Here is a 202,418-nt window from a genome sequence, read left to right as displayed (position 1 = left end):
TGGGGCACGCTGAGGCCAGATACTACTTGTTTGGGAGCTTTTAGGAAGCATGAGCCAAGAGAGGCCATTCCTATGGAAAAGCCACTGGAAACCTCTTGGGTGGGCTGGAAAGTGGGTGGGGCAAGGTCTCAGGGAATCACCAGGGCGGAACAAGCAGTATGAGCCAGGTTGATGGAGACTCAGATATAGCACCCATCTGCTGGCTCTGCGGGGGAAGGGCTCAGAAAAGAAACAATGGCTTCTGCCAGCTCTTCAGTCTGAGAGAAAGCTGCCCCTCCAGCTCTTGCCCTGATGCCAGATACTTCGGTTCCTCCCCATATGTCTCTGGTGCCTTTCAAGCTGCGGCTCCTGCACAGGAGCTCAGAGGGAGTGAGTCAGAATAAGTCCATGTGTAGGCCTTTAAGAGGAACTGCCTGGGACTCCAGCAGCCTCAGCCTCCCTTAGCTTCAATCCCTGTTGATTTTTACAGCCAGAAGTTATGGGGACTTTTCTTCCCAGCACTGGAACCCTGGGCTGGGGGGCCTGGTGTGGGGCAGGGACTCTTGCTCCTCAGGGGGACCTCAGCAGCCAAGATATCCCACCCAATTTTTATCTGCCACATGTGGGTCTGGGATCAGCCCTTCCACAGCTCCACCCCTCCTACCAGTCTCTATGTGGCTCCTTCTTTATATCCCTAGTTGTAGGATTTCCACTCAGCTGGATTTTAGGTGGTTTTGAATGATGGTTGTTCTGTAGGATTTCTACTCAGCTGGATTTCAGGTGGTTCTGAATGATGGTTGTTCTGTAGTTTAGTTGTAATTTTGATGTGTCCAAATTCATGAATTTAATTTGTCCGCATCTTCATATATTAGTCTGCATGGGCTGCCATAACAAAGTCCCACAGAGTGGGGGGCTTAAACAACAAAAATTAATTTTCTCATAGTTGTGGAGGCTGGAGATCTGAGATCAAGGTGTCAGCAGCTTTGGTTTCTTCTGAGGTATAGTTCCTTGGTTTGCAGATGTTCTTCTTTCTGTTTTCTCACATGGTTTTTCCTCTGCATGTCCAAATTTCCTCTTCACAAGATCATATAGATTGGATTAGAGCCCTAACAGCCTCATTTAACTTACTGACCTCCTTAAAGGCTTTATTTCAAAATCAGTCCCATTCTGAGGAACTAGGAGTTAGGGCTCAACATATAAATTTTGAGGAGACACAATTCAGCCCATAACATTTCACTGTCCACTCACAATCATTTCAAACATTCTTTAATTTATCTCTATTTATTTTGTATTTCATTATCTGGAAGAGCTTACTAATCAGTTAAGCTTTTGTTCTTACTCTCAAGGAGCCTGTAAATAAACTAAACACCAGAGACAACTAAGAAATCATGCAGTAAAGTAGGGAATTAGCTGCTAGTTTGGACAAAGTGGACTGTAGTTTTCTAGAAGTTCAAAGAAAGATGAGGTCAAAGGCAGAGGGGCTAAAGTGATCCAGGAGGTCCTCAGGAGCAGGGCTGATTTATGGACACTTGCATGAGGCCTAATGTTTGAATAGTCATTCTAAATTCTTGTGGTACTTTAGAATTACCTGGAGAGCCTTTAAAAATCTGAGGCCCCAGAAAATTCAGCTTAATTGGTCTAGCTGGGTCCTTTCCGTTGGGAAAGAAAGAAGGAAGGAAGGGAGGGAGGAACAACCATCTCCAGGTGATGAGAATGTGTAACCAGTGCTAAGAACCACTCGATTAAATGGATGAAAGAAAGGACATTCCAGGTGAGGAGGAGAAATATATGCAGAGGGGCACGAAAGCAAGAATAACATGGTATATCTAAAGGACAATGAGATGACTGACCTGCCTGGAGCCGTGTTATGTTTTAAAAGTAGTCGAAAGTAAGCTACATGGGTCGAAGTGAAGTTATTGTAAGGCTTCTGGAACAGACAGGAAAGACAGGAGGAAGGAAGAAACCAAGTTATCAGGCTCAGCTAGTGGTTATTACAGAAAAATAGGTGCAAGATAATGAGGGCTTTGACAAGTGGGACACCAGTGCAGAAATGTGCAAATGGATGTAAGGATTTGGGAGGAAGAATTGGTAGGACTTACTATGTGGATATGCTGATAAGTGATATAAATATGGGAAATTAAGAAAAAGGTTGAGTTGTATGTGATTCTAAGGCTTTGAGGCTGATGGTCTGGGAATATACTACTAACAAAACACTAATGAGTAAAATAAATTGTTGGCATGGAGAAAAGAGCATGAATGTGGCAAGATAAAGACCTTCTCTATGAGACTAACTTTTTATGTCAGGAATAACATTTATTCACACTTAGCATGATGTATGTAATAACTAACTGTTCCATACACTTTGGTTAACTAGAGTTAAATGAGGTGACCAATTAAGTAGACATCCATGACAGAAGAGAAATTAATGCTGAAGAGGTAAGAACTGAGGCTTGAGCATAGCAGAGCCCTCTGAGTAATGTCCTAGATATCCAGAGAGGATAAAATAATAATTGGTAAGAATCTCCGCAGAACATCGCCATCCAGCATCCTCTTTCTCTTCTCCATTGCCCACTCATGTGTAATGACATCTGTTGTTTTTTCCACCCTTTGCTGGTTCCTCAATTTTCCTTTGGAGACCTGCCCAGTGCATGCAGTCTTGTTTGGACTGTCAGTCAAAGTGCCATACCCCACTCTAGCTGGGGTTTTGAACCACTGTTTAAACTTTAGGCTTATGCATGATATTAAATTAAACTTGTCTTCTTCCCTGAGGCCTTTCCAGACCACTGTGCCTTCCACCCCCTCCTTTGAATTTCCAGAGAACTGTGATTCACGTTCAAACTAGCAGTAATTGTACCTTGACCTAAGCTGGGCCAGTCAGACTCTCGCTCCCAGGATCCTGTCTTCAGCAGAGGAACGGCAGTCCAGCAACCAGAAGCTCTCTGATGGCTGAGGCCTGGTGTCACTCACTTCCCACTAAATCTCTTAAATTGCTTGTGTCTCTGCCTGTTTACTCAGCAACATGGCCTGTTTACTCAGCTTTGCTGTTAATTCTCTGAGGTACCTCATATCCTTCCAATACATCCCCTTAATCCAAGTTAGTTTCTGTACCTTGCAACTAAAGTTTAACAGGTTGACCGCACAATTCTTCCCATTATTCAATTTTGCCACAGCTTTATTTTTGCATTCAAAATCCGGAAGTGAGCATGCCACATCCTGAGATCTTCATTTCTCCTTTTCTAAGGCTCAACCCAGGGATTCTCATTTTGGTTTCAAAGAAGACAACTTCATGACAGCCATGGTGATGAGAAGTAGCCATCTGATACCCTAGCCACTTTCATTTCTCACACCCAATCCTTTACTGAAAGAGGTACCTGGGATCCTTCTGCACCAGACTATATTCTAATTTGTTTGAAATGTTGTGGCTCTTCCTACTCCACTTATTTCTTCAGTTCTAAATTCCCTTGCCATCAAGGTCACATGCCCTTGAAGATATGCCTCTCCATCCCTTCTTTCCTGTCCCTACCCAATGTCTTCTTTCCTTGGGTGACCACTTATTTTTTTAAGTAACTAAGAATTACAATGCTCTCAGCATCACCAGTATGCATACAGGAGGCTCTGCTTTTATTGTATGTGAGAGAAACATATAAATTCTGGCTGTGGAAGTTTGAGCTTCTATTGGGCCTAGAGATAAATGCGTTTTACCAGACTGGAAACAAATGCCCCTAAAAGCTATAATGTTACTTGGCATTTATTCAATGCTTTTCATCTAAAGAGCAATTTGTAGACATTAAACAATGAGCTGTCAGTTCTTTCCGCAAGAATAAATGTATAATGCTGAGTGTAATCCTGTCTCATTCCTCAGACCTAAACAATGGGCCCTGCATATACACTGTGGCTGAACAAGATGACTTCTTATGAGAAAAAAAAGGGGGAAAGGTGGGGGATGAGAAGAACTACCATTTATCTAGTGAATGTTGAGAGTCTGCGAAGACAGTTTGGAGGAAAACCCTCCAGGGTTCTGACCTGGCTCTGCTTCCATTTGCCCCACACGATGACACACTGAGAAGTTTCCACACAGATTAGGTCGTTCCCAGTCACCCCTCAAACTGTGGGGTTGCAGCTTTTGAATGATCCTTCCTTTGTGTGACTGGCTCACTTCCTTATTTGAAGTTCAGGTGTTGCTCGGCATACCAAAGCAAATCACTTTTAAATTCACATTTCTAAGTGCATATGTACACATGCATACATAACATCTGCACTCTTTCTTGCCCTATTGCTCCCTCTCCCCTTTCTTATTTGGGGCTGTGGTCTGGGGAGGGAGGTAAAAATGAACCATGCCTATTAGCCCAGTGTTGTGCAATGATGAGACTGGAAAGAACTCAGTGAGATTAAGGACAGGCTCACTCCTTCTGCAGAAATTCCATCAAGAGGAAGGCGAGCCTCCACCTGCTCAAAGAAATCACTGGCTGAAGGTCTTAGCAGTTAGACCCCTGTGAACTGCAAATAAAGGCAGGGTGTGAAGGTAGGAGCCAAGTGTTTCAACAGCTTTGCATACATGTTTTCCTTAAAGACCCCTGTATTTTAGGGTTTACTCACCCACCAAGTATCCTTTTGTGCCCTGATTCTCCCAATCACAACCAATGATCATTGATGTCCAAGTCAGGGAAACCCAATACAGAAAGTACAATCCCTTCAACACGCTCCCTTCTCTCACTTCTCAAATGTCACACTAGTATATATGGAATTGCGTGGCATTAAAGAAAACTGGCCACAAATCATATTTAGGACTGATCATTTGATGGATGGGTACATAATGGGAGGATTTTTTTTTTTACTATGGAATCCTGTTCTTATCAACACAGTAAGTTATATTAAACCAACTTTTGATTTATAATACCTCACTTTCCACACCTTTAAAACCAACTATATATCAAGGCACATGTTCATTTACTGCTATTTGGCCATTAACACATATGTATCCACATATTTTTTCCTAGTCATACTATATGTTGTGTGTGTCCCTATTTCACTATGGAATTATAAACCTCCTGCAGGTCAGGGACTATTGCCTCTGACCAGCCCAGGACTTTCAAAAACCCAAACTAAAGCAAAGAATCAGGGAAAGGAGAAATCAGCTAGGAGAAATGCTGCCACCTAAGGCTCAAAACAAGTGGAAAGTCTAGATCGCGTCGCTCCTAAAGCAGCCCTGCACACGAGCATTAAGGTCATACTCTAGAGTGGGGAAGGGCAGGGAAAAACTGTATCAACACATAAGCTTTCAGCTTTTCAGGTGTGTGTCCTCCCCCCCACACACACATCCCCCCCAAGGTTTCCTCAATGTAATGAAAGTTGAGTGATCTAGTCAATTAAAATCTACTTAGATCAAGAACACAAGGGTGTAATGCCTGGTTGTGCAGCTTCACTATTGCTTTAGTAGAAGGGACCCCACTATGCCGAAAGCTTAACTGAGGCACACACGTGGAGCCATGAGTATTGTGGCTACACTGCAGATCTAAGAGGAATCCAGAGCGAGCCCGCATGCTCTCCGGCGGGGCTGTCTCCTCCGCCCCAGGGACTAATGGCTGGCCTCTTGGAATGCCACTGTGGAACTAAAGTGAGCCAACCTGGCTGATTTAAGTGAGTGGCAACATAAATGGGGAGAAAATCATTAACTCTTGAAAGAGCACAATGAAATTAGGCTGTTCTAAAAGGAGTAAGGAGATTCCAAATCTTATTTTGTATGCTTCAAAAAGTTGTTCCTGTGCTTGGAATCTAGTTCATTAAAGTAGGAACCACTTGTGTCAATGGTCTTCACTAGAATTTTTTGAGGACAATATATATACGTTACTTGTGGGGAAAAGTTAAAAGGGCCACAGATGAGTCAAATACAGTCTGCACAAACTTCAGATTATTCTTGTACTTTTTGAGGTAGGATGACAGAGGGTAATGAGCAGGCTTTGGACTTAGATTCGTCTTCTATAAGATGGGAGGAAATTGTTGCTTGATTCATATAGCTATAGAGCTAAAAATTAGGTAGTATACATAAAGCATTTGGCACTCCCTCTCCTAGAATATTTTTATTATGAGGTTGGTCATTTCTTGTGTCTCCTGAATGGACACATTCTTTTCCAGTTCCCCATCTGCTGCTTTCATAGAATTGTATTTGAAGCACTCCTGATATATCTGCTCTATTACAACTAAACTTTTACCCCTACACTGCTCCCTCCTCTCCTCATCCCAGGTCAAGTGGAGCGGCTTGGGAAATGCACATCCTCTATCTCAGGTAGGAAGTGAGTCTTGGGAAGCTGGAGGGATGTTGGTCCCATTACAGGCAATGCTGTGGTAGGGAAAAGGCCAGGTATGCAGGTAGGCTGGAGAAAGGAAACACAGAGGTCTCTCCCATTAGAACCCTTCCCCAAACCGAGAGGAAGGCAGAAAGCATAAAATGTTATTGGTTTATTATAATATAGAGGTAGACAGCTCACTGCAATCACATAATGATAATATATTAAGAGCTTCTATTTTCTGAGCACTTACTATGATGCCAGGAACTGTCCCACATTGACTTCTGGCAACAATCCTGTGAGGCAGGTGCTATTGCCATCTCTATTTCATAGATTAGGAAACCAAGGGCACAGGAGATTCAATATCTTGTCCAGGATTGTGCTGTGAGCAGCCAGCAGAGCCAATTGTCACCAAGGCAGTCTGGCTCTCGAATCCACTTGAGTAATCCTTGGGCTGTGCTGACAGGCAACCACAACCTGAAAGCCTGATTTTCTACTTAAATGCAAAACAAGCAAAACACAAACAGAGCTACCTACTAAAAGGTTATCCTTCCGAAAGATTTTTCAATGTGCAGAAGGCATGGCTCCCCAGGCAGTGGTCACAGATGTGTGTGCATGGCTCTTGTTGAAAAGCGCTTGTTGTGCTGGGGAATGGGGACCGGGAAGGAGGCGGAATGTCTGAAAAGATGAGTGGAAAGCAGCCATAGAACATACTGAAGTTCTGCAGATTTTTTTTTTTTAGAACAAGTAAGTGGAAGTAATTACACAGTTGGAATTTATTCACGGCTTAAGGGCCAGTACATGTTGGATCATGAGTGTTGCGAGATGGGATCTCAGCAATAGTTTTTTGATGACCCAGTTCAGTTAAGGAAAGACAAGAGCTCGTTAATAACTGGGCGCATTGATCTCACAATGTGAATAAAAAAGACAGATTAACATACACTGACCTTGCATTATTCAACTTCCCAACCTTGGGAGTGATGCATTAGTCCTGGTGGTCCTCCTGTTGTGGAAAGTGTTTTTGACTCATTTTGAATTGTTTGTAAGTCAGAACACCTTCCATGATGCTACATTACATTCCATGAGGCCAAGATAGAGCCCAGACCAAGCACGGCGAGAAAAGGATACCATTCTCACCCTCTCTAGGTTTACAATTTGTATTATTGAATTATCACCTATATCCCACAATACTGGACAGGGGTCTGGCTGTAAAAGAAACAATAATATCAAGATGCTGTGAATATCCTGGCACAGAAAGCATTCTTTGGATATAATTTCATGAGGAGCAAGCCACATGAGCCAGGCCTTGAAGGCTGGGTTTTAATAAGCAGAAGATTGGGGTGGGGGTTAAAGGGGTGGGAGTGGTGAGCCACAGCAAAATAGGTGTGATAAAGACATCCTCGGCTCTCTCAGGTAGTCTAGGTTGGCTGGAGAACAGTATGTTCATACTGGGCTTCATAAAGACAGGCTGGCAATATTGCATAGGGCTTTGAATGACATCTAAGAAGTCTGTACTTTAAAATTAAAGAAATTTTAAAATTTCTAAGAAATGGAGAGCCTCTGAGAGGCTTTAAGCATTAGAATGACTGGAATTGTGCTTCAGAAAAATTATTTCCATAGTAGTACAGAAAATTAAAGCTTCTTGAAGTGGACATCTAAGTTTTGGGGAAATTTTGAACCAAGTCTGATGAATAAGAAAGAAGTGTGATACGGAACTGTGTGTGACATTTGGTCAAAAAAAAGGTATTCAATAAAATATTAAATTTTTTTCTGTGGCTTCTAAATGGATCTAAAAAAACTTCCAAAAAGATTCAAGAAAAGGTTTTAGAGTGACAGCAGCATCACAAAAATAAGTGTAGAGTCTTCCCTAAAACACCCACCTTCGAGGACAAACCATTCTAGGGCAAAATCAATGTTCTTCTTTAAGGGAAACCAGAAATAGCTTGGCATCTGGGGACACTCACAGCTCTCGGCACCCAGCCCAGCTTCTTTCAAAATGTCTGCTGTTCACGAAATTCTGTGCTAGCTCAGCTTGGAGGGTGATCACTCTATGGGTCAGTCAAAGCCTACACCAACTTTGATGCTGACTGGGGTGCTTTGAACATTAAAACAACCATCAAGACCAAAGGTGTGGATGAGGTCACCACCGTCAACATTTTGACCAACCACAGCAATGAACAGAGATAGGATGTTGCCTTCGCCTACCAGAGGACCAAAAAGGAACTTGCAGCAACACTGCTGTCAGCCTTGTCCAGCCACCTGGAGAGGGTGTTTTGGGGCCTATTTAAAACATCTGCTCAGTATGATGCTTCGAAGCTGAAGGCCTCCATGAAGGGCTGGAGACTGATGACTCTCTCGAGATCATCTGCTCAAGGAGTTGAGCAGGTTGCTGCAAGAAATTAAGAGTCTACAAGGAAATGTGCAAGACTGATCTGGAGAAGGACATTATTTCCAACACATCTGGTGACTTCTGCAAGCTGATGGTTGCCCTGGTGAAGGGTAGAAGAGCAGAGATGGCTCTGTCATTGATTATGAACTGACCAAAAGATGCCCGGGATCTCTCTCGTGCTGGGGTGAAAAGGGCTGATATTCCCAAGTGGATCAGCATTATGACTGAGCAGAATATGTGTCACCTCCAGAAAGTATGTGAAACGTACAAGAACTACAGCCCTTACGACATGTTGGAGAGCATCAAGAAGGAAGTCAAGGGAGACCTGGAAAATACTTTCCTGAACCTGGTCCAGTGTATCCACAAGCCCCTGTATTTTGCTGACCAACTATATGACTCCATGAAGGGCAATGGCACTCGTGATAAGGTCCTGATCAGAATCATGGTCTCCCGCATTGAAGTGGATGTTGAAAATCAGCTCTGTCAGGCCTGGCCGGGCGTGGCTCAGTGGTTGAGCGCTGACCTAGGATCCAGGCGATCAGGGTTTGATTCCCGGTCAGGGCACATGCCCGGGTTGCGGGCTCGATCAATGACTCTCTCATCATTGATGTTTCTGTCTCTCTCTCTCCCTCTCCTTTCCTCTCTCTGAAATCAATAAAGATATTAAAAAAGAAAAAAAAAAAGAAAATCAGCTCTGTCTGAATTCAAGAGGAAGTACGGCAAGTCCCTATACTACCACCTCCAGCAGGATACCAGGAGTGACTTCCAGAAAGCACTGCTGTACCTGTGTGGTGGGGATGACTGAGGCCCGCAAGGGCTCTAGCATCCAGGAGCAGTGCTCCTATACTTCCAGCTAACAGTTCTAGAAAATCAGCTTGTGACTAGCCCCCTGCACCCACCCCTGTGAGCACAATGTTAGCATTGCCCCCCTGCCAGTCCCTATCTCAGTTGCCTAAACATTGCCTTGCTTTCCCTTCTAGTCTCTCCTTTTAGCCAAAGAAATGCACATCCCAAGGAGCTGGAAGTGAAATCTATGATGTGAAACACTCTTCTTCTTGTGTACTATGTCGTAAATAGACGAATAAACTGAATTTTTAGTTTAGAAATTTTTTAAAAAATCATAATTATTACTTACATCACACAGTATACTCTTGAAATAGGTCTATGGCTCTCCACCCCCAGAACCAGCTTCTGGAAGTACGACGCGACCTTCCCCTCACCCGTGACAGCTCTCTGTGCATTAACCTGGCTAGGCCACCGTCCCGTTACTCACCCCCACTCATCAGGGTCCTGCTGAGGAGGGACTGTGGCAGATGTAATTAAAGTCCCTCTCAATTAGCTTTAAGGGAGATTATTCTTGTGGGCCTGACTTAATCAACTGGAGGGCCTCCAAAGCAGGGTGTAGGTTTCCCTGAGAGAGACAAAATTCCACCCGTGGACAAGAGCTCGATGCCCATGCCCATGGAGTTCTAGCCTGCCCTAGACTTTGGATTTGAGTAGCCATCCCCTCTTACTTACATATATCAATCCCTTATTTATACACAAGCATATGTATATACTTACATATATGTTATATGTGTATATACATATACACACAGTAAGATTTTACACATACCTATCTATGTATGTACATATGTATCTCATACTGGTCCTGCTGCTCTGGTTGAATTCTAATAGTTTACTTTCTTTATGAGAGCTAAGAAATTATTCTATGAGCAGGATGTACTATAAATGAATTAATTACATAAACACCATTGTTAGAAATTGTATTTAAGTTAAAACTAAAGCTGTGTGCTTTACTTTTCTGAGGTGCACTATAAAATCGCACCATTCTTACAACTGCAGCAGCTCTGGTTTATAATCAGATCTCACATGGCTTGAGCCTTAATCTGGGGTCTACAACCCGCTGAAATCATGTGTTAAAATTTTTCTGAGGAGAGGCCATAGCTTTCACCAGATCATCAAAGAAATCTATTTCTCCTCAAATTATTAAGATTCGCTGTAGCTTATTTTGAAAGTTATTCTGCATTTATACTCAAGTTCCCAATGACTGATTGTGTATATGCTATGAATGGACAGTTGACTCCCCAGCTGCTCACCTTGTTTCAAAATTATTGCTGACATTATAGAGATTTTCTTTTTTTCCCCGAGAGGGGTTCAGGCCACTTGTAATTAGTAGGAGAAATTCAGTTTAAGTTTTTACTTGATTGAAAGTCCATAAATGCATGGTGAGATAATCTACCTAGAACTCTACACATTAAATGTGAGTCTCAAATAGTCAAGAAAACAGTGATGCACAAAATACAATTTAAGTCATCTTTAGTTCATACCGAGGCTTTAACAAAATTAAGTAATGATCAATTAGTGAATCTCAAAATAATTATATTGCTAAATATTAACTTCTGTTGTGTGGAGAGAGATTTGTACTACTTTATAAATTAAAAATCACTATGAACCACCAGTGTAAATTTGCATTAAACATCCATATTAGGTCTTTTAACAAATTAAAAAATTACTACTTAAAATATGTGAGAACAATTTTTTATCTTATTCAACTTAGCAGTTTCCTACATAGTTGAACATAAAGCCATCTTTTGGTTTTCTTTCTTGACTGGCCACACCTCAGTCTAGTCCTACCATTCTACACAGGTTCTAACTGTTGGATTTTCCCCCAGAAAAGCTTTGCGGCTTTCTAAGGAATCCCATCCATTCCAATGGTTTTAAATGTTAATGCATGCCAACTCCCCCAGTTTTCATTTCTAGCCAAACTACCTTTTGAGCTCCATCCAATACCTCTTGACACCTTTATTGGGAGAAGTCACTGGAATCTCAAATTCCTCATGTCCAAGACCAAAATCTTGATTTTCCTCTCTTACTGGTCCCTTCTAGTCTTTCTCATTATTAGAAAAACAGAATCACCGGCACTCCAATCAGAAACCTTGAGGAGGACTATGCTAAGTGAGATAAGCCAGTCAGAGAAAGACAAGTACCACATGGTTTCACTCGTGTGTGGAACGTAACTAACAAAATAGAAACAGACTCAGATATAGAGAACAGACTGGCAGCTGTCAGAGTAGGGTGAAAAAGGTGAAAGGATTAAGCACAACAAAAACAACAAAAAAACAACTCATAGCCACAGACAACAATATGGTGATTAGCAGAGGGAATGGGGATAGGGGAGGGAGAAGAGGGTAAAAGGGGGATAAATGGTGACGGAAGGAAGCTTGACTTGGGGTGGTGAACACACAATACAATATACAGATGATGTGTTACAGAAGTGTACACCTGAAACCTATATAATTTAACTAACCAGTCACCCCAACAAATAAAGGAAACCTCGGCATCGGTCCTGACTCCTCCTTTTGCGTCAAGCCCTACATCCTGTCACTGCATCCTCTCGCCTGCATCTCTAATCTCCTACCTCATTTCATCTCAATAGCACCCCTGTAGTGGAGGCCATTAGCACTCCTAGGCATCATTCTAACTGATCTGTTTTCCACAGACACCAGAATTACATTTCAAAACCCCCAATTAGACTAGTCTCTCCTTTGCTTGAACCTCTCAATGGCTTTCCACCTCACGTGAGAATGAAAACCCAACGTCTTGGTCAAAAGCCCTGGCATGGTCCAGGCCCTGCCCATCTCTCCTCTCACCCACAGTGACCTTTGAGTTGCTGCAACTCTACCCCAGGCTCTTCCCACCGTAGGCCTGTCTTGCATGCCTGCTCCTGTGTGGAACACTTGCCCCTTTCACATGGTTAGTTTCTTCTCATCATCAGATCTCAGCTTAACCATCACCTCCTAGGACAATCCTCTCATCAAAGTAGACATCTGTATCGTGCTCCACTATTGTTTACAGTACCCGCTCACCCCAGTCCCTCTCTCCTTACCTGTGTGTTTAATATGGTGTACCATACTGTCCGATCTGGGAAGGCAGGGACGTTGAGCACCCAGCAGTCCATTGAACATCTGCCAAATGAGTCCCTGCAGCAGTGTTCTCACCTTAATGCTCCACCTGTTAGCTTTCCAGTCTGTATATTTAAAATTGTTGTTTTATTTTGGTTTACTTGTTTAAAAAAAAAAAGACACAATTGAATGTATTCTTTCTTCAGGTAATTAATGCCAGACTCACTGCCCAAACCCATACATGGGGCTTTTAGCTATGTTGTCAACTACTTAGTGGTTACTAAGCCCCATACTCCTATTTCCCAAGCCTCTTCTTGATGTGTACATGTAATATATTTGCACTGTGTGCGAGTGGGGAGTTTACCATTATTTATTTTCTTAGCATACTTACTAAAACTGTTTTCTACGAGCCAATACAACATGTGACTAAATAACATTTAAAGAGAAATTTTGTTTGGTGCAGACCTGGTACCTCTTTGTGAAGCAGCAGCTGAGGAAACTCGGGCGCTCACCATGGCCCACAAAGAGCTCAAGGAATGAGTCAAGGCCGAGAACAACCACTTTATTAACCTGAAGGTGGCAGGCAGGATGGCTCTGTGAAGCAGGTTAAGATGAGGCATACAGCACTTATTAACCTAAAGGCCTACTGAGAAGAACAGGGTTTCTGGATGAGGCAGGTCAGATTCCGATTTAATGGGCCAACAATCAGTGAAACACACACCCGCCCAGCTAGACATGCAGGATGAAGATACTTCTGTGTGTTCCAGCAGCAGGCAGGGGGTGTCTACCAAAAAGGAGACCTGCCACTTTACTCCAGAACCCAGTACTCCAGACCACAACGACATTCTCAATTAGAAAAACGCAATTTGGTGCCACCACATCCTGACCACTACGGTACAGTTTTTTCTCCTTTCATTTCCCCTTCCCCATTCCTTTATTGTACAAAGTACATGCACAAGATCTGCTTTTTTTAAAAAATTAAATGGTACATTTTGATCGACATCAAATGGAAATGTGATGGGGGAAAAACACTGGCTCTGTAAAATATCCCTTTTCTCCTTTAGTGTGGCCTGCTCATTCAGCTCTTATCTTTATAGTCCAATAGTTATTTTGCTCTCTCAGTTAAACAAACAAAAAATAAATAAAAATCTTTGCATACCTTGTTCAATTGGAGAATTTTAATATTTTTCATTTATTATTGTGAAATCAAGGACAATTTTATAATTTTTTTTGTTACAGGTAGGGCAATGTGTCTTTAAGTAGGGACGAATTACAAAAAATGAATCCTAGATAGGTTTCCCTTCAAATCAAGCGTCTTGTTGTTTAAATAAACTTGTTTTTATAAAATATGTCTAAAAATGGCTAAGTCACCTCTCAAGATCAGCCTGGTTAGTATAACATGAAACTGGTTAATAAACATGAAACTGAATTAATCTTTCAAAGACAGTTATTTTTCAATTTCTCTGTATTTATTATCTCTCCTTTTAGTTACTCTACATACAAATATGTAAGATGAATTTGCACTTTTATTTAAAAAACAATTTTTTTGAAAACAGCATTATTAAAATAACTTGTCAGCCTGGCCAGTGTGGCTCAGTGTCGACCTAGGAACCAAGAGGTCAGGGCACATGCCCAGGGTTGCGGGCTTGACCCCAGTAGGGGGCGTACAGAAGGCAGCCAATTGATGGTTCTCTTTCATCAACGTTTCTCTCTCTCTATCCCTCTCCCTTCTCTAAAAATCAATAAAAACGTATTTAAAATGGTAATAACAATAATTTGTCCTTGTTGAAACATAGCCTAAAAAATATTAGGCTGAAAAATCCTTAGAGAAAAACAGTTCTTTTGCGGTCTTGATTCTGCTGCAATTAAGGTTTTGCACACATCTCAACTCTTCTAGGCAACAATTTTCTCCTGTATTGAAAAAAAAAAAAAAAAAAAAAAAGATAGGAAAGGAGGGAGGGAGGGAAGGAGGGAGGAAAAGGCACTGAGCTGAATGATCTCTCAAGTCCCTTTCCACTCAAAATTTTCTTGATTCTGTTATGAAGACATTAATAAATACACAGAGGTCTGCAGAGCAAAATGATACTAGCTACAATTGTCAGGGGCTCATCATGTGCGATGCACTATATGAAAAGCTCTACATGGCTCTCTCATTTAATAGATGCATATACTAATGATTATTATTCTCCGACTTTATAGGAAAGAAAACAAACTTAAGCTCTAAAAACTCAGTCATATAAGGTTTATGTGGGGTTTTTTCCCCAGACACAATCCTCAATTACCAAAAGGAGAAACAGCTGAGTAAATAGAAAAAATTATGAACTTAGAAAAGAAAAATCAAAGTGAGACTTTTTAAAGCAGCACTTTTGGGCAAAGTCCGCTGTACTGGAGGAGCATGGTACATGCCACTGCCTGCAGGACAAAGGGAACATGAGATGCCAACCTGTCAAAATCACCAGATGCAATGTCTTCTCTTCAGAAAATAGGATTTCAGGACCAGGCAAAAGAAAAACACAGGTATTTACTTTCAGAAGTCAAGCAAACCTGAGGTACTTCCAAGAAAGAACAGATAATGCCCAAAATAAAAGGAGAATTCAAAAGTAATCTTTAAACAGGCATAAGTGGTATTTGAATTTAAAAGAATATTTTCTTTATGCTACCCTATATTTAATATTAACATCAGGATAATAAACTAAAATTAAATATAGTAAAGGAAACAATGAACAAAAATTACATTTTTTAATGTAAAGTGAGAGTTGAACTCAATTTCCCTAAGAAAATAAGTGCAAAATTTTAATGAGTTTTACACCACAAATTGTATTGTTTATGAAATATTTTGCTTGATTCTTTTTATTATATATAGTCTGAATTTTTTCAACTGGTATCAATACATTTATTTATTATTATTATTTTTACTAGTAAAATATCACCATGGTGAAGCCAGTTTCCAGTGTTAAGTTTAAATCTACTCACACACACACAAAAAAGCCCTCCGCTATAAGGTAATAGACACTCATGAGCAGTTTAAGAAAACGAAAATATTTTTGAAGCACCTATATGTCAAACAATTGACCTCAGAAATGGCATTTGTGGTTAAGCGTCAACCTATGAACCAGGAGGATTCAGTCCGGGCACATGCCCAGGTTTCAGGCTCAATCCCCAGCAGGGGACATGCAGGAGGCAGCTGATCAATGACTCTCTTTCGTCCACTGATGTTTCTCTCTCTCCCTCTCCCTTCCTCTCTCTGAGATCAATAAAAATATATTTAAAAAAGAAGAAATGACATTTGATACACTGAGAACAAAGATCACAACTTGATCTTTGTACTTTGTATTTAAAGCATGAATATCAAGTGCTTATAACTGAGAAGCCACACAGAAAGCTACGGGATTGTGAGAGTCCAAAGAAAGGATATGCTTCAGCATCACACATAAGCTGACATAACTGTACAAAGAAGGCAGCTCTGTCTCACCTCTCTTCATATCGTCCTTGCGCAGCACTCACATGTGTCTCCTGTGCTAAGAAACATCCCTCCAACTAGTAAGATATTCTTTGATACCATGTTAAACAGATACCCTGGGAAACCATAACGTCTGTTTCTTCAAACTGCTCTGACGTAAAATAACACATGAACAGCACTTAGCAGAGTGTCCTGCATATATTCAGTGCCAAATCAATAAGATATCACCATGATGATCATCACCATCAATTAGGCCACGGAAGAATAATTACTGAAACTATGGTCTAAAAAGTGAATCTACCTCTCAACGATTCTAGTATCTTTTAAAAAGGCCAAATTCTAATTAAATCTGTGATAGCTTTACTAATATACGCTATATTAAGATGGTTGTAATATACTGGAATTTTCAAGGTTATTTCAGTTTGAGAAGTCTGCATTCTTTTAGCTATACCCAAATTGAAGCTAAACTGACAGAAAGATTAAATGAAAATCCTCAGAGTAGAAAAAATATTTTCTATAGTAATATGAGGTTCTATTTTTTCCAACAGAGAGGGAATGATTAGATTAGGAAAGAATCCACTTCTTTATAACAAATATAATTTGCCCACCTACCTGATAGGTATAAAAATAGCACAAGAAACAAAAATACATCTAAATAGACTGAGTCAAAAGAGAAAGGTACTTCATAGAAAGTATTTTATCATCAGAACAGTATGGTTTCCTATGTTTAAGTTCTATTTATTATGTTATTTTTACAAGTAGCAAAGTCCCTCTGTTTTTCCCCAGCTTCATATACATGAATATAAAAAGCAACTGATTTCCACATTGCCCACCCCACCCCATCCGACTGGGTTGACAGGAAGTTGTGAACCATGAACAGCTTCCTGAAGGAGCAGTGGTTTCCTCCTTCACTTGGTCTTGAACTCTAGCACTCTACTCAGTCATCCTCTTGCTGATTTCTTTTCTATCAAAGGAAACCAAGACTGCATTAAAATAGCACATTCTAACTGGCACATTTAATCAGCCAAGATCATTTGTTCTGTCAGCAAGTATCATTTTTTAGAGGCCTTGGCAAAAGATGTGGGTGAAAATTATCATGGAAAAACATGCCTAAACTTATTTACTCAACTAGTTGATCACTTTGGCTCCAGGGCATATTATCCTCAGGTATTTGAATATTTTCTACTCTCTTTTCTACAGGTACAAATATTCCCACCCAGAAACACACACACAAACATAAATATTCACTTTCTCCCTTGAGTGACCACAGCACGGCTCTGATCTGCTCTTAGCCCTGTAACTCCAGTGGACATACTTTCTTTAAAATTAGTACTGTGAAAATGATTCAAAAAGCATGCACATCATAAAAACATTTTTTGGCATTCTAATTATTAAGTAAGTTACTCCTTCAGCCCTAGCTGGTTTGGCTCAGTGGTTAGAGTGTTGGGCCCGTGGACTAAAGGGTCCTGGGTTTGATTCCAGCCAAGGGCATATACCTCAGTTGCAAGCTCATCCCCAGCCCCGGTGGGAGCACGTGCAGGAGGCAACCAATCGATGTGTCTCTCGCACATCAATAATTCTCTTTCTCTCTCTCCCTTCCACTCTCTCTGAAAAGCAATGGAAAAAATATCCTCAGGTAAGGATAAAAAAAAAAAAAGTTATTCCTTCAGCTCACATTACAAACTGTTTTAAAATGACCCAATTCAGTAATTCTCCTTAAGTTCATAGACATCAAAGAAGTCTAAGCAGAACAAGACTAAAATAAAATATTAAAAAGCCAATTTGAAAACAAAGATGCTAAGTACACATAGGCTTTACCAGCTTAAGGAAATCGATGAGTTTGTGAGCATCTTCCCCAGTAGAGAGGTCTACAAAGTCCTTGGGCAGTCGATAGCTCAGATAGGGACTGGGCTGCACTGTAACTTCACTGTTTGTACAACGGAAAGCTGGAGAATCCTTTACCAAAAAAAAAGAGAGAAAAAAAGAGGAAAGTCTATGAGAAATTTTAAGTCTCTTCTCCAAACTGGAAAAGATTCTATCAAAACAATTTCAACTCCTTGTTCTCTTCTGTACTAAGAAAGGATGAAATAAGATTTTGAAGTAAAAGAAGACACCAAGACTATAAAATATTTCTATATATTGACTACAATACAAACATGAGGTACCTGAAAAGTGTCATCCTAGAGAGCGAGGCCATTCCCTAAATGCTGCCAGGGTGCAGCCTGTGTGCAGTACAAATAGGGTATGTGTCTCTTTAGTTCTGAATGGGTCACAGGTGGCAGGCTAGTTATTGGTGGCCTCGAGCAATCTCATACAGGCCAGACTGCTTTATAAATATTACCGTTTTCTTCAGGTGCAATTAGGAAACACTGCCTTAGAAAGTAAAGTTAATAGTGAGGGGAAGCAACTGCTTTGAATTCCTAACACCTTTATACTTCTATGTAATTTAACTTATTTATGTATCTGTCCCATCACCTACACAAAACTGCAAGCAAAACTGCAAATTCAGGTATCACACTGAACAAGTCTTCACATTCTTTCATGTACAGTTGACCCTTGACAACAGGGAGGTCAGAGCAGTGGAAAATCCTTGCATAACTACAGTTGGCCCTCAGCTTATGCAGTCCCAACCTTGGAGCTAACCCTTCAGCAGTGCAGGTTTTAACTGCATGGGTCAATTGGAAAAATATCCAAGTGTAAGTGGACACATGCAGTTCAAACCCATGTTGTTCAAGGGTCAACTGTACCTGCTTAGAGCCTGCATATAATATTTACATGTTGCCTTGTGCCAAAAAGGATTTCAGAGACAGAGGCCTTGGGTTTGGACTTCACTATGACAGATATCTAGCTGAGGGATGGATGTGTCCAGCAGATGGGGACAGGCAAGAAGACTGAATGGAATAAGACCTAGAAAGCAGGCCAGTTTTGACAGACCAATCATCTGACAGATATTTATTAAACACCTACTTTGTGCTGGACCTTTTTCTAGGTATGGGAGATAAACTGAAAAACAAGACAGGTAGACAGCCAAACAAATACATTAACAAGATTATTTCAGATAGTACAAAGTGTTATAATAACAAAACCACAGGCTGCTATCATAGAGAACCAGGTAGGCCACTTTAGAGGGGCAGTCAGATAAGACCTTGCTAAAGAGGGGACATCTGGATGGAGAGCTGGAAAGTATGATAAAAACAGTCTCCTGAGATCTGCGAGCAGAACATGGCTTTGAAGGCAGTGCAGAGACGCAGGGCTTTGAGCTTCAAGAAACAGAAGGAAGGGCAGGTTTCTGGGAAGTGGAAAACAGACAGGAGGTGACGCTGGGAAAAGGCAGGAGCCGGTTCCTGTTTCCCTTTGTCATCCCCCAACTTCCAAAATAATGTTGCTTAAACTGGAAGGAAGGAAGGGAGAAGGGAGGGAAGAAAAAGGAAAGACTTGATCATACTTGGTCCATAGATTGACTCTTGTACAAACTTCTTCTATTCAATAACTGTGTCTCTCATATTTAAAACTAAGCCTCTCTTGAATAATTTACATTCTTCTCCTAGACACTCAGATTTAACGGCCCACAGTTGTAAGATACCAGCAGGGCAAAATTCCTTCTCATTAATTCAACACTCATTAACTGTGCCTAGCAGTGCGCTATGCCCTGCGGATACGTGGAGAAGCAGCACTGCCCCGTGCTCAGAAGCTGGCCGTCTAAGGCAGGGCACAGACAATTCAGCAGGCAGGCGCCACACAGTGGGCAAGGGCATTAACAGGGAGAAAAATCGAGTTGAGTCAGATCTAGAGAAACAGGGCCAAAGAGGCCCCAGGACAGAGTAAGGATGAAAAGAATTATTTCAGAGATGGACAAAAGGAAAGCTGGTCACACTGAAGGCAGGGCAGCAGCCAGAAGAGCCGGAAGAAACCCAGGAGGGGAGCATGTGCCCCAGAAGCCGAGGGAAGAGGAGTGATGAGACAAGAGGGTAGCACATTCAAATGGTGCCAAACAGCTGGGTGAGAGGAGGGCAGTACATTGTTTACTTGAATTAGCAACAAGGCCGGGGAGCGTTTGCCAAGAGCAGTCTATGTGGATGGCAGGGACTGAGGTTAAACGGGCTGGGGAGTGACGGGGGAGAAGGGTGAGAAGCAGCAGGCAGCAAGGACAGATGGCCATGTAAGGAAGTAGCTGTGACAATATACAACTACTGAGCAGTTACAAAAAAGCGAGTTCCTTAACAGCATGAGGTAAACTAGTATGACCCCACTATGTAAAAATGTGGTGCATTTATACAAAAAACTGTCTGGAAAAAATATTAAGTGGTGAGGATGGCTATTTCTAGGTGGTAGGATTCCTAGTCTTGCTTCTCTAATTCCCTTCTCTTTTTTAAAATTCCCATGTTAAAAAAAAACAAATAACTGGGTTTTTTTATTTATTATTTTTTTGTTAATCCTCACCTGAGGATATTTTTTCCACTGATTTTCAGAGAGAGTAGAGAGGAGAAAGGAAGGGGAAGAGAGGGGGAGAGAGGAAAAGAGGGAGAGAGAGACATATCGACTGGTTGTCTTTCACACGTGCCCTGACCAGGGATTCAAACCTGCAACCCAGATGCGTGCCCTTGGCCAGGAATTGAACCCACGACCCTTCGTTGCATAGGCCAACGCTCTAACCAATGAACCACATAGGCCAGGCCAAAAACATCTGTTTTTAAAAAGATGTAAAATACAATACTCACAAGTTAATACTAAATGAAAAATTTGAGCCTGGCCGGGTGTGGCTCAGCAGCTGAGCATCGACCTAGGATCCAGGAGATCATGGTTCAATTCCCGGTCAGGGCACATGTCCGGGCTGAAGGCTCAATTCCCACTAGGGTGTGTGCAGGAGGCAGCTGATCAATGACTCTCATTATTGATGTTTCTATCTCTCTCTCTCCCTCTCCCTTCCTCTCTCTGAAATCAATAAAGATATACTTAAAAAAACAAAAACAAAAAAACCCTTGAGATATATAAGTTCATATGCAGTATATCTGTATGTAGAAAAGGCATGTGGGTCTCAAGGCAGTAGGATTATGGGTGATTTAGAATTTCCTTTAAAAATGAACATGTAGTACTTTAATAGGCAGAATGAAGCTTTACAAAGTTGTTGTTTAAAGGAAGTTTGGCTGTGAAGATATGGGCTTAAAGATTTTGTCTTTGTAAGATGGAATATCTGAATATGGTTAACTACTGAGAGGTAGGAATTGGTAGGCAGAAAGAGACAGGAAAAACAGGAAAGACAATAAACGACAGCACAAGGTATGTGGAGAGATGGGAAGGAATGATATGCTGGGCAGGTGGAGGTGAGACTTAGGAGGACGGCTGCAGACAAGGTTGGAGGTTTGATGACAATGAAACTGACTGAATTCTCACCAATGGATTATCTTTTCCTATGAAGAAGGACATGAAATCCCTGCTGAGAAGAAAAGGAAGAGAGAGGATCAGAGGAGCATGAAAACATGTGAAATGGCCACTGTGGCTGATGGAAGAGAAGCTGATGAGGGAAACGAAGCACTGTAATAAGGACCACTTGAACTTGGGGTAATGGCCATGAAGAGACCCTAATCTGAGCACCTGGGTCATGTGCCTCTGTCACTGTCAGCAGCCTGGGGACCAGATGAGAATATACAGACCTGTGAACTGACCTCATCCACTGAGATAAAGTTATTCCAGGTAGGCAGAACACAAGGAGCCAAGAAAAAAAAAATTACCAGAAAAAAATATATCAGATGACCATTATTTCTTTAAATAAATTTGAATGAATGAATCTGCACACACACCTTTTTTTGCTCACCTCCATGGGAAAGAATCTATTAGTAAATATGTTATATTCTATACTTCCCAAGGGTGTAAGTCACTGCCTATCCTAGTGCCTAGAGAACTACCCATTACTGAGAGGATTAAAAGATTTCCTTTGTGTCTTTATTTTTACCATCTTACCTGCTCCAGAGCATCTCCTTCACTAAAATCACCTTTTAGGTTTCGTTCAGATATCAGTTCTTCCCAAGTAAACAGCAGTGAATCTGTTACCTCACCAAATGGATTAAAATCGATTAGCCACACCTTCCCCTGTAGGACAGAGAGAAAAATTAAGAGGCATAGACTAAAATCAAACATTCAAACTCTATAATCTGTCTTATAAGAAAGATCATTTTCATATTATTTTACCTAAAATACAATCTTTAAAAATCGTATAACTTATTTCAAAGACAGTTAATTCCCCCAGGTCTCATTAGAGAAAGTCCTCCAGGTTTTATTGAAAAGGAGCCACCTGTCTAAATCAAGTGTCACTGCCTTATCTAAGGGAAGGCCGCCTGTAAATGCAGAGAAGAGGCCTAGAAAAGAAAAGCTGATGAAAACATATATTTCAAGTCCTGCCTCAAATCACATGGGAATTTAAGTCAAAAATCCAAGCAGGAAAAAGGAAAATCTCACAGAAAGTTAAACTGAGCATGACTCAAGTGCGGTCAGGGGGTGTCTGATTATCTTTCAAGATCATCTTTGCCCTGCGGAGGCAGGAAAGAGCCAGAACTTCCTGAGAAGCTGCTGCTGCAAAGGGTGCTTTTTTTAAGTATATAGAAACAGGCATGGAAATGCTCAGTTTTCTTTCATTTTAATGTAATATTTGTTTGTCTACATGTTAGAGCTTAATAGCACATGAAGGGGAGAGCTAAAAAAATATATCAATCCTTAAAAGAAATACCTAACTTCTACTCTGAGGAGAGGTAAGCAATGTGACAGGCTCAGGCTCAGAGAAACAACCCTTTTGAGCTGTCAGAGTGAGTTCAGTTAGTGTCAGGGGCATCTTAGGATAAAGTGGTAGAGCACTGACATTAAAGAACTGGGAATCTGAAATCCTGCCAAGAGAGTAAAGTCTACAGATGACCACGGTGATATATGTGACATTTACTAGACACGTTTCCTTCAAAATTTTATCTTTGCTCCTCTTGATTTTTCTCAAAACGTTCATATCATTGAATCGTATTGTTGTTGATAATTAGGTTTTTCTGTAAATGAGTAGTAATCATGTCTTGATCAGACATAAGTGTGTGAAATTACAAATGCCTAAGAACTAGGTTGCCGAGCTACCATCACCAATATCTAGCACTGTTCCTCATATGGGTTAAAGAAAAACTTTTTTTTTTTTTTTTTTAGAAAATTATTAAGAAATATCTTATTAGGCCTTGCTCCCAACAGTAGAAACATCTGTTAAGTGGCAAAGAACCATTACAGGAAGTTTGCACCACACATCGTTTGGGTAAGTTCCTCATTTTATACAATCCCAGGAGAAAGCCTACATCAGCTCCGCACCCACTTGTACAGTCTTTGACTACATGAAATAACGTGAAGTAATGTCAGCCACAAACTTCTTGATACAATGTCAGCTTTGCTTCTGGGGCAATTACTAAGATGTTTTTGATGTGCTATATGTTATTTCAACAAAATGGGTATTTTCTGACTTCCAAACCCTTTCTACTTGAGGTTTTATAACCAGTAAAACCATCTCATTATAAAAAGAAAAAATATCGGAATATAAAGTTCTATAAACTAAAAATATGGTATACTGTAAAAAACAAAACAAACTTAAAAACACAAATAGATGACTACTTTTAGAACTAGTACCTGGCAGAGTTTGTTCTATAGTTCAGAAGACATCCGCTAATTCAAAGAAAAAGAAAAATAGCTGTCATCAGGCATAAAACTATCAAGATGAGGATTTTATAGCTAGAACATGGTTTTTATGTGACATCTCAGGCAGGAGACGACCTGAGAAATATTTTTAGGCAATCCATCAGATAAGACCCACATATAACCCTTCCTATAATCTACCAGCTGACCAGCCCCACAACCCAAATAAATCTCTGCACTAGACAGACACTATGTCATGCACTGGGGCATAAAGATTAATAACACAGAATCTATTCCTTCAAAGAGCTCAGCCCAGACCAGGCGACACACACCAAAAAAGAGAAACAAAAGCCATCCACAATCACAGTACACAGGGGACAACGGTCCAATACAGATAAGAAGAGGGTATTATAAGACTCTAGTAGAATGTAAGGAGAACCTACCTAAATCTGCATGGTGAAGCTGGAAAAGCTCACCATAGTAACTCAGAATTTGAAGATGAAGGTGATGATGATCTGGGAGGGTGGATGGTGGGAAGAAAATCAGACCATTTCGGGGAAAACAACAATAACAAAAACTAACAGGTGTGAAGGCCATGAAAAGACAGTCCACTCTGGGAACAGGTTATTTTCCAGAGTGTACAATAATACATGGGGGTCCCAGAAAATGGGGGCTACGGGAACTTCAAAAACCTCTCGTTCCAAATCAGATGAAAAACTGGTTAAAATAATCCCTTTAAATGTATAAATGAGATTACAAGAAAGGGGATCCCAGGAGCCAGAAATGAGGAGGAACCTAAAAAACAGAAATAAGCATACAAATTGATGCAGTGGGAAGCCTTGGGTGAGCTTTCCTCCCAGGAACCTCAGGGAAGGGTTTAATATGCACACAGGACAGGAGACTGGCCACGAGGAAGGGGATCAGAACCAAGAAGTGAACTTCAGAGGGCTACTACCTCAGTCAAGGAAGTATAATATAAAACTCCTAATGACTAGAAAAGGAAACAATGAGCTTGTCTTTCTCTAACTGGAGTTTGGGGAACGTGGAAGCAGCAAATGAAAAATTTTGAACTAAGAATCTTTGGGATTCTCACAGATTAAAAAATAAGTTCACTGAAGATGAACTCATGGTAAAATAAACACACTGGTTTACAAAACCAAGAGTAAGTAACATGAATGAGAATATGCAAATAGAACAGCCAGGGGTTAAAGCCAAGAACTGAGGAAAATCATCATCAATCTGAAAGACAATACAAAATAAAGATACTGGTGTTAGGACAACTGGGTAAAAATCCAGAAAAAGACAAAGTTGAATCCATTATCACATGCCAGGACAAATGCCAAATAGATCAAAGACAAATGTACAAGCAGTAAGCCATAAAAGAACTAGGGAAAAAATGGGGAGGTATTTTTTTAAACTATGACTCAAATTGAAAAGTCATAAAATAAATAATATATTTGATCTCCATGGCAAAAGACTAATAAAGTGGGATAATCCCAAAGGCCTAATCTCTAGAATACATAAAGCACTCCTATATGTTAAGGATAATAAATAAGACAATAGGAAAAAATGGAAAAGATATGAGGCAAGAGTTCACAGAAATGACCCTTATGTATATGAAAAAGATAAACTGCATCCTCATTCATAATTAAAAAAATGGAACTTGAAACTATTCTGAAACATCACTTTTCATCTATCAAACCCACCACCACCAAAACCCTAGAAAGTTTGACCATATACCCTGCTGGCAAGCTTTGAGAAAATACCCAGGTATATTTCCAGTAGAATTATTTGGTGTAGCTTCGACAGAGGGTAAACTGCAATGTATATCAAAATTAAAATGCATTTAGCCTTTTGAGCTAGCAATCCCACTTCTAGGAATTTATCCTGTAGATATATTTTGCACATGTGTGAAACAACATATATATGGGATGTTTGCCAAAGCACAATTTTCAAAAGACAGAAACAACTTATGTGTTCATCCACAGGGAAGTAGCTAAACTAAACAGTGGATCCACAGCACAAAACAGTGGGCCACAGTAAGAAGTTGAAAGCTCTCCAAGACACATTGTTTTAAAAAAACGTTTGAAAAGCAAGGTGTATATCATATGCCAACTCTGTGTAAGAAAAATGAAACAAAGATATTCCTTCTTTTTGCAGGAAGAAATACTAGAAGGATATGTAAGAAACTAATAAAAATGAACTTGCAGGAGAACAGGGGATCAGAGGTTTCTACATATATTTTCACACTGATTTGATTTTTAAGCAATGTGAACGTATTAGAAATTAAAAACTTAAAAATAACTCAGTAGGTTTACAGAGCAATGTTTTCCAGGGGCTAGGGCGCAGGGAGGGTCATGAGAAAATTTCGAGGAGTGAAGTAGTTTTACATCATCATTGTAGTAGTGGTTACAAAACTAGATGTGTTTTTCAAATTCATACAATTATACACTAAAAAAGATAAGCTCAACTCTATGTAAATTATATCTCAAAAAAATCTAAGCAAAAAAGAAAATCAATAATTTTAAATGATTTGAAATATAAAACAAATCAAACCCTAAAACACGAGATACTACGAAAAAATAAGCAGATTTGAAAAGTAACCAAAAAGAACCTACAGAAATGAAAAATATAGCTGAAACAATTTAAAACTTAGTGAAGCCCTGACCAGTTTGGCTCAGTGGCCAAAGCATCGGCCTGTGGACTGAAGGGTCCTGGGTTTGATTCTGGCCAAGGGCATGTACCTTGGTTGCAGGCTCAATCCCCCGCCCCAGTAGGGGCACGTGTGGGAGGCAGCCAATCGATGAGTCTCTCGAACATTGGTGTTACTCTCTCTCTCCTTTCCACTCTCTGAAAAGCAATGGAAAACATATCCTCAGGTGAGGATTAAAAAAAGTAATAATAAAAAATAAAATAAAATTTACTGAATAGGTTAAACATATCAGATCAGACATAGCTGAAGGAGAACTAGTAAACTGGAAGATATATCTGAGAAAATTACAAAACACAGTAGAGAGAGAGAAAGAGGCAGAAAATGAGAAGTCAAGAGACATGAGGATAAAGTGAGAAGCTCTAACATACCTACATGTAAATAAAGTTCCAAAGGCCAAATGATAAAAAAAGAAGAGGCAATACTTGAAAAGGCAGCTGAGAATTCTCCACAGTTAACAAAGGAAATAAATTTTTAGACCTAGGAAGTATGACCCAAAAAAGAAAAGAAGCCAAATAACAATGGAACAGTGTCTTCAAAGTGCTGAGACAACAGAACCAGTCAACTGAAAATTATATACCCAGCTAAGCCTGTCATCATGCATGAAGATAAACAAAAGCTTTTCCAGCCAAGCCAAGGACTAAGGGAATTTATTACGAAAGAATATAGTACTGGGAAGAATTGGATCCAGAAAGCTGTGAGAGGCAAGAAGCAGTAGTAAGCAAAGAAACTGAACAGCAACAATCATGACTAATTTAGGGCTATAAACACAAAGTGGAACTAAAAATCAGACATCACCTGTATGACAAAAGTGGGTGCTGGGAATCAGTATATGAAAAAGTCTTTGCATCATGAGGACAACAGGAAGTGAAATTAACTTCAGAACTTATTAAATATCTACATTACAATTTAGTGGTAACTACCAAAATTAACAGAAATAAAAAACTAAACTTCAAAATTATTGGGGGGGGGGAGGAAGAATCAAGAAAAACCACTAATATAAATTAAAAGAAAAAAAAAAACATAGAAAAGCGAAACAAATTGAAAACTCAAGATAAGATGGTGAAAAACATTCAAATATCAAATACAATAAATGCAAAAAATACTCACCAGTTAAAACCAGAAATTATCAGTGATTAAAAACACAAAACCGGTAATATGCTGCTTATAAGACACATGCACATAACCTAAAACCTAATAGCTAAAAAGAAAATGACTGAAAAAGATAAAACTCTAAAACCAAAAGAAAACTGTACAATCAATATTGGGGCAAAACATACTTAAATGCCAAAAGCACAAAAGCATTCTTAAGAATAGAGAGGGTCACCGCCTGATGGTGAGAATTCACTGGGAAAACAAAACCACTGTGAACTAACATTTGTGGAAGAACATAACCCCAGAGTCTATAACACAAAAACTGACAGAATTAGAAAGCAAGAGCTGTTAACATAACCTTGTTTAGTACATGACAGATTAAGTAGAGAGAAAAATTAAGAAAGATACAGTTTTTATGGTTTTAAAGTTTTTAAAAAGATTTTTATATGTAAAAGGTTAAACATATACAAAAGTAGATAAAATAATATAAAGAACCCAATGTATCTAACACTCAGTTTCCAGTGATCTTGTTGATCCCCATGGCCAATCTTCTTTCATCTATATCTCACCCATTCCCCCCCAAATCTGTATTATTTTGAAGGTATCATCCGTCATCATTTCATTCACAAGATATAAAAGACTTTAACATTACAAACAACTGTAGACTACCTGACATATTAGAAACTATACTTTCTATTTCAATCACACATAGAACAGTTATAAAAAAGTGACCAAGTTGCAAAGCCAATCTCAACAATATTAAAAAGACTCAAGACTAGACATAGTAACAAAACAGTAACATAAGGGGACCGGAATAATTTTTCAAGTATCTAAGGCAGTTACTCTAAATTCTAATGGTGCATTAGCATCACTTAAGGAGCACCTTACAACACATATTCCCAGGCCTCGTCCCAGACCATCACTTTACATACATGCCATTAGAATCTATCAGCACTGACTCTACTCACCAGCTGCAGTAAAAAAGTGGACACATCAAAATATTGCCAAGCCCACACACTTTAGTTATATTTCATATAGAGACCATATAAGAGTTAGTTTTCTATAACAAGAGTCATAAAATTATATATTCAAGAAAGTGCCTAACAAACAGTGATACAAGTCCCACTGACTAAATGCATATTAGTTTTACATCATGTTTTAAATCTCTCCTCAGAAACTGTCAGGGTGTTTATATTGGCATGCTTCTCACTTTAAAAACATACAAAAACTTTCAGTTGTGTAAGATCACAGCAGTAATTACTTATGCACTTCTCCAACTTCAATTAAGACATCTGCAGAACTGGACATTTGCCAGGGTAATACTGAGAGACTGGCCATTTAATTGCATTAACATATAATTGCTTCAGTTTTAATATCTGTAAAATGGGAACAAATAATACATACCTCACAGGGGTATATGGATTAAGCAAGATACTGAATTAAATGAGAATAAAGTTCTTCTAAGCTGCACATTTGGGGCAAAGTGCTAGGCTTACTCCCTAATTGACTTTATCTAGCTTGTTACCATGCCAATTCCCTGGGTTTCAAGTCTTGAAGATTAAGCTCCTCAAGATCAGGAGATAATTTTTTTTTTTTTAATCCTCATCCGAGGATATATTCTCATTTGCTTTTCAGAGAGTCCAGGGAGGGAACATCGATGTGAGACACATTAATTTGTTGTCTCCCACAGAGGCCCAGACCCGGACGGGCGGGATCGAGCCTGCAACTGAGACACATGCCTTTCAGTCCATAAGCCGATGCTCTCACCACTGAGCTAACCCAGCTAGGGCAGGCGATCATGTTGTTGGAAGCATGGTATCTAACACATCATAGGGTCTCCATAGATATTGGCTGCCTGAGTGCCTGGACATGGCTACATAGAGCCCTGGGCTTCTGTTTATCAGCTCAGGTTTCTACCCATTCTGTCACACTGGCTTCCCATTCTTTACCTAAGGTTTGTTTCCACTAAGTTGAAACTTTGCCAAGGAACATCCCTCTTGTTTACCAAATCTCAATTTATAACTCCTCTTTCTGATCCTTAATAGATACATCACCCATGAAGGCAGAAGGGTGAAGACAGTGTTATCTTTTGGCTTAACAACAGTTAAGTAAACAGTTAACAGTGATTTGGAAATATGACCATAGGGGCCAAATCCTTTTGTCCAAAAAATGATTCAAAGGTATCACAAGCATCACTTTACAGAGGCTGATGGAATGAGAAACACGGGGGTAATAACATTTGGAAATATATGGGCGACATATTTGGAAAACACACCTGCTGTCTTCTTAACATCTAAGTCAATAAGCACTAATCATGGGACCCAAATTTCTTTGAACAAGGTTGCATGTCTTGATAGTGAAATCTCTGCTGTAGGATTTGTTGTCAGGTTTTTGTTTTCTTTTTCATTATAGAAGTTTCCATCACTTTTAAATTTTAAAAAATAAATATAAACTACTCTAATCCTCATCTTAAGTCTAAAAATAAAAGTGACTCAAATCATGCTAAGGATCTTTAAGTTTACTAAAAATAATTACCTCAATATAAAATGACAAATTCCTGGCCACATTTAAGTGTGCAAACAGACAAAATGTGCCCAGGAGAGACTGCCTTTTGTCTGCTCATCCTAGGGCAGGGCCGGGAGCCTCTGCAGTTCTGCTCAGGCCTTTAAAACCATTCTATGTGGACTTCACTAGACAAGGGCTGGGAGAACTGTGTGGGGAATATCTGATTATTTCTAAATGTTATCTTGAGAAGAAAATAAAGAGGCTTTGTTGAGAAAAAAAATAAAAGTGTGCAAACTGAACTATTTTAAGCATACCTAGACTTCTAACAGCAGTTGAAAGTAGGACATAAGGTGGCCATTTAGCCATGTTAAATTAATGATGCCTAAAATGCAAATTAAAACCTCAAAGAGATATCACCTCACCTGGCAGAATGGCTATTATCAATAAATCAACAAACAAGTGTTGTTGAGGATGCAGAGAAAAGAGAACCCCAGTATACTATTGGTGGTATTGTAAATTGGTGCAGCCACTGTGGAAAACAGTATGGAGGTTCCTCAAAATATGAAAAACAGAACTGCCTTATCACCCAGTGATCCCACTTCTGGGAATATATCCTAAGAATCCTGAAACACTAATTAGAAAAGACATATGCACCCCTATATTTATTGCAGCATTATTTATAACAACCACGATATGGAAGCAACTTAACTGTCCAGAGATAAACAAATGGATAAAGATGTGGTACATGTATACAATGGAATATTATTTGGCCATAAAAAAGAATGAAATCTTACCATTTGCAACAACATGAATGGACCCAAAGGATATTATGTTAAATGAAATAAGCCAAACAGAGAAAGACAAATACCATATGATTTCAATTATATAGACTCTAAACAACAAAATAAATGAATAAACAAAACAAAAACAAACTCACAGATACAAAGAACAAATTGATGGCTGCTAGATGGAGGGGTATTGGGGGTATAGATGAAAAGGAGAAAAGGATTAAGATGTGCAAATCGCCAGCTATAGAAATAGTCAAGGATGTAAAGCATAGGAATAGTTTATAATACTGTAATAACCATGTATGGTATCAGATGGGTACTACGTCTAATCACTTTATTGTACACCTAAAACTAATATAATATTGTACGTCGACAGTAATAAAAAAAAATTTAATTAAAAAAAATAAAAAACCCTGGATGGGTAGCTCAGTTGATGATTGTCCTGATATGCCAAGGTTGTGGGTTCAACAAATCGATGTTTCTCTCTCTTCCCTCCTTCTTTTCTCTCTCTAAAATCAATCAATCAAATAATCACCAAATCATCGTCATCATCTGGGAACGTTCAGTCAAGATGGCAGCATAGGTAACCATGTTACATTTTCCCACAAACATATCAAATTACAACTAAACTACAGAAAAACTTCATTCAGAACCACCTGAAATCTAGCTAAGTAGAAGTCCTACAACTAGAAATTTAAAGAAGAAGCCACAATGAGACTGCTAGGAAGGGCAAACGCTCAGAATGGCCTGGTCACATGCCAACATGTACTGGATAAAAATTGTAAGGGATATCTTGGCTGCAAAGGTCCCCACTGTGGAGTGAGGGGTCCCAGCCCCATACCAGGCCCTGAAGCCCAGGGTTCCAGCGGGAATAGAGGCTGAGTGAGATGGAGGCTGCTAGAGTCCCAGGCAGTTCCTCTTAAAGGGCCCAAACACAGACTTACTCTGACTCACTCCCTCTGACCTCCAGTGCTGGGACAGCAGCCCAAAAGGCACCAGGGACATACAGGGAGAAACTACAGTATCTGACATCAGAGCAAGAGCTGGAGGTGCGGGCAATTTTATCCCAGACAAAAGTGCTGGCAGAGGACACTGTTCCTTTGATGAGCCCGCCCCCCACAGAGAAGGCAAGCAGGTTCCATATCTGAGTCTCCATCAACCTGGCTAACACTGTTTGCCCCACCCTGGTGATTCCCTGAGATTCCCCCCACCAAACTTACGAGCCCACCCAAGCTGTTTCCAGGGACTTTTCCATAGGAATGGCCTCTCTTGGCTCATCTTCTGACTTTACTAAAATCTCTCAAACAAGCAGCATCTGCCCTCAGCATGCCCCAGATCTCTTTCTAAGTGCCCCCAAGCCCAGCACTAGGGGCAGCTGGCCTTGGTTCACAGCTGAGCCTCTCCTGGGCACCTCCAAGCTCAACACAAGTAGCAGGCAGCTGCAGATCACTTTGTAGCTCAAGCCGGGTGGCCCTGCACAAAACTCAGGCAGTGGCTGACCTTGGCCCACACCTCCCTGGAGGCCCCAGAGCCAGCACACTCGGTGGACGGCTTGAGATCCACGTCACACTACCTAACCTCCACAATGACACACTTAAGGGGCAAACTCAGCGAGCACCAGAGCCCTGATGAAATAAGTACTGCTTTGTGGGACAGGCTCCTGCACAGCTGATCCTCCATGGTTGTTGGTAGTCACAGCCAGTCCTTGCAGTGCATCAGCCTGGGGGTAAATCCCTCCCACTGATGCGCCAACAGCAATCAAGGCTCAACTACAAGCGGAGGGTATATAGCCCACATGGGGGGCACACCTCAAGTACCCAGCTTTGATGATAGGTGAGGCCGTGCCACTGGACCCTACAGGACACCTACAACATTAGGCCACTCTACCAAGCCCTAGAGATGTAACAGTTCTACCTAATACATAGAAATAAACACAGGGAGGCTGTCAAAATGAGTAGACAAAGAAACACGTCCCAAATAAAATAAAAGAACAAAACAAATGAACTAAACAAGAGAAAGAACTCCAGAGAAAGAACTAAATGAAATGGAGATAAGCAATCTACTGGATGCAGAGTTCAAAACACTGGATATAAGGATGCTCAAGGAACTTAGGGAAACAGTAGGTGAACTTAGAGAGAACTTCAACAGCATAAAAAAGGACATGGAAACCATAAAAAAGAACCAGTCAGAAATGAAGGATACACTAACTGAAATGAAGAATAATTTACAGGGAATCGACAGTAGAGAAGATGAAGCCAAGAATCAAAGCAGCAATTTGGAATATAAGGAAGCAAAAAACACCCAATCAGAACAGCAAAAAGAAAAAAAGAAACCAAAAAAATGAAGATAGTGTAAGAAGCCTCTGGGACAACTTCAAGCATATCAACATTCACCTCATGGGGATGCCAGAAGAAGAGAGAAAGAAACTGAAAACTTACTTGAAAAAATAACGACAGAAAACTTCTCCTACCTGGTGAATGAATAGACATACAAGTCCAGAAAGTACAAAGAGTCCCAAACAAGATGAACCCAAAGAGGCTCACATCAAGACAAATCATAATTAAGATGCCAAAAGTTAAAGACAAACAGTGAATCTTAAAAGCAAGAGAAAAGCAGTTAGTTACCTACAGGGGAGCTCCCATAAGACTATATCAGCTGATTTCTCAGAAATTCTGCAGACCAGAAGGGATTGGCAAGAAATATTCAAAATGATGAAAAGCACCCAAGGTTACTTTACCCACCAAAGTTATCATTTAGAATTGAAGGGCATATAAAGAGCTTCCCAGTCAATAAAAAGCTGAAGGAGTTCATCACCAGCAAACCAGTATTACATGAAATGTTAAAAGGGTCCGGTTTAAGAAGAAGAAAACAGATAAAAAATACAAACAATAAAATGGCAATAAATACATATCTATCAACAAGTGAATCTATAATGAATCTACATGGAGATGTAAAATACAGCATAGGAAATACAGTCAATAATATTCTAATAACTATGTATGGCATCAGATGGGTGCTAGATTTATCAGAATGATCACTTAGTAAGTTATATAATGTCTAATCATTGGGGTGTACACCTGAAACTAATATAATATTGTATGTCAACTGTACTTAAAAAATAAAGAATTTAAATTTAATAATAATAATAGTGATGATGATAATCCCCAAACTTGTGGTACATAATTATTGACAATATTATTAAGTATATTTTAAGGGGAGATTCTTGACCACTGTGAATTTCAAATACCTGAATTTGAGAAAATATTTTTTGAGCAGTCAGCCCTTTACATTCATAATAGCTATGTAGTCCTTGTTTTAAAGTAATCATTCATAGTGTTTACTTACCCTACTGTCTCTATATATATCGAATACAACTGTAAAAAAGAAAAAACTCAAAGTTAATAACAAACTACCTGTTTCATGATCTAAGCCTCCTTTTGAAAATTAAAATGCATTTTATTATTAGTTACTCCAACAGCAGAATATAATTAACCTGGAGGATTTCATCCTTCTAAATCTCAAAACTTTAAAGATAAAAAGACATGCTGCAATGTCTTATTTACATAATTTTGTTTTTCCTTTCTCTACCATCAGCCATAATCCATTACCTTTAAAAGTTCAAATACTGACATCATCTCAACCAGTTCACCATTATAAACAGGTTCTAAGTACTAGTAAAGGAAGCACCAATCACTGGGGATAGGGAATGAAATGAGAAAACTTTGTAGTAGGGAAGCATAAAATCTAGCTATGCTTATGGCATGACTAATTTTTTTTTTTAAAGTCAAATCTGCCATAGAACCAGGCTTGGAAAGTAGAAAAAAGGTAAACCATAGCAGACATAATTTTAAGATACATAAAAACTCTCTCTCATACACAATATACTTTCAATTCTTAAAACCAACTCTCAATTATTTACTATATAACTGGAGCTATCTGATGATTCAAATAAAAAAATCTAGAAAGGCAGATTAATCATCTAGCTAATTTAGCTCTAATAACAGCATTTTGTCATCTGTGGAAAGACCCTTTGAAATGTATAATGAAAATATCTAAAATGGCAGGAGAAAAAACTCTCAGTATTAAAAAGGCACTCTGATTAAATAAGGTAAAATTAACGCGCAAACCATCAGCAATACCAAATAATAAATATAGTAAAACATTTAAAATAGTGTTTCAAATCCCGTTTTAAAGTATGTGCCACTGTGAAATAAGGTTAACATTATGTATTTCATTTCATTTCACTGAGTCAATAAAAAATACTCACAATCTTCATCTAAGAATTTATACTGTATGTGTTTCTTGAAGAAGTCTTGTATGCATCTGCAAATCTCCTCCTTTTGTTTAGAAATATGATCATAGTATTGTGTGTAGTCCCTTTGAGAAATAGCTGACAAGAAAATATTTTATATTCCGTTACATAATACTCTTTGCAAAAACATCAAAACATGACTTAAAACTCTTCTTGAGAGAACCATTAAAGTAGATCAAACAGCCAATCAGATGAATACTGATTGAATTATACATTATTCAATATACAGAAATATCAGCTGTAAAGGTTTATATGGATAGGTGAATCCTAAAGTTCCATAATGCCATGCATTCTTACTTTAGAAATAGTAATACTATCTTTATTAATATTGATATAATTAATATTAATTATAAATATTTTTAAATATTTATAAATATTTTTATTTAATATAATGGAAAGAATTCAAAGTCATAAAAATGCCTATTATGGAAAAAATGGCCCAGCTGGGCGTGGCTCAGCCTTTGAGCGTCGACCTAGGATCCAGGCGATCGGGGCTCGATTGCCAGCTGCAGCCGATCAATGACTCTCTCGTCATTGATGTTTCTATCTCTCTCTCTCCCTTTCCTTTCCTCTCTCTGAAATCAATAAAGATAAAAAAGAAAAAAAGAAAAAATGAAAGAACTGATTTTAACCCTGCACACAATCGCTTTTCTTTGATTTTTCCAATGAACTCTATAAACTGCTATTCTTCTGCACTTTCTTTGAGAAAATATAAAATATTCCTCACTGATATGTCTTCAATAATACTGATATGTCTTCAATACTAATATTGTATTTCATAGAAACAGTCTATTTTTCTTGTTCATACATGCTACCTTGCCTTCACAAGACTGATGTTTCAAGACATGGAAAAGTAAATATTCCTTTCTTCAGAATTGTTGATATTATTCTAAATAAACTAGAGAGACTTTTAGAAGAACTGCCTCAATTTGTTCTAAGTCTAAGAAAAAGTTCTGTGTTCTGAAAGAAGGGCTTCCACTCAATTTCTTAATCACATGCCAATATGCTCCCGTTTTTAGCTTGAAGTGCAGCCTTTTCAGTAATATCTAATAATATGATAAATTCCAACACCCCATTTCTCTTAGGTAAGCTAATAAATGTCAACATCATATTCAAGAAATAATACTGATTTGATTCTTTTCAAATCACACTTTTCTTGGTTGAAGACAAATTTGAGTTCATGAAAAATGTGCGGAGACAAAAAAGAGCTAATTATCAACATTTAATTTGATCATAGGGAACAACATAATAACCTGAGCAGAAAGAAAATGGGTGGCTTTTAAAGTAACGCACGTATTTGTCCACATATATTCTCTTGCTAGAATAATAAACAGTGTTCCAATAACAGAAAACAAAGGTTTAAAAACTTCGCTTTTTATGATGCTTAAAATAAGCAGTGTATAGCTAGCAATACTTAGGAGATTCCCAAAGAGACAGCAGGTGACGTTAGACATATCCTAAACTGGGAAGAACAAAGGCCCTCACTTTCCACCCAGAACCCAGACAGACAAGGTAAACTGACAATACTGTGCCCTGTGGAAACTGAACATGGCCTCAGGCCCCTTCAATATAGTATTCAAGAGTCAGTACCCACTTCGTTAGAGGAAGAGTCTGAGATAAAAACTGATTGCTACCCCTGTCCTAATTACTAGAAACTTCCTTCCATCAAAAGCTTGTCTTCTTTTAACAATTACCTTCAAAGGTAAAAGAACTTACCAATAAGCTTGTTTTCCTTGACAAAACATCGGAACTCAGCCCCAGGAATTAATTCACACCACTTTCGAAGAACAAGCTGTAGAAAAAGGAAAAAATGTAACACAACTATATAACAAGGGGATGTTTACTAGTTTAATAGTCAATTTTATGCCTAGACTATGTCTTAACAATTGCCATTATAAATTTTTTTTTTTTTTTAAAAGAGGAATCAGAAAACATTAATGTGAGATATAGGGAATAGCATTGTGACCTATTAGTCTAATAAATGGGAAACTGTGTTAGACTCTTTATGACAAAATGCATCTTTGTCATTTATTTGTTTTATGAGATCTGGCATAATATAGACCCCCAAGGATGATAAAGTCAAGTCTTATCACTGCTGTGCCTTAGTTGCCCAGTAATTTCTATGTTCTTCACTCCTTTAAGAATACTAAAAATACAATTTCAAATTTCTACCTTAAACACCATTCTGTATGATGTACTCTGCTAAAATTATTATTATAGTTTATTACAAAGAATCGTTATAACCCTTCCATGACGTTGGCATTATTTTAAAGTAAACCAATTCTATCAGTGGACCAAGTCATAAATGGGTATTCTTACTGTAATTAATTACTTAGTATACTATTTATACATTATTGAATTGCTGCAATTTTATAAATAGAACAATTGACAAATGTATGCTTCTGAGTCTGTTTTTAAAATGTTCTTTGGAGAGAACTAGTTCTGTTCTTTCAACGTGTTAACTGTAATAAATGACTAGTGTCTCCAGCCTCCCTTATCCTAGCATACCGCTCTTTTCCCTTCAAAACCTGTGAGGCAGAACTTGAATTACTCTAGGTGCCATTCCAAATCCCCCAGTGGGCTCAGAACTCTCCTTTCTCACATCCTGTGCTTCCCATAGTTTCCTGTGCATGACATTCTATAGCAAGCACATATATACCATGTTATATTATGATAATTTGATATAAATATCTCACCCCTACTAAACAGTCACTTCGATAAGGGCAAGGAACTAAGTCATTTCAGTGTTCCAACACCAGTATGCAATACATGGCAGGTGCTTAAGAAATGTTTGTCAAACCCGGCTGGTGTGGCTCAGTGGTTGAGAATCAACCTATGATCCAGGAGATCTCAGATGGATTCCCAGTCAGGGCGCATGCCCAGGTTGCAGGCTCAGTCCCCAGTCAGGGACCTGCAGGAGGCAGCTGATCAATGACTCTCCCATCATTGATGTTTCTATCTCTCTCTCCCCTTTCTCTCTCTGAAATCAATAAAGATATATTTTTTAAAAAAAGAAAAAAGAAATGTTTGTCAAATAAAACAGTACATTTATAAAATAAGTAGCCACTAAAATCATGATACAAAAGAATACTTAATGAACTGGGAAAGTGTTCACACTATACTATAAGTGGGGGGGAAGGGGGGAACCAGTATGCAAATGGCCTTATGAAGAGTGTATGTATATATGCCTGGCCAGTGAGGCTCAGTGTTTGAGTGTCTACCCAGGAACCAAAAGATCACCGGTTCAATTCCTGGTCAGGGCACATGCCTGAATTGCAGGTTCGATCCCCAGTAGGGAGCATGCAGGAGGCAGCCTATAGGTGATGTTTCTCTCTCATTGATATTTCTCTCTATATATCCCTTTTCCTTTCTCTACCTATTAAAAAAAAAAAAAAAGTGCATGTATATACACATACACTCTCTCTCTTTCTCTCTCTCTCATGAAAAGGGAATTAAAGACCCAAATGCTAATACTGAGGACATATCTGGATAATAGGTTCACATTTTCATGTAGTTTTACATTTTTTATAGCAACTTGATTTTCTTAAAAAACTATATTGGCTAAAATATACCTTAGAAATTTAAAATGCACCGATTTCAATTTCCAGCATTGCGTATTCTTGTCAAGCTTTGTACGTGTCAAATTATTTTAAAATAACCCCAAACTAAATAAAGAACCCCAAACTAAAATATTACACTGTTCTTATCTATTAAAAGCTGATACTGGCATATATTTTTTCATGGCCATGGTAATTTTTATTCAAGCAAAAAAGAAATGAGCAATTGTTCCATACTAGTATTAAATTTTTGGAAAATTTGCATAATCTTAATTGAAATATTTTAGACAGGTACTACATACATCTGTGGTTTACTAAAAAAATACAAAATGAGAGAGAAGGTGAATCTTCCCCATCCAATCCCTCTGTCCTTCTCAAAGGCAAGCAGTGCTGTCAATTTCTCATATCTTTCAGAAGCATTCTATGAATATATGAGTATATATTATATACATTTCTTTTTAGATACATGCAGACAAGACCACACAATACATAGGATTCTGCTTGCAACTTCCTTCATTTTAATTACTCTAAGAATATTATTTTCCTAGGCTTTTCAAACTAGGTTTTTGTATCCTTAGGAGTCCTGGAACCAATCCCATGTGGATACTGAGAGACAATATTTTTCTATATACATTCTATAGAGAGAGAATACACAGGGTGTCCTCAAAAAATGTATACACTTTGAATGATTATAAAGTCAGTGTTTATTAACATACAGCTCACTTTCAAAATTTAAAAGAATCTACAGGAATGAGTGTGCATACATTTTGGGGGGGGTCACCCTGTATATTTTTATATGTATAGTTCACAAATTTAAAAATTCAATGATCCTAGGTTCCTAGAGAAATAAATCCAAAAATTTTCATTCATTTCACTTAAGAATAGCAATTCTCAACACTTCATTTGGACTCAACTTCAACTTCATTGAGATGAGAAAAAAAAAATAAGTTTCTTACCTCATATTCCATACAAGGATCTGGGGAATCATCAGTACAATGGATAAATCTTTGAGGGGAAAAAACATAATGGAATCTTTTTTTAATGGTGTCAGTATATGCACACACATAACATATTTAACGTGAGATTAGGTTTTACTAAAAGTATTCAGAAACAGAAGACTAATTTGAATTCAATGAACATGTATTAAGCACTACTTGATGACAGGTGTTAGTAGTCTAGGCACCCTGAAAAGTCGTTTCATTAGTCCTCAAAACCACCAAATGAGCTATTATAATCTCCATTTTTCTGTTACAAAGAAAAAAAGAAAATAAGACCCAGTAAAGAGCAAATTAGTGACCAAGCCAGAACTATAACCCAAATCGTCTTTCCCGCCCCCCCAATCCTCACCCTAGGATATTTTCTCCATTGCTTTTCAGAGACAATGGAAGGGAGAGAGAGAAACATCGATGTGAGAGAGACACATCAACTGGCTGCCTCCCACATGTGCCCCGACCCAGGGCCAAGGATCAAGCCTGCAACCGAGGTACCCCTGGCCGGAATCAAACCCGGGACCCTTCAGTCTGTGGGCGGACGCTCTAACCACTGATCCAAACTGGCTAGGGCAATCCAAATCTTCTTAATGCAGGATTCTAAATGAAGGCAGGATGGCCCTGCAGTTTTTCAGTTCTTACTGTGTTCTTTATGGATAATCCAGAAGTCTCTACAGACATCAACTCTGCCATCTAAAGTCACACAGCCTGGCCAGAATGGCTCAGTGGTTGAGCATTGACCTATGATTCAGGAGATTGTGGTCCGACTCCTGGTCAGGGCACATGCCCAAGTTTCGGGCTCAGTCTCCAGTAGGGGCCATGCAGGAGGCAGCCAACCAATGACTCTCTCATCATTGATGTTTCTCTCTCTCTCTCCCCCTCTCCCTTCCTCTCTCTGAAATCAAGAGATATTTAAAAAATAATAATAAAATAAAGTCACACAGTTCATCTAATCATTCGCCCACATGCACCTTAAAATTAAAATAGTTGATAGAGCTGGTCATTCCTCCATTAAGTGTATTGCTTCCTCCTCTAATCCTCGGTTTCATAAGCAATTTTTCATATTGTTTATTAAATGTCTATCTATGTCAAGGCTGGCTAGACACTGGGAATGCCAAAATGATTAACAGTCTCTTCACCTTGAGCTCAGTCTGGTAGGGAAAGTCTAACAGATAGATGAAGAATTTCAAAAACACTGAAAATAAAAATAAAAATAAAAATACTCTGATAGCACAAAGGAAGAAGTGATTCGTTCTCAATACTCTTTACATTTCTTATACTTGGATTGTCTTTTGTTTGTGAATTCAGGTATGCATTTAAATCTCTGTTAATTTTATATTTTAGCCAGCACCTCTAGAAGTTTGTAACAAAGATTTTTCAAGCTATCTTAGCCTGCCATTTAACTAAAACCAGAAATTATATAAGCATTTTTTAAAAATACATCCACTTCTAAAATTTTTTCCTGGGTAAGTACTTTATACTAATGTGAAAGATGTCTTTGAAATTTTCAACAAAGAAGCAACAGAAGGTAGTATTAAATCAAACTTAACAATTTACAATCTAGGTGGAAAGGAAGCTCCTATGTTGAATTATAAACTCATAATTCTTGGCAGAATAACTAGTTTCTCTAGGTAACCATTAAAACTCCAAAGTATACACAAAAGTTCTTAAATAATGAATGCTACAGCCCGGCAGGGCGTGGCTCAGCGGTTGAGTGTTGGCCTAGGATCCAGGCAATCGGGGTTCGATTCCCGGTCAGGGCACATGCCCGGGTTGTGGGCTCGATCAATGACTCTCTCAACATTGATGTTTCTGTCTCTCTCTCTCCTTCTCCTTTCCTCTCTCTGAAATCAATAAAGATATATTTTTAAAAAAATAAAAAATGAATGCTACATAATCCACTGTGTGAATTACAAACTAAAAAAATTCTTACGTACAATATAGTAAAGATTTTATTTTGGGGGGAAAACACCCAAAGGTCTACTGTGATGAAAGCTACAATGGAATTATGCTAGTATATTTTTTAACTTATTTTGAAATTAGCCAGGAATTTTGGAGAGCAATGTTCTAGACCCAAATTTTTAAAAAATAAAGAAAATAGCCCTAGCCAGTTTGGATCAGTGGTTAGAATGTCAGCCTGTGGACTGAAGGGTCCCGGGTTTCATTCTGGCAAAGGGCATGTACCTGGGTTGCAGGCTCCATCCCCGGTCCTGGGTCAGGGTGTGTGTGGGAAGCAATCAACCAAAGTCTCTCTCTCATTCTGTTTTTCTCTTTCTCTCTCCCCCTTCCACTCTCTCTGAAAAGCAATGGAAAAAATATCCTCAGGTGAGGATTACAAAACAGAAAACAAAAATTTTTTTAGCCCAAATCTACAAGAGCTGTGCTTAGTGACTAACAGAGGAGTGTCATCTATTTTCTTTCCCCTTTTATAAATCCTCATCCGAGGATATGTTTTAGAGAGAGGGCGGAAGACAGAAACATCGATGTGTGAGAGAAGCATTATCAGTTGCCTCCTGTATGTGCCCAGACCAAGGATCAAACCTGAAACCCAGGTATGCACTCTGACTGGGAAGTGAACCCACATTCTGGTGTACGGGATAACGCGACAACCGACTGAGCCACCTACCCAGGGCTTGTCTTTCTTTTATTTCTAACCAAGCTATTCCCCAGAATCATTCTTTCAGCTTAAACAAAGTTGTGTTTCCTGCCAGCCAAATGGTCTTACTATAAATAGGCACATTCATTATGCCCTAAACAATACCTTAAAATTGACATTTTTCTGTGAACTTCATAACTATCATCAACACACAGTTCTTATCATGCTGTCCCAAGCGTTTCACCCATTGAAAGAGAACAAATGTAATACATTCAATGATAAGGATGCATGTGTGTCGAGCTGGGGAGCATCAGAAAAATATGGATGAAGTATAAGAGATAAGGTAGATGTGCCCTATGCTTTACTGCCAGTGAAGAAGGGAAAGAATGAGAAAGGGTACACTGTGATGAGTTGTGCTATAATTAAGAAATCTATTATGTAAGAAAAAACGGGATGGAGGTAGAAATAAGAGAGGGCTCTAGTGGAAAATGTTTAAGTTGAAGATGAATCCCATTCATTGGGGGTAAGATGTAAGATTAGGGCATTGGTTTACAATATTAACTACTGAAATGGTGTGAGTTCCAGCTCTACTTTGAGCCAATGTTGCAGGAGTAGGGGGAAGAAAATCACAATATTAGTATATGTTAAGAATAATATCCGTGTGACTTTACTCTAGACAACTTAGGAATTACCTAAATCCATTGACTGAGATTGCAATTTCATCATTTTTATAAGTAATAAGAAAACATCCTCAGTAAAGCTTTATAGAGTGGCAGAGAACAAAATCATGAATGCTTAAGTGGCATACCGTCCTAGATATTTACTACGGCATAGTTCTCACTGACAAAACTTTTCAAATAGTTGGAAGGTTACAGCACTGTACCTCACAGTAAATAACTCCTACATATAAGAAAAAAATTTTAAAACTTGGGCAGAATGAAAAAAAAACAGAGCCGGGGAAAGTTAAGGATCAAAATTCTGGTGGTGTAGCTTTATTGCTCATCAGGAACCAAAATAAGAGTTCTGGAAAACAGATTCTATTTCTTCAGATTTCACTGGTGGCAGAAAAGGAAAGATAAAATCAAAATGGCAATGAATTAAGGGAGATTAGGTGTGTTCATACTAATTTTCCTTCAAAAGCAACAAAACTGTCATCTAAATAAATGGGCCTTAAAAATCATGAGGTAAAGGTTCTGTTAAGTCCAGCTTACCAAATCTTACTCCTGAAACTGTTTGCTGCTAAATTTTAGGATTAATAACCAGTTTTGTGATAATCTTGAGAAAAGAGTGTATAAAAATTATGTTGAAACAGCTGAGTATAAATTACTAAGACAAGTGAAATGTCCTGACCTGTAGATAATCTCCTTAGTCACAAGCCAGTTAGAGAAAAAATGGACTAATTTTTCGCTTAGCCCTTTCTTCTAAATGCCAAGTGAAAATCAGATATTTTCTCTAGCTTGGCCTACTGAAGTGATACTTAATCAATAAAATAATTAAAGAAGCCTTATGACTCAACAAGTCTAATCAATAGAGTATTTATATCTGGGCAAATAATACACTCAGCAAGTAGAATGCAGACAGATTATGTTGAATGTGTCCTATTTCAACTTCCACTTTTTAAAGCTTCTTGGGTACAATAACCATTTGAGGAACAGGAAAAATAAGAGTACTTAATATTCTATATTAAATTACAATGATGGTAGACACTACTGGAGGTCTACCCTGTAGCTACTCTCAACTTTCATCCTTGCTAACAGAATTGTGACCTTTCCCATCAGGAAGCAATTGTGTTCCGATGTCCCCTAAGGGATGCCAGGGATACACGTGTTGACTAAGTAGTCCTCAAGGTGAGGGCCTGGGTCAGCAGCATCAGGATCACCCGGGACATGTTGGAAATTACATTCTTGGTCACCACTCCCAGCCTGCTAAACCAGGAACTCAGCAACCTGTGTTTTATCAAACTCTCCAGATGATTCTGATGCCTGCAAAAGTTCAAGAGCCCCTGGTCTAAACCAATTATAGCATTTCTGGTTCCTCTGCCAACTACTGGATTAGGCTAGGTAATGGGAAGAATCAGCCTGAAAGGAAGTCTCCTGGGAAGCTTCCAGAATGCTTTACTTGCTCACATATAAAGAATGAGGGGAATTACACTCCCCCCTTTTTTTTTTTTTTTAAATATATCTTTACTGATTTCAGAGAGAGGAAGGGAGAAGGAAAGAGAGAGAAACATCAATGATGAGAGAGTCATTGATCAGCTGCCTCCTGCACACACCCCACTGGGGATCGAGCCCACAACCCAGGCATGTGTCCTCACCAGGAATTGAATTGCGATCTCCTGGATCATAGGTTGATGCTCAACTGCTGAACCACGCCAATAGGACCACCCTGTTTTTGATTCAGATATTGTCATGTCTTATGTGATACCTGGAACTGTAGCAGCATTTTGTAACCATTAGGTGAGAAACTCAAATACCAAGCCAATAGCCAAGGATGACAGCAGGGAAGGACTGAAGGAATCTGGGTCCCTGGTGACCATGATGAGCTGCTGATTAACCCTAGAAATACCCAATCTCCAGACTCCTTGTTAAGTAATATCTTTTTTAAAACCCTGTATGTGTAAAATATTTTTAGTTGGCCTTCTGTTAACTTGCAATGCTGATTATAATATCTTTGTTTTTGCGAGGCAAGTCCAAAATAGTATAAACAACATAACCTCACTTTCATAATATTAAATAATTGTATACATATCTACATAATTATCTATAATATTTTATTCTATTCTGTTGTATTCTGATTTGAAGCATTTTGAAAAGGAGAAATTTATAACTTTATTAAGTGAAAATACAGAGAACATTTAGAATAATGTTACTGAAATCACATTCTGGTTTTGTTTCTACTAACTAGCTTATGGGAATAAATTGCTTACAGATTTAGGCTTCAATTTTCTAACCAAAAGAAGAAATGATTATGTCACTGATATCACCCTATCCAATTTAAAGAATTACACTGTTAATTCAATCTTTAAGGGGTCCTGAAAGGACTCTGTGACAGAAGTTCATCTTTCATTAAAGGTCCTATCAATAAGGATTTTTACGTTATGGTAAGACTTACTAATTGTTCTGCAACTGACTACCAACAAACTTCCAGAAAAGGGTGACTTAATAGTGCTGCCAGGCTGAAAGCTGAGTGTTTGGCATTAGATCCTGCATACTCCCAATTATTTATATGAAGAGAAAGATGGTATTCTGTGGGTAAACACTCTTAATTCAAGGCTTCAAATTCACTTGATGACTTAACTTCCTCCCCATGCAAAAGTCAAAAGGTACAAAATGCAAAATTACTGACTCATATTTCTATCTTCCACTGGAATCACAGTTAATTCATGTAAGACAAAAAGGGAGAGATGGGCTAAGATAAGGCAGCAGATCACTAAACTGGAAAGATGATTTAGAAAACCAACAGCCACAGAGAATTAAAAGTGATTTACAATTATTTTTGGAAAGAAAAAGATTTCCTCACACTCTCACTACAATATTAAAGGTACACAAAAATTGGTATCTGATGAATAGGTACAGAGTATTTTTAATGTAATATATTTCAAGACCTTTGTACTTAAAGTATTAGATGTCAAAGGCTTTATAATGGAATAAAAGATAGTCACAATTTCCTCTAATCAGAGGGTGTTTCACAGAATAAAAATGCTACTGCACTATTACTAAAGCAAGGGTGACCATACATCTAATGCCAATACAGGTAAAATCCTTTTATAATAAACTACCAATACAGCCACACACATTTATTATTACTTAACTTTCTATAATGAATATAATACTAAAACCATATGCCCAAGATGCAGAACTCAGATGCAAAAGAACTGATGCACAACTGACATGTAGTAAATTTATTTTTTCCTGCCAGGCTCCTCTTTAAAAAAGGACTTGAAGCTAAAATGAATGAGTGGGCAGGCCAAACTAAACTGGATGTATGGAGAAGAAAAGGCATGCATATGCAATATTTTCACCTGCTTAGTTTCTAGATTTGGTGATATGCTTTATTTTAGAGGTCAGTTTAAAGATTAGTTTAGTTGAGATAACTGGTCTGTTAAGATGGGGTAGGATGAGAAATCTAGAAGAATAACTGCTATTTGATGACAGAACAAAAGAAGCATAAAGAGATCACCCACAGCTCAACAGTGCAGTTGTGCTGTCTGGCTATGATGATAAAACAGACTCAAGTTCTTTAGCAACAGAGTAACTGGCAAAGGAAGAAAAACAGCAATTACACTTCTGGAAATTTATCCTAGAGAAAAATTAGGAAAGTGCACAAAGATTTAGACATTCATTGCAGAGTTGTATATAAGGATAGAAGATTGGTCAAACAAATTATGCTATCACTACCTAGCGGAATATTATTACGGTAATTTAAAATAATCATGCATTTAAGTATTTAATAACACAGAAAATGTTTGCTATACACTGACAAGTGCAACAGCAGCCTACTGCTTAGTAGGAACTATATGATCCTGTTTTAGTTTTAAAAAATTAGAATATAGTTAAACATAAATATAATATAGATATAGGTGTGTGTGTGTGTGTAGATATGGAAATATATATAGATATATATTATACCTATGTAAGATAAAATTCCCGGTGTATATTAGACCAACTATGGTGAGGTCATTGTTTTGTTTAGCTATAGTTCCTAATTTTGTTTTTCTATGCTAAACATATACTGGGGGAGTTGTTTTGTCTATTTATTTATTTATTTTTAATTTTTCAATTACAGTTGACATTCAGTATTATTTTATATTGGTTTCAGATGTAAAGCACAGCAGTTAGACATTTATATACTGATTTTATAATAAGAAGAAAAATACCAAAACATTTAATGGGCAGATATAGAAAGCCCATTTAGAGATATGCACTATATAGCAATTTCTATAAAAGGAAAAGAAAGGTTTGCTTTAATAGGTCATGTGAGAATATGAAATAGGCTTGTTGCATGGAACTGTTATTTACAATAGTTCTGGATCTAATGAAATTTCACCTGTAGAAAAACTCTCACAAGTACAGAAACTACTGACGTGAGAGAACAAGGAGCACACTTACGGCTGAGTGAAGTCGCGAGTGATGAAATCAGAACTCTTGAACAGCAGAAAGATGTCACTGAGGGTTTTACATTTCAGAGAACTATTCATTGCTATCCAGTATGCATCCTAAATAATAAAACACATGCCACTTAGTATATATCCCAACTTAGTTGCTATGACAGAAGCTCAGGCCTATATAGCATATCAATAATGCTTATTTCTTTAAGGGCTTAAAAAAAAAAGCCAGGTAAGAATTTTAGCTATACTGGCAAATGTCCATTATACTTCTAAACAATGAATAGCATCACCACTGCATGCTGACACTCAGTTAAAGTCCTCACCCTTTCAACTTAGGCCCAAGCAATTCCCTAGGTTTTCCTTGCTGATGATGAAAGAAGGGGATAAAAGGTATCAGAAATGCTGACACGTCAGATATAAATTACTGACCAATAACTAGACTGACCTGTTACTCTCCAAGAAAAAGGAGATCCTTTCTCTTTTTCCTGTTTCTGGGGAGTGAGAGCTGGAACACCTGAAGTTTGATAACTAGAGCACTTAAGACCCAAGTCTATCAAATGTGGGAGAAAGGAGGAGAGATATTCTATCACAATTTTAAATGGTTAATCACACATATAAACCAAAAAACAAAAAAGTAAGAGTATCAGGCCCAATAGGCATAAAGCTGCTTAGTGGAATATGCCTAAAAATTACAAAATAATTCTCATTTAAAAAACATACTTCTCCCATAGATAGATCAGACACAGGAAAATAATATAATTTTGAGAAAACTAATGATTATTTTTAAAAGTATCCAATTGTCTACAATATAGGAAAGCACTTGCACATAGTAGGCACTCAATAAAGAAAAAATAAATGAACAAATGAATAACTTAAAACCACAAATAATTTACCCATCTTAAGTGGAAAGCCTCAATCTAGTTCAGTAGTTAAAGAATTATTCAAATTATTGCTTAAATATAAAGTAAAAATGAGTTTCAATAACATCTTTATAGTAACTTCTTTTTAATTTTTCCCAATGAAAAAGATGATGAACTTCTGATTAAAGATGTATATTGAACACAGAGAACAGTAGAAGAGAAAATAGTGAGGACAGGAGATAAACGCTGAATCTTTCTGTTCTGGAGTAGGAAGTCAATAATAAATATCTAACACTGAATAAAGAAGTAGAGGAAAATAACAAAAGAATGCACTAAAATATTTGAAAGCCTCTGAGGAGTGGGAAATAGTGAAGCAAAGTGTGTCAGGATCTGCTGATTTTTGTAGAAAGTGCCCAGGAGCTTTTGAAAATTTAAACAATGTACATATGTAATTAATTTTAATAAGTAAAAATAAAAATTAGATTAAGTAAATCTGTCATTCATTTTAGAATAAAGAAAGATAAGCATAAGATAATTTCTGAAAATGCAAATAAGTCTTTGATTCTTTCAATGAGATTTGCTGACATAAAATTGTTTTCTATTGGATTAGAAAAAACAGTAAATTTTTCCACAGACCTTAACTTAAAAAAAATCTTGTCAATGTAGTGTTAAAATAATAAAACATAAGAAGGTATCAGTTGTTTCTCAAACTGCTCTATTTCTAGATCCTATGACATTTAAATTTTATTACATTTCAATAGAGAAAAAAATCTCTTGGTTAAACTAAACGGCTTAAGTTTTAAAAAGGACACAATATAGATTTCCACCATGATCAGCAGCACAAGAGGCTGGAACTGTCTTTTGGAAAAATGTACAGTACTCAACAGAGCCAGGAAAGTGTACTGCAAAATCAGGAAATAAAATAACAACGGAAAATAAAAATAAATTCCACAGTATTTTCCTTAAAATTAGGAATATAATTAGACCTCTGTGGGGACATAAAATGAAATGAATAGCACAGCAAAGAATAGTGAAACAACGAAAGAGTTACTGATGTGGCCTACCCTCGGGGCACTCCAGTTAAGCTTAGGAAATACACTGCCCCCCAGGGAATTAATAGCTTCTTGGACTGTAGTGGTGAACTCAGGAAATTCCGGTGCCTACAGAGAGAAAGAAGAAATCATTTGGGCAAGTCAATATCATCACAATAAATATGGAAAACAAGATCAAAATCTTAAGGTTAAACTATTTAGGGTGTTAAAAATAATTCATAATACAAATCACTATCAGAGTTCTGAACTCAGCTAAATAAAATCCATGATCAAATAACATTTGCCAGAAAGGGGGAAAATGTCCAAATATCACTTTTCAGAATAACTAAAACCCACAAAGCCAGAGACAGGCATCACGATGCACCTGGGGATGTAAGGAAGGAAATGAATGGTTCTTTTAACACCTACATAAAACCAGTATTTATTTATTAATGAAAAGAGACAGATGAAGTATCACCTGTACATATAGTCCAATTCTCAGAAATAACACCTGACGTTTAAAGACCCAGAAACCTTTTCATTTGCAGGAAAAGATTCTTGGACAAATCCCCAAAGGCTTCATAAGAATGAGAAATAAATTATGTGGCAACTCTATTTAAACATTGCTATTTCCAGACAAGTTTTAATATAAACAAAATTCAAAAATAGGACCTTCGTGAAGTTAAATTGTTCTTTCTTTTTTGGCTGATTTGAAAATGTGTATTTTATATAAGCAAGGAACCAAAACATTCTAAGTGTCATTTCAACCAGGAAGTAAATAGGAATACAGTTGTAAAGGAACTAAAACATAATTAGTATACTTTGCCTCAAGCCTACATCACTATGAAAGGAGCACATAAACATGAAGTACAGAAAAGGGGAGTGCGTAAGAGATGTGAAGTGGAGCCTGCAGGAGACACAGAACACAGAAACATTAACAGATAGGCAAAGTCACATTATCCCTTGAAATATGCTGCCCTCTACTGGGCAGCTGGAAATTCTGAAAAGTCTAGTAAGTTCTTCAGAGAGCGGGGGAAAAAAGTTACAACAGATGTAGAATTAACTAAACTACACACTGCAAAATAAATCGAATGAATCAAAAATTATACCTAATTTTTTGGTCAGATTGGCAAAAAAAGTATTTTTTGGTGTGCCACAGAATTTTAGTAATTAGTTTATGTGTACCATGGGATGAAAAAGGTTGAAAATCGCTAGCTTATGTTCATCTTCAAGATCTAACCCAGTTAAGACAGAGAGAAAACTGTGACAAGACTCTGGGAAACAGACCAAACAATGTAAGTTTTAAAAAATGGAAATATGTCCCCCTAACTAGAAAACAGCTTTAAGCAATAGGCTAGTGAGAAAAGACCGGAGAGACCAAGGGCAGGTTGAACAAACTTATTTTTTTGCTACTGATGTATACGCCCTCTAGACTAGTTAGCAGCATCGTTAGTTATGACAGTGCCACTGTATCTTCTGTTTGACTTTTCCAGCTTAGATACATAAAATTAAACTCTAGCGAGAGGCTTTCAAAATGAGTAACAGCCTTGAGTGCTATATTTTCCATTCACCTTTCCCTATCAAAAGAAATTACCATTTATGCTAAGCCAATAATTTCCTTATAATCACCTGAAGTTGCTGATTTGGCTCCCCTGGAGCTCTATCCACAAAAACCCTTAGCTTAGATCAGCATTATCAATAATTTTGACAAATGGCAGAGTTACACAAAATTTACAACCTGAAAGGATTCAATCCTTAAAGATAAGAAAATTTAATTTTCCTATCCCATAAAACTTCACATAAGAATTGTTTTAGCCCTGGCCAGTTTTGCTCAGTGGCTAGAGCATCGGCTGAAGGGTCCTGAGTTTGACTCCGGCAAGGGGTACATACCTTGGTTGCAGAGTCAATTCCTGCAACCAATGGATGCGTCTCTCTCACATCAATGTTTCTCTCTCTCTCCCTCCCTCCCTCTCTCTCTCTCTCTCTCTCTCCCTCCCTGCCTCCCTCCCTCCCTCCCTCCCTCCCTCCCTCCCTCCCTCCCTCCCTCCCTCCCACTCTCTCTGAGAAGCAATGGAAAAAATATCCTCGGGTGAGGATTAACAAAACAAAACAAAATGTAATACATAAATTTAAAGTAATTCTTTTTTAAAAAATTTTTAAATCCTCACTTGAGGATATTTTTTCCATTGATTTTTAGAGTGGAAAGAAGGAAGGGGAGGGGAGGGGAGGGGAGGGGAGGGGAGGGGAGGGGAGGGGAGGGGAGGGGAGGGGAGGGGAGGGGAGGGGAGGGGAGGGGAGGGGAGGGGAGGGGAGGGGAGGGGAGGGGAGGGGAGGGGAGGGGAGGGGAGGGGAGGGGAGGGGAGGGGAGGGGAGGGGAGGGGAGGGAAACATTGATTTGTTATTCCACTTATTTACACATTCACTGGCTGACTCTTGTCTGTGTCCTGACTGGAGTGGAACTGGAAACCTTGGTGTATCAGAACGATGTTCTAACCAACTGAGCTACCGGGCCAGGGCTTTTGGGTTTTCTTTGAAGAAGTTATAACAACTGCCTGACTTCCTCATGAGTTAAATTAAACCTCAACATGTATTAGAGAGTTTTATATCTATAGGGGAAACATGCTTCTACCTTTTTCTGAAACTTATCTTTCAACAGATTTAACTAACAGTAACCTTTTAAGGTCATTGCTCAATGAGTCAATTTTAAATTTATATAACACTTCAGTTGTCTTAGAAAAGGTTCCATTCTAAGTGGGATAAAATCCACACTTTAATCATATCCATGGATTTTCTGTGATCTGGGCTCACCTATTTTTCCAACTTTATCCACCAGCACACCTCTGCACCACGACCATTCAGAAAGTGTATTCCTTTTTAAAAAAATTTTTGAGAACATAAAATGTTTTCAATATACACAAAAAAACAGACCTGTGTTCTCCTGCTTAACACTTTGCTGACCGGTCATGAGTATACACGTGTTTCTGTGCCTGAATGTTGCTGACTGGTCAAGAGATAACTCATGTCTGCACTTAAATTAAGTAATTTTAAACACCTTGCTGACCAGTCACAACGGAAAAGTAGCCAGTGCACAGGCGAGTTCTGGTTCGAAATAGCCAGTCAGCAATTCATTTACACAGGTATTAATGCATTTAAATGGTTTTCCCAGAGTTTAAGAGAAATAAGTCAAAGTATCAGTTATATGCCTAAAATACTTCCTTTGCACTCAAAGGGGAGAAAAGGGTGGGCCATGTTTGCCTGTAAACAATGATTCAAGTTCTTTTTAAAAATAATACATAATAGCCCTGGCCAGTGTTGTTTGGTTGGTTGGAGCGTTGTCCCATGCACCAAAGGGTTGTGGGTTTGGTTCCCATTCAGGGCACATACCTGGGTTGTGGGTTCGATTCTCTGTTGGGGCAGTATGGGAGGCAACCAATCTGTTTCTCTCTCTCACATTGGTGTTTCTCACATTAATGTTTCTCTCTCCCTCTCTCTCTAAAATCAAAATTTTTTTTAAAAATTTTAAATAATAAATTTTAAAAATAATAATACATAATAGCCAACACAGAAAATGACATTAGAAATGATGAGTAGATGGGAACTCAGAGACACGCACTGAACCCTGAAGCAGCTGTGTGACAGTGAGGCTGTCCCATGCTGGCGCTCGGCTCTTACCGTCAGTGTGGCCGTGTTCTCATCATCCGACCACTGCATGAAGAAGAGGACAGAAAAAAACATTAAATATAGAAAAACATTAAGTGTACTGGGCTTCCAAAAAGCATTGCTCCATGCAAAAATTATACATAAGCAGGTGACATAACTTTCCCTGAACACAAGTATATGTAAACAGAAGTATATGTCAGTGAGATTTTCATGTAATTTCTCACTTTAATGAACAGATGCTAAGATCTAAATGACAGAACCATTTCAGAGATCAATGAAATTACAACAGGCTACAGAACATAGTATTTTATTTTGAACCAACCTGTATTTCTTCTGCCTCATCATCACTGTCTGGCTGAGAACATGTTGGAGGATCTTCCCTAGGAGAACATGAAGCAAAAATTAAGCAAGAAAAAGGCTGTGTCCTATGTAGTCATAATTGCAGGTGTACAGGTACTGAGTACATAAAAAGCCTTTCAATTGGAGGGTAATACAGTGGTGCCTCGGTTTTCGAATGTCTCTGCTGACAAACATTTCGGTTTCTGAACGCCATAAACCCGGAAGTCAACGCTTCAGTTTTCGAACAGGCCTCAGAAGTCAAACATGCCCCACGGCTTCCGCTGAAGACAAGATCCTGAGGCCCAGCTGTTGGCTGCTGATCCCTCAGTTTTCAAACTTTTCAGAACTCGAACAGTCTTCCAGGACAGATTACATTCGAAAATCGAGGGACCACTGTATTAGGAAAAGTCCACTTTTTGAGACAGAAACTAATAAAAACCAATATCAAATTAATAAGTACAATAAAGATGGCGGAATTCTGCCTGGTTCTCAGAAATCACTTAGAAATAAGGAAAAGAAAACTCAAAGTCCACTCTGATGACACTAAAAATCATTCACAACTCTGAGTTCAGTGATGAGAAAGCGCTGCCAGAGGCAAGAAAGGTCACACAGGATGAAGGAATTCAGCAGAGCATATATCTGAAGAGCTGTTCTGCACAGCTGATGGAATACCCCTCAGGGGCAAGACTCCTTTGTTTATACAGTGAAAACAGAGTGTGTGGGCTGGTGGCCAGGGTTACCTGAGTCTGGACTGGTAACATAGAGAGGTATGGAGGAGAGAGGGAGAAAGAAATACTCAGACACACTCCGTCTGAAGAAGCAGGTGCTGGAAAGGGCCCTCTAGCAGCCAATCTCATTGCCTGGGGGAAGCACAGGCTGAAAGAACTCAGAGGGGATAACACTGCCCTGGCCCCTCCTCAATACTCAACTATAAACAACTGGCCTAGGAAGAACTCATTCACATAATAGAAACAAATAATAATCAGAATAATAGGCAGCACAGCATCTATACCAAGAAACTATAAGAAAAAGGGAAATGGAGCCTCTGGTTAACCATGGGCATTTATCTATCCCTATGTTCCCTCATGAAACTCCACTAAAATGATGACAGGAAAGACCCCAAGAAGACAGAGGACCCAAAAGAAGACAACTGCAGAAGGACGATGGCAACAAAAGTTTGGAAAACAAAAAGCCAAGGGGGGTAATCCACTGAGCAACAGCTAGAATCTGGAGACCTCTGGATGACAGGACCAAAGCTCTGGTGTATGAACACGGTGACTTGCGTGAGGTCCATAAAAACGGCAGTAAGACACCCAGTCTCCCTCAACTTGCAACCCAAGCAACTAATCCTCTTCCACGCCATGGCTAAGCAGGTTTATTTTCGGGGTGGGGGGGGGGGGAATGAACTAAAGAGGTTTTGGGATCAGGTCCATAATGGTCCAGAGGGATTTGGGAGTGAGATGCTAGAATACAATGAGGAGCCATGTGAAAGTCATACTGAACAGTGAGAGCCCTAGTTCCTGTCCTCCTACCCTGCTACCAGAATGCAGACAGATTTTAGAATTTCCCTCTGTGGAAACTGAACCACCCCAGAGGAAAGACCTACAGATGTCATCTGGGAATCTTCCATCAATACCTGCTGATTGCTGGCAGTCTTAGTCAACAAGCCCCAGTAAGTACACAAAGTTTCCGTGTGTGTGTGTGTGTGTGTGTGTGTGTGTGTGTGTGTGTGTGTGTGTCCCTCACTCTTAAATATGAATAAAGGCCTAAAATCATCAGAAAACTAAAGGAAGGTTCCCCAAGATTTTTTTAAAGAGTTTCTACAAAAAGGAGAGAAAAAAGGTACATGAAAGAAATAAATGCAATAAAGGGACCAAAGGAAAAATATTTTAAACATGATTAATATCCTTACAGGTAAAAGAAGATACTGCATCCATGAAAAAACAGAAGGCCATAAGAAAGGAAAAAAGGACAAGACTGAACCTGTACAAAGTGAAAATAGCTGAAATTTGAAAATTCAAAATGAATGGCAAAATCAAGGAAATTACCTAGAAAACAGAACTAAACAAAGAAACAGACAATAGAGAAGAAATGATAAAATGCAGAGGATTAATCCAGCAGATCCAATATCTAAATAACAAGAGTTCCAAAAACAGAAGCAAGAAAATAAGAGCAAATTATCAAAGACATAGTATTTTTAAATGTCCCCAAACTGAAAAATATAAGTCTCCAGAATGAAAGAGCCCGCCAAGTACATAGCGCAATGAATGGAAGAAAGGGGAAAAAACTTAATGTGCAAAGATGACTACCATAATTCTTCCCATCATACTAGACAAGCCCTTTTGAAGGGTGACTGCTACTCTTCCCATGAATAGCATTCATTTTCCCATCCCTTTAATCTAGACCGGCTTCAAGATTCATTGTGACCAACAAAAGGTAGCACAAGTGACCCCATGTGATTCTGAGTCTAGGGGTCAAAAAAGCCTTTTTGCGTGGCCGGACATGGCTCAGTGGCTGAGCTTCGACCTAGGATCCAAGAGACTGTGGTTCAATTCCCGGTCAGGGCACTTGCCCGGGTTGGGGGCTCAATCCCCAGTCCCAGGGTATGCAGGAGGCAGCTGATCAATGGCTCTCTCATCATTGATGTTTCTATCTCTCTCCTTTCCTCTCTCTTCCTCTGTCTGAAATCAATAAAGATTAAAAAGTTTTTAAAGCCTTGTCAACTTCCACTCTCACTTTTTAGGAATGAAGCCACCACTATCTAAAGAAGCTAAGACTAGTCTTTCTGAGGATGAGCGGCCACATAGGAAGAGAGGGCCAGCTGACAGGCAAGCATCCACTAGATATATGGACGAGGCCATCTTAAAACCACCAAATCATTACAGTTGTGGGACCTTAGCAAGACCCACAGAGGACCCGCCCAGCACCAAGAATTACGGAAGGCTCTGAGATATCGTCCTATGTGCAGGCTAACAAGTGAGCCTATTTGGTTGTTAGCTTTGTGCATCTGGAAACTCAATTCTATGGAATTACAAAAAGTTGATTAAAAGTTAGGAAACCGATGTACATTAACCAAAATCACAACAGACTGATAAACCAATGTGTCCATTTCTTGATTTACAGAGGAGGATATGCCTTTCCCATGATTGCTAACATAACACTTAATATATAATATACCCTCAACAAATTTGAATGGAACCACTCTTGGTAGCTTTGTATTTCTTAACAATGTACTTATACTATTATTTCTTAATATTATCACCACCTTAGATATTATTTCTTGGCAGAGTTGAGAAGGTTTAAAACACAAACATATCTAACATGTATTTTATAACTGGCATCCAGTATTATTCTGCCTTCAGAAAGACAAACCTGGTGGAGGTGGGGGAGTGGGTGGGGACAGATTAATCAAAAAACTTACATGCATATATGCATAACCCATGGGCACAGACAATAATGTGGTGAAGGCCTGGGGAGGGGGGAGTGGATGACAGGTGGAGGGGATCAATGGGGGGGGAAAAGGGTATCTGTAATACTTCCAACAATAAAGATAAATTTTTTAAAAAAGAAGAAAGAAACACAAACCTGGAACCAAAAAGGGACAGTGAGGATTAGTACCTGGGAGCACTGTCAGTCAGACCATTTGAGACACACCCAATTTGTGGTCCCAGTTCAAGTTATCACCTCTACTATAAAAATGTCCCGCGTCACTCCAGCTTACAGTTACCATTTAAAGTAAAAACAAACAACAGTGCTTATCAGAATACTGGAAGCTTTTATTCCAAAAACAAATAACAACAAAAAAATCCAGATATCTACTTACATTTTTAACTTGGCTACTAAGCCTGGAACCCCAAGATAGGATATCCCACCCATCTTGTTATTCCAATAGCACACTCAAGCACCCACCTCATAGAAGGTACCCAATAATGTGCAATGAAAATGAATCAGTCTTGCCCGGCCAGGCATGGCTCAGCGGTTGAGCATCGACCCAGGATCCAGGCGATCCGGGTTCGATTCCTGGTCAGGGCACATGCCCAGGTTGCAGGAGGCAGCCGATCAATGACACTCTCATCATTGATGTTTCTATTTCTCTCTCTCCCTCTCCTTTCCTCTCTCTTAAATCAATAAAGATATATTTTTTTAAAAAAGAAAAAGAAAATGAATCAGTCTCTACCAGCAATGCATGTTATCAGCCTCTTTCCCACACCCACTATGGGCAATGAAAATCAAACCATTCTCTTTCCCTGAACCCTGGAAGCAGCATCAGAATCCTCCTCAACACTTCACTCCAAGAAACCATTACTGGTAGATCAGAGTTGGCAAACAAGTTAAATCTAGTTATCACCCTTGGTCTATACTATTCATTTCAATTAGTATAGGCCACCATAGAAAAGAGTGAAGTAACCACGTCCACTTATTCACTCACTCAACAAATATTTATTGAGCCCAGACTGTGCTAGGTTATAAACGTAAATAAGACCCTTTGAAGAGTGTAGAGCCTGGAGTGAAAGGAATATTCTGTTTGCAGAAGTAATGGGGGAAGGCATGAAGAATCAGGAGCTATGGCAGCCCCAACAGCCGTTTCCTCACTTCTCTGCTAGTAAGAACTCCAACTTGCTCAGATGTTAAGTGCCCCTGTACCTTATGGGGATCCCCCCAATCACATGGTGACTACAGACAAGTCCCACCAATCATGGTTATTCTATTTCCTTGCCAAATAGGGACCCAACCCTGACCAACAGTTGCTAGAGGGTCCCTGGGAAAGTATGCCCTGCTTTCAAAAAGGGACATGAGACAGGACTTCACTTATTCTGACCTCTGGATATGGTTGGTAGTGTGAACATGATGCTTGAAGCTATTAGAGTGAACTTGGGCTCCAGAGAGGAAAACCAAGAAATTCAAAAAAGCTAATTTTGAGTCCTAGCATCACTGAAGTACTACACTTTTCCGTAACTGCCATGCCTTAGGGCTTCTTGTTACATGAAGTAGCATACTGGACCCACTGTTTAAGCCATTTTTAAAGTTGTATGTTGTCTTAGTCAGCTCAGGCTGCTGTAACAACACAAAATAGACTGGATGGTTTACCAATGGAAATTTATTTCTCACCATTCTGGAGGGTGGAAATCCAAGATGGGGGTGCCAGCAGGGTCGGGTCCTGGAGAGAGCCCCCTTCTGGCTGCAGATGGCCACCTGCTTAGTGTCCTATATGGGTGAGGGACTCAAGAGCTCTGTTTGATCTCCTATACAAGTGCTAGTCCTATTCATGAGGGCTCCAGCCCTATGATACAATCATCTCCCAAACACCACACATCCTACCTAATATCTTTGGGGGTTAAGATTTCAATATATGAATTTAGGGGCCAAACATTCAAACCATAGCAAATATTCTATTACTTGCAACCAAAACATCCCAATTGACACAGGGAGCAAACACAGAGAGCACTGGGTGGGTGTCAGGCGAAGGAGAATAGATAAGAGTTGAACAGCAAAAAAGCCACACTTATTTCATGGGAGATGAAACTGAAGAAATTATATTGAGACTTTTTCTGCCTCTTATTTCCTATGAACAAATAACTTGGGAACTTAGAGAAAAGCATTCAATTAGGAATTTTACTTTCTGAAGCAAGGTACTGTACTACACTAGAGTTAAGAGCATAAACTGGTACAATGGTTAATGGGCAATACTGGTCAAGGGTCTTAAACACTGTTATAATCTTTGCCCTATAACTGGAGTCTAGGATTCTTAATGTACAGAAATAATCCTAAACGCAAACAATGTTCTATACAAATATATGTTCGCTGAAGAATTATTTTTCAGTAAAGAAAAGCTGTAAATGACCTAAATGTCTGACAACTATGAGATTAGATCAATTACAGCAAACGCATATACATGAAAATTTTGTAGTTATTAAAAATAATATAATGCCATTTTTAAAGCACATGGGGAAATTATGCCATGATGTTCAATGAAAAAAAGGAATAGGAGCCCTAGCCAGTTTGACTCAGTGGCTATAGCATCGGCCTGCAGACTGAAGGGTCCCAGGTTTGATTCCGGCCAAGAGCACATACCTCAGTCGCAGGCTGGATCCCCGGTCCTAGTAGGGGTGAGTGTGGGAGGCAACCAACTGATGTGTCTCTCTCTCATCAATGTTTCTCTCTCTCTCTCCCTTCTACTCCCTCTGAAAAGGTAATGGAAAAAAAATATCCTCAGGTGAGGATTAAAAATAAATAAAATAAGATGGCTATTTTTAAAAAAAGGAATGAAACTATATAGTATGTAGCATGCTCACCACTTAGGCTAAAAAATGTGTTTAAAAAGACTATAAATTATAATTTGCTTCATTACCTTGCTCTTTGATACATAGTGTGCATTTCTCTGTCACTGTAACGATTGTAATGACAAACTTTCATCTTACTGCACAATCGAAATGGCACTGATAGGAATGAACTCCAGAGGCCGGGCCTGAGCAGGAAGGTGGTTACTTGGGCTGGTGCTCAGCTGTATTGCCTGTACCTCTCAACTTTTGCCCTGTTAAATATATGCTATGTCATTAGATGCTTTTAAATCTTAAAAAAAAAAAGACTAGAAAAACAAATGTGGCAAAATTTGAACAGCATTTGCCTTTAGGTGGTAGAATTATGAGTGATTTTTTTCTTTTCCTTTATTCTTCTCTGCAGTTTTCAAGTTTACTTAATGACAAGTATTACTTCTATACTTTAAAAAGAAGGCTGGGGGCATCTTTTACAAATGATAGAATTCTAAGCATTCATATTATTTGCCCTTCCCAGTGTTTACAGAATTTATCTTACTAAACAAAAGTAAGTCATACACATTCCCATAGTCTATGTTTAAAAAAAAAAAAAAAAAAAAGATGCCTAATGAATATATCTCAATATCTATAAATAACTTACTGGCCTACTCACAATAAAAAGACTATTCACATTTCATATAAAGGAGATAAAATGTTCACACAGTAATAGATGCAGCTATGGTAGTCTATAAATAATACTTTAAATACACACACCCATTCAACAAACTGTTACTATCTGAACTCAGGGAGACAAAAAGATTAGTACAGCAAGGAATATACTGAGAGGGATACACACCCAAGCCCACACACAAAACACAAACACTGAGTTTTAAAAAGAATGAAGAAAACTAATCAGTGATAAAATGCAACTTAGATGAATCTCAAAAGCATTAATTACATTGAATTAAAGCCAGACACACAAAAAATACACACTATATGATTCCACTTACATAAAGTTCTAGAACTGACAAAACTAAGCCATGGAGGTAGAAATCAGACCAGTGTTTGCCTGGGTGGGAAAGGGGAGGTAGGAAGGATAGACAAAAAGGGATATAAGGGTCTTCCTGGGGAATGGAAATGGTCAATATTTTCAGTGGAGTGGTGGTGAGACAGGTGTATATATTTATCAAAACTCATCAAATTGTACATTCAAGATCTGTGCATTTTATTGTAAACATATCTCATTTAAATTATACCTATAATTTTCAAGTTTTTAACTATAAAAGTAATATAATCTAAAATTACTACATTTTTCAAATCAAAGGCTCAATAAATATCGCTTTCCTCAGACGGAGCAAATGACATCCACATTCATCGTGTTAGTTGTTGAAGCAGAAACCAAAGTAATTCCTGCCACTTCCTCCTCCATTGCCGAGTTCTGAAGGTGTGAGCACCAAGGCATGATAAATCCATACACTCTCCCTGCTCCAGTGTCACCGTCGAAGTTCAAGCCACTATCAGTTCTCACTTGGTCCAATGCAGTATCAGGCTCCTAACTGGTCAAGTTCCACACAGTAACCAGTCATGTTCATAAACTGAAATTTGCCAAAGACTCTCTTGCTCAGAGCCCTTCAATACCTTCCAATTGACCTCACAATAAATTTTAGGATCTTTAACACAACTACCACATACACACCTCAACCTGAACCCTAACCATCTCTTCCATTTCACCGAGACTCACACCACGTGACCCTCTATTAGTTTCTTGCATATGAAGATTTTCCATGCCTCAGAGCCCCCCTTAATGGTGTTCCCTCGACCTAAAGGATTCTTCCCTCCACCATTCAACTGACTACCTTCTACCCAAACTACATATCTCAGAGGCTTATAAGTTACTACTTCAGGGTTTTCCCTGACCCTCTGACCCTCCCTGCAATCTTCAGCCCACTCTCACCCCAGTAACTTAATATGTCAGTGGCCTCCCCACTTCATAGCACTTATCACAATTTTCACTTATATATTTACTGGTGTGTTTAATGTTCAGACTAAGATTAATAATGATGAGAGAAGTTAATATTTCTTAAGAGCATACAATATACGAGGCATTGGGCTAAACATTTTACACACTATCTCTTTTTCTCCCTGCCACAATCCTATGAGGTTAATTCTATGGTATCAGTCACCAATTTACAGACAAGAAAACTGAGGCACAGAGAGCTATCAGTTTTACAAGATGAAAAAAGTTCTGGATATGGGTGGTGGTGATGGTTGCCTAACATTATAAATGTACTTAATACCAATAAATTATACACTTTAAAATAGTTAATATGGTAAATTTTATATGTATTTGACCACAACAAAACAAAATTTTTAACAATTCTAAGGGAAAATTATTTCCAACCTAGAATTCTAAAAGAGTGATGTTCCAGTAAGAGTTAGTATTAGGCTACTTTAGAAAGGATGGTGAGGGATGAGCACTAAGATAACATGATTTCTGGCAGAGACCTGAAAAAACACATAGGAACGTCATTAAATTGTATAACGCTTAAACTTTTTCAAGTTTGCAATAAAAAGACTAAAGCATGGTAATTCTTCCTTTTACAAATAGAGGAACTACATGAACGGAGAAGCATGGAGGTGGGGCCATGGCGGGTTAACTGTGGGGAACAAAATGCTAAGGACTTAAATGATATACCTTAGTAAAGCTTTCTGTTCACAATAAACAATAAATTTCTTATCTTAAAATAACTGAAGAATCTCAAAGGGTCATAACATGCCCTTTTCTCCCTCATCCCCACCCCTATTTTCTAAAGGCAGAGAGAAAGGAATTGCCCAATTTCATAACTAGTAATTATTAGAGAAGGAAGTACTCAATTTTGGAAAGTCTTATTAATTGAGCATTGACAAAAAATAAAGGATCAAAATCAGCACATAATTTTAGCTAGGAAAGTAAAGGGGAGAGAATAGTGCCAAACTAATATATTTATTTTACATGGCAATGGCTGAGATTTAATCAGTACAACATTCCTTTATGATAAAAGTATTAAAAGTGTTTTTCTGATATACTTTACCTTCCTGAAACCACCAGAGTTCCATCATCAAGTAAATAATCCTTCACATTCTGAGGCAGTGGAAGAATGACACTAAAAAGAAAAAAATGCATATACCAAAAAAGGTATTATTTTAAAAACCAAGCATAAGCAGAAAGAAAAAAATTCCAAACTCAATTAATTTTTTAATTACTTGTTCCCATTATTTGACTATGAAGTGGAAAATGTTAATGATGTACATTTGGTGGCAGCAGACTAGAAATTAGAATATGAATAAATATTCCAGTAAGCTAAATTAGGTTCATAAAATTACCACAACTGTCTTTGTGGTAAAGAAACAAAAGTCAACTGAATCCAAAAAGGAGGCTGAAATCACAGAATGGAAGCCTAGTGTGAATTCTGAGTGAGTACAATGATTACATGCCTTTAGGAAATTAGAGACCAGCAGATAATTGCAGCAACAAGGGAAATGCAGCAGACAAATAAGAAGAGGAATGGCATCTGACCACCTTCTAGGAGAGAGGGCAGAAGACTTAAGCTTCTGAAAACCATTCTTTGGTTGGCAATGAACACATAAGCCTAAGAATACATATTATGTGTGGATGTTTTCGTGGCATCCTACTTAACTGATCCCCAGAGGGATAAAGTTCTTTAACTGGCCATGCCTTTGCTTAATTTGTTTCAGATCATCATAATCAAGACTGGCAAAGCCATACCTGAAGTCACTTAAGAAACTTATTAGATCACTTATTTTTTGCTCTGCAGTAATAAATCACACAAAAAGTCCTGCCTGATACCTACAGGTAATGCTATTATTTTGATCATGAGGCATATACATTTTTTACATAAAATAGATTATGTCCTGCTTTCAGAGAGTCAATAGAATATCATCAACATAATATGCTTCATTTATTTACTGAATAAGTTTTTGGCACATTACAATGGTTTTTGTGCAAAGAAAAGATTATTTCATGGGCTACTGCGCTTTTAAAAATTAGTATCTGATTTATCTAAGTTACAATTTCACATTCAAATGCCTAGTTCTTCAGGCTTTTATTTAAAAAGTTCAACTACCAAATCTTATTAATGTATTTGTCAACCTGCTAAATTTTACCCAATATCAAGTGAGTCTCTGAAGCTTAAAAGTTGCTTTAAAAGTTTTAACTCTATTATAAAAATAATCTATTCAATTTTCTTTTTAAATACAGGAGTGGGTAAAAATAAGTTTACAGTTGTAATACAAATAAATAATACAATAATTAATAAGTAAATAATACAAGAATAAACTCTCTGTTTCATGTACTCACAAATGTAAACCTATTTTTGCCCACCCCTGTATGTCAACTGTCTAGATAAGCCTTCCCAGTTATTTAACTCTTACGAAGCCAGCAAATTAACCTGTAAGCATAGTGAATCTAAGGTTCTTGAAAACATTCCAATACTGTTTAAACACTTGAAAATCTTTCTTATAGTTTAATGTATCACCATTCTAAACCAATTACACAATTTAAATGTTAATTACCCTCAAAATAGCAAAAAAAAAAAAAAAAATTAATATATTTTTATTGATTTCAGAGAGGAAGGGAGAGGAAGAGAGATAGAAACATCAATGATGAGAGAGTCATCATTGATCGGCTGCCTCCTGCACGCCCCCGACTGGGAACTGAACCACAATCTCCTGGATCCTAGGTTGATGCTCACCCATTGAGCCACTCCTGGCCAGGCAAAAAAGAATGCAGCACCTGCTCTGGCCAGTGTGGATCAGTTGGTTGGAGCGTCATCCCATGTACCAAAAGGTTTTGGGTTTGATCCCTGGTCGGTGCTCATACAAGAAGCAACTGATCAATGTTTCTCTCTCACATCGATGTTTCTCATTCTCCCTCTCCTTCCCTCTCTCTCCAAAAAAATAATAATAATAATTTTTAAAAAAAGCAAAGCCTATGAGGGGGACAAGATATAAAAGAAAAAAATTACAGTACAATATGGTAAATGCTGTGCCAAGTGCTACCAAAACTCAGAGGAAAAGGGAACCATGCCCAAAAGAGTGAAGCCATAAACAAGTCACTGCCAGGCATGCTTTACACATAAGGGTGTCAGAGAAGAGCTTAAACTGGTCATTGAAATCCATTATGCAGGCGAAAATCCAATGAGGCTTAACTGGCAGATGTAAAAGACTTAAATGACAAAATATCTATACCATCAGATTGATACAGTTCTATATATACAGACAAGTAACTCTAATGAATTTTTTTTGACACTTTATTCTAATGAAATTTTAGAGGGAGAAGGAGCCTTTACAAGAGGCCCCTATATAACTTTCATGTTTGAGGAAAGAAACAGATTTAGAAAGGTAAAGTGGATGGCCCAAAGTCCTCTAGCTAATTGTTCTAAAGCCTGAGTCAAAGTTCTAGAACTTCTAAAAAAAAAATGTACTTCTATTCTTACCTGCATAATCATCCCTGAACCAAGTTAATAAACACCAAATAATAATGCTGAGTAAAAACAACAACAACAACAAACACACAGCATTAAAGCCTGACAATGGCAATGACAAAGCTAACACAATTTTACTGGATTGGCCTGGGTTGTGGAGAGGTACCCTTCCATATGTTAGGTTCAGTGATATCACCACATAAGTAACTACACTGAAGAGTTTAAAAAGAGTAAAGAACGGTTTCAAGAGACACAGCTTGGTCATTGACTGTTCAAAAAATCCCACCTCTTGGTTTATATTTCACTCTCAGCTTCATATGAATGTTACACATTTTAAGTGAACTAAAATTATTTTGCTTCAATGGAACTTTGATTAAATCCAAAATGTAACAACAGGCAGCATATTTGTTTACTATATGCCAGGAACAGTGGCAAGCGTTTTAAATGCTTTATCTCATTTAATACCCATGACAAGCCTGTTATTCTCTCAATTTTCCAAATGGGACTTAGATTACACTCTTTGCTCAAGATGCAAGTGGAACCAAAATTCAAAGCCAGGCAGAATTGGAATGGCTAACTCCAGAGTCCAATTCATTATATTTTACTGCTGAAGGCAAAGAAAACTACACTAGAGGTTGCAAAAGAACCGCACAGAAAGCAAATGTGAGTTTTAAGTGAACTCAGTGTGAAAATGTCTGACAGGTTCACAAGCATACCTTATGCCAACCCAAAATAAATAACTCTATCATCACCTCAAACCCCAAAGCCTATTTCAATTATGCAAGGTAATGAAGGATTGGCATATCAAATAGGAAGATTACTTCTAGATAGGTCTGCCGCTGCTGTTGAAGCTCTTCCTTTTCTTTTGGTGTAACTTTGACCATGCAAAGATTATCTTCCTTTGAGCTACTCTAACCTCCACTGCACCATGGGTAACTGGAAACTGATTCTATGTTTGAATAAGAGGATGGGAATGAACTGTCTTGAATATCTCCTTATGCTCTTTCAATCCCTCAGAATTTCAAAACAGTTTCCCTCTCTGCATTCACACTCCCTGCACCAAGAGGACAGAACGAAAGGCAAGGGACAGTTTATATCTAACTAACTGGCAAACTAGGCCTAAAGAGAGAGTAGGCAAAGTACAGAAAATGCTATTCATAGACATGTAGTTCTTCGATCTATCCCTCTTAGTGAACAAAAGCCTACCTTTGCATCGTGCCCCAGATGGCATGATCGCTTTTGAACATTTGGGGATATTCTCCTAGCTGTCTTGCCTACAATACCTGAGTTTCCTGGGTGAAGGATGAAACAGTTAATCCCATGCTTGCCCTGCAAAATAAGTATGGTTTCCTCCATTGTAGGCTGGAGAAATAAAAAGCAAACATTGTTCCACAACTTTTCCAGATAGCTTCCTCTAACGGAACATGACCATATCTAACAATATATAACTATACTTCACTAATGCTCCCCATATACACTGTCACATTGGAGCTTCACAACAGAATTTGTGGGGGGTATCATTGTTCTTATTTTATGGGGACTAAAAGCAAGTAAGTACCCCCGTGGGTTAGTCAGTGGCAAAGCCGGGACTACCCACTTCTCCTGATCACCTCCCTCTGGTAATTCTAAAAACAATGACGGTGACTGGTTTACTCCACTACTCACCAGCCTCTGACCTTCTCTGAACCATGACATAACCTTCTACCTCCTCTGTCACAGTCCCTGACACGTAACAGAAGGCCCGGCAAATACCGATCGACTTCATTAGTCTCCCTACCTGAAATACCACTAGGAAGTCGAAATCTCGGCCCTGGTGCTCCCATCCAGTCATTACAAGGCCTGCATTTTTTTTTTACTTTTTTTTTTAATGGAGCTAGAACTTGCCCAAAATGTCGCAGTTTCCTTTTGCCATCGTCCCGGCGTGGCCCCCTCCCGTCTTACCTCTTGATGGTTAGGCTTCGAAATAGTGGGTACCATGCAGAGAACTGACAGTGCAGCACATGCTCCTTCTTCATCCTCCAGCTGCCGCCGTCGTCCCTCTCCCTCCCTCCAGCACCCTCCCGGAACCTATTTCTCCAGTTCCGGAAGTACCCAACGAACTATTTTGGCTCAAGAACTCTTCCGGTCCAGAAAGCAAGAAGGAAGTGCCAGTAAAAGGAGCAAACGAGGAGACTTGTGGAGCGTACTTTTACCCTACACTCACACACGCACACAAAAACAGAGTTCGATCCGGAAGAAGAATTCCAGAAATGTTGAGAAGACTAGAAGAAGTGCACGCCCCACTTCCTCTCCTAGACGCGCACTGCCCCGGAAGTTAATCTTCTAAGGCTCCGTACCGGCGGGGTTTCGACGGGTGCCGGGAGGGGCCATGTGCCTATCCTCATATAAACGCGAGGCGCTGCTGTGTCTCATGCTGTACCGGCTTCCCTGGAGACTGCATCCTCGGACTTCTGCTTTCTTCTTTCGTTCCCCTTCCCAAAGGAGTAGCCTTCCCTTCACCCCACACCTTGGAGTAGGTAACTGGGCTTGGGCCAACCACGTACAGATCTATTTGGGGAAGAGGGCGGGAGCACACCTGGAGCGCGCGAGCGGCCACGCGCATCTCCCGGGGTGTGCCCTGGGCTCGCACGCGGGGCAGCTGGGGGGGCCGCTGCGGAGGCGCGGAGAGGAGGGCCGTGTTCAATGCAAACCTGAGATTGGAATAGGAGAGTTTCGGCTCCTCGGAGTAATCAGGAAATACTAATTTAAGTGCAGTGGCTTAAGCATCTGCAAAGATGAGGAGTGACCCCGTTTCTTTCGTGGGGGAGGGTTATGAGAGGGCAAGAATCCCATCTGTACGATCCGAGGGAGTAGACTTTGAAGTGCAAGAGGACAGGTAAACTTGGGGGAATAGAGGAAAGGGGAGCGGTTTCTCCTTTGAGCGTCGAGCTCATTTATAGCAGCCTGGAAAAGCCAGGTTTTATCAGTATCCATGCCATGCGGGAATACTGAGATTGGCAGGATCCTGGTCTGACTTGTAATGCCATTCCTTTTTCTCCTCCCCTTGCCTCCCCATCACCCTTCGATCTGTTTTCCCTACTCCCCCCGGAATGGCTTATCAGATAGCGACCACAAAATAGAATATTAAGGAAGTTCACGTTTGTTTCTTTAGAATGAAAGAAATGACTGGCTGCTGAGAACCGTTTTTCTAACCTAGCCCTTGACTCTTACGGTTTCATGCCTTTGGGCTTATCCCAGGTGCCTGTGCCTAAAGACGCACATTTTAGACGTCTCCTTAAAAACCGTACAACTTACTGGTGCATCTAAGCAGTTTTAAATTGGAAAAGTAAGAACCTGACTACAGGCCTCTTTAAAAGGTATTCATTAGATAATTACTAGGTCCTCGACCTACCTGGAGTTAGAAATCCTTCCCCTCGGGAATATGCTTTGTTTCTTGTTTTGTTTTTCTCAAAATGTTACTGGCTGTTTCAGTTGGGAGCATTGCTTTTAAAGATATATTTTCAAAACAGAGGTAAATAGATTATAACGTTGCAGTGTTTGTTAGGGAAGAGGGCAGTGGTAGTGCCCTCTGAGATCCAGGATTATGCAATACTTTCTGTTTCGAGGGAGAAAAAAGAAGCAGTATTCCATACATGTTAGGAGAATGATACCAGACCAATAGTAACCTCGTGCCAGATGGGGCAGTCACTCAAATATTGTTTGGATTGACCTAGGAATAGACAGTTTACAGCGAAGAAAATGTTAGCACTGATGGGGTGAATTTGGGTAAGCTGTTTTCTCTTGAAAATAGGGATTAATAAAAATAAAAAAAAAGAAAATAGGGATTAATAGATGTATAGGATAAAGTAGAAACCCAAAACATAGTCATTCTGGGAGCAGTAATACAGTAAAGCCCAGGAAACTTGAGTGTGGTGGTTGTTCAGTGACTTTAGTAATACTCACAGTTGATTTAATATAACTCGTTACACATTTAACCAGCATCAAGTAAATCGACATTACAAACAGATGCTCCAGTATTTTCAATGGATACAGCAAAATTCGCTTTCACTCTTTTTTAGCCACCATGTTTGTCTTCATTTAGCTATGAAGTGTTTATATTCATTAAGTTTCTTTAATAAAACCTTTACAACAATGGAAATAGTTGCTTTTTCTCGTGCATGCCAAAAAATGTCAGTAGCCAAATGATTGGGTGTTATTGTGCAATTTAAAGATTAAATAATGGAAAAAAAACTTTCTTTTCTGTATCCATAACAAGATAATCCTTCTGTGTTAATATTTCCAACTACTGGCTGGTTTTCTCCACTTGGAAATCTAGCCAAAATCTCAAACTGAGTGAGTCCCAATTTGAACAGGGCACCACCCCTTTCTCCTTTCGATATCCCAGTGTCCTTTAAGATCATCTCCTTCTTGGAATTAGCTTTGGAAACCCCTTCCCCAGAAATTGTTTTAGAAAAAAAATAAAGAGTCTTATCTGCAAGGAATTCAATCTTTTCACTTCTGCCACCTAGGCCAAACCGCTGCCTGTGCTGTTCCAAGAGGATCTTTAACCCATTAAACTTCCCAAGAGTAATTAACAGTTCATTCTTCCTCAGCCCAACCCTCACCCCTGCCAAAAAAAGAAAAGAAAAACTTTCAGCGCCTTTCCATCATTCCTGTACAAATTAAGTACAGGAAGTCTTCATTATCTGAGGATAATTGTCAACAAAGAAAAGCTCACTTAAAGTGAATCCAGCTCGGCCAGAGTGGCTCAGTGTTTGAGCACTGACCTATGATCCAGGAGATGGCGGTCCAATTCCAGTCAGGGCACATGCCTGGGTTGCAGGCTCAATCCCCAGTAGGGGGCGTGCAGGAGGCAGCCGATCAGTGACTCTCTCATCATTGATATTTGTATCTCCCTCTCTTTTCCTCTCTCTGAAATCAATAAAGATATATTTTTAAAAATATAAAATAAAAGTGAATCCATTTGGTTCACTTTAAATCTTATCATAAATTGTACAAAAGGACTAATCAAAATATTAAAGTTTTATGATTATAACCAAAACTATCAAATAGAACTAACTGATTCTCTGTTCATTATAATAATTTCTATGCAATTATTCTGAAAGAATGTAGAGTGGCATCTTAGACATGTCCAAGCATTTGATGTTTGACTTTAACACAATCATAGTTATTTTTGCAAACACTGATCCTCTCCCACTTAATTTCTTTCAGAGTGCCTTGTTGATTTCTCTACCCAGTGATTAAACTGTTCCAGCTGCCTAACCTTCATTTCTTAATCAGATGCTTTGCTTATGATTTGAGCTCCTACATCTTTTATTTGGTTGAAAATAGATGGCATTTATAATATTCAGCTTTCATCTGGGAGAGACTAGCCAACATATAATTTCATGTTGTGATTTTTGCTTTAATTTGCAACCTCAGCAAACTGCAAATTGTGATTCAAGCATGATAATAATTTGAACAAAAATAATAAGGAGCCTAAGAGCAAACACCACAGCCTGGCTTTTGGGATTCTCTGTTTAACTTCTTGAATCTTAACTCCCACTTAACTAACCCAGCTGTTACTACTAATGCTGAAATACTCAAGTTTGTGAAAGAGCAATCACTTATCTTCCTCCCTTCCGTGGAGAACTGTAAGAGCTAACTCCAAGAGGAGCTTACCAGAGTGTGTGGTTTGCCAGTTAGGGTTTGACAAAAAAATTCTGAGATGTTCTATTAAAATTACAGATTCCAGAGAGCGAGAGAAATAGACAAAACAGTGTGTTAATTAATAGCTGTGGAACAGCTCTAATAAAAGACTGCTCACATTCCTGTATATATGTTGGAATTTGGGATTAATTTCCAGGTGGCTATTTCCCCCATCATCCAAAAGAGGGAACAGCCAGGTGCCATAGAACCCCAGGAGCCTCCACTTATTTGCACATGAACTTCCCAATCCATAGGAGCCCATACTTCCTTTCCGTCTCTGCTCCCCATCCTGGAACTAGCCCCTCTTACTGTTTTCCATTCTCTTTGTCTATAGCTAATGTAAATCCTTTCGGAATGGCTTACAAATCTTTCCCCTGCTACCTGGTCTATAAAAATGCTTGCAAAACTCCAGGGGAAGACAGACCTATTGTCTTTCCTACCTAGGCATGCTGCAGGTGGTTTAGATTCCATACCCCAAGACCATGTTTCTTTTTTTTTCTGCTAACAATGGCCTTATAAACCCTTTCTTTAAAAAAAAAAAAAAAAAGTGAGCTGTGGAAGTTAAAATTTTTTAAACAGGTTATTGGGTGCAAATTTGGGGGAAGGGGGCAGGCATTCGGCCAAATCCAGCCCTTGGAAATGTGTTTGCAAATAGTAACATCCATTATGTGTGGGGTTTGAATGTTTTGTTTTTGTTTTTTTGAGGGGTTGGGGAGGGAAAGCTTGAGAACCACAGGGCTTGCCAGACTCCTATAACTTCACAGCTCTTGCCCCAAATAATATCTCTACTTTGTTCATGGTGGTTCCTTTTATTTGCAATGCTTTCCCTGCCTTCTTGGTCTGTAAATCTCACATATCAAACTGCCTCTTAGTATTAGCCCTTGAAAAGTCTACAGTTTTCCTCACCTCCCAAGTGGATGTGATTTGTCCCTCATTTAAACCACCCTGGTATTGCATTATCTCTATAGCAGACATTTGCCTCTGTGATTGTTTGCTAAACTAAAATCCCCAAGAGCAGGAATAGCAGTCAGTTTGCACTTTGTACACACTTGAACATTTCAACTGCCCATGCTCACAAAGTTCGAGATTCCACTGCACAAGAATTCTAAATCCTGTGACATTTTTCCCTCACTATAGTTTTTGTGCCCCAGAAAAGTCACACATTTGATACACCATAGACCTTCACTGTTCAAACCAAACAGTTAAAATGGCTTTTGTGAATTAAAACAGTGGAGCATTCAACATTATGTACATAGATATTTCTTTTAAGTATAACACACAGAGCAAAATGTAGACAACCTTAAATTCTGACTAATGAAGTGGATAAGACTCAAATTAAACTTTACTTTTAAATCTCAACATAGCATTGTGTCAGCTTAGGAAAGCTGCTCCGTTGCGGTAATGGAGAGAAGAGTGTGAAGCATGGAACGGACACCTAATTGTTTTCTGCAGCCTGTTACTTGTAGTGACTGGCCCCCAAATGGCACCATTTAAAAATGGTACAAAAAACAATATTCTTTTTCTGTGTCTGTAGTATATTTGAGATGCTTTTATAATCCTGAAATTTGGGGAATCAGTACAGAATATACTTTTGAAATCACTCTTTAATCACATTTTCATCATTCACCCTGTCAATGGATTGCAACAGAATGCTGTTTCCCCTTGGGCCCATTGCTTAAAGTAATTACCCCAGAGAGGCACGGCCCTGCTTGCCACTTTTTTCCCTTTTGTAATTTGTGTCTGTAGCTTGTTTGTTTTTTTTGTCTTTTAGTTCTCTACATTCTAGCTTAAATATTTTTAATATAATCTGTCTAAAACAACTGTTTATAGCTACATTTGCCAACCCAGGCTTAATCTTTTGATTAAAGACTGTTTTGTAATTTGAGTTTAGCTAACTTGAGTAAATGAGCAGATGCAGAACCGTCCTTCAGAATAGCACTTCTTCGCCTTTTTGGTGATCACAATCCTTTTGAAAATCTGAGGGATGCTATAAAGATATAAACCCGGGGGACCTAGCAGATAATTTAAATGCCTTAAAGTCTTATGTAAATCTGAAGGAACTAGTGGCCCTTTTGCCCCTAAAGATACTCACATGGTTCTGCGGGAAGGCCCTCTATGCTATTCCAGATTAGGTGCATTTTGTCTAGACTTTCTGGGAATCCAGATTAAGAACACTTTTCAGGCCTGGCTGGCATGGCTCAGTGGTTGGGTGTCACCCTATGAACCAAGTCACTGTTCAATTCCGGGTCACAGCACATGCCTGGGTTGCTTGCTCAATCCCCAGCCAGGGGCATTCACGAGGCAGCCAATCAATGACGCTCTCATCATTGGTGTTTTTCTCTCTCCCTCTCTCTGAAATCAATAAAAACATTTTTTAAAAAACCTTTTTCATAGAGAATATTACAGATTATCCTAGCTCTTCCCTTGGTATCTTCTGGTGGTATTTATTCTTTTGAAGACTGCAATCCTCTGCTTTAAGAAGATCAAATGTGTACAGAAGTTATTTGGGGTCAGAGTGTTATTTTTTAAAAGGTAAAAAATTCACCTAATCCAAGCATTCTGTAGTATTCTAGACAGCTTATGTTGTGTATTAAATGGGGTTGCTTGGTTCCCTAAAAGTTATTTTCTCTTAATTGGTAGAATTAATAGCTGAGGACATTTTCCTTCTCTGACATTAATAGAAGGGATGGGAATCTAGAAGATAAAAGTTCAGGTAGAAATAGTTCTTTTATCTGGGAGTGGAGCACTCAAGTAGACAAATAGCCAACCTTTAGTTAATTTTCATCTGGGTCAGCATTCCACTTTGACTAAAATAATGTAAACTATGTGTCTAATATAAACCACTGCCAGTTAATAGTTACCTAGTAAATTATTATCTGTGGTACTTTCAAAGGGATAACTGCCGGCTTTCTTACACTATATGTATATAGTCAATATGTAAATATGTGTCTCTAAATACCTAACTATCCATGTAGCTTCTTTATTTTGTTCAAGCCTCTTTTAAAAGTCACTAAAAAGGCCTTTCCTGATCACTCTATACATAGCAACACCCCCCCCCAATTTTCTTCACTCTCCTTTTCCTTCTTAATCTTTCTCTGTAAAACCTAGACACCAGACATAACTAATGTATATTGTTCCTTTTTCTCCCTTGCTCCCCACGAGAGAGTAAACTCCGCCTTTGTTCCATCTACCTCTGTATTCCTGACACTAAGAATGTTCCCTCACTTTCAGTGGCTCTGCCACAAGCTGCTTTAGCCAGGTTACCTAAGATACTCAATCAATACTAGTTTTTTACAAATATTAGTTTGTGCATACTTCACAGTTTAAATGAGTGTGGAGATGTACAGACATATCTTTCTCTCATCCTCATTTAACATATAGTCATCTTTTCTTACCTAAGGCCTAAATTTTGCCTTTGTCAGAGTCCTTACTGGAAATTGAATTTCTAGGTTTACCCATAATCAGCAAGCAACAATGTTGGTAACATTTTAATACAAGAGAAATACATTTGATTTTGTAACAGAAATACATGTGCATCAGGCAGAATATACACCCAGGGGACGGTAAAGTGGTTGCTTGGTACAGCAATGCTGTTCATCCCACAAGCCTGCTGAGTCTAAGGCAGAACTCCTTGACTAGTCTCCTAGCTTTGTCAATCTTTGGACCCATTGTGACTTTCAGCAACCCAACTATCCTCAACACTTGCCTGTTGGAGATTTTAAGACTGCAGAGTTAGTGGTTGTTAATCAAGATGTAATTCACACACCGTAAAATTCACCTTAAACTGTAAAAGTCAGTGGTTTTTACTATATTCACAAGATTGTCCCACTATCACCACTATTTAATTCCAGAACATTTTCATCAAAAAGAAACACCATACCCATAAGCAATCACTCTCTATTCCCTCCTTCCTTCCCCCAGGCCCTTGGCAACCACTAAACTGCCTTCTGTCTCTGGATTTGCCTATTCTGGATATTTTATGTAAATGGAATCATACAACATTTGGCCTTTTGTGTCTGGCTTCTTTCACTTAGCATAGATGTTTTCAAGTTTCATTCATGTTGTAGCATGTGTGAGAACTTGATTCCTTTTTATGACTGAATACTATTCCGTTGTATGGAATACTATATTTATTTACACACTCATCAACTGACAAGACATTTAGGTTGTTTCCACTTTGGGGCTATTAGGAATGACACTTCCATGAACATTTCTGTATAAGTTTTTGTGTGAGCATGTTTCATTTCTCGTGGTTATTTACCAAGGAGTGAAATTACTGGGTAATATGGAAACTCTAGTTAAACTTCTGAAGCACTACCAGGCTGTTTTTCGGAGTGCCTGCGCCATTTTACATTCCGGCCAGTGGTGTATGTATGAGGGTGCCAGCTTCTCCACATCCTCACTAACACTTGTTATTATCTGTCTTTTATTATAATCATTGTAGTGGGGCTGGTATCTCATTGTGTTTTTCATTTGCCTTTCCCTAAGGGCCAGTGATTTTTAACATATTTTCATGTGCTTATGGGCCATTCATAGATCTTTGGAGAAATGTCTATTTGCCCATTTTCCTTTGCCTGTTTTCAATTAATTGTTCTTTTAATTATTGTTATAAGAGTTTTTTACATATTTCAGATACAAATCTCCTATCAGGGTTGCAAACTTTTTTTTTCATTCTGTGGGTTGTCTTTTTACTAGTTTGATGTTATCTTTAAAGCACAAAAGTTTTTAATTTTGATGAAGTCCCAATTTATCTCTTTTCTTTGGTTGCTTTGTGTTTTAGGTGTCATATCTAAGAGACCACTGCCTCATCCAAGAACATGAAGGTTTACACTTATGTTTTCTCCTAAGGGTTTTATACTTTTAGCTCTTAGATTTAGGTCTTTAACCTGTTTTAATTTTTGTATATGGTATAAGCAGAGGTTCATTTTCATTCTTATGTGTATATCTAGTCCCAGAACAATCTGTTGTAAAAACTATTCTTTCCCCCACTGAATTGTCTTGGCACTCTTGTTGACAATCAAAAGACCATAAATCTATGGGTTTAATTCTGGACTCCCAGTTCTTTTCCTTCAATGTCTACCCTTATGCCAGTATCCATACCATCTTCATTACTGTGGCTTTTACAGTAAGTTTTGAAATCAGACGGTGTGAGTCATTTAACTTTGTGCCAAGATAATTTTGAAACTGAGTTTAACTGAGTCAGAGACAAGTAGATGAGGAACTGTTCTTCAGAACAAGTCTAAGCAGCCCCACACTAACCTAGTTCTCAGGAACAAATGACTCTCTAGACTTATCCAGCCAGATTCACTTTATTCCTTCCTTCATTTATTCAGCAGTGATTTTAGGGAGTTTTTATAGCAACATAACTGAGCGATGCTCAAAATTTAACAATGTAAAGAAAAACCTAGTGTCTACGAGATAGTTTTGAAAATCATTTCATCTGAAGTGGGAGTGGTGATGGCAAGGATAACACTTTCAAGAAATGTTGGAGGTAGAATTTTTAGGACTTGCAATGGATAAGTAATGGTTGGTAAAGAAGAATAAGGGATTGGAGATACTTATGTTTCTAGCTTGGGAATAATGGGTAGATACAGTTAGGAAAGTAGATTGTGTTGGGCAGAGTAAAGATCAAGAAGTCCGACAAGGCTGGAGGAGAAAATGGTTATGAGAAGGTTGATTGTTTCTGTTTTGTTGGTTGTGTTTTAGGATGGGGGAAACTTGCTGTCTGAGGTAAATATTGAAGATGTGATGGGTAGTTTAGTTATCACTGTAGGTCCCAGAAGAAACAGAGCAAAGCCAGTTTTTCCCTCTAAGTAAGAAAGGTGATGATTCTTAATGGTCTATATTTTCCCTGCAGTTAAAGTTGGGAGGTGGGATAGGTTAGGGACTATGGAACTTAAGAGCAGTGAAGGGTTGGAGTAGCCACTGAGAAATGTAGATTAAAATAACAAGGAAACAGAAAATAGGAATGAAAAAGACAGAGGATCAATTCAGGAAGTCCAGTAGCTAAACTAAATTTCAGTTCCTGAGCGAGCAGAGAAAATGTTGGCTGGTGGGGGGAGGGGGGGGTATTGGTGAAATAATTCAAAAGCTCCCCATCAAGAAGCACAGTGTGAAGTTTCCAGATTGAAAGGACCCACGTGAGTATCCAGTACAGTAACATCAACACGAAGACATGAATGGCCACAGATTTGCAGAGAAGGAAAGCAGGTCTCAAAGAAAAGGGGTCAAGAATCAGAGTGGCTGCGGGTTTTGCAACAGCAGCACCAGACTCAGAACAGCTGAGCAGCATCTCCCAGTTTCTGATAAAAAATTACTTTCAGCCTCTAATTCTATATGCAGCCAGATTATCAATTAACTCTGAGGACAGAAAAAAGATGTTCAGACATTCAGAGTACAAAAAGTGAGGGAATTTAGCCAAGAAAGAGGAAAGAGTAGTAAAAACAAATGGGATGGGGCTGCTTTTCTCATCGCAGGTCTTGTAGTACTAGTTAACTGAGACTTTGAGACATTAAAAACTTTGAATAGGCCACAATGTGAATGTATTTAATACCACTGAACTGTACATTTTAAGATTATTAACATGGTATATCCATTTACCACAAGTAAAAAAAAATTTTTAATGGAAGATAGAAATAGCCCACACAATTCTTAAAGTTTAGCTATGACAGGTTGATAAAGGACAGTTGTCAAGGAGTGGCATGGAGAGTAGTATATAATCTTTGTACTGTCCCATTGGAAAGTCTATTAAATTTTGAGTCAGAGAATCTAAAGGTGTTATCTAAGGTGTCTTATGTACATGCACACAAGTAACTTGGCTGCTATGGCCTGGGCCTAACGGGGATGGATGGCTTTAAGTTCTTTCCTGGATATTTCTAGGGCCTTTGTGTTTACTGTTCCATCTAGGGCAGTTCTCCCAAATCCTTATATGAGAAAAGCAGCTTTAATGACAAATTAGTATTTTACCATTAAAATATTTTGACCAGTGGCCTATGAACAAATGTTTAATTCTGAAAAATAAATGTAGCCTAAACATATCTCATTCTCTTGCAGTGTGTGAACTTCTTGCCTAAGAACTGGGAAGGCTAACTAGTTTGAAAATGGAAAACCAAGAACCAGTGGATTCTTCTCGAAAAACCAAACAGTTTATTATTTCAGAGGAGGTATAAACTGTTTTTCACTTCCCTTTCCCCTCCCCACATAAAACTAATTTGCAAAGAAACATAGACTATTTGTTGTTTCAAATTATTGTTTTTAATTCTTAAAGACAGTTTTTAAACATTATTCCTGCTCCCTTAATAGGACTCTGGGACATTGTGCTCTTGTGTGGGAGCAGTAGTGTATCCCTCTTAATTATATGTATTAGTGAAATTGAGACTATTTTAAAAGTGGATTTTGGGTGTTGGTACAAAAATTCTTAATTTTTACTAAAAGTTTCCCTGGGTAGAACCATAAATCATATGTGAGTTTTAGGGCTTAGACATTTCATACTTAGGTATCACACCTTAATTAGCCATTTATGGTCTCAATATGTATAACAATAAAAACCTAGCTTTTTAGTTGTAGTCTAAATTCCAGAACAAATGTATGTCTTGTTTGCTACTCAGTTTAGCTTTTAAAGTCTCTTCCTATAAGAACTGTTGCATTGGATAAATTTTAAATCCTTCATCTTGGAACTCTGATCTTGACACCTTTCTGCAATTCTTTTTGATTTAAAAATCTCTCCATGTGGTCTGGGACTTGTGTGGTCTGGTGAATCCCCATACCACCAAGGCAGTGATCTGGTCCCACCCAGTCTGGTGGGCGACCCGTGGGGTGGTAGCGTGGTGCACCGCTCCCCGCAGGCCCTGAGGAGGCCGAAGTTAGGTCCAGGGAGGAACCTGGATGCCCCAGTGGGGTGGCAGAGATGTGCTCCATAAATGGGCAGGGGTTGGGGGAGAGTCACCTGGTGGCCCAGGAGGCCTATGAGGGGCCTCTTGTAAAGGCCTGACCAGGAGGCGAAGGCTGCAGGCATGAGGAGCTGTGACTGATAAAAATTAAAGGCCATGGATGAAGATGGACTTGAATTACAACCACAAGAGCCAAACTCATTTTTTGATGCAAGTGTTTCAGGACACTTCCCATACATTTCCCATTTGATCATCACAACAGTCCTGTGAGGAGCTGATGCTGCATACATGGACGGTGATCCACTTGTCACGAAGTACCAGAAACTCTTTTTGTTTCAGATATTGATTCAGACATAACTGTGCCTTTGTTCCTGATGACCCAGACTCAGTTGTAATCCAAGATGTTACTGGGGATATTGTTATAGATGATGTTCAGTGCCCAGGTATCATGGAAGAAGCAGATGTATTTGAAAGGGTCATCATTCCTGAGCAAGTGCTAGACTCAGATGTAACTGAAGAAGTTTCTTTAGGACATTACACAGTCCCAGAGGGTGTTTTGCTTTTTGTTGTTTATATATATCTTTATTGATTTCAAAGAGAGGAAGGGAGAGGGAGAGGTAGAAACATCAATGATGAGAGTCATTGATTGGCTGCCTCCTGCATACTCCTTGCTGGGGATCGAGCCCAAAATCCAGGCAGGTACCCTGACCGGGAATCGAACCTTGATCTGGATCCTAGGTCGATGTCAACCGCTGAGCTACACCCAGCTGGGCCAGAACATGTCCTAACAAGTGAATCTATACATGTGTCTGTATAGACACATTGAACCTATGTGGTTCATGATAGTGTGGTAGAGGCAGAAATCACTGATCCTCTGACAACTGATACAGTTTCAGAAGTGCTGGTAGCAGAGTGTGCCTCTGAAGCAGTCATAGATGGCAGTGGGATCCCTGTGGACCAGCAAGATGGTGACATGAGGAACTGTGAGGGATACCTTATGATTTCCTTAGATGATGCTGGCAAAATAGAACGCGACACTCTGGAGTGACCTTGGGCACAGAGTTGGAAATCAGTCCTTGTAAAGTGGATGGCACTTGCCCTGAAGTCATCAAGGTGTACATTTTTTTTAAATCCTCACCCAAGGATATTTTTTCCATTGCTATTCAGAGAGAGTGCAAGTGGGGGGAGAGAAACATCAATTGGTTGCCTCCCACATGCGCCCCGACCAGGGCCGGGGATTGAGCCTGCATCTGAGGTATGTGCCCATGACCAGAATCAAACCCGGGACCCTTCAATCCTCGGGCTGATGCTCTAACCACTGAGCAAAACCGGCTAGGGCAAGGTGTACATTTTTAAAGCTGACTTTGGAGAGGATGACTTAGGTGGCACCGTAGACATTATGAAGAGTGAACCTAAGAATGACTATGGGGTTGAACCACTTGATCAGAATAGCAATATTCGTGTGCCAACGGAAAAGATGGCTTATATGACTGTCAATGATTCTCAGCAAGAAGATGAAGATTTAAATGTTGCTGAAATTGCTGATGAAGTTTATTATGAAAGTGATTGTAGGATAAGAGGATGCTGCTGCAGCAGTGGCAGCAGCCACCGCACACAAGCAAGAAATTAATGACAAATCAAAATCTTCATGCCAATATTGTGGGCAGCAGCTTATGGTAATAATTCTGATGGAACTGAAAAACAGAATGGCACTGCAAGTGCCTTCTTGCACATATATGAGTCTGCTGGGCTTGGCAGACTGGCTCAACAAAGGAGAAGACCTGATTCCAGGCAGTACCAAATAGCAATAATAATTGGCCTTGATGGACATCCTTTCACTCTCTGTCCTTATATGATTTGTGGGAAAAAGTTTAAGTCAAGAGGTTTTTTTGAAAAGGCACATGAAAATCATCCTGAACACCTTGTCAAATAGTACCACTGTACTGATGGTGATTACACTACCAAGAAGATAAGTTTATAGAACCACCGGGAGGGCCACAAGCTGACCAGCAAGACAGAAAGCCATCAAATGCAATGAATGTGGGGAGCATTTCACGCTGGGGCTTTGTTTACTCACAAAATGATGCAAAAGGAAAGAGGAGCCAACAAAATGCGGTCCTTAGCAAGAACTTTCCTTATATTTGCATGGAGAGCTCAAAAAGCACATGCAAATTCATACTGGGGAGAAGCCATATCAATGCCAGAACTACAAATATAAGTCTGTGCACTCATAACTTGAAAACCCATGTAAAAACTAAGCATAGGAGAGAGAGACCACTCAAGTGTGACATTTATCTTCAGACTTTCTCAGATACTGAAGAGGTGCAGCAACATGCTTATTCACCAAGAAGGCAAAACACACCAGTGTCTGCATTATGACCACAAGAGTTTGAACTCAAGTAATTTTAAACAACACACAATTTCAGTTCACACAGAGGACTACCCCTGTAAGTGTGACGTGTAAGAAAGGCTTTCATAGGCATTCAGAACTCAAGAAACACGTGACTTCCCACAAGGTTAAAAAAAATGCACCAGTGCAGACACTGTGACTTTAAGATTTGGGATCCATTTGTTCTAAGCCGCCACATTCTCTTGGTTCACACAAAAGATCTTCCATTTAGGTGTAAGAGATGTAGAAAGTGATTTAGGCAAGAGAATGAGCTTTAAAAGCATATGAAGACACACAGTGGCAGGAAATGATCTGTGGGAGTACTGGGAGTATAGCACTACAAATGTCTCAGGCTTTAAACAGCCAAGTTATTTCCATTCATGTGAAAGACTACCCTAACCCTTGTGAGTACTGCAAGAAAGGGTTCCTAAGACTTTCAGAAAAGAACCAGCACACAGCCCTGGCTGGTGTAGCTCAGTTGGTTGAGCGTCATCCCATGCACCAAGGGGTCACCGGTTCGATTCCTGGTTCAGGGTACATGTGTGGGTTGCGGGCCCAATCCACGGTAGGCAGTGTGCAGGAGGCAGCTGATAGATATATCTCTCACATCAATGTTTCTCTCTCTCCTGGTCACTTCCTCTCTACATTTAAAAATAAATAAATTAAAAACACAGTTAAAAAAAAAAAAAAAAACAGCACACAATGCACGGCATCATAAAAGTGGGCCTGCTCCAACAATACTCCTGCAGACGTTTGTGGAGATGTTGGCCTTGACACAGGAAATTCATTTTATAGCCAATCAGTCTTGTTCACATACAATAGTGCATATTGGTTTATGCTGTGTATAAATAGAATATTGCTTCCAGTTCACTTTTTTTTTGCACTTTGTTCAGTAGTGTGTTATGAAATCTGTTCAGTTTGTTTAATCAATGGGGAAAAGCAGCCAAAAGCAAGTTGCTTTTGATGAAGTAAACCTTGCTTCTGTACTGAAATTTTCTATCCCAACACTTCTATATTTATTTAAATATTTACCTTGCTTACCTTGATGGTACTCTTCTAAGACCATTTAACGTAAAGTTAGGGTGCCCAGCCGGGCGTGGCTCAGCGGTTGAGCATCGACCTAGGATCCAGGCTATCGGGGTTCGATTCCCGGTCAGGGCACATGCCCGGGTTGCGGGCTGCAGCCGATCAGTGACTCTCTCATCATTGATGTTTCTGTCTCTCTCTCCCTCTCCTTTCCTCTCTCTGAAATCAATAAAGATATATTTAAAAAAATTAAAATTAAAAAAATAACGTAAACTTAGGGTAACTTTAGATTGAGTCAACATGATTACTTTCAGAGTAACCTTTTTTTTTTTTTTAATTTATCTTTATTGTTGAGGGTATTACAGGTGCCCCATTTTTTCCCCCCAATTGACCGCCTCCACTTCGCTCCCACCCCCTCCCCCGGCCTTCACTCCGTTATTGACTGTGTCCATGGGTTATGCATATATATATATGCATATAACATCCTTGGTTAATCTCTTCCCACCCTCCGCTCCCCTTCCCTCTTTCCTCTGAAATATGATCGTCTGTTGCCTGCGTCAGTGACTCTGGATCTATTTAGTTTGTCAGATTCTTTTCATTAGCTCCTTAAGACCCTTCAACTTTTCCTGTAGTGCTGGTCTGGTGGTGATGAACTCCTTTAGCTTTTCTTATCTGTGAAGCTCTTTATCTGACCTTCAGTTCTAAATGATAGCTTTGCTGGGTAGAGTAATCTTGGTTGTCTTTCCATGTTTTTCATCACTTTGAATATTTCTTGCCACTCCCTTCTGGCTTACAAGGTTTCTGTTGAGAAGTCAGCCGACAGTCATATGGGTGCTCCCTTGTAGGCAACTAACTGCTTTTCTCTTGCTGCTTTTAAAATTCTTTGTCTTTAACCTTTGGCATTTTAATTATGATGTGTTTTGGTGTGGGCCTCTTTGGGTTCCTCTTGTTTGGGACCCTCTGTGCTTCCTGGACTTGTAAGTCTATTTCTTTCCCCAGGTATGGGAAGTTTCCTGTCACTATTTTTTCAAATAGGTTTTCAATTTCTTGGTCTCTTTTTTCCCCTTCTGGGACCCCAATAATACGAATGTTGGGCCTCTTGAAGTTGTCCCAGAGGCTCCTTATACTATCTTCATATTTCTGGATTCTTTTTTCTTTTTGCTCTTCTGGTTGGGTGCTTTTTGTTTCCTCATGTTCCAAATTGCTGATTTGATTCTCAGTGTCCTGTACTCTAATGTTGATTCCCTGTAAATTATTCTTCATTTCAGTTTGTGTAGCCTTCATTTCAAATTGGTACTTTATGATGTTATCGATTTTCTCAGTTATTTTCCTAGTAGTATGCTTAAACATCCTTATAAACAAAATTCTGAACTCTGTTTCTGTTAGCTTGCTTGGATCTATTTCATTTAGTTCCTCCTCTAGAGATTTCTTCTGTTCTGCCTTTGTGACATGTTTCTTTGCCTCCACATTTTGGCTGCTTCCAGGTGTTTGTTTCTATGAATAAGGTAGAGCTGCTATGTCTCCTGGAATTTGTAGAGTGGCTTTGTGTAGTAGGTGTCCTGTAGGGTCCAATGGCTCAGCCTCCCCAGTCACCTGAGCTGGGCCTTCTAGGTGCTCCCCTGTGTGGGCTGTGTGCACTGTCCTGTTGTAGTTGAGCCTTGGTTGCTGTTGGCGTCACTGGGAGGAATTGACCCCCAGGCCACTTGGCTGTGAGGACCAGCTGCAACTACAGCCAAAGAACTGCTGTGCTGGAGACATCCCGGTCTTGGTCCCTCTTCAGTTCCCTGGTTGTAGGACTCCTGTTCAGCCTGATTTCAGGAGGCTCTGAGTGATGGTGGTTCTGTATTTAGTTGTAATTTTGATGTGGTTGCGGGAGGCGGCAGGTGCAGCTGTTACCTACACTGCCATCTTGATTTGTCTCTCCAGAGTAACCATTTTTCCCCTCCAGTAAATTTCTCACAATAAAATTGTCAGACATCTGCTAACATAGTGGGAGATGTAACAGTTAGGTCTAATTATGCTAACATGGAAGTCATTTACTTGTCTTACTTATTAATCTTTTCAGACCACATGACAGTGAAAGTTTCTATTTGAGCTTTTACATCCCTGGCATTGATGAGTAAAGAACAGTGGCTGGGCCCTAGCCAGTTTGGCTCAGTGGTTAGAGCGTCACCCTACAGAGTGAAGGGTCCTGAGTTCAATTCCATGTGTCTCTCTCACATTGATGTCTCTCTATCTCTGTCTCTCTCCCTTCCACTTTCTCTGAAAAGCAGTGGAAAAAATATCCTTGGGTGAGGATTAAAAAAAAAAAAATTTTTAAACTACAGTGGAACTACAGTGGCTGGGTTTGTGTTTACTTTTCATTTTGTTTAGTGGATGAAATATACGTTTGGAGGGCTTTCTTTGGAGTATTTACATCTTTTGCCAGCATAGAAAATTTGACTGAAAAATTTTGCTTGATCCTGTTGTATTTTGATTATTAAGTCTGTGCGGCTTTGTCTTGGAATGGTTGTGTGCTACAAATGAGACTTACTGAGGATTGTCATTTGGAATCTCCCAGAGGTAATTTGTGGCTTATAGGATCTTTTGCAACTTTATATGTATAAATATACCCTGAATTATGTACATACACATATATATAACATGTATCTGTGTGTATTGCTTATTTTACATCTTTATACACACAACCCCAAGTAGTAGTAGTTTAAAATCTACAATGAAAAGTATTAAATTTTCGCCCAGCCGGGCATGGCTCAGTGGTTGAGCATCGATCTAGGATCCAGGAGATCGGGGTTCGATTCCTGGTCAGGGCACATTCCTGGGTTGCAGGCTGCAGCTGATCAATGACTCTCTCATTATTGGTGTTTCTATCTCTCTCTTCCTCTCCCTTCCTCTCTCTGAAATCAATAAAGATATATTTTTTAAAAAAAAAAAAAAGAAAGAAAAGTATTAAATTTTAGTAACATGAAAGATGCAGGGGTGTATGAGAGCATTTTGTAAATGATGCTCTTCAGAGAGACCACTCAGGTGAAGAATTAGAAGGACAATAAGGACACTGGTATTTTTAATGAGTAAAAGTATTTTCTTTTAAGTATCTTTGGTACTTGAAAAATAGAAGTTATTTCTAGATAGAATGTTTTCATACAACTTGAGCTCCATGCCTTTACATTATTCTGAAAAGCTAAGGTGTATCAGACAGACCTTCCTCATTCTCTCTGAGGAGCCCGAGAGAACTGTGTCACCAAGCGAGGTAGGCTAAGGAAGCTACAGCTCCACATACCAGAGATCAGGTGCTAATTACAATTTACACTTGGGAAGTTCAGCCTGCTCTGTTATTTCTTAGCTATAGTTAGGAAACTTTCAAAAACTAGCTTTGATAAGAACATAAGATAAAGGTATGTTTTAAGTGCATGAGGAGAATCTTGAGGCCTTACTTGGAATATCACCAAGTCTTGCACCATTTTGTTTTTCTTTGAGAACTGACTTTTTTTAAACATACAGTTCTACCTCAGTCATAAATTCATAAAAAGGGCTCAGTTCATTAGCATTTATGTTAAAATAAGTTTTGGAGAACAGAAGACAGTTTGGGGGTGCTTCAGTTGGCTGTCAGCACATGAGTACCTAGCATGTCATGGGTTTAGGACTTTTCTTCCCACTCGATAGCTCCCTGGCCACTAGATTACAGTGCTCCATCCTCTTTGTGCTTTTAGGGTTTTACCTTTCATCTTTCCCTTTGCCATTGATATCTGTATTCAAGTGTTTATAGGGTGAGATCGAAATATTTGGTGTTTGGCAAGCCTTTGAAGTGCTGAATTGATTTAGTCCAGTTCTAAATCAAGTACTTTAAGCTGGCATGAACTCCAACCTGAATGCCAGTCAAAACCAAAGCATGGCCCTGCCAGTGTGGCTCAGTGGTTTAGCGTCGACCTATGAACCAGGAGGTCACTGTTCGATTCCCTGTCCAGCCACATGCCCAGGTTTCAGGCTCAATCCCCAGCAGGGAGCACACAGGAAGCAACTGATCAATGACTCCCTCATCACTGATTTTTTCTCTCTCTGCTTCCCTTCCCCTCTGAAATCAGTAAGAATATATTTTTAGAAAAAGAAAAAACAAAGCATGAGCCTGTCCCAGTGGGAGTTCCTGTGCCCTCTTGGCCTCCATAACATGCTTTTTTAATTTTAATTTTTAAAAAAAGTTAAAATTGTTTGATTCATTTTATTCTTGAAAGGTCTATGTTTTTTCATGAGAACCTTTAAAATCTCCCTTATTTTTTAATTTCTCCCAAAGGTAATGCAAAACACATTTAAAAGTGGAAATTTATTAATTTTAAAGCATCTTGTAAAATTAATACAGAAAATATAATTGGTCATCTACATATTTTTAAATATACTGAAAGATAAAGAAGACAGCATTTTACACACTTTATATTTCTCTTACATAGTCTGGAATCATACAGTTCTTTTTAAAGCATAATATTGAAACCTTTAAAAGGTATTTAAGGGTTTGGTCAAGTGAATATGATAAAATGTATAAAGAGAAAAATGAAATTGTAGTCACTGTTATATACTGGCATTGGTTACAACCTATTTTAATTCTTAAAAAAATTTTGATTAAGCAAAGCTAAAAAAAATGGGTGTTTCAGTTAAATATTTTAAAGAGATACAGATTTTTATAAGGACATAATATAAGTTATTCTGTAGAACTATCCTATTACATATTGTATGTCCCTCCCTCTGTATACTTTATTTAAAAAGTATAATACATAAAAAGAAAATCATATAGGGATGTGTGACATTATTGTAATTGTGTATTTGAGAATAATGTGCAACATTCAGGCTATTTTCCTGTTAAAAAAATAAATCTATAAAATAAAACTTTCTCCATGTTATTTGTGAATAGACCTGCTGGTAATTGGTAGGTTGCTTCTGGTAAGAAGTGAAAGGCAGGCCAAGCTGTCCTAGGGGCTCGGTTGGTTGAGTGTCATCCTGTATACCAAATAGGTTTCTCTCTGTCTCTCTCTCTCTTTCCCCCTTCTCTCTAAAATCAACACACATATTCTTGGGTGAGGATTAAAGGAAAAAGTGAAAGACAGGATAGTCAGAAGCATCTACTGCTTTATGTACACAGCGACACTTTCCTGTTAGTACAGTACAATGCCATGGGTAAGTTAGTCCTGGGAACCTAAACTCCTCAGTGTCTAGGCAGAATGGTGCTGAGGGCGCCACTCAGACTGGGTGGGAAACTCATGTGTCATTAGAAATCCAGTCATTGGACATGGTTTCCCCACAGTCAACTTTGTCGTGTAGTCACTGAAAGTAAAATGCCGCTGATATGTTCACATACTAAACACACATACCTATGTGACTAGCACTCAGATCAGAGACCAGAATATAAGGCACATCCTAGAGAACCCCTCACTCCTTTTTGCTCCCTTCCAGTCTTCCCTCCCTCCTACCCCCAAGAGTTTTCGACTGTCATTTCTTTTCACCTCTCAGTAATACCTCCAAAACTCCAAATAGAAGCAGAACCACCTTTCACGAAAAGAATGTTTAATACTCTCAACTGGAAACTTGCACAAAAATTATTAGAAGGAAAATGTAATAATTGGGAGGGCCATACAGAGAAAACGTGAAAAGAAAAAAACTCTTCTAATAAAATACAACTCAGTTTGAAAGCTTCCCAATTTATCTATCATTTCATCTCCTTTTAGTTAATTGCAGAAGGAAAATGGGTCAAGTTTGAAAAAACAACTTACATGGATCCTACTGGTAAAACAAGGTAAACTATATATTTTTCTTTTATAAAATGCTCAGTATTGGGAGTTCTCAAATTCTCTATTTAGTGTTTGGCATAAACTTTGGTATTTTCCTCATTATAAACTCTATCTTAAATAATCTAATTTAGCTATTTTCCCATTGTTAGAATAAAATTATATTGTACATTTGTTACAACTAGTGAGGAAGCTATTTTAACACCATTCTCCCCAAGTAGATTAGTATGAACTTAAACTTTTGGGACAAGCCTAATTTAAGCTGATAAAGCAGCAAAACAGTTAACAATACAGGTTCCTTCCTTCTAATTAAACCAATTCTAATCTCTAAATTAGAATTAAAGAGGAAACACTGTGTTTGAGGTAAAAGTTACATGCTTAAACCTTGTTCATAGAAATGTAAATTGGAAAAAAACGTTCTGTAAAGCATTTCACAATATGTACCAATTGCCATAAAAATATGGTTGGGAGCAGAGCTGTCTGGAGCCAGGTCACTGTGGAATCTAAGAGTGTGCTAAGAAAATTATTTGGAATCAAATTTATGCCTGAAAAATGTTCATCAATATTTTTTAAAAAGTTGAAAGCAACCTAAACATTCTAAAAATAGGGGAATAATTGTTTTAGTGTATTCATAAAATCTATGCATCTATCCACAAAGCAGATTATGAAGACAACCCAGCAAATGAGAAAAATTAGTAAATTGATAACAAAATAGGAAATTGTATATATGCTTTTTAAACTCTGCCAAATAATGTGTAAGAAACGCTGGAGCTCTGGCAGGTGTGGCTCAGCTGGTTGGGTGTCCTCCCTACATGGAGAGGTCGCCAGTTCAATTCCAGGTCAGGGCAAATGAGCTGAGGGCTCCATCCCCAGTAGGGGGTGTGCAGGAGGCAGCTAATCTATGTTCCACTCTCACACTGATGTTTCTCTCTCTGCTCTCCCTCTCTCTCTAAAAATCTTTAAAAAAATAAAAAGGCCAGAAGGAAAACTAGAAAAATATTAATGGCAGCTGTATGATTAACCTTTTTTTCTTTTTCAGATTTTCTGTTTAGTAATTTTTTATAAGTATCAGAAAAAAATGTATTAAAATAGATTAAGCATTTACTTTGTGAAATGTAAAAATAAAACAGAATGAGAAAATACAAAAATTAACTAAATTTAGTATATAGATTATATGATATAAATTAATATAAAAATCCCATTTAAGTCCTGGCCGGCATGGCTCAGTGGGTTAGGCATCAGCCCGTGCACTGAAAAGCTGCTGGTCTGATTCCCAGTCAGGGCACATGCTCAGGTAGGGGGTGTAGAGGGGGCAGCTGATCAGTGTTCTGCTCTCTCTCTTCCTCTCCCTCTTTCTCTAAAAATCAATAATTTTTTTTTAACTCCACTTAAGTGATCAAATAAGAATAGAGTTTCTTTGTGAGGAAATACATCTATCATCAGCGCAAAAGTACATGGACTTGCCAGTAATTTAAACAATTTTTTATTATATCTATTAAACTAACAAAAATATTAATAAGGCCCAATGTTGGAGAGCTGTGTGAAACATTAAGAAATACACAGCACTGTTAAAATAAAACCCAAAAGAAAACTAAGCACACTACAATCCAACAACACAGTTGAAGAGTATATTACCTATTATTTGAAGTAAGTTTGATGTATAGAACTAAATATGAACAAAGTAGGGGATTCAGAAATATGGGAAGGCCTAAACCTTAAGGAGCACAGTATGTTCCAATGTACTTATATTTGTGAAACTATAGACAGATTAGAACCCAATTTACAGTGGTATCGTTTGGTTCTCTTCCCTATAAAGTTGTTTAAGTTTGTAACACCCAATAAAACCCTTAACACTAGTCAGTCATGTGTTGGTTTGCACCGGCTCATCTCTTCACCTCACTCTTCCTCCCTTCCAGCATCATAACTGGGGATGTGTAGCAGAATCATTCAGGGATTATTTTCAAAATACTCATTAGGTCTCAGTGACTACAGAGAGTCTGCTTCAGTAGTTTGGGAGCCGGCTCTAAAGTCTACCAAACTGCCACACTTACATTGCCTACGGACAGCATGTTCACCTTCAGTCTTCCTCACACAGGTCTTCCTTGTGGCCTCCAAAGAGGCTTTCCATGAAGCACTGACATTTCATACAGAATGTGAAGCTCAGGAGAATGAAGCTCTGCATTTTGCAGCAGGCCACAATTTATAAATTTAGAAAATGTTTTATCTATTACCTAACATAAAAGCATGTACATGAGGATAAAAGTAGCAGCTAGAGAATCCTTTGTTTCACTGTCTTATTCATGGAAGAGGCTATGGCATGAATTTTAGAAATGTAAAAGTATGCTGGCATTATGCCCTTTTACAGAAGTCTTCCTCTTGTGGCCCTTCCAACCTTTTGTATTGGTTGATGAGGGAAGAAAGCAAAATGGGCTTTCCTATAACAAAGACTAAAAACTGGAGTAACTTTAACTAGAATCAGAATTCTAAAGCTACAAAAGGCTTGTGAAATAACATGCTCTTAATTTCATAGTTTTACAAATGAGAAAACAGTCTCAAGAAGGTCATGGCTATGGGTTAGCTAGTAGGTAAGTGGAGACTAAGATTTTCTGACTCAACCCAATGTCCATCTCTGAGAGTCCCTTTAAGAGATTAGAGCTTTCATGGGGCATTCTTGTTCTAGTGTTTCTTATAGTTGCATTTATATTTTATTGCTCATAGTTGATGGCTCATTACTGCTTATTTATATCATCTTAACCACTATAATGATGCTACTCTTTCTCCCTTATTCCTAGTGTATCTGGGATGGGACCTTCAGTGCTTTTTCCAGCACTGTCTTCTTCAGTCTTTAGGACTAACCTTAAGATGCAGCAGAGAAAGCTATCCCAAAAGGTGTTTTGTCTCTTGCAATCTGTATTACTGACTTATCAGAATTGCTTGTTGGTTGGCTTCTTGCTACTAACAGGAATGTTGGGCAGCTCTGAGTTGTCATAGTAGTCTGATTTTCATAGGTTAATTTGACATATTTGCCGTGTAGAATTTGAGTACAGTACTGAAAGATCCACAGTTTATAGAAAGGTGTTTTTTTTAAAGCTAGATTAAATATCTGAATTTTTTCAAAATAGAAATGTGGTAAGATCCAAATCTCATACCAGATAAATAGTATGAGGGTTTCTCCAAGTAACACATCTTATACTCAGTTACTGTAGGGAGACAATGTTGTTGCCTTTCTTATGCCAATCCCCAGAGCCACTCAGATGTCTTCTCTTAGATCCAAAGTCATTTCCTTCTTCACTCCCATCTCTTACCACTGCTTTTTTCTATTTAAGGAATGAGAGTGAAGGGGGAATTTCTCTCATATGCCCTTCTCCCTGCAAACAACATGATTGTTCCAATAACTGGATTTTCACTACAGTGTTCCTCTGAAACAAATAGCTAATCAGGAATAAAGCCATAAACAGGAACAGGAGCCTGCTGTTACCTCATTTTCCCCTCCAATAAGATGTCACACACGCACAACAGAGCACTCTCCTAAATTTAAGAATTCCTCAGTTAATAAATGGAAAGGTCCTGCTTTCTTAAATTGTGCATTTTAGATCACACATTTTAAAATATAAGTTGCATAAATAACCAGCTCATTAGTTCTCATTATGCGGAGTACCTTTTTTTTCATAAGGGCTTATTGTGCACACGCTGCTTAACAGCTTTGAAAGCTGTCGTCACCAGCTGCGCTGCTCCCCTGTAGATTTATGATCCAAACTAAAGTATTTTGAGCATTGCTTTGAAAGGCAGCTCAAGTGACAGCACCCAGAAGCTAAATGTCTGGTGGCAGGTTCTCTTTAGTAATTTTCAGAAGTTGTAAGATAGCACAATTGGCTTTTAAAAAAGTACATATCTTTATTGCTGTGGTCTTGTTGACCAGTTGTACATTTGCATGCTTTGCATTTGTCAAGTTCTTGCTGTATACACAACACCTAAGAACATTCTCCTCTTTAGCGCTAATGATTTTTTTTTTTTCTTCTCTGCCTAAACAGAACTTGGGAAACTGTGAAACGTACAACCAGGAAAGGACAGTCAGCTGATGGTATGAGTGCACACCTACTGTAACTCTTCCTAAGAGAAGTTACCACACATTACTGCAGTAGGCTAGGTTCAAGAGGGTTTGTTTTGTTTTTCTTTTCTTTTTTTACTGTCACCAAGATCTCAGGGTAGTTATCTTCAATTACGATCTTTTATCTTTAAATCTAGTATTACTTTTTGCAATGCTGTGTTAACTATATCAAGCTTTTTTTATAAACAACTTCTGGCTCTTGTTATCTAAGCTCCAAACAGTGTTTTTGAGGGGAAGATGTACTAATATTTATAACCAGACACAAGTCAGTCAATTTTGAAGTTACATACTGTGTCTAGATATGTTATGACTCGTAGAAATCCTTCGTATTCTGTTCAAAGGCTCTGGGTGACAACCTTTAGTTTGGAAAACTTATTTGCACTGCTTCACACTCTCAACCATGTGGTTTAGAGTTGATGAGGAAATGGAATTAGGAAATGACTATTCATTCTATTCATGTTCCCTTCCAAGAGTGAAAAGTTTGACTGCAAAGGTCTCAGAAACAATCCTGACACTCACCTCTGGTCTAGGGGAAGTTGGAGAATACGTCTTTTTTGTTTTTCCCTTTTATTTTTACATTCTGTTCTGTTTTTTACTTGAAGCAAACAGAATAGCCTCACAGTGCTGTTTCTCCCTGCTGGGAAAGTGGCGGGGGAGTACTCCTCTTGGGCAGTTCGTGTTTTCTAGAACCCAGTGGGGTTTTGTTTTTGTTTTAAGGCCAAGTAACTCACTTGATTTATAAATAATATGGAAGTGTGATTACTTTTTCTTTAATTACATTTGTTTAATCCTCACCCAAGATGTTTCTCATTGACTCTAGAGAGGAAGGAAGAGGGAGACAGAGGAACATCAATGTGAAAGAGAAACATCTATCAGTTGCCTCACACACACTTCCCAACTAGGGATCGAACCCATAACCTGGGTATGTGCCCTGACCAGAAATCAAACCCGTGACCCTTTGGTGGGTGGAACGATGCTCTCACCACTGAGCAACACTGGCCAGGGCAACTCTTTAATTACATTTTTAAGTGAGAATAACTTCCAAGTTAACTGCCAGTACTGTAGCTTTTCACTCGCTATTGCTAATGGCAAAGATAAGGTAAATTTCAGATGCAGCATTTTTTAAAATATGGGATTTTAGTTAGATTGCTAGAAACAGATTGCTGGCATGACTGACCTTTCATTAGACTTCTTTGTTTTATTTCTTGGTGACAGGTGTGACAATTATCCCAGTGCTGCAAAGAACTCTTCATTATGAATGTATCGTTCTGGTCAAACAGTTCCGCCCACCCATGGGAAGCTACTGCCTGGAATTCCCTGCAGGTGAGTCACTAAACACAGGGAACAGAACTGCTTCTTGAGACCTGTTGGACTGAGCCAGGGTGGAGCCTCAATACTGCAGGGTTTAGACATTTAACAACTTTATATCTGTCCATGTGCTTTTAAGTTCAACAAAACCATTTCTGTAGTGAAGCACCACCTCCAGCCACTCTCCTGGTCCAGTCACCCATAGAGGCGATGGAAGGCATGGTGTCACAGCTCACCTTTCCAAGCCACCTGCCCTCCTTGTTCCCACATCCTTTCTAGCCTCTTAGTAATTGCTTTTCACTAATTTGTCTATTTACTTCATCTTCTATCACTAGCGATCTGCCTCTGACAAGAAATTTACAGTAATAACTAGGCCAGACTCCAAAAACTATAAATGGAAAAGATATCTTGACCCTTCTGTATGTATATAGGCCAAGTAAATTACCTTAATTTCCACTAAAATATTTTTTTCAGTTGCACAATAAGCTATCTGGAACTCACGCAGTGTATTATAGGACTTAATTGGGTTGTTTCATCAGAAGAGATTAGACCTCATTTATCATTAGTGGTTTAATGTTTATATTTTTAAACACCATCCCATACTGTAATGTATAATTAACAGCTTTATTTTCTTTCTCACTTACTTGCCGTTTCACTGCAGAAATTAATAGAGTAGCCTATATCTCACCTTTCTTTTTGCAATTTTTATTCCTTTCAGGAAAATGACTCAGAGTTGCTACTATCCTCCTCCCACTTAACCTCTCTCTTATTCCTCAAAGTGACCATGGTAGTTACCTAAAGTCCACCAGCCTTCAGTTCTGTCCTTTCTGTTCTTCTCCCTCAGAAGTGATCTTCTCGGCATTTCACTACAGGGTCTCAGTATTGTTCTGTGAGGGAGGAAGGCAAGATAGGCAACAACTGTCCCCATCTTACATAAGAGGAAACAAAAAAAGTAACAGTCTTCTTTTGTGCTGTAGTCACAGAGTTAGGTCCAAAACCTGGACCGGTCAGCCACCACCAAGCCACTTGTCCTCACAGAGCAGTGCTGTCTATGCTGTGGAACATTAGTGCTGAGATGCTCATGACAACAACTAGGTCTCAGTAAGAGAACAGATGAGGGCTGTGAGAACCAACTTAATCTGCCTCGGGTTTCATGCTTTTGCCCTCTTTTTTTCTATGAAAGTTCCAAACCTCAGTTTTTATCTGTAAGACTTATTTTTACAATCCTCTGATTCTTGTAATTTAGGTCAGCAGAAGCTGTTAGGAGAGGTTAAAATAAAATTGGATTTCCCTCTCCCATCTCACAAATGATTTGGACTTTCAGGTCTCATAGATGACAACGAAAGCCCAGAAGCAGCTGCTCTGCGAGAGCTGGAGGAAGAAACTGGCTATAAAGGTGATGTTGCTGAATGTTCTCCAGGTTTGTATTGCTTTCCAGGTGTGGTGTGTACTTGGGGGCAAACTTCTGAAAATTAGCCATGCAGTAGACTCTTCTGTGTATACAAGGATTGATTCTTTGGGTGTTCTTTATGGCCAGAATTCAGATGGCTTTTATTTCGTCAGCTAATTCACTGAAGAGAAATCATAATTTGAGTACCATCTACATGTGAACTTCCCTTCCCCTCCAAATGAAAGCAAGTTTGAACAGGAAGGACCTGAAGCTGGAAAAGAATTAGGAAATTGTGTTGCCTTCCAGAGTTTGTCACATTCCGAACTTTATTACATACGCACCTTATCTGTCTGCCATGCTCCTCTAGAGATTTTTTTTCTCGATGTAGTGAAAAGATTTACAACATGTCAGTAGCACCATCTAACCCCTTAGACTTACCAAACTTTATTGAGGAACTCTGGGGAAAATATGAATACTAACTACTTATATGCTCTGCAGTCTTACAGCATATACTAAGTGACTAAAATAAATTAGTTTTCCTGCATAAATTCTTTGTTAAAGGAATTATGAGACCAGTCTTCTTCCTAGGACATTTAAGTCATGAAACATGACATCTGACTGGTGTCTGTAAAGATGACATGTTGCTTCTCTCCATAGCTATATGTATGGATCCAGGTTTGTCAAATTGTACCACACACATCGTGACAGTAACTATTAATGGAGATGAGGCTGAAAATGTAAGACCTAAGCCAAAGCCAGGTAAGTGAGCACTGGCTATGTTGAAGGTAGATTAATTGCATTAAATACCTGTAAACTTCTAGTTACCAGATTGATTTTTGATTGGTCAAAAGAATAATCGTCTTTTGTAGATGTTTCATTAGTACTCTTGTCTATTTTCATAATCTTGTGTGTTTTCGCATTTTTCTTTTTACCCCTTCTTTGATTTTTATGGTTTCTTTATGTAAGATGTTAAATTACACATTTCCATATTTCCGTATGAAGTTTATTCTCACTTAGTAATATTAGCTATAGGACTAAGTAGTAAATAATGAAAATCATCAAAATCACTGATTTCTGTCTTCATATTTATTGGAATGGCATAAGTAATTGTTACGGGACAGCGGCTTATTAACTCTTCTTGAGTTTCGTTATTTAGGAAAGCTTTTAATAAATTCTTTGCTCTGTGTTTCTTCAGTTTGGAATTAGAAGCTTTAATGCTTCTGTCAGTTCCATCTCCTCACCACCCCCTTAAAAGAGGTATTGATTCAAGAAATCATGAATGAGAGCTATAGTCTTTCATTTGTCATCCTCTAGTTGTTCCTAAATGTTTTGGTATCTCATTGCAGCTAATTTTCAATGCTCAATTTTTAAACTTGCAAATACACATATAAATGCTGTGGAAAGAGTGTGGTACTTCCTCAGAGAGTTAAACATAGAAACACCACATGACCTGGCAATTACACTCCTAGGTATATACCCAATTATACTCCTAGGAATTGAAAGCAGGGGCTCAAACAAATAACTTATACACCACCAATGTTCATACAGGTTTCATAGTATCCAAAAGGTGGAAACAATCCAAGTGTCCATTAACAGATAAATGAACAAAATGTGGTACATTCGTATAGTGGAATAACATTCAGCCATAAAAGAATAAAACATGCTGATACATGCTATAGCTTGGACAAACCTTGGTAAACATTGTGCTAAGTGAAAAAAACCAGACTAGAAGGGCAAATATTGTGATTTCACTAATATGAGATACCTAAAAGTCAGAGAATTCATAGAGACAGAAAACAAAGTAGAGGTCAACAAGGACGGGGAAGTTAGTGTTTCATGGGTACCAAGTTTCCGCCTGGGATGATAAAAAAGTTCTAGAGATGGATAGTACTGATGTTTGCACAACAGTGTGAATCTATTTAATGCCACTATATTATACCTTTAAAACTGGTTAAAATGGTAAATTTTGTGACCCAGGTTTCTGTTAAATTCTTCTGGCCTTTTTATTTTTAAAGACCTACAGATTTGAGTTAGCACTCAATGCAGAGTGTGTAGAGAAGTGAGGTTTAAAAAAGGTGGAAGGCCTCGGCCTGTGTGCTCAGTGGATAGAGCGTCGGGGTTGCAGGTTCAATCCCCAGCCAGGGTGCATGCGAGAGGCAACCAATCCACGTGTCTCTCATCAATATTTCTCACTCAAAAAATTAATGAAAAAAATATTCTCAGATGAGGATTGACAACAGCAAAAAAAAAGTGGAAGTGGGATGGGTAAGGTTTCCAGCACCTTAAGCAATTAGAAAATATCCCCCCCCTCCCTAAAGTTGACAGGCACCCACCCCCACCTCCACCTTCCAGGGACCACTATCAAATTTGCAGGTCCCAGGCAAGCATGCGTTTCTTTACCCCCGCCCCCAGGCCGTGGAAGGGAACAAACCTGGTGTTGCGCCTTCCTACTGCTCCAACTCTTTCACTTTAGTTTCCTCTCAATCCCACTCCTTCTGGCTCCCGGGCCAGAGAGCATGTTGAGCACCTTGACACCTTTTTTATTTGTCTTGCACAAAAGTCTTCCAATGTTTTACCACTACAGACCTTACTAAAATTTTCCCCTTCTGTTTATTTTCAGGAGATGGAGGTATGTTATTCAACTCCCAATGGCTGACCATGTATATGGCTTAATGTAGTCATAATGGCTACAGGCATTTTGTGTTGCTCTGGTAGGCTCTCCTGTTCTTTAGCTTTGTTTTCACTTGCAGTTTGTTTGTTTAGAATTTGTGGAAGTAATTTCCTTACCAAAGAATGACCTGATGAAGAGACTTGAAGGTAAGCTTTCTTGAGATTATTACCTAACTTTCTCTAGTTTCCCCCTCCCCATCCCCAGCAAAGGGGAACTAAATAGAACTGTTTCTTTATATTCTTCCTCCTTAAAGTCAAATGCTTAGAAGCTATTGTAAAACTGCAGTTGGCCAATAATAATTTTCCTTTCCAGTGGCATAGAGTTTGAAAATATGAAGAGAACATTCCATGACAGTGAAAGCTTTCAGCAGGGGGGCTTTTTTTTCCCTCCTATAGAAGAGTCAAGATTGTATTCCTACTAATTAGCCCAAACTATTCTGTACCCTAAATCTTTAACCCATGGCAATGCAGAGGCACAAATAGATATCACTTAGCTGATTCTCAAATATGCTAGTATGTAAGATGGTTCTTTGTGCAGGGTATAAGTTAAAGAACTGAACAATATTCCTTCTATAAATATTGATATCTACTATATGCTAAGTGCAATGTGCTAATATAATGAACCATACTAACTAGCAGTGTGACCCTTAGTAAATTACTGGTCATGTAGTTACATTGTATAATTCCTGGCCAGCCCATCTCTTAGGGATTTTGTAAAATAAATAAATAAATAAAGTTATGCGGACAGATGTCCTTTGATACAAGTACATCAGGACATACCGTACTGAAGATATGACGAGGTTTTTTAAGAAGCTCCTCTATGCAGGCTGGGCAGGTGCCTATTCACTCATTTAATTTTTATTTCAAAAATTAATTCAAAGCACTATTTGACCTGAAGCTTTGAGAGCAGTCTCTTTCTTCCTCCCTTAAGTACCAGTGGCTTACAGTTTTATTTCTAATGTCTGTTGCTAATTTGAAAAGTAAAGTAGATCTTTCAAAAACTGCTGTGATTTCAGATTCCTAGAAAGTTTCCATTCCTATTTTGCTGTTTTAAAAACTAGACCTAAAGTAAAAGCCACCCCCAGATTCAAAGTCAAATTTAGAAATTCTCGTACTAAAAAGACTCAATAATTTATTAGGTATTTCCTCAGAGAAAGCCGTGGCCGTCAGTTATAGGCAAGATTTAACTTTGAGTCTGGAAGATCTGACTGGATTAGAGGATCAGCTGACCATGTGTTATCACAAGTTTCATAGCCCCTCTAAGCTTTTCTCATATATGGAACAATAGCCCCTAGGCAGCATGAGTAACAGTAAATGGCATAATGTTGACACATAGTGTTTAAATGTTACATGCTTTTTTTTTTAAAATATCAGAAAATTATTTTTAAAATTCTTTCCTTCTCCCTCTACCTCACTTAACTTCCCTTCTGGCTGTAGGAGAGGGGGAAATACAGAGCAAGAGCAGGAGGGAGGAAGGTAGAAAGAGTTAGATGGGGGAGGGGTAAAAGAGTCAGTTTTCCTAGCTTTACTAGAATTAAAAGACAGTAATCAATCATTTATTCAACAAATCACATTTGAGAAGTAGGAAGGAAGGTTTTTGAGTTCAGTTTGCTACAAGGAATAAGCTTTCAAGACTTACCAAGCACCTGCATGCAGATGAGGATATAACCCTGCCTTCGAGGATTAAAATGTCTTGGCTTGTTCCTAAACAAATGGCTAGGAAAACAAGAGACAGATTTGAAGTCTGATAACCTCCCTGAGTGAAACAGTTCTCATTAGACCTCTTTTTAATAAGATCCCAAGATCTCATTCTTGTTAGAAATCTAATCCTATCATGCACACAGTTAACTTGCACGTGCAAAATATGTATCCCCTAAGCAGTGGGAAAGACGCACGTAAACGACTGAGTAATCATCACTATATATATAGCTTCATAGTAGGAGAGTCCAATAGTGAGCTCTAAATGAACAAATGGATCTAAAAAGCTTTGCTATTTTAACACACAAAATCATCATCTCTGATATATGTGCTCCTCTGTATTTATTCTTAATTTTTTATTGTTCTTGTCTCAATGAGCTGGAAATGTAACCCTGCTTTTATATCCTTTATCCTTTCACTAGAATAAGATCTTTGAAGGCAGAAAATATCTTGTTCACCACTGTATCACCAGCATCTAGAGCATAGAGACTGGCACATAGTAGTTGCCCAGTAAATACTGACTGAACGATAAGGGGTATTGTCCTTTATTAACTTCATTGTCTAACTTGTATCCTTTGCTTCCTGTAGCTCTGGTAGCTGAAGAACACCTGACGGTGGATGCTAGGGTCTATTCCTATGCTCTGGCGCTGAAACATGCCAACACAAAGCCATTTGAAGTGCCCTTCCTGAAATTTTAAGGCTAGAGGAAAGTGTCCATGTTTTTGTAAATGAGGCCACAAGGCTGCCTTCACTAAGACTCTGTATTCAGCTAAGTTTAATGGAGATTTGAAATTACCTTTTTCATATAATAAAAACAACAAAGAATGCATGTGGTGGTATGGAATTATAATTATAGATAGGCTGTAGCCTTCATTTAAATGCAAACATGTTTCATCCATTTTTTTTAACTTCATTTGTTATCCAATCTAGTCCAAGAGATAAGGGTATTTCTATAGAAGAGAACTGAATTCTAAATTAGGTCAACTGCCCAGCAAGGCGTGGCTCAGCAGTTAAGCATCAACCTAGGATCCACGAGATTGAGGTTCGATTCCCAGTCAGGGTGTGTGCAGGAACAGCCAATCAATGACGACTCTCATCATTGATGTTTCTCTCTCTCTCTCCCTCTCCCTTCCTCTCTCTGAAATCAATAAAGACATATTCCCACCCTCAAACCCCCAACATAAAACTCTAGCTGAGTATGCTAATAACTAATTACTATATAATTGTTTAAACAGCTTTAAAAGAAACCTATATAGAGACTTTCTGGGACCCTCCTAATTGAATTATCTGCTGTATGGAATTAATCTTCGTAGCAGAGGATGTAAAATCAATAGAGTAACATTCTTAAGCAAATGTTTACATTTAGCTATTGTCATTATATCTAACCTAACTACTACTGAAGGTAAACCAGCTCTATGTAATGAAAAATGGTTAACTCCATTCACCATAACAAGGTTTAAGAGGCTAATGAAAATACAAGGCCCTTCTCTCTAAAGCAGGGGTGGGGAACGTATGGCCCACGAAATCACTTGGTCTAGCCCTGCCAAGGCAACCACAGTCGGGACTCAAAATTCAGTAAATCGAGGAGCTTTTTAACATAACTAATTTTTAAGTCAATAATTTTGTATGATCCTTGAATGATGTTACAAATATCCAAATGGTTATTGGGAGGAAAAAGATTCCCCACCCTACTCTAAAGCATGTGGACACATTTGAGAATCTCATTTCCTATCCTTGCCTCAAAAAAGTACTTTTGTAAAATACCAAATCCATGGTAATAAGATTTATATAATTTGGCACATGGTTGTCTTGGTATTCAAGCATGAGTGAAGCCAGCAAGGTTAGCAAGTACCAGAAACCCACTGCAAACTACTTTAAAGGAAAAAATAGGATTGTTTTTGGGTCGTGCCATGCCTAATGCCTGTCATCCAAAAGGTCTACCAGGGTTGCTGGGCCATCGCCTTACCTCCTAACTGAGCTGGGGCTCTTGCGTTAACTGTTACAGCCTCCAGCAGCTCCAGGATCACTGCCTTTTCAGCTCAGCCCCCAACAGAATTCTCAGGATGCTTTCATTGGCCAGCCCTAAGTCATGATTAGAGCCCTGGACCCAGGGGTTAACCACACCCCTCAGAACCAGATAAAATCAGGGTACTAATGCCAAAAATGCTGCAATATAGTTCGTCTACAGGTTCACTGTCTTTTCCAGAGATACTTTTATGAACATAAATGTTAAGATCTATTGTACTTCTTAAGGATGGAAAGAATTCTGGAACCAGAGAACTGTACAGATCAAGTCTACTCTCCCAATATATACTGTGAAAATTAAGCCCCAACTACTTGCTCTGATAGTGGCCTTCCCTTGTGCCTGTAACCCCTTTCAAAAAATCCTTATTTTTGCCCAGCCGGGTGTGGCTCAGAGGTTGAGCGTCGACCTAGGATCCAGGCAATCAAGGTTCGATTCCTGGTCAGGGCACATGCCCGGGTTGCTGGTTCGATCCCCAGTCGGGGGCGTGCTGATCAATGACTCTCTTGTCATTGATGTTCCTCTCTCTCTCTCTCTCTCTCCCCCTCCCTCTCCCTTCCTCTCTCTGGAATCAATAAAGATATGTTTTTTAAAAATCCTTATTTTTAAACATGGGCATCATAATTCTCCAGAGATCTTAATCCTTTTCCCTCTCAAGGACCAAGTCCTCTAATTTCCCTTGTTACTACCCTACTTCAAAATCAAAAAACAAGGCATATATAAAACATATAGACTCTAGCATAGACCTGTCTCTCCAAATAGACTAGCTCTTCCTGAGCCACTCCCCACAGGAACTGAGAAATGTACTCTTAACTATTGATGCAGAGTTATTCGTAATCCATAACTGTCCTTTCCATTTTTTACTCCTAAGAGTGCAATGTTGAAGTGACAGCTAAATCCTAGAACATAACCCTAATGCCACTTATGTTACCTATAAACATCAAAGGCTGTGCTTTGGAAATTAGTTGAGAATTTGCAATCTGGATGTTTTCATCAACTGGCACTGTTAGTCAGAATTTAAAACTTGAAGGTTTCCTTTAAAAGCCATATTTTTTACCTTCTCTTGGAGAAAAAAATCAGATATAATAACACTAGGTCCCTATTTCTGTGGTTGGTCTGCAGCCCTCAGATGTTCACCAGCTGACCATCCTTGAAGTCCTGCTTGTTTTTACTTTATCTGCCTTTGGCTTTGTGATCCTAAGCTAAATAAGATATACTTCCTGCACTTACTAAGAAGGCAAAGAATGATGGAAAACCATACTTCTGAAAAGGAAGCCTTTCAAAACTTAAGTCTGATCTCTTTTTGGACAATAAAGCACATATTTTAAAAATGAATTCTTGATAAAGAACTGCTACTATTTCAAATGGGGGATGGGATACCATTTGAAACCACTGTTTTCCTGTTTGCAAATGTTAGTGCCATAACTGAGTAACCTTAACTTGGTCACTGTCCCTCAATATTTTAGAATTATACACTAAACTAATTACATTTGGCCTCTTGCAATAGGCATCTCAGGATAGATTTCTGTATTAGTACAATGAACCTACACAAAGCATTTAATATCACATTTTTTTATTTTTCCAACACAACTGAAACAGTTGTATTAAATAAGTTTATTGTCTACTGTTTACACTCATGTTGCTGCTGTCAAGTACAACAACGTACACAGATTCCTAGCATGAATTACTCATTGTTCACCCCCACTGAACTACAGACATTGCTTGAGAATTAGATCTCTGCTTTAGGGATTAAAAAAAACAACTGGGGCATAGTATCTTGAAAGAGCTTTCTCAAGTGACTTAGAATTCGAAGGCATAGCCAATACAGTAATAACAGCACCAACCGTGCTGTCACTGGGAAGAAAGAGGAATGGAAAACAGTAATAATTATAAGCAGTTTTTCTAGTGACAGAAGCTTGAAGAAGCTTGGTTCTGCCCATCTGGGCTAAGTGGCTGCTTTAAGAAGGGACAAATAAAAGGGGAGGGATGGAAAGGGAGGGTTGGAACGTGGATACTATGAGTTTAAAATGTATAAAAAGTAATTATATCTAAAATATAGATAGATAAGCCCAAAATACTGAAAAGTGGCAATCTGAACTATATTTATTTTTAAACAAGTGGGGGGAATAGTGAGTGTTTTGAATGTTGTGTGCAAAACTGATCCACGTTACCTCACCGTCAAAACTGAACACGGCAAGGCGGGTACATTGGTTTCCAGCATCACAGGCAACACTACATGTATGTTTTCTAACGAATAATGTAAACTTCGGTTTTAAGGCAGCTGGTACTAATGCTGCACACAGGCTTAGCTCGGTGCCCATTTCAGAAATGGGACAGTTAGCACTTGGAAAAAAAATGAGGGGAGAAAAGGGAAGCCAGCATTATTTGACAAAAACAATGTGTCAAAATGTTTTCCTTTCACACAAAAAAAGTACTGGAACATTTAGAAAAACAAAGCACCCATCCCACCTACTTCCGCCTGTTCCTTAACAAATATTTCAAAATACTGATAAATAATAGTGACTGCGAGCAGAATTCCAGTGCCAGAGCCAATGGCCCCTAAGAAGTCGGCCAACACTGACAGGGCACCAATGCACAAACCGCCGAATGCAGCTGCAGTGGGGATATACCTAGAAGACAAAACCAAGTCAGGCAGCAGAGGGAGCTGAAAAGGGGCAACAGAAGCAGTAATATGTTGAAGTGTGATGAATCTAATCCAACAGGGAACAGTCTGCAGTACTGATGGGTTCTCCACAGCATTTACATGTTGATGAAAACTGACTAAGGGAATGACTTACTCCCTGATTTTGAGAAACTAGTAAATAGCCAAGAAAGGCAATACATGATTCTGATGACAGATTAGAATCCTCAACTAGATTTAAGTAGTAAAATGTTTAATACTATTTTTAAATGGATAACCTGTAGCTCCCCCTTCTAGATGAACAGTAAATTTCAAAATGATTTCTAAATATCATATTTATGTCACAAGATCTGGATAATCCTCTTCCAACAGTACCTCGACCTTGGCTGCACATTAGAATCACCTGGAGAACTGTTAAAAATAATGGGATTGTATTTAAAATACTCCAGGAAGAAGGAGGGGGGAAATGGATTGGGGGAAATGGTAAATGAAACAAGAACGACAGAATAATAACTACTGAAGCTGGATACATTTGGATACATGCAGATTCATTATACTGTTCTCTACAATCTATGTTCTCAATAAAGTTTAAATATAAATCCTAGTGCCTTTTCAACAAATAATTATGTAACAATTGGATATCCACATGCAAAACAAGGGATCTGCCTCTCACCAAACACAAAAATTAGCTCAAAGTGGATCACAGACTGAAATGTAAGAGCTGAGACTCCTAAGATAAAAAGAATAAATCTTTGTGACCTTGAGTTAGGCAGTGGTTTCTTAGATACAACACCAAAAGCAGAAAAAAGCATCCAAAGATAAGACAGATCTATTAAACTTCATCAAAATTTAAAACTTGTGCATCAAAGGGCACCATCAATAAAGTGAAAAGGCAACTCAGAGAATGAGACAAAATACTTGCAAATAACATACCTCACAGAGACATCCAAAATATTTTTTAAACAATCTTACAACTCAGTAACAATAAGAAAATTCAAAATGAGCAAAAGAATTTAAAAGACATTTCTCCAAAAGACAATACACAAATGGCTGATAAACACAAGAAAAGATGCCCAACATCATAACTCATCAAGGAAAAGCAAATCAAAACCACAATGAGATACCACTTCGTACCCACTAGGTGGCTATATGCTCATCAAAAACAAACACTAGTGCTGGAGAGGATGTGTGGCAATTGGAACCTTCATACAGGTACAGCCACTCTGGAATATAATTTGGCAGTTCCTCACCAAGTTAAAGTTACTATATGACCCAACAATTCCACTGCTGGAAAAATGAAGACATATGTCCACACAAACCTTCTACAAGTATGTTCATAATAGCATGGTGGCCAAAAAGTGGAAACAAATATCTATCAACTGATAAATGGATAAATAAATGTATTACCCACACAATGGAATATTATTAATGGATGAACTCTGAAAACACTATGCTAAGTAAAAGAAGCTATTCATAAAAGATCACATATATGATTCCATGTGTATGGAATTTCCAGAATAGGCAAATCTAGAGACAGGGTAAAAAGTTGTTGCCTGGGGTTGGAGAGACAGGAGAACAGGGTTGGAATGGGAATTAACTAATGAGTACAAGGTTTCTTTCTGAGCGGTGGAAATGTTTTCAAAATTAGAGTGGAATGATTACACACTGAATATACTAAAAAAATTTTTAAAAATAAACACTAAACCATCTACTTCAAATGAGTGAATTACAAAGTATGTGAATTATACCAATAAAGCTGTTATCAAAAAACTGATGCCTGGGACCCACTCCACACCAAATAAATCACCATTCCTGGAGGTGGGATATTAGTTTTTAAAAGCTCCCAGGTGATTTTATGTACAGCCAACCAACAATGAGAACCTCCTATCTACAATACTTTAACATTTCGCTGAACTGTGAAGGGGAACACAATTCCAAATAAAATAATTGTCATTCTGATGTAGAGAACAATAAAATTTGTGTTAAATTTTGGTCCTTTTTGTGATGTAGAAATGCTTCAAATATGACTTTAAACAAATAAAGAATAATATTTGGCAAGAAATTAAAGATTGAAAAGCTGAGTATATGTGCCTGCCCTCCACCCCCCAAAGATGAAATCTAATGACCTTACCTATTAAGCTCATGAACCATAGAGGTATCTCTGTGGCCCCTCATCACCATTTGCTGTTCTTTAAGCTGTTTGGCTACCTGTCAAGAGAAACACAACTTTTAAAATCAAACTACTATCTCACTGTTCACTCTCTACCAGGTTCTATGTGAAGTGCTTTCCACACACTAATAAGTAAGATACAAGAACGCTGAAGTAGGTACTGTCATATCATTCCTATTAAACATGAAGAGACTGAGGCTACAATTCTGCACAACCATGTCACCCATAAACTAAATCAACGTTCTCAGTCTTTTTTCACTATCACCTCCCTTAAAAAAATTAATACTAAGGAATAAGATTTTGTCAGGTAGAGTTGAGCTTTGGAGGGTCACAAACCATTGTAAAATCTATAAATGTTTCACCTACCAGGAATCAATTTTTAACTCCCTGGGGGGTGACAGTACGTCATTTTTAATGTATCAAAGTTTAAATTACAAAAGTAACTAAGATTTGACACCGAAAATTTATAAATTATTTTTAAATAAACCACATACTTACATCTTTGGCTGAGGAACCAGATACCTCTATCCACGTCTTAGAAAAGAATGCACATGATCCCAGCATGAAGATGATATAAACCACAACATGGACAGGATCCTCAAATATGGCACCCATGGACTCCGGAGGAGAAAGATAATAACAAAGACCTCCCACTGGGTAAGAGCGAGCAGGTCCTCCCCCACTGACATCCTACAGAACAAGAATGAAAAGAACAAATGTATGCTAACTTTTTTATAACTTCAAACTCCTCAAAAATTATGACAATGTTTTAAGCTCAAAGCACCTACAGCTAATGGCTATATATAACTTAAGGATTTGCTTTTGTATCTAATATCTTCACTCTTTCAAAATTATATAGTGAGTACCACTTACATAAGGATGTGAATATATTAACAGAACAGCTATTAAAAAAACACACTATAATACATCTATAAGAATCTTCTCTTCCCAAAGACAGAAACAGGACTACATTTATAGTCAATCTCTGATTACATTTAGAATCTGCAATTTTTTGAACTATATAAGGGTATGCAACACATTAAGACCCTTACACATGATTCTTTCATTTCCAAGTATTCTGTTAAGAATGCAATCAATCAGCCCTAGCCAGTTTGGCTCAGTGGTTAGAGGGTGGGCCCTCAGACTGAAGGGTCCCAGGTTCGATTCCGGCCAAGGGCACATGCCTTGGTTGTGGGCTCAATCCCTGGCCCTAGTCAGAGCACATGTGGGAGGCAATCGACATGTCTCTCTCACATCAATGTTTGTTTCTCTTTCTCTCTCTCTCTCCCTCCTCTCCCACTTCCACTCTCCCTGAAAAGCAATGGAAAAAATATCCTCAGTTGAGGGTTAAAGAAAAAAGAATGCAATCAATTGAAATACTGACAGAAGTCTAACAACTCACTGCCTAAGCTTTATCTTGTTTGTATATTATAAATCTTCTGATAAATATATACAATGGGATTTTGTTGTTGTTGTTGTTAGGAAGGGAGAGGGGGAGAGAGAGAGAGAGAAACATCAATAATGAGAGAGGCCGGCCAGGCGTGGCTCAGCAGTTGAGCAGCGACCTAGGATCCAGGAGATCGAGGTTCAATTCCCCGTCAGGGCACATGCCCGGGTTGAGGGCTCCATCCCCAGTGGGGGGTGTGCAGGAAGCAGCCGATCAATGACGCACTCATCATTGATGTTTCTATCTCTCTCTCTCCCTCTCCTTTCCTCTCTCTGAAATCAATAAAGATATAGTAAATAAATAAATAATAAATAAATAAATAAATAGAGTCATCATTGATTGGATGCCTCCTGCATGCCCCCAACCGGGGATCAAACCGCGATCTCCTGGATCCTAGGTCGAAGCTCAAGTGCTGAGCCACATCCGGCTGGGCGTACAATGGGATTTTTATCCACACAAATATTTAAGAATTTGTATAGTAACAGAAATGGGAATGGCATGTATTTGCTCATATTAAATTAAAGTTCTGGAATATAGGGTGTGGGAAAGCAATTTCTGGTTGCAATGATTAAAATATCTGATTCCTGAATTTATCATTTCCAAATGATTCCTTTACTGTGCCTCTAGAATTACTATTACCAAATCAAAAGCACTGTTTATAGATAAATTCAATTTCCCAAGAATTCTCTCATTAAAAAGGATCTTAGTCAAGGTCACAGTATGCTCTCTACAACCATTCAATGCATTTATTACTTTGAAATTATTATAGTAATAATCATAGCTGGACTATTAGTTCACGAGGGGTGAAAAAGATTCCTCCACTCATTACAGGTAATCAAATTTATGTTGAATGGAAAAGAAGTATTATAAATAGAGCGAATCCTATTTCCTCCAACTAACATTCAAGAATCACTGTCTTATCCTGTTAAAGTTTAAATTTCTTTTTAAAATTACCTTCAGTAAAAGAAATATATCAGTCACTGTAAGTTATAATGTAAATGATACCATATTAAGATAAATGCACATAATAGCACATTTCAGTATAATGACTAAAAAATAATATTCTTTAGTGCAATACAAATTCTAGAATTATATACTCTGCAAAAGAATAAAGGACTTGGCATTTTTTAATTCTATAATTTTAAGGGAGAAAAATACTCCTTGGTAAGGTGATAGAACTTAAATCAATCAAAATTCAATCCTACAATAACAATGTGGCTGGATTGCTTTAGAAGCTATGACAAGGAACCTATAAAAGGAAGTCAGAATTTACTGGATTCTATTTCTAGCATCTGTTCTCTCTTCAATCTAATAGTTACATGCCTGTCTCTAGCCCAGTTAATATCGCAAACTAGTTTATTGCCATTCAGGCCATGAAAAACAGAGGAAAACAGGAAAGGATAATTTCTGTATCCCATATATTATCAACAAATAGCTTCTTTTTAAAAAACATTATTGTAGACAATAGTGGAATGAGATTACAAAACAGAGAATCATGAGAGCCACTGTGATGTTAGCCTAAAAGATCACTCCAATGAGATGTGAAAATGCTTCCTGGTTAAGTGGCTCTTAAAATGTTATAGCAACTACTTCAATTATGGCTCATCTCTTTCAGTTAAAAATATAACCATGAAATGCACACTACAATAAATGTAAACACTTAGAATAAATGACAAAATACTCACTGCCCACTGTCCTAGTAAATTAACTAAAAAGTTGCCACTGAATCGAACAGACAGCATCTGGGAAATAACATAGAGGTTTGACACTAAGGCCGACTGAAGAATGATGGGGATGTTCGAGGTGTAGAAGAGCTTGATGGGGTAGCTGCTGTACTGTCCTCGATATCGGGCCGACTTGATGGGCAAGTCAACACGAAATCCCTACAAAGTGAAAATTAAAGGGTAAGAGGAACTATACATATCACGTAAAGAATACAGAGAGCCAAAGCAGTTACCAGTAGGGAGTATGAAAAGATAATGCTAATAAAACGGAACCTTTCCACACACAGACATACAACGAGAAATCCCTATTTCATTTTCATTCTAGTTTTTTATTTACACCTCAGAGTCTAAAGAAAGGAATTACTTCCTTGGCTAGATTTTGAAACACTGTCTTATTAGATCCTAACATTTAAATGGCATTCTTCTCTTTAAGAGCAAAATAAAAATCCACATCCCACTTACTTCAGGAGAGTGTACTTACCTGAAAATATATAACAACAGCAAACACAAAAACGGTAGCAATGAGGTTCATGAGATTGGGTAAGTTCTGACGGTAGAAAGCCTCCCTTAAAGCTCGGACTTTGTCAGTCCTGGTGGCCAGTAAATGAAAGAGAGCGATGACTGCACCCTCAAACTCAGTACCTGATAAACCAAGAGAAAAATTAATTAACTGTAGACACATCACTCAACATTGTCCCAAAGGCCAAAACAAATAACCTTGAAACTCCAATACACAGCAGAAAATATGAGTCAAAATAATTCATCAGTATTTATGATATAGCCATATGTATAGCTTCTAAAAATATTTAGATCATTGAGGCAAAATGTACGTTTTTTAGAGTAAGTTTGAAGTTTTCTCAAGAGACTGTTCTTGAAAACAACCAAAGTAGAGTAAAACAAAAAAATATTTAGTTCCTAACACTTTGCTTCTCGTTTACTTTCAGGAAGGGAAGAGAGTATTTGGGGGGAAGGGGAGGGGCGGCAGCAGCAAAGCAGAGTAAAGAGGTCAGATTCCAAAGACATATGTTACTCTATCAAGCTTGCCTTCAAGTTTATTCTCCCAGGAACATTAATAAACCATTGTTGCTATTTTCTTAAGGCTGGGATCAGTTTAGACGTTAGCCATTACAAATCTAGGATGGCATTAGAAAGAAGTGGAGATGGGTAAGGGGAAAGACAGAATGAAATATTTCAAAATTTAGGTGCTATTACCAAGCCAAGTAGAATAGCAGCAAAAGTATTAGTGTTTCCTGATGATACAAAGATTAACAGTTTTTTCATCTGAAAAATCTTAATCCACTACCTTTTGATGCCCCCAGGAATGCTGAAATTGGTCAAATCAATGAGTTCTACAGCAATGGCTTAAGCAAATAAAAATTTTGAAATGTTTGCAACACTGAAATTTTAAATAAGCAGATGCTAAAATTTAGATATTCTTTTTTAAGTACTATTTCATACTCCACAAATCTCTCCTTATTAACGTTTGAACAATCAGCATTAATTTGTCCACTGGAACAGCAAACCCTGATGTCTACAGGCATGTACTGCTCATTACGTGTTACTTTTCAACACCCATCCAGAAACACTCGTGCAGTCACAGACACTGTGCAATGTACCTCTGCCAGTGTTAATAGTAGTGGGACTAAAGGCCTTCCAGACAATGGTTTCACAGATGTTGGTGGCAATAAAGAGGGAAATACCAGACCCCAGGCCGTAACCCTTCTGTAGCAGCTCATCTAACAGCAGCACAATCAAACCAGCAACAAACAACTGTGGGGAAAGAAATGCAAGTAAGCAGAAGCAAGAAAAAACTCAAGAAAGGGGAAGACAAGCACCAGTGACTATTTTCAAAGTATGGACATGTCTAACATTCAAACCTAACAGTTACAATATCACTATTATGACTCTGCATCTTTTAACATGCTTTAATTTAGTCAGAAGCTAATTCTGAAAATCAGATTGGAAATATTGCTAAATATTATAGCAGACCTTTTAACTTGTAAGTTTCTCTTACAATAAGGGAAATAAGGCTTATTCCTTTAAATAAGGCTTATTGGAAAAAACATTATAAAACAAAAATGTTCACAGTTGTAGAATTTATGACAGCGAGAAACTAACATATATCCCAGATATCTTCAAGTAAGTGAAAGGCCAAATGAATTATAACAAGATACAACTGTACACTGCCATGAAAGGAAAAGTATGTGAACTATGTTGATACATTTTTAAAATATTATACATAGTATTGTAAATATTGTGAATGTATGTTATATATATCTATAGAATAAGTCCAAAAGTAAAGCACAAATACACAGATTATAACAATGTATATAAGCATTCTATACATACAGCGACAGATTAAATGTAAATTTGAAGACAGTTAAGAGTTCACAGGTTCCTAAGTTTGTAAGTTTTAAAAAATAAAAGCATACTAACTTTATGTGAAATTGAAAATTCTTAATTTTCCTCTTGGATAAGACATTTCTATAAAAGCATGCACCAATCAAAAATAAGCCCTAGATCCTGGGGGGGTGTGGCTTAGAGGGCTGAGTGTTATCCTATGCACCGGGAGGTCACCGGTTCGATTCCAGGTCAGAGTACATGCCTGGGTTGCGGGCTCAATCCCCAGTAGGAGGCATGCGGGAGGCAGCTGATCAATGTTTCTCTCTCACTGATGTTTCTATCTCTTTCCCCCTCTCCCTTCTTCTCTCTGAAGTAAATAAAAATATGTTGTGTTTTTTTTAAAAAAATAAGCTTAGACTTGAAAGTGACCTTGGTCATATGACTCCTTGCCTGCGCTTCAGTAACCTAATCCAACAAGAAAAAAAATACACTTTACCCCATCTCACACCTGTCCCCACCCTCCTACAGAAGAAAATGCCACTCCCATTCCTCCCAGCTCTGAAGCATCCCCCCCTCCTCATTATTTACTCAGTTTCCCTGATATTCCCATTAGAAGACAGAGCAAACAAACTACAGTACACCATATTAAGCATGCTTACCTTACACAGGGTTTATTTTTCCTTAACTGTCATTTCAATGGTTGTACAGAGCCTAACTTGTCTATTGACAGTCTTTTAGTTTAACTTTCAATGGACTGGAAAAAGTACAATTCTCAAAACTTCTAAGTGAGTTCATGAATCCTTTACTGCCTTTACTGTTTGACATTTTGACAAGATAAAAGAAAAGTTAGGACTTACTATTGAGATTTTATTTTGACCACAATTACGTAATAAATAAATACTTCCAATCATACAGAAACCCGTCTGTGCAGGGGATAATAGCTATCCTCAAACTATCAGCCAACCAAAAAGCATTATCATGGGCTTCTGACTAAATGACTGATTAAATGGCCTGTCCGGAATCACATGGGCATCTCTAAATCAACTGTAATTCAAACCACCTATTCAGCCCAATGTCCATCAGATTAGAGTGATTTCTGTATATCCTAAGAAAGTCAAACTCATTTTTCTAACTGGAGAAAGGAATTAGAGAGAAACCTAAATGAGAAATGGTTTCTATAATTAAAGAAACAAGATAAAAAATGGTAAAAAGCACATACATGACTATGAGAAGAATTATACACCAGGAAGTTATAGCATCTCACTGACTAGAACAGAGATAAGAACTGAATACTAACTGTATGCTTTTGTATAGTGTACAATCTATATGAATCTCTAAGGCAGGCATAAAACTAACATTGTACATTTCAACCCTACACATGCATTCACACGCAGACACACAACTTAGTTTGACAAAAAAATACTTACCTTTACAATGTGCCATGCACACTGATAGTTTCAATTCTTTTTTTATTTTAATCAAGAACCACTATTTAGATTTCAAAACTCACTAGTTGAGAAACACTGACCACGTGAATGAAACAAGAATAATTAAGGTGAGAAATACCTTACATAAGAACATGCAAACTGTTTTTAAAACCTATGTTTCTAGGTAAAAACATGCTGATCCAATCATATCTCTTCAGTGTACCCACACATTTTCAGTGTTAGCAATGCCTTAAAAAGAAGCAAATGGGTCATTACCCACCCATGATTAAACATGACATATTTCTCTATACATTAACACTAGAAGAATTTACCATAAACACAATTATTTGTACACTAGAATTTATGTAAACAAATTAATATATATTCACTGTACTTGTTTCATTGCTGGAATATAACTATTCCTGGGTTTGCAACACTGAAAAAACATTAGAATTGCTTAATTCTATTTTATATCAATTTAAATCTCTAATGCTTTAAGAAGTCAATACTTTAACCCAGAACTGCTCAATTGAGGTTCCATAAAATCTAAATCTAGCCTTACTAAAATACTAGGAAAATTTTACTGATGCATAATTTTAAGAGATAGGTAACAATTCTGAGTATCTTTTAAAAATCAGGGTTATTCTAAACTATGGGTTGCATAAAGCAAATGCTAAAGAATAAAATAAAACATAAAGCAACAATTAGTATATCAATATCTTCAACAATGCTGAAAGCATATGAAAAAATTTTAAGCACTGAAAGTTATTAAACTCAGTTTTTATTCAATGTTCTCTTCCCATCCATTCCAATGCTTCCCAAGGGCTATAAATATGCCAATCAAGTGTTTTTTAAATGGAGAAGCAATGACAACGTTATTCTTTAAAGAAATGTACTTTATACCAAATAGTAACATACAGGGGCTCAGAAAACTACCAAAGTTCTAATTACCCATTAAAAATGTCTCCCCTTGTCAAAAGACCAAATGTTTCCATCTCACTAGAAAAGCCCTCTCTATTTTGTTGTTGCTGTTTGTTTTAAGTAGCTTAAAACCACCTAAATTTATGAGCTTATAATTCCGTAGATCAGAAGCCTGGGCAAGCTTGACTGGGTTCATTGCATCACCTCCCAAGGATGAAATGAAAGCATCAGCTAGCCTAGGCTCTTATCTAAATGGTCTAGGGAAAAATCCACCTCAAGCTCATTCAGAATCAGGTCAAAATCCAGGTCCTTGTGGACTGTAGGTCTGAAGTACCTGTTTTCTCCCTGGCTGTCATCCAAGGACTACTCTATTCCTGGAAGCCACCTGCAATCTTTCTCACGTGGCCTCCGCCATCTTCATGGCAGCAAGGGCAAGTCAAGTTTCTCATGCTTTGAAGCTCTCTGACTTCTTCTGCTCGCCCTCCCTATTGTTAATGATGCCAGTGTATACCTGAACAGTCTCTCTCCTTATCTGGAATCATGCTTGCTAAACGATCTTCCTATTATGATCTCCTCGCTAAATAGGGTTTCTTATTTTAAAAAAGAATGGTCAACCATGCAGTCTGAGATGCTCATATTTCTTAATACATATATAAATAAACTAGCATTTTTATTTTATTTACAACTATTTTTCTAACCTTGGTCCTTTTGACTATTAGAAAAAACTTCCTGAACTAATCCTAATTTCAGAGAGTAAGCAAGAAGAGGCATTTCCAAATAAGCAGAATTCTATCTAGATGCCTGTGTTTAATTTAAATAAACTTCTTCTCAAAATTCAATAGATAACTATGTAATTTAAGTACAATCCGGGCAACTTCTCTAAATGATTTTTAAGGACTGTATGTTACAGAAATATCTACCAAACTTTACACATTTTAAGATATTTAGTAGAGGAGTAATAACGTTGGCCTTCAAAAATTTCGTTCCAGGGCACCCACTTAAAAAATTATTAGAATACATATATGGGTATTTATATAGTATTTCACTGATTTAAAGATACTACTTTTAATGTCACTATTTTGTGTACCACTAAGAAAGAAAAATAAGCTGCCAATTAAACTATGATACAACTTATTACCAAAAAAACTGATTTTCACCCAGCCAGTGTGGCTCAGAGGTTGAGCATCAACCTATGATCCAGGAGATCAAGGTTCAATTCCAGTCAGGTTACATGCCCAGGTTGTGGGCTCAATCCCCAGTAGGGGATGTGCAGGAGGCAGATGATCAATAATGCTTCTCTCTCGTCGGTATTTCTATCTCTCTATCCCTCTCCTCTCTCTCTCTCTAAAAATAAAAAAATAATTTTATTTTAAAAAGTTGATTTGGATTTAGATATAGATGTTTATAATCTAGTTTGCTCTTTCTGTGTCTTTGTACAAACAATAACTTTTCATTTCAATAACAAATCACAGCAGTTTTAGAAGAAATTTTGAAAAGCAATTAAAGTAAAAAGTATCAACAACTGATGTGACAATATGAAGGGCTATGATCAAATTGACCCACATATAGGAAAAGACAACTATCATGACTGCCACCTGGCTGAGAGCAACTGTAAGACACTACCAACTGTAAGAAAAGATCCTGATTTCAGACATCAAAATGTGAAAAATGCATCTTAGAATCAATGAACTACAGTTGATTCATAATTCATTATATTGCACAGCTATGAGGCTATTAAAATAAATTTCAAATTTTCACATCAATACAACTGATACATGTCACTTCAATTATCAAAAGTAAGAAAATGAATGTATCAGTCAATTCTAAAGAATTGTTAGAAAAAAAGGGATGAAATTGTTTTGTTATCTGCATATAAAAAATAGGATTTCTCACCTGAATAATGATAAGGAGACAGATTCCAGCACCCATTTCAGCAGGATCCCCATACATGCCCGTCATAACATATACAATGGCTTGCCCAATGGTAATGATCATACCAAATACTGAAAAAAATTGAGGGAAAAGGAGTACATTACAACCACAGACATAAAAGACTGCAGAAAAACATCTTTACCACAAAATTTCCAAATTTGAAAAGGCTCCTTAATTGTATTAATGCTCACATTTCTGGGCTCCATTGAATAAAGCTCTATCTTTGGGTGTATCTCCAACTTCAATGATTTTGGCTCCAGCTAACAACTGCATAATCAAACCAGATGTTACAATAGGGGAGATACCCAATTCCATTAAAGTTCCTGTAAAGGAAGGGGAAAGAAGAAAATGATGTTTACTATCCACATGCAGATTACTTTAGAAGTGTCCCAGTCCTTAATTACGTCTATGGAAATACATACTTAAATGTTAACAAGCAAATTTTCATTTAACATTAAATTACTTTTAAAAGAAAACCACTATTAACACAATCTTGCAACAATGCATTAAAAATTACTATAAATACTATAAAGATGTAAATTTCAGTAAATTCTAAACTTAGAATGTTAAAGAAATCTGTTGAAAGAAATCTTCCAAGATATCTGTCCAAATCATTATTTTTAAAACTTACGCTAAACATTTTATTTTAATGCAAAATTAAAAATTACATTATCAAGCCCAAAAATTACATACCAAGCTAAAAAAAAAAAAGATACTTCAAAAGCTTTGTGATTCTTACAATGCAATATATAAAATGACATAGAAAGTTATCTAAAACAATATTGTAGAATATTTAGTGGCACAAAAAATGTTCTTGACATAGTGTGTAAGGGAAAAAAAAAAAAAAAAAAAAAAAAAAATATATATATATATATATATATATATATATATATATATATATGAATGGAAAAAATAGAAAATTAAAGGATTGAGAACCAAAGCTCTTGACAGTGCTAATCACTCCATTCTCTGTGTACTTCAATACTCTGTAATATATTTCTAAAATTAGAATAAACAGCCCTAACCACTTTGGCTCAGTGGTTAGAGTGTCCACCCAGGGTCCCCTGGGTTCAATTCCTGCCAAGGGCACATACCTGGGTTGCAGGCTCAATCCCTGGCCCCAGTCGGGGCTCTTGTGGGAGGCAACCAATTGATGTGTCTCTCTCACATTGATGTTTCTCTCTCTCTCTCTCTCCACCACCCCTCCCTCTCCCTCTCCCTTCTACTCTTTCTGAAAAGCAATGGAAAAAATATCCTCGGGTGAGGATTAAAAATAAATAAATAAATAAATAAGTAAACACATAGTTCTATAATTATTTAAATATTGGTCTCTTGTCCCAGGCAATAAGTTTCTATTATCATATCCTCCCACTCCTTATGGACTCAAAAAATAGTTTCTCCAATATCAGATCTATTTGATGTCAGTACTAGTAGGGAGGCAAAAAAAAAAAAGAAGTACATACCTCTGTTGGATGCAAGAATAACTCTCATCCAGTAAAAAGGATCTGCAGAATCTGATGACATGATTCCAAATAGTGGTATCTATAATATGACATAAAACATTTTATAAAAATGTATTCTATAAATTAAGTTTAAACTTATTTTGTAACACATTCATGTAATGTTTAAAAAATGCAATACTTTAAAAAAACACCATGATTTCTCATGTTCTTTAACAAAACAAACATACCTTAAAGGTAGTTTTTTAATGAAAATAAAAACAACAGAAATCATTACTTACAGCATTTCAGTAAATACTATCAGTATGAAGATTTATTGCACAACAATGTGAATACACTTACCACTACTGAAATGTATGCTTAAAAATGGTTAAGATAGTAAATTTTGTGTTTAACGTAATTTTAAAAAATACTATCAGTAAATTATAGGAAATACCTATCTAGTCACAAAATAATTTTGCAAAGCTATGGGTACTAATGACAGCCAAGGCCACACTTCAAATTAAGACTGAAGATGATATATACGGTAGAAAAATTACGCAGCTACTAAAGATTGTAGTTATGAAGCTTGTAACAGAATGAGAAAGTGCTTATATTGTAATACTAAGTATAAAACAGTGGTTCTCAATCTGGGACAATTTTGTTCCCCCTCCTCCATCCCAGGGAATATCTGGTAATATCTGAAGACATTTTTTGGCTGTCACAAATTGAGAGAAGATGCTATTGGCATCTAGCGGGTAGAGGTCAGAGATACTGCCAAGGCACAGAACAGCCTTCCACAACAAAGGTTTACCCAACCTAAAATTTACTGCCATTGTTGAGAAACTCTGGTATATAAATGGAAAGGCACAAAATTGTATATATAAAAGTTCAACACACTAAAAATATGTATAGACGGTAACAAGGTGTAAATATTTTTTATATCCTAAACAATGATTATCTGTAGGTGGTGAGATAATGGTGGACTTTTTCTTCTTTATTCTCTTATTTATCAAATTTTTTAAAATAAGCACATAATGCTTCCTATCATATTACCCACGCTTAGGACGCAACACTGGGCCATACCCCCTCTCCAACCATGTGGAGATCATACACAGAGAAAAATAACTTTCCAGTTTTCAAAAACCTTCTCTATATGAAGCTGATTTTTTTAATTTACAACCAAGAGAGCAGTGTAGGTAAATGCGATACTCGCATGCTTCCACAACCATATCAAAATTACAACTAAACTACAGAGCAACCATCATTCGAACCACCTGAAACCTAGCTGATCAGAATCCTACAACTATGGATTTAAAGAAGCCACATGAGACCCGTAGAAAGGGCCAAGACCAGGAACGGGCTGGTCCCACACCCACGTGAGGATAAAAATCAGGAAGTTTATCTTGGCTGGAGAGGCCCCAGAGGTCCCTCCTGAGGAGCAAGGGGTCCCGGCCCACACCTGGCCCCCAAGTCCAAGGTTCCAGTGCTGGGAACAAAAGCCCCCATAACTTCTGGCTGTAAAAACCAGTGGGAATTGAGCCTGAGTGAGAGGGAGGGTTGCTGGAATCCCAGGAAGTTCCTTTTTAAAAAAAAATATATTTTTATTGATTTCAGAGAGGAAGGGGAGAGAGAGAGAAACATCACTGATGAGAGAGTCATTGATCAGCTGCCTCCTGCACGCCCCGCACTGGGGATCGAACCTGCAACCTGGGCATGTGCCCTGACCTATGATCTCCTGAATCATGGGTCGATGCTCAACCTTTGAGCCACGCTGGCTAGGCCCAGGAAGTTCCTTTTAAAGGGCCTACACACAGACTTACTCTGACTCACTCCAAGCTCCAGTGCTGGGGCAGCAGCTTGAAAGGCACCAGGGACATATGGGGAGGAACTAAAGTGTCTGGAATTGGGGCATGAGCTGGGGGGGGGGCAATTTTCTTCCAGACAAAATGCTGGCATAGGCCATTGTTCCTTTGATGAGCCCTCCCTCCACAAAGATGGCAGGCAGTTGCCATATCTGAGTCTCCATTAATCTGGCTCACACTGTTAAACCTGCCCTGGTGATTCCCTGACACTTGGCCCCATCAAATTTGCAGGGCCACCCAAGCTGTTTCCAGTAGCTTTTCCATACCAATGGCCTGTCTTGGCTCACAATTAAGACTTTTCTAAAATTTCTCAAACAGTAAGCATCTGGTCTTAGCATGCTCCACCCCTCTTGCTAAGTGGCCCCAGACCCAGAACTAGCAGCAGCCAGTTTGGCTTGGTTTGCATCTTTGCTTCACAGGGGCAGCTTCAACCCCAGCACAAGTAACAGCCATATGCAGATCATTTTGTAGTTCACGCTGGGTGCCCCTGGACAGAGCACAGGTGGCGGATGACCTTGGCCTTCAACTCCCAGGAGGCCTCAGAGCCAGCGCACCCAGTGGACAGCTTCATACCACACTGAAGCACCACACAACCACCTCCAAAATGACACATTCAGGGGGATGACTCAACAGACACCAAACCCCACTGAAGTAAGTCCTGCTCTCTGGGGCAGGCCTGTGCACAGTTGATCCTCTATGGGTAAATCCTTGCCATTGACATGCCAACAGCAATCAAGGCTCAACTACAGGAGGATGTGCAAAGCCTACATTGGGGGTGTGGGGGAGGTTGATACACCAGGAGTGCCCAGCTTGGGTGATTGGGGAAGCTGTGCCACTTGACCCTACAGGTGTCTACAGGACACCTACTACACTAGGCCACTCTACCAAGCTGAGGAGACAAAGCAGCTGTACCTAATACATAGAAACAAACACAGGGCCCTGGTCAGTGTGGCTCAGTGGTTAGAGAGCCTGTGCACCTAAGGGTCATGGGTTAGATTCCCAGTCAAGGGCACATACTTGGGTTGCAGGTTCAAACCCCAGCCCTCATCGGGTCACATGTGGGAGGCAATCAATTGATGTGTCTCTCTCACATCGATGTTTCTCTCTCTTCCCCCTCTTTCTCTATGCCTATCCCCCCCTTTCACTCTCTCTAAAAATCAATGGAAAAAATATCCTCCAGTGAGGAGTAACAAAAACAAAAAACAAAGAAACAAAAACAAAGAGGTTGCCAAAGTCCGGAGGGGGGGGGACACGACACATGTCCCAAATGAAAGAACAGAATAAAACTCCAGGAAAAGAATTAAACAAAATGGAGACAAGCAATCTACTAGATGCAGAGTTCAAAGCACTGGTTATAGGATGCCCACGGAACTTAGGGAAGCAGTAGATGAACTTAGAGAGAACTTCAACAGCATAAAAAAGGACACAGAAACCATAAAAAAGAACCAGTAAGAAATGAAGAATACAGTAACTCAAATGAAGAATAATATACAGGGAATCAACAGTAGAGTATATGAAGCCAAGAATCAAAACAGCAATTCAGAATATAATGAAGCATAAAACACCCAATTCGAACAGCAAAAGAAAAATAGAATTAAAAAAATGAAGATAGTGTAAGGAGCCTTTGGGACAACTTCACACATATCAACTTTCACATCATGGGGTTGCAAGAAGGAGAAGAGAGAGAGCAAGAAATTGAAAACCTTTTTGAAAAAAATATTAACAGAAAATTTCCCTAATCTGGTGAAGGAAATAGACGTACAAGTCCAGGAAGCACAGAGAGTCCTAAACAAGATGAACCCAAAGAGGCCCACACCAAGACACATCATAATTAAAATGCCAAAAGTTAAAGACAGAGAATCTTAAAAGTAGCAAGAGAAAAGCAATTAGTTACGTACAAGGGAGCTCCCATAAGACTATCAACTGATTTCTCAATAGAAACTTTGCAGGCCAGAAGGGAGTGGCAAGAAATATTCAAAGGGATGAAAAGCAAGGACCTACAACCAAGATTACTCCGCAAAGCTATCATTTAGAATCAAAGGACACATAAAGAGCTTCCCAGAGACAAGGAAAAGCTAAAGGAGTTCATCACCACCAAACTCATATTACATGAAAAGCTAAAAAGGGTCTTCTTTAAGAAGAAGAGAGGAGGAGGAAAAAAGAGGAGGAAGAGGGGAAAGATAAAAAATATGAACAATAAATTGGCAATAAATACATGTCTATCAACAAATGAATATAAAAAACAAAACAAACAAGCAGAACAGAAACAGATTCATAGATACAGAGAACATTTTGATGGTTGCCAGATGGGAGGGGGGTTGGGGGGATGGGTGAGAAAGGTGAAGGGATTAAGAAGTACAAATTAGTTGTTACAGAATAGTCATAGGGATGTAAAGACAGCATAGGGAATATAGACAATACTATTCTAATAACCATGTATGCTGTCAGATGGGTACTAGATTTATCAGGATGATCACTTAGTAAGCTATATAATGTCTAATCACTGGGGTGTATATCTGAAACTAATATATTATATGTCAACTATAACTGAAAAATAAAAGGTGATTTTTTTTTCAATTGCAAAAGATGCTGCCAGAAGTTTTAAACAACCCATCTGATCAACCTAAACCTCTGTGAACATCTGAATTTATTAGCTGGGGAGCAAAACTGATGAAGCAAGAAGCATGGATATGCAGACACACTTCAGCTAATGTGAGGGGTGGAGAGGAAGGAAGTTATCATATAAAAACAAACTGACAGTACTGTATAGTCCATATCACAATATTCCCTAAGTGGGAAATAGGTCAGTCAGTCAAATTTGTTTTTTTAATTGCATCAGATGAAACAGGCACTATACCTCCATGATTAGATGGTATGTGGGATACTGAATAAGAAAGTCAACCAACCACCAATCCTTTCCTGTAGTCAACAGGGTTATTAAACTCAGTAATTATACAAATTACTCAATATTGTACATGTACAAAATAATGTACATGTACTCAGTATTGTACATGTACAGAAGTTGTATAATATAGTTGAATGGCAATTATATCTAAAAATTGGTTTCAATTTAACAAAATACAGTATAGTACTTCGGAAAAACAAGAATTCATGATTTAATGGAAACCCTGAACCAACCAGATGGAAAATAGAAAGTTAGCACTAGGGATTTCCAAAGGAAATAGGAACTGAAAACCAAGCAAGCTATTTCTGGGTTAAGATGACAAGTTGCAATTAAATTACAGAATTTCCCTCCTTGACACAAGAAAACATATATTTAACATGTAAAATAGTGAAAAGCTAATAAGAATTTTAAAAGCTAAGGAAAACAAGAACAAAATCCATAAAGCAGCCAAACAAAAAAAGGGATGATAAACTTGAAACAATGGTGGTCACAGGGGAAGAAAACAGCAGACAATGGAGGAGCAGAGAGACTCAGCACAAAGCTCCTCCAACCATCACAAAGGGAAGGCAACAGAATCCTCAGAATTCCCACTACATTTCAAATCCAGCCTGGAAAAGAGCAGACTACAGATATCTTTTTGCCTCCTTTAACTAGAAGGGAAGTAGAAACAGCAGCTGAAAAGAAATGATGAGAGAGGGGGCCATGGGGATCTCTGATAGGGCTGATGACAACGGGCATACACTTAATCGGAAATTGGGCAATGGTTTGAAGTCTGGAATGGAACAGAGCCCTGCTCTCTCACACAGGGAGAATCCTCACAAAACACTAAACAAAAATCTAAGGAGAGAGAGGGCAGAGCCAGGCAGCATTTACTGCACTTACCCCAGCTTATTACACTTTCCACCATTCCCTGGAGTAAAAAAAAACAGAGTAGAACAGGAGACACCAAACTCTTAAATTGTGGCTGGAAGCAGAAAATAAAGCTGTTTGAGGATCAGGAAAAAAGAGAATCAAGAAATCACCCACACTGAGCAGAACTGTCTAAGTAGGAGAAAGTCAGAAAGATACAGCTTAGCAACTATGTAAACATACTATGGAAAGAAAAATAAAGTAACATAAAATGCATAAACTTACTGCATGAAACAGTCATGAAAAATGTCATACTTAAAATATTTACTGCCTGGCCGGGCATGGCTCAGCGGTTGAGTATCAACCTAGGATCCAGGAGATCACGGTTCAATTCCCGGTCAGGGCACATGTCCAGGTTACGGGCTCAATCCCAAGAAGGGGCACGCAGGAGGCAGCCGATCAATGACGACTCTCTCATTACTGATGTTTCTGTCTCTCTCTCCCTCCCCCCCTTTCTCTCACTGAAATCAATAAAGATATATATTTAAATATATATATACATATATATATATATTTACTGTCTAGTTCTTTACAGAAAAATGTTTGCTGAACACTGGATCAGAAGATTCACTACTGTAAGGATGGTAATTCTCTCAAAACTCATCTGTAAATTCAATGCAATACAAATCATAATCCCAGCAGTCTTTCTTATAGAAATTGATAAACTGATTCTAAAATTGATATGGAAATATGAAGAACCTAGAATTCTGAAAAAGAAGAACAAAGTTGGAGGACTATTATGACCTGATTACAGGACTTAGTATAAAGCAGCAGTAAATAAAAAGGTCTGGTTTACAGTAACAATGGGCATAGTCAATGGTACAGAACAAAGGGTGCAGAAATAGATCCATCCATATGTGGTTAATTGATTTTCAACAAAGATGCCAAGGTCAGAGAGCACCTGATGTATCATCTCAAACACAATAAACATGCTCCTGAAAAAAAAAAAAATGCCAAGGTAGCCAGGCTGGCATGGCTCAGCAGTTGAGCATCAACCTATGATCCAGGAGATCGAGATTCAATTCCCGGTCAGGGCATATGTCCAGGTTGTGGGCTCGATCCCCAGTGGAGGGTGTGCAGGAGGCAGCCAATCAATGACTCAACATTGATGTTTCTATCTCTCTTTCTCCCTCTCCCTTCCTCTCTCTGAAATCAAATGAAGACATATTTAAAAAAAAAAAAAAAAAAAAAAGATGCCAAGGTAATTCATTGGAGAAAGGATAGCCTTTTCAACAACTGGCTATCCATACAGGAAAAAAGTGAACTCCAACCTTACCTCATGCCATACACAAAAATTAACTTGAAATAGATCACAGACCAAAACATACAAGCTATAAGATATTTTGAATACAGGGGAAAAACTTTCATGACCTTAGAATAGGCAAAAATTTTTTTCTTTTTTTTAAGTTTCTTTATCTTTATTGTTGAAAATACTACAGATGTCCCCTTTTTACCCCCATTGATTCCCTCTACCTGGCATCCATCCCACCCCCAGGCCTTGCCCAGACCAGTGTCTGTGTCCGTGGGTTATGCTTATAAACATATAAGTTCTTTGATTAATCTCTCCCCACGCACTTCCCCCTCCCCACCTTCCCTCTGAGATCCCTCAGTCTGTTCCATGCCTCTATGTCTCTGGATCCATTTTGTTCATCAATTTATTTTGTTTATTACATTCCACATATAAGTGTGATCATGTGGTACTTGTCTTTCTCTGACTGGCTTATTTCAGTTAGCATAATACTTTCTAGTTCCCTCCATGCTGTGCCAAAGGATAAAAGATCCTTCTTTTTTACAGCTGCATAGTATTCCACAGCGTGAATGTCCCACAGCTTCTTTATCCACTCCTCTACTGATGGGCACTTGGGCTGTTGAAAAATTTCTTAGATAGGAAACAAAAACCATGAGCCGTCAAAGAAAAAGATAATCTCATCAAAATTATAAACTTCTACTCTTCAAAATATATTAAGAAAATGAAAAGGCAAGCCATAGACTAAGAAAAATATTCACTATGTGTGTGTGTGTGTGTATCTGACAAAGGACTTGTATACAGAAAATATTAAAAATGCACATAATTCAATAATGGGACAATAATCCAATTTTTTCAAGTGGGCAAGAGATTTGAAAAGACACTTTACAAAAGACAAAAAGAGTGCCCAATAAATACACAAGAAAGTTCCTCAATATCACTTACCAGGGAAATGCAAAATACAACTTCAATATCATTTATCAGGGCAATATAAATTAAAACCTTATCCATTGGAAGGGCTAAATTAAAATGTGTAACAATAGCAAGAGTAGACAAGGAAGCAGAGCAACTGGAACTCCTATACCTGATTGGTGGGAATATAAAAATGGGGCGACCACTTGGAAAAGAGTTTGACAAAGTTTGACAAGTTTCTTACAAAGCTGAACATATATTTACCAAACAACCCAGCAATTTTACGCCTAGGTATTTACCCAAGAGAAATGTAAACATGTGCACAAAAGGTGTCGTTCATGAATGTTTACAGCAACTTATTTGCTATAGTTAAAATTTGGAAACAACCCAAGTGACTAGATGAACAAATTGTGATATAGACATACAGTAGAACACCACTAACAAATAAAAAGGGATAAATCATTGCTATACCAACAACATGAATGAATCGCAAAAAGCTGATGATGAAGTCAGGTTCTAAGGACTAATACTGTGTGATACCATTTATATCAAACTCTAGAAAAGATTAATCAAATCACAGGAAAAGAAAACAGACCAATGGTTGTCTAAGACTGGAGGTTAGGTAAGGCTTTTTTTTTTTTTTTCAAATATATCTTTATGGATTTCAGAGAGAGGAAGGGAGAGGGAGAGAGAGAGAGACAGAAACATCAGTGATGAGAGAGTTATTGACCGGCTGCTTCCTGCACGCCCCCGACTGGGGATCCAGCCCACAACCTGGGCATGCGCCCTGACTGGGAATCCAATCCAATCTCGATCTCCTGGATCCTAGGTTGATGCTCAACTGCTGAACCATGCCCAACTGGGCGAGGTAAGGCTTTTTGAGACAGGTTACAGGGAACTTTCTGGAGTGATAGATATGTTCTATATCCACTGAGGTAGTAAGTATGTGGGTGTATGTTTATCAAAACTTTTCAAAATGTACACTTGAAAAAATGGGTGTATTTTACCATACATAAATTATACCTTCATAAATCTGATTTTTTTTAAAGGGAGGGAAGGGGGATTTCTGAGATGTTCAAAGTACATGCTAGGGATATGAATGATTATGTTTTTCTTTGCACTCTCAGTATTTTTTAAAAGTTCTCTCTCCCTAACCACCCAAAACAATTTTAAACTGAGTACAGCCTGGCCAGGCGTGGCTCAGCGGTTGAGTATCAATCTAGGATCCAGGCGATCGGGGTTTGATTCCCGGTAAGGGCACATGCCCAAGCTGTGGGCTGGATCCCCAGTCAGGGACGTGCAGGAGGCAGCCGATCAATGACTCTCTCATCATTGATGTATCTATCTCTCTCTCCCCCTCTCCCTTCCTTTCTGAAATCAATAAAGATATTTTTTTAAATAAATAAATAAACTGAGTACAATAAAATAATGATCAAATCGTCTCACTTCAAAAAATATATTTGGCTTTTCTCCAAATTACAGACCTAATCGGTTTTACTGCTTAATATAATTTTTTAAAATGTACTCTGCCATAGCCAGTGTGGTTCAGTGGTTGGAGCATACACCCATGTATGTACAGAAGGGTCTCAGGTTTGATTCCTGGTCAAGGCACATACCTGGGTTGCAGGTTCAATCCCCAGCCCCCAATGGGGGCATGTGCGGGAGGCAACCAATCAACGTATCTCTTTCACATCTCTTTCTCTTTCTCTCTCTCTCTCTCTCTGTCTCCTTCCCTCCCTTTCACTCTCTGTAAAAATCAATGGAAAAAAATCCTCGAGTGAGGATTAACAAAACAAAACAAAAAATTTCTATGTATTTCAATAGCTTTCCAAAATCCTCCCCTAAATTATCTACTTTAATCCTCGCAATAACCCTGTGACATGGAGAAGTCACATTTTATAAACTTAATCTCTAAAGAAAAATTTCTTAAAGCATCACTGAATTTTATTAATTTATAAACACAGTATATCCCTGGGGTTCTAGAATTTGGTGTTTTAGAATTTTTAAATTAATACATGCTATCTACAATATGGTAAGAGGCAAACAAAATGGAAAGAATATAAATGTCCATACATATGTAAAAGGTTTAACACTCATATTTAAAACCTATCATAGCCCAGGCGGGCGTGGCTCAGCGGCTGAGCATTGACCTAGGATCCAGGCGATCAGGGTTCAATTCCCCATCAGGGCACATGCCCGGGTTGAGGGCTCGATCCCCAGTTGGGGGCATGCAGGAGGCAGCCGATCAATGACTCTCTCATCATTGATGTTTCTATCTCTCTCTCTCCCTCTCCTTTCCTCTCTCTGAAATCAATAAACATATATTTAAAGGAGAAAAAAAAACCTGTCATAAATCAATAAGAAAAAAATCTCAAGGGAACAATGGGTAAAGATTATTAACTGAAAACTAAGAGGAAAAAAAGGAGAAAATGTTCAAACCCACTAGTAAAACAAAAGAAATACAGAGTAGGACAAGATAACCATATTCACTATCAACTTGTTAAAAATAATAATAATGCTCAAAATAATTCAGTATATTTTTTAATTAAAATAAGTTTCTCAAATTCTAACCAACCAAAACCTTAGAACAAGAGTACAGACATTTATTTAATTTTTTGGTTACATACCTGACAACATACTAAGAAAATGAAGAGAGTTATAGCAGTCCATAGTACCTTCTCTCTAAACTGGATCTTACAACAAAATATAAAAAACAGTCGATCAAAGCCAAGAAAAAGGAAATATAAAGCAAAAACCCCTATTAAAGCATAGCCAACATTCCCCAACATGACAAGCTATTTTTAACTCTTAAAATACTCTCACCCTTGATTAGCAGCAGCTAAACCAAACACCTGAACTTCTCAAACATAACTTTTTTTCTCAAATATAACTTTCTTTACTTTTGCAAGAATATAATTTAAATACAGGTGGTCCTCATCGCACTATACTGTTAACTAAAACCGAAAAGGATGCAAAGCAAGGCACCATCCAATATGCACGCATTTCAGTTAACCGAGTGCTATGCAAAGCTAGGCCTGCGTGTAATAGTATATGAACATCTATTTTTATAACCTCAAAGCAATACAAAAGGAATATACTTCTAAATAAAAGGGTAAGTTTAACAAAAGTTTTATCTATCTCTTTTTATGTCTGTATGTCTGTTAGTTTCATGAGAAATCAAAATTACAGTAGAAGAGGAATGTCTGGGAACTGGCCAGTTTGGGATTAACAATATTTCTGGAATTTAAATACCCTATCTCCAGAAGTGCACAATGATGGAAGAACAATTTGATGCAGTCACAATATCTTCTTGAATGCATTCCTGTGATTCTTCTTTGCACTGAATGAATCAAAAAATGGAAGGTGTATACTTGCACAGTTGCAATTTATGTAAAACAGCTGTACTCTTCGAAAAGACCAGCAGGTAGGGCCATTCATTAGCAAGCACAGTGCACACCCCATACTACAGGAATTATAAAGATCACTACAGACAGGGAAACATTATATCTTACCTAACACACAGGCCAAAAAAACACTTGTTTTGGAAATGTTAGAACTTCAAGAACAGTTATTTTTGAAACCATGAGACAAGCTATCTAAACAGGTCTATACTAGTTTTATTCACTTCATGCCTCTTGGAAGAAGGTAATATTTTTCCAAGTACAACCACAATAGGGTTGGGGGAAAATAAATCAATCTTGCTAGTTTAGCAGAATAAGTCCATTAGGAAGCCTCTATATTACTAAGTATTATACTTACTTTCCTTTCAGGTTTCTGAATTTCTGGTAGAACCGCACAGAAAGGTTTGATAACTTCTAAAAATTTGACTGTGGGGGGAAAAAAAGAATAAATGTGCCTATCACAGTTTTTAAAAAAGAGATGTATCTTTTTACAGAATCAAATGCAAATGTTCTCTAACTTTTAATGTCAATTCATCCCATTCTCCACTCCCAAAATTAATCATAATGCTCTCCATTTCAAATATAGAAAAGAGAAATAATTCTAGAAACAAAAAAAATCCAAAAAGTTTAAGGGCTCAGTCAGTAAAAGACAAGTAATACAAGTATCCTTTTAATCATGATTTTGCTTCCTCATGCGTTATCCAATCCTTTTATACATAAAGAACATAAACCACATAAGTTACTTAATTTAAACTGAAAGATGCTGCAGTGAGTAAGATCATGGAATCGCTTTTATATATAACTTTTACTTCATTTCATTAAGTCACTATTCATTGCTTGAATGCTTTCCCACATAATGATCTGAAAGTACTTGCTTATGCACAATAAACAGCCCTGAGAATGACAATTACATTTCATCAAACATAACTGCTTTCCCAGGCTACTCTTATAATATATAAGAGATAAACCAAGGTTCTTTAAGGAGAGACAGCATCTTCTGCTGTGACTGAAGTCAAACCCTTCCAAAGAACTGGAGAGTGAAGATAATAATCTCTCAGTCTTCAGTCTTGGCCAGCGTCTGCAATATGCAGAAACACAAGAGGCCGCAACTAGCTATTAGTTATGATCATCTTCCCCATGATTCTGTACTAGTATCATGAAATTGTTTTAAAACTGACAATTATACTTCAGCAGTTAGTCAAAGTCTATCTTTTTTATAAAACCTCAAAATGATGGCACTCACTGATTTATCTGATAGAGTTCTGAAATTCTCATGGGTGGATGTTTGTAACCCATACCATTTTGAACTATTTGGAAAGTAAATTTGAATTATGAAAGTGTTCATCTCTGATACAAAACAAATAGCAACCACATCAGGAAACTTCCTAGAATCCCTTTATCCCTTTATCCCTTTCCCATCGCATATCAATCCAAGCCACCCTCCCAGATGTTCTGTCATTTCATGATCACCTGTGCTGTAGGATTTATGTTTAAGCAATGCTTTTGTCTGCTACATGTCTACTCTTGTGTTGCAAAATTTTACCCATTATACTGTAAATTAAATGCCAGAGTCTCCTCTACTTCCTTTCTAGCTTCCCCCAAAAGTCCACTAGTTGGCCAATGGGTGCACAGCTTGGGTGTGCAGTAACCCATTCATCCTACAAACATCTGAACAGCTATGTAATATGTGTGGTGCTGAGTGTCTGGGGGAGGGCCTCAGAAGATCCCCATAATACAAGGCCTTGTCCTTAAGGCTCAAACAACCTTACACACAGTGAGTTTTCAGTAAACGCCTCAGAATGACTGAAATAAAAATTTTAAGGAAAACTCTATGCTACCTAAACATATTCGTTTCCTCCCCTAAAATATATGACATGCATCACTTTTCTAAAATTAAACAAGTCTGGAAGCTTTACTCATCATAACATGCCAAGAAAGGGTGATTTGGCAATAAAAATATGACCTTTTTATCTCCTGAAAAATTCAAAGTGGTCCAGGTTTTGCCCAGTTCTCTAACTCCACGCCCCCAAACCCAGGGGCCTCCCTGCGCTTCGCCACCCATGGAGCGCAAATACCGGCCCTGCGGGCCCGGGTCCCCGCAGGCGGCCAGGGCAAGGCCTCGCCAAGGTTGGAGGAGCTCCGGCTGAGGCCTCCCGCCCACCTCTACGCAGCAGCCCGCGGGCTGGACGGCCCGAGCCGGCGTCAGCCCCACCGCCCGCAGGCCCGCGGGCCCGAGCCCTCGGCGCGAACCCCGCTCCAGGCGCCGCCTGGCGAGCCCGGCCGCGCCGCCACTACTCACTGCCCATGGCGGCGGCTGGGGCGGCCCACCCGGGCACAGCGGCCTCGGCGCGCTCTCCGCTCGGGTCTCGGCTCCAGCTGCAGCGCCCGCTCCCGACGCGATCTGGCCGGCTGCGCGCAGGCTCCGCGGCGGATCACGTGGCCCGCGCGCCCGCTCGCGTAGCCCCGCCCCCTAACGGGGCCGGTCTGGGGCAGCTGGCGCGGCCCGTGTCCTCCGCGTGGCCCTGGCCGCCGCCGGCGCTCCGGCCGCCTGGGACTGTGGGGCGTCTGCGAGCTCGTGGCTGCTCGGGCCTCTCCCTTCTGAGCTCGTGTCCGAGCTCAGCGTCCGGCAGCGGTGGTTTCCTTGGCAGTCCTGGTGGACCCCGGGCGCCGCGCGGGGCGCATGAGGACCCAGGCCGGCCCAGGGTTCCCACCTGCGGGCCGGGCCTGAGCCTACCCCGAGGGCCAGCGAGACCCAAACAGCCTTTTTAATTTGCTTCCATCTTCTCGTAACCTCTTGGAAGTGTTTAAAAATTTATGACACTTTATAATTAATGGCTCATGAAATCCCACTCTGCTACTTCAGCGCCTTCAGCTTCTCCAAGATGCAGGGGATCAGGATTTTGTCCCCGGGACTAGTCTCCTTTTATCCCTTCTTCGACAGTATGGTAAAAAACAAAGTACACAAAGTTTAGAAATTAGCCAGCCCTATTTTAATCCCTTCTCTACTTATTTTTTTCTTTTTTAATCTATCTTTATTGACTTCAGAGAGAGGAAGGGAGAGAGAGAGACGTCGGTGATGAGAGGGTCATCCACAGGCTGCCCCCCCCCCCGCCGCCCCCCCGGGGATCCAGCCCGCAGCCCAGGCATGTGCCCGACCTGGAATCAAACCTCCCGGATCCCTGGTCCACGCTGACCTAACTGCTGAGCCACGCCCCGCGGGGCCCTTCCCTACTTCTTAATAGCTTTGGCCAACTAGCCTTTCTGAGCTACATGGGTAAAATAAGGATAATAACCACATCCTACTAGTGCAACATTAAGCAAAGGTTAACACATAAAAGGCCCTCCTGTATTTTCCTCACTCAAATTTTAAGCCCCTGAAGTGTAACTTCTCTAACATCCGCTGAAACAAGCTATTTCAAAGGTCACTAATGACCTGTAATTGTTACCAGAGAGGGCCTGGGCCCAGGGTGGGTCTGCCTAGCGCCAGTTGGTAGTGTGGGGGTTCTTGACTTCATGTAGGAAAGAATTTACAAAAAAGAGTCCAGGTGCTTTTGAAAGTATGTTTATTAAAGCTGGGGACAGTGAAATGAAGGGCAACAGGAGAGAGAAAATCAGGGAAAAGGGGGTCTTGGAGACAAGTTCAGGGGGTTAGCCCAGGTGGAGCTGCAGCTGTCTACTGCTGCTACCCTGGTTGCAAGTCTCCTGGGGTTCCTTGGAGTTTAGGTGATGAATGTCTGTGGGGGAAGAAGTTGGGGAAGGAAAAGGCGTGAGCTTGCTCCTAGGAGGAAGAGCTTGTGCAGGATCCTTTGTCTAGATCCTTTATCTTCCTTTGGCTGGTAGAATCCTAGAGGAGGGTCTTAACAGAATAGCTTTTCAGATAGATGTGTCTTTCAATATGTTAATTTATCAAACTGTGTGTAAAATGCCCTAGCCGGTTTGGCTCAGTGGTTAGAGCATTAGCCCTCAGACTGAAGGGTCCCAGGCTCCATCCCTGGCCTGGTCAGAGCACTGTGCAGGAGGCAACCAATCAATGTGTCTCTCTCACATCAATGTTTCTCCCTCTCTCTCTCTCTCTCTCTCTCTCTCTCTCTCTCTCCCTCCCTCCCCCTCACTTCTACTCTCTCTGAAAGGCAATGGAAAAAATATCCTCAGATGAGAATTAAAAAAAAAAAAAAAATGTGTGCAAAGGGGCCAGGGTTGTTTTGTGATTAGTTTTATTTTTAAAGAACATTATTGAAGAAGGATGGGGACTGAGGCCGGTCTGCTCCAGGACAATGTGGAATGTGTAAACCATTTGCTCCTAAGTGTCCTTGGTTACGGAAGATAAAACCGTGTGATTTATTAGCTAGCTGTAAATTGCTCAAATTGTTTGGCCTTGTCTATTTTGTCTCAGTTTCCCTTATTCCACTTGTCAAGGAATCACCCTAGCTTCTTACTATTCTGCCTTATAATCACCAAATCCAATGATCTGTTCTAATGCTTAGGTCTATGTACAAGAAGGAAACAAAATACTTGTGTGTGTGTGTGTGTGTGTGTGTGTGTGTGTGTGTGTGTGTGTGTGTGTGTATGTTAGATTCTCTCCTTGAGCAAACTCTAGCCAGGCTCCTCTGAGTCCTTTCTCCACTAGGCCTTAAGTTAGCCTATAAAGACTTGAACAGACACTAACATTTTCTAACAGCTCCATCCCAAGGATCACCCCACCCACCCTTAAAATATCTTCCTGAGAAAGCTCAAGGTTGCCGAAGAATTTACCTTTAGTTCCAGGCAACATCTGAAGATAGGGTCTCTGTCTCCCAGCATTAGTCAGAGGGTAGGAACCTAACTTCCATCAGTTCCAGTTAACAAACCCAGATGTGTTTAATGTGGGCCAAACCCTCCTTCCTGCTTTTTGTAATTTTTAACTCCTCCAAGTCTGTGAGCCCCCACTCACCTCTTCCCTGTTCCCTCATTCTCCTTCTAAACTGCCCAGTTGCCTCTACAAATCAAAGTTGAGTTTAGTTTATGCTGGACTGTTTTCCCTGCTGCAATAGTATATTACTGATTAAAATCTTTCCTGACCACTTTAATTAATGTCCAGCTTTATCTTTGAACACACACACATATATGGCTTGCATGAGTCTTTGCTCCACTTGAGGTCATCTGGGACAGCACCAAGGCTGAATACTTGGCTTATAAGAGGGCTCTCTCACTTGCTAGTTTGGCATTTGGTGCTGTCAGCTAAGACTTCAGGTAACGCTGTCAGTTCCAACATCTCCATGGGCCTTCTCCAGGTGGCCTGAGGTTCCTCACAACATGGCAGCTGGCTGCCAAGTCATGTCCTTGAAAGTGACGCAGCATCACTTTCAGTGCATTATACTTATACAGGCAGGCACAAAGGCCTGCTCAGTTTCAAGAGGGAAGGGAAATAGGCTTCAACTCTAGGTGGGGGTGTGGCAAGGTTCTGAGCATATGAGACACAAAATACTGCTCTGGCCACTTTTGGAAAATGAAACCTGCCACAGTCATCGTCTCACGTCCTATGACTTCATTTTTACCTCTTTCTACTTTCTATTAGTCATTTTCATACTTGTCTAATCTCCCGACTACACCATAAACTTTTAGTTGGCAGGGAGGGTCTTACTTAATTTTTTGTATTATCTACAGTAACCCGTGAATGGTTGACTTAAATATAGTTTTCACACAAATTTCATGAGTATAACGTCCTTTTAATAAAGATGCACTAAACTGAAAATCTAAATGACAGAAGGAAAAGAGTAGCCTGCACCTCTCTTTACTGCATATTTCTGGGACAGTTCCATGTTTCAAGTAAGAGCCTGGGAATAAGCTTTGGCACTCTAGATAACTTTTATTAATTACCCTTCCAACATTTTTCAGTCCTCTACTACCACAAGCTACTCATGGCTTTTCTTGTATAACCATATATGCTACCTAATCTACAACTATAGGAATATCACCCTTTCAACAAAAACATTTCTCTCTCTTCAAGTAAAATGCTTTGTCTTCTCAAGTAGATTATTAGTCCACTGAGGACAGAGGGGTACCCATTTTATCTTTATTCCCATGTGTTTTTCATGTCCAGAGCAATGCCATATATGCAATAGGTATCCAATAAATTATTTATTGAGGAAATACTATTTACTCTAATAGGGTCATTTCTTATTTTTTCAATTATGGATGGTTCCCCATATGAGTAAGAGAAAACATAGAGAAACAACGCTAAAGTAATATACTTTTATTAAAAGTTTTTTTTAAATTAACTGATTTTGCAATTGGCAGTGGGGGAATAACAGTCTGCTTTACAGTATACTTTTTCAGATTTAAATACAAGCATGACAATGAATTACTACTTCCATAGAGTAATTTATGAGTTGCTCGTTATAAATATTGAAGAATTAAACATTTTATCCAAATTCCTCAAAAGTGCAATAGTTTTAGCCTGAACCCTATTGAGAAGCTAAAAATGAAAACCAAATATCTTAGTACATCCAAGAGAAATGTAGGTAAAGCTTTTGGAACTTCAAGACCCGAATGTCTTCACTCTTAAATCTGTGACTTCCTATGTAAACCCTAATTTCTTTTTTTAAATATGTTTTTATTGATTTCAAGGAGAGGAAGAGAGAGGAAGAGAGAGATAGAAACATCAATGATGAGAGTCATTGATCAGCTGCCTCCTGCACACCCCTGACTGGGGATGGACCCCACAACCCAGGCATGTGCCCTGACCGGGAATCGAACCGAGATCTCCTGGATCATAGGTCGATGCTCAACCACTGAGCCACTCCAGCCAGGCTCAAATGGTTCTTATAAGGAATAAAATTTTATTTTACAAAGAATAATGTGTCATTTTAAACAAAGTTAAAATTTTTTCATGGTTGTTAGCATTTCTATTCACTGAGTACCCAATTTGAGCTCTAGCCTTCATTGAATATGAAATTTAGCATAGATAGATACAAATGGGATACAAACATCACATTATCAATTTGTAAAGGAATAAAGTAAAATATTTTTATTTTACCATATTATATTTTTAACCCCATATTTTATCATGGGAGTATTTGATTTGGAATTTTTTGAATGGTCTCTTCCTGCAAGGGAATTCAAAATGCTGACCCATGGTGCTATAGTGATTGAGAGTAAGAAGGATAAGGTATACAGCTCATGGCTCAAGTTGGAGAAGACATAACAAGAAACCATAAACAGGCTTGTGAGGTATAAAGTTAGAAATTTGGACAGATCTACACTAAACTAAAAAAAAAAAAAAATCTAGTTTTCCCTCTCATTTTGGGCTTACACTTTATTTATTTATTTATTATTATTTAATCTTCACCCGAGGATATTTTTTCCATTGCTTTTCAGAGAGAGTGGATGGGGGGGAGAGAGAGAGAGGCAGAAAGCATCAATATGAGAGAGACACATCCATTGGTTGCCTCCCACATGCCCTGACCAGGGAGATCAAGCCTGCAACTGAGATACTTACCCTTGGCTGAAATCGAACCCAGGACTCTTCAGTCCATGGATCAATGCTCTAACCACTGAGCAAAACTGGCTAGGGCTTAGACTTACACTTTAAATTTTTTTAACTCAAGAAACCAAGAGATCTGGAAATGACACTGCTTTTATTTTTCAGTAGTTCGATACACAATACTGATAACCATTCTCATTAAATAGACCTTTGTAATTTTAGTGATTTACATGAGTAGCACCAAATTACATGATTTATAAGGCTTGATGCAGAAAGGAAGCATTAAGGTGTGTAAGAATAAAAGGGATCTGGACACTACAGAAATGTTAAATCAATGCTCTAATGCTTACATTTAAGATGTGAATCACAAATCTACTGCTGTGACCAGAACAACTTATATTGAGTCTGAAAAACATTGCCAGCTGCTATTAAAAGTGAAGAGGGTGTTCCAGTGCCCCAGTACTTCCGCCATAATTTCTGAGAAAAACTATCATGGCACAGGAATGGTCAATGTAGAGCCTCTGCAGCACAAAGCCACGTAAAGCTGCAGTTTGCTGCTGTTTAGTTATGCTTTCAGGACCAATTACTTTCAGAATAAGGGTTTGTGATCCCTAGAAATCTCCAAGTACCTGATGTTGGGAAGTTCCTGCTGTCAAAGTTAAAGTGTACCTTAAACACCACAAATAAGCATCATACTGCAATAGGGACTTTTAGAGACTAGATTGATTAACCAGGGGCTGAAATCCCCTTATCAGACACCCAAAATCAATTGAAAATATGAAAATATCACAGCAAGAACAATTTAGGAAAGAAAGATACTATGGCAAGGCAGACTACAAATCAATTTCATTGTAACTAAAACTCCTTCACTTAATAACACTATGCTAAAAGATCATACCCAGAGATTTGTATTTAATATATTTAAGGACAATGGGTAAAACAACAATCTTGAAAAACATAAATCAGGGAAAATATAGTACTGCTACAGTGTTTGGTAAAATGTTTTTCACAGCAGCTGAAGGACAACACCAAAAATGACAATGAAAATATTGGCCTTTGAATAAAGAAGGAGAAAATTAATGAAAGTGACATGCATCAAATAAATCAAGAGGTAATATTGAGGTAATCTATATGTAGCTATAAAATCAGGCTAAAGAACTTTCCTGGACATATACAGTTAATGAGAAAGAGTGTAGTCTGAAAAATCTGGATTATGACCTAGGTCTATAACTCACTCAGATCTAACCAAATTGTAACATGATTGTATTTTTAAGGATAAAAGTGGTTACATTTATATATTGATTCTCGTGGCTATTCCATGTATTCCAGATTAAACTGTCCTCATCACATTTTAGAGGGACACAGGCATTTCATGTTACCTAATGGAAAAAGGAGAGAGTAGAGGAAGCAGGCCTTTCTTTTTCTGGCAGTTTTCTTAACAGGAAGTTGTATTTCTTCAAAGTACATCATCAAGCAAAGGTCTTGGTGAGGACATCTTCATGCTGCTGCAGGTGAACGCTGCCAATTCCTACAGCAGGTACTGGCAAAGGGGGTCGGCTCACAAGGCGGAGCTATCATTGGAGCAGAAAAGAAATAAAATGACGTTGTGACCCAATCTGCTTAGTTCACCCAAGGAGCTGCCTGCATTTCTCTTAACTTGTTTAACATAAAGCACCTTTTTGGTAAAATGACTTACATAAAATAGATTGTCACAACTAAAACCAACTAAATTCCAGGCATGATAAGGTAATATAAATCCTTGAATTTATTCTATTCTTCAGTAACTATTAGTTTTAGCTATAGAGTTTCCTAAATTAGAGCTATTTACATGTGAAAATTATTTAGGCCTAGCCAACTAGTACCAAATGGAGCGGACAGAGCTCTAATCAAAGCAGAATAGAAAGATTAAACAGAAATACAATTGCTCTTCTCATTGTTTTTCCTTTCCTACAGCATAATTAAGAAGAATTTGGCATTTGAGGGGCCCAGCTGTATGGGCGGGCCTGGAACAAGCATCATTGGGTGTCTCTATTCCCATATTGTAAAACAAGCCTGCTGGGCACTCAGATCCCCCATGGCTTGGATGTTGGCCTTTAGGATAAGAATGCTGAGTAGGCTAATGGGAAAGTTGCTCACAGGTAAGGGCTTTTACTTTTCTAAGTATAGTCACTTTTTGTTTTTACATGATACTAGTATGTACACATAGATTGATAAACACTCAGCATTTTCTTCTGAAAGAATAGCCTAAAACTAGACTTTATATTTTCATTTATCTTTAAAAGAATTGGATTGATAATAGGGTATAATAAAAAGATCTGTTGGCACTATAGGAAAAACAAGATACAAAAATACTACAAGAGAGGGAGAGACAGTACCTTGCAGGCCAGTTGCTTTTCAAACCTTGGAGAAACAAAACACCATGGACCCATGTTCTGAGGCTCCTCCTGACTCCAAATAAAATCTATAAAAGAAGAAAATCCATCTCAGTACCTCAAGTAAACATATACAACAGAAACACACTATATGTATATGGCATAGTGTTGTCTTTTTCTTTTTTGACAAATACACAGTAATGCATCCACCAGCAAAATCATGATACAGAACAATTCTATCAACCAGAAAATTCCCTCATCTTGTCCCTTTCTACTCAACTCTTCCTCCTACCCCCAACCTCTAGCAACCACTGATCTCTCCTCTACCCCAACAGCTTTGCCTTTTCCAGAATGTCAAATAAGTAGAATCCTACAAATGTAGCCTTTTGGGTCTGGCTTCCTTGAATTAGCAAAATCCATTTGTGATTTTGCCAACAGCAATAGTTCACTCTCTTTTATTGTTGAGTAGTATGACCTTGAGTATGGATGTACCACAGATTATTTATCTACTCACGGTAGAAGGACATTTTGGTTTTTCCAGTTTGAGGCAATAATGAATAAAGCTGCTATAAACATTCATGTACAGATCTTTCTGGGACATGTTTTCCACTCTCTTGGGTAAACACCTAGGAGCGGGTCTGGCAAGTGTTATGGTGACTCTACGTGTAACTGCGTAAGAAACTGACCACCTGAGTTCCTGAGCGGTGGTACCAGTTTGCATCCCCACCAGCAGAGAATGAGGCTTACAGTTGCTCCTCATCATCACTTGATATTGTCAATTTGCTGTTTTGTTTCCATTTTAGCCATTCGAATAGGTATGTGGCCATATCACATTTTCACTTATTTTGCATTACCATTGTCACTAATTATGTTGATCATCTTTTCATGTAGTTATTTGCCATCTGGTTCTTTGGTAAAGTGCCTGTTCAGTTCTTTAAAAAATTGGATTATATATTTTCTTACCATTGAGTTTTAAGAGCTCTTTAAATACTCTGGATTGTCCTTTGTCAGATATCTGTCTGCAAATATTTTCTCCCAGTTTGTGGCTTGTCTTTTTATTTTCTTTGCAGTGCCCTTCATAGTACATAAGTTTTTCATTTTGATGAAGTCCAATTTTTCTTTTATGGAACATGCTTTTGGTATTATATCTAAGAACTTTTTGCCTAACCCAAGGTGACAAAGATTTTCTTCCATTTTCTTCTAGAAGTCTTGTAGTTTTACATTTACATTTAGGTCTATAATCAATTTTTTTTTCAAATATGTCTTTATTGATTTCAGACAGAGGAAGGGAGAGGGAGAGAGAGAGATAGAAACATCATTGATGAGAGAGTCATTGATCGACTGCCTCCTGCACTCCCCCCACTGGGGATCAAGCCCGAAACCCAGGCATGTGCCCTGACTGGGAATCGAACCACGATCTCCTAGATCATAGGTCAATGCTCAACTGCTGAGCCACGCCAGTCCAGGATCTATAATCAATTTTGTTTTAATTTCTGTATAAGATGCATAAAGATATCCAATCATTCCAGCTTCATTTGTTGAAAGGCTTGTCTTTTACAATTATAATTGCTTTATCATAAATGATAGTAGTTCCCTCCAAACTCTCAAGAAATTAGATGTTTTAGATGAGAAGGGAACACTGAAAGAAACACAACAAAAGACATGAAGACACTGACTCTAGAAGTATTATTTTCATATCTCCAGATTCCATGAGATCCAATTTTCTAATAACTCTCACTACCCCCATAACCTCTTTTCATAGTTCCAATAGGTTTCAGGTATCTGAAAATCAAAGAACCTTTTACCTTTAACATGTTTGTATTTGCTCATCTCTTGTTGTAATGAGTCCAGTGGGAATGGACAGAGTTCTTCTATTCGGATAATGGCAAACTCACGCTTCTTGGCCTCCAAAGATTCTCTTTGCTTCAGCAGGGCATAGAAGTGTTTGCCACAGCAAAACACCAGACTCTTAACACTGTTGGGCAGAAAAGAGACGGTAGGGTAGGGAAGAAATACCTTAAAGTAAGAATTGTATCAGAAGAAAGGGGAGACCACATAGATTTAAATGCTTCACTAATAAAACACTGGGGCTCTGTAGGTGGGCTCAGACATATGAGATGCCCTAGAAAGCCTTCTTTAGCAATATATACCTCCAAAGTTCACTCTTCCACGCATATTCTAATTCCTACGCCACTCACCTAAAGGACTTATATTAGGAGGGAGGAAATTTGGGTCACTTTGGGTTCCTTAACATGAGCTAGTTCTCCAATTAAAACTCTACTGGAGTATAAAAACAGAAATACACATCAAATTACTTTTTTGGATCCACAGATGAATCACCAATGACCGGTTTGAATGTTGTTCCTGGTGCCATTTCTTGAAGAGTTGACACAGCTGCCTAAAGAGGAGGGGAAAAGCCACAAATCTGTCAAACAGTGGAAAGGAGCTGAAAATGCTTTTACTTATAAGGGATCTTTACCAGGTAACAGTATCAAAATTCTAGCCTAAGACCATAAGTACACATATGTACTAATAAATACAATAGCTTTCCAAAAACAATTCAGTTCTGAATACTTCAGAATAAATTATTTTCCTGAGGTTAGATAACAGTCCCTTTTGTCTGGTGCCACAATAAAATTTTAAGAATCAAAATTTCAATTTGATCACTTTAGTTTTTTGGAATTAAAAACAACATTTTATAGAATTTATATTGTGAACCAAAACAGCTAAGCTAGGGCAACTATTTTTCTCTTTAAGTTCTCTATTATAATTTGTAAGTGAAACCTATTAGTCAGAACAAGCAGGAACAATAAGTGAATATTTCTGTGATGAAAAGAAATTTTATTAATGAGCTCAATTTAAATAAATGCTTGATGCAAAGAACTTAGAGTACAAAACTGGTGAAGCCACGGTTAGAGATTTGATTGGTTTTGTTATCATCTATCTGTTTCCTTACAGTCTAGTCCCAAATGGGCATATGGCATTTTGACTAAGTCACTGTGGGGAGCCACACTGATGCTGGGATATTGTGACAAAACCTAAAAAATTAATATTAACTACTCAGCTATTCTTACTACTAATTAATGTGATCTTGCTCCATTCTGAACCAGATCCCTTTGTCAGTCCTCACTTCCTAGGGCAGGAAACAAAAGGAGCTGGTATTCAGAGTTGGGTGGGAAATTGGAGTGGGATTTAGGTACCACGTGACACACAAACTCCCTATAGTCATGTTTGTCATGTGGCAAGTCATCTCTGAATAGATCGTCGAAAGAAAGGGTTGACTTATATTCTGATAGACCATTTGTACCAATAAGCAAAATTTCAGGAGGAAATCAGAATTCAGTAATGGTCATACTCATTTTCAATTAATAAAAGAACTTAGCCCAGCCGGGCGTGGCTCAGCCGTTGAGCATCGACCTAAGATCCAGGCGATCAGGGTTCGATTCCTGGTCAGGGCACATGCCCGGGTTGCGGGCTCAATCAGTGGCTCTCTCATCATTGATGTTTCTATCTCTCTCTCTCCCTCTCCTTTCCTCTCTCGGAAATCAATAAAGATATATTTAAAAATAATAATAATAAATAAATAAATAAAAGAGCTTATATGTTTAATGATGATATTTGACTCTTTAATAAGAGTAGTTTTTCACTTGAAAGTCTATAGGATAGCTGTTGATATTTTTTAAGACTCTCAAATAAGGCCTCTTTTATTGGATAAGTTATATCTTAGACTTGGGGCAAGGGGTGAAATATTAGGGCCAGAATGTGAACTCTTATTCTCAGTTTCAAACAGCAAAAGATATTCTCAATAAAATTTCTAATAGTTCACTTAATACTTGGTAATATACATATATTATATATTTAATATCATTACATTTGATATTGATTCCCAGAGCCAGAACTAGGATAAGACAGGTGAGGTGCCTGGAGTGCAAAATTTAAGGAGGTGTTCACTTTAGGATCACAGAAGTGCTGACCAGGAGAGTATCTCCTTACCCCCTTTTTAGGCACTGCTTAAAAATGCAACCAGTGAAAGCATATCACTCGTAGCTTTCCTCAACACCTTTCAATTACAAATCTGCGCTCTGAAACCTTTGTGCAAAGCACAAGACAGTCCTGAACAGCCAAATCATAAATGCCTTATTTTACCTCAGCTGTAGCATACAAATAAATGCAAGTTTTTAAAATGTTCATCCTAATTAAGATTCTCGTATAAAACTGAAAAAAGTATAGCAGACAGGATAAATATATGCTTACTGGTATTTATTTACCTTGTATCGCTTGAATACTAGCATATTTGTTATTTAAAAATATATTGTGCTCTTAACATTTAGTTCAGGTAAACCAAGAGAAAATGTACACTTTTTTAAAATGTGTACTTTTAAAGCAGTATACAATAAGTTATACTGTTATGATGTTGTGCTTATCAAAACAGGAATCTATGTGTGATAAATCACTTAATGGAAAAAATCTAAACAGAAGTCAATGAATAACACCCCTTGTTTTCATGAAAATACTCTAAATTCCCAAATTGCTACTACCAACACAGTAGTGCTTAGAACATTTGGGCTTTTAAACTTTTTCTATAAAATTGTTTCCTCTGAGACCAGGATACCAGTGTGATAATATCTACAATCCTGTCCTTCATTACAATGAAACTGAGAGCTACCTATATTTCCAGTTATTCTTTTTTTTTTTTAAGCTGGTTATTTTATTATTTTATTTATTTTATTTTATTTTTTTATTTTTTTAAATCCTCACCCCAGGGTATTTTTTCCATTGCTTTTGAGAGCGAGCAGAAGGGAGTTGATGATAGATAGATGATAGATGATAGATGATGATAAATGATGATGATAGATAGATGATAGATGATAGATAGATAGATAGATAGATGATAGATGATAGATAGATAGATAGATAGATAGATAGATAGATAGATAGACAGATAGATGATAGATAGATAGATAGACATCGATTGGTTGCCTCCGGGGATAGAGCCTGCAACCAAGGTATGTGCCCTTGGCTAGAATCAAACCGGGGACCCTTCAGTCTGTAGGTCGACGCTCTAACCACTGAGCTAGGGCTCCAGTTATTCTTGGAGAGAGAGAGAGAGAGAAGCAAAGCCAACTAAAACTAAAAAGATGCTTCTGTAATTTAGAACTATGATTAGATACAGAAAACAGAAAAAGAGGAGAAAGGCTTCCAACCAGTTTTTTCCACTTACAGGGAACCTGAGTAACATCTTCGGAGAAGCAACAATGAGGGGTTTTCTGAAGTTCCGGACCATTTGTCTCCTGAGCAAATGGAAATACTGAGCAGGAGTCGTGGGGTGTACCACAAACATGTTCACGGTGTCCCCATCCACCCCCTCCTCTGCACTGTCACACATCTGGGAGAGAAATGTAAGAAAGGAGAATGTTTAGGTCATTTCATACAATCATAACAACATCGGCTCTCCAAAGGGACCACAGGGCTCTCCGTGATGAGAAAATATATTTCCCTCCATTACAGAAAATACTAGAAAGTAAATTTACAGCCTATGAAGAATTAATCAGAGGAGAGATCTCACAGTTTCCCCTATCTGCCTGAGTCTGCATATTTTAATACAGTTATTGCCAAACACAGCTGATTTCAAGAAGCATCTGGAAGGGACCTTTTAACAAATACAGATTCTGATTACTGTGGAGTTAAGATGGTAGAAGGAAGCACTGTCAGAATCTTACTCTCCTAGTGAAATAAACACAATTATAGTTTGGTTTGTTTTTTGTTTCAAACACAAAACAAAAACAAAAGCAGCTAACAAGGTTGAAAAGTTGAGGGCAAGGAATTAAATCTCAGAAGATCCTGGTGGGACAAAAAGCTGAGGCATGGCTCCTAACCCCACTCCAGAAGCAATGGAGAGAAAAGAAAGTGACAAGCCCGGCCGGGCATGGCTCAATTGTTGAGCATCTACCTAGGATCCAGGAGATCGGGGTTCGAGTCCTGGTCAGGGCACATGCCCAGGTTGCAGGCTAGGCAGCCAATCAATGACTCTCATCATTGATGTTTCTATCTCTCTCCCCCTCCTTTCCTCTCTCTGAAATCAATAAAGATATGTTTAAAAAAAAAAAAAAAGGTGACAAAATCCTGACAATTATTACCAGTCCCCTCCAATTTGGAGAGAGGGTGTGTGTAGGCAACCCTGGGGGGGGGGGGGGGAATAAAGGCAAAATCTAGAGAAGGAGCCCCTACAGTGTTCAGTGGAGGTGACGAGGCTGCCAGGCTGGCCACTTCCAGGGCATTACATCTGTTTCATTCAAATAGTACAATGTTTTACAGTTCAAGGTACACATGAAGTACCTGCAGGAGGTGGTTCTGGTTCAGACATTCCTGGGAATCCAAAAAGCATTGGACATACCTGCAAGAAACGCTCTATGCGACAAGAGGAGTGGTCGGGTCCAGCTCCGTCATACCCGTGGGGTAGGAGAATCACAATGCCGCTCTGGAGGAGCCACTTGGCCTCTCCTGGAAAAGCAGCGGGAGAGAAGAAGACCTCTATGAAGCAGGAATGAAAGGGTCTGATCTGACTTGGGTAGTGGAACAGATATTAGCTTGCTGCCTGACCCCCTAGAACCCTTTTCATTACATGTACTGTCTAGCATTGTTACACCATGCTTGGAAGAAAGAATATCCATCTTACCAGTTGAGACCCTAGAATGCCACGTCCTGGGTTTTAGCAAGTGGAAGACAAACTCAACGGTGAAGATCTGGCTCCCAGGACAGCATGGCCATGCTGACTCCACTCAGGCACAACTCTTACCAAGACTGGGCAGCCCCTACTTTTCCTCATAGAACCCCTGACAACACAGGCCACTATCCTCACCTAAAGACACAGGCACTTTAGAACAGTCTCAGGACATGTCAAAGTCCAGTCTCCTCATGGCACGTTTCTTTTTTTTATTATTTTTATTTTAAATTACATTTATTGGGGTGACATTGGTTGGCATGTTTCTTACAACTACACAGTTACAGAGAAATACAACCAAAGGAAGGATCTATAGTGCACATTCATAATCCAAGTGTAGTTGCCCCCAAAATGGGGTGAACATCTGGGTGAGATTCACACTAGTACTTTATGTACTTTGAATTTTTACAGTAAGCAGCTACTGCTTTTATAAATGATTATTTAAAATAATCAAGATGCACAACTTCCAACATTCAAATACTTGAGTGTCCCTGATAGAGGGAAGTGGATTTTCAAGTTGACATTCACCGTGATCACAAATCCTCACTGTGTCACTATTGCCTGCTTGTGATTCAGGTCATGGTTTATCAATAAACCTCAAAAGTGGATGTGAAGGTAACACTAGCTAGGACCTGGTAGGTACACATCCTACTCCATACAGCCAAACACATTGCCCCGCAGATGGGAAGGTGCTCCCTGCACAGTAGCTGAGTGGTATGCAGCCCTTGGGCAGCTTACTTAACTCTAATAGTTGCCATGCCCCAGTGGATGACAGGGCAATCCCCAACTCTCCCCAGGATCTGTGGTACAAGGAGTCTCATACCACATTCATTTCATTCATTTGTCCCCATGAGGCAGGCATCATGTGTCCACTATACACCCATATGCCAAAACTAACCTCCAGAGATGAAAGTGTCAAAGATGATCTGGGCGCCATTGAAGAAATCACCAAACTGAGCCTCCCAGATGGACAGTAACTTAGGGCTCTCAATGCTCATCCCATACTCAAATCCCAGGACAGCCTCTTCTGATAGTGGGCTGTTGCTGACCTGATATAAAGGAAGAAAACAGAGACACTGTCATGCCAGAGAAGTGGTGACATGAGTCAGTAAAGCTAAAAGCCTAATAGTTATACAAACCTCTCAAGGGGAGGGAGGGCAGAGAGAGAAACTTTGTTTTCAGGACTCTCCACATGCCTTTGAGAAAAAACCCTCTATGAGTGACGCATATGGGAAAGTTGGGACAAAAGAGGAAGAGATGAAAGGTGTGGAATTTGAGCATTGAAGATTTTCTTCAAGAATAAGCAAAATTAACTTCTCAGATGACCCACCTTTGGAGCTGAGAGTAAAACTATTATATAAACTTTTTTAAAAAACATGTCACAGCCCAGCTGGTGTGACTCAGTGGGTTAGAGCATCGTTCTGTGCACCAGGAGACCACAGGTTCAATTCCGGTCAGGGCAAGAACTGGGTTGCAGGTTTGATCCCTGGCCCCAATTGGGGTGTGTGAAGGAGGCATCCAATCAATGCTCCTCTCTCACATCAATGTTCTCTCTCTCTCTCTCTCTCTCCCTCCTTCCACTCACTGTCTCTAAAAATCAATGGGAAAAAAAATATCCTCAGATGAGGAATAAAAAGTAATAATAATAAAACAAAAAGAATGAGGCCCTGGCCAGTGTGGCTCAGTTGGTTGGGCGTCCTCCCAGGAGGTTGCTGGTTCAATTCCCGGTCAAGGCCACATGCCTGGGTTGCAGGCTCCATCCCATGTAGGGGGCATGCAGGAGGCAGCTGATTGATGTTTCTCTCACGTCTGTGTTTCTCTCTCTTTCCCCTCTCTCCCTACCTCTCTCTAAAAATCAATATACTATTCTTTAAAAAAAAAAAATGAGAACCTAAGACAATTTCTAAGGAGGCTTCTCAATCATCTAGGCAGGAAATCACGGGGACATGAATTAGGGCAGTAACAGTGCAGATGGAAGATGGTACCAGATTTGAGAACTATTCAGTTAAAGGACTTAGTGGTAGATGTAGGAAATGAAGAAGAAAGACTAGTGTCAGTTATTTTCTAGCTTTGTGACTTGAACAACTGGTATATGATGACAGCATTTACCCAAACAGAGAGCGAAGAAGAGGGAGCAGGTTTGGTAAGGAAAGATGATGAATTCAGTTTTGGACATCTGGCTTAGAGGGAAGTGAGGGGAATGAATGACATAGAGATTTCTATTAGAGAAGTATACCTGGAGCTAAGGCAAGAATCTGGTCTTGAGATCTAGATTTGGAAGTAATTGGGATGTATGAGTGTTTGAAACCGAAGGGGTGGGATAACCTCCCTGAGAGACAGCAGAATGAGAACATGGCCAAAGAATAGAGTCTTGAGGAAAACAACATTTAGTGGCTATCACTGGAAAAGTATTTCCCTAAAGAGCAGCCAGGAAAGCAGGAGAACTAGAGTCACTGTGTGATTGAACTCAAGGATGGAGGAGTCAGATAAGAGGAAGAATAGCATGGTCATTGGATTTGGCAACTAGAAGGTCAAGGGTTGACCTCAGGTAGAGCTTTTTTTTTTCTGTGTTAATTTGACTATCTCATTTTTATGTAGAACTATTTTAGGGGAGTTATGAAAGCAGAAGTTAGAGTATACTAGAGAGAGAGAGAAACATCAATGTGAGACACATCGATTGGTTGCCTCCCACATGCATCTGGACTGTGGCCAGGGATTGAACGCGCCCTTGACCGGGAATTGAACCCATGACCCTTCGGTGCACCAGCTGATGCTCTAACCACTGAGCCAACACCAGCCAGGAAGGGCCTCATTCTTTTTTCAACCTAGGCTCCTAAGGAGTTATCTTTCTAATATGAAAATCAGACCACCTGTCAGAATTCCCCCATTGTTTCTCTTTACATAGTACCCAAAGTCTTTCACATGTGGATAGTTTTTTCTGGCTTATCTCCTCTTTTTTAACTCTCGTATCCACTTTTCAGTTTAATCTCCAGTCATATGAAGCTATTTGTAGTTCCCTGAGCATGTCAGTTCCTCTTATTTCTCAGTTTATGTGCTACGGTGTCCATTTGAATGTTCTCCCTACGTGTGTTAGAACAGCAACTCCTAATGTCCTTCAAATCCCAGCTGAAATCTGGCTTCCCCGCCAAGATTTTGCTGATTTCCCCAAGGAGGATAACGTATCCTTCTCCTGTGCATCTACTGTACTTTGTACACTACCTTATTTTCTTGAATCCAATAATGATTTTATTTATTCCAAAAAAGTATTTAAGATGGCTTGTAAGTATACATAATATATAACATGACAGTGCAAACTAAGTGCAAGGAAAGAAGAGAAATTAAGATTGAGAAACAGAACAGAGTTGGGGAAAAGACATAACCTAGTAACCTATTCACTTTTATCAAGGCTAGTGTGGCCTCTACCCCTTCATAGAAGCATTATATATTTTTTTGAAAAGTGCATATATTCATTGTTTTATTTTCTGATTTTTATCAAAGCCATTATTGATAAGAGAATGCTGGTTAGTTGCAGAATTCACGGTGTACACACAATAAAGGCAAACCAAGATCAATCAGGTGTTTCTCCCAGGGTCTTCATATAAAATACATGGTACTAGATAATACAATCTTTGACAGCTTCCTCATAAAAAAGGCAAGGCATTTAATTAGGGCTTTTTTAATACTAATATTTAAAGCTAATTGATACTATATATCAAATTACAATTCAATAAAAGTCATTGGTGGGGGGCATAATAGTAAACATTTCAGCATCTAGATCACCAACCTGATTTGACACAGGGGTGGACTTTAGACTGACTTAAAGGAAAGCTAAGCACTATGTACTTTAAGTCATCTTCCTGGAAATTTTCTTTTGACAAGTAAACTTTTTTACAAATATTGATATCAATGAACTCAAAGTCATACTCTCAAATGGCTAGAGTAGGAAAAAAGAGGACAAACCACTAATTGTACCTTAAAGGAAAATTTATTTTAATAAACATCTCATGCCCAGCATATGCTAGTTATTGGAGAGACATAAATGAGAAGACCAAGCCTCTAACCTTGACTCTAATGAGTATAGCACAGTGACTGACACATGGAAATATGTGGCAGTGGATATATTCAAGCCTTCTGAACCTTAGGGAATAAGGTAACTTGTATAAAATGATTTTTTTTAAATAGGAAAGAAATGTTGACTAACTACTCACACCTTAGGTTTACTTTAATGAATCCAGCAATATGCAGTCTATAATGTCAATTTTTGATTGACAAAATGAACATCCATTTGACATTTATGTGATTACAGATAAGTAGCCAGAGTAAAATGACTAGTCTACTTGCTAATATGTTACTTCTATTCCAAATTCATAGACTTATAGTCTATCCACTCAGCATCCCTTTACTTCAAAAAGCATTGAACCCCTAGTTGCTTTAAGAATCGTTAACTATAATTAACTATAATTATCAGCATCTGGATTTTACAATAGATAAGGAAGCATCTTACCTCTAGAAACCCCTTCTGATTAGGGTCCATATGGTTCAGAGGGATGTAGGTGTCATCAGTCTTTTGGCAAACAACCATTGCATGCCTTTGACTAAATGTTCCACGGCCAACATCTTGGCCACTCAGGCGGACATTAAAACCTTAAGCAAGCAAGAGGGGGGAAAAAATCCAGATTCCCATGAATAACCTAGTAATAATAAGACATGGTGACCCTGAATTCTTATACATCAGCGTAACCTGAGACTTTTCCTTAGCAAAATAGATTATCCTTATTCAAATATACCAGTCCTATATGCAAAAGTCTATAGTCAAGGTGAGATTGTTAAGCATGGAGAGTATTCATTTGCCCTACAATTTTTAGAGGAAAATATCTTTCTAATACATCCAGCCCTGAGCCCTTTTTTTCCAGGTATAATTGCTCTATTCTCTGATGAAGGTTGTCAACATGACACATACTAAGATTAAATAATATTGTCAGGTAAGAAAAGATAACATGTTTTAGAATCTCTCATCAATGAAAATAATAGGATGTAGTTGTCAGTTAAAAATCAAAAATCTGCAAAGATCACATGTAATAAACATCATATTAAAGCATCCCCTACCAACTGTGTAGCTAACCAGAAACTTCTTACCTTGAGCAAGTAATGAGCCCAAGGCAAGAGCTTCTGCCGTGGCCCAGTCTAACTTGGTTCCCTCTATCACCTTCTCCAGTCTAGACTGTAAAATTGAAGGGGAGAAAACAAGAAACTTTTAAGAGTCCATTATCCTTTATCGCAGAGTTCAAAAAATGTAATGCAACAATGGGAAGTACCAAAAACATAATATTAAACAAAATGAAAAGTGCAGAAGAATATATGAAGGTCTGAATGCAATCATATGGCATTTTAAAACAGGCAAAGCACACAGGTGCTCAGGTGCTGCGGATGCATGAGAGATGGCAGCAGGGGGGCTCACGGGGAACTGTATTTATAATACTTTATTTCTTCACCTGGATGGTGAGCATGTAGTTTGTTTTAATAGTCTCTATACCTATAATTAAAATCCCAAAGTGAAGTTAGTGTTTTAAAAATAATTCAAAGGGCAAAATTTCTTCATCCAAGTTTAAGAAAGATAAAGGCCTTTAACTCCTTGTTCTCCTGTTTTCGCACTGAAAGTCTTGCATTCCAGGAAATCCCTGAGTCCCAGGCAAACCAGGAGGGTTTGTCACATCTATATTTCACATGTGACAATATGTAAAACCTAAACATGATTCAGGGTCTAAATAGCTGACTCGGGGACAGGGGGGTGAGGGGGTGTTGATTTTTATTTATTATGTCTAAGCCACCCAAAAGAATATAAGTGTTTTCTGGTCAAAAAAATCCAAACAACCATCCTGGTATTGCTGTATATTTAATAATGTGCAAGTAGTACATGCACATTTAATGTATTAAGCATGAATGAATGAATGAATGAATGAATGAATGAATGAATGAATGAATAAGAGAAGTAGACAAAATCTGAGTTAATTGACAATCAGTACCAAAACACCCCCAGGATCTGTCCCTAGAACATAATAACACACAATAAATATTTGTCAAATGAATTAGCCAACCAAAGGAACCTATCAATTCCTTTGCTGCACAAAAAACAAACAATAACCGGAGATTTCAGGGCTCCCCACCTGAACATACATCTTCAGAAGGTGACTGTGCATCTGGAGTTCCTCCGGCACCTCCACTGACTTGACACCAATAAACCGAAGGAGGTCTAGGGGCACACCTGTGTTCCAGGTGGTAATTTGAGCTTCTGGCTGAACCAGGCCCTGCCAGTGGGCCTGCAGGTGAGTGGCAGGGGGGCTATAGTGGGTCAGGTTAGTTAAATGGTCATTTAACTTTGCATAGTAGGAGGATTTGATTTCTGACACCTCGTCCTGGGTCATGAGTCCATTGGCAATAAGGTGCTCTGCATATGTGTCTGGAATGCTCTTTCGGGCTCTGTCCAAGAAAGAGGGGGAATCAATCAATCTGATTTGTAAAAATCAAAGAGAGACAGATACAGTCATTGTCAAAGGTATTGTGGAATGTCATCGCTGTAAAAAGACATTCAGGAAATGCTTTGGAACTAGGTAGAGGGGGTGGTTGTATGACATTGCAAATGTACTAAATGCTACCGAATTTTAAATGGTCCATTTTATGTCATGTGACTTTCACTCCGATAAATTATTTTTTTTCAAAAAGGCAGTGGTGAGTAACAACTTCATCCAGGCAAGGAAAACAAATGTATCTTTATGAATTTTTGTCTATATTAGGTATAAATAATTAGCATTTTTTCTATCAATTGGCAAATTCAGTTATTCACAGAACTGACCTACATAATCTACCCATTCAGCACTCCTTTGTTTTAAAAAGTATTAAACCCAAGGCTGTCAACATCTGTTTCAGGTGTCTTTAAGAATCCTATACCTATTCTGCTCCTGGGTTTTATAACAACAGTAATAAGACTGCCACTCTATATTTGCTTAACACTTTAAAAGTAATTCAGCTGCTAAGCTCAGAGCTAAATAGAGAACCCAGGTTTGTTCTTCCAAGAGCAGCCTGCTACCTATCACCTAAAAGGTTCATAAAATGTCACCACGTTTATTCCTCTGCTTTAATTTATGCATATGAGGAAATAAAGCAGAGAAGAGGGATCTATTTCACTTTCTAGTATCTAAAAAGGAAATTCCATGCCTGGCCAACGTGGCTCAGCAGTTGAGCATCGACCTATGGTCCAGGAGATAGAGGTTCAACTCCAGGTCAGGACATCAGGGCTTGATCCCCAGCAGGGGGCGTGCAGGAGGCAGCTGATCAATAACCCTCTCTCATTATTGATGTTTCTACCTCTCCCTCTCCCTTCTTCTCTCTGAAATAAAAATATATTTAAAAATAAATAAAAAGAAAATTCAAAGTGACATTTCTCTCTATCACATCAACCCTCCGACTCAGCACCGTCCAACAGAAATATAATACAAGCCAATGTGGATTTTAAATTTCCTAGTGGTCACATTAGAAAAGGTAAAAAGAAACAGGTGGAACTAATTTTAATCACATTTATTTAATTCAACATATCCCAAATATTGTCACTTTAATATCTAATCAATATAAAATTATTATTGAGATAGTTAGCATCTTTTTTCATATTAAGTCTTTGAAATCCGGTGTGTTGATTACACTCACAGCACTTCTCCATGAAGACTCACCACATTTCAAGCATTCAGTAGCCACTTAAGTGGCTTCTATATTGGACAACACAGTTCTGGACATTCATTAAAATCCATCATGTAACATCTTGCCAAAGCACAGAGTAGGTCCCCATCTGTAGTTTGCAGAAGTGGATCATGGAGATTCTGTTTCTCACCCTGTCAATGCTGTACGAAGTAACTTCAGGCAAAGCTCTGCCTAAGTCCTTCTATTCCATCTTCCCATCTGCTAAATGAGGTTGTTAAGTTGCCCCCTTTGTCTGCTCATTGAGGAAACATGTAGTTTGGAGAATATGGGGAGCTTTCCTAACCTCATAGGTTGACCATCCCAGTCTGCCCAGGACTTTGGAGTCCCAGTTTTAGCATTGAAAGTTTCACATCCCAGGCAAACCAGGAAAGTTGGTCATTCTAATTGAGAGTGTCTAATAAAAATCATGTGAGCACTATGGAGAAGAGGGTATATTAAATGAAGGTGTATAATTAATTGTACCTGATGATTTTGTACATGACTGGGTTGGTGAAGAAGGGCTCGTCCAGCTCATTGTGGCCCCACTGTCTGTAGCATAACAAATCAACAATCACATCCTTCCGGAACTGGCGCTGGTATTCAAAGGCCAGCCGTGTGGCACGGACCACCTCCTCTGGGCTATCTCCATTGACATGAATGACGGCACAGCCCACAAGCTTCCCTGAGGCAGAGAAGACCAAGATGAAGTGGGCCAGTTCACCCAGATGACATTAGCCCAGCGCCAAGTCCTGTTGCCTGTGTGGAGAGGCAGCCCACATCCTCAAAGATAGTTTGGGTTGGTTGGTAACCCAAACTTTGGAGTTCGGCTGACAAGAGTGAATTCAAGTCACAATTGTGTGACTTATTGTGTTACCTTGGTAAAGTTATGAATCTCAGTCTCCCCATCTTTAACACTAGAATAACAGCTCCTACCACTTAGCATTGTTGTAAAGATTAAATGAGTTAATGCATATGAAGTGCTTAACAGTGCAGGGTGTGTAATAATTAACATTTATTTTGTTATTGTCATTATTACTATTATTTTTCCTCCTAAGATAAAGGGTCATGAGAAGATGCATTCTAGAAAAAATTGGATTTTCTCCAAAGAGAAATTCAAGAATGAGTTTTCTGGCCCAGCCGGGCGTGGCTCAGTGGTTGAGAGTCGACCTAGGATCCAAGAGATCGGGGTTCAATTCCTGGTGAGGGCACATGCCCAGGTTGCGAGCTGCAGCTGATCAATGACTCATCATTGATGTTTCTATCTCTCTCTCTCCCTCTCCTTTCCTCTCTCTGAAATCAGTAAAGATATATATATATTTTTTAAATCGAGTTTTCTATATCTCTAACTAATCACAAAAAATTCACATAGCCCCAAAAAGCACCCAGGCCAGGCTCTGGATCTAAAAGAGAAATGCTCCTACTGTCTAACAGTTCCTATAATTCTGTGAAACAGGGACTGAGTAATAAAAGCCTTGTATTTCTGCCCTGGCTGGGTAGCTCAGTTGGTTAAGAGTGTCCACCCGATATGCCAAGGATGCAGGTTAGATCCCCAATCAGGGCACATACAAGAAGCAACCAATGAATGCATAAATAAGTGGAACAAATCATTGATGTTTCTTTCTCTCTCTCTCTCTAAAAATCAATAAATATAATTTAAATATATATATGTATTTTAAAATCCTACATTTCTCATAACACTGCCAATTTTCATAGGTTAAAACAAGGCAACCTTGCTTCTTTGCATCTGATTTCTAACCAGACTACTTGGCCAAATTTAGCAGCTGAACATATCCATATGTGCATATATATATGTATATTTGACAAGTTAAAATTTGTAAATTCAAGATATATAGAATATTACTTTGATACTTTATATATTGTGATGATTGCCACTAAAGCAATATTTATCACATGATATCACTATAATGCATATTAATGACTATATTCATTATACTGCACATTAGATCTCTACGGCTTATTTACTATTCAATTACTATTCACTCATTTATACCCTTAAACACCATCAATCTTATCCCCCATCCCTGACCCCCTGGTAACTGCCATTTCACTCTGTTTTTTTTACAGCTTTGACTTTTTTTTAGGATACCACATATAAGTGATATCATACAATACTTGTCTTTTTCTGTCTGACCTATCTTGTTTAGGATAATGTGCTTAACAGTTCATCCATGTTGTCACAAATGGATGGCAGGATATCTTCCTTTCTCATGACTGAATAATATTCCATGTGTATATATATCACATTTTTTTATCTAGTCATTCAGTGATGGACATTTGGGTTGCTTCCATATCTTGGCCATTATGAATAATGTTGCCATAAACATGGAGTGCAGATAACTTGTTGAATTCCTGTTTTCATTTCCTTTGCATACATATCCAGAAGTAGAATTTCTGGATCTTATGATAGATCTATTTTTAATTTTTTGAGGAATCTCCATATTGTTTTCCATAGTGGTTGGACTAGTTTACACTCTCATTTTCACCAACAGTGTATAAGAGTCCCTTTTTGCCAAATCCTTGCCAGCACCTGTTGTCTCTTGTCTTTTTGATGATAGCTGTTCAAAGAGGTATGCGGTGATATCTCATTGTGGCTCTGATTTGCATTTTCCTGATGGTTAGTGCTGCTGAGCACCTCTTCATGTGCCAGTTGGCCACTAGTATATCTTCTCTGGAGAAATGTCTATTCAGTTCCTCTGCCCATTTTTTAATCGGATTGTTTTTATTATTAAGTTGTATTAGTTCTTTATATATTTTAGATATTACCCCCTTATTGAATTGAACATATCCTTTTTGACTAAGATTTGAGTACTCCAAGTTTGAACATCCTAAAGACAATTACTTTAATGCTGACTAATTGTGCCAATCTCTCGTTTCCACCAGATCATTCAACTGGATATTTAAGCAATTTGAGATTGCACATTGTAAGTTCCATTCTAGTCTTATTTCCTTGGATATAAAGATTACACTCAGAGTTTAAAAGGAATATTAACTAACAACACTGACGGTGACTATTGACTGTGTCTGATCCAAAATTTAAAATGGGATAACCAGTGAGGCTCACTGTTCCAAGTGAACTAGAAGTTTCTCTAGAAATTCCATGTCTGACCCAGCAATACCAACAATTCTGTGTTACATACCAATATCACTACAGTATAAGGAAGACCTTCCTCTTTCTGCCGGAGTGGTATAACCCAGCTGGTTATTGACAATCAGATGGACACTTCCACCAATTCTGAAATGTGGGAGATTAGAGAGCGTAAATGTTTCAGGAACAATCCCTTGACCACAGAAAGAAGCATCACCATGAACCTAAATTATAGGGGAGAAAAAAAAGAAAAGGAACATAAGCGATGGAGAAATTTAGGTTTTCAGACTGGAATAAATTGTTTTCAAATAATAACAGGAATAAAAACAAACACCCTTTCACTGTTCCCCTGCCTTCCTAAAAATTTGCTGGTTGTAGGATTTTCTAGAATAGTTATGCTGACCTAAAGCATCTTTTGAAGATGCTAAATCAGTTCTTTTCCTCTTGCAGCCACTACCAGTTGACCTATTCCTTCCACACCATATCAGTACCTATACCCATCACTTCTAGTATACTCATCAACAGTCTAGTACACAAAGCAGCACCATAGGAGGAAGGGCTGTTGGAGGTGCAGAAAAGAAAATCAGCTGTAGTAGAACTTTCATGGAAACAGCCTGCGAGATATAAGGAACAGTGCATGGCTGTGAACGCTCCCTCTTGCCCAATCAAACCCTCCACCCCCCTCCCCAAAAACAAAAAGAGAAACAGGATGCTTTGAGGGGAAAAATAAAATATTATTACGAGAGAATGTCTAAAATATGCTACTCTTCTAGAACATTTGAAGTCTGCTAGATCATAATATCACAAAACCTGGTAAACAAAAGGTGGCAGAGAAGGGGGAAATTTTTTTTTTTTTTTAGAAAAGCTAAAAGCAAATAAGGAGGAAAATGTAGATCTTAAAAGATCTTAAAAGAAAATATAAGCCCTTAGAAGAAAGTATAATACAGACTTTGTGCTAAAAAGACAATTATAAACAGCCAAGATACTGAACTAAAGAATAAAATTATCTGATATGCCCTAACTTAAAGCAGTCTTTGTGGCTCTAATAGTAACAGAATTAAAATACCTAAATATAAATTAAGAAAAAATACTTAGAAGTTCATTTTTAATGACACTGTTAATGTCCTGTGGAGAGTTATTTTTATATAAGTAGAATATTTTGAGTAAGAAAGGAAGAACTCCTCTGCCTAAGTGAAATTTCCAGTCCACACCTCCCCACTGCTAGAGTCTAGAGGGATAACTGACACTTTGGAATATTTATACATAGTAATAACATACCCTTACATTATCTCCAAAGCACTATAAATTATTTCTACTGATCCACTCAACAACCAGGTTGGGGAGCGGCGGCAGACAGGTTAGGAAGTCACTACTGTCCTTTTTACAGATGAGAAAACCAAGGTTCAGAAATAGTATATATTTCACATGACTTGCACTAGACTAGGAGTGGGGAACCTTTTTTCTGCCAAGGGCCATTTGGATATTTATAACATCATTCTCACGCCATACAAAATTATCAACTTAAAAATTAGCTATGAAAAAAGCTTCTAGATTTACTGAATTTCAAGTTCCACCTGTGGTTTGTCTGGCCCTCAGGAGGGCCAGACAAAATGATTTTGAGGGCCATATATGGCCTGTGAACCAGATGTCCCCCACCCCTGCTCTAGACCCTAGACCTTCTGTGATTGTGATACCTCCATTTTCTACTTATTTCCCCACCTCTCTAAGACTTTCTCCTGGATTAAGGAACATATTATGTACAGTCTCACTTAATCCTCAGAATACGATGAAGAATGTAATATACTCTCATTTTATCCATGAGATTCAGAGAACACAAGAACCAAGCAAGCCAAGCTACAAGGCAGCAAAGCCAGGATTTGAACTTAGGTCTTCTTGGTTCCAGAGTCCTTGTCTTTTCTACACTGTGTTACATTGTAAAGTCCAACCAGCAACCACACAGTGACCCACACAGGGTCAAGGGGTTCCTCACCCTTAGATTCCCTTGCTGATAGGATTTCTTAAGAATGTAAAATGAGGTCAGTAAAGCAAGGAACAGAGATGCGTGCCTTTTCTGCTCCTTTACAAAAATGTTACAGTAGAGGCATTAATAGGAACATAAACATATGTTCATAGCTTGCATTATTTTATCCTGGTCTTAGGATTCTTGGCACTAAAGCACACCTGTGCCATTTGTTAATTTTATTTTCCCTCTTAAATAAAGAAAGAAACCACACCACTATGTTCCATAAAGCTTTATGGGATTAAAGGTCCAAAAGCACAAACAAATGCTGGGTGAGGTGGAAGCCGCTCAGCCAAACATGACGGGGGTGGGGGTGGGGGTGGACACACACAGAAGATCACAAATGAGAATCCATTTTCAGCAGGTCCAGGACTAAGAAAAACAGAAGACAGGCAGAAAAAGTAGCGTCAGGAATCTCACCCACCATGATTTTATAGGCTCCAAATTCAGAGTTCCCACAAGAAATTAGAATCATGTACTTGAGCAAGGCAAGACATGCACAGACAGAGCAGGGCAAAATGTTTTGGGAACACAAAGCAGACAAAAGTGGACAGTTTCTCATCATTTTAAAGAAAATGCCATTTTCACCTCTTACTTCAGAAATCAATCTTAAGATCTGCTTAATGTAGTGGGTAAATGTAAATGACTAAAACATTTTAGAGTATAATGAGTTAAGTCAAAAGAAAGGTAAAGAGAATATCTGGTTGATGATTTGAAGATTTTTATTTAGAGATACTGTGGCAGGACAGTAAGCAGCTAGGGAAATTCCTTGACAAGTGGAATAAGGGAAACTGAGACAAAATAACTAAACAAGGCCAAACAACTTGAGCAATTTACAGCCAGCTAATGAATCACAAGATTTTATCTTCCGTAACCAAGGACACTTAGGAGCAAATGGTTTACATATTCCAGACTATCCTGGGGCAGACTGGCTTCATCCCAGTCCCTCTTCAATAATGTTCTTTAAAAACAAAACTAACCAGAAAATAACCTCTGATCCATCTATATGCACAATTTGATGAATCAACATACGGAAGACATCCCTAAAAAGCTAATGAATATTCTGTTAAAGACCTTCCCCAGAGACCTCCCTAGGATTCCTGGCCAGCCAAAGAAAGATAAAAAGCCTCAAGAGAAAACAAAGGACCCACAGTATGTTCTCACTAAAGAACGCCCACACCTTGTATCTCTGCTCTCTTTCTCCTAAACTCAAAAGGTCCCCAAGAGACTTACAACCAGGGCAGCAGTGGGCAGTGGCAGCTTGTCCCGGACTTACTCACTGAACCTGTCTCCAAGGCCTCTTTTTTTTTCTGACTTTCTAGTGAGCTAAGAGCAGCCCCACCTTGGGTCACTTCTATCACTGTTACTTTTACTTCTCAGTGAGCCAAAGCAGCCCCGTTAGGATCTCCCAGGTTGCTTCTTCTACCTTAAGGCCTTCCTTTGTTTCAGTCCCCAGCTGTAATATACATACTCTCAAAATAACCTGGTCTTGCCCGGCCAGCGTGGCTCAGCAGTGAGCATCAACCTATGATCCAGGAGATCGTGGTTGATTCCTGGTCAGGGCACATGCCTGGGTTGCAGGCTCGATTTCCAGTAGGGAGTATGGGGGAGGCAGCCGATTAATAACTCTCTCATCATTGATGTTTCTGTCTCTCTCTCTCTCCCTCTCCCTTCCTCTCTCTGAAATCAATAAAGACATAGAAGAAAAAAAAAATCATCCGGACTCATGTAACAAAATCTTCCTAAGCAAAATCAAGAACCCACACACTATCGGCAGGACCTGGGCAGACCCGCTCCAGGTCCAGATCCCATATGCTAACAATGCCATATCATAATCAAATCCAGTCTGCCTACCCACAAGTATTTTCCACAAGTTTCTGGCCCTTGAAAAATCAACAAATAAGATAATGTGTTTTTTGTATATACAGCCAAATATTCTATTGCCTTATATATAGATTTATAGATTTCTATTGGGTTTAAAGACTCAGTTACCGATATCTCAGTTACCGAATAATTATCTCCCAATAGTTAAAGGTCCACATTTAAATGAACACTCCTATTTAAAAAAGAAAAGTGACTCATAATCCAAACCTCTAAAAGATACCTTTTGGGTTATGAAAAACTGGGGGAGAGAAGCAAGAACCACACTAATAATCTGTATTCTTTACATTAATACCAAAGATCTTCATTTTAAAACAAACAAGCAAAATAAGTAAATAAATAAATAAATAAATAACTTCAGACTCTTGCAGCCTTGTTAGATATATGGGTACCATGTGGTTTCCTAGAAGGCCATACTTTCAGAGAAGTGATGACATACGTCCTCCTAGCAGTAGCAGGTATGCCAGTCAATACCCCCTTAATTAATTCATAAATCGAACAAGAAAAAACACAGTGAAAAATACAGTCTAAAGTCAATTGTTTTAACACTAGACCTCAGATCTGTTATTGATTTTTAAAGGACCCCAGAATATTTTTTTCCCAAAAGTTCATCTCCGTTTCATCTTGAATGTCTGCCATCTCCTTTCAGACCCACCGACTTGAACATTCTCCCTCATCTTCCCAACCTCTGGTCACACTTCCTGAAGCTACAAGTACCTGCAAGCAAATGACTTTGTCCCCAGGCTGAGCTGAAATTTCTGGAGAGTAATCCCCATCCTGCCTAGACTGCTGCCTTCCTCGAGTCTTCCCAACAGCCACGGGGTTAACGGCTTCCAGGTGCGAGGGGTTAGGCAGCATTGTCACATGCAGAGGATGGTGTGCACCGAAGTCCAGGTCAACCGAGGAGGTCAGGTGAGACAGGACATCTCCAGTGGCTGGGACATTTTCCGGAAATTCACTTAAGCCTCGCATTTTGCGAAACATCAGCTATTGTGGATACACATACAAGAAAAAATGTTTTTTTATCAAAACGGAGACTAGGAAAGAAGTGAGTAGTTTAAATTATACAATACAAAACAACGTTATGCACATGCTTTTATAATTATTATTACCATCCATTATTTAAAGATAGGCACAAACTTCTAACTGCTCCAATGCACAGAACTATTTAGAGAAATTCACAATCAAATGAACTACGAACACTTTTTGAAGAGTCTAACATGACATAGTAAGTTACCTCTGCCTTGCAATAAGCAAAGTAACTTTTCTTAAATACACCTGTTAGAATATATTTGCAAAAGAACTTTTTGAATTAATTTCATTAAAGGTCAAGAGGAAAATAATAGAACTTAATCCCATTTAGAGAAGGGATGACATATATTCTTAGCTCAAGTTACATCTAAAAAACTATAGAAGTCCAATAGTCAAAGGACTTCTCTACATACATTGTCTCACTTCATTTTCAGTCTGCTAAGAGACAGACGTTACTACACATTTTTAAAGTGAATAAGCAAGAGAAATTCAATCGTTAAAGGTCTCTGGCTAGTAAGTAACTAAGTTGGGTCTCAAACCAAAGTATTAACCAAAAACAGCATGTTATTCTCAATTTGCCAAATTGTTTGAATGACCCAAAGCTTCTCTAGTTTGCAAAAGCTTCTTATTTACCTATCTACAAATAGAAACATAAACAGTGTACATATAGATGTGTTTGTCACAAATATGATCATTTATAATCAATTTTGTATCTGAGTAATTTCTTTGAGATAGTTTAGGAATGCAATTTTTGGTTTAAGAATTTCTGCATGTATGTAAGCACATGCCTCCATCTGTCAATCACTTTATTCTGCATGCTCTACCTTTTCTAAGGTATTTGTTATTTATTTATTTATTTATTTATTTATTTATTTATTTATTTATTTATTTATAGCTTTTATTGATTTCAGAGAGAGGAAGGGAGAGGGAGAGAGAGAGAAACATCAATGATGAGAGAGAGTCATTGATTGGCTGCCTCCTGCACACCCCCTACTGGGAATCGAGCCTGAAACCCGGACATGTGCCCTGACTGGGAATCGAACCTCGATCTCCTGGATCATAGGTTGATGTTCAACCACTGAACCATGTCAGCTGGGCGGTATTTGTCTTTTAAAAGCTGATTATTAATTTCTTAGCATCAGAAAACACTGAAGTATGAGTAATAGTGATAAAGCTTGGCCCCTAGGCATGATTTTCTAATATTCTAATATTATTAAAATAATAATAATATAATATTCTAATATTAGATTTTCTAATATTCTTAACAACAACACATCATTTAGTGGGCTCTATTCACTCCATCTAACTTTAACAGTCCCTTTAACATTTGTAGTTATTTTTAATCCCCAGACAAAGGACAGTAACGAGGCTTATCCACAAATAATGGCCACAACCTTATTGAATATCAAATCTCTCTGATGTTCCCTGACTTCAGAACTTCAGTCCTGACTCTCAAATCTTTTGAGAGACTTACAGAGCAGAACAGCTGAGTTGGACTGAACAGAAATACCAGGATCCAATTACCTATAAAACCACTCACTTGGGTAGTCTCTTAAGATAGCAATGTATCATTAGTTTTAATACAACCTAGTAACTATAAACTGCACATAAGTGAAAGGTAAAATTGTATAGAATTGCACAGATCTTTGTGTTCATTTGAACAATTTTTATGAAGTAAGAAAAGCATGCTTCAAAGAACAGAATTTATCTATTCATATCATCCTTGAGGAAATAAACTAACATTTAAATTCCCTGAAAGAAGAAAGAATCCATACAAGGATATGTAGGAAATCAACCTAAAGACCCGTTCTATCCAGCAGCACTGGGTCCCATCAGTTAACTAAGCTATATCCTGGACCAATGATTCATATGTTTAGTCAGTTTTCTAAAAGGAATTATCACCATCAGTTTTATTCTGTTACAGTCAACTGTATGTCATAGAAAGTATTTTACCTCTGGAGGGAACTGCAGAAGGCCTGTCAGTAAATTAAGTCTCCCCCTATGGGGCATCCCAATGATGACATCAGTGATTCCACTGTAGGCTGACATTTTCAGTAACTCATGGAAAAAGCCCATCATGCTTTCAGCTCCTTCACCTCCATATCGCTTCACTGTGGCAAACTTGGTGGCCAAAAAGTGATCAAATTCCTATGGGACATCACATCAGACACTTCAGTTACACGAAGATAGCTGAATATTTAGATCAAAGTCAGACATGCTTATGTGTGTTGTTAAGAAGATCCTGCCTTACCTCAAGTGGCTGCAGCCATGCCCCTTCTCTACCTACCCCAGAGAAAGACATAAGTCACCCAGAGTCCAGCAGGAAAGCCTTGCCAAGGACACCATCCACAGTAGGGGGTGCAGAGAAAATAACCTGAGAGGTAGGATAACTTACCCCAAGAGAAAACCCGTTAAATGTGTGTTCTTCTAGGGTAGAGGCTGGGGCTCAGATTTCTGCTGCCTCAACCAGTACCTGAACTTTAGTATCAGGCTCTACAGTATTATTTTATCAAGGCTGCAAACTAGCCTCCTATCTGAATTATTGGGAATAAATTTCTTGTCATCTTGATATGCCTGAGTCCTGATCATAGCCTTGACAAACATTCAGTTCCATTAATACAATTGATTTGTTTTCCATGCATAGTTTTTTTTATTCAGGTAATAAAAAGGGAAGATCTTAAGGATTTTGTAATCTTTTATAGAGTGAATAGACAAATCCACATATAAAAAGTATTCTGACTCTGAGGAGAACCAATAGCTCCATTTGGGGATGTGCTTTTTCCTACTCAGAATTAAGTGGTGTGTTTTACTGTCTGTTGAGGCAATGGGAGCTAAGAGGAGGTAAGTTCAGAGATTTAATGTCTAATTTCCTCTCTCCAGTATTTAGATATCTTTGTAGGAAATGAGCTGACCTATTCCATTTATTAGCTGCTGCTTTTATACCTGAGATTCTAGCATTAGTTTAGACAGGTGTTTTCGCTCTTCTGTGGTAAATGTCTCCTTTTTCAGCTCCTCAAACCGCTTTGCAAACCAGTCTTTCTCCTCCTGGCTCTGAAGTTGGGAGGTTTCAATGGAAATCTGCCCACAGTAGATTTGGTTGAGATAGGCTAATACTTCCTCAAGAGAGGCCTCGTCCTTCCCCATGTTCAATAATCCTATGGAATGGAATCAAAGAGATCCTTTTAAAGAAGAATCAACCATGCAGCTACTTATAGAACATACCAAAGTAATTATTTCAATTTAGAGCTTTTTGTTCCAAATAACTTGGGTCATTATCAGTGCTTATCTACATTTTTCTAGAAGCAAAACTAAAATATGGTCAAAAGCCATAAGGTAGTAAAACTAGAAGAGGAAAAGAAAAAATCTTTTCTTCAGAAGCACAGAGCCACACTGTTTTATGTCAAATTTTGATTCTGTAGTCATTTAAACTAAAACTTCAAACCCACTTTTCATCTGCTTTATAGCTACATAGCTTATGTCCTACTTTTATCTCAAATATCTGTCTAACAAAGTGTTCATGTCTTAATAATATCTATAAGGCAATGTTTATTAATAAACAGTTGGTTTTAATGTGAATTAATATTGATACCAAAACAACATTTTAAGGTAAAAGGAAATCTCCTTGATATCAAAGAAAAGGAAAGTTAGTAATATGTCATTAGCTCAGCACCAAATCAGTTATCAGTCATTTGCCTGAAATCTACTACGTGAGGTAACAAACCAGCGTTTACTTTATATTCCTTATGGTTTCTTACAATAAACTTTAGATCTTTGATATTGATTAGCCAATGCTGCAGTGAATATGGGAGTGCAGACATCTCTTCAAGATCCTGATTTCAATTCCTTTGGATAAATACCCAGAAGTGGAATTGCTGGATCATATCATGGATTTATTTTTAATTTTCTGAGGAGCCTCCATGCTGTTTTCCACAGCGGCTGTACCAACTTACATTCCCACTAACAGTGCACAAGGATTCTCTTTCCTCCACATCCTCACCAATACTTGCATCTTTTTTTTTCACAATAGCCAATTCTAACAGGTGTGAGGTGCTAGCTCATAGTGGTTTTGATCTGCATTTCCCTGAGTACTTTTTCATGTACCTATTGGCCATTTGTCTATGAGTTTTTTAACGCAGGGGAAATGAGTCCTATTGAAAGACCATTCTAGAACTTCAAGACTATTCCTCCCTGATAGAGCTTGAAAGTGCCCCTCACTGTCTCCTCACACCCTATGGAAGCCTCCGCTCCACTGAGCACATGGGTTCTTCAAGAACAGAGAAAGGAGCCCCACCTCTGTTGGTAGTTAACTCATATGGAAGGTCTATTGTCAATGGGCTTTACCTGTGGTATTAAAGGGTCCCTGCAGAGTCTGCACAAGAGCTTGGATTTCAGGCACATTCTCCTGCAGGGCTTGTCCGGTAAAGAGGGGGTTGATTTTGGCAGCTTTATGACCATGCTCACAGTATACTGTCACCAACCTGGCAAGTCCATGATCAACTAAGTTAGGAGGAAAAGAAAGCAATACAAAAGTTTAGGAAATGCCCTCAAACCACAAAAGTCAGTTTTTCAAAGAAGCCTTTGTGGCCTTAGACATTTTTAATGCATTGCTCCTACCCACCCACATCTACCAGTGGTTTTCAGGATTAGAGACTCAGAATCCAGGAAAACACACTTATTTCCTTAAATTTATCTCAGGATAACTAAAGACATTAAAAAGCAAAACAAAATGTAAATAGAACTGTGATAGGCAGTTAGACAGACTTGAGCAGAGCAAGATCGATGGGCCAGGTACACAAGGTCACCAGGATGGAAAGCCCTGGATGCCTAGCAAAGGACAATTGTAGGGTAGGACCTGTCCCCCAGGGTGACCTTTCCTCCTCCCTTAGCATATTGCTGCTCATTCGGTTTGGACCCCCTGTCCTTTCCTCCCTAAAGATAACGTTTAGGCCTCAGTTGTATTTCAGCTCAAGTCCCAGACAAGCAACAAAAGCAGCAACGGCTGACCTCAGGACCAGCAGCATTGAATGATGGTCCCCACAACCCTGAAAGGACACACTTGGAAAGCTGCTGAATATTATAATGAGATTTTTCCCTGGGACCTCCCCTAAGATGTCTACAATTAAAACCATTAAGACCAAGGACCCAGTATGCTCTCCCTCCTGGGAGCACTCTGGTGCCTTTCCCTTTCTCTTTCTGCCACCCCTCCCCCAGGTGCCTTAGCATTGGCTTCCTCACTCCCAAGCTCCAAGGGCCCTTTCTTTGCCTTTGTAACTTGTTTCCTAAGCCCATTTCTTCTTCTACCTCTGTAATTTTACCAAATAAATGTTCTCTTGTAGTTTGGGTCTTAGCTATGAATTCTTTCCTAGCCAGAACCCAAGTACCACGGTTGCTGAACCCAATCCCAATCTGACCCCATTGGACTAACACCAAGTGCTGTTCTTGACACCTACAACAGAACTATGAGTATACATTTATAAAAATAACTATGCACATGAATAAATATTAAAGGGAATACCTCAAATTGAAAGAAACTCTTACAATGCTAAGAGTATGGATAATTAATCTTCTTAGTGTTTAAGATATTTTTCAACACTTTACATAAAAAATAAATTGAGATAGGTAGAACTACAAAATCAATGCTACATTTGTGGACGAAAAAGGGCCACATACTAAACCTGACAACCTCAGGGCAGGCCTGCATGGTGGCCTTGCAAACTCAGAGACCTAAAGTAACAACAAAGGATGGTCTGAAATTAAAACTTTTTAAATATAAGCAGTCTATGATTGGTAGCCACGTCCTAAGGCAGTATTTTTCCCTAACAAAGGTTAACTTTCACCTTAACTAAGCCTGTTGGTTGTCTTTTGCATCTGAGATAACATTCCTGATTAACACATGCCTTTGCAAAACAAAGTAATTTCCCCTTTTTCCAGGCCCTCAATGCACCAGTGCAGAGACCACGAAACCTCTCATTGATATTATCTTTTTAACTGTTGACTGTTAACTATCCTGTACCCACCTATGTAAAAGAAGCATGTGTCTATCATTTTACTTTTTATCCAGTCCCAGAGGTTCCACATCACCACCACCATCCAGGCCCCCCACTTTGCTTTCTCCCACCTCCCTAAATCTATCACCAATGAATTTCCTATAACCCACTTGCGTTTTCTTCTTTGATTGTAGTCCATAAAGCAAGGTGCAAAACTGCCATTCTCAGAGCATTATTTCAATCCGTTGGGATTTTGGCTCCTTGGGAGGTGTCAACACTTTGGCTCAAATAAATTCACAAAAAATTCTTCCCAGGTTTGAATGTTTTCTTACATTAACACATTTCTTTTTTATTTCTTAAAGACCCTAGCTACATAGTTATTTCATAGGCTCATGAAATTTTAGGTGCAGAAAAGGCTAAAAATTATCATGTCACTCACATAATGCAAAACCCCCCAAAAAAATCCCCTTTGTAAAGTCCTAAATGAGTTATCCCCAGTCTCCACTTAAAGGAGAGTCATTATCTTTCAATGAATCCAATTCTATCTGAGATAACTTAATATTCAGCCAAAATCTGCTTTACTTTACTTTCCACATGCAATTCCTAAAATTTGGGCAGGGGGTGGGGAGGGGATTCCTCATGGCCACATTCAGTTAACCTTCAGTTTGTCAAGGTAGTCTTACACAAACTGAGCACAAATCCCTGAGGATGAACAGATGTGCTGTAGAGGGCACACAATTTCCTGAACATTTTTTAAATTTGCATTTTTATTTTCAGAACCCAAAGAAAACAATTAGCATATTTTCAAATATATAATGACCATTTTTTTCAACATGTATTGCCATACAACAATTTCACAGTTACAAACGTGCCGGGGTTTGTATTCAGCATACTGCAAAGGCTCAGAGGAAAGAACAGAGATGTATTGAATATGTAAAGTTGTGTTTGCACTAACACTGCAGTTAGAAGGATCCATATTATGTCTAATGCACCAATCAATCCCAGTAAATGAACTGACTTCTGGATGGAAGTTAATCTTCTATATTGCCATAGGGTTCTATTCTGAACAGTATTGAAGTTCTTAACTGCTATTTTATGAAGTAGGAAATCTTCACATTTGTAGCTAAAATCCAGATCTATCATGTCTAAAGCACTGTCCTTTTGTGTCAACTCCTAAGTGTTCTAGAGTATCATTAAAAGTTTGGCTGGTGAGCATTTAGAAATTGGAGCAGTGATCTCTGTAAGCTGATGTTTACTGAGAGAATGTTTTAAAAAAGACTACTAGGTTGCTATGAGAATGGTGATGGTAACCCCGTATATTTACTATTGGACTTATCCTACTAAAGATGGAATTCTGTAGGTAATACTGAAAGCTGTGGAAAGTAGAGATCACCCACAATGAAAGTAGATTGAGAAAGTGGCCCTGGGCAGACCCATAGAGTACCAATATCTTAGAGATGAGCAAAGAGGAAGAGCCCCCCCCCCCCAAAGTGACCAAGGTTGTTAGGAGGAAAACCAGGATATTGCAATGCCACAGAGCCAAGGAAAGAATGTATTTTTAAGAAGGAGTGCTAAGTCCAAATATGGTGTGGCCTGAAGGACACCCAACACATATTATGGGTGACACTGGAGCCGAGTACGCTAACAGCTGTGCTCTATGAACCCACAGAAAGCTTCTACCACTATTCCCAGAGCTACCTCTGGTTTATTCCACATATCCTTCAATTCTAGGAAATACCCTTGTATCTTTCAAATAAAATAGTGAGAGTTGGTTTCTGTTGCTTGTGACCAAAAGAATCTTAGTTAATACAGGAAGTAAAAAATTAAATTTTGATAGGGATATCTATATCAGTTACTTTATTCTCTGCTGTAAGCAAATATGGTAGGGGCACTGAATAGTGTTTTCTTATCAGGAAGTATATTGTTCATATTAATCAGCATGAAGCGCACTGACAGATACACTCAACTAAACTTAGTGCTTAAACTAAAAGTCAATACAATTTGTTTTCATCATCTGGTCATAAACAGCCTCCCCCCAAAATATCTAGATCATATCCACAGTATATTTCCTTTCAAGGCAGCATATGCTTAAAGCAAGTGGGAATGTTAGATATCTATAAAAACACTGAAGATTCTAAGAAAGGGAAATTCATAACTGGAGTTCCTTAGAACCCTATAAAAATGAGATGGTTATTTCCAGCTTCAACTAAGGAACTTCAGAGATAACAACATTAAAAGCCAAGACTTTGTACCAGAATACTAATTCTGTGCAACAAACTCAGATAGACCTAGGCTGTGCAACTGAGTTCATTTCATATCATACCCTCTCTTCCCATCTCAGACATAATATCTTTATAAAATAAATTTATTTTGCCATCTATTTCTTTTTTGCAAAAACAAAAATAAAACAAAACCCCCAGACTTTAAACAGAAACCTTGTTCTGGTCCTTTCCATTTCTCTCTACTCCTTTTTCTTTTTTTATCCTCACCTGAGGATATTTTTTCCATTGCTTTTTTCAGAGAGAGTGGAAGGAAGAGAAAGAGAGAGAGAAACATTGATGTGAGAGAGACACATCGAGTGATTGCTTCCTGCTTGAGCCCCCACCGGGGCCAAGCCTACAACTGAGGTACGGGCCCTTGGCTGGAATCGAACCTGGGACCCTTCGGTCTGACACTCTAACCACTGAGCAAACCGGCTAGGGTCCTAATCCTTTCTTAAATCATTACCAAGATAGATACATAAGGGTCACAGATTGATAATAAGTGACAGTGGCCATTTACTGAGTACTAACTTTTGCTACACATTGCGCTGGATTTTTCACACACATCGTCTTACCTAGTCCTTGCAACAACTTGAAAATAGGTGTTCTTATCTGCAGAATAGTAAACTGCAGAGATTAAGTGACTTGCAAAAGGTGACACAGATAATTAAGAAGCTGGAATTTGAATTCAAGAATATTTTACTTCAATCCAGTGTTTTATCCATTATACTATAATAAAAATTATATGTTGTATACTTGAAACTAATATAATATTCCATATCAATTATAAGTGAAATTTTTAAAAAGAAATTGAAGAGGGAAGTCCAGAGCCTATAGCAAAGGGATGAGACAACTAGAAGTCATTGAGACTTCTTTTTAGAATTTCAAGACCTAATGTTATTAGCCCTTTTGGTCTGCATTTGTGCTCCAGATTTACTTATATTTTGAAAAATCTCTATTGCAGTAAGATTTTCTTCAAACATTTTTCCCATGACTCCAGTAAAGGCTCCTGTTATTTCTAATGTGCAACATGCCTACAACCTCCCCTTCAGCTACTAAAGCTCAGTGCCAAGGTCAGTAACCACTAAAGGCTGTTTGGAATCCTGTGACTCCTATCTCCTGATGCTCACTAAATTCTCCCGTTTCTTATAGCCCAAATCCTGCATAGTGAAATTTATGTCTGTAAGTCACCACTCCTAAACCCACCTCCATTTTAAATTGGGGTTGTCGATAATTAAATTCAAGTTTACTTGGAAATTGAGGTTTACAGAGGTTAAAGTACATGCTGTTACTAATAGTCAGCTATAAAAAACACCCATCACAGGTCAAATTTTAACTAGTGAAACCATGGCCATCCAAAAGATTAGAAGAAACAAATTCAATATCTCTTTAAAGCCTAATACAATGGAAATCTTGGTGAATGATGTAGTCATCCTGTGAAGGCAATGATTTTCAGCCAAGATAAACATGTGAAGAAAGACAACTGACAAAGGGCAAAAGGGAGAAGGGAGATACCATAACTCTGACTATCCCTCCTCCCTCTTCTTACATCACCTTTGATGTTGGAGGATGCTATGAGTCATTTCAGTAGGATTTGTCCTTTAATTTACTTTGCCAGTACTGAAAGTTATGTACATGTTCCACCACACTAACGGTCATTCCTCTCAACCACATGTTACCTTTTAGGACAAATGGCAGGTGACATGCAAAAGACTAGAGCCCAACAAACCATGTCCTTAGTCTCATCAGCCTCCTGTCCTAATTAATGGAACTGACCGTAAGCACACATACAGAATTTAAGAAAAAAACCAACAAGTCTTAAATGACTCATCAGCAAAAAAGCAGTTATTAGTTTTTTCTGAACATAGTACACATTGTTACCAATATAGTAATAGAAATATAGTGGATTACCCAATATATAAAGTGCTCCCTTTTTTGGCACTTGAGGTTATAGTTGTATATGCAAAATTCAAATGCACTAAATGTCACAAATAAATTGCAAATAGAGAACCCTATTTCCATGTCTTAGTAGGACTGAATCATTTAGTAAGTTTTCAGTTAAGTGTAGAGCTGAGAAGAATCTAAGACTAGGTCTTTACCAGACAGAACCTTACACACAATCAGAAAACGTTCAATAGAGTCCAAAGGGCTCCATACTGAGAGTTGAGGGAGTTCAGGTCAGGATAGGCTGGTGTTTTCTGGAAAGATACATGGAGGATCTGGGAATGGAGCCGGGCCATGGAGAACGGGTAAAAAGTGAAAAGGCCCACAATGAGGAAGAAGAACTTTGGGTAAAGACTGACATGTAGGGGCATTTATGTTGGAGGGAAGTAAAAAAAAACACAAAAATGTAGGATGAGTCGAGATACATGAGGGCACTGAAATCAAGCTAAAGAATTTGGATTTTATTGTGAGAGGCAAAATAGAGCCTTTGGAGACCTGAGTAAGAAAATGACTCAATGAAATCAGTGTTTTAGAAAGACTGGACTAAGCTAGAAGGGAACTAGGTTATAGTTTTCAATGCCAGAGAAGCTGGCAGTTTTACCTTTTCAAAGTCATGGATCTCTTTGAGGATTTACTAAAAGCTACAAGCCCTTTGCCTAGAACAGATAGACATACAGAGTTGTGTGAAGTTCACAAACCCTCTGAAACCTTTTCATAGGGGTTCATGGACTCAGGTTAAGAACCCTTGAGTTAACCTTTTTTTGTAGCAGACCAGAACTAAAGGTCTAGGCTAGGATCCTAGTTAGTGAAAATATAAAGGAAACAAGGCTTTAAGTAATCTAGTGCTCAAAATTTTATATGACGTATGAGGTGAAAAAAGTGAAGGTGGAGTGCTTGCTCCAGAATTTTACAATACATCTGTAGCAGAGACTGCTATAACTCCCAATACCCATTTTCCCTTCTCTTTCATGGTAATAGATAGTTAAGTATATGACCATCCAAAATAGAGATACACATTCCTAGCCTTGATGCAGCCAGTGTGGCCATGTGACTAAGTTTTGACCAATAAGAAGGTAGTAGAAGCGATGTATGCAACTTTTGGGTCTTGACTGGCTCTCTTCCCTTCGCCCTTTCCTTCTTCCTACTGGTCAATATATGGATACAGTGGTGAGCTATCTCAGGCCAGAGTTGAAAGCAACACCCACAGGATGGTGAAGGAAGAACATAGAAGGAGCTTGACCCCTATGACATTGCAGAGCGAAGGTGCCATACCAGTTTAGTTTTATACTTATCCTGCCATTATTATTCCAGGTCTCTGGCACAGCACTTGAACTCATCCTATCTAATACAGATTTCAGTACCCAAGGTGGTTTGCTGCCATAATAGAACCTAAAATGTATGACTGGCTTAGCAGCCAGGTAGTGAGTGTCAAGATCCATATAGTTCAGAATAGAAAGCTGATGAGCATTGTTATGCTATCTGACAAAACATTTGGTAAAACTGGCACCTGCAATACCCTGAAAGGCAGACTACATGCCCACAGATCCTGTAGCTCAGTAGTGAGTGTTCACTATTTCTTGTCACTTTCAGAGGAAAGCCCTGGGAGAAAGATGAGGTCAAGTTGGAGCTAGCTAATCAGCAAGAAGAGATGGCAGGAAATTCACTCTGCACGGAGGTACTCTCTGTCTGTGGTCAAAGTACCCAGAAGACAGATGCTGCAAGTTTGGAAAATAGGAAGTATTTAGAAAAGGTGGTTCTGAAAAGACTAACAGGAGATAGAACAAACAAAACCCTGCTTCAAGTACATTCTAGTAAGCATTGTCTGTTAGACAAGGGGAGCCAGCGGAGACCTCAAGATCCAATAAAGGATGTTGCCTGCCCACTCAAGCCTATTATTTTGGTTGATCTCAAGGTAATCACCATTAAATTTAGGGAGCTGAATGGGTAGAACACAGAAGCAATAAATAAAAGACTGAAGTTTTCAGGCTTCAACATCAGGTCTAAAGGTCCCGGCTGGGTACCTCAGTTGGTTGGAGGGGAGTCCCCTATGCCGAGGTTGGAGGTTTGATCTCTGGTCAGGGTACATACAAGAAGCAACCAATGAATGCATAAGTAAGTGGAACAACAAGTCAAGGTTTCTCTCTCTCTCTCAAATCAATCAATAAATAAATATTAGGTCTAGATGAGATCTTTTCTTTTTTAATCCTCACCTGAGGATATGGGTTTTTTAAATTGATTTTTAGAGAGAGAAGGGAGAGAGAGAGAAAAAAGAGATGTGAAAGAGAAACTTCCATCAGTTGCCTCCCGTAAGTGCTCCAACTGGGAACCCACAACCTAAGTATGTGCCCTGACCGGAAATCAAACTGCAGTCTTTTTTTGGTGCATGGGAAGACACTCCAACCAACTGAGCCACCCAGCAAGGGCCAGATGAGATCTTTGACTGGCAATTTGCTCATGGAATGACGAGAAGGAAAAAGGCTGCAGACTTGAGAATTTTATAAGAAAATTGTATTGCCAAATAAATCCCAACTGTGGCCAGAAAAAATAAAACCTGTAACTGATGACCCCCTAAGATAATCTCAAGTTCTTAACCTTATCAAAATAGACTGTGAAAGGAGTACAGTCCCCAAGGAGAACATGTCCATGTCAGAGATGGCCACAGAAGATACTAGATAAAGAAAAACTCATTAGGCAAAGTCAAGGGAATGGGTAGAGGGCAGAGTTGAAGGGCCAAATAAACTTGTGAACTTACTACATAGCCACATCAAGGAGCTTTTATCATTCCTCTCCAATAGGATTTGGTAACTGATTTGAACCAGTGACTGCTATAGATGCCTCATTTTTTCCTTCTACAGATGGAAGTTTTCTTTATATATCATATGTGTATATATGGGGTGGATGGCAGATCCATGAGGAGTCACACAGCCAGGACAGATGAAGAGGACCACACATTCTTCAGAGATAATGGATTTTGAGCTGGATTCAGGAATTTAACGGAAAGAGGTGAACACATTTTATGTTTGGGAAGAAAAGTTTAGGATACTTGAGTGGCCAAAGGGATCAAGTGTGGTGATTACTGGTTATTTTCTGGTATCTATTTTCCTCTTCTTTCTCAAGATAATTTTTAGCTGGTACATGGCCACCCTGAATAAAGACTGTGTTTTCCAATCTCTCTTGCATGTATATAGAGACAGGTGACCAAGTTCTGGCCAATGAGCTACTATTGGACATGATATATACAATTCTCCTTCCCCTTTCTCCCACATAGCCTAGTAGGAGGTAATGATCTACAAAAAGAGTTACTATAAAATAATGCGAGGAATCAAATAGAGACCAGTTTGAGGGAAAACCTCAAATGAGATCACAATAATAGTGCACTAAACACAGGCTAATATGATCTTAAATGAAGAAGAGACTGTCAAACACATTTCACACATACATCTCTTATTGACTATAACAGCATTTGGACATGGATGGCCATAGACCTCCTGTTAGAGAATTATCTGGGGTGCCTGATAAAAACACATATTCCTGAACCTCATCTCAGACCACTGAATCAGAACCCAGGGGAAGAGGGAGGGAAGGAGGCCTGGAAACCAGCATTTTAAATATCACTCAGCCCTAGCCAGGGTTTGGCTCAGTGGTTAGAGCATCAGCCTTCTGACTGGAGGGTTCCGGGTTCGATTCCAGCCAAGGGCACATGCCTCAGTTGCAGGCTCAATCCCTGATCCCTGTCTGGTGTGCGGGAAGCAGCCAAGACACATTGATGGTTCCCTCTCTCTCTCTCTCCCTTCTACTATCTCTGAAAAGCAGTGGGAAAAATATCCTCAGGTGAGGATTAAATATATATATCATTCAGAACGATTGGAACACACACTTACATTTGAGAAATGACATGTAAAAATCTTGACACTCATTTTGCAAAGTGAAATAAGATACTTATAATCTTACCCTCAAGGGATTAACAATATAGTTCAAAAATGCCTTCCCTAAAGAAACCCTGTTGCATTCAAGAGACAGAAATCAGGTTTATTCCAAATGTCCCCTGGGGTCAAGAGCAAAAATACTGAGATTCCAGTGTGTGATGTAAGATTCAAAGGTCAGGTGCTCAGATGATGGAGGGTATCTTCACTGTTACTCTAGTGACTGGATCAAAGATATCAAATTACTTTATTCTGATAATTGACCTGTATTCATCTTCTATTCTGTGAGGATGAATAAAGATACAATAACTTTGGAGCATAAATCAAATCTTCAAAATTAATCTCTTGCACACAAGCATGTAACAGAAGAGAGAGGTTCCAAAAAACTGATACTCATCTCCTCTAACTCATTAAAACTCCAGTAACATGGCTCTAAATTCAGCCAAGAGTTTTAAACTCTGAAATTAAAGTTAGAGGCTAGCTGGAGGACATACACGGATAATAAAGCCCATGCTGCGGTCCGAGACCACCAGCCGAGCGCCCGCCTCACCCAGCAGCGCGGCGCTGATCCCCGCGTGCGCGCTCGCCCGGGGCTTGGCCGCGGCCCTGAAAAGTATCCTCGTGTAAACTCCAGCAGCCGGGAGATCTTAGAACTTTTCTTTGCCCGCAGCCCCGCCTCCGCAAAGAGCTAAGTTCCCACAAGTTTACAACCAAGGAATAGAAAAGACAAGAGCTCACAAAACCAGTGTGAACTCGGAAGGTGGGAAGAGGAAGATCACCCAAGCGTGGAACCGACGCAGAGACCCTGACCTAGTTCCTCAGCTACCGAGGCTGAGGGGGCGACACTGACGACCCTCACGCCTGCCTCTCTGCCCCTCCCTCCCCTTCCCGCTCACCGGCCAGCGCGGACGGCAGCCCCCCTGAAGCCCGAGCTCCCCCGCGAAGCACCCCACCGCAGGCCCGGCCCGAAGCGCCCCCGCCTCCCCGGCCCCGCGCCCACGGCCCAGCCCCACCCGGACCTGGCGGGAGCGCCAGGCCGCCCCGGGGTTCCCGGCTCTCGGGCTTCCTCGGCCGGTAGCCGTAGACACCCCTTTCGGTCTGGTAGCCGCGCTGGAGGAGGAGCGGAGAGGCCCGACCGAGGCTCCGTCTTGCTGCTGCCACAGTGACCGAGGCCATGTTCCGCCTGGTCCCCTGGCCCGAGGACGAGGGGCAGCGGCCGCCCGGAGCAGAAAGCGCCGCTCCAGAGACTCGTGGAAGCCGGGCACGCGCCTCGGGGAGGCTGGGAGCGGGAGCCCGCCCCTGGCCAACGCCCCCGCGCCTGATTGCCGGATTGGCCGGGGGCCGGCCCCTTGGAGCCAATCCCCGGCAGCAGCCCACCAGGCGCAGCCCCGCCCCGGGACGCGGCGGGACTCGCCGGTCCTAGGGGCTGAGGGTGGCGCTGGATTTGGAAAGTGTGCGGAGTGTTGAGCAGAGCGTTTCCGGCTTTCTGGTGCCACACCTGATATCTCTGTGTATCTTACAGTCTCCCGCCGGGAGTATTCACCCCCAGCCCCTCTGCTGGAAGCCGGAGGGCACAACCACGCAGACACCATGTAGGTTGTCACACACAAAGAAAAAATCAGGGACTGGGTTCATAGAAAGAGGCCAAGGGACGCAAGAAGGAAAGATCATATAAATGAGCCAGAAAGTCAAATATCTCAGCCTTTTTAATTACAAACATTGAGGGAGCCCAGCCGGCGTGGCTCAGCGATTGAGCATGGGCTATTATCCAGGAGATCCCCGCTCGGTTCTGGGGCAGGGCACATGTCCGGGTTGCCGCTAGGGGGCGTGCAGGAGGCAGCCAGTCAATGACTCCCATCACGGATGTTTCCACCTCTCTCTCCCTCTCCCTGCCACTCTCTGAAATCAATAAAAAAAAAAATTTTTTTTAAAGAAAAGAAACATTGAGGGAGAAAGTACAAAATAGGGGCGGAGGAGCCTGTGGGAAAGGGATAGAATATGAGTGAAAAGAAATTGGTCATGGAAGATTTCAGCAGTGTAGAGATAGTTGAGATTCTTCACTGGTCTGTCTCTGACAGTTTCCCAAACTATTTTATTCTGTTTCACCTTTAACTTTGCCACTACGGTGGGGGAGGAAGGGAATCTGAATCCTTTCCTAGTCAGGCATCCATTATTCCATTCCTGTACAGCTTACCCCATACTCCTAAGAACACTACACATAGGAGCCCAAGATACTTTTCTACCTCATTCATTCAACCACTATGCCCAAGGGGTACTCTGCTAAGTTACAGAGATTAGCAAGATATTGTGTCTGCCCTTAATCAGTTCTCAGCCCAGTAGCAGACAGAACTCAACACACAGTATGAGGCAGGCATGGGCAGGTGCCCTGCAAGCACAGAGGAAAGGCATTCAGCACAAACGGGTGTATCAGGGGGACCTCAAAGTAGATGCAACACTAGAACAAAATCTTCAGGGAAGAAGTTTGTTATGGCGATTAAGATTTTTTTCTTTACAATTTTAACATGAGAGTTCAGGACATCTTTGAAAGATGTTACAAAATATTAAGTAAAAAATACAGGAGAGAAGGATAATCCAGTGGACTGAGGTACACACAGAAGCGGGAGGGGATGGGATCCAAGCACAGAGGACACTAGAAAGGAGAGGAAGCATGTTCTCCATTGATTCAGATGAAAAGAAGAGGAGATAGGTGCAAAAGCAGACATAGCTATAGATTCAGTGGTGGGACTCTGAGGGAGTTTCTTCTATGTGAAATATGAGACCAGATAATTTCCCCCCAAAGAATTACCTGAGAAAGTGCTAGGGAGTGGGGAGGTGAGTCAGAGTTGAGAAAGGTGGAGACAGTACAAAACTGTTATTGAGGAGAGTAGTAAAATGTACTACTTTTGGGGGTCACACAGTGAAGTTGGTGACCATGAATAGAGAGAGATACTGATTTCTGCTCTTTTGTGATTTTCTCCATTAGTGCTCAGTTGCCTTGGTACTGAGAAGGTCAGAAGGCTGATGATTGGGTTCATTTGGGGCAAGAGTTTTTCCAGGCAGATGTGATAGAAAGGCCAAGAGGCAAAGGCATTTAAGATATTGGTTAGAGAATGATTGAAATAATAAAACATGGGCCCTGGCTAGTGTGGTTCAGTGGTTGGAGTGTTGTCCAGTACACCAAAAGGTCTCAGGTTCGGATCCCGGTCAGGGCACATACCCAGGTTGCGGGTTTGATCCCCTGTTCGGTGGGGTGCATAAACCCTGGTCAGGTGCATATGGGAGGCAACCAACCGATGTATCTCTCTTACATCAATGTTTCTCTCTCTCTCTCCACAGCTCCCTTCCTTTCCACCTAAAATCAAGAAAAACATGTCCTCGGGTAAGGAGAAAGCAAGAAAGAAAGAGAGAGAGAGGGAGAGGGAGAGGGAGAGGGAGAGGGAGAGGGAGAGGGAGAGGGAGAGGGAGAGGGAGAGGGAGAGGGAGAGGGAGAGGGAGAGGGAGAGGGAGAGGGAGAGGGAGAGGGAGAGGGAGAGGGAGAGGGAGAGGGAGAGGGAGAGGAGAGGGAGAGGAGAGGGAGAGAGAAAATAAGAAAGAAAACATGGACTCTACACTGGGGTGGAGAAAAGGCTAGCAAATATAAGAATGAACAGATTCTGTCTTTGGACCCTAAATACATCCAAAATAGTTTTCAAATCCATCCACTTTCCCTAGTTAGGGCCATCAACACCTCTCCGGAAGTACCACAGTAGCTTCCTAAGTGGTCTTTTTGCCTTGGGTTTTTCCTTGCTTAATCAGACTTCTTCCACATTGAAGTCATAGTTATTTCTTAAAATTAATATCTCATATTGCTATTACCTGAAACCTTTTCATGGTTCCCTGTTCTTCATTAGATAAAGTCTAAATGTTTTAGCATAGCTTTAAAGTCCTTTAAAGATCACTAACCTTGACTCATTCCTTAAAATTCCCATCTCCCCATTTTCCAGCCAGAAACTTTAATATGCCATGCTTTTCCAAACTTCCATACTCTTTTCCTTCACAATTTCATTCACACTTATAGCTTTAATGAGCAATAATATAAGAATGATACCAAATGTAAATCACAAGCATAGATTTCTCTTCTGAACTCAGGATTCACATATGTGGAATATGGTCTACTGACATCTTTACTTTTTAGTGTATCACTACAAACTCATGATATACCAGATTCCATGATATGTTAAAATATCATCATTTTGGAAGTTGGTGGCTCACAGGTCCCAAACAAACTGCTGATGTATGCTTTGTTTGCCATCACGATGTCTTTAATTTTAAAATTGGATGCTAATGTTAAAAATGTGGAAGATTGCGCAGCTGGGCATGGCTCAGTGGTTGAGCATCAATCTAGCATTCAGGAGATCGTGGTTGGTTCAGTTCCTGGTTGGGGCACATGCCTGGGCTGCGGGCTCAATCCCCAGTCGGGGGTGTGCAGGAGGTGGCCGATCAATGACTCTCTCATCACTGATGTTTGTATCTCTCTCTCTCCCTTTACCTTCCTCTCTCTGAAACCAATAAAGAATATATATATATATATATATATATATATATATATATATATATATATATATATATAAAAGTGGAAGATTACATATTAAAGTCCAGACTTCCAGTTTTTCTTAAAAAAGCTAGAAGATCTGGCCACATTGAACCCACTTTCCTTTATGGCAGTAATCAGCTGGAGTTGAGTGCTGGCTGTCCTCTTTAGATGGCATGTGTATGCCAGTTTTGTTTCCACTGCTCTTACCTTTATGCGGTCTGCCTGCCTGAATTCTTCAGCTACTTGTGTTTGCAAGCCCTAGTCTGCTGTGATTTTGCCTACCTCTTCCTTCACCTTTATGGAATCACACTTCCTGAGAGGTCTCTCTATGCTCCCTTGAACACTTTTTTCTATTTTAGGGTCCTCACACATGTCCTTCCTTCTGCCAGGAAAGCTCTCGCTCCTCCTCACCCCAACCTCAACAACACAGACACCTGGGTAATTCCTACCCTCCTTCTCTACTGGGCTTAGCATTACTTTCTGAAAAAAAGTGTTCCTGACCCCCTTGGCTAGTTTAGTTCTCCTTACTTACACTCTTATAGCACTCCATACATTTCCTTATTAATTAGTATAATTTGGTAAGTGCTTTATGAGTGCCAGATATGTCATAATTGTAGTTATCTAAATTCTTGCCTAGTTATAGTATTTTAATGGTTCTCTTTCTACTCTACCCCCCAAGCATAATTACATAATTGGTCAATTTCATGTAGCTTAATGTGAGTGTAATATGACTTCCTGGTGGGTGACCCTCCCACTAAACTGTAAGCTACAAGACTGTGGGAATTATGTGTTTTCTTTATTGCTCTATTCTCAGTGCCGAATATACTAATACCTAGCAGGTGCTCAGTAAATAAATTTGAGTACATGAATTAATGAAAGTAAAACATAGGATGCAGTGATTGGACATAAAGAGTACGTAGGGAGGTGGGGACAAAAATTCCTGGCTTCCAGCTTGAACACTGTATTGTTGGTGGTGCCATTAACTGAGGAGATAAGGTACGTTGGAAGAATAAAAGGTTGTGAGGCATGGTTATTTCTATTTTGGACACACTGATGTTGAAGTGTTTATGAGACTTCTGAGTGCAGATATCTGGTACATAGTTGGACATTTAGAGCTGGGGAAGCCTTTTAAGGGGGGTAGTAGCACCTTTGTTTTGCAGATTTGATGTTCTACAGATCCAAGGCATGTACAATTAATAAGCAGCAGAGATAGTACTTAAATGCAGGTCTGAGGTCTAATACTTCCCATTCTCTTCCTCATTGCTATGCTTGTTATACTATAAAGAACATTATTCATTTATTTATTTATTTTTAAAATATGTCTTTATTGATTTCAGAGAGAGGAAAAGAGTCAGAGAGAGAGAGATAGAAACATCAATAATGAGAGAGACATTGATGGCTGTCTCCTGCAGGCTCCCCACTAGGGATGAAACCCGCAACCCAGGCATGTGCCCTGACCTGGAATCAAACCTCGATATCCTGCATCACAGGTCAATGCTCAATTGCTGAGCCATGCTAGCTGGTCTGAACATTATTCATTTTAGATCTCTGTCCTTCTAAAACATTCATTCTTAACAAAGCCTATAAAATAATAAATTTTAAATTATAATCTTCAATTTCTACTCACCATTTTATTTTGTAGTTAGTTAAAAGGATTTATTACCTCAAAATGGTGAGACAAATTATGAGAGTGAGAGAGAAAATCCTGACAATCTTACAGTCCCTAGTCCCAACTGTTGTGAGAATCAATCATATTTCCTCTGTATACTCACCAGTTCTTAATTTGAGGACAATAACTCACCCTTATTCTCAAGTACTGATATGAAATTGCATAATGCTTTTCTGCCCAGAATCTAATACATCTCCAAAGGATAAAGAACAGTGTGGCCTGGTGGGAAAAAGGATATGAGCTCTGGGTCAAGAGAGATATGGATTTGAATTCAGGCTGTGCTACTTACTACCATAGGAGAAAAGGAAAGTTTTCCTCTACTCTCTCAGGTTCTGTTTCTGGAGGCATGAGAATTAAACTGAGAAAAACAGAGTAACAGGAGAAAGGGCATATGTTTTTATTGATGTTAGTATTTTTACATTTGCAGGAGCTTCACAGAAAAGGAGTGGAAACCCAGAGAGGTGATTAGAGCTGGAGGCTTATATACCATTTTAACAAAGGGCAATAAATTATGGAGACATGACTACACAAAGGGAAAGGGGTTTGGGGTACTAAATTGTGAAAGATGACTAGGAAGATGACTAGGAACTCTATGGTAGAAAAGGGTTGTTTAGTAATGTTTTATTTATTTTTTAATCCTCACCTGAGGATATTTTTTCCATTGCTTTTCAGAGAGAGTGGAAGGGAGAGAGAGAGAGAGAAAAAAAAACACATTGATGTAAGAGAGACACATCGATCAGTTGCCTTCCACACAAGCCTGGACTGGCATCAGGGATCAGCCCAAAACCAAGGCACATGCCCTTGACTGGAATCAAACCCGAGACCCTTCCGTACACGGGCCAACACTCCAACCACTGAGCCAAACCAGCAAGGGCTAGTAAGGTTTTTAATGTAGCCTCATGTCATCTCTCATAGTAAGAATCATTCTCTTACTGATATGGGAGTGAGAATCCTTTACAAATGGAACTTTATGTCATCCTTACAAAGGGAAATTTATGCCCTGCTTTTAGGCAGGAAGAGTGAAGGGCAGATCCTTTGTCTGCTGATTCTCAATTGCCTTATGCTCAAAATAATTAATACATCACAGTGGCATATTGTAGGTTGGCATACCTCAATCCCCTTCACTACGTAAGTTTTAAACTCTTAGTCCATATACTCACCTGTAAAATATTTAAGTATTTATATAAAACACATAATTCGCAGTGCCTGGAACATTAGTACATGGTCAATAAATGGTAGCTATCATCATTATCATTACTATTAAAAGGGTAAGAGAGAGATTGAGAAGTTGGAGTTACATATTCTAAGGGGTAAACAGAACAGTGAGTAAACTAAGGCAGGGAGACAGACTGACAGAGAATAAAGACAAAGAGGCTTGATGTCGTGCTGAGGTAGGAGGGATGGTAAATAACACTACAGGGAGGAGAGAGTACTAAAGGATTGCAAGTTCTCAGTAAATAGTATGTTGGCATGTGAGATTTTAGAAATGAAATATTTGACTATCAGTTCTGCTCCAGGGCATGGTAATTGGAGGGGTATGCTGAAGAGGAGTGAAGGTTAAAATTGTCAGAGCTAAAGTTAAGGTCCAAAGAGATTAGGATACAGGACAGGGTCTTCTACATGGACAATGAATTGTCCTAGGATAATGGTGGGCCTTTCAAACAATTTTGTCATCAGTTTCTGCCTATCTTCCTCACTAAATTGTGAACTCCTTGAGGCCAGGAACAGTGCTTTATTCATTTTTGTATTTTTATTTCCAAAATAATGATGGATATATAGCAACACATTAAAAATTAGATGGGTGACACTGTCTGGTGTGTGATCTTTGAGAATGAGAACACAAGCCACAGACTGGGAGAAAATATTTGCCAAAGACATGTCTGATCATAATGATGGATACATGTTAGTATATATTTGTCCAAACCCATAATATATAACACAAGAGTGACCCTATTTCCTGGCCAGTTAGCTCAGTTGGTTAGAGCATTGTCCTCATATGCCAAGGTTGCTGGTTTGATCCCCCATCAGGGTATATACAAGAATCAACCAATGAATTCACAAATAACTAGAACAGCAAATCTCTTTCTCTCTCTCTTCCTCCCCCCCCCCCCCCCCGCCCTGCCGTGTAGGTTTGTCAGTTGTGACAAATGTACCACTCTGGTGGGGAATGTTGATAATGGGGGTGGCTGTTCATGTGTCCGGGCAGGGATATGTGGGAAATCTCTGTACCCTCCCCTTAATTTTGCTGTGAACCTAAAACTGCTCTAAAAAATAAAGTCTGGAAAAAAATACATACCTTATAAAAGTCTATTATCTGAGATCCAAGATGGCAGTGGACTGAGTGGAAGCTACACTGACACTCTTCTGGGACCAACCTGGATTTACAACTAAAATATAGAAAAACCATCCTGAAAAACAACTAAAGATAAGCTGGAGAGCACCCTCATAACCAAAGAGGAAGAGTGGAGACTGCAAGGAGACTGGTAGGAAGTGTGGACACGAGAGGGCTGGCTGGGCTCCCACAGGCAGTAGCTGAAGGTCCAGAGGGATACCTCAGCTATGGGGGTTCCCACAGAGGACTCTGGGGCTTAAACCTCAGGCTGGGCTTCCCAGCCAAGAGCACCAGAACTGAGAAAGCTGCCCACATAAAATCTGGCTGTGAAAAGCAGCCAGGTTTCTGTCCCCCAGGGAGAGGCAGCTGGAACTGCAGGCTCCCTCCTAAACAGCCATTGCACAACGTTTTGTGTGCAGCCACTCACCTTGGGCTCCGTTGGAGGGGCAGTGGAGTGGAATGGAGCTGCGTGGGGAGAGTCTGGGGAGAGTCATTCCCCCAGGCTGTGGAGGACATCTTTCTTGGGAGGCTAACTTTCGGCTTTTGCCTGAGGGGAGAAGCAATTGCCCCACCCTGCTGAAGAGTCTCTTGCCCTGCCCAGAGGAGTTTCCACATCTTGAGGATTGTTAAGAGATTGATAACAACTAGCTGCCCCACCCTGTGGAGCTTCTACAGCCTGAGGCTCATTAAGAGGATCAGATTAATAAGTCTGCAGACTGAGGAAGACCTCAGGGTGCTTTGAGTTTTTGCCTGATCTGTTTTGGGACCTGGGCCTTAGAAAAGCAGACTTTGGTGGGCATCTCGGTCCTGTCCAAAGACATCCAGCCCCAGCAATGGAGACCTCAAGCCTGGGGTTGTTGATAGCCCCAAACAGGATACTCAGGGCCAGTCACAAACTGCGCCTGACATTGGCCTGTACCAGAGACCCTCCAAAAAGACTGAGAATCCTAGCAGATCTACCTAACATTTAGCCAAAATGGGGAGACCAAAAAACAAACCCCAAATGAAAGAACAAGAGAAGTCTCCAGAAAAAGAGCCAAATGAAACAGAGATAAGCAACCTCTCAGATACAGAGTTTAGAATACTGATTGTAAGGATGCTCAACAGCATGAAAAAAGATCTGGAAACTATGAAAAATGACCAGGCAGAAATGAAGAATGACATAGCAGAAATAAAGAGTACATTAGAAGGAATAAACAGCAGATTAGAAGAAGCTGAGGATCAGATCAGTGAATTAGAAGACAGGGTAGAAAAAAATCACTGAATCAGAGATCCAAAAACAAAAAACAATTAAAAAATAGGAGGACAGCCTAAGGGAGCTGTGGGACAGCATAAAACATAACAATATTCATATTATAGGAGTGCCAGAGGAGGTTGAAAGTAAGCAGGGGTTAGAGAACCTGTTTGATGAAATAATGGCAGACAACTTCCCTAACCTGGTCAAGGAAAAAGGCACACAGGTTCTGGAGGCACAGAGAGTCCCAAGCAAGAAGAATCCAAAGAGGCCCACGCCCAGACATATCATAATTAAAATGTCAAAAATCCAAGACAAAGAGAGAATCTTAAAGGAAGCTAGAGAAAAGCAAACTGCTACCTACAAAGGAGCTCCCATAAGGCTGTCATCTGACTTCTCATTGGAAACTCTACAGGCCAGAAGGGAATGGCATGAAGTATTCAAGGTAGTGCAAAACAAGGACCTGAAACCAAGACTACTCTATCCAGCAAGATTATCAATCAAGCTGGATGGTGAAATAAAGAGCTTCTGAGACAAAAAAAAAAAAAAAAAAAAGGTTAAAAGACTATTACTACAAAACTAGCATTACAGGAAATGTTAAAGGGACTGCTGTAATTAGACATAGAAATAAAGAGAATGAGAAACAGCTATAAAGAAACAAAATGTGAGTAGATAAGTATCTTTCAATAATAACCTTAAATGTAAATGGATTAAATGCCCCAATAAAGAGATAAAGGGTGGCTGAATGGATAAGAAAGCATGACCTAACTATAGGCTGTCTACAAGAGACCCACCTCAGAAAAAAGACTCATATAGGATGAGAGTGAAGGGATGGAAAAAAATTTTCCATGCAAGTGGAAATGAAAAAAAATCTGGGGTAGCAATACTCATATCAGACAAAACAGACTTCAAAATGAAGACCATAACGAGAGACAAGAAAGGTCATTACATAATACTAAAGGGGTCAATCCAGCAAGAGGATATAACCCTGGTAAACGTGTATGCACCCAATACAGAAGCACCTAAATTTATTTTAAAACTTCTAGAGGACTTTAAGGGAGAGATTGACAGCTATACAGTCATACTTGAGGACTTTAACACCCCATTGACTTCACTGGATAGGTCTTCCAGACAAAAAAATCAAGGAAACAGGGACCCTAAGCGACACACTAGATCAGATGGATTTAATTGACATTTACAGAATATTCTACCCCAAAACTGCAGAATATACATTCTTCTCAAGTGCACATGGGACATTCTGAAAGATAGACCACATGTTAGGACACAAAACAAGTCTCTATAAGTTCAAGAAGATTGAAATCATATCAAGCATCTTCTCGGATCATGATGGCATGAAACTAGAAGTCAACTACAATAAAAACACTAAAAGACATTTAAACACATGGAGAATGAAAAGCATGTTTTTAAATAATGAATGGGTTACCAAAGAGATTAAGAAAGAAATAAAAAACTTCCTGGAAACAAATGAAAATGAACACACAACAACTCCAAATCTATGGGACACAATGAAAGCAGTCCAAAGAGGGAAGTTTATAGCACTACAAGGCTACCTCAAAAAACAAGAAAAACTTCTAACAGACTCTTTAACCCTACAACTTAAAAACTTAGAAAGGGAATAACAGGAAAAGCCCAGAGTAAGTAGAAGGAAAGAAATAATAAAAATTGGAGCAGAAATAAATAACATAGAGACTAAAAAAACAATACAAAAGATCAATGAAACCAAGAGCTGGTTCTTTGAAAAGATAAACAAGATTGATGAACCTTTAGCCAGACTCATCAAGAAAAAAAGAGAGAGGACGCAAATAAACAAAATCAGAGACGAAAGAGGTGAAATAACAACTGACTCAACAGAAACACAAAGGATTGTAAGAAAAGACTATGAATAACTATATGCCACCAAGCTGGACAACTGGATGAAATGGGTGAATTCCTAGAAAAATACAACCTTTCAAAACTCAATCAAGAAGAATCAGAAAGTCTAAATAGGCTGATAACTGCTGTCGAAGTTGAAGAAGTAATCAAAGGGCTTCCAGCACACAAAAGCCCTGGCCCGGATGGCTTCACAGGGAAGTTTTACCAAAGATTCAAAGAATTAACACCTATCCTCCTCAAACTATTTCAAAAAATCCAAGAGGAAGGAACACTTTCAAACTCTTTTTACGAGGCCAGTATTAGCCTAATTCCAAAACCAGATAAAGACACTACAAAGAAAGAGAATTACAGGCCAATATCCCTGATGAACATAGGCACTAAAATCCTCAGCAAAATATTAGCAAATCAATCCAGCAATATATTAAAAAGATCATACACCATGAGCAAGTGGAATTTATTCTGGGAATGCAAAGCTGGTACAATATTCACAAATCAATAAATGTGAAACATCACATAAATAAATTGAAAGATAAAAATAGCATGATCATATAAATAGGTGCAAAAAAAGCATTCAATAAAATCCAACACTGATTTTTGATAAGAAACCTCAGCAAAGTGGGAATAGAGGGATCGTACCTCAACATAATAAAGGCCATATATGACAAACCTACAGTCAACATCATACTCAATGGACAAAAACTAAAACCATTTCCTCTAAGAACAGGAACAAGACAGGAGTGTCCACTTTCACCACTCTTACTCAACATAGTGCTGGAATTACTAGCTACAGCGATTAGACAAGAAGAAAACATAAAAGGCATCCAAATTGGAAAGGAAGAAACAAAACTGTCATTCTTTGCAGATGACATGATATTGTACATAGAGAATCCTAAAGACTCCACCAGAAAACTACTAGATTTAATAAATGAATTCAGCAAGGTAGCAGGATATAAAATTAACACCCAGAAATCAATGGCATTTTTATACACCAATAATGAATTCTCAGAAACAGAAACTAAAAAAACAATCCTATTTACAATTGCAACTAAAAAAATAAGATACCTAGGAATAAACTTAACCAAAGATGTAAAAGACCTTTACTCAGAAAACTACAGGACACTGAAAAAAGAAATAGAGGAAGATATAAACAAATGGAAAAATATACCATGTTCATGGATTGGAAGAATTAACATCATTCAAATGTCCATATTACCCAAAGCAATCTATAAATTCAATGCAATCCCTATTAAAATACCAACAGCATATTTCACAGATCTAGGAAAAAACACTTCAAAAATTTATCTGGAACCAAAATAACCATGAATAGCCACAGCAATCTTGAGAAAGAAGAACAAAGTTGGAGGGATCACAATACCAGATATCAAGATATAATACAAAGCCACTCTAATTAAAACAGCCTGGTACTGGCACAAGAACAGACATATTAATCAGTGGAACAGAACAGAGAACCCAGAAATTGACCCACGCCATTATGGTCAATTACTATTTGACAGACAGTCTTTTCAATAAATGGTGTTGGAAAAATTGGACAGATACATGCAAAAAAATGAAACTGGACCACCAACTTACATCATATACAAAAGTAAATTCAAAATGGATAAAAGACTTAAATGTAAGGCATGAAACCATAAAAATCCTAGAGGAAAACACAGGCAGTAAAATCTCAGACATCTTTCATAGCAATATGTTTGCTGATACATCTCCTAGGGCAAGAGAAACTAAGGAGAAAATAAACAAATGGGACTGCATCAAAATAAAAAGCTTCTGCACAGCAAAGGAAACCGTCAACAAAACAAAAAGGGAGCCCACTGTATGGGAGAACATATTTGCCAATGACACATCAGTTAAAGGGTTAATATCCAAAATATATAAGGAACTCATACAACTTAACAAAAGGAAGACAAACAATCCAATTAAAAAATGGACAATGGACAATGGACCTAAATAGACACTTCTCCTAAGAGGACATACAAATGGCTAAGAGGCATATGAAAAAATGCTCAACATCGCTAATTATCAGAGATGCAAATTAAAACCACAATGAAGTATCACTTTCACACCTGTCAGAAAGGCTACCATCAACAAGTCAACAAACTGTAAGTGCTGGCGAGGGTGTGGAGAAAAGGGATCCCTAGTACACTGCCGGTGGGAATGCAGACTGGTGCAGCCACTATGGAAAGCAGTATGGAGTTTCCTCAAAAGATTAAAAATTGACCTGCCATTTGACCCAGTGATCCCACTTCTAGGAATATATCCTAAGGAATCCCAAAAACCAATCGCAAAGAACTTATGCACTCCTATGTTCATAGCAGCACAATTTACAATAGCTAAGATTTGGAAACAGCCCAAGTGCCCATCAGTCGACGAGTGGATAAAAAAGCTGTGGCACATTTACACCATGGTGTACTATGCAGCTGTGAAGAGGAAGGACCTTTTGGCCTTTGGCACAGCATGGAGGGAACTAGAGAGTATTATGCTAAGTGAAATGAGCCAGTCAGAGAAGGACAAGTACCAAATGATCTCACTTATATGTGGAATATAATAAACAAAATAAACTGATGAACAAAGTGGATCCAGAGACATAGAAACTTAGAACAAACTGAGGGATCTCAGAGGGAAGGCAGGGAGGGGGTTGTGGGTGGGGAGAGATTAATCAGGGAACTTGTATGTTTACGGGCATGGCTCACGGATGTGGACATTGGTGTGGGGAGGGCCTGGGGGTGGGATGGATGTGGGGTGGAGGGGATCAGTGGGGTTAAAAGGGGGACATCTGTAATGGCCTCAACAACAAAGATAAAGAAACGTTAAAAAAAAGAAAAAAGTCTATTATCCAAAATATACAAAGAACTCATAAAATTCAACAATAAGAAAATGAGCAAGTTGATTTAAAAAATGGGCCAAAGAAACTTTATCAAAGAAGATATATAGATGGCAAGAAAACATATGAAAAAGGCTACACATTATATGTCATTAGGGAAATGCAAATTAAGAGAACAATGAGATACCACTACACACATATTAAAATAACCAAAATACATAGCACTGACAACACCCAACTCTGGTGAAGATATGGAGCAACAAGAACTCTCATTCATTGCTGGTGGGAATGCAAGATGAAGCATAGATGTTAAAACTATTTCTTCCTTCCAAGAAATGATTTTTGAATTATAGTCTTTTGCATGTAATAGACAATCAAGACAGCCCTGTCAAGTGAATGTGTAGGTAACAGTTGGGAAATAAAGTGGTAAGAGAAAAGAGGATTAGCTTCCCCCATGCTAGCTTTGGGAGAACTAGGTTTTAGAATTGTGCCTTTCACCTGGACAGCATGGCTCAGTGGTTGAGCATAGACCTATGAACCAGGAGGTCACTGTTTCGATTCCTGGTCAAGCCACATGCCAGGGTTTTGGGCTTGATCCCCAGTAGGGGGCTTGCAGGAAGCAGCTGATCAATGACTGTCATTGATGTTTCTATCTCTCTCTCTCTTCCTCTCTCTGAAATCAATAAAAACATATTTTTAAAAAAAGAAGAAAAAGAATTGTGCCCCAGTGGTTAGAGTGCTGGCCCATGGACCAAAGGGTCTTGGGTTTGATTCCAGCCAAGGACACATAGCTTGGTTGCAAGTTCCATCCCTGGCCTGGGTCAGGGCTCATGTGGGAGGCAACCAATTGATGTATCTCTCTTATACCAATGTTTCTCTCTCTCTCCCTCCACTCTCTTTAAAAAGCAATGGAAAAAATATCCTTGGGCGAGGATTTAAAAAAAAAAAAAGGATTGTGCCTTGTAATTTTTGGGCCCCTGCTGTTGACCAGACTAGGGAGAGAACTTCGTCTGACTCTTGTCTTTGAGCCTGTTCTACAATCTCACAGTTGGGTGTTCTTATTTTCTAAAGAAAAACAAAACATGGACACAAATGAATTAAAATAAGAGCACTTAATTTTAAAAAAACTTGCATAGTCAACTGTGGAGAAAGAAGTATTTTAATCATTAATAGGTTATTAATGCTGTTTTAAAACTATAGTCAATATAATTTAAGTATTTGTATTATTCCTAGAATATTAAATATTTTTTCTCTTTTTTACTACTGTTATTTCTATTTAGACTATAGATATATAGAGTTATATAAAAAAACTTTTATAGATAGTTCTATATAGATATCTAGAATTAAAATATAATGCTGTTGTATTTGAATGAGTACTGTGCTGGTTATTGGGCTACCAGGTTTTAATTCCATCTTTTCCATTGATTGGTTATGTGACCTTAGAACTATGTGAACTTGGGAGGACACAAGCTCTCTATTGCCTCATAGCCTACATTGTTTTTAAGGTTCCTTCAAGTTCTAAATGTTTTTGATTCTAAAGTTTAATATAAAAACTAAAAGGATGTGTATTGGCTCAGTAGATGAGAATTTGAGAATGTGGGCTTTACTTACTCATACAATGGAATGTTACAAAGAAATTAAAATAAATGAACTAGATCTACACATACAACATAAAATAGGCCCCAATGATATAAAGTGGAGAGGGAAAGAGATAGAAATCATATTCACACAAATTTTTTAAATATTCCAAATTGGCCTTTTAATGAATATGTACATATGTAGTAAAGGTATAAATCTATAGATAGGTAGGATGACTACCAATCTCAGTAAATCTGGTTATATGAGGGGGCACAGGGAGGAATGGGATGGGCAGAGCAGGGGCTTTTGTGATTTATATAATGCTTTAGTTCTTTGAAAAGTTCTGAAATAAATCTTTCAAAATGTCAGTATTTATTAAATTGTGGGTGGTGGTATCATGGGTATTTATTTTATGATTATACTTTTCAGCATTTTAAAATATTTAAAATATTAACTATTGTATATTTTAAAAATTTTAAGAATTATAACCAAAAATTAGAAAAAATAAAAGAATGTTATCTTCTCGATGAGGTATACTCTAATATCCTTCTTCAAATTGCAACTAACCTCATCACTTTTTATATTTCTGGTCCCCCTCACTCTGCTTTACTTTTAATTTTTACAATCACATGTATCATTTCCTAACATACCACAAATCTATTTATCATTTTTTGTCTTTATACCCTGACTAAAATATAAGCTCCATGAGGGCAAAGATCTCTGTAGGCTTTGCTCACTGATATATCTTAAGTGCCTAGAATAGTGCCTGGCACAAAATAGCTACCCCAGAAATAGCTGCTCAGTAAATGTATGGTGTCAGAGCTTAACTGCCTGTGTTCAGATCCTGGTGCTACACTCACTAGGCATGGGCAAGTTAGTTAAACTCTTTCTATGCTTCAGTTTCCTTATCTGGAAAATGGGAATTGTAATAGTACCTATCTGATAGGGTTGGTATAACTACAGGTAAAACACTTCAAATAGTGCCTAACATATTGTAAGCATGTAATACATATTAAATATTATTGGTGTTATTATTACAAGGTCTTATTCATGGTAGTGCCCCTCAGCATGATTCCTAGCATTTAATGATCTTGAACCTGTATGAGGCCTGATGAGCAAGTCTGTGTATCAAGATATAAGGGCAATTAACAATGACTGAGAATAAGAACAGGAATATTCTAAGTATCAGCTGAATGAGTTCAGACTAAGCTATGCTCAAATACGCCACTGGCAGAAGAATCATTTTGAGCTAAAGGTAATCGAAAATAAACAGACATAAGAACCAGGATGGGCAGGAAGATTCTTAAGACCTAGAAACAACTATAGACTCTTGTCAGCACAGAGAAGGTACCAGAGAAATCTACATAAAACAATCCTTCTCTTCCATTAGTTTCTCTAGGTATTTACCTTCCCACAGTTTGCCACTGCTAAAAGTCCAAACCCTTTTCCTTTGTCTTTTCACTTCTCTATAAATTTATTGTTCTTTTAGGATGCTACATAAACCCAAACTCTAACCCTTCTTTGAGTTACTACTCATCACTGTTTCTCCTGCATGTGTGTTAATAAACTCTTTGTTTTTCTCTTGTTAATCTGTCTGTTGTTAGTCTAATGCACAGAACCCTAGACAGAGAGTCTAGGAGGATAGAGGGGGAAAGTTTTTCCTCCCCTACACAGCTTATTCTGTCTCATTAACAGATTGTTCAAATGTGGGAATGGAGAGTTCATCAGACTAGCAATAGCCCTATTTTATATTTGAAGAAAGGTATTTTCTTAATTCTTTGCTTTAGTTTTAAAGCTTTAAGCATACTAGAAGTTATACTTTTGAAGCTGGACTAATTTCTCCCACCAGCAACTTTTCATTAAAAAGAATTCTCAAATTATCACGATAATGGGACACACACATGCATTACTACATATTATATATAGCCCAAATTTTATCTATCACCAAAGTTGACTAATTTCATTTTCTTTCTTTACCCCTATCCACTTTTATTAGGGATGTTAAGAATAATAGGGTATACAGGACCTGCTGAAAAATAACATCCTTTCTCTATTGCTGTTACTTAATCTCATTTCTCCCCTGAGTAATAAAAATTCCTTTAAAAACAGCCTCTTCTTAATTTCTTTTATTTTCTCTGGCTAATATGCAATGTTTCCTCTTTGTCCTCTTGATTCTCCTCCCCAACATTGTGAAATATATCATACTTATAAAAAATATATATATGTATTTTAAATATATCTTTATTGATTTCAGAGAGAGGAAGGGAGAGTGAGAGAGACAGAAACATCAATGATGAGAGAATCACTGATCACCTGCCTCCTGCATGCCTCTGACTGGGGATCGAGCCCGCAACCCGGGCATGTGCCCTTACTGGGAATCGAACCACGATCTCCTGGATCTAGGTTGATGCTCAACCGCTGAGCCATGCCTGGCTGGGCTATAAAAATATATTTATATAAGTATATGTATATAACATTTAATATTAAAATAATTATCATATTATCTATTATAACAAACAACTCCACAATGTAGTAGTTTGAAACAACAACCATATGTTATCTCACAGAATTTATAGGTAAGCAATGAAGACACAGTTTAACTCTGCTTTTGGCTCAAGGCCTCTCAGGAGGTTGCATTCAGGCTGTTGTTTGAGATTGTGAGCATCTGATGGCTCAACTGGGGGAGGCTCAGCTTTCCCTCTGCTCACTCATTTGGCAGGATTGAGTTCCTCATTGGCTGTTGGCCAGAAGCCTCCCTCAGTTCTTTGTGGTGTGCTCTTCTCCAAAGAGTAGCTTGCAACATGGCAACAGGCTGCACTAAACGAGAGAGAGCCCATAATGAATCTACGACATTCTGTAAACTAATATTGGTACTAATGCCCCACCACCTCTGCTGCATATAGTCACTAGAAGTCACTCAATCCAGCTTACACTTGAGATAGGATTACACAAAGGCATGAATACCAGGAGGTAGGGATCCTTGAGTGCCATCTTAGAGGCCACCTACCATACCCATGTGACCATTTTTAGAAACGCATGAGTGAAGGATGCACAGCATTCTTCCTTATGGTCTACCAATCACGTACTCTCTCATGTAACTCTTCCACTGGCTGCTATGACATTCTGCCCCCAAAATGATAGTCATTGTTATTAAGTTATTACTATTAAACTGATAATGAATGTTGGGTGTGAAAAGATTAATACAAAAGGGCATTCCTTTTTAGATGAGTCTTTCATTAAATCGAAATGGGGTAAACACAGTGAAATGGCTATTTCTACAGTTTCCAAGGGGAAAATTTAGGGAAGTAAAATGTATATATTATATCGGCAGTGCAGAACCTTCCAGAAGAAAAATTAGCTGGAAATGACCCCTGTTCCCTTAGCAACTGATACAAGAACTGAAATGATGCCAGGAGACTCTCTGGGTAATAACTTTTTTTTCCAGTTATATTTCTCAATGTCACATTATCATCCGGGGTTATGAAGGCAACCATTTTTCACTTGGATTCTTAAACATTTGGAAGCAATAAAGTGTGTTGCCAAAATTAAATTAAAATAATAAAGTTGGGGACCATAAAGTGTAACCTATTCATTTTTTAAGTGGTACATCCATGTCACAGGCAGGTTATAAATGATTTGGCCTATTTTCACTACGTTACACGTGCAGTAGCCAGACTCTAAAATGGGCCATCAGGTCTTTAATTCCCAGTCCACTCCTCTTTCCTTTGTGCTATCATGGGCACAGGTTTAGCAACACACTGGTCTGACTTAAGCAGACATTTTTGTTTATATATATTGGTCCATCTTGTTTGAACTAGATTATAAAATCATGTCTTTTCCTTTTCTACATTCTGATTGTGTAAAAGGGGATATCTGTATTATGTGTGTGGTATTTGGTTATATCAGGTAGGGGAAACATTTTAGAATGGGAGGAAATATTACATAAAAGCATGAACTTTGGAATCAGGCAGTCCTAAGCAGAGATTCTATTTAGTAGCTGTGTCATCCTGGGTACATTATTTAACCATGCTAAGCCCTAGTTTCCCCATCTAAAGAAAATAAGAAAACAGTATCTACTAAATAGACTCATTGGGTAGATTAATGCCTCACACACACTAAGAAAGAGGCATCTGTTTATTTCTCTTCATTCATCCACTCAACCAACCACTCAGGTTACAAACTTGAATTACCTTTAATAGAAATAAAAGGGGTATGGAATCCTGTATTTGGACTGTTAACAGTTGGTATATTGCTTGGTAAACAAAAATGAAACTGTAGTCTATGATGGTTTCCTCCAAAATATTCTGCTCTTTTCACTGTGGTTTAATCCTACACATGCCTGCATCAGTACACAGCTTTTTCTTTTTCTTCCAAAAATGCATTTATAGGGGAGAAAAAAACTTTTCCTCTACCCTCTTAGGTTCTTTCAGTGGAAGAGTGTGAATGAAACTAACAAGACAGATTAACAGGAGAAAAGGCATACAATTTTTATTAATATTTATGTTCATAATTCACAGAAAAGAAGTGAAACATAAAGAGGCAGTTAGACTTGGGGCTTACATACCATTTTAACCAAGGACAGGGGGCTTAGGTTTCAAGGGATGACAAATCTTAGGGAAGTGACTAGAAAATATCTTATTTGCATAAAATATGCAAACACATCTAGTTGTTGACACTCCAACTCCCCTGATAAGAGTTACTTTTTTCTTCCTGACAGGTAGTAGGGGGTGAGGGGTGGATATCTACACAAAGGGAAATTCACTCACTGCTTTTGTTTTTAGGCAGATAAAGGGGAGTTCTAGAGAACTCTTCCTGAACCTATTCTTGATTGCCTTCACCTCAAAATAATCCTTACCACGAAGTGGCACATTTTGGGGTGGCATATCTGGATCCCCTTGAGCACCATTAATTCAAAGAATAAAAATAGAAAAATAAGTAGATGGATTTAAAAAACAATATTAAGTTCAGTTTGGGACTCTTTAGATTTGAAGTATGTGGATTATTTCATCACAGACATCCCACAGCAAAGACTTAGCAATATAGGTCAGGAATTAAAGAATTAAGACCAATTAGATGACATACATAGGGATAGCTTTCTCACCACTTATCCATTAGTTCCCCAAAGAATATCAAGGATGATTATTCTACTGGACAAATTGAAGTGATTCTGAAATTAGAGATGTTTATAAACCTCTGTCATTATTGGTTATAATAGCCGAGAACACTTCCTTTTTCCTCCTTTCCTTTTTTCCAGCTTTATTAAGATACAACTGACAAATAATAATGTAAGATAATTGAATTGACAAATAATATTATAAGCAGTGATTTGACTTTTCCATTTTCTTTTTAATATTTATTTTAAAGTGCACTGTCTTAGCAAAATATATAATGCTGGAGTATAAGTTTTCAGGTCACTGGTTTCACACCAGTGTTAGGGCAAAGAAAGGACTGTTTTGAAGCAACATTTATTCAAAATGCAAAGCCATTTAAATTGTGTTTATTGTTTCCAAAATTAATTGGTAATAGCTAACAGATCATATACTATGAACTCTGTGTTAAGTGCTTTTATTTGAACTACCTCATTTACTATTCAGAAAACCCTATGAAAAACTACTACACTATTATTATTGCCATTTTTTAAGAAGAAAAGTCTGTGATCTAAACTGGTTAAAGAACTTGCCCAGGGTCAAACAGCTTGTAAAAGCTGGAACTAGAATTTTTTTTTTTAATCCTCACCTGAGGATATTTTTTCAGAGAGGGTGGAAGGGAGAGAAGAGAGAGAAAAACATCAACTGATTGCCTCCCACACACCCCCCAACTGGGGCCAAGGATTGAGCCTGCAACCAAGTTACCTGCCCTTGGCCAGAATTGAACCCAGGACTCTTCAGTCTGCTGGCTGAAGCTCTAGCCACTGAGCCAAACCAGCTAGGATCTGAACTCATGTAATCTGACTTCAGAGATGCATGTTCCTTGCTTTCCACTGTGGCTTCCAAATCAGTTCTCTTTCAAAAACTTCGGCTCCTTTGGGCTCGTTCCTTCTGTCTATGCCTCTAGCTACTGCAGCTCTTAAGAACCACCTTCTGATATCCTATCTCCTTTAATTCACAGAAATTTTTGGTTCTTTCGTCACCGTTTTCTTTTCACCCTCTACTTTCAATTCATTAACCTATCCACACTCACACACATATTTCAGGTCCCTTAACTTTCCTTCATGACCCAGCTTAGATTCCATGATCTTTCATTACAATCATTCTTTTGCGAACACCCCCAATTCCCTTACTCTTCCATTTCTCTGTCAGTACTTTCATGGAAAAAGACAAGCTACAACCCTGATTAAACCCAACTGTCCAGTTCTGGCTGATGTGGCTGTTTCTTGGCTGAGCATCATCCCATGTACTGAGAGGTTGCTGGTTCAATTTCTGGTCAGGGTACAGGCCTGGGTTGCGGACTAGATCCCCAGTAGGGGGCATGCAGGAGGCAGCTGATTGATGTCTCTCTCTCTCCTTCCTGCTTCCTCTCTCTTCTAAAAGCAATTAAAACATATTAAAAAAAAAAAAAACAAAACCAAGTCTGGCCGGTGTGGCTCAGTGGTTGAGCATTGACCGGTGATCCAAGAGATCACAGTTCGATTCTTGGTCAGGGCACATGCCCAGGTTGTGGGCTTGATCTCCAGTAGGGGGCAGCAGGAGGCAGCCAATCAATGAATCTCTCATCATTGGTGTTTCTATCTCTCTCTCTCCCTCTCCCTGTCTGAAATCAATAAAGACATATTAAAAAACAACAAAAACCAAAGCAAATGAAACAATAAAAACACTTAACTGGAGAAATTGGCCTATGTAGGCTGACCTTGCCTCCAATTCCACTGAGAAAATAGGACCAACAGTCTTCCCCCACTGCCAAATCTATACGCCAATCCGCAGGTGCTTCCATCTTCTTTGTCTTCTCTCTGGATATCATGTAAAAATGCTCCTACTTCTCTCAACTGGTAGAACTGGATAACTGGGAGCTTCTAATTCTCAAAGGCACTCTTTCCACTCTACTTTAGATTCCATTCCTTCTCACTGCCACAGTATCTTGCTTCTGTGTTATTGTTTTTCCTTTCTCCTGTATCATTAATATTTCCTTCCCCACTGGATCATTCCCATTAGTATACATTCTCCATATCTCTCATTAAAGAAATGCTAAAAAGATACAAACAAAATTCTCCCTGACCTCACATTCTCTGAGAATTATATTTTTCTGCTGCTCCTCACCATAAAATTTCTCACATACCAATCTGTCCCAAAATATTCCACTGAACTGCCTCCTTCAAAGTCAGTATTGATCCTTATGATGTCAATCTGATTAGCACATCTCTCAGAAACATTTGAGACAATCACTTTTTCTTTCCTGAAGCAACTCTTCATCTGGCTTTCAAAATACTACACTCTCCAGGTGTTCCCTTTCCTCACTCACTATCCTTTTTAGAGACCTAACCTCTTATATTTGTAAGTGTCTCAGGGATTAGTACTGGACCCTGTTTTTTATTTACATTTCTTTTGGTGATCTCATTTTTTTCTTATGGCTTTCAATACTAGCTATGTTGATGATGCTCAAATTGTCATCTCTAGGCCAAAATTCTCTTCTGATTTCCAACTACCCATTTAATATCTGTAGTTGGATAAGTGGGACCTTCTAATTCTTCAGGTTTTAGCTCAAATTTTGCACTAATAAAGGCTTTCCTGATCACCCTGCAGAAAGCCACACTTTTCTCTCACCAGTTCCACTCCATGATATTTCCCTGTTTATTTCCTTTGTAGCATTTGTTTAACTTTTTTTTTTACTTTTAAAAATAACCTATTTTTAAAAATTTTTATTGATTTTAGAGTGAGAGGAAAGGAGAGCGAAACATCAATTTGTTGTTCCACTTACTTGGGTATTTATTGGTTGATTCTTCTACGTGCCCTGATTGGGGATCAAACCCAAAACCTTGGCATATGGGGACCACACTCTAATCAACTGAGCTATCGGGCCAGGGCCATTTAACCTTTTTTAAAAAGTACATCTTTATTGATTTCGGAGAGAGGAAGGGAGAGGGGGAGAGAGAGATAGAAACATCAATGATGAGAGAGAGTCATTGATCAGCTGCTTCCTGCATGCCCCTGACTGGGGATGGAGCCTGTAACCTGGGCATGTGCTCTGACCAGGAATTGAACCATGATCTTCTGGATTCTAGATTTCCTGGGTCGTAGGCCTCCGCTCAACTGCTGAACCACATCCAGCCAGGCCCATTTAACTTTTTAATTTGCTTTTTTACTATCTACCTGCTGCATTAAATCAAATCTCATTTACTGGACTTTAAGTTATCTGCTATACACTGTTCTAAGCATTCTATAAGTTTTATGATCTAATTTGCTTTTTTGACTAACCATATTTATTAAAAGCTAAAAAAAAAATGAGTAACCCCACATTGCTTCACTTCTCTTTTGGTGAAATTAATAGAAGCCGGTGTTAGTAAACTGATTTTCAATCTTATAGTCCAAGAGAAATTTCAATATGGTTTGGTAGCTGGTACTACTATGTTTCAGATACTTAATATTTACCCTTGTTTTAATGTACCCTCAACACTTTTCTTTCTTTCTTCTCTTCCTCTCTTCTTCTCTTCCTCTTTCTTTCTTTCCTTTCTCTTTCTTTCTTTTCTTTCTTTCTTTCTTTCTTTTTCTTTCTTTCTTTCTTTCTTTCTTTCTTTCTTTCTTTCTTTCTTTCTTTCTTTCTTTCTTTCTTTCTTTCTTTCTTTCTTTCTCTTTCTTTTCTTTCTCTTTCTTTCTCTCTTTCTTCCTCTTCTCTCTTTCTTCCTCTCCTCTCCTCTCCTCTCCTCTCCTCTCCTCTCCTCTCCTCTCCTCTCCTCTCCTCTCCTCTCCTCTCCTCTCCTCTCCTCTCCTCTCCTCTCCTCTCCTCTCCTCTCCTCTCCTCTTCCCTCCCCTCCCCTCCCCTCCCCTCCCCTCCCCTCCCCTCCCCTCCCCTCCCCTCCCCTCCCCTCCCCTCCCCTCCCCTCTCTCCTTCCCTTCCCTTCCCTTCCCTTCCCTTCCCTTCCCTTCCCTTCCCTTCCCTTCCCTTCCCTTCCCTTCCCTTCCCTTCCCTTCCCTTCCCTTCCCTTCCCTTCCCTTCCCTTCCCTTCCCTTCCCTCCCCTTCCCCTTCCCCTTCCCCTTCCCCTTCCCTTTTCTCTTTCTTTCTTGTCTGTCTCCCTCCCTCCCTCCCTCCCTCCCTCCCTCCCTCCCTCCCTCCCTCCCTCCCTCCCTCCCTCCCTCCCTCCCTCCCTTTCTTTCATCTTCACCAGAGGAGTGAGGATATTTTCTCATTGCTTTTTAGAGAGTGTAGAAGGGAGGGAGGAGGGGGAAAGAGAGAAAGAGAGAGACAGAGAGCGAGAAAGAGAAACAACATTGTGACAGAGACACATCAATCAGGCCTGCATGAGCCCCTGGGGTGGGGATCAAAACTGCAAACCAGGTACCCGTCCTAGACTGGGAATCAAACTGGAGACACTCTGGTATGCAGGCCAACACTCTAACCACTGAGCAACGTGGGCCAGGTCAACATTTAGATTTCTTATTGAATAGATACAGCTCAACACATTCATTTTAGAAACTGTTAAGAGACAGAGGTGAAGTTGTTCAAAATTTTCCACCAGAGATAGACCACGAAGAGGCAGCTGCTTGAAAAGCAGGTAGTTTAACCTAGCTTAAAATTTAAATTAGTTAAATTGGACACTGGCTTCTAAAAGGCAGCTGGAATTATTTCTATTACAACATACACCCAGTGGCGAACCATATAGTCCATTTCACGTAAAGTCTGTCTTTTCTTTTCATACTCAGGGTGTGTCCTATCCTGTAATTATAATCTCTTTCCTTGCTGTTTGCTTTCTTCTGTGAAGCAGCATTATAACCAGGTTTTAAGTAGAAAATAATATTATGTAAAAGAAAAATACATGTATATATAGCAGTTTTCCCTTTTTTCAAGTGGTGTAGTTCTGTGAATTAAAGCAGGTAAAAAGAATGGGCATTTTGAGAATATTCTCAAATAATGAAATATCTACATTTAAAAGCTTAATATGATGTAGCTTCAGAAAATAGTCAAGTTTGAATATTATCAATATAAAAAATGATGGTTCTTCAGAGCAGTGTTTCTTCCAGTTACAAATTGCAATGATATGCCACATGATAAGGTTTTTGGTAGTTAGCCTGACAGCCTTTCTTTGGAAAACAATGATTGGCAGCATTGCTAGGCAATGTAAAGGCGTACATAAAGGCAGTGGAATATAGCAGAAAGAACTTGGGTTTTTGGAATTAGACTTGAGTATAATACTACTAGATAACATACTAGTTTTGTGGTCTTGAGTAAATGACTTAGTCTTTCTGTGACTCAGTTCTTACAAAATGGGGATCATAATACTTACTGGATTATTCTAATTATTAGCTAAAATAACAAATGTAAAATAGAAAATGCTCAATAAAAATGCCCTCTTTCAACACCTGATGAAATGCAAAGATTGACTTAATTTAGGATAAGAGGGATTTATTATCAATAGCATGGGTAAATCTTAAGTTAGCCGGACAAAATGAGAAAAAGAGAACTTTAAAATGTTGGTGGCTATCACCAGTGTTTGGGGACAGCTCTCTCATAGTTATCAATGGTACTAATAGCGGTATTTATCTTTTTCTTTTACTATCCTTTCGATGATTAACCTATTAGTATTTTGGGAAAAAACACACTTAAATATGTACAGGAAGCATCAACATTCAGTTTGGGAGGGCAACTTGCATGCTAAGAATGGAAAGTAAAACACTAAAAAGAGGCAACTGGGCAAACGCTGAATAAATGGGAAACTACACTTGCCTCAAGTATTTGAGGTTGGTAGCAGCTTGTTTTGTGGGCTTGGAAATCGGGTGGGGCGCTGCACGTCAAGCAAGAATCAAGACCAGTTTTGCACCTTTGTTTATTTGGCTCCAGACCAGCCAAAGCCGACAGACTCAACACCTAGTCAGATCATGCTGGCAGACCCTAGCACTGTTTCAATAAAAATCGGAGGCCAGATGCACACATTTAGTAATTTAAGAGGGAGTAAGCTGTATGGATAATCTGATACCTATTTTAAAGAGTCGACTTGGGTTCGCATTTGGAATGACAAGACTAGCTATCAGAAAAACAACACAGGAATGATTTCATTCGATCAACAAAAGAAAATGACCTCATTGTAATTTTTAAAATTTGCTTGCTAGAGCCCGGTACTTTCTAAGACCGGGTTCTGTACGGAAAAAGCCTTGATTCTTCACGCTGAGATGTTTTTATGTCTAACACTAAAACTGCTCCTGGAAATCCCCCCACGGGACTTTCGTACTTTCTCCAGGGCACTCGTAAATCTAGACCCATTCCTAACCAACTCCTACCTTCCTCACCAGCTATATTCTTTAGCTTTTCCAGTTTCCTAAATCTTCAACCTCACTCCTCGAATCAGTTCAATCAAACTTTCCCTTCTTAGACCTCTTCCTTGTGTTAACTCCAGGAAACTCCCACGAGAATCACGTGGCCAAACTTGTCCTTCCTGGAGCTCCGTAATTCTCCTACGGTTCCACCGCCCTTCCTCACCTCCTCTTAGCTCCGCCCTGCCCATTCTCGCTTCCCCTCCCCCCTCCC

At 38.9% G+C, this 202,418-nt stretch overlaps 4 protein-coding genes and 2 pseudogenes across 17 annotated transcripts; 3 read left to right on the top strand and 3 right to left on the bottom strand.

The window, feature by feature from the left end:
• The first annotated feature begins 8,259 nt into the window (after positions 1 to 8,259).
• LOC308562522 (annexin A2-like) lies at positions 8,260 to 9,457 on the top strand (annotated as a pseudogene). Its single transcript has 2 exons — positions 8,260 to 9,134; positions 9,345 to 9,457. The product of its transcript is annotated as an annexin A2-like (transcript).
• Positions 9,458 to 14,004: 4,547 nt separating this feature from the next.
• On the bottom strand, positions 14,005 to 67,259 carry CDC123 (cell division cycle 123). The gene is made up of 13 exons (XM_081127992.1): positions 66,892 to 67,259; positions 62,539 to 62,610; positions 53,197 to 53,254; positions 52,887 to 52,919; positions 49,248 to 49,343; positions 47,325 to 47,431; positions 39,588 to 39,636; positions 36,791 to 36,866; positions 35,030 to 35,152; positions 34,108 to 34,136; positions 21,976 to 22,104; positions 17,836 to 17,973; positions 14,005 to 16,981 (listed from the first exon to the last, which is right to left on the bottom strand). Exons 1-13 carry the CDS (start codon positions 66,963 to 66,965, stop codon positions 16,955 to 16,957), a joined length of 1,011 nt encoding a protein of 336 aa, XP_080984118.1. The 5' UTR covers positions 66,966 to 67,259; the 3' UTR covers positions 14,005 to 16,954.
• Positions 67,260 to 67,279: 20 nt separating this feature from the next.
• Positions 67,280 to 99,768, top strand: NUDT5 (nudix hydrolase 5; the record flags this gene model as incomplete). 11 transcript variants are annotated; one of them, XM_081128012.1, is made up of 11 exons in its annotated part: positions 67,323 to 67,462; positions 75,419 to 75,461; positions 76,345 to 76,368; positions 77,692 to 77,801; positions 87,654 to 87,721; positions 91,745 to 91,794; positions 93,037 to 93,144; positions 94,454 to 94,549; positions 95,177 to 95,282; positions 97,283 to 97,336; positions 99,476 to 99,715. In XM_081128012.1, exons 4-10 carry the CDS (start codon positions 77,739 to 77,741, stop codon positions 97,314 to 97,316), a joined length of 525 nt encoding a protein of 174 aa, XP_080984138.1. In that variant the 5' UTR covers positions 67,323 to 67,462; positions 75,419 to 75,461; positions 76,345 to 76,368; positions 77,692 to 77,738. The 11 variants fall into 11 exon arrangements, with proteins under 11 accessions (XP_080984137.1, XP_080984129.1, XP_080984136.1 ...); XM_081128006.1 differs by having other exon boundaries at positions 67,376 to 67,462; positions 95,177 to 95,278; positions 99,476 to 99,678; XM_081128007.1 differs by having other exon boundaries at positions 67,420 to 67,466; positions 95,177 to 95,278; positions 99,476 to 99,678.
• On the top strand, positions 78,638 to 81,577 carry LOC308563442 (zinc finger X-chromosomal protein pseudogene; annotated as a pseudogene). Its single transcript has 3 exons — positions 78,638 to 79,078; positions 79,223 to 79,640; positions 79,870 to 81,577. The product of its transcript is annotated as a zinc finger X-chromosomal protein pseudogene (transcript).
• A 2,701-nt stretch (positions 99,769 to 102,469) lies between the features above and the next one.
• On the bottom strand, positions 102,470 to 130,792 carry SEC61A2 (SEC61 translocon subunit alpha 2). Its single transcript, XM_081127977.1, has 12 exons — positions 130,492 to 130,792; positions 128,551 to 128,618; positions 127,419 to 127,484; positions 116,979 to 117,057; positions 115,707 to 115,838; positions 115,477 to 115,586; positions 110,509 to 110,662; positions 109,374 to 109,534; positions 108,854 to 109,051; positions 106,220 to 106,411; positions 105,683 to 105,759; positions 102,470 to 103,540 (listed from the first exon to the last, which is right to left on the bottom strand). The coding sequence occupies exons 1-12, from the start codon at positions 130,496 to 130,498 to the stop codon at positions 103,354 to 103,356; spliced, it is 1,431 nt and encodes a 476-aa protein (XP_080984103.1). The 5' UTR covers positions 130,499 to 130,792; the 3' UTR covers positions 102,470 to 103,353.
• Positions 130,793 to 131,739: 947 nt separating this feature from the next.
• DHTKD1 (dehydrogenase E1 and transketolase domain containing 1) lies at positions 131,740 to 175,905 on the bottom strand. 2 transcript variants are annotated; one of them, XR_013997826.1, is made up of 18 exons: positions 175,649 to 175,895; positions 164,856 to 165,011; positions 163,458 to 163,669; positions 162,468 to 162,662; positions 160,200 to 160,469; positions 155,634 to 155,805; positions 152,959 to 153,157; positions 150,912 to 151,224; positions 149,884 to 149,968; positions 149,252 to 149,391; positions 145,646 to 145,796; positions 144,421 to 144,527; positions 143,248 to 143,412; positions 140,342 to 140,424; positions 139,832 to 140,001; positions 138,030 to 138,115; positions 137,034 to 137,225; positions 131,740 to 131,926 (listed from the first exon to the last, which is right to left on the bottom strand). XR_013997826.1 is itself a non-coding variant. In XM_081123341.1 (17 exons), the coding sequence occupies exons 1-17, from the start codon at positions 175,803 to 175,805 to the stop codon at positions 137,124 to 137,126; spliced, it is 2,763 nt and encodes a 920-aa protein (XP_080979467.1). In that variant the 5' UTR covers positions 175,806 to 175,905; the 3' UTR covers positions 135,792 to 137,123. The 2 variants fall into 2 exon arrangements, 1 of the variants encoding a protein (XP_080979467.1); XM_081123341.1 differs by lacking the exon at positions 131,740 to 131,926 and having other exon boundaries at positions 135,792 to 137,225; positions 175,649 to 175,905.
• Between the last annotated feature and the right edge of the window lie 26,513 nt (positions 175,906 to 202,418).

This window comes from Miniopterus schreibersii (assembly GCF_964146895.1).
Source record: "Miniopterus schreibersii genome assembly, chromosome: 1".
Taxonomy (NCBI): domain Eukaryota; kingdom Metazoa; phylum Chordata; class Mammalia; order Chiroptera; family Miniopteridae; genus Miniopterus; species Miniopterus schreibersii.
Note: the sequence above shows the minus strand (reverse complement) of the source record. Positions and strands in the feature narration are given on the sequence as shown.

Excerpts from the sequence above, each read along its gene's own strand:
- CDC123 (XM_081127992.1), bottom strand. The coding sequence starts at position 66,965 with ATGAAGAAGGAGCATGTGCTGCACTGTCAGTTCTCTGCATGGTACCCA. Across the intron at positions 62,611-66,891 it reads CGAAGCCTAACCATCAAGAG|TGTCATTCTTCCACTGCCTC; the intron begins GTAAGACGGGAG and ends TTTTCTTTTTAG. Across the intron at positions 16,982-17,835 it reads TCATCGATTTCCTTAAGCTG|AAAAGAAATCAGCAAGAGGA; the intron begins GTAAAGCCTATG and ends TTCCTTTGATAG.
- SEC61A2 (XM_081127977.1), bottom strand. Across the intron at positions 110,663-115,476 it reads GTCTCCTTATCATTATTCAG|TTGTTTGTTGCTGGTTTGAT; the intron begins GTGAGAAATCCT and ends CTTTCCCCACAG. Across the intron at positions 109,535-110,508 it reads TACTATTAACACTGGCAGAG|GTACTGAGTTTGAGGGTGCA; the intron begins GTACATTGCACA and ends TTGGTTTATCAG.
- DHTKD1 (XM_081123341.1), bottom strand. The coding sequence starts at position 175,805 with ATGGCCTCGGTCACTGTGGCAGCAGCAAGACGGAGCCTCGGTCGGGCC. Across the intron at positions 155,806-160,199 it reads ACAAAGTCATTTGCTTGCAG|GTTCATGGTGATGCTTCTTT; the intron begins GTACTTGTAGCT and ends CCTATAATTTAG. Across the intron at positions 137,226-138,029 it reads AAAAGCAACTGGCCTGCAAG|CTCCGCCTTGTGAGCCGACC; the intron begins GTACTGTCTCTC and ends CTCCAATGATAG.